We start from the raw sequence: 251,999 nt of genomic DNA on the forward strand, positions 1-251,999 counted from the left end.
AAATTTACACTGAGATTATAATTCTCTAGTTTTTCCAACAATAAAATTTACTCTCTCTCTCTCTCTCTCTCTCTCTCTCTCTCTCTCTCTCTCTCTCTCTCTCTCTGTGATATTATGTTAGGTGCAAAAAAAGCTATAAATCAATTGGTGGGGGATGAACTAATGCACATTAGCTCATCAATTGGTGGGGGATGAATATTGTCATATGAAAAGTGATTAAAGTGACTCCTTGAAGCATTTTCTTTTATATCTCCACCAAATCTGCCATCCTACATCCCATTTTCTTTAACCAGAGAGAGGCCAAAGAAAATTTTCGGGGTCATACAGGGGCATGCAAGGTGAAATCAAGGCCATATATTGATCTTGTAGAGTTACATGGTTAAAAAATCCAAGTGAGCAAAGTAGAAAAAAAATAGAAAAAAGATGGAACTCTTCTCACACTCCCCCTTCTCAAATAATGTTCACACCACACAAGTGGGGAGTGTGAGTGGGGGAGTGTCTCTTTCTCGACACTTCCCTTTATTCCATGCTCCTCTTTGTCAGAGTTCTTATCCAACTTCTCCTGCCCCTCACTCCCTCCACCTTGCTGCCCACATGGCAAACGTTAGCCTTGCTGGACCTCTTCCACCGGACGAGTTGGAACACGTGGCCAATCCTCTTTCGCCACCTCAACGCCACATGTGACTTCGAATGCTCCACTACACTCTTAGCCCCTCTTCCTTCTTTCTTTACCTTGTAATTGCAAGCCACGTCCAACGTATCCAAAGGGGGCTTAAAAACTGTACCACTATCCCAAGAAGCACAACCGTTGATCTCAAACTTGACCGATATGAACGAATCTGTAACATGAATACTAACACTTCAAATTATCATCTACAAAGAGCACTTGCTTGATCCCAATGATATCAAAAGAAGATTTCATATTTGTTAATAAAATGATGCTTATCCTGTAAAATTTATGTTTGTATATAAAGTAACTGAGTTCTATGGTAAAAATTCTAATATCCGCCTGTAGAGGTTTTATTGTCGGATTACGGTCAATTAGGACATGTTTGCAACCATGGAAAATCATTCCATGGAATATTTGTAGGCCCAATTGTAAAAGAAGAGCTGAAAAGGAGCGTAGAGAGACTTGAGAGGGCACGAGTGTAGAGACTAGAGAGCATGGTGAGAGGGTAAGAAATTTCTAAAAGACAGTGAAAAATAATACGCTATTTCATATTGGGCTTTTGTTTTTCCTGTTTTAGGGAGCTTTTCATTCCCCCTCCCACCCTCTCAAGTCTCTCCCTCATCCCGGCCATCTCTCACAAGTGGCCCTACTAATAATCTATGTAATATTTTTTCATGGTGGCCAAACATGAAAAAAATATTTCATGTTTTTTTTTGCAAGGTTGCCAAACATAGAGAGTGAGCCTTGGCGCAAACGGTAAGGTTGCTCCATTGTGACATGGTGGTCACAGATTCGAGTCACGGAAATAACCTCTTTGCAAAGCAGGCATAAGGCTGCATACATCTAGCCCTCCCTAGACCCCGTAATTGCGGGAGCCTTGTGCACTGGGCCGTCCTTTTATGGTTGCCAAACATGCCCTTAACGTGGATCAGTACTTGAAGAACTACAACAAATTTTCAAGCTTATTCATATCCCAATTGCAATCTCCAAAACTTGAAGAAAATGGAACAAGAAAAAACCAGAGAATGTTGGAGTGGAGTCATACCTTCATGGCTGGCGAGTGTCTCTTGATCATCATGGTCATTGGATTTCTGGCGTCGGAATTCTAGCCGATGAAGGAGCGAGCTGAGAGCAAAGACCTTAGGAAGGGTGATGAAGAGCTTTCTGTGTAAGATCCTTTGAGGTCTATGGGTATCCTTGGCTAAGGGAAGGTGCCCTTGTTCTGAGGCCAAAATGAGAAGCCTCTCTTTCAAGCAAAGTGCACATATCCCTACAATCACCTCTTTCGGATGGAAACAGCAGCAATATGGGTTCTCTTGTGCACAGTCATTCATGTTGTTAGGAGAGTGGCCAGAGATATGGGGAGAAGAGGAATTTATATATAAATTTTATATTTTTTTATGAGGGCTGTTTATGAAAGGGAGTTAGAACCATTGTTTTAAATTTCGACCGAACCGAAATTTCGGTGGAGACCGACACCGAAATCGATAAAAACCGAAACGGTCATTTATTTCGGCCAAAATTTCGGTTTTTCAGAAATTTGACTCAAAAAATCTGTTTTTCTAATATTAATTTAATATTTCACAGAAATTTCGGCCGAAATTTAATATTGAGTAAAATATTAGTTTCAGGTTTTGTACCATATTTGGACCGAAATTTCAAATTTTCAAAATTTCAAGGTCCGAAACCAGTACCGAAACCGAAATTTTAAACCTTGGTTAGAACCATGCACACGAGAAAAGTTGATGAAACAATGTGACTACTCATTGTGCTCATGAAATTACAGGAAAGCCATTCTAGATTTTTTTATTCTTTAATAATGTAATAGTTGTAAGTAGAAAGAAAAGAGGAGCGTATTGTTGACCAAAATCACGCATAAAAAGGACGGGAACAGGAAGAAAAATTGGACTATATTGAGATAAAAACATCTTTTTGTGGTCAAATTTCACATTAATATCAAACCATGGTTTTAAAATAAGGGCCAGCTCTTACATCCTAAGCGTCACGGCATGAGGCCCGACTCAAGATGACAGGGTATGATATCATGCTGTATCCATACTGAGGTCAATCAATTGATGTCTAAGGGCATGCTTGGTAACATCGAAAAAATATTCCATGGAATATTAGTGGGGCTAGTTGTCAAAGATGAGCAGAGGGGGAGAGATTTGGGGAACAAGGAAAAGAAACCCAATTTGAAGTAGTGTAGTTTATTCACTGTTTTTACTCTCTCTCTCTCTCTCTCTCTCTCTCTCTCTCTCTCTCCAGTAATACATAAAACTTCATGGTTGGTCCCTTGCGGATCATTGGTCATCAACAAGAAAGGAAATTCTTCCTTTACGTAGAGAGATATACCTTGTGCCATTGTCGCTTTTGAATTTCTTCAATCTGATGAAGAATCTTTGCACTTTCCCGAGCTCGAAGACAACCCGGAAACGCCCCTTGCTCTTCTCTTCCTTCTATTCTCCTTGGTCAATGGGAGACCTTTGCCTTTGATGTGAATTCTCTCTTGCAAGAGAAGCAAAACATGCCAGAGTAAGGAAGGGACCAAGGGCCTTAATAGGAGAAGAAAGCTCACATTAAACTTTCTATTCTCAGCTAATTTCAGCCACTTACTGCAGCAAAACCTTAAGTCCAAGAAGCTTCCAAAATCATGTCCAAGCTTGCCAAACAAGAATTGCCTAATGCAAAGCCACCTAAGTTTAGAAAGTTCTAACACATCTACGATTAGAAACTTTTAACACTCCACTCAGTGCCCTCTCAAGTTCCGTTATCCCTCAACCAAGTAAAAGCCTAAAGCACTTTCACCTTCAAAATATTTGTGTTACCATATAGCTGTATGTTCTATTTGAAGTGTCTTCAAAAGTTCATTTCAAGAAGTGACATTGCAGGGAAGGATTTTATGTGTTATAGCTTCTCATTAAATGGAGGGTATTAATTCGTGGGTAGAACTCTAAATGATTTTTTGGATTTTTCTAGTAAATCTTCCAAACCACAAAAATGAGGGAGTTTCATGTATGCCTGGGAAAAGTGATGGGAACATACAAAGGGATGCTCACATGGGGGAGGGCCATTTATCCCTGTGGGTTGGATTTAAGTCATTTTAACATCAGGCACCAAAGTGGCAAGTGGGCCTCTCACTGGCGCATGTCTATGTCTAGTCTTCTCCACCTTAGCCCCTCTCCCTCTCCCAACAGTACCATCAACCCTGCCAAATCCATCTGTAAGGGCCTAAATTTCATGCACCATAGGGGAGTTGTGTGAGTCAAGTGACATCTAATAACAAGTACTATTGGCACACTTATTAATAAGACCCTTTTACATGGGGACGATCTAAAACGATTCCACATCCAAGAAAAAACGGACCGAACGATTGATAACTTGTGATATATTTTAATTACCCTAATAAATATGCTTGTTGCAAGCCTAGACGATCCTCTTCTACTATACTTCCATGTGACACACTTGCCAGTTACTTATCATCAGTGAGAACCAGTAAGCAGAGTGATATGGTTGGTGGCTCTATTTCAACAAAAGAATCAAAGTATTGTTCGCTAGATGAATAGATCGATGAGAGTGAGAAATAATGGAAATCTTCACTAATGTTGGATGGATTACACAGAGCCCTAATGCGTCTTGATACAGAACACTCAAGGGAAAAACATAGAAAGATCTAGAAAGTTCTTAAGATAAATATATTAAAAATAGCTAAATAAAGATTATCCTAATCCAAACTAATATTCTAGAAGAGGATAGTCCGGCATCAACAACTTGTCAGGTTTGACCTTGAAATCATCACATTGGGCTGATGACGAGCGAAGGATGCTAATTTTAATCACTTTCCTTCAAATAGGCATTTATGCCCGGCCAATAGAGAATATAAGGAAAATACGAGTTTTTATATGGTGTGAGCCCAGTATTTCTCAAAAGGAACTGTACGGCTTACACCATAGGGTGATCGAGACCGTCCATTTTATGGGCCACAACGTGAATACATTGGGCCCCAAAAATCATTTCCATAGGATGATCCCTAACCTCCGATCTGTAGAGGTTTTCATAACATGCACTTCCTTTTTAGTTCGAGGGCTAGGGTCATCTCATGGAAATGATTTATAAAAAATCTCAGAAAATACTACCAATAACAGCATGCCCCTGGTTGGGAATAACCGAAATGAAGAGTTCTAGTAGATGAATGTGGCATAATTTGTATAAGTACCTTTTAAAACAAAATACTGGACTATACTCCTACACCATATAAAATCTCAGGAAAATACTACGAATAACAGCATGCCCCTGGTTGGGAATAGCCAAGATGTAGAGTTCTAGTAGAAGAATGAGGCATAATTTGTATAAATCCTTTCGTTACGGGGATATGATTTTTCATAATGTTCATAATGTTCTTCGAGGATTGTCTCCATTGGGTATAAGTCCCATTGGCACATGAGACAATCGATTGCTGGAATAAATAAGGTTGGGAATAACTAACCAAGATGAAGAGTTCTGGTAGAAGAATGTGGCAAATATGTTTGTATAATCCTTTTAGTTGTGCCTTGACCCAATCTTCTTTGGAGATCTGATTTTTCATTACGTTCTAAAACATTGCCTCCGTAGGGTAGGTGACATAGTGAAGTCTCATTAGCACATGAGACGATCTTTCATCCTTAATGGGATAAATGTCATCTAAGATCGGAATATCTATTTGTTCTATGCTAAGTCCCAAACATAGGGTGTCTCCACATGTTATGATATGACCCATTAGGCCATTATGTGGAACTCGAATATAATGACCGGCTTGCAATTTTTCAATTTTAGGCTGTTCTGTTCCAGAGGAACAGAGGATCATGTAGCGTACATGCTGTCCTTCCATGGTTTCTTTTAACCCGGAAAGTATAGCAGCCCAGGGGCCGACGGCGAAATGTGTCATGGACTTAAGGACATGCTACCTAGGGGCAGAGCCAAGAATTTAAACTTGCGGCTACCAGACTAACTTACACTTGCCCGCATTGGTCATTTTGGGTGGGGGCATGGCCACTAAACTAGCTAAGGATGCATGTACAGCCATGCACCGTAAAAGAGATTTTGCAAATCATTGGGGGGCATGGCCCCCCTCATGCTATATGTGCCTCGACGTAGCCTATGGGATCCGAAATGCAGATCTTAGAATATTGCATACACAGAGGTGGTAGAATGAACCAAAACAATGGACCCGAATCTATTTACATGGAAGGTTAGGAAATCCAAGAGCATCACATCATGCTGCCCCTCGAGCTTGGTGAGGCATAGCGGACCAATCTTTGTGAATAGAATTGCTTATGGATGAGCACCCAAAATTAGCAATTGCATCTACGACAATTTTACCTTCTCTGAATTGGTGATAGAATATAGGTCTAATTTCGAGAACTAGTGCCTGAATTTTCCTTCCATAAGTATTGGATTGCCCATGGGACTTGCCCCTTGCAATTAGATCAATAAGCACTTTGCTGTTTGATTCCACAAGCAAGTTATCCACCTGGTAAACCTCGCAACATCTACCAACTAGAAGCGCTTGAGATTCAGCGATCATATTTGTTCCCTTCGCCTAGAAGTAGGTGAAGGCTAAGAGGATTTTGGCCTTAATAGAAATATACATTGAGATTATAACTTAGTATAAATTGACAATCCAACTTAGTATATACATCGAATGTTAGTATATACATTGAGATTATAACTTAGCCCATATAGGGCAGTGATAAATCGACCCCCATATATCTTAAATCGACCTCCATATAGGGCAGTGTAGAGAGAGAGAGAGAGAGATGTGGGTCGATTTAAGATATTAGGGGGTCGATTTATAGCTGCCCTAAATATACATTGAGATTATAACTCTGGTGTTTCCAACAATAAAATTTTCTTTTTATTTCTCTCTTTCTCATATTATGTTAGGTTCATAAAAAAGCAATACATTACGTCAAAAGATGTCGGGATCTGTTTTATTTGTGCAGACATCATTATATTGACTGAGATTTATTGAATCTTGGAGGCAAATTCACAAAAGTCTGGTAGACATGAGCTCATTAATTGGGCCAGGGATGAATATTATCTTATGAAAAGAGATTGAAGTAACACGCCTTAAGCATTTTCTTTCATATCCCCACCAAATCTACCATCCTACATCCCATTTTCTTTAGAGAGGGCCAAAAGCCAAAGTTGAAAACTTTTGGTGTCATACAGGGGCATGCAGGTGAAATCAAGATCGTTGATCTTGTAGAACATCAGGATGGAACCCACATGTTCATTCCCCATTTTTTAAAATCTACATTGCTAAACAATCCAAGTAAGCAAAAGAGAAGAAAAAAAAGATCGGGAACTCCTTTCACACTCCCCCATGTCAATAATGTTCACACAACACTATTCGGGGTGTCTCTCTTTCTCTACACTTTCCTGTATTCCATGTTCCTCCTTGTCATAGCTCTTATCCAACTCCTCCTTCCCCTCACTCCCTCCACCTTGCTGCCCAAATGGAAAACGTTAGCCTTGTTGGACCTCTTCCACCGGATGAACTGGAACACGTGGCCAATCACCTTCTGCCACCTCAACGTCCAACGTGGTTTCAAATACTCCACCACACTACTCTTAGGCTAGCTGTGTCCAACGCATCCAAGAGAGGCTTAAAAATTGTACCACTATCCCAAGAAGCGCAACCGTTGTCCTCAAACTTGATCGATCTGAATGGATCTGTAAAATAAATACCAACACTTCCAATTATCATCTACAAAGAGTCCTATTTTGACTCCAATGATATCAAAAGGCAGTTTTTCATATTTGTTAATAAAATGGTGCTTACTCTCTAAAAGCTAAATTTGCTTACAACAAAATTGGATTTTACCCGTGGTCAAAACTAGGGGTGCAAGTTTGGCCCTGTCAGCCCCGACCCGCCCTGAGCCCGAACAGGGTCAGGGCTGGATTTTCCAACCCTGAGGGCGGGTTCTGGGTTAATGCCTTGGGTACCCTGACCCGGCCCGACCCTAAGTTTTCTATTATAGAATTGAACCATCTGTGCATGTTTCTTTTGCTAATGTTTTCTATAATCTTGGATTGATATGTTTCTTTAGATTATTATTATTAATTGTCTCTGTTGCCCGTCATGTTGTTGAATTCATATTGTCTTATTTTGTTCCCTTTCTCTGTTTATTGATCATTTTGTTCTATATGATAAGTGGTTGCTTTATTTTTGGCACTCTTAAAGGTATTTGCACTAGGGTCAATTCGGGCCGGCCCGGCCCTGCCCAATCAAGGCCAATAAGGGCGGGCCAGGGCCAGCACTGAGCCCTGTAGGGTGGGCAATGGGTTGAGGTTTTTCGGCCCTGACTCAGGGTCAGGGCCGAGATAATGGGTTCCAGGGTTGGGCTAGGGTTTTGAAAAACCCGACCCAACCCGATCCTGTTGCAGCCCTAGTCAAAACTGCCGGTAAAAAGTCCTAAAATCCACCAGTGGAGGGCATGTTTGCAATCATGAAAATTATTCCATGGAATATTCACGGGCCCAATTGTAAAAGTAGAGCTGACGAGTGAGGGAGAGGTACTTTAGGGGGATGAATTTAGAGACTAGAGAGAATGGAGAGAGAATGAGAAATCTCTAAAAAACAGTGAAAGATAACACGCTACTTCAAATTGGACTCTTGTTTTTCCTCTTTCTCACCAGCTTTTCATGCTCCTCTCACTCCCACGCTCTCTCAAGTCTCTCCCTCAGCCCATCTCTCACAACTGGCACTACTAATATTCTATGGAATATTTTTTTCATGGTTGCCAAACATGCCCTTAATGGAAGTGAAGTAATACTGATTCATAACCCAATTGCAATCTCAAAAACTTGAAGAATGGACCAAAAAAAGAGAATGATGGAGTAGAGTAATACCTTCATCACTGGTGAATGTATTTTGATCATAGTCGTTGGATTTCTGGCCGGCGTCGGAATTCGAGATGATGAAGGAGGGAGCTGAGAGCAAAGATCTTAGAAAGGTTGATGGAGAGCTTCTTGTGCATCTATGTGTGTTCTTGGCTAAGGGAAGGTGCCCTTGTTTTGAGGCCAAAATGCAAAGCCTCTCTTTCAAGCAAAGTGAACATATCCCTACAATCACCTCTTTGGGATGTAAATAGCAGCAAGATGGTTTATTTTCTCCATAGTAATTCATGTTGTTATGAGAGTAGCGTATGGAAAGAAAGCAAATTAATGGAGGCAAATGCAAGCAAATCAAGATATGGGTTTATGTCTTATATATGCACATATATTACTCTATTCATGAATCTTTTTTTTTTTTGGGATAAGAGCCGTTTATGAAAGGGAGTTAGAAGTTAGAACCATGAACAATAGAGAGGTGGAAACAATTGGACTACTCATTGGTCTCTCGAGCCCCCTTTTCAATTAAAAATAGGTGTAAAATTTCTTCTTCTTGTATCACTTTGAAAATAATTGTGTTACCATATATAGTTGTATACACTATTAGAAGTTTCTTCAAAGGTTCATTTCGAGAAGTGACATTGCAGCGAAGGATTTCATGTGTTATAATTAATTTCTCATTAAATGCAGGGTATTAAGTGGTGGGTAGAACTCTAAATGCTTTTGGGGATTTCTCTAATAAGGAATTTGCTAGGGACCATCCTAGAAGGCATTTCGCAGCTGGGCTGCTGCATGTAGGAGCAGCCACCTCAGCTGAATTAAATTAATAGGACAAAATTTGAGGCTGCATGTGTGGCAGCATGTGAAGCTGCTCTCACATGCAACAGCCCAGCCGCGAAATGCCTTCTAGATAGGATAGTCCCTAGCAAATCATTTAGTTCATCACAGGGACCAAAAGGCATTTGGCGGCTGGGTTATTGCATGTGGGGGCACGCATGCTCAGATTTTGTCCAATTCATTTAATTCATGTTAGGAGTTTAATGGACCATGGGAAAGTGATGGGAATAGAAAGGGCTGCACACGTGGGGGAGGGCCATTTATCCCCTTGCGTTGGATTTAAGTCGGGTTAACATCAGGCACCAAAGTGGCATGAGGGTCTCTCGCTGGCACCATTTCCATGTCTATTCTTCTCCACATTAGCCCATTTCCCTCTCCCAACACTACCGACAACCCTGCCAAATCTATCTTTAAGGGCCTAAATTTCATGCACCAGTGGACGGGAGTGGTGTGAGTCAAGTGAAATTTAATAACAAGCATTATTGGCTTGACATTGTGTGATGCTACATTGGCGAAACTTTCCCCTTTGAGGCGAAAAATTGGTAAAGGTTAGGCAAGGACAATGACATGCACTTATTCATAAACTAGTGATTAGTCACATATGACCACAGTTATGTAATCCACGAGTTATAAGCTTTAAAAACCTCCCCATTTCATTTATGTGGCCTCTCTAGTAAGGAAGTGGCCGGAGTTTACTAGTAAGAACCTAGCTGTCACTTAGGGACGATCTAAAATGATTCACCATTAAAAAGAAAACCAGACCAAATAATTGAGAACTTGTGATATATTTTACCCTTATGAATATGCTTGTTGCAAGCCCCGACAATCCTCTTCTACTATACTTCCAAACCTTTCATCAAGCTACTGAGCTTAGACATGCCGAGACCAACTCTGAATCCACTCTCGTGATTAGACAAGCATCACGAGTACATCGAACTTCAGACCTTGAAGCTCAATGCAAAGTCCATAAAGTACGAGGCATGACGACGCCACACACAAATCTGCTAAGCATAAAAGCTTGGTCATCCAAGAAGCAAGATGTCCCATGGACTGATCCACAAGGTGTACTCCACGCGACGGCAACCGAGGTTGCCCCGGCACGAACTCATGGAAGACATAGAGATTAGCCTACCCACAAGACGTACCGCAGTGCAAAAATAGCTAGCCCCCTGCACCAGTCCATACGCGCAATGCATGTGAGAACCCAACCCAACATGCATTGTCTTTGGCCCCATCCTCAACCAAAGAAACTGGAGCATCCCTGTGGATAACTCACGGTCCGCACCCAAAGCTCCCTTAGGGCACACACATGAGTTGTAGTAGGATTTCCTGCCGGGTGTCTCACATGCACAAGCAAGTCCTCTTGCAACCCACAAGCAAACCACCAAGGTTCCGGCCACCTACTAGGCCTATCGGGGGGAGGAGCCAGCATGTCACGGGGCCAACTCCTCCTAAGGAGTTTTGCCAACCAACCCTCTCAACCAGGAGTGCCTACCAAAAGTTCTATTAGAGACTACCCCTGAAGAATTTACTAGACATTGATAGCCCAAAATTCCAACTGCGTCCCTGTGACACGGAGCACGCTGCGAAGACTGGATTGCCCCCAACTACTTCCCCGTGACACTATTCCGTTTTGGTGAAGAGAAGGAAGCTCTGTGAAGGAAGATCATTTACAGTAAATGTGGGGGATTTAGGGACGGATGGAAGGTGGGTAGAATAGGTAGAGGTTGAGGTTCGTGAGCATGGAAGTCTATTTCCCCATTGTTGGAGTATTTAAACCAAATGATCAAGTTTAAGGTGGGGGATGGGAAGAAAGTGGGGTTTTAATATGAGTCTGTCTTTTATCCATTGCTTTCTCTAGTCTCTATAGGATTGCAACCAATAAAAATGCCAGTGTATAAATGCTATAAAAGGTTGGAGGAAGACTAGTTTGGGATATTGGTTTCAATAGGAATCTTAGAGGGCATGATGTTGATTGCTTTATTAACCTACTTTCAGCTTTGGAAGAATATTGTTTCATTCCAAAGGATAAAAATGATCGTTGGATTTGGACCCCTTATTCGAGAGGCCTATTCTCGGTCTGATCACTTGTCCTGTTTATTGGCTGCCTTTTTTCTTCTCCATTCCTAATCTTAAGGTTTGGAATTCCCTAGTGCCAACTAGGATTCAATCTTGATATTTGACGGTAGTGTTGAATAAAAGCAATACGATGGACATACTCAAGAGCGGCAATATTTCGTTGGTAAACAAGTGTATCCTTTGTTCTATTGATGAAGAATCTATAAACCACATATTCATCCTTGCAAAGAGGCGCACCGCATATGATCTCAGGTGTACAATTACTTTGGCATTCAGTGGGTGGCATCCATGGTTTTAAATTTCGACCGAAAATTTGGGCCAAAATTTAAGGAATTTCACCCAAAAAACTCGATTTTTTCCATTATTTGATACTTTCCCAAAATTTTGGGCTGAAATTTTGTATGGAATAAATATTATTTGATTTCGTCGGATTACGGCCGAAATTTCGGTTTTGGTGAGGACCGAAACACTTTCCGAAACTGAAATTTGAAACCATGGCGGAACATGACATGTCTTGGCTCTTTGGGTAAAACACTTTGGTGTCTTACCCCCTTTCCGGTAATGTGGGAGATTTAGTTGGGAAGGAATGCTCAGACTTTCAAGGAAAAGTCTTCATCTTCCCTTACAATAACTTGAAAGATCAGATTCAATGTGGGCTCGCCAAAACGGTACTTTTTAGGATTACTCCATATATATTGCATTTTAAGGAATTGGAAGACGGTCATGATCAGATCCATTCCAAAAAATAAAAAAGAAGTTAGTGATTTAGATACCCCATCACCTAATGTTCTCAAGCTTAACATCAATGGTTGCTCCCTTGGCAACCCCGACAAAGCAGGAATCAGAGGGATGTTTAATGGCACAGTCAGCTACATCTTTTGTGGGCCGGTTGGAATAACGGACTCTACTGAAGCAGAGGTTTGTGCTCTTCACTACGGTATGAACTTATTTAGGAATCAAATGGAAGGGAAGCTGGAGGTTGAAGGGGATTCTTAAATTGTCATTTCTTGGGTTCAAGGAACGAGCGTTGGACCATGGAATGAGATTAGTTCTATGATTAACAATAGTTCCCTTGTTTTGTTCATATCCCTTGATGTGTCAATGATATACTGGATCGATTGGCTAAATCTGAGGCTTTGAGAGAATCAATTTACTCCGGGTCCCCTCTCTCCCCATGAATTTGTTATCCTGTGGGCACCAAAGACCTTCAACTTAACTGTTTATACTTCACTTACCCTTCAGAAAGTAGTTCAGAAAAAGTTTCAAAGACTCCATTGCAACAAAAGAATCGAACTATTGTTCACTAGATAAATAGATCGATGAAAGTGGGAAATAATGAAAATACTCAATAATCTTGGATGGATTACAAAGAGGCCTAATGAGTGTTTATATAGAACACTCGGGCTAATTGTAGAGAGATTTTAAGAAGAGTATGAAAATAATTAAATAAAGATTATTCTAATCAAAACTAGTATCCTACAAGAGGATAGTCGGGCACCAACAACTACTTATTTACCTTGAAACCATCACATTGGGCTGATGACAAGCTTACGAGGGATGCTAATTTGGGTCCCTTTCATTAAGTAGGCATTTATGCCCAGTAGAGGATATAAGGAAAATACTACCAATTAGAGGTGGACATGGTTCGGTTCGGTTCGGTTTTGGGGCATACCCAGAACCGAACCATATATAATCGGTTCCCTAAAATTGGAACCAGAACCGAACCATATAAGTTTGGAACCGAACCGAACCAGAACCATATATAATCGGTTCGGTTCGGGGTTTACCCAACCGAACTACAAACAGCCAAACAGGTATATATGGACTACAACCAGGCCCTATAAAACAGGCCTTATCAAATTATATGTGAACAGGTATATATGAACTACAAACAGGTATATATACCTGCTTATCAAAGTTTTGGGCAATTCCTAATATACATTATCCAATGCATATCAAAGTTGGGATAACATTTATGTATGGACTACAAACAGGCCCTATCAAATTATATATGAAGTTATGAACTACAAATTTGGGCAATTCCTAATATCCATTATCAATCCATTATCAAATTTGGGATAACATTTATATATGGACTACAAACATGCCCTAATATCCATTATCCAATGCAAAAATCAAATTAAACTAATTCCTCAAGTAAGTAGGGTCGGTTCTCGGTTCCGGGATCCCAAACCCAAAACCGAACCGAATATCCACCGGTTCCAAATTTTCCGAACAGGAAACGAACCATATATAGCTGGAACCAAACCGAACCGAACCAAATGTGTCGGTTCGGTTCGGTTCGAACCCGAACCATGTCCACCCCTACTACCAATAAACAGCATGCCCCTGGTTGCGAATATATAACCAAGCTGAAGAGTTCTGGTAAAATAATGTGGCACATATATTTTTATAATTTCTTTCCTAACGCCTCAATCCAATCTTCTTTGGGGTTATGATTTTTCTTAATGTTCTTCGAGGATTGCCTGCATAGAGTAACGTAGTGAAGTCCCATTGGCACATAAGACAATCTTTCATCCTTGCTGGAATACATGTCAGTGTTGAACCCATTGGCCTACACGTGGCACATGTGGGCCCACCTTTGAGTTCATCAATGTAGATTTTTAAGATCAAGGAGTTTTGAACCCACGACTTCTGCTACGATACCATGTGAAACAACCAGTTACTCCAAAAGCTTAAGCGTTATTTAATCTTTTCTATTTTTTCCTCACCCAGACTTCCAGTCATTCCTCTCTCTCTCTATTATTAGTTGCCATGCATTCATCTTCCATCACTGCTACTTACGAACTTACCATTAGTAGAAAATAAATACAACGCCAGAGAGAGCCAGAGAGAGCCAGAGAGAGAGAGAAGGAACTAAAACACATTCAATTACTCCACACATTTCAACACGATGAATATAAAAAATAATATTGCACCATTCAAATTAAATAACAAACAAATTATAAAAAAAAAGAATCATTTCATTGTATTTTCAACCAAATACCCTCACTAGGAACACCAGCATGCACAACAAAAAGCAAGTAATACCCAGGCGGCGCAATCGTAGCCGTAGGTGGCCCCATCACCACTACTTCATAAGTAAACGCCGATATCTGCAAAAGCTGGCCCACCTTCAACATCATCAATCTCTGATTCATTGCCAACCCGTGTGTCGTAAATGACGGCGTTAGCAACGTCACCCCAAATCCAAGCCTTGGCACAAACGTCGTCAAGTAGAAATTAACGGTAAACGTTTGCCGATACGTCAAGAAGTCATTCGGCGATGCAAATAAAATCCTCGGCCGAATCGCCGCGTATTGATCGGACAGATAAGGTGGTGAGAACGCCTCTAAACTCAACTCCGTTGGATATAAAACCCCCGTAAAATTATAAAACACGTGCGGATTACTGCCTCCCACTAAAATGCGCCCATCAGGTGATAATACCGATGCCGAGTGGTAGAGCCGAGGAATCGGCGAGGGATTCAAAACCAGGAACCGGTGGTTTGTAAGCTCGTAGAGAACCGGGTTCAGAACCGGCTCACGTGCCAACTCCCACCCGGCCGTACCGTTCATTGCACCGTTAATAATAAGAACATCACCAGTCGGAAGGAGCAACATATCCCCCATCACACGTGCCACAGGCATATCCTCCATCTCCCATTTAGGGTCCGAATCCGTGACCCGGATCCTCCCGCACGTGTCAACAGCATGTACAAACGTCCCATTCCCCGCTCGTTGAAACGACCCCTGTGGCGCGCCCCCACAGACCATCACCTCGGCCGAGTCAGACTCAGTATCTTCATCGAGTCGAATCGGGAGGAGCACCGAAGAGCCCGAGCTCGGATAATTCCGCGGGTCACGGTTAGGAATCTCTGGGTACTCCCTCAAAACCCTATTTGCCACGTAATCAAATAAGATCGAACGTGTATTTGCGAAAATAAAGAGATTCCCATCAGGCAAAAGGTGCAAGAATGGATAAAGATTGTTCTCGGATTGGTCTCTTGTCTCTTGCAAGAAATCTAACCGGTAATTTGATGACTGGCCGGAAAGTTCTTTCGGGAAGAACTCGTAGCTGAACTGCCGGCGGCCTCCGATGATTATAATCCGACCGTCGGGGAGGATCTGATTAGTGGCGTACCAACGGCGGACGGAGAGATAGCTGGGGATTTCAGTCCAGTCGCAATCTTGACCGTCGGATGGATCGCAAGGGGAGATTATACGGACGACACGATCGCCGTCGTTGTAACCGCCGGTTTGGATTAGGGTTCCGTTAGGGAGGACGGCACCGGAGGAGCACCAGGTGTCGGTTTGGACGGTGAGGGGGGAGAAGGTGTTGGAGGGAATGTGGTAGAGGAGGGAATGGGCCGTGCAATCGTACTTTAGGGCGAGTTCGGTTGGGTCCGAACGGCAGTGGCCAGCTGGGAGAGAGAGGTTGGAGGGTCCGAAATCGGTCCGGTCGAAGATAACGAGCATGTTGTTGTGGAGGAGTTGCATGTGCATTGCGGAGATGCCTATGCTTGAGTGGAGGAGAGTCCACTCGCCGCCGGCCGGTGGGTTGGTTGCCGCCGGCGGGAAGAGGAGGAAGAAGATTAAGAAGAAGAAGAAGAAGAACGGGTTTGGGTTAGGCATTGGGGGGTAAGAAGGTTTTTTTAATTTGTTTTGTTTCTTGGTTTTCTTGGTTTGGGGTTGATAGAGAGAAGGGAATGAAGTAGGGGAGAATCTGGATAAGAGATTGGTTGGAAGAAATTAGAGGCAAAATCACGGGATTTTTGTAGTATTGATTTACGAAAATGGCCTTGATTTACTTGGTGTGGTTTAACGTAAAATTTGTGGGGAAATGATATTTCAACCTCCCTTTGTTTGTCTTTTCTTGAAAAGACAAGCATAAAAAAGATAAATAGGGAGGTGTTATCACTTATCAGTACAACCAAGTTTTGATATTTGCACAAATCCAGCTCTCTTTTCTTCTTTCATTGGTTCTTGAGAGCTTTTTGGAAAATGTAACAACGTTTTGACGGCTCTTTAAATACTAAAAGACAAGATGGGTTAGTGAAAATATCAAAATATGGTTGTGCTGATATCATTTCCCTAAAAATAGTGGAAATAAGGTATTTTGTGTACGCCTGTATAGTCCTGTATTTCATAAAAAGTACTGTACAGCCCACACCATAAGATATACGGGATTTTATATGGTGTAAGCCCGTATAGTCCTGTATTTTTCAAAATGTACAGTACAACCCACACCATAGGATGATCCAAACCGTCCATTTGATGGGCTACAATGTAAAGAGGTTGTAGCTCAAAAATCATTTCACTAGGATGATCCCAACCCTCTGATCTATAAAAGTATCCATAATATGCAATTCCTCTGGATCAGAGGGCTAGGATCATCCTAAGGAAATATTTTTTTGGACACCAACTATTTACGTTTTGACCCATCAAATGGACAGTTTGGATCATCCTGTGGTGTGGCCCATGCAGTACATTTTGAAAAATACTGGATTATACGGCTTACACATTTCTGGTCTGTGAAAAGTTATGTTATGGCTCTGGGTTCTGTATATTACCGCGATGACTTTAAGAATGTTTAGGGGTATTATGGTCCCTAAGTTTGTTCATGTTTATTTTGGCAGCTTTTATGTTCAGAAATTAGGACACGGAATTCTGACTGTCTGAACTACGTACATTCAAAGCCCGCTGAATAAATGGCTGAGATTTCCCAATTAGAGTCTTTTTCAGGCTATATCATACCAGATCAACTAGGCAGAAAGTCACTTTTATCATCAATGGTAAAAGGCAATTTCTGGGTCCTACTAGGGGTGATGTATGTGAGATCAAGACCGCGGATCTTGTAGAACATCAAAAGACAACCATATGGTCTTGGTCCCATCCCAAACGAACATCCAATGCCCAAGATAAAGCACAAAAAAAAATCGACGGTACAGCTTGGCAGAACCATAACAAGGCTGATGGATCAAGGGTCATAATCATCCGATCAAGGTGTTCTTGACAACATCCGGCTGTCGTTATGGGTGTCATTTCAATCAATGGATCTGATAAAGTAAACAAATCTGAAGTGGGGCCCGATTAGTGTCTTTTAGAAAGGACCTTAAAAGAATAATTCATCATCTACATGGTGGGGCAATGGAATCACGGGTCAGAATAATGTTAACATCATGTGACTATCCCCCAGAAGTGATTCTCACAGTAGCGTTCTCTTAGCTAGGCCACGTTCCTTCTGGATTTTGAGTCCAAAACTGATTATTGGACTCAAAATGTATTTAATTTTGGGTTGTAAATAATTTTGGGCTCAAAATTCAAAATAGACAAGGCATAAGGGAGATGATATTTTCACTCCCCCCTAAGTACACATTCACTCCCCTTATAACATGAACAGTGGGCTACTTTAACGCTTTTTGACGTCAAATCCAGTTAAAAGGGGAGCGAATGGGTACCGGAGGGTGTACAGTCTAATAATGAGCTTTGGACTCAAAATGAATTCTCAAATTCCAAAACGAGCAAGGCCTTGGCAGTCCAAAACTTATTATTGGAATCAAAATTAAACCTAATTTTGAGTCCAATAAATTGAAAGAAGAGAATTCCCTTTCCTTCACAATCAACTGTAGTTGCTACATTAAATGGAAAGAAGCTAATCCCTTTCTAATGTAATGTTCTCTGTCTGCATATATATAGAGCCAAATGAATTGCTTCACGTGTTGTAGTAAAATCCTTATAAATTTTAGTTCTCGTCAGTTGAAAACAATTACATGCTGGTAAGAAACTACAATGCTGATCACAAAGGATGCGATTGAACAAGCCACACCTCAATTGCCTTGACCATATACATCAAAGTAGAGTTTGTGTTGCGGTCCTAAGTGGGAGCCTATCTAGGTATGGGACTAGATGGGACCCAGTCTAGTATGAGACAGGTTTAAAGGGCCTAGCCTGACGTGTTCCATCAGATTTCGAGCTTTTGGCGTATTAATAAGATACCTAACATTTGGCATTAAAGCTAAAAATGGAACGAAATGATCAGCTTGGTTCCTCGTTTGAAAAATAGCTCAAATGGGAGCTGTCCTTGTAAGAGTCTAGAGTAGTTGAGCTACTTGTGACGAGGGATGACATACCTAACGAATTCACATAGGCTCTGTTCACTTGTGTTCACGGGAAAACAAATCTCTGAAAACAACCTCTTTTTTCCTTGACAAGACCTTGGCAAGACAGAATTCTGGTGTTCACTTGCTTTCCTGAGAAAGTAACAAGCCTAGGTGGAAAATGTCAAATAATGACATGGAAATTGCCAAAAATGATGTGGAAATGTCTCTTTTCTCACAAGTGTGGGAAACCAAATCCCACTATTTTGGTAGGATTTGCTTTCCCGGGAAAACTAGTGAAAAAAGGTGGGCAAGCATTTCCTGCACAGTTCCTGCGCCAGTGAACAGGCACAGAAAACCTTTTACTACACAGTTTCCCTGGATTTCTTTTCCTAACGCCACGTCAGATTCCCGAGAAGCCTTTTCTTTTCCTTTCCCGGGAAAACAAGTGAACAGAGCCATAGTCTAAAAAGACTTGGGATTTGATACCAAAGATGACACTGGGAACATGGGGTTTGAAATTCTAGTATATTATTTAGCTCCTGGTTATTCATTTGGTCTGTAAGGTCACTAAAATGGAGGACTGACAAAGAAACTCGATATGCTAATTTTGAAAAGATTTCTTGGCCCACATGTGATAAAAAGTTTGGATAATTAAAGTTAATGATGGACCAGTCTTGATTGAAACCCTTAGAATTTTGTCTCAAATATGACAAGACAATGAGAAAGATATGAACAAGGTGTGGATTATCTTCTTGGCAGGCAGCATAAAGAGGGCAAGTGACTAATTATTTATGCCTATACTAGTGAGTCTATCTGTGGTTAAAAGTCTATTAAGTACTGTTTTCCAAGCAATGACTCATTTTAGGAGGGCACGGGCTCTTCCAGATCTAGTTTCAGATTTCAGGGTTCTGGGATTCATCGTCATTTTTATGTTCAGATTGCTTCCTGTAAGTGGATTTAACTAAGAGTTTTCTGGACGGAGAAAGTGCCCGAATGATGTTTAGATCATCCTATGGTGTGGCCCATACCGTACAGGTAGAAAGCCACCGGAGCCGATTACATAATATCCACTGTTCCGAACAAAAAACCTATGAACAAACTGAAAAGGAAAAAGCTCTTTAAGCCAACAAAAGACATATACATCAGACGAGCCATTCACTGAAAGAACCAGAAAAACGCACTTCTCGCTTGAGTCACCTTCCGCCACCCGTTCCGTTACAAGCACCAGAAGGAGCTATAAGCGGACGACATTCAGAGACTTTCTCTACAAGAGGTAGAAAGGACTCAATCATCGGCTTGTCCCCCAGACCGATCCTCTCCATCGGTGCCTTCACCGTCCTACTCCAGACGAAGCCTAAGATCCTCGATCAAATCATCTTTGGCCTCCAGTTGTCCAGCCTCCCTCCCTCTCTCTCTCTCTCTCTCTCTCTCTCTCTCTCTCTCTCTCTCTCCAACTCAGTAATCCTAGCCTTAAGGCTATGGACTTCGTCTCCAAGCTCCAATAGGAGAGAAATCGCCTCTCTATGTTGGAACTCTCCCTACAAGGAAGAAAATATTGAGAACCTTGTATTAAAGTTGAAACTGAGCAGAAGGAAAGTGATAAAGAAGAAGAGAAAATAACCTCCTGGAGGTAGAGCCGATAACCCTCAACAAAATGCCCTAGAAGGCTCTTCTCCAAATCTTTCATTTGGAGTGGAGGAGGCCAGCTGGAAGCTTCTGCTTCCTCCTTCCCCGCCCTTCTCATTCTGGTTCTCCTTGCCACCGGCTCCGGTTCCGGTACCGGCCGCGTCTCCTCGCTTCCTGCCCTCGAGCTTAGCTCGATAGCACCTTTGCCACAAACATAAGAATGAGACTCCATGGAAACTTTCAGAAAATACAGCAAAGCTTACACAAAAGAAGTAAAGGGAAAGGAAAAGACGCCTAAGGGCCTGTTCACTTGCGCTCCTGCGGTGAGAAAAGAAAGGAATATAGCGTTTTTTTTTCCGAGAAACCTACAATTGGATGTTCACTTGCTCTCTCAAGAAAACATATTTATCTAGGTGGTAATGTGAAAAGAAATACGTGGAATTTCTATTTTCTCGCTAACACGAGACTTCGTTTCCTCCCAAATAGGCGCGATTTCATTTCCTTTCCCGCGGAGGAAAATACATCGGGCACAACTTCTTCACAAGCAGAAACCCAAACCCAACCCTCTGCCATTCTCATCTTCTCCGGTGAGAAGAGAGACTCCGGCAACCTCCTTCCTGTCCGGCAAGGTACCTCTCTCTCCCTCCAATCTCGCTCTCTCTCTCTCTCTCTCTCTCTCTCTCTCTCTCTCTCTCTCTCTCTCTCTCTCTCTCTCGTAGCTTTTTTTTCGGTTTTAGATCCATCTGTGTCTCGCCTCCGACGAACTCTATGAGCGGAAAGGTGTCATTTTCCGGCTAGGTAACCCTCTCTCCCTTCTCCCTCTCTCTGTCTCTCTCTCTCTTTAGGGTTGTATTTTTTTTTTACTGTTTTTATCTCAAAATTAGCAGATCTGTAGGGTTTTGGGTTTGGTTTTGAACCATTTTTGGTTCAGATCTCATCTCGAAATCGGATTTGGGTTTTTCCCTTTCATTTTGTCGGATTTGAAGAGACTGTGGGTTTTCCATTTTTTCGTGTTTTTGGGTTTCTATTTCATCTTTTCTATGTGGTTGTGGGTGTTTATGATATGTAGGTGTTTTGGAGGTGTTGATGATATGTGGTTGGGCCTCCATTACTGTTGAAATGGGTCTCCATCTTCGGATTTTTTTTTTTGCAAAAACCCTCTTCGATCTTGTTTGCAAAAACCCTCTTTGAGGTGGTTGTGGGTGTGGGTGTTTTGTTTCATTGGTACTTGTGGGTGTTGATCTTATTTAACTGATTTGAAGTTTTTTTTGGTCTTTTTCTACATTTGGGTTCGGATTTTTTGGGGTATTTGCAATGGGGTTGCAGATTTTGGGGTTAATTCTCTGATTTTGGTTTTAGTTCTTGGATAGGTGTTGTACATTTTTGTGGGTGGCTTGGTTGTTGGGTTATGATATAATGGCTTGGTTGTGAGTGGATGGGTGTTGGTGATATGTGGGTGAATGGGTGTTGTACATTTCTATGGGTGGCTTCGTTGTTGGGTTCTGATATAATGACTTGGTTGTGGGTGGATGGGTGTTGGTGATATGTGGGTGGATGGGTGTTGTATATTTGGTTGGGATCCACAGCTGAAGAAAATATCCGTTGAAGAGCAAGTGAAGAATGACTATTTGACGGTAAGTATAAGTCGTCATAATTCCTTCATTACTTGAAGACACAATTTCGTCATAATCCTTACAATGCCTCGTTTTGTTTTCAGAGGAATCCTGAGCATTTACGCTTCTTTAATAACCGTTGGGAGCTATATGAGGAGATGAAAGTAGTGTTCGGGGAAGATTATGCCACTGGAGAGTTCGCTAGGGACAGACATGCCCCTTCTCAGGACACACAGGATGTTGAGGGGCTTTTCTCATCGAGCCAGGCAATAGGGCTCGATGATATGTTCGACGGTACGACCCCTGCTTTTACTCCTCCACCAGCTCCTCGTGCTTCCAGATCACGTCATTCACCCCCAGTTAGAGACACCAGCATGGGCTTTAGTGACTCATCGCCACTAAAAACCCCAGCATCAGGTGGTAAGGGGAAGAGGAAGAGGCGAACAAGTGGTGGACAACTTTCATCTGATATGACTTACTTGTCAGATAGTGTTAGGATGGTTGCTGAGGCCATCATTACGACTGGTGAGGTCCATAGCCTTGCTGAATTGAAAGCCGCTGTGATGAGCACCTCTGGTTTCACCATGTTGGAGCTGCTTAGAGCCTATACGTACCTGCACAAAAATCACAAGGATGCTGAAGTCTTCCTTTCCCTTTCCAAGGAAGAGCGAGTGGCTGTGATGAGCGATATTGTGGCGCGTTTGGCGTAGGTTGCTATGGTTTGGGGACCTTTTTTTGGGAATCATACGATCGTATTATATGATCATAGTATGAGTCTGCTAGTTTTCTGCATCTTTATTTTGGACTTGTTATGTTATTGTTGGACTTGTTTTGATGTGGTTTTTTTCTTCGGCTTTATTGTAATGTTGTTTACTTTGTTGGACCGCTTATTGTTCTTGGTTTATAGTTCTTGGGTCTTGGAATTATTTTCTTGGACTTGTATATGTTGTTACTTTTTAATACTTTATGTTGTTACTTTTTTATTTGCATTTCTGTAGGTTAATGGCAAAAAACAAGTTTTATGTAGTTTTTAAGGGAAGGCAGGTGGGCGTATATGACAGTTGGCAATACTGTCATCTTCAAGTTAACGGGTTTAGTGGAGCGTGTTTCCGTTCGTATGGGAGTAGGGAGGAGGCAGAAGCTGAACTTACTGTGTTTTTACATGCCATTAGTGGGCCCAACAAAGATAGGAAAGAAGAGACCAACATTCCTACGCCCCAAGCTTCAACAAGCTCTTCTGTGACGTGTTAGCTGGCTTATATTTAGTCTAGAAGTATTGTCTTAGTAAATTGATATTCTCACTCCCTTTGTTTTAATATTGACATTACCATATTCTAATGTTTAAACTTGTTTCAATACTATCTTTTGCTTTTAATTCTAATGTGTATTTTTTTCATATGGTTAGCAGTTACCATTGTATTCAACGTTTTTTTTTCTTTTGCTTTTAATTCCCTATGACTGAATGGAATTGGGTGGTGGAGCTTATTAAGTACTTACGTAATGTGTGATTGATTGCTTGAAATTAATATTAGTTGTATCACTTAATTTGATCAATATTAGATTCTAGACCCACCCTTAATGTGACTTTTCTGTTTAGTTTTCCGAGTACAGTTTACTTGGCAAGTGAACAGGCTTAGGAAACCTTTTCTCTGGATTTCTCAGATTTTCCTGCGCAAGTGAACAGGCACAGGATTCCTTTTCCTGCACAGTTTCCTTTCCTTTCCTTTCCTTTCTGCCACGTCAGATTCCTTTCCTTTCCTTTCCCGAGAAAACAAGTGAACGGACCCTAAAAGGTTGAATAAAAAAAAGACCAATTTGTCCTTTAAATAGAAGATTTGGTAACAAGCGGGAATCCCGTCTCTTAAAAACCCACAACCATCTGGACGTGTGGCACCATAGGAAATGTGATTGGACTAAAATCTATTATGACAATGACGTTTCCCATCTCCGCATCAAATACCTACAGCCGACGTTTCGAATTCCTATGACAGTGTTAATGATTTCACTCGCTGACTTACAACCTTTGAGCTCCTTCTAATGACGCTTTAGATCCTCGAACAAAGAGATGCGGATTCTTCACCGATATAATAATGAAGAAGCGCGGAAAGAATAATCAGTTCCTAAGCTCTTTTTAGTTAGATGAGATTTTAGTAGAAGTAGTAGTCAACATGGAGGTGACAAGGCTGGGATATGTGTAGACTTGTCTAGAGAAGATTAGAGGAAATTTTGGGAAATTTTGGTAGTGTTTTTGGTTAGATGTCAAAGCATGTGGGAGAATGGAGGGGTGTCATTAACAAAATAAGTGGTAGAAGAGAGAGAAAGAGAGAAAAAAGTAATGAGTAGAAGGAAAGTGATAAAAAAGAAGAGAAAATACCTCCTTGAGGTAGAGCCGATAACCCTCAACAAAATACGATAGCACCTTCGCCACAAACATAAGAATGAGACTCCATGGAAACTTTCAGAAAATACAGAAAAGCTTACACAAAAGAAGAAAAGGGGAAAGGAAAAGACGCCAAAAGGTTGAATAAAAAAGAAGACCAATTTGTCCTTTAAATAGAAGATTTGGTAACAAGCGGGAATCCCGTCTCTTAAAAACCCACAACCATCTGGACATGTGGCACCATAGGAAATGTGATTGGACTAAAATCTATTATGACAATGATGTTTCCCATCTCTGCCATCAAATACCTACAGCCGACGTTTCGAATTCCTATGACACTGTTAATGATTTCACTCACTGACTTACAACCTTTGAGCTCCTTGAGCTCCTTCTAATGACGCTTTAGATCCTCGAACAAAGAGATGCGGATTCTTCACCGAAATAATAATGAAGAAGCGCAGAAAGAATAATCAGTTCCTAACCTATCTCGTAAAGCGAAAGGTTTCCCTAGTCCTTAGTATGCCGCGTATTGAATTTCTTCCCGTAAGCTACTTCCCCAACCCATGCAAGGGCTGAGGAAGTAGGGGCAATATGTTAGGGGTAAAATCGGAATCCACCTTTTAGATCTGGATACTTATCATAGGACCATCGAACGGCCCTTAATATACCTTTCACTTTTCCTTTATAATGGACTCCACGTTCCAATTCGCCACATCAGCTAAAGTTGTTAGAGATCGGATCTCACGATCTTGTGATTAAGACATTAGGCTTCAACTAATGTATACACCGTATATAGTTCTGTTAACTTCCGGACCAATAAGGAAGAGACACGTAGGCCCTATACCAGACTAATATGCATGATCCCCTTTAAAAGAGGACTCTCCAGCGCAAACATTCTCCAGGGTTCTAAAGGTGGAACCAAAGCTTTCTCCGGCATAAGCTCGCGTCTTTTCATCGTCATCTTTTTCTCCAGGTGATATCTGATCGGTAAAAGGTTTACATTACTCGCTTAATTTCTACTTCTAGTCATCTTTCCAGTCTTAGCTTTCTTTTGTGAACATTGATTCCTATCTAGAGGATAGTTGCGATCTTTCAGAGCTAGATCTCCGGGATCTTTCACCTTCTTCTATGAGTGCAGGAAATTACTGGCAGAACTCTCCAACCACACGATCATCAAGACGGAAATTAGTGTTAACAGTACTCGTGTGCTTCATTTGCACATCGCAATGCATATCTCACTTGCTATTAACATGCCACATCTGAGTTGTTAACTTATAATTCTGTATTTAATATAAAATTTCAAATGGGAAGAAATCGGTGCCCAACACCTTTCAGTTTTGTAACCTACGGTGAATCCAATCTAAAATCGCAAGCCATGGTTTGTGGAGTCACCATGTCTTGAGCCCTAGGTGTCTACTCAGGTGGGTCTCTTTGTCAAAATTCTAAGAAGTTAAAACTTTCTATTTTTCAACGAAATGAGGCACCCTCTACTTCAACTTAAAAGAAAAAGAGAACCAGGAGGAGCCCCTCATCCTTATGGCTATGCTTGGATTGAAAGAAAAACAATTTTGACTGACATTTCTTTCTTGAAATTTTTATCTCTTTCAAAGATTTAGATGAATGGCTTAGATCACTCAATGATGTGAGCATGTGGCCCTCTAGCAGTGCCACTTGTTAAAGACATTAGAACGGCTAACAGAAATTAAGTTACTTTCACGATCAATGATGAAGGACAATATTTGGGTCCTACATGCCGTCATAGAGAGGAATGTATGGGAAGTCAAGACCTTTGATCCCGTAGAACGGAATGGGGCAAGCCACATGATCTTGCTCCCGTCCCGAACGTACATGGCATGCCTAAAATAAAGAGTACAGAAATCACAGGTTTATCCTTTCATAGTAAAACTCTAAAGGAGGCTTGATGAATCAACGGCGTAGGATCATCTAGTCATTTTTTTTAAAAATATGCTGTGGAACTAGGCTTAATGGATCAATGGCCTAGGAATGTCTCTTTTTATTTAGTCCTTTTTTTTTGGCTTGGGCTCCATTTCTTTACGCCCATTTCTACACTAAAAAATAGCATAAAATCCATTTTATGCCCAAAAACAAAAAAAACAAAAAAAACTGACCGTTAGTAAGGGTCTTGAAGTGTTTGGAGAGAGAGAGAGAGTGGGTATAGCCGTATAGGTACTAGGGGTGGACATGGTTCCGGTTCAAACCGAGGAACCGAACCGAACCGGCACATTTGGTTCGGTTCGGTTCGGTTCCATTTCTATATGGTTCGGTTCCGGTTCAGAAATCCGGGAACCGGTGCAAATTCGGTTCGGTTCTGGGTTTGGGATCCCGGAACCGAGAACCGAATTGGTTTAATGTAATCTTTGCTTTGGATATTAGGGCCTTATTATTTTCCAAATTTGTAGTTCATGGCTTCATGCATTGCCAAAATTTGTGCATTATTATCCCATCTGTTTGTACTTCTTCATACTTCATATAAGTTTTGCATTCCCAAATTTGTGCATGTTACTATTACTGTTAGTACTTGTAATTCATATATAAACAGGGCCATTGGTGAAGGTTGGGTAAACCCAGAACCGAACCGATTATATATGGTTCTGGTCCGGTTCGGTTCCACACATACATGGTTCGGTTTTGGTTCCAATTTCAGGGAACTGATTATATATGGTTCGGTTCTGAGTTTAGCCCAAAAGCAAACCGAACCGAACCATGTCCACTCCTAATAGGTACCCGGTTACATGACGTTAAAAGGGTGATAAAGGACTCAAAGAGGGCAAATTTATCAGCCCTAAAAAAGGGGATGTAAATAATAAAAGGGCGGTACCATTTGTTGGTTGGACCCACTTATCTTCAATTGAGGGTGGATGTATAAAAAAAAAAAAAAGTGGGCCCTGCCATTTGCTGGTTGGACCCGCCACATCAGCCTGTTGAAGGGGGATTATCATCCTTTTTCTCCAACTTTCTTTGAAACTCTTGTTTCAAGAAGGCTAACAAAATGAGTTATGCTCAGAATGTAGCTTATTACGGGCAGCTTTAAGGCCGAGAGAGAGAGAGAGAGAGAGAGAGAGAGAGAGAGAGAGCGTCCTGTGAGGTTGGTCAATCTCAATCCTAACTACATATTTATGAATTCTCCAACAAAGACTATCCTTATGGAATATCTGTAGTGCAGGCTTTTGTTTTTAATACTTTGTTGGGACTCTAACACATGCATCTGCAGTGTGCAGCAAATGGGCACGCTTTGGTTCATGCTCTTACACCTAATAAAAACAATGATGGTCTTAGAGCAGGTACATAAATAGAGAGAGTTTTTACTCTTTCCTCTGTTTTAAGCGTAAATTTTATTTGTTAAACATTTTAACCAAAACGGGGATGTAGCTCACATGGTAGAGCGCTCGCTTTGCATGCGAGAGGTACGGGGTTCGATACCCCGCATCTCCACTCCTCCCTACATTACATAACATGAGTTTATTAATGGAACTTTTTCTTTTAATTTTTATCCATAGAAAACAATGGATAAAAGAAGTATTTAAAAAATAAATAAAAGGCATGCCTCTATGCTGATAAGGGCTATTGATCTATGAATCCGGGCTATCTATGGGGATCATAACTCCTCCTTTGTGAAATCCAATGGTCAGGATAATTCCTAGTCTCACCTGGCAAAATGTAAATCATCTCTATGAATGGTTTGGAACATCGAACTATATGATACTGTTTTATTTTCTATATATTTATTTTATTTTGTGAGTATGATGGTGAACAAACTTGCCCATTGTTGATTAAACAGGCCACAACAAGCATTGGGATTAGGGGGTTAAGGGGTAATTAACCCCTTGGTTGAGGAAATTTCTGATTGGGTGATGGATTCATCTGCCTCCTTCGTGCATGTTAGGAGGTCAGCCAATTGTGAAGCTGATGTTTTGGCAAAGGCTAGTATTGATAGAGTTGTTCTAGAATGGTTTGATTACATGCCTCCTTAATTGTATTTTTTCTTCCTTTTTTTTGTTTCTCTTATCTTTTCCTGTTCTTGTATTCTTTGGAGACCTTCTCGGTTCCTTATTTAATATATAGCCATTTCAAAACAAAACAAAAAAACCCCTTGTTTAGGACATTTCTCTTTTTTTTTCCTTCATTTTTCATTAGCATTGAATCTCAACGGTTTTATCAGAGAAAACAAATGTATGCCATGGTGTCAACGTTTTCCAAATTTTTTGTTATCTTATAGAAGATTTGATTACCAAAGATTTCAAATTTTTTCAGTAGCATATGTACTGTACTATGATTTTTCTTAGCGTCATAACAGAGTTATGTTAGAGCATGAATCGAGTGTAAGCTTTTAAAAGCTTGTGGAATTTTTTGTTGCTCTATGGAATCCCATTTGTTATTAAAAAAAAAAAAACCGAAAACCTTGCTAAGTATGGCTTTTCTGCTTCTCTGTGGAACCTTGCTAAGTGTGGAATTTTTTTTTGCTTGACAAGAAATTTTTGCAAATCATTTAACTTTCCTCTGACTAGGATCTGTTTAATCATCAAGCTTTGAGGTTTCTACATTAGCAATTGGGCATTTTGTTTGCGTATATTTTGTTAGCTAGCAACAATTGTATGGTTTGCAAATTCCTTCTTACATTTTACTATTGGGTTGGACTGTTTTTCTTCTTGAGGGTTTATGGTTACCCTCCATTTTCTGTTAGTTGGAAATAAAGTGTTCAATTGGGATACTGAAATCCTCTCTAAGACTATCCATGCCACAAGTCTGATTTTTCTACGCATGTTCCCTTTGGTTTCTACTGAATGTACATACAAATGAGCGAGTGGGGACATAGGTTACATTACTGCATTATAAGGGAAAAAATGGAACCTTTTTTTTCCAGTTTAAGTCCTTTTTTTACGATTGCACAATGAAGATTTGATCTCCTTCCACCACCTCTTGCTTCATAAATAATGGAATTATAATTGGTTTATTGGATGCAGCCTTAATGCCTCTTTCAATTCCTATCTGGGTCTAGAAAGGGAAAGAGTAGAAATATATCATAAGAAAGGGTGGAAATATTAACTCAACACATAAGAAAAACGAAAAGGAAAACACTTTGAAAACGGATTCCGTGTGGAAAATAAAAACGGGAGTGTGGAATATAAAGACGGGAGTGACATGACCGTTGTGTTCTAGTTCTCGGCAGGGAACTCCGGCTTGAAAGTGCTTCACCCGAAAAAGTAGTGTACTCGCAAAAGGGAGATCATTTACGAGAGATGATCCATCTGTATCTAACGTATCAATTCAAAATATTGGGCCTAAAAAGATGAATTCAATACAACTTTATTGTTTTATATCACATAGAACTTTAATTTGATCCAAACCATCCGTTTGACGGGCACACGATAGTTTGATCCAATCGTCCATTAGGTGGGGCACACCGTAAGATGAACCAAAACATCCAATTGATGGGCCACAACGTAAATAGATTGGAGCCCGAAAATCAATTCCATAGGATGATTCCGACCCTCAGATCTATAGAGATTTCCATAATATGCAATTCCTCTATAGATCACAGGGTTGGGATTAACCTATGGAAATGAGTTTTGGGCCACAACATATTTATGATGTGCCGGATCAAATGGACAATTTGGATCATCCTAAGGTGTGCCCATCAAATGGACGGTTTGATCATACCACGGTGTGCCCATCAATGGTTTAAATCATTCTACGGTGTGGCAAGTATAGTACTTTCTGAAAATTAATATACCACAGCGACATACACTATATAAATCTCATAAGAGAGATGTTGCCTTTATTGGTGAAGTGAGAGATTTTAGGGATTTCTAAATTATCTATATTAATGAGGCTTACAGTAAAACTGCCAAAATTTTGTCTACTGGGGCTCTTGCTTGAAGCAACTATTGGGTTTTGTATGTCTCTTAGGGCTCTTGCTTAAAGCAACTATTGGGTTTAATTATGATAATTACCCCTTTGACCGCGTGGCCTTTTCATCTTCTCCCACTTCTTCTGACTGCAAAGTTTTCACCATTGAGGAACTGAATTTTCACAATGTTATTATCTTCACGTGTTCTCCTAGGGCTAACACTTGGACTAATATTGTCCTTAAGAATCATCAATGGTTTTTTATGTCTCAATGTAACCCGGTTTTCTATAACGGGGTTTTCTATGTACTAGGAAAGGATGGAAGTTTGGGTGTTTTTTATCCCATGAAGCCTACTTGGTCTGTTCTTAGGATGATCACTTCGGAGAAAAATATTGCACAAATCCCTTGGAAAGACTTCACTTCTAAGAATTACTTGGTAGAGTCCGGCGAAAAGCTCTTGTGTGTATCTATTAATGTTTTACGAAGTGCAATTCAGATTTTCTCCTTCAATCATTGTAAGATGGACTGGGAAAAAATCCACAGTTTGGAAGACCGAACATTGTTTCTTAAGTTATCGCACTTCTGTTTTGACAACCCTTCCGATGATGGGAATGCAAAATAAAATTATTTTATCTGAATATAGCAATTGGTGGAGAGTCTACTCTATTAAGGAAACTAGGTTCGGAAGAATGATCAATTGGAATCCGAATGAGGATTTCTCCAATTTTGCATATCATATCACTTGGCTTGAACTTAGATGGTACCCAAGAAGATCACTAGTGAGTCGTTTGATGCCATGTTTATATGGAGAATTTTGATTTTCTTTTATTTTTTGAAGTTCTTGTTATTAGTTGTATTGAATTAAAGTTCTATTTGATATTTACTAGCCGTTCTTCATAATTCTTCTTTTCCCTTTTTTTGTATGTGTGGAGTTAATATTTCAACCCTTTCTTATGATATATTCATCACCTTTTAGACCCCGATAAGAATTCAAGAAGGCATCAAGGCAGCATCCAATAAAATTCCATATCCAATAAAGCAAATATAATTCCATTATTTATGAAGTAAGATGTGGTGCAAGGAGATCAAATCCTTCAGTCTGTAATCTTAAAATGGCACTTAAATTGAACAAAAGGTTCCATTTTCCCCTTCTAATGTAGTAATGTACATGTGCACATGCTCTCACAGTCTCATGCAACACAAGTCCCCACTCGTGCATTTGTGCCTACATTCAGTAGGAACCCAAGGGAAAAATCAAACATGGTATGGACAGTATCTGTTAGAGAGGATTTAAGTATCTTAATTGAACACTTTATTTCAAACTAATAGAAAATGCAGGGTCACCTTAAGAAGAAAAATGATCCAACCCAAAGTTTAAAATGTCAAAAGGAATTTGCAACCCATACAATTGTTGCTAGTCAACAAAATATACGCAAACAAAATGCCCAATTGCTTTTTTTTTCTTTTTTTTTGATGGGTAAGCTGGGGTTCCACGGGACCCCTACCAATTTATTAGATAAAGAAAAAGATGATACAATAAGATCACAAACCAACCCTAACTCGAACTAGCGAGAGGGAGAACCAAGGCTCTTAAAAAATGAGCATCAAGCACTAAGCCTAAGAGAACAAAAAGAGATCAATACTTCTGAATTGAATAATCATCTAATTTTGAAGGGGTGTTGGGCTCTTTGTGAGCGTTTTAGCCAGATTTTCTTTGGAACTTCCTGCCAATTTGATTCTCCAAGATCTGGGGTCTCCTCTTCGCCGTTATCCTCATGTTCGACTTGAATCAAGTGAACTTGATTGCGTTCGTCCGCCCAAGGTACTTTCTTTTTTGGAGAGACTCTGGAACCTTTTATGCATGAGGGAATCTCTTCAGGGTCAGAGTAGTCCTCTGATCCAGTATCTTCTTCACTCTCTTCGTCTTCCGTCGTTTCCTCTGAATCTTGGTTCATGGTGGAAAGATTTTCTTGTTCTTCCTCATTTTCCTCCGTTGCTCCAAGGACTTTCTCTATCTCCTTCTTCCCTTTGCGACTCCGTTTGTTCTGTTTCTGCAAATTCTAGAGTGGAGAATTTATTCAGAGTCTCTATCGTAGTCACCTGATTCTCCTTGTGAGCCTGACTTTTAGTGTCGTTATGAATTCTAGGAGGGGTCTTCTCTGTCATCACTTTTCCTTGGGCCTGGGTCCTTGAAGGTGCGAGCAAGGGATTACTTTACTCCACACCTTGCTTCTGGATGTTTTTCGAGATTGGCCTCCATTCCTGCTTTGAGGAGTTTGTGGGGACCTTCTTCATTGTGTTCAGCGGGCATGAGTTTGCAGAGTGGCTGAATGTCTTGCATATCTGACATGAGCTGGGTTTCCAGTCATATTCAACGGCCTGGGTGATGCATTCCGTGGAGGTCTTGATCTCAATGCTATCTGGGAGGACGGTGTCTGCTTCAACTTCAACGCACAATCTCGCAAAGTTTAGCCTGATTGCATCTGCTGTATGGCTATCCCTGTATAGCGGTTTGCCAAACCCGCTGGCAATCTTACTGAGGATTGTGTTAGTCCAGAACTTTAGATGCAGGTTTGGGAGCCTGATCCATATGGGGGTACGCTTGAGATTTGATTTTTCTATGAGAATATCCTTTGACCACTTTCTTAGGATGAGAGGTCTTCCTCCGTAACTATGTGCAAGTGCTTCAAGAACCAGCGAGCAATCCTCAGGGATCTAATTAAATGCCCAATTGCTAACATAGAAAACTTAAAGCTTGTGGATTAAAATGATCATAGTTGCAGAAAAGCACAATTAGATTTCCAAGATGGATCTAATTAAATGATTTATAAAAATTTCTTGCCAAGCAAAGAATTTTCTGCAATTAGCAAGGTTCCACAAAAAAATTGTTATGTGGAAAGATAGAGAAGCAAAAAAACCCCACAGTTAGCAAGGTTTTTCGGCACCCCCTTTTTTTAAACATCAAATGGATTCCATAGAGCAACCTGAGATCAACGAAAAATTTCCCAAGTTTTAAAAAGCATACACTCGGTTCATGCTCTATCATAACAACTATGTTATGATGCTAAGAAAATCATAGTATACAGACTGCAGAAAATATTGAAGGAAAACACAGAGAGATGAAAATCTTTGAAATTTTTCATAATCAAATCCTCTATTTGAATGAGTCATCATAGTCATCTGTGAAAGCGCCAGAATCCGGGTTCGCTATCGTGCGGTGGGTAGAGAGCCTCCGCTGGGGTCTGTAATCACAAACAAAGGAGTTAGGAAGATCTGGGGTGGGTCTCGGACGACCACTTCGACACCCAAGTCAGATTCTGGACCAACAATATAATGAACAACAAGAAACGGCGGAAGTATAATCAGGTTTACCAGGACCAATGCACGGGTTATTTCTCTGATATCTATGTGAGTGATTTGGGGGCAGTGCATAGGAGAAGGGATAGGGCGTCCAACACCTCTTCCCCCTCTTGCTTAGAGTAGGAAAACCTTAATATAGGTCTTTTGCTCCCTTTTTTTCGTCCCCCCTTTCATGGGACTTAATGGTGTATTTATATTTTTTTCTTGCATGCAAATTCTCTTAGTAGGGCGTCGCGTGGATCCTTTTCATCATTTCGGAGAGAAAATCTTCTTTTGTTGGATTGGGCTGCCCCCTGGTTCAACGGTGCGCGTGGCTTTTATTGTGTAATTTTGCCTATAATCGTGATGATGGAGGTTTTTCTTGGTGGCGGGGAGATGACGCGTGGCGAAATCTCGTGGTCTTGCCGTTTTCTAGCATCTTTCTTAATCATGATTAGATTCTCCTTCCGCATGGGCGACACGTGGTGACATCTAACAGTCCCACCGTATTTATGCCTTATCAATTTGGAAGCGGCTGAACAGGCACTCAGCAAAGTGAAGATTAGGGTCCCCTACAAGCTTTCTAACAAGATAAGGAAAGGTTTATCAAAATTGTGAGAATCCCCATCTTATTGCTGTTATATATACTAGTAACTTAGTAAGAACCCTTGTGCAATGCACAGAGAAAATGAAGTGGGGCATTGCAAAAAGCTACCATGGGCTTTAGTGTTTTTGAATCACAGAGAATTAAATTAAAGACGAAAAAATACATGGGCAAGACCCAGCAATCGAGATAATCAATACAAGACAAAAGAAAACAACAACAAAGAGCACACAATACAAAGACACATAAAGGGGGAGAAGGGTAATTGTGCACATCCGTATGGAATAGTCCCGCCCTAAAATTTAGGCTGGAGATACCCTATGTCATAAAAAATTAGAAAAAGAAAGTGTGTCCCCCTTAATCCTAATTCCTTTCAAACTGGCAAATCAAGTGGATTGTTTCTTATAGCTGCCTAATCTTGATCGGACGGTTCCAAGCATGTATTGGCAACTATGAAATTAATTTTCCCCCCATAGAATATTAGTTTAATCAATTGGTGAGAGAGACGGGTAGGAGAGACTTGAGACGAGATGAGTGATGAATGAGGAGGGGGTGAGAAGTGACCAAAACAACAGGGAAATAATCAATATTTTGAGTGGAGCTTTATTTTTTATTGTATGTCATCATTTTCTTACTCTGTTCACTCCTCTCACCTCTCCCTCTCCTCCGCTCTCTCACAATTGGGTAAGCTTATATTCCATGGAAGAATAGTTATGGATGCCAAACATAGCCTATGAGATTATTTTCCAAGAAATTTCTTGAATTTTGAGTATGGTACTAGCTACAGAGTTAGTTTCTCCACTCACATTGGCTGAACGGATAGGGATAAGTTAAGGGTGTATGTAAATAAAAAAACGGGGGCCTACCATTTGTTGGTTGGACCCACTTGTCTTCAGTTGTGGGTGGATGTATAAAAAAAAAGGGGCCCTACCATTTGTTGGTTGGGCCTAGACCTGGCAAAATGTGACCTGGACCCACGGGTCCACCCAGCCCACCATTAATTTATAGGTTTGATTAGTGACCCGTTGAAATTTGACCTTGCCCAGCCCAACCATTCAAAATTTGGCCAGGCTGGGTAAACCCAAGTTTTTGCGTATGAACTCATTTTCCTGTGATGCTTTGAAAACCCAAACAGTTTTAGTGTGTCCTTGTCCAGAGTATATATTAAGCTTCATTTTCTTAAAAATTAAATATGCTAAAAATTGGACATACTAATTAATGACATATGCATGTATTAATGGTTTATGAATAACTAGAATACTGATTGAACTAGAATCAGTATTAATACTGATTGCACAACTAGAATCTATGATTTTAACATTTAATGTACTTGGAATGTGTCTTTGATTAAAAAATTGAGTGACCCCCGGGTCCACCAGCCCATATGGGTGGGGTCTGGGTTCACAAAGTAGTGACCCGTAAGATTCCTGGTCATTTGTGACCCGGCCGATACCACCCAGACCCGTAAGGGTTGGGTGAAACCCAGCCTGGCCCACCCGTTTGCCAGGTCTAGTTGGGCCTACCACATCAGCCTATCGAAGGTGGATTGTCATCCTTTTTCTCCAATTTCCTTAGGAACTCGTGTTTCAAGAAGGCTAACAACATAAGTTCTGTGTGGAATGCAGCTTTTTATAGGCAGCTTAAGGCCTCAAAGAGAAAGATTAAGGAGAAAAAGTGAGGTTGGTCAATCCTAACTTCGATATAAATTCTCCAACAAAGAGTATCCTCACTTGCTTTTCAGTCTCTATAAAGAATATATCTGTCGAGCAGGCTTTTTTTTGCATATGGTCTGCATTTCATTTTCCCTTTATTGGGAGCCTAACACATCACACATTCAACTGCAGTGTGCAGCAAATGAGCACGCCATGCCTTACGTCCTTACCCTTACAACACCTACATGCTCTGAGAGATTGAGACTGAACCGCTCTTTGCTCAAATGATGGAAATCTAAACATTGTTTAAAAGAAGTTATAATAGATTCAAGAAGCAAATGGGGATGTAGCTCACATGGTAGAGCGCTCGCTTTGCATGCGAGAGGTACGGGGTTCGATACCCCGCATCTCCACTGCTACATACGTTGTTATGACTTAATGTAGCTTTTGCTTTTTATTTTTAATTTACTATCTTTCAGAAAAATGCATTGGGGCCCACACGGTTCAATGATCAAAACCATTCATCTGTTCGATCGTGACTTATTTAAGTCACGCCTTCAAAAATCATCCCCATAGGATGATCCTAACCCTTTGATCACTAGAAAAACAAAACATTATAAAAACCGAGAATTTATACGGTGGAGCCCTAAAAAATAGAAAGCCCCACATTGTTTGGGTGATCTAAACTGTTCATTTGTTGGGCCCTGGTGTATAAGGTGTGCCCTAAAAATCTTATCCTTAGGATGTTCCTAACCCTTTCATCTGTGGAGTTTTAAAAAAGATGGCACAATATAAAAACCTTCAGAAGATTTTCTGGCGAATTCCTATCTGTATCCAGGCCCAACAAATGGACGGTTTAGATCACTCAAAAAATGTGGGCCTTCCGCCATACAATTACTTTGTAAAAAAGTAAAACTTAGGAAGTGAAATATTCGTCTCTAATGTATCTACGACTACTCTTTTATACTACAAGGAGGTGTCCCGAGCAGGAACAGGGGAGAATATATCATTTCCCTAAAACCTTCGAGAAATTTAAAATGCACCCATTTCTCCAATTTCCCGCCAACGGAACCCGGGGAATTTGGTAGTCAATAGTAATAGGGTTCCCACTAAGCACGACATACCTCGGGAAATTATAATCGTACTCCTTTGTTTTGATAATGGAACTCCTCGCTTTTCAGAGCACTTTTCTGCACTTTTTCATTGGATGTTGATGAGAATTGCAAGAACCTTTTACTAGTTAGTGTAAAACGAAGTAAAGGGTGCCATTATTAAGAAAAATAAAATTAGTGCGGATATCAATTACCTTAGAAAATTTACCATAATTTTCATGACTAAATGATAATTGCAGTAAATAGCCGTTTCTCCACACCTTCATCTCTACATTTCAAATCTAACAGAAATTACTGCCGTATTACCATTTATAACCCCATTAATCACGATAATAAAACATTTCAATTTAAGCAATTCAATAAAGAAACTTACCATTTCAATTTCCTTCTCCAAATTTACAGAAACAACAAGGGTATTTTATTCTCTCTATTGTGCTTTCCTTAACCCAATATAAAAACAATATAATGGATCTGCAGGCAAAAAAGCATCTAAGGGCGTTTTAGTCTTTACACTAACTGTACTGTTTTGATTAATTATCTCATAATCTATTGGATTAATGGTTAGATTCTTGTGCAATTCCATGAGATCTTACAAGAGTGTAACTTCACAAAAGGTAGCTCAACATCTCTTATTTATAATTTTTCGGCATCTCTTCTGAAAGCAACCCACCATTCATCTCTATCCAATGGCAGAAACTAAAGAACTGAGAAAACCCATGAAAAAAAACCACCACCACCATCACCAAAAAGAAGAAAAACCACCATCTTGGGCTGTTGTGAGGAACCTTTTCACGTGTAAAAATCACCACACGAGAGATCAAATGGAGGAAAACAAGAAAATTTCCAAAAAAATTGGGTGTTCTGTTTCTCTTTGTAACTTGAGAGACAACAATAGGGTCATGGACAGGCCTGAAGGATCTTGTCTTGAATCTCGCAAGAAATTTGTTTCTAATGCTTCAAGTAGATCAATGAAAGCTCCTTTGAATGAGATTAATGGGGCTATTTCTTCTTCTTCTTCATCATCTGCTTCTTCTAATGGGTCTTTTAGAGGAATGCATTTGCGGCGGCTTTCGGGTTGTTATGAGTGTCATATGGTTGTAGATCCAAGCAATGGAGTTTCAAGGAATTCTTCTTTAATGGCTACTATATGTGTTTGTCCTGACTGTGGGGAGGTTTTCACAAAATCTGAGACTTTGGAGATTCATCAAGCTGTTAGACATGCAGGTAGATTCAATGCCTTAATCTTTCTAGATATGCTTCTTAATTAATTGAAATTTTTTAATCTATTGATCATATGATCTCTTGTATTTCTTGGATCTATTGTTTATGTTTCTGCATTTTCATTTTTTTTAGTTGAGTTTCATAATGTTTCATTGATCTACTGTTCTTTGTTTTGGTTTTTATGATTTGAGGTTGAGATTTAAAAGGGGAAACTTGGGTTCCAAAGGTCCTTTTTTATTATCCTTCTGGTTTTAGATATTGGATATCTGATTTTACTTGAGATTTGAGTTAGAAATGAATGTGGTATCTGAGAATACTAAACTTGGTAGCTAGGTTTTCCCTGAAGTTTGGAACCAAAATCAGGGAAATCACAAGACCTAAAGCAAATACAGAACCAAAGAAATTTGTTCATGCCTCAGATTTTCAGATGATTACAAACATAACTAGAACTTTCACCATCAGCTTAACACAAACTTCAAAGATTTTCTTGTCAGCTTCACTTCCCCAACTAATTGGTAGTCTCCTCTGTTTCCAGGCTTGGATTATGAGTAGTATATTAAAACTTGAGTCCAAATTAAGAAGAACTTGGTGAGGTTTCATCTTTTATTCAGTGAAAAGAAAAGACCTGATTTGTGATCACAAATATTTGATCTGAACTTGTGATCTATATTATACATAAGTTTGTAACCCAATTCTCACTTATTTCACTGTTTTTTTTTTTTTTTTTTTTTTGCACTTATTATTCTCAAGTTAGCCGACCCCAACTAGTTAGGGACAAAGGCTTAAATTCTCAAGTGCTATATTACAAAACCCATGACCCAAATCTCATCTTGTCTACCTGATTCTTGGAGTATTTATTTACAATTTCATTAACTTTTATCCCAATCTCCATCTTGTTCGTCCAAATTCTTGCAAAAAATTTCTTGGATATATATATCCAAGAAATTCTGCTGGTAGGAAGGCAAGCAAGACTAATTTCAATCTGATTCCTCTTATTTTTGCTGAAATCCAGTGTCTGAATTGGGACCTGAAGACACTAGTAGAAATATAGTTGAGATAATATTCCAATCAAGTTGGTTGAAGAAACAAACCCCAGTATGCAAGATAGACAGGATCCTCAAAGTCCACAACAGTAAAAAAACCATCACCAAATTCGAAGATTACAGAGACTCCATAAAATTGAAAGCAAACAAGTTTCCAAAGAAGCACCCAAGATGCATTGCAGATGGGAATGAACTCCTAAGGTTCCACTGCACGACTTTCATATGTTCTATCGGTTTGGACGGATCCTCAAATCTCTGCAACTCAATACCAAATTGTAACGTTTGTAGCATAATAAGAAATGGGTTCAAGTGTGATGAAACTAAAGGAATTTGTACCACTGCCACTAGTGGAAAAGCACATGATAGCGCTCAAATTTCACCGGACGAAGAGAAACGAGCAATGTTGGTCTGTCGGGTGATCGCTGGGAGAGTGAAGAAGACTCAAGACATGACAGAAGAGTTTGATTCGATCTCTGGCCCGGCAGGAATTTACTCAAATTTGGATGAATTATTTGTGTTTAACCCCAAGGCTATATTGCCTTGTTTTGTTGTAATCTACAGAGGTTTCTAGTTTGGTTTCTGAAGTTTTATTTTCTAATTTGATTTTACATGTGGGTTTTGTTTAGAAATATCTCTTTATGCCAATTCCAATTAACACAATTTCTCATGTAATCTTGTGTTATTTCTTACAGGTTTCCACATGTGTTCTTAACTTCTTATTATGTAATTTGTTCCAACTCCTAGTTTTTTTTTTATACATATGGGTTTTTGTTGCATCATCTTATTCTATTTCTAACTTTATATAACTGTATAGCACATGGGTTCTGTTATGTAAATTAGAGTCTCTGAATTGACCTTAGAATTTCTGTTATGAAGTGCTGTTTTTAATAATTGTGACAAGAAGAATATCTTGGGAAAAAGTTTCAAAACTTGTTTATAGGTGTCTAGACAAACAGAGTGTTTGTTACCTTTCATAGGGAAAAGAAAGAACCGAGTGTAAAGGAAAAATAGAGAGTTACAGCTAAGTGATGCTGAAAGCAATGTAGCATTAGAAAAATGCCAAGAGACAGCTGCTGATGGTCACCCCTTCATTTAAGGGTCAGCTCTGCATTGGTAGGAGAGTACTTGGTAGGGTTTGTGGTCCCTACCTACTTTTGCAGGATAGCCAATTGGCTGTGCCCCACATCATACTTAACGTGGGGTACACTGGTTAACAGATGGGGACATTTCAGGCCTAAGTTCAGGGATGGGTGCCTCCATTAATTTGGGACCAGGTTACCCTTCTTCTAAGGGTATTTATCTACAGGGAAATGATATCTGCACTCCCTTGTTTTGATAATGGCACTCTCTACTTTATCAAACACATCTTTTATTGGTTGCTTGCTGAGCATCTTGGTAATTGTAGCATCATTTACAAGCTCATTAGAAAAGTGTAAATAGTGGAGTGCCAATATTAAAAAATGGAGTGAAGATATCAATTCCCTATCCACATTGGGTTCATTTCCATAGGACAATGCATTGTCCTGATCCACCATCTGCGGGAAAATCAGATCTTATTCTGTGGGGCTCATTCCTCCACAGCAATTGATGGCCTCCTGATTAGCATATATTCTGTGGGGCTCATTTCTCAGCAATTGTGAATAAGATTATTTGAAGTTAATCTTATCTTCAAAGGGGACATTAAGGCCTCTTTATAACCATTATTTGCAAATAACCATGTTTAAATTCTAAAAATGATAATCTTATATGTAAACGATTTTCATGTTAAATATGATTATCTGCAAATAATGATTATTATATTAGTTTTAGGGGGAATGATATCGCTTCCCCCCCCCCCCTTTAACGTTGTTATTCGTTAAGTTTTAAAGGCAAAGAAAAACGTTAAAGGAGGTGAATTTATCCTCAAGTGAACCATTCTCACAGAAACCGTTTAAGGGGGGAGGGGGGAGAGAGAGAGAGAGAGAGAGAGAGAGAGAGAGAGAGAGAGAGGTGGGGGATATCATTTCCCTAGTTTTAGAAATGATAGTTTTAGAAATGATATAATTAGTGGCTTCCAAAGAGGGGGCTTAATGTCCCATTTTCAAATGGGTTCTTATATGATAGATGCACATAAGTGCATGCAAAAAGTACATCTGAGGGCAGCTTGCACCAGTGATCCTAGCCCTTTAATTTGTGGCGGCTTTTTTGATGAATACAAACAATTGCTTTCTTGTTTTCTTGCTGTCCATTTGGGGGGGCTCTCCATTGGGGAGTTAAAATTAGGGGTGCAACCTGGGGCGGGTCGGGTTTTGAAGAACCCTACGCTACCCGAGAAATATCTCGGGTCGAGTCGGGTCGGTTTTTTTCACGTTGACGCGTTGTAGAAAAAAACAAATCTTCACACCAAAAATCTCTAAATTTATGTAATCAAATTTATAAATTTAAAGAAGGAAACTATATTTCCACATCACAAACATGATCACCTCAATGAAAACAATTATATCAATATATTGAAAAATAATTTGTTATGTTATTCAAGAGATATTTAAAAATATTGTCATAGTACACCTACATAAGTCGGGTCTGGTTTCGGGATTTTTTTTCTTCAAACCCGACCCTAGCTTTTAAACTAAAACCTGACTCTACCCAAGACCCATGATTTATAAACCCTACCCATGCTATTTTCGGGTCAGGTCGATTTTACCCGACCCAAGTTGCAACCCTAGTAAAAATCATACAATGGGAACAGATATTGCTGCATACCGCATCTATATTAAGGGAAAAAATAAATAGTCTGGATTTTTGAGCTATCAAAAACCCTTGTAAATAGGACCGTGTGATCATGCTTTGATAATTTGACCACGGACTTCATTTTGCATATTTTTAGTTTTCTGCTGAGAGTTTTTTTCGCAATTATAATAGCCTATGAGAGCGGGTGAGAACTTAGAACATGTATAAGATAATTGGCGCTACCATGTTTTGATAATTGCACTTACTCACCTTGTCTTTTTTTTAATTCGCTTCTTAGAGCTTTTTGGGAATTGTAATAACTTTTGGCAGCTGGCTAAATAATAAAAGATAAAGTGAGTTATTACAAATATCAAAACATAGCAATGCGAATGTCAATAGCCTAAAATAGTCTTATTTACCAATACTGGTTAATTTTGGTGATATACTGATATTCCCACTACCGTGTTTTGATAAGTTGACTAACTCACCCTGTCTTTTATTATTTTACAGCTGTCAATAGCTATTACAATTCCCAAAAAGCTCTGATCAGGCCAATTAGAAAAGAAAAGACAAGGGGAGTACGTGTACTAATCAAAACGCAGTAGTGTGAATATCAGTACCCTTTTGATGGCATTTATAAGACTATATGATGGTGTGACCATACCAGACCAAGTCTGAGTTAAGTAATCAAGGAGTAGGGGACCAAACATAGAATAAGAGGGTACAATTGCACTCCCCGTCCTTCCCACTTTTGGCTTCTTCTTCATGTAGGTTTGGAAAAGCAGGGTCTAACGGTTCTTCTTCTATTTTGTCCTGCAGGGGCTCATTTATAGTGCTTGCTGTAAGTCAAAAATGAGGCCCTGCATGGCTGTGAAGTAGGGGTTTTTTAGGCCAAGAAATAAGAATATGGAGCGGAGTGGAGTGTTGTTTGAGCCATCTCCCCAACCATATTGTATGGACCCTCTCAACTTTTGGATCTTCAACTCATTATGGGAAATGATTTATTCGCCCCCTTTTCTTTCCCGGGCGGTAGTGTAAAAAGAGTTGTCTAGAAGGGGCGAATATATCACTTCACCTTATTATTATACACTACCATTTGCCAAGTGATCCAATTACCCATAATGACTAGAGCTACTTAAACAACTTCATTTAAGGCTCCATCTTGTTGTTTTCATATCAAGGATGGACAGGAAAAGTAAGGTAAATTGATGTGGAATTATTAGTAGAATGAAAATGAAGTGAAAGTGGAGAATAAAGAGAGTGGATTGTCAACGGACAGGGGAAAGTGATGAGGTGAAAATGGAAGGGCATACTTGTAAGCTACTGATATTCACACTGCCATGTTTTGATAATGGAGTGAATTCACATTATCTTTGATTATTTAAACAGCTGTGAAAGGTATTACAATTCCCAAAAAGCTCTTAGGATCCAATTAAAAAAGAAGATAAGGTGAGAGCCTATTATCAAGACAGGATAGTGAGAATACCATCTGGAAGATATTTTACAGAATTGGAGGATGGAAGTCCATTTGTGTGTCGAGTCCTAGAACTAGGCTCTCCAGCTAGATTTAATGTGGGGAGTGAAGAGAAAACCTTTTTTTTTTTTTTACCTATGACTAGGGAAGACCTTGATGTGCTATGCTTTCCCGGATCGGATCTATAGAGAGGGGGTCGAGGGTGGAGTTGGTCATTAAGCTTAGTAGAAACCTAAAGGAAAATGATATAGAGATCCTTTCCTTGTTTATTGGCATCCTAGATTCCCAGGCTGGCCAAAAAGAAGATTAGCATGCCCGTTGGTCTCAAAACGAGAAAATTTCATTTGCCCAACTGGTGCATATTATGCAAGGAGTCCTTGAACCATGCCCTATTGCACTGCCCATTCGCACCAACAGATTTGGTGGGCCTTGATTAAGAGTTTTGGCTTGGTTTTGGTCTTCCAAAGTTCCGTCAAGAAGATCATCTTGCATTGGGGCAGTGTCCATTTGGGAAACCGAGCGTACACTCTGGCAGCTAGTATGTTCGCTATTTTATTTTATTTTGAAAGATAACAAATTATATTCCATTAAAAGGGAAGTGATTACATCAAGGGGACAAGAGGTCCCCAACAAAATCGGCCAACAGGCTAATAATTTTCCAAGTAACAGCGTGATAACCCAAGATTTACATGGCCCCACCCCCATTAGACAGAATGATGCGTGGAACAGGTATGTCAATGCCCTCCTTAGCCAGCTGGTCCGCCAGAGCATTCGCTGATCTCCTTCCACGGTACATTTGGGGATTGATAATTCTGACCAAATCGCGAATGTCATCGAGAATATGTTGAAGCTTCCACTGCCCGCAACATCTGCTTGAAGCCCAAGCAATTGTATTTGCAGAGTCGCCTTCAATTATCAAGGGTCCCATATTATTATGCAAATACCATTTTAATCCAAATAGGAGGGCCTTTGCCTCCGCCTTGTTAGAGTCACATGTAAGTGTTCATCATAAAAGGAACACGGGCAACGAATCTTTGGCGGTCCAACTTTGAGAAAATCACAGTTAACCATATGAATTGAAATTGAAATAGTAAAAGAACATACCGGAAATCATGGATATTGTCTTGTTGTCTCTTGAAATGGTTCAACTCCGGTATATCTCCTTGTTCCACAACAGACAGTGATGGGGACTGTTTTCCTCTTCTCTTAGACATGGATTCACAGAGAATGGAAAAGATTAGTTGTGTATAAGCAGGGACCGGAGGCTTCTCTTATAGATGTTTGAGGGAAGGGATGCAACTCCTCATCACGCTGACCCTTCTCTCAAACGTCTCTCTGTTTACACCCGTTCCAAATATACCATTTCACAATAAAGGGATACATCTTATTCTTTAAACACTTAACTAACTAAAATGATCTCGGCCGTTGATCTAGCTTAAGCCACATCCACCCACATCCACCCTTAGGATTAAATCCTAACATTCTCCCACTTGGCCAGCAAGATCTTTGTGCCATACATAAGAATCATACCTTTAAGTCAGTTAAGTAATAAATAAAGCATTCCGTTCAGCAAAAACTACTAACAATAAACCATGTAACCATTGGGTCACCAACTCTACCCAATAGCATACCCCACGATTATATCATTAGTAATACTTACCAACATGAATGTAAACGCATACATGCATAAGATGTAAATATGGTCCAAAACAGTCTACAGACATTTTACCTCTTACTCACAATCCATTTACGTAATGTGCATAAAATGGAGAGGTAGAAAATAATATATATCAGAATCATAAAATATAATGTGATCACAACAGTGTATCTCAATACCTAATGCAGACTCACACTGTCACAGGCTATCAAAAGTGCAACCAACCTTATGCGCGCTACATGCTCTCTGAAGAGCCTGGTGACAAGCCCTCAGTCAAAGGATCCGCCAACATAAATGTGGTGCTTATGTAATCTTCAGATACACACTGATTTTGAACTTCTTCACGACAATATGTCAATACATTGACCCCATTACTTGATTTGTCGTTCTTGAAATTGTAAAACCACAGCGGAATTATCACAATACATTCTCAGTAACTTGTCAACTATCAACAAGATAAAACCCTGAGACAAAATTCCGCGACTTCAATGCATAATACAAGGCTTTGAAGTACACAATAAACTCCGTACCCAAGGTGGAAACAACTGAGTGTCAATCTGACATTCTTCCATGATTTAGGACTTTCTACAAAATATACTAGAGCAGAACTCTAGGCGTTCCGACAACAGTCAGAATTAGATTAACCAATCACACTATGGTTTTCTCATTTACTTTATGTGAGCATTAAACCTTAAGTCCCTTACAGACAATGTATAACCTGTTGGCAAATTTTCAATGATCCATACATAAATAAAATTGGTACTTTCTAAATTTGCCCACCATATAGGTTATACACAGATAGGTGCAGATTTAAACATTCAATAGACCCCCAATTGCGGAACTATTAGAGAACCTCTTTATCTGCTCCTATAATGAATCGATCCTGGGACCTTGGAATTGATTGAATATATCACCCTTAACTATAGGAACACTACAAATGGAATATTTTATCCATGTTCAATACTTAAAGGACTATACCAATATAAGCTTTCTGCAATCTCAGCAATCTTCGAGTTCCAACTAGGTGAACCTAAACTCCTATCATGTAAGATGCTTCACCTGAATTCTTTTGTATGAATATCACTAAACATGGCCAAGTACTACTAGCAAGTAGTATAACATCAACACATAACACGAGGAAGATAATATTACTCCCACTGACTTTAAGATATATCCATTATTCTGTGACAATTCCTTATAATCTAACATAGCGTACTAAATGAAACTTTATGTACTATTGTCAAGAAGTCTGCTCTAAACCTTAAGCAGAATCTCTAAGTCAACAGACTATGTGCCTCTTTCCTTAGCCTCAAAACCTTCAGGTTATAGATAACCTCAAATGGGTCACCGTTTAAGAAAGTCACTTTTATAATCATTTATTGTAACTCTAGATCACAACGAGTTACAAACTTCATGACCATTCCAAAAGAATATTTCTTAAAACATGAGAGAAAGTATTCTTATTGTTTCTTTCCGAGTGAAGCCTTTGCAATCAAATTTTCTTTTTATCTCTTAATTCCACCTATGGAGTCTCTCCTAGTCGTAAAGACCCATATACAACCAAATGGCTTGACTCTTAAGTCTTCGACCAGGTTTCATTGAGAGAAACTCTTCTTTCATGGCTTCGAGCCATTGAGTTTCTTGATTGCTCATTAGTGCTTGATTGAAAGAAATGAAATTACTTAGTCATTTCTTACCCACTCAGAAAGACATATAGTCATCAGCAAAAGTTGACTTTCTCACTTAATGTGACCATATCAAGGATTGTTCGGTAGTCATCACCACCAAAACATCTATAATGTGGGTTGTTAACTTATATGTGCCTTTTGATGTTCCAACGAGCATTGGTATCACCTGCTCTTGGATCACCAGTACCGGTACTACAATTTGGTTCTCCTTAAAGGTGATTTTACTAAAGACACTACACTCCCACTAAGGTCACCATCATTTAGAAGTCTTGGCACATTTAATCCCGACAATATACGTACTATGAGTCAACCAACAGAACCTAAAACCCTTAAATACTTTAAGATAATCTATGAAATTGCAACTTATGGTCATAGAGCTTAATCACTATATTCGTGGGTTATAAACTTTTGCGTCATATAAACAACTCAAAGTTGCATGCTTTCCAATTTCAGCTTCCTTATGAGCCATAAATCTTAAAAGGGTCTTAGGCACAGCCTTACTTGGATCACAAAATACATGGGTGTTTTAAGAGTTTTAACCCACAATTTTAGGCAACAGAGAGTTGCATAAATGACCCTTATTATTTTGATCGTTTATGTCAAGTTAATTCTTGACTCTTACCTTATAGATCACAAACAAAGATAGGGCCTCCTACTTCTGATTAGAGAGACACATTTAACTATGGCTAGAAAATTTAACCAAAAGGGTAACACCTTTTGCCACCGACCGTCAGAGTCAAAAGATCCAAGATGTCATTGTGAATGACCTTTAGTAGATCAATACTCTTGGTGACACCTAAACTGATTAATCTTTGTATATTTTTCCTTCAATGTACCCCGTATCATTGTTTAAATCGGTAAAATCAAGTGAATCTAGAATTCTTCTTTTACCCAACTATCCTCAGATATATGGTTAAAAAACTTAAGCCATTGATTGGATAAATTCTTGTCCACACGATTTCATTTATTTCTAACAATACCGATTATCTCATTCTAATGCAAGGTGGCCCAAGTCTGACCTTGAGAGAAATGCAATCAAAGTCAATAAGGATTGCCCTGAAGAGAACCAAACTCACTAAATGGGAAATGAAAAACTAGAGAGAATCCATTATACTTTCAGACCTTTATTCATAGCCAAAGGAATCAAGTTTTTCTAGAATAAGGTTTCTAGTTCATATGAAACTAAAATTTCAGAAAAGAGTAGCGAGTAACAATGGATTCAACAACCACCTTTATTCTATTTCCCGGTATAATGGTATACTCTCCTCTACTAAGCACCTGACTCGCACGAAGACCTCACCTAGAATTCTAAATGTGAATAATAATGCCTTAATCTATTCACAAATCTTTTTCGGAGTATTTACTAAATAAGAATCATAATATACAAAGATATGTTATTAATTCCAGGCCATATCGAAGTTAAGGGATCCATACTTTATGTGTCATTTATTATTCAAGATAATGGCATTTGATACTAAGTTCATTCTCTTTAATTGATAATGCTAAGGCTAGTCAATATCTTCGGGACTCTAATGTTGCCATTTAGAATAACCAAAAGGTGTGTCGTAAAGTGAGCACAACCAAGGTTCTGAATATAAAGCCATTCAAAATGTGCTCAAAACTACAACTTTGGTGAATATACTTTAAGGTTATCAAAACACATCATAAGGGTATTTGCAAGTGCTTCAAATGATCCTCTAAAATATTCACTAACTACATTCAAGAACTCCCTTACATTTTCGAGTCTTAAAAACATCTCGAATTGCATAAAAATTGAGGTCTACCATTACTACTAGATTGATACTAACATTGAACTCCCACTATTCATAAGCATATTTTAGATGTGGGTTTAGTGAGCCTGTCATTCAATGATACATAGTCTAGCCTTTTGTAGTCTTGAATTATTCAGATCTATTTCATCACTTGCTAAGGTTTCTGACCCACTAAAGTACTCAACATAATCGGTATCTAGAAAAGATACCAACAACTTCAATGTCACAGACACAGACTACCAGTTCCAAACATGCTCACTTCTTATGACACCTATTCAGTCCACAAATGGAGTTTAATTAACTCAATCCATAATTTTAATCAATCCAACTGAAAAGAATGACTAAAATGTATAAAATCATGATGATACATAAGTATGCTTCTAATTAGATACCATATCTGCCATCGTGGGCCATCCGTTGAGCCATGCCACGATGCAAAATTGGTTTCTACTTTAGAAAACACAATACCATGATTATGAAGAGACACCGTGGGTCGTCCGTTGGGCCGTGCCACGAGACACAATTGGTTCTCACATACAATACTCAGTCAATCTATCTTAAGGGAAAATTAGTTAGATTGCCCAGAATCACAAAAAATACAAAAATGTGACCCCGACGAAACATCAGACGTGTAATTGTGGGTCGTCCGTTGGGCCGTGCTACAACACACAAACGATTTTCAATTCAGGAAATCACAATACTGTGATTCTGGCGAGACACCAGGCGTGTCACCGTGGGTCGTCCGTTGGGCCGTGCCACAGCACACAATTGCCTCCCCCATAAGACCAACTAGGGCCAGATAACCATATACTTGAGGCGCACATCACCGTTGGGCAGAAGCACAACCCCAAACTAGGTTACCCAGGCCTAGCCCTCTCACACCGCCTATTTGTGCAAAACAACAGTCATCTGTTGGGCTAAGTGTTGCTCTTGGACAAATAGTCGCAATTGAAAGTGGTTCATAGTCCATAAATGTGTCATTGTATGCGACACGGTTCTCAAAATTAACCACTTAACCTTAAGCGATTTCGTTTCCCAGTCGGAATCGCAGTTCTTTGTTCATTCATTTAGTAACCAATCATAACAAGATATAGTTCAATTTCAACTAAAAATAATGAACAATGTAATAAACTTGTGTATACAAAACCAACTTTCAAGTTCCACGATCAAACATAATTCAATATTTTAGGTTTTGAAAATATACACTATCAGTTTATTATAACCATAAGCTTAGGTTTTAAGCATATCTGGCATGAACTAATGTGCATTCAAGTTAAAAGTTTAGTTTCATATATGATTTCAACTAATCATTTTAACCCTTAAGTTATATGCAAAACATAAAGCATATAAACAATATATAAGGGTTCTTAAGTTAAGAATTAGAAACCAAAGGTGTTCATTGACTGAGTTTTAATCATTAAACAACATCAAAACTTTACATAACTGGGTCTCCATGGCATTCAGTCAATTCTTTAAGAGTTTGAAATCAAAGTCAAACTCAAGGCCCACTTTAAAAAACCCAAAAGTTATAAAATTACACTTGAATTTTAAAATCCAGACTCCGACACCAAAACAGACATTGGAAATGGGTTCAGAATGGTCTAAAACCATAGGAATGGTCTAACCCAAGTCCAAAACCCCAAAATATTTGACTTAAAATCAAACTTACAGAACCAAAAGTCTTGATTTTACACCGTAACTATATCATACAGTGCTTAAATACCAAAAATGACCTCAAAAATGACCTCAAAAATAGGTCCAAAACGGTCCGTAAGTTTAGGAACCGGTTTTACCTAAGCCTAAAACCCTAAAATATTTGACTTAAAATCAACTTATAAAGTCAAAAGTTTTGAAAATTATACTGTAATTATGAAAAATAGGCTTCAAATACATAAATGATCCCAAAATCGAGTTCAAAAGGGTCCAAAACCCTCAAAACTACTATAATCCGACAAAAATATCACAAAAATGGGCCAAACCGAGTCAAACACATATTTGGGCCGTTTAGGCCTATGGGCCGGTTAGGGTCAGGTTGGGCCAAGCGGTCTGGTGGGCTTAGAGGGTTACTAGGCCCTTTTTAATTGAAAAACCTGTTGCGGATCCTTGATGGGCCCGTGCGGCCCTGTTTGGCCCGCGAAGCCCGACACTATTCATCTTCTTATTTATTAAAATAGTGAAAATTCCAGCAAAATCCGAAAAAACACTCTAAGTTCGATTTATTATTGCGGCTTCGTTTGAAGTCCGAGTGAGGCGCACAATACGCCGTTGGACTCGTCTCTCGACGAACTTCGTAACCGCGCCGAAAAATCTCCGGTCGGACAAGCCAGTCGCCGGCGGCACACTATTTTCCGGGGAGGTCTAAAACTTCCCCAAAAGTTAAAATTTTCATCTTTAAATCGTCGCCAAACACAATCCAGACATCGGATCGACGAACCGTTTGTTGCGTTGGATTCGTGAGAACACAAGCAACGTTTCAGTGCCATTTAATCATCGATCCGACTTCAGAATTGATGGCGGCACTCAAAATACAAGTTTTCACAAACCCTATTTCAATCACTTTTAATGCGATTTTCTCGCCATTTTCTCGCTGAACCGTGGCTCTTATACCACATGTAAGTGTTCATCATAAAAGGAACACGGACAACGGATCTTTGGCGGTCCAACTTTGAGAAAATCACAGTTAACCATATGGATTGAAATTGAAATAGTAAAAGAACATACCGGAAGCAGTGGATATTGTCTTGTTGTCTCTTGAAATGGTTCCACTCCGGTATATCTCCTTGTTCCACAACAGACAGTGATGGGGATTGTTTTCCACTTCTCTTAGACGTGGATTCACAGAGAATGGAAAATATCAGTTGTGTACAAGCAAGGACCGGAGGCTTCTCTTATAGACGTTTGAGGGAAGGGATGCAACTCCTCATCACGCTGACCCTTCTCTCAAACGTCTCTCTGTTTACACTTTACCTCCGTTGATCTTGCTTAGGCTACATCCACCATTAGGATTAAATCCTAACATCACATTCTCCTGCCGATCTAGAGAACGATAAATCCATCAGAATTCCGAACAACGCCACCGATTCCAGCCCTACCCAGGTTGCCCAAGGAGCTTCCATCGAAGTTAAGCTTGAGCCATCCGTCGAGTGGGGGTATCCAGTTTGGAGTAATCTGCCGGGGCAATAGTATGTTCGCTATTTAGCTAGTATATGTGGAACAAAAGGAATGGATGCATCTTCGAAAAGAAATCAAGGCAGGTGGGAAGGCTTAGACATCAAAGTGGAGCTTTTCGCATGGGGAAGAGCCAAGGGAATATTATCAATATACACCATGGAATATATTTTACGGAATTGGAAGACGATAATCTTTGAAAGAGATTATAACCTTAATTGTTGTTCCAAGGTGGTGGCCGCCCCTATCATGGTGGGTGAAGTTCAACTTCAACTGTAGCTCCAAAGACAACCCGGGCGGTGCAAGTGTGGTGGTTTATTTCTAGATAGTAATGATTGTACCATCCAATCTTTTTCTGGCCTATCCCAAGAGTGTGGCTCCATTGAAGTGGAAGCAAAAGCTCTCCTATGGGCTTTGAGATGGTATGCGAAGTCCAGATTTGAATCATTAATCATCGAAGTGGGCTCAGCGATCAGCTAACAGGCAAGCCGACCAGCTAGTGTAGGAAGGTGCGGAGTTGGCCTCGGTGTCATTCTTCAACCCTGTTTATTCAGTCATTTGTTCATCATCTTTTCAAGAAAAAAAAACCATTCAGTTTGTTGCCTGAAAATAGACGGCTAAAATGTAAACATACACAATAGTCCACATTCAATGAAAGGATCACCAATGAAAGGATCACCACAAGTTGGAGACTAATCATTTCTGGGACAGTAGCTGTTATTTAATGAGTTTCCAAATGGGCAGTTCTTTTCACACACACATGAATTTTGATCTCGCCTTTTGATGTGTCTAAGCATTACAATTACAGAGAAGAAAAGAACCGGTGTGAAATCAATTATCATTCCATAAATCTGTTTTACTTACAATGAGAGCTCAATGATATTTTCATGGTACGCCCCCCAATAGTAACGAAAACTGGGAGCAGAACTCAAGGTAGATCATTCATTACAAGGCAAACATTTACATCTGAATTGGATAAAAGCATACTACTGGTTTATATCAGCGGCTAAATGCATGCAAAGGATGGTTAGATGTGTGGGTCAAATTGGTTAAGCCTAAGGAACATGTACATTCTGGTAAAGGGTATGCATAGATTGATTGTTTGAACTTTCTAGTTGCAATTCCCTCCCGATCGCTTACTCTGAACATTGCTTTCATCTGATACTTGAAATCTTCCCAACTATAACCAATAAAACAATTTTTAACATACGCTTGTCATTAAAAAAGAATGCAAATTGTAGTATATATCTGAGAGGGAAAGAGAAAGGACCTGATGCTGGTGTTATGCAATAGAACGACCAACTTGCGTTTGTCTGGCTTGATGGTCTTAGAATGCCCGTTATAGAGGTACCGCCTGTGACCCATCAAGAAATGCGGGAAATTGCCACCTTGAGTTGTTACAAAAACTTCACTGAAAAGGCACACTGTATAATCCAAAGCTGCCAACCTTGAAGAATAACCCTGTAACAAACAACCCGCCATCTTTCACTTCTCAAAAATAACAGGTGAAGGAAAACTATGAAATTTGTCCAGCAATGAGAAATTATGTAAAAAGTGAGACCCAAGGAGAAGTACCTTGAAAGAAGCAAGCTCTTCAGGAGTTGCAAGGGACTCCTTGGTCTGAAGAAGGGGAAACATTTGCAGTAGAGGAGCTAAATTTATCTCAGCCTTGTATATATTCCCAGATGCCAAATAGATGAAAGTATAGTTATCAAACCCCATACCCCTTAGCATCATCCCCACCTATGCTGACAAGGAAAAGAGAAGCAAGTTAAACTATGAGAACAAAGATATTAGGGGCAACTCGAGATGACTAGAATAAAAAACGTCATAGCAAATGTCACGCCCCGGACCGGGCTCCGCTCATCACCTGTATAACAACTAAGTATGCATAACAAACTAAATGTACTTTATCAAATTAAATACCATAAGGTCTTCCATCAACCACCATAAATAATTATAATTAATTGGTTCCAACAATAAATGACATAACTAATAAATTGTTCATACTAAAGTCTCTAAATAAAATGAATCTAAACTAATCCTCTATCTGTGCCACGCTCGCCCCATCCCGCGTTATATGCCCACGTTTATTCCTCATGATCTGAAAAACATAGATATATATGCCATGTTTTAGCGAATTACACAAACCTTGTAACTGGATTTTACAGAAGATTCTGAAAGTTCTTGGCTCTGAAGGCTAACTGATACTCAAGTCAACTCAACTAAGCCTTTGTCCCAAACTAGTTGGGGTCGGCTAATGAATCCTTTAGAAAATTTTCATGAAGAAGGTGAAAGGATCTACCTGGCTCAAATTGACTAAGTCTAATCCTGACACTAGTTGGGTTCGTCTACATGAATCATTTTCTTCCATTCTCTCCTATCCAAGGTCATGTTCTCTGTTATGTTCCTAGCTCTCAAGTCTCTCCTCACTGTTTCTACCCAAGTTGTTTTCGGTCTACCCCTACCTCTTTTTACTCCATCAACTTGGCACGAGTCACTTTTTCTCACTGGAGCATCCGAAGGCCTTTGGCCTATGTTGGATATGCCCAAACCATCCATGGGCATATATGGAGAGATGTGTATTGATTTAACTTGATGCAGATCAATCAAAGGTCTAGGAGGACCATGTCGTCCAAAATCTTCACATTAAACATCACAAAATTGGTATTCAGTTGGTGTTATGGAGATCCAACCTAACATAAGTATGGTTGTATTGTTCGCTTCAGAGCCCCATAGTTGGTGCTATGGGGATCCAACCTAACATAAGTATGGTTGTATTGTTTGCTTCAGAGCCCCATAGTTGGATCCCCATAGTTGGTGCTGTGGGGATCCAACCTAACATAAGTATGGTTGGATTGTTAAGGTGAAAGTTCACTGATTATTCGATTCAGAGCCTCGGAAGTCAATCTGACTTGAGTCATAATCACCATCACTACTCACAGCATTTTGCAACTACACCACCCCCACCCCCCCCCCCCCAACCAAAAAATAATAATAATAATAATAATAATAATATATATAGGGGAAACGTTTTCTGATCGATACCTCAGATAAGTTATCTGAGCAAAAGCTCAAAAAAACATGTGAGCCCACATTGTTTGGATGATCCAAAGCATTCATTTGATAGGCCCTTTCATAGATAGGGTGTGCCCAAAAAATCAGCTCCATAGGATTATCCTAACCCTTCGATTTTTGGAGGTTAAAAATGGACAGATTTATGGAGGTTTATACCCATCCACTTTAACCTCCAGAAATCGAAGGGTTAGGATAATCCTGTGGACCAGATTTTTTGTGCACACTATCGATCTTTGGACTATCCAAATGAATGCTTTGGATCATCCAAACAATGTGGGCCCATATGTTTTTTGAGCTCTTGCTCAGATAAGTTATCTGAGGTATCGTGCAGAAAACATTTCCCTATATATATATATATATATATATATATATATTGGAAAAGTGATCCTACTCGGTCGAGTAGATAAGCTTATCTACTCGGTCGGGTTAAAAACAGTGTGGGCCCACATTTTTTGGGTGATCTAAACCATTCATTCGAAAGGCCCTTACCTAGATAAGGTGTCCACAAAAAATCAGATCCATAGGATCATCCTAGCCCACCCAAAAGTGGAGGGAAAAATGGAAAAAAATGGATAGACACTGTTTGTCACAAATCTGACCATTTTTTCCCTCCACTTTGGATGGGTTAGGATGATCCTATGGACCTGATCTTTTGTGGACAAACTATCTAGGTAAGGGCCTTTCAAATGAATGGTTTGGGTCATCCCAAAAAATGTGGGCCCACAGTGTTTTTAACCAGACCAAGTTGATAAGCTTATCTACTCGACCGAGCAGGATCACTTTTCCCTATATATATAAATTGCACCTACCATGTGTAGGTTTGGCATGGAATCCCTTGTTTGTGATCCTAGACACACTTGGTATGGACCAAGGTTGCCAGATCGGGAATCGAAAGCGGGAATCAAAACGGGAATCGAAAGCGGGAATCGAAGGCTCCCAGGAAAAAATCCTACTCAAGGTTGCCAGAGCGGGAATCGAAACGGGAATCGAATCGGGAATCGAAGGCTCCCAGGGAAGAATCCTGCTTCCATGGTATGGACTCCTTATTGCCAAAGTATGCGGGACAATCTGCTTAAGTGCCTATTCAGACAATAGTAAATGTAGAATGAGCCAGGAGGATATTACCCACAGGCAAAGGACTCTGTAAATCCCAGCATTCCTGTCTTATTTAATTTTTCATAGTGCGATCACTCTATGGGTTCTGCTAGTAAACTGTTACTACAACCTCTCCAAAGGTTGCAACCAAAAACATTAGAATTCCCTTCATCAAGAGCAAAGTTTAACTCTGGAGTTGACATCAAAGGCTGCATGGAAACTGTAAACAAATAATGTTATCGAACTCATTCACGTGGTTCAAAATCTTGGCATCCGATTTCAATCTCAAAGATTAAAAAATTTCTTATCAGGAAAACACAGTTCGTGAGGGATTTAGTTTTGATACAATCTAGCTTCACCCATAAACCTGTTGTCAATTTTTTATTTCCAAATGATGTCAAAGAAAAGAATCATCCACCAATAAAAATAGATGGTGGACAAAGACTTCATACTTATTTCCTCCCAATCATGTCAAAGATCAATTCGGGCGTCTAATTTTTTCCAACCAATGTTTTGTGTAGTCCTCAGACTAACAAATCTTGAACTTTTAACTTCCAAAGCTCAAAAATGTTACCACGTATCAAACTTCTCAATCTCAAAACATATGATCAGAAGTTTTCATTTTAAATAGAAACCACACATATCCCTATGGCTTTGCCAGGCTTCAACCCTATTAAGTAAAAGTGAGGAAATCCATGGGATATGACATGACATCCAAGTGAAGTAGAGGTGAAATAAAAGCAAGGAAAAGCGTGAAGTGGCTGTTTGGTTGTCAGGAGAAAGCAAAGTGCAGTGATGCATATAATTTCTCAATTCTTCCCAATAGGAGGGAATGGACTCATAATTTCTCAACTCTTCCCAAGTTGCTCTTAGTGATGCATATACTCGAAGACTTCTCTACCTATCGATGATGTATAATCTCTTGTTGTATTCACTAGCATTATCCTTGAATAACCTTGTAGAAAAATAATATCTGTTGATCCAAAATATTCCAAATATGCTTTGTTGCTAGCTTGTTAATTAAAAATAAATAAATAAAATCCAGTACCATGTTAATTTGCTCAAGTGATTGATTCATTGATTAACTGTTTCGAGGTTAGTAGCTAATTGTGTTAGTGGGTAATTGAGTTAGAATGCTTATCTATGAAACTCGGATAGTCCTAGAGGCCCAACATACCATGCATGGATACTTCTGTTGGTCAAATAATTGTCTCGTTTAAAATATATGCCTGATCTATTCGAATTAATTACCATGCTATGTTCAAAATCTAATCTAGTTATCTTCAATCTCCAATATTCATCGAGAAAAAGCGACTGATAAGATACACTGAATCTAATATTGGAAGAAGTGTTTGTTTAGTTTTTTATGTTTAGTGGAGTGATAACGAGAAATATTAGTTACAGAAGAGTTAGCAATAAAAAAAAGAGTTAAAAATAAAAGATGAGGTAAACACTACTTGATAATAAATTGTATTTCACTTGACATGGTACAAAAATGTCTCGACACGCCCACATTAAGGGGCCGTTTGGATATGCGGATTTTAGAATCTAGGTTTTTAGTTTGAAAACAGTGTAAAAGAGGGTTCATGATCAAGCACTGTATGCCGTCCTGACAGCATTTCTTGGATTTTAAGGAAGAAAACTAGGTTTTAGAAATCTCTCCTGCATCCTGAGATTTCTAAAACCTGGAAACATGGGATGGTCTGCCACTCTCTTGCTGACGGAGAGAAGGGCAAGAAGTCAGAAAACGACGGCTGGTCCGCTTCTTCTATTGTCTCTCATCTACAATTTTGAATAAATCCAGCATTCTAAAATCCGCATATCCAAACGGCCCCTAAGTCTTGCAATTCTAGCAGACGTTTACAAGTGTCGAAAAGAGTGTCTATATGTGTCGACACGTGTGTCGGAGTCGACACATGTGGACACGCATGTCTGCTGAAAATTCAAAGTTTTGGCTGAATTTATACTACTAAGCCCTGGTAGTGGCAAGGTTTTAAATTTCGGTTTCAGAATGCGTTTCGGTCCTCACCGAAACCGAAACTTCAGGCGAAATTTCGAATAAAATCTATCGAAATCCAATATACTTCATATTTTATCCCGTCCAAAATTTCAGCGATAATTTCAGCTGAAATTTCAGAATAATATTAAATAATGAATAAAAAATAGATTTTTTTGGTCTTATCACTTAAATTTCAACCCGAAATTTCTGGAAAACGAAATTTCTAACGTTTCGATTTAACCCAATTTCGATTTCGTTCTCGACCGAAATCCAAAATTTCGGAATTCGGTTGAAATTTATAACCTTGGGTAGTGGTACGCTGTATTGGATCAGGTAGCAACAAAAAGTCAAGTGCCCTCATTTAAAATATATTACATAGAAATTATTGTTTTGAGCATATACTTCTCATTACATTATAAGAAAATAAAAACAACGTTATCAAATATAATTAGTGAAATTTTATTCTAGTTTTAGCATAATACTACAGTTTAGAACTCAATATATCTAGATAGAAACCTCAAGATGATTAGCTGTTACCTAAAAGTATGATATCATTATGCAGATGACGTAACTTACTTGCCACAAAGCTTTAAGCATATTGGTGGAAGTTGATATTGATCCCTAGAAGGCGTGTATCTAAAATTATGATACCGTTACGCATATGACATAACTCACTTTCAACAAAGCCTTAAGTATATTGGTCGAAGTGGATAATGATGCCTAGAATGCACCTACCAAAAGCTAATTTTATATAAATTCCGGAGATTTCAACATAAGACTTTCAAAATAGAAACTCTCTATTTAAGGCTCAAAAGGGAAATAAGACAAAGCAAGATAATTTTCAAATTACCTCCAAGGGCGTTAGAGGACATCTTCCATTCATTCGATTTAGGCCAGGTCTAATTATGCGGTCCTTGCGCTCAAACTTTCTCCACCCTCTTTCACGAGCAGATTGCATTTCTATTTTTTCATTAAATCCCCAGTCATATTCACAGCATGAGAAGGCCACCATATCCTAGAGGATGAGGGGAATGATTGATTAAGGAAACTACAAATACCCAGATGATACAAAGAACTCTTAATTCAGTCAATATATCCATGAAAATGGCCCCAATACCTCTTCAAACCGGAGATGGACTGATACATACTTTCCACCAGCACTAGAACTTTTCTTGGTCATACGATCCACCAACTCCTTCCCAAATGTTGTGATGGGAACTGAAAATCTAAGGGCTTCATAATTGGTTAAGCATCTAAGAAATTGAATATTAGATGGAACTTCCATTTCCAATCTATTTGCGAATGGGGATATCCGAATGACCCTGCATCAAAGAACAAAAAAAGAATAGACAGATGCAACCAAATTAGACACACAAAGTAGACATAATATGAAAGTTCACTGATGCTTGATAGTGTAAAGAACCCACACAAGAATAAATTGGCTATCTGATCATTATCTTTGTTTTTCTTCTTTTTTCTTTTTTTTGAAATGGCTATTTGATCATTATCAAGCACCGTATTTCCAGGTCTCGCTGAATTAGCCTGCAATTTCCTTCATATAACAACATTAGAATTAGGTTGCTATTCCATCTACATAACAACATTAACTATAGATCCACTAGTATATTAGATGTACTTTTATGATCTGTTGTAAACTCTCAAGTGTGTTTATGTTTCTCTCTTTTCATGCTTGCGTAGTTTCTTGCATTTAGGGTTCTATGTAATTTTTTCTTTTTATTGTAAGTGCAAGAATTGGTCCCTTTCAGTTAACATGCTATTGTCCCTTTCAGTTAACATGCTATTGGAGTCTTTTTAGTAAATCTGTGAGGATTCCCTTTTGCTTTTGTTTTCTTTTCTGGGGGTTTTCATTCTTAGATCTTCACTGTGCAACTATCAACCATCTGAAAATATTCATTCCAAATCTTTTTACACGGTAGTGACAGAGCAATATGATCAAAATGATGCCAGTATGTTCATGTTCTCTGCTTATCAATTTGTTGCGCACCCCCACTTTCCTTGATACTCAGAAGCTCTAGCAGTTCAAAGGATCCATAAATTTGATAAATGCAATTCAAAGTCCCTCTAGTTCTCCACATCATGAATGTGATCTTCATTACTTTTGTTCCTACTGTCAACATTATTATCATTTCTTTTAATTTGACAAAAGGTGTTTGGCTTGTTTTAACAAAACAACCAATTGTTATTTGTTGACTATTCTAGAGATTAAAATTGCCATGATTTTAAATTTCCACCAAAACTGACACGAAATGACCGAAATGTTTCGTTTCCATCCACACCGGAACAATACCGAAACCGAAACACATATAGAAACCAAAATTATAAGTGCATTAGTTGTATACTAATATGTATAAATATTTATATTAATTGAATATGAAATGTAATATGTTTTGAATTATCATACATGTGAGACCGTGCATGTCACCAAGTGTTCGATGTTATTAAGCCATTATGAATGGTTGTCTTGTATACATCACGGTTTCTAAGTGTGTATTTGCGCTTATTCTAGCATTTCCTGATGTTTAAAAAATGAGATCAGTTCATATATTACGGGCATCCACAAAGAAGTCCATGCCACTCCCAATCTGCATTGCAAATTTCTATAGCTTGGGTATCGAAAATATATAATCATTCGAGTTTAAATTTATTCAGATGGTTGTACCAGATGATGGAATTAATAATTGAAGAAGAGACAAATATAGAGTACATACCCCTCCGCACGCAATATAGGGTAAACTTCTTCCAGGTAATAACTAGCTGTAGCCCAAGCTTTCACTCTGAATATTGGTATATTAGTAATGTTGTAATCAAATCTTTCCATCAATATCTCAGGTAGCTCCCGGATAACCCTCACATGGCCCTCAAGCGTACTTATAAAATAGTCAACATCGTAAATATCTCTAAATTCACTGCAAAAGTGGACCATAAGGTAATGACTTATTTGACATTTTCAAGATTAACCTTCCAAAATAACCAATAAAATAAAGAACAGAAAGATTGATGGCTAAAGTAGCATAATTGAAGTACCGCTATTCAAAAACTATAGGGTAAACCATGTTTAATCCAGCAAAAGGGAATTTAATGTTTGCAAAGACTCAGTAGTAACTAATTTGAAACAAACATGTAAAGAAGGATTCATGTATTACTATTAACTACAATAAGTTTCAAACAATGATAGCATTTAATTTTGCTTCCTAAGAAAGAGGAATGATGATAAGAACTCTGGGAAGACTTCATCCACTAAAGGATCCAGTGCCACCGATAAATAGAAATCCAGCAACAAGGCGCTGAGAGCGCCAGCAGGGGGGATCCCCCTTTCAGAGGACCAGCCCACCTTAGCTTTATCCAAAATGTCTATCTTCAAAAAGGAAGATACAAGCTTTATCCATAAAAGCATCTTCTTTATCAAATATTCATCTAACCTTTATAATTCACTTTCACTTATTTTTTAAATAAAAAATATAAAGTCCGCTATCAACAAGTAATGATAAACCATCCAGTTGGGGTCCTGATTCTACAGATAGACATGTTGCTGATCGCCACCATCAAAAGCTAAGTTTTCACATTTCTCATTTGTTAATAAAAGATAAGGCTGAGTACGCAGTTGACGTGGTCATAACTCGGGAGAGCCAAAGGAGTTTTTATCAACTTTGTAAGGCAAAACACGGAGTGCGACCAAAAGCAAAAGGGAGTCGACTCGGATGAGTCCACGATGACGCATGGGAGTTTTGAAACTATGAGGAACAGAGCCAAAAAGAGATTTGAAAGAGAATTAGAATCCAAGTAGGGAGATAAGATTAACTCTGGACAAAAATGAGTAGTAGAAGATAAAGAAAAAGTGATGATGTTTCTAAGAGGAGCACCGACAAAGTGATGATGTTGCTAAGAGGAAGCACCAACAAAGTGATGCAACCAATAGAGAGAGACAGAAGAACAAGAAGGTTAATAAGACTGACAATTACATAACAAATCAAGTAGCTCCAAAACAAGCTTGTTTTGTTTCTGTACAAAGTTTGAGAAAAAATGCTTATTTTTCATACACACGCCTGCACACGCATCAAGAGTGATAAAATAGTATATCTTATTTTAAGTGTGGACTATACTTAAAAGAGTGATGAACTATACCATGCTTTTCTAAATCTTAATTTATACCGTCTACTTCCCATAGAAAATAATAAAGGGAACCACATCTAGAAAACCATGGCTTGAAATGTAATTCACAGTTGGGGCAAGTATCAAATCTTTATTTTTGGACTGTAGATGCTACAGCTCTCTGTAATTTGAAAAATACAAGGTTGTAGCACATCACTCCCTTTTCATCTAACATTAATGCTTTGATTTGTCTACCCTTTAACTCTTATTTCTGCTATCATTTAATATATTCTAACAAAACAGGGGATGCAATACTAGCCTCGAGTCCTTCCAAATGGTGTGAAACTGAAATTGAGGGACAACGAGTATTGCATTTAGAAGCCCTGCCACAGCCACTGCATTGCAAATCTGCCAACAAAACATTTTTGAAACATAATGAAAAAAATTCAGCGATATGATGAGGTGATGCATGTGTTGAAAATAAGCCAAGTATATGACATGGTTCGCATATTATACACGCATGCAAAGGAAATTATAAATACTATGTGATAACTTTCAAGTTACAGCTTTTAAGTTAAAAAATGTATTAGAATTTAGATGAGAAACTTGACATGTGTTTCTAGTAGAACAGGATAAAATTGGTTTTATAAGATAACAGGTCAAGAAATGAGATAGGTAGAATTAAACTCCATAGGGAACGGAAAACATAGTCATGATAAAAGTTTCGTGATTGACCAGCATGTGCCTAGAACTGAGTTGAAGAAATTTGATAATATGCTAAGCTGATAACATATCCAAGAATAATTTCCATACCGACGAGCGCTGTTGATTGAGGCCACCATTAGCTTCAACAATCAGGTAGCCGCTTGGTTCAGGCAACCCTGAATATTAACAAAATCACCAGATGAAATTAGATTCTTTTAAACCTTTTTTTGTTAGCCAACGCAATCGCAAATTACAGATAATTTAAAGAAAACAATAAGTGGCCTTGCTGACATCCTTTGAGAACTGCACTATTCCATGCTTGGAGATTTCTGACTACCAATTGTTTCATCAAGTGTATCCTAGGCTCCTAGTGAATTTCACACACAGATTCTATGATGTAGACAACTGTAGGTTTCCTAAACAGTCATTAAGCAGACTCATATTCTGGGTCTTTTAGAAACCTCTTAACCAATGTAAAGAGAGCACAAACAAGGTCATTAGATTTTTTGTAGGAATCATGCGTCTGGTGGAGTGGGTTTTCCAAGAAAACCAAGTCTTTCTTGAAATCTACATTGTGGCATTAACAGGACCCACTTGAGGTTGGTCCACAAAGTAGATTGCAAACTCAAAGAAAGTTTATCAATAACCAAGTTCATAGGTTTCTTTTGTGAATGATTAGTCACTAAAAAAATAAAGTGTTCAGTATAATTCCAAACTTCCAAAGACACACCCATGATACAAATCCTAGTGAATTTTAATTTGTTTTGAAGTACAGTGTGTGTATGAGCGCGCACGAGCACTTGTGTGTCTGTGTGTGTTATTGTTTATGGTTTGCAAACATTTCCATAACCCCTTTCAGAAAATTTGCTTAGATAGAACTCTATGAGAAAGTTAAATTACTTGAAAGTGTTAAACAACCAGTTACTCCAAAAGCTTAAGCTGTTAGAGTTGGTGTTATCTATTCATTTGTACTTCAACACTCCCCCTCACGTGTGGCCCCTCTTTTTTTGGGTTGGCCGTACACGTGGATATTTTATCGAAGGGTTATTGGGTTTTGAACCCAAGACACGCCGTGAGGCAATAGTTCTGATACCATGTTAAACAACCAATTACTCCAAAAGTTTAAGCTAATAGAGTTGGTGTTATTTAATCATGTATACTTCAACAGAAAGGAAGAATGGTGCAGAAAAAATAAGGGCATTCCTACCAGAACGTTGAATAGCACTATTTGCACAAGGTTTCTTCTCTTCCAGTCTCCTTTCATATTTCCATACTGCAGTCAACTAGAGGAAACAGCACAGGTTCTCAGCCATTAGTATAGTAAACATATTAAAATCAAGTAAAAAATTCAACCAGGAAAATGCATATTAGCTTGTATTCTTCTTAACTAAAAGAGAAAGAAAAAAACCAAGATACCCACAACTTGTTCAGGGTTACTCATCGAGATGGTATAGAAGCACGAATTTGAAGATTAAGAAATGGCATTATGATTAACAAAGTACAATACATGTGTAGCATTGTGTTCATTGACTCAATGAGGTAAGGAACATAAAGATATTGGAAAATTTCCATTTATATTTAGTTAGACTCTAAAATGCCAACGAAACCGAAGGATGTTGCAACCGAAGGGAGAAATGGCTCAGTAAGAATGTACAATCTAGAACAACATTTACAATTCCTGAATACTAATAAGGTATAGGGTATGTTCATTGACTCAATGAGGTAAGCAATGTAAAGATATCTGCACAGTTCCACTCATTTACTTAAGACTTTAAATACTTGTGAAATCCAAGGATGGTGCAACCAAAAGGATAAATGGATATTAAGTAAGATCTAGAAATATCATTTACAATTCTTGAAATCAATGACGAATAGAGCAACGCCTCTGCCAATTCTATGAGTTGGGACCCGGGTGGAACTCACCCTTAAGAGCTAGTCGTAAAGGGGAGGGTGTCCATTCCTTTATAAGCCCATCCACATCTCAACACTTTTCTGATGTGGGATCTTGCTTTTGCGGCAACGTGGGAACTACGAGATCTTCTCCGAGGGAATTTCATCATTCTCGAAGGTACACCGGGGTTGCCGAGATCTTCCAACTTTCCTGTCCTCAGAGGCACACACACACAGGAGTTACCATGCCCTGGCTCTCATACCAGTTGTTGGGATTCAGGTAGAACTCACCCCTAAAAGGTAGCCGTTAAGGGGAGGGTGCCCATTCCCTTATAATCCCATCCACATCTCAACACTTTGGATGTGGGATCTTGCTTTTGTGTGGAACCCCCAACACTATGTTGTCAAGAACTTATTAAACAAGGAGAGAGAGGGCACCAGTCATTGCCCCAACAAGTTTACTGGGTTCTACCTTGTTGTTTTCAAAAAAAGAACTTATTAAACAAAAGGGCAGTGATAAATCGACTCCCAAATATCTTAAATCGACTCCCCATGTGTCTAAAAGGAGAGAGATAGACACATGGGGAGTCGATTTAAGATATATGGGAGTCGATTTATCACTCCCCTAAACAAAAACATGCTAAAGTCCAGACAAATCATCTGCAGAATACAAATTTCTGCAATTTGAGTTAAATTATTCATTACGAATTCTAGATAGGAATGATGGGGCATGGGCACCTTAGGTAGATGCCTAGATGGTCCTAGTGATTGGAGTAGCAAGTTTCTAAGGCAACTCAAAGGATCTTTTATTGGCTTGGTAGGGCCAGAACCGAGTAAACTCAGACAAGCCAATGGCTGACTCAGGGAGCTTTTAAATAGTGAATTAGACCACAAAATAACAGGTTGCCATGTGATTAACACTCTTCATAATAAAAATAAAAAATCCTTTAAAATCGCATCACCACTCTTTGCAAATCACAGAAACAAGACAATAATACATTTGCGATTCACAATGCGAGGAAAAGCGGTATCACCAGAGCAGCAGATGAGCTTGATATGTGGCTCTTGCTTATAAATACCTCTTACCTCAACGAATAGAGACAGAGATAAGCAGCAACATCATATGATGGTTTTATTGTCAGAAAGAAATTAGATATCTTCATATAATGAGTATGCAAAAGCATATAAAAAACAGAAAAATCTTTTTTTTTTCTCAATTACCCTTAAGGGGAAGCCTGATTTGTGCTTCCAAAATTCTTTCATGAAGAATTATAAAATTTAGGCTTCAAAACAAGTAGTTACTCATCGACCTGAAAATCTCTGTTTGTTTAAGATTATGACAACCGATTGTGAGTTCCAAACCGATTATCGGACTCAAAATTAATTTTAATTCCAATAATCGATTTCGCACTCACAATCGGTTGTCACAATCTTAAACGAACAGAGTAAATATCCATTAACATCCAGATTATTTGGATAGTTTCCCACTGCTTCTATAATCCAATTAGGAAAATAATCACCATTTTGCATAACAACAATCAAACAATATCTTTCAACAAAAAAAGTAAAAAAAAAAAGGCCTTCAGAAGCATTATTTTTAGAAGATGAGACCCCCCCCCCCAATTCTTTCAACAAAAAAGTAACATGTTAATCAATTTCCTAGCGTGAAAAATAAAAAACCATCAACCCAATTCGCTATAAAGAGAACAAATTCATACACAACACAGAAAACCCACACACACACACACACAAACAGAGAGAGACCCAGAAATTAGAAAAGGAAAAATTGAGTCAAAGAACCCAACCTCTATAGCAGAGGCATTATCGGACTGTATTTCGGGCCAGAAAGTTACACGTTATTCAATTTTCTAGCTTGGAAAATAAAAAACCATCAACCCAATTCGCGCTATAAACCAAACAAATTCATGCACAAAGGAGAAAACCCACAAAAAAAAAAGAGACCCAGAAATTAGAAAAGGAAAAATTGAGTAAAAGAACACAACCTCAATAGCAGAGGTATTATCGGACTGTATATCGGGCCAGAGCTTCCGAAAAACCTCACCACTGTGGTAGATGGATCCGGGAAGGGGAGGGGGGCCCATGAACGAAAAAGTCCCTATACACATGAGAAAGCCAGATAGGTAGAAGAGAGGCACCAGGAGAAAGAACCGGAAATGGCGCCGGAAAAAGAAAGAGACCAGGTTTTTGGAGCGGGCCTTAGCCTTCCAGCGGTGGCAATGTGGGGCCCGGGAAAGACGGCGAGGGGATGAAGGTGGACTAGGAGAGCTGCTTGAACTGCTGTAGCCATTAATGAGGAGGTTCTGAACTTGGGTTTTGGTTTTCATGGCTTTAGGAATATGTTTAAAGTATGAGAGAGAGAGAGAGAGAGGTTTTAGTTGTGGGTGTTGGTTTTCATGGAAGAGAAAAAAGAGAATGGAATTGGCCTTAAAAGGAGAGTTGCAGTCAATGAGAATGTGAACCATGAAATGGGGCGGAATGTTTTTAAAAGTTAGAGAGAGAGAGAGAGAGAGAGAGAGAGAGAGAGAGAGAGAGAGAGTGTGAGACTTGTAAATGGTCTTATTGGGGAAAGTTTTTTCATGAGAAAGAGAATGAAGTTGGCATTAGAAGGAGCGTTACACTGTTTGAGAGAAAAGAACGATGAAAACTATGAAATGTGGAGCCAGGTTCTTAAATTTGAGAGAGAGAGAGAGAGACTCTTGGGATTTTCCGGAACAAAATTTGGTTCGGCTTGGAGCCGCGTCAGGGGCGTCTCAGACAGCCGTTCTTATTGCGCCAACATTTATAGGATATATTTTCTTGGCACAGTTGGCAAATGCTAGAAAGAACACCTTTGCTATTATAGCACTAGTGCATGTCCATTATTCATCTTTTACACATTGTAATTTTTGTTTTTGACTCTCTTGGCATTTGAAACAATCCTAACACAAGTGTGTCTTTATGTCTTTTTCAGTGAATAGTACTAAATTTGCAAATAAATAAATGGGATTTGCTAACGAGTGCCCTTCCTATAAAAGGTAATTTTACACCCAGCAAAACAGGATTTGCTAGGGAACAAAACTTGGCTCAAGTCGGGGTTCTCAAAAAGCTCTTTAAACCCTTTAAATGCTAATGCTCGCCGTGTTTATCGGAACACTTGACGAGCAGATATCATTTAAATGCATGCATGTTTATGTTTTTAGTCACAAGGTACTTTATGTTTTCTCCACCCAATTTAGAAGTTCTTTAAGAAACAACTGTACCTCCACCAACTTTCAAATACAAAATAAATGCATGCATGTATAAGATTTAAGTGACACCACAAATTACTTACCAATTTGTTAAAATTTTAACACGAGAGATATCTTATCCACACTCCCTTGTTTTGATGATGGCAAACTTCACTTTATTAATTAAGCACTTTTTGGTGTGTTTTTAGGGAAGAGCTTGGCCAGGGACCAGCCGAGAAGGCTTTTTACGGCCGGTTTTTGCATGAGTACGCTACCTTTGATGAATTAAATGCATAAGACAAAATCAGTTGAAAAGTGAGCCTATGTGGGTGCTCCCTAGATTGTATCCTACTATTTACGAGATTTTAAATGTTAAAGGCCTTATAGTCCCATATTTTTCAAAATGTACTGTACGGACCACACCATGGGATGATCCAAACCGTCCATGTGATAAGCCGCAATGTAAATAGGCTGTGCCTAAAAAAATCATTTCTATTGGATGATCCCAACCCTCCGAACTATAGAGAAACTGCATATTATGGAAACCTCTATAGATCGAAAGGCTAGGATCATGCTGTGCAAACGAATCTTGGGGAGCAGCCTATAGACGTTGTGTTCCATCACATGAACGGTTTGGATCATCCTATGATGTTGTCCGTACAGTACTCTTTGAAAAATACGGGACAATAAGTGCTTACACCATATAAAAACTCACTATTTACACTAATATCCTAGTAGCCCCCACTAGCAGCTGTTCTCCGTGTAAAAAACACTGTTGAGAGCCCCGTGTGTTCGCCGCAAGCTAGTAGCTACGAAGCCGAGCCACTTGAAATTTGTAATTTTTAAAATAGCATAAAAATCAGACACTACAAAGACAATAAAAGCGTTCAAACTTCGTAATTTCTCCTACTTGATTATCATCTGCTTTTCCCAGGTGGAAAATCAGTAGTTTTACTTAAATGCCCTTATCTTTTCTTCAAATTTGAAGTATGACCCTATTGTTGTTCCATTTTTCTCCAATTAATTGGGAGAATCATATTACAATAAAACAGGGGAATTCAAAATCAATGGTCCCGAACACCGCAAGTGGCACCATGTAGGGCCCACAAAAAGAAATAAAAAGGCCACTAGAAAACATTTACGTGGGGCTTTTTATAGTTTCAGAATACTCAGGGGTCATTTTCGTCATGTAAAAAAACTGCCAGCCGGATTGAATGCTTGGGATAATCATTTTTATTTCAAATTCCGGCCAAAAATCCTCCTCTTCTGTCGCTCCACAAACATGCGTTTTGGAAAAAGACGACTGCCGTGAGCAAAATTACTGAAACGCCATTCTCTTTAATGGGCCTCTATTCTTAGCCTGCTAATGGGCTGGAATTGGTTGTGTGTTTTTGTGCGAGAGGACAGGACCTAAAATAACACGAGATGGAAACTGTTGGGGCCCCACCTGTGTCATGTGGACATGATCAAGTCCGTTGATCCAACCACTGATCACAAGTCCGATCGATCACCATTGATCAAACGATCCATCAAGAGTCATTGGTCTAAACAGTTGATTTTTGTATGCCTCTATCTTATGGATGGATGTCCATTAGGCATGGGACTTGAATCATTATGATCTACAAGATCAACGGTCTCAATTATATATGCATGTCTCTGAGGGATCCCAACCGTTATTGCCCACCTCCACAGACTTGAATAGAATGTGAAAATGGTAGGGTAGCAACTTGGGTCAGGCTTTACAGGACCAATGTCATCCCGAAGCGAAAACCAATGGGCTGGGTTTAGGAATCTCAGCTTTTTTAAAAAAAATAAATAAACCGACCCAAGATTTACTTCTATGGTTGGGTAGTAATAAATAAACCGACCCAAGATTTACTTCTATGGTTGGGTAGTGATCCGGAAAAAAAAAAAAAAAAAAAAAGACCCACCCGACCTGAGTTGCAACTCCAGTTTTTGTGCCTTTCACTTCGATGGGGACGATCATTTGAATTACCAATCAATGGAAAAACAATAATTCTTTGGCTCCTAGCAATTCTTAACGCAAGTAGATTTAATACTGAAGATCAAACATCATTTTAATGTGGGCAACGCGCATGTACATACACGCCTCTATGTGTGTTGATTTTTAATCATATTTGGTTGTCTTTTGAGGAAAAACGGTTTACCAAGATGTGTTCCAAATATACTCATTAGATTGGAATAGATCATGCACCATAAATTCAACCATTGGAACATAAATTATGGTGCATGCATCGAGAATATAGGAACCCCCGATCCCACCTGACCCAACCCGAGAAACTATATTGGGTAGAGTTGGGTTTAAGAATCTTGAGTTTTTTTTTTTTTTAAAGAACCAACCCAACCCGACCCGAGATAGTTTCTTAGGAAGGCCCGGTAGGGTAGGGTTTTGGAAGACCCAAGCCAGCCGACCCAAGTTGCAACCCTAGAAAAAGGTATGGGCTAGATGGGCTTGGCCATATATAGTCAAAAGCCAATGAAGGTCAGGCCCACGGAATCCTTTTTAACAAATGTCTATAAGGGCATTTAGGTAATTCAGTACCTACACGATATTTTTAATGCTCAAAAGAAGATCGTGCGGGCCACAAGAAAATGGTACCCTCGTGTGTCCAACGTAAAGCAATAAAACTAGGAGTGGCAATGGTTCGGTTTCGGTTCGGTTCGACCCCCAAACTGAACCGAACCGAAATTTGAATCGGTTTGGTTTTACCAAACCAAAACCGAACCAAAACTGAATTTTCGGTTCGGTTTCGGTTTGGTTCCGCCAATTTTGCCACCCCTTACTCATAATAATTGGAAATATTCAGTTTCGGTTCGGGTTGATCCCCAAACCGAACCAAACCGAAATTTGAATCGGTTTGGTTTAACCAAACCGAAACTGAATTTTCGGTTCGGTTTAGGCTCGATTCCGGTTCGGTTCGGCCAATTTTGCCACCCCTAAATAAAACAAAGAACGAGAGTCACAAAAACCTGTTTTTTTTTTCTCATTAAAAAAATATACAAAATTATATAAATAAATAAAAATAAATTAAACAAGCTAAAGTTATTGACCTGAAATATTTTTAAGGGCACGTAAAGCTAATACTAGGGCTGCAACTTGAGCCGGGTTTTACCCGACCCGCATCGACCCAACCCGAAAATAGCCTGGGTTGGGTTCAGGTTTCATGCGTTTCGGGTCGAGCCAGGTTGAGCATTCAAAAGCCCGCATGAATCTTGGGTCGAGCCGGGTTTGAAGGGGCCCGACCCGACCCGAGTTACATAAGTTATAGTATATACATTTTTTTCTATTGTTAGTTAAAAGTTAAAAGTGAAAACCCACGCACCCACTGTTATTGTATGTGAGTGTAATTTCTGCTTCTATGAGTTGAGTTGATTCAAGTGTTTGATTCAGCATTGTTTGATTGTAATTATAACATTGTTTGATTACAGCATTGTTTGATTCAAGTGTAATGTGAGTGTAATTACATCATTGTTTGATTCAAGTGTAATTTCTGCTTCTATGAGTTGAGTTGCCTTGCCAAACAAGAATTTTCCTTAAAAAAATGCGTCAACGTGAAAAAACCCGACCCGACCCGAACCTACCCGAGATTTATCATGGGTAGGGCCGGGTTTGGGAATCGTGGGTTTTCCGGAAAAAAACCCGACCCGAGATATTTCTCGGGTAGGGTTGGGTTCTCCAAAACCCGACCCGCCCGACCCGAGTTGCAGCCCTAGCTAATACAAGCCTTTAGTGGACGCAATCAATGCCGCGTTCATGAGCATTGTTAGGAAAACATTTTTGATGAATTTTTTTCCCCTACTCTTAGGCAGTGTTTGGATTGCAAGAAAACATTTCTGATCAATTTTTTTTTTTTTCTCGGGATGGTTAATCTCAATTTTTTTGACATCCCAATTTAAACTCTTTAAAAAATCCCAATTAATTAAAAATTCTCGCTTGCTTTTATTACACTCGAAATTCTCAAACTAAACTCAAATTTACCAAATTAAACATGAATTTGATGAATGACTTACCATTTTTTGAAATGATGAATGATTTACCAATTACTAATATGTTATTAATAAATTCTTCGAAAAATTCAAAATCATTGAACAGAAAGAAGAATCTGAACATACATCGTATTCTACCAAACACATACACTTATTGTCCTTCATATTTGTAGGGACTTTAACAGGGTAGAACTCACCCCTAAAAGCTAGCCTTTAGAGGGAGGTATAACCTATCCCCATCCATTTCACTTATCCGATGTGGGACTATTTGCTTTTGAGTAAAACCCAAACAATATTTTTTATTGTGACATTTTTTTAAACATTTGCTACATTGAATTAATATCGAATCCGAACATTATAACTATGGGTCGGGTATGTTAAGAACCTAATAAACCTGAAAATCTGAAATTTTCTTTGGTCTCTAATATGAACCATCGGATCATGTTGTCTACTTTGATTAAGCAATACAGATAAAAGGAATACTCCAGATACGTCGGGCAATTTCTGCTCTATCTGAACCGATCCATCTTTGATCAGATGATGCATAGATGTGGTGGTCCACCACTTGCATTTGGGTGTCACTATCCTCAGATGAGGAGAACAGCTTTCAAAGGAAATTACTGTTCATGAGGGGAAACAAAGTAGAGAGGGAAACTTCTATGGTAGGGCTTTTAGATGAAGAATTAGGTGAGGTGGGAGCAAAGGTGGTTGTTAGGGAACACTGGTGGGGCCAAAATTAAAATCATATATGACAACTCTGTAGTACATGAGTGAATTGATATTTATAGAGTTTCTTACTCTAGTCTATAGTACATGAGACAAAGGGCTTTTAGGTATGATGATTATGGGTCCACTTAATTTACTCAAAACGGTCTGGGCCCGGTTTGTGCTTAAAGCTTGCACTGTTGCAGCCTTGGTCCGAGCCATCAACACATAACATTCAAGTTTAGCTCTGTCTCTTTCAAGAAAATGGGGAAACAATAGATGAAAGAATCTGTAAAATTAGCCCCTGTTTGTTTTGGATTTTTAGAACCGATTGAGTCCAAAACTGATTTTGGATTTAACTTGATTTCATTTTATTCAATTGCTACAGTTTCATGCGATATGGGATGTTGAATTTGCACAAGACAACTGGGAAACCTACTTATCCCTATTTCATTTCTTCTAATTATTCTTCCAGAAGGTAAGCTGGTCATCAAGGTATTAGAGCCCAAAGCCATGCGTATCCAAGTTCAAGGCCTTCTTATCCCTTGTCTGGTGAACACATAAAGGGGTCTCCTTTGTGAGTCACAGAAATTCAATAGCTTTCTGGATCGTTTCATAGTCCTCCTTTCTGATCTCGACTTGATGAATGGAAGCCACCATGACAAAGTTTGCACTGCCTTGTGATCTGGATCGTTGATCTGATAGAGCATCACAAGGCCACCCAGTGGGGCGAGGTCCAGTGCTAACAGAGATCTCAAGGATGGCTTAAATACATCCTATCTTCAAGGATGTTTTTTTCATCATGTTAGATCAACGGCGTATAAGATTCATTTCATAAGAAGATACTTGATGAATGAAGGAAGAGTACATTAGTATCTATTTATAAGAATAAAGGAGATATTTAGAGTTGCACCAATTACCAGGTAATTAAGGTAATGAGTCACACCATAAAGCTTTGGGAGAGGGTAATTGAGCATAGACTAAGAAAAGAGACTAAGATATCAGAGAATCAGTTTGGCTTCATGCCCGGACGATCGACTATGGAAGTTATCTTCTCGATTAGGCGGTTAATAGAGAGATAGATTTAGAGAAAATAAGAAGGACCTTCATATGATTTTCATTGATTTGGAGAAAATGTATGATAAGGTTCACATGAGTGTTATGTGGCGGGTCCTTGAAAGGAAAAAAGTGCTTGCTAAATATGTTGATATGATCAAGGATATGTACGATATCTAAAGCAGTAACTAGTATCGGAACTACATATGGCACGTTTAGTGAGTTTCCAATTATAATAAGATTGTACCAAGGATCGGCTCTAAGCCATTATCTTTTTACTCTAGTTATGGATGAACTTACGGAGGGTATTCAGGACGATGTGGCGTAGTGTATGTTATTTGCAGATGACATAATATTAATTGACGAAACCAAAGCAGGAGTTGATGTTAAGTTATAGTTATGGAGAACTACTTTGGAATCCAAAAGTTTTAGTCTGAGCAGCACTAAGACAAAGTGTATATGGAGTGCAACTTTAGTAATATAAGAAGGCGGGGTGACGACGTAGTAAATATGACTGGACAGGAGGTACCTCAGAGGGATCTTTAACTATCTTGGTTCAATCCTACATAAGGAATGAGAGATTAAAGAGGATGTTAACCACAAAATAAGAGCAGGTTAGTTGAAGCGGAAGCATGCTTCAGGAGTTCTGTGCGACTGTAAAATACCTAACAAGCTGAAGGGAAAGTTTTATAAGACAGTTGTGAGGCCAGCCATGTTGTACGCTCAGAATGTTGGGCTACCAAGAAGCAGCATGTGCATAAGATGAGTGTAGAGGAGATGCGAATGCTTAGATGGATATGCGGCCACACAAGGTTAGATCGAATTAAAAATGAAGACATCCGTAAAAAGTGGGGGTGGCACCAGAGAAGATGAGAGAGCACCGCTTTAGATGGTTTGGGCATATCCAACGTAGGCCTTTGGATGCTCCAGTGAGAAGAAGTGACTCATGCCAAGTCAATGGAGTAAAAAAGAAGGAAGGGCAGACCAAAAGCAACTTGGGTAGAAACAGTGAGGAAAGACTTGAGGGCTAGGAACATAACATAGAACATGACCTTGGATATGAGAGAATGGAAAAAAATAATCCATGTAGACGAACCCAACTAGTGTTAAGATTAGACTCAGTAAATTTGAGCTGGGTAGATCCTTTCACTTTCTTCATGAAAATTTTCTAAAGGATTCATTAGCCGACTCCAACTAGTTTGGGATCAAATTTTCTAAAGGATTCATTAGCCGACCCCAACTAGTTTGGGATAAGGCTTAGTTGAGTTGAGTTGAGTTAGATCAACGGCCTAGAATCCTCCATTGAGGGTGGAATCAAGGGCAATAGGTCATATAAAATGAATTATCTATTATCTGATTGGTTGGATCCCAACATGTGGGTGCATTTTAAGGCTAATATTGTCCAAATATAGGTCACCCAATGAAGGGTCGAGTTCATGCCGATATGACTTAGGCGGGGCCAAATGTCGCACCACTCCCTCGGAAGTCGGGACCGGAAAAAGGACGAAAAACGAAAAAGAATGAACTCTCTGTCGAATTTTGTTAAGGGCGATGAATTTTTCGCCCCCAATGTAGGATTATGCCCCCCCCCTATTGACGTGATTTGATGTCAAAAAGCGTTAAACTTAAAGTCTGCCCACAATTCACGTTAAAGGGGGGTGCACAGCATAATCCTACAGGGGGGCGAAAAAATCATCTCTAATAGTAAAATGAAAAATCAAAACGCACACGCCCGGTGGGACTCGAACCCACAATCGCCTGATTAGAAGTCAGACGCCTTATCCATTAGGCCACGGGCGCTCTTCTGTTTTATCGGCTATTTTTCAGATACAAAATCTATAACAGAATCGGTTAAAAATCATAATCCACAGTCATGGCCATTGATTTAATCACCAGTCTGCCCATAAGGCACTTTAACTTTAACCCATCGAAATATCTTTCTACCGAGGGTACTATACCAATTTAATAAAAACATAAGGTTTCTTAGGATGCCATTAATGGTCCAACATATTTTTTGGACAAGAGATAGAGCTCTTTCAGAGTGTTATTCAATGGACATTTTTGTCATTAAAAAGTTCAGTATCTAATATATGCTAACATAAGCACTATGGACATTTTTTTACTACTTTTCTCAAGACTAGAGATGTTGTAGTGCATTCTAAATGGTTTTTTTAATTTTATCTCAGGCCATGTTTGGCAACCATGAATTTGTTTTCCATGGAATATTTGTTATCAAAGTGGTGAGAGAGGGCTAGGAAGGGTCGGAGATGAAGCGATTTGAGATCCTATGGCCAAGGACAGGGTAAGAAAGTGGTTAAGAAGTAGGGAAAAATAAATTGTAATTTGATTATAGTTTTTAGTTTCCTTGTTTTTCAGCCTTTTCTCACTATCTCTTCACTCGTGCCTTCTCTAGTCTCTCCTCCCACCCTCTCCCTTGACCTCTCTCACCACTTCATAACTAGGATTCCATGAAAAAAAATTCATGGCAGCCAAACATGGCCTCACATGAAAAAAGTTCCATTTATGATGACACAAAGGAAATACAGTGAATTCATAAAACTTAATCTTTCAAACCATGAACAAAGAACTTGATGCTGGTGAAGCTTCCAAGAACGTGTCACTTCTTTAACTTTTATCTTTGTCATCTTATATTTATCCTACTTTTTAGGCATCAAATCGTGTTCATTTGGCTTGATTTTGGTATCCCCTTAGAAAGGTTTTTCAATTACATATTTAACAGGCTCAAGATCAGGTAATTTGGAAATGATTCGAAAAAGTTACGAATGATACAGCACTGCAAGGGTTGATATGCACACCATCTAGTATCCATCGTTTACGGCTGGGACTATTGGGGTATCTAATCCCATTTGCTCTCCTAACTTTCGTCTCTCAGTGCTTTCTCCGTTGGTGTTCTTTCCGATCTCTACACATTTCACCACTCCACCGAAAATTCCCAGTGCCCCTATGACGAAATTATCAAGGGTGCACTCTACCACTAAGTTAATAGCCTTGGAGTAACAGTCAAGAAGATCTTCTGAAAATTGAACATTTGCAAATAGAAGATGTAAAACGAATACATCTACCATGGAATTTCTATTTTAAGATCATTCTAGTCATGTTTCTAACTTTTAACGGTATTGCTTTAGATGGAAGATTGAGATTAATTGTTCAGGTAATTTAGCATTTAAGGCTCCTTATCTTTTGGGCTTTGAGTTTTGGCTATCTATATAATGTAAAAATACGAGGAAAGAAAGATTAAGATTTGAATAAGTAAATTTTTGGGACATCATTTGTGAAGAAGAGACCCTTGGCTCTTTCATGCGGTTGATGGAGCTTGGCTCCTTCATGTGCCATATCAGAGGTTTTTCTCCAAATACTGTATGGGTTTTGAAACCCCAATGAGATGATTTAGTCGTTTCTTGCTCCATTAGTTGGCAACGGAGCATCCGGGTGCTTCCCTGTATCAGAACTTCTCCAAAAAGATACACAGAAACTGTGTTTGATGCAAATGAAGAAACCAGCAGCACGTCAAAAAATTTCAAAATCTGAAGCTCTCTGATATCATCTTAACACATACGGGATTTTTCTATATGAACTTCCTCGGCCCATTTGAAAAACAAAAGCATGGGATCCCATTGGTAGCTCGTGGTGAGCTTGTATCTAACACGTGTCTTTCAGTTAATGATCGGAGGAGATGAGGCTAGAAAAGCCTTCAGTCATCTGTGAGATTGACTTTATAATGGCGTGCCAACCTATTAACACTTCCATCAGCCACGACGCTCTCTATCATGTCCAACTTCTTGTACTCAGCTTTAAGTGTTTCTCCTTGCTGCTTTGCAAGTTTTTCCTCCTCATCCATTTGAAGCTGCAACCACAGAAACAAGTTACTTCACTTATGCTCTCCTTTCGACATAAAATGGACGTAAAACAAATTTGACACCCAATTTTCCACGCTTATTGGAGGTGTCTAGAGGAATGAGCTTGGGGGGGGGGGGGGGGGGGGGGGGGGGTGTTTGATTTGGGCTTTTGCGAGATCCCGCTGGAGTGGTGGATGCCTCTGAGGCCGGGGTGAGAGCTATTCACCATGGTTTTAAGTTGTTGGATCAAGGTCTTACGGATAAAGTGGTAGTCGAAGGTGACTCTCTAAATGCCATCCAATGGCTCAATGGCTCCCATCCCCATCCTTGGATATTCGATCGAGTCTTTGATGTAATGCAAGACTGGGTGGGAACATCATCTATCACCTATCAGCATATCCGTTGCTTTGCTAATGGGGTCGCTGATGGCCTTGCTCGTGGAGTGTCCAAGGAAGCTTTGGCGCTTTGCGATTCTCTTCCCCCTTTATCTTTTTTCGTAGACTACGAGGGACACATATATTCAATTCCACAAAGTAATAGGAAGAAGAAATTAAAAAAAAAAAGACGAAATTTAGATTACCTTGAGTAGCAATGAGGCTTCTGCAGCATGTTTCCTGGTAAGATACTTCAATTTATTAGCAACCTTAAACTCTGGGTCCTCGGGCTCTACCCAACGGCAATGTATTTTTCCACCAGGTCGTGGAGGGTGATCAGCGAACATCTCCATTTTAGCGGGCCGTGCTCTCACGGGTCTGGGCATCCCAGACACCATGAAAGGGTACTTTAACGTATCTGCAACCATAGATTCTGCCTGGTTTGAAGTTTCCATCTCCACCAAGGCGCATTGCGAGTTATCCCTTGATTCTACATATTTGGGAATGAACTGAACATTGGTAACATTTCCAAACTGCCCAAGAGCTGTTTTCAGGATGGCTACTGTAACCTGTGGTGAAAGGTTATCAAGGTAAACTGTCCTCCTCATCTTCTCTGCAAATTCAGCATATTCCTTCAGTGCAGGGGTCCCCATCAAAATTACTAGTTTCTCCTGCTACAAAGGTAGGGTATGGGGTCAGTTATCTAGTTGAGTTGTCCATAGTGCAAAAATTAGATAAAATGTGAAATCTGACTAAATCCGATAGTGTCAAGAATGGAGGAGATGAAAAAAATGACAAATGAATTCTAATATGTTTGGTCCTCTAATGAAACATCAAGTTAGCGGATGAACAAAATGACAAATGAATTCTAATATGTTTGGTCCTCTCATGGAACGTCAAGTTAGTAGGGATGTGTAGTTAAATTATGTGCACTAACACCCTTTTAAATCAACTCCTTAATCAGTTAATGTTTAAAGATATCTTCGATTAGACAAACACATACTGTAAACATGGCTCTGTTCCCAGACTTGGAATATAGATTTGGAGGTGGTAGTTCGCCTTTTTTGGTTTCCCAGGAGTGGACACTCCAGGAAGATATAATAGTCAAGTGTGGATCATCAGGTCATGGGGCCTCCTATCCAGTTCACATCTCTCTCTCTCTCTCTCTCTCTCTCTCTCTCTCTCTCTCTCTCTCTCTTGAGAATTAACAAAATTTTATTAACCGTAAGCCAAAGATACAGATCGAGTAAGAATGGACGTGTTAAACATCATATAGTCATGTGCGACAACAATGTCACCGGGCTTTGATCTTGTTAAATGATTATGAATGTTTTCTTGTAATAGCGATAGGGCTGAAAATGAATCCGTAGTTCAGAATTTCTGAAGTAATATGAAGGGCTATCTGTGGAAATATTATTCTTCCACTCAAAGTTAAAATGTCCTCAACTTGAAACAGATTTTTCCCACCCAAGTAGCAGAACCTATCACTGAAATCTCTGAGATACTCTTACCTTTTACTATGGACTCGTAGTTTGGCAGCAATAACAGTCCAATCAATGTTATACTTCAGAAAGTTTAACAATCAATGTTTAACCATTGAGAGTCCTAAATGGAATATTCAATGACTGAGCTCTTGAAGGAAAAAGGCCAAAAAGTTGCAAGACAATTTCACAGCCTCCTGAAACAAATGCACACTAGCAGAATTTGGCTCTTTTAACAGAAGTTTAGCACAGGTGCCTTCTTGATGTAAACCATGAACATAAGGAATCTGTTTTTGGTAGCTCTAAAACACAGAGACATGAATCCAATTGAGAAACTTTAAAGACATGATAAAGGGCACTGATTCCTACAATTCCTCACAATTTCTGTCACTTTTGGACTTCAATTTCTTTGCTAATTGTGCTAATTAAAATCTGTTGGAGCTCCCTGTAACACCGAATGCCACAGCTAATGAAAAGAATGCTATAGCCTGATTTACAATATTCCAACATTAGTAAATGACTTGGTTGTAATTAGAGGAATCTCTGAACAAATTGAAATCACCACCAATATGAGAACAATGTAAAGCAATTGAAGACGTCTCACCGTCCATAAATGTTATAAAATCACCCCACTCCAAGACGGATTGTGCTTAATCATTTTCTAAATTTTGCAAGTAGAATTCAATGCTAAATAGGAAAATAAAAACGTTTGGAACTTAAAAAAAAAAAAAAAAAAAACCTGGAATTAAATTCCCACACTTCAGCTCCAATTCAAACGATGCTGAAGGATATCCAATAATGCTTGCGGTTTCAACCAAGTTATATATTTCAATCCAATCAATTGTAAATCTTGAAATTTCACTCAAGATATGGAGAAGCTTACCTTAAACCAGGTTTCATCAATGAAGAGAAGTAGAAATTCACAAGATTCAACAAGCAATCGTGGTAGTGAACTCATGGACAACAAGATGCTTCACTCACCACAGATTCAGGCCCAAAAGTAACAGGGAATGAACTTTTCTGTGATGAATTTTGCAAATGAATCAAATGATCTGAGCAAGGGGATGCCCAACAAACTCTCAATAATCGTATCCTCACACACAAGGAGATGACGAACAACCAGGGGAGAAAAGCTTGCAGATTCAAGCTCCAAATCTTCACTTGTTAGGGATAAATTCCACTAGCAGAAGCTTCTCCAAGTAGAAGAAACTTTTCTTACAAAAATCCTTTCCCAAAATTTCCAAACGAGAATGCCAAAAACTGAAAACTACAAAATGGGAGGGAAGGCTTTATGTAGCCCCCCATTACAATCAAATTTCAAAGAGCAAATGAAAACAAAAAAAGACAAGAATACCCCAAGTGTTGCGCATGAGCACTTATTTCAACTTGTAATGAGAAATTAACAAGTAAAATGATGGAACTTCAAAGCAAGTCTTCTCTCAACCCTTGGATTAGCCATAGGTTGGCCCCACCAACTTGCACTTGCAAAGAGGAGATGCTATGAACACTTGCATCAACATAGGACTAGATCTCATTGGCTAACTTGTAGTGAATGAAAATGTGATTAACTGAATCACCTGCCTTTAGACCAAAGGCACAATGATCGATGATGATTCTCCTCCGCTTCTGAAGGAGGTCTACTGTTAAGATCTTGTTTAGGCGCGTCGTCTAGGCGAAGGTGCAGACTATTGGAGGTGCTGGAATATCCCAGATTCTGCGAGCCGAAGAAGGGTCTTACTGTGGCGAGAGATGATGATAGAACAAGTGAATGGAGAATTCCCCAATATGATTCCAGATCCTCTCTCTCTTGTCAATCCCCGACCACCTAATGTACTTCACTTCTAAAGCACTAAGCAGTTGAACCACTCTGTCAAGTTCCACTCTGCCAAAGTTCTCTGTCAAAGAAGGCTTTACGAAATGGAAGAACCCAACTAATCAAGTCTCCCCCTTACAATACAGTAGCTAATTGTCCCATCCGGGTCCACAACAACTGCGAAGAGATATGGGTATTTGAGATTCAATGGACGATCTCCACACCACATGCATGGTTTAAATTTCGGTGGAAGCATTTCGTTTCGGCCTAAATATTTCAATTTCGGCTGCTACCGAAATGAAATCCACTTGGATTTGGAAAAATTACAAGATTTTGCCCGAAATTTTGAGATTTCATTGATGTTTCAGTCGAAATATGCGAAACATGGAAGTTTTTAGATAAAAAAACAAAGAAATTTCGACAGAAACCCTGACAGAAGTCAAGTCCACTTGTAGAAAAGAGATAAGCATACCGAAATGTTTCAGTGATTTTATAAAATTTCGGCCGACATTTCGAACCGAAACCAAAATGTTTCGGTTCGCTGATGACCGAAACCGAAATATAAAACCTTGACCACAGGCAAGGAAGCACAGGTACTCTCCGGAGACCCACGGACCCGTATCGGGTGCGGGTGCACCTAGGTACTCCCTACGTGCGTACCGGGTACGCACCCAAACAGCAAAAAATTCAAAACTGTTTGGTGCTCACACTTGGGCTCAAAATTACATTTAGGCCCTGTTCATTTGAGATTGTGGCAACCGACTGAGAGCCCAAAACTGATTATTGGAATCAAAATTATGTTTAACTTTGAGTCCAATAATCTGTTTGGGGCTCACATATGGGCTCAAAATTACATTTAGGCCCTGTTCATTTGAGATTGTGACACTGACAACCGATTGAGAGCCCAAAACTGATTATTGGAGTCGAAATTATGTTTAATTTTGAGTCCAATAATCTGTTTGGGGCTCACATTCGGTTGGGAGTTGGGACAATCCCAAACAAACAGGGCCTTTAATTTTTAAATTTTTTATATATATAATAAATTATAAAAATATATTATATTTAGCATACCCCCAACGCACCCGTATCCTATTTTTTTAGAAATCACGTATCCACGTACCCATATGGTGTCGTACGCGCACCCCGTACCCATATCCATGCTTCATAGACCTCAAGTCCTTCCAAAACTTGACTCGATTACATTTGCAAACTCTAAACTTAGTTCTCTTATAGAAGCCAGAAAGACCTTTCATAATATCTCTCCAAATTGTTTTCTCTGACATCCTATAAAGATTCATCAGTTACCAATCTCCAAAGCATGCTCCATACTTGGGCTGCAACAGGGTCGGGTTTTTCAAAACCGTAGCCCAACCCTAGATCCCATTATCTCGGCCCTGACCCTGAGTCAGGGCCGGAAAACCTCAACCCATTACCCGCCCTACAGGGTATTGTGCTGGCCCTGGCCCGCCTTGATTGGCCCTGCTTGGGCAGGGCCGGGCCGAGCCGGCCCTAATTGACCTTAGTGCAAATACTTGTTAAGAGTGCCAAAAATAAAGCAACCACTTATCATATGGAACAAAATGATCAATAAACAGAGAAAGGGAACAAAATAAGACAATATGAATTCAACAACATGACGGGCAACAGAGACAATTAATAATAATAATCTAAAGAAACATCAATCCAAGATAATAGAAAACATTAGCAAAAGAAACATGCACAGATGGTTCAATTCTATAATAGAAAACTCAGGATCGGTTCGGGTCAGGGTACCCGAGGCATTAACCCAAAACCCGCCCGACCTGAGTCAGGGTCTAAAAAAATGAACCCTGACCCGCCATCAGGGTTAGAAAATCCAGCCCTGACCCTGTTCGGGCTCTGGCCGGGTCAGGGCTGACAGGGCCAAACTTGCACCCCTACTCCATACTTTAGCTCAACAACTTTCCTCCAAAGCATATCTCTTTCCTCCCCGAATCGCCAAAGCCATTTGCCCAAGAAGGCGTTGTTCAAAGGTTCGATCCATCTGCGATCCATCTGATTCTCACTAATCCTTTTTTGGGTCAGGATACCTCCTTCCGGTTAAGGATATGGAATTTCCTTTTGCTCGTCGGAGTCATCCCCTAGTCCCATAGAAAATTACTTTGTAATTGTTCGATTCGTAGTGCCACGCTAGCTAGGCATCTGAAAAGGGACAAATAATAGATGAGAATATTAGCTTGGACAACTTCAATGAGAGTTATCCTTCCAAATACATTTTTTCCCTTCCAAGTTATCAAACCTTTTTCAATCTTTTAGATAACAATATCCTTTTTACCCCAGAGGGCTCGATTAGGATTGCTTCCGCATAAAGGAAGACCTAGATACTTATTGGGAAGACTTCCAGTACTATATTCAAGGACTCTGGCAAAACAAATGGCTCCCTCCTCATTCATATGAATGCCCATAAGAGTGGACTTCCAGAAGCTGGGTCTTTGGCCAATTATCAATTCATAACATCGGATCACTGCCTTTATATTTTTTACTTCGGACTCCTTAGCAATGTTAAATACCAGGGAATCATCAGAACACCATAAGTGAGATATCTCCAGCTTCTGATCTCCCACTCTAAGACCCTCAATGAGGCCGCATCTCCTAGCTTTTGCAATCATCTTGCTTAGAGCCTCAACCACGAAGAGGTAGGGGGACAACGGGTCGCCTCGGCATAGAGCACGAGAAGTTTTGAAGAAAGCAAAGGGAGAGTAGTTGATTAAGAAAGAGCACTAGGTAGATGATACACATCTGTGCACCCAATCTCTCCATCTTGAGTCAAATCCCATTAGCTTCATAAAGTCTAAAGAGCCTCATTCAACTCTGTTGTAGGCCTTCTCCATATTTAATTTCCAAATCACGCATTTTCTATGACCGCGAGAGCATAGCTCTAGTACTTCATTCGCAACAACACATGGTTTAGGATTTGTCTAACTATAATAAAGCCACTTTGACTTTACGAGAGGATCTTACCTAGAACAAGCTTAAGCTTGTATGCAGAGAACTTTCACCAATAGCTTATAAGTGCACCCTACCAAATTAATAGGGTGAAAATACAGAAGATGATCCGCCCCTTCCTAGGCTTTCTCACAATGAAGGTGGCTCTTATGGTCTCCCACTCTAAGACCCTCAATGCGACCGCATCTCCTAGCCTTAATAATCATCATGCTCAGAGCCTCAACCACTACTGTGAAGAGGAAGGGGGGCAACAGGTTGCCTTGGCGTAGACCACGAGAACTTTTGAAGAAACCAAAGGGACAACCATTGATTAAGATAGAGCCCGTTGATTACGACAGAGCACCAGGTAGATGATACGAATCTGCTCATTCAATCTCTCAATCTTGAGTCGAATCTCATTCGACCCATAAAGTCTAAGTAGTCTCATTCAACTCTATTGTAGGCCTTCTCCATATCTAATTCCCAAACCACGCATTTTTTATGCCTGCAAGAACAGAGCTCTATCACTTCATTCGCAACCAAAGCACCGTTCAGGATTTGTCTGCCTCTAAAAAAGGCAATTTGACTCTACGGGATGATCTTACCTAGAACAAGCATAAGCTTGTCTGCGAGAACTTTTGCCAGTAGCATAGAGGTGCACCCAACCAAATTAATAGGACGAAAATACTAAAGATGATCTGCCCCTTCCTTCCTAGGGATTACAATGAAGGTGGCTCGCATACTTTTGTCCAAAGAAATACCCCTATGAAATTCCTCAAACAGCTTCATAAGATCCTCCCTCATTGCCTCCCAACATTCTTAGAAGAAAGCCAAGCAGAATCCATCCAACCCAGAAGCACAATCCCTTTTTAAAGCGAACAAGCCATTCTTCTTAACCTCTTCCGTCCTGAAATCCACTTCCAGAAAGCTGGCATCCATCTGGTCAATTTGCTAGAACTCTATCCCCTCTGGTTTGGGAAAGGAGATCCCCTCCAAAGAGTAAAGCGCTAGGTAGTGACTCACTATTTCCTTGGATATTTCTTGTTCTTGCAACACCCTCCATTAACCCATAATGAGTTAAATCTATTTCTTCTTCTTCTTACACTAGCTATCTCGTGAAAATCCCTTGTATTTCTGTCCCTCCTTAAGCCAGATGACTCTGAAAGTCTGCTTCCAGAAAAGTCCTGGTTGAAGAACCAATCTGTTGTATTCTTCTTTTGCTTTATCCCTAGCACTTTCCTCCTCAGACAAGGAAGAAGGATCTTCCTTTCTGTCCAGCTCATTCATATAATGTGTAGCTCTTCTTTCTTCCTAAGGTTGCTGCTCTTCTCTTCCTGGAACCATTTCCGGAGGTCACTTTAATGGCTCTCAGCTTTTGACCAATTCTTACATCTGTTGGGCCATTTGCCCAAGCGCTCTTCTAACAGCCACGGAGAGTTTCATGGATCTTACGCTCCTACAACCAAGCTAGCTCGATTCGAAATGGAGTTGTGCCCCACAAACTCATCCTAGGGTCCAATAAAATGGGGCAATGAGCCAATGATCCGAAATGGGCTAAGCCAGAGCACACTGGCACAAGTTGGGGTGGAGGTCCAACCAACCTGGGCTAACTAGGAAGCAAACCAATCGGCTTCAGCTCCGATTTCTAGACCACATAAATTGAACCCTCAATAGAGGGAGATCCACTAAGGCTGATCTGCCAATAAATTCAGAGAATTCTTTAATCCTTGTGGATATTCCAGTATAGCCAACCCTTTTTTAATGGTATAAATTTTATTAAAGAGAGCAAAAAAAGAGGGAGTACAGCGACGAGAAGGTCAAAACAGAACATGAACAATAAAGAAAAAGCTACAACATAGACCACAGGGATAAAGCCTAGATTCCTCAAATGGCCGATCTAGATTCCAGCCTTCATTGTCTCTTGAAGGCAGAATACTTAAGGTTTATTGCTCCGGATAAGCTCTTTGATGTGGGAAAGTATTTCTAGGGTTCCCAAACCCCTTATGTTCCAGCATAAGTTCTTTATTTAATGACTTCAAGATGTAGGTTTCCCCATCAACTTCTTTGCCCTCCCAATCTTTTTCAGCTCAATCCTATGCGCTTTTTTCAGTTCGAGCCTTCATAATTAATTGAAGATTAGAGCCACACTAGTTCCTTGCAGGCTCTTCTAGACGATTCAAATCTGACAGGCTCAGTCAGGTCTCACGTTTGATGATCTCTGATTTCCTCATTGCAAAACAGTCCATACATACCCTCAAAAATTTCTATCCAATTAGTTTGAAGTGTTGCACTTGAGAAATTAAATAAATAGGATTCATGGATATGTAATATACTTTTGTAAGATTTCAAAATTAATATTTTATATAGTAATAGATTATGACTCACTATACAAAAACAAACAAATTATACAGATATACTGTTGTATTTCCAATATTAAATATTTTGATTGAAAAAAGCAGAATCCAATGGTAAGTACTGATTTATAAAATCCACAATTCAAGGGAAAATGCTGAAAATGAAATCAAGAAGTGTTAAGAGTCTGAGATGTGTGGATATGGGTACTTTCTCTAGTTACAAGAATATGTGTACATTAGATGCTAAGGTACTAGCAAATTATATAAAGAATGAGATGTACATATTGTTTCAGCCATGTGGTTAAGGGCATAGAAGATGAACAAGTAATAAACTGAACAGAGTTTCATAGGGCTTATAAGATGGATTTTTCTGGGTTTTTTCTGAAATAAAGGAACAAAAACTGGTAGCATTGAAAAAGAAAAAAAAAAAACAAAAACATGGGTTCATAATCACATGATGAAACGTACTTTCCCCATTTTACTCATTGAAAAAGAAATAGAAAAGGGGAGAAAATGCAAACCTCCACTCAATGGCACAATCGCTTGTAACCCCAAATCGTTTTCTTCTTATTCTTCTTAGTTCTGGGAGGGAATGAAGAGAGGATTTAGGGTTTAGTTTGGGTTTTTTTTTTCTCTTCTTGTTTTTTTTTTCTCTATGACCCACATTTTTCTCTCGCAAGTTTGTTTCTATATAAAAACAGTTAACAGACCAGAAATGAGAGAAAGGAAAAAGACCCAAAAAAGAACACTTACCTGAAAGAGGAAGATTGTTCCAAGGAAGGAGAGAGAGAGAGAGAGAGAGAGAGAGAGATGTATCTTTTCACGCGGGCTTCCTGTTTGTTAAATTTAACTCACAGAAACGATGAAAAAGAAAAGGCTAATAATATTGGCACTACCTTGTTTTGAAAATTGTACGAACTCATTTTGTCTTTTGGTATGTAAACAGCTGTTAAAGGTGATTGCCGTTCCCAAAAAGCTCTCAGCAGCCAATTAGAAGAGTGTAGATAAAGAAAATGGGGTTTTGCAAAAGGAGAAATTATATGGTGTGAGGGCTTACAAGTTACACTCACAACAATAAGAAGTCTCCTCTTTTGCCTTATTTGCAAAAGCAGTCTTCTCGTCCGTCTCTTATTTTGCTTTATTTCCAGAAACGAAGACTCTCTCTCTCTCTCTCTCTCTCTCTCGTTTCCAGGCTGAACGCTAGACAAGACTATTTGGATCAAGAGGTCTTCTCAATCATCCGATCATGCTGTTCTCAATGGATAAATGGATCTGACACCGTCCATGTGGCACACATTGCCACAAATCCAGTCCTCCCATCAATCTTGGTGGATTCCCCTTACAAATTGATTTGACGTGAAAACTGAATGCTTTATGACGTCAAATCACCTTATAAGGGGGCGCATGCGTAATGTGGGGGAGTGAAAATATCATCGCCAAAATATAGACTTATTTGGGAAAAGTCTCTCTCTCTCACTCTCACTCTCAAAAGCTAGGGTCTATCGCAGAAGGCATTCCGCAGGTGGATCTTTTGTGTCCATCAATGAGGTGGCTGATCTTACATGCGACAGACGCCGCGGAACGCCTCCAAAAAATGCATGTGTTTATGATAATATTTAAGAGATACAAATCCTATGCATTTTTGTGGCTAATATGTGATCCCATTCCTTCTTCCCTTTTCTTCTGTGGTTTTTAACCGTCTATTTGAAGGCCATTAATTGATGGTAAAGATAGTTCGATTGCCAACATCTTCTATCCGTGGCTGCCGGATCAACAGTCCGGATCACCCTAATTTTGTGTTGCGTACAACGCATGTGAATGGAATTGCTTACCAAATATCAATTTACTCCCAAATCTGCAACATAGTGATCCAAGGGCCCTCCTAATCTCATTGGTTTCACTATTAGGTGGGCCATAGAACAAAATTGTACCTATTAGACAATCCCAACCATCCGATTGACTGCCTAATAAATGGACGGTTAAAACAGAATACTCAAGGGTAAGTAAAGATGTTGTAATGAAAGGTCAGAATAATCCTACGTGTATTTTTTGTATTATTGATGGGCCCCACAATATAAACATCCAGAATGAGCATAAATTATAAGGGAAATGATATTTTCACCTGGTGATGGCTAAACAGCGAGGTTTAATTGCATTTGGAACACGGTACGTTCAAATTCAAAATAAATAAACACGTTAGAAATAATTTGACAAACTAGAAGACTGCTTTTGAAAATAAGGCAAAGTAGGAGACTTCTGCAAAAAATGGCTATGTTTGGTTGTCATCCTTGTTTGGAAAACCCCGAGAAAATGAAAAATTAGAAAACATAGAAAAAAATAGAAAGACAACGGTATCACTGTCAAATTGGAGAGAGAGAGAGAGAGAGAGAGAGCTCCATGGCATTTCAATTGTGGAAAAAAGCACCCTATTTTTGGTGGGTTTTTTTTTTTTTTTTTTTTGAAGCAGGGCAGCTTGGGATGGAGGTTTTAGTAGAGTAAGACAGGGATTTTGCGCATCAGCTTAGCAACAATTTTGGACTAAAAATCCGAACCAACAGGGTCTAAGCGAAGTTGCACCTTCGATTTCTTCACATATTATAAACGGGGCCTCTCTCTTGCACACGTGACCAAGACGGAACGAAAGTGTGGCTGTGCAGGACCCATTTTTTAATATCACTTCCCTTGATCTTAACAGTAAGGTTATCAAGTACCTAAACAGTGAAAACCTGACTAAAATGCCCTAGGAGTTATCAAGTCTAAAGAGGGGTTATCAAGTACCTAAACAGTGAAAACCTGACTAAAATGTCCTAGGAGAAAAGGGGTTATCAAGTAAGTAAACAGGTATTATCAAGTTCAAAAAGACTTGATAACCCCTTTCTTTTCCTTTTCGTTTGTTTCGAGAAAGAGATCGATCAATTCCGATTCTTTATTTTTCTATTGATTCTTTTCCGATCGAGATGAATGGATCCATGGATCTATGTGTGACTCAATAATCCGGTTGAGAACTTGATATCCCCAGGCAAGATTTAATAACCCTGCTCCAGTTAGAGTTGTTAAATCATATTTAGACCTGTTAACCAGTTGATAATTAGACTTGATAACCCCTAGGAGCATTTTCGTAAGGTTCTCCCGCAAATTCCGTTTTTGACACCCATTTATAATTTTTCAAAAGAGTGATTAGACAGTTTTTTTTTTTTGGCGTATTTTGGCGTCCCCCATTTGCAATTTTTCAGTTGGGAAGATTAGACAGTCTTTTTTTTTATCTCCAAGAAATGGGAGGATAATTTCCATGGATGCAAACAAATTGCTCTCCCTCAATCTATCATTCAAGACAGTGCTCAATTATTCAGGAAACGGAAGTGACAATGGGAGGTTCCAAACTCTATAGGTGAGGTTAAAATGTTGTGTAGATGGCTTGTATTCACAGTGATACAACGATACAACAATCTGATGGACTAATGTGGGTGATGCACAAACGGGTCAAACTAAAGGGTTTTGTTTAACCTTCAGATAATTTTTGTCTGCAATAAAGGGCAGTTCGACAATTTTGTTCAAGTAGCTACATTCACATATAAAATACATACTAAGGTATTATTAGGGTCACTGGAAGATTTTTCTTTGAGTTTTCGTGGCCAAGGAGAATTTTGTAATCCTAAACCAAATAGAGTGAAATTCTTCTCCCGTGGATGTTTTACCGAACCATGTAGATCTCGTATTCCTATTCCATGCGTTTGTGTTCCTTGCATTTCTTCTTGGCATTTTTTTATGTATATCGTGTTTGCTCCTTTCCGGTGTAAAGCTTTTATCACTCCTTATGTGCCAGTATTCATCTCAAATTACATCAGTATCACCCAAAGTGAGGCAATGGGTAAGAAGCCTAATGAAGCAAAAGGTAAGCCCCACATGGCTTGACCGTCAAGACTATGACATCCCATAATTCAACCTGTAGTCAATTACCTACATGGGCTCCAAGTAATTGGCCATCAAAGATTGCCTTGATCATTTAATATTAGGAAACTGATTCAAAATCTGTAAGCATGAGCTGAGCTCTTCTTTACCCATTGGAAAAGAGAACATTGGCGCCGTGTGAGAGTTGTGCCATTGCCCAGTTTTACCTAAAATTTTCTCTTCTGTAGTACTTGTATTTTCAGTACCACTAGTGGAGAATGAAGATACGAGAATATATGTAGAGATGCATCACTAAGAGCTGATAACGATGCCCGACCAGTGACTAATGTAACAAATGATGATACCTTATGCTTTAAATCACAACCAACTCCACCTGCTTTAAAGTTTACTAAGTTTTACCTCAATTTATAAGATTTCATACTGCTTTCAGTATCAGATATCAAAGGATCGTTCTAATTGTTTGAGTTGTGGCAATCTACTTCAAATTCTACTTCAATGTCACCTGTTGTCTCTACGCTTACTAAAGCTCAAGAACAGAATGGGTTGGAGTTTGTCTCAAGTTTGATTTGCCCCTGAACTGCAAGATCAAGGGGAAAAAGCAAAACAAATTGGCAGTATAAATCCTTACGAAGAAGAGGAAGAAAGTTGGGTTGACAATCGACTCAACTAATATAAAATTGCCGATTTTTCAATATTCAAAACTTAATAATGAAACTAGGGGGGTTTGCCCTTTTTTGTTCTTTCCCCCCTCCCATCTATTCGGTGAAGACCATGTCTCCTGAATCTTTAAGTTCCCTTTTCTCACCCCTCTCCACAGGCATTTTTTTCATATCTAAAAAAACCCCTTTATTCTTGCCCTACCATCACTTATCTATAATTCATCTTCTATTCTCTTTACCACTGGCATCTTCTCTTCTCTTTCCAAATACATCTTAAAATTGCAAATTGATAACTTATGCAACCACCTTGAAATGAAACTATAACGATAAAAACTATGTAATCTCGAGATGATTCCTTGTAAAAACTGGTAGGAGTGATGCCCCAAGAACTAGTGTATCCATCAACAAAGGTCAAGAGCAACTTCATGTCACAAACTTTCATGAGATTTTATCCAGTCAATCAGTACTTCTAGTTCTATCTGATTTTTCAAAGACTCAACTAAGTCGACAACTTGAGAATTTGAGTTTGAGTTATTAAACTTTGCCTAATACAATTCAGTCAGGCAGGATATCATCATCAACGACTAGTTAAACCATGAGTTCAAAATATTTTCTATATTTTCAACTCAACTAAATGATTCATTATCTCAATGATAAAATGCTATAACATTTAACCTTAAACAATAATATTTCTTTATTGCATCATCAACATCATAAATGTCCATTTTAAAAAAAAATCATCATAAATGTTTACTATTTTAGTGATAGGTTCTATAGGAACTGGACGATCCTATTTGGTCAAATCCCTAGCGACAAACTCCTATGTTCCTTTCATTACGGTATTTTCGAACAAGTTCCTGGATGACAAGCCTAAAGGTTATCTTATTGATGATATTGATATTGATGATAGTGACGATATCAATATTGATGATAGTGACGATATTGATGATGACCTTGATACGGAGCTGCTAACTATGACGAATGTGCTAACTATGTATATGACGCCGAAAATAGACCGATTTGATATCACCCCTCAATTAGAATTAGCAAAAGCAATGTCCCCTTGCATAATATGGATTCCAAACATTCATGATCTATATGTGAATGAGTCGAATTACTTATCCCTCGGTCTATTAGTGAACTATCTCTCCAGATAACTGCCAGACATTTCTTCTCCACAATAAGAATACATAACCTGCCCCTTACCTACTCTAGTTACCCTGAAACCCAATTTCATGCATCACCTATTTGTCTAGTTATCTCCAATTTCAAGTAGTATCTAACGAGAAAGAAAGGAGAAAAGGCATAACTTGGATTTGGAAAACTCTACCCAATAAATTGGATCTTGCACACAAAGTCACGGGGTACCTCAGTCAGAAACCTTTAACAAATGGGCATTACGTCCCCTTTAAACCTTTTCCACATGGCTTAAAAGGCATATGAGGAAAATGGAGAAGGACAAGTATCGAATTTGAGCAATTGGAAATACATCTTATTTTGAAATGGAAACTACATTTATAGATTTGAGGGCTTTAATGAGGGGGAAAAAGTGCTTAGAGCGAGGTCATGCATGTGAACAAAAAACTTTAAAGACACAAAAGAGTTGAACAAAACCAGGAAAAGAGCTTTCTCGTTCTGCTTGAACATTTGGAAATAAATCCCAAAAGCTTGATCAAGTGGGAAAAAAAAACTGACCGACATACACAGATCTGGACAGATCTGATATAAATAAAAACAACAAGAGAAATATGAAAAGAAAACAAGGATGGGGCAAAACATCTCTACAATCAGTCCCTTTATTTAATTAGATTTAGATCCCAAGCCCTAAAAATAATCTCAACCCTTTATTCAATTCTAATCCAATCCCAACAAATAGAATAAATACTATTTAATTAAAAGTTCACTTAAGTGATATGGCCCACACATTTATAACTTAAGTGATTTAAGTTAAAAAGTATAAGGATGGCCTCCACCTGTAAAGGAACAAGAAAACAAAATGAAGCCCCCACACCTACATTAAATCTCACAGACACATCAGACCCCCCCCCCCGTTTTTTTTTTTGAAGAACGAAGAAGAAGACGAAGAAGCATGGAACACATCTCCTTATATCCAATAAATGTTCAATTCTATACATAGGCTTCCCATGAAGGCCGTGTTTGGATTGCGAGAATTGGAAACAGGAATCGATATTTGATTCCTTTTTGGCTGATTCTAGTGTATGGCTGGGCATTGGTGGTGTAAAGGAAACGCGGCAAAATTTTGCAGGAAATAAGAGTGGAGATGGAAACCCCCAAAATAAGTGGTATTCGTTCATTCGAGTGTCTCTCTCTTTCTCTCTCACATAAAATCTCTCACCAACGGGATATTTTTCTCTTAAAAGGGAAATATTTAAACAGATTTCACAAAGATCGGATCCTAAACAGTCTCTATTCTCCCTCGTTTATGGACACATTTCCACGGCAGAAGGTCTTCTCATTTTTTCCGTTTCTTTTTTTTTTATGGGTTAAGATCATTTCTGTTTGATTTTCACGTTCTTACCCAAACACTAGAAACACGCAATACATTCCATTTACGAAAAGAATCGGAATACGATTGGAATCGAATGTGGATTCCCCAATTCTTGATTCCTGCAATCCAAACGTACCCAAAGTGTTGTCCACTGCCTTATCACCATCATTGAACCCATAGAAATAATGATAGTCAACCACGTTGAAAATCGGCTGATTTCAATATGATCCGAGAAGTCAACCACATAGGCATTAGGGTTGATCTTATTAACAACTTTACAGAGACCGACCTTTCTGGTTTTCATCTTGTGATAAGTGCCGCGTGGATATCTCTCATTCCCAGAGTGCACCATAACCTGATCTCCTTCAACTGACATCGAGCGTTGGGACCTTCTTTGAACAATTCATCACTCTTAGTAATGGCAACTCATACCTCATCATAAATGCACCAAATGTGGTCAAGCATAGGCTTCTCCATCACCAATAACTCAATCATCAAGCGGTAGCGGAACTAAATCCACCATATGTAACTTCAAATGGAGTCATTCTTTGTAGATTTGTTGGCAGAGAGCTATTGTAAGCAAATTTTGCAAGTGGAAAACCGAATCCCAAATCTTCACATTATCTCCTCCTATGCATTGAAGTAGACTCCCCGGACTTCTATTAACAATTCTTTGCCTGCCAATCAGTTTGTAGATGGGCAGTGCTGGAATGATTTAACTGGGCCCCCAACTTCTTCCCAAGTGTGAGTAAAAATGACACACAAATTTCGCATCACGATTTGAAATGATTGTAGTCACTAGTCAGCATCCCATGTACATGCACAACCTCCCTCAAAAATAATTCCGCAACATGCGATGCACCTGCAGTGTGAGAACATAGTATAAAATGGGCCATCTTGGAGAACCAAACGACCACCACAAAGATAGTCATGTCCCTTGGTTTTCAGAGGCAATCTGAGCACAGAGTCTTTAATAAGATAAATATAAATAGATGTAACTACGGGTAAGGGTGTATGCAGTCCGACATTCTGTGACTATCCCTCACTGACAAACTTTGCATCATTTGATCAATCTTCCAACATCCCTACTCATGGTAGGCCAATAGTATCATTTGGATACATCCTCCAAGGTCTAATCATGCCCCAATGCCCACCAAGCCCTTCTTTATGTAGCTTTGTATATGGTCTGACATTCTGTGACTGTCCCTTATTGACAAACTATGCATCATTTGACCAATCTCCCTACATCCCTACTCATGGTGGGCCAATAGTATCGTTGGGATACATCCTCCAAGGTCTTATGGTTGGGATACACTCCTTGATGACGGTGGCATCCAAGTGAAGAAAAAGTGAGAAAGGCCGAACTCCCTTGTTGGAGGTGGTGGCACAGTATAAAGAGAAAATGAGGATAGCCGAGCTCCCTGGGTAGAGGTGGTGGCCCTCAAGTGAAAAAAAATGGAGAGGGTCGAACACCCTTGGTGGTGGAGCTCGAGTGGAGAGATATTGATGAGAACCAAACCCTTTGGTGGAAGAAGCACTTAGGTGGGACAAGGAAGAAGAGCTCAAGCCCCTTTTAGAAATGTTGTCAACCCAACCAACGGCTAAGATGAGGACAAGTGTCACGCATCACCTCAAAGCTCAAGAAATTCAAAAATTCTCAAAAATCCTCCCTCCTAGAATTCTTGCTTAAGGCATTGTTGGCTACCTCACTTCAACTAGAGTCTCACCTCGGCTCCACCCACCACTTTGGCCAGAGTCGCACCCTACACCTCGGTTCCACCCACCTCAACCAGCAAGAACCCTCACACGAGGTGAATGGAAGGTGCTCCACCTTGGCTCCACCTTAGCTAGCCAGAATTCCCACTTCCGCTCCGCCCGAGCACAACCACCAGAGCCTCACCTCGGCTTCCTCTCCAACACAGTCACCTAGACTGGCACTCGGTAGAGCCTTGCCTCGGCTTCCTATCCAACACCCTCACCTCAGTCGGCACTCACCCGAGCCTCGCCTCGAGCTTCTCGACAGGCACTCACTAGAGCCTCTCCAGAATCCCACCGGGTTGATGTCTTGTACATGTTGGACAAAATGACGCAGACCTAGCATGGCCAAACTAACATGGGCAGTTGCCTAGGCAGGCCGACCTGGGAGATGGACGTGTTAGCAGGTTGCCGCCCATCTAGACGCCCTCCAAATGCCTAAGCGCCAAACTACTTCCTTGGCCCGGGCCAACCCAAGGAAGTGGGGGGCATGTGATGGGGGTAAAAAATTCAACGCCAATCGAAGACGAGCATGTGGTGGGCATCCAACCAATAGCAAGTAAGGACTCAAATCTCTCCTATAAATAGAGGCACAATCTCCAAGATATGAGACTTTAACCATTTTCGCATTCAATTAGTTCGAGAGTTCTAATCAGACAGCTCATATTATTGTTGCCGGTTCTGACATAAGTGTCGGAGAGCCTCCTCAGAGTCCAAACTCCAAGCGGTTTTCTAATCGTTTCTTTGTGACCATAGGTCACCTCCTCAGGCGTGCTTCCCCCATTCAACCTCAGGTAAGATTTCGGTGGCAGCACCTTTAAAACAAAATATTGTTAGCAGCAATATTTGCAAGTCATTTCATGCACGACCAACTAAATAAGTAATGCACTAGATCCAAGCCCTGAATATTGCCGCGAAAAAGATACCTAGTTTCATCCCTGGTCTCAGTTTGCTTGAACCTTTCTCGACATTTTCCACATTATTTCATTAACTAACTTACATATTTCTATTTACATAAATACAATGACAACTAAGCCGTTCAATCATATTTATGAAGGTAGGGTGATGAAGACCCAAGTCATCATTTTGTAACAGTTAAGATAGGAATGAGAAATCCCGGCAATAAACATCCTCATCAACATCAAGAAAATAAATGTAGTATCATGTCCAAAAAAAAAAAACTAGAATGATACAGAGAAGATTAGCATGCCCTGCACAAGGATGACAGGCACAAATCGAGAAATTCTCCCAATTTTCACCATTCAAAAAAGAAAATTGCAGTAATGTGCAGTTATGAAGATAGTATAGAAGCTAAAATATAAGATCCCAACTATAAACCAAGGCCAGTGAATCACAATATGAATCGTAAGACATTCTCCAATAGAAAATCAAATGGTACTATGATACCTGATAGAATCTCTTACCAAGCACATCCCAAATCAGAAGAAAGAAGATAAAATGCAAAGTGAATAATATAAAAAAGGGACTCCACTGATTCATATCAAAGAGACATGCAGTGATCGATAAAACAGAAAAAGGAAAATTATATCTTCCTGAATTAAACAGAAAAAGGAATAATAATTCACTCCAAAGATGCAAAATCTACTAGGAAGAAACCGTCCACTACGACACTAATTTCGAAACCCAAAACACCATAAGAACAAACATACTCATCATTTATGATCATTTGAGCATTCCACTGAGAAATGCCCCAAACCCAAAACACCAAAAGGATAAACATACTTATCATTTCTGATCATTTGGGCATTCCCTCGCGAAATGCCCTGGTTCTCCACAACGGTAACAACCACCACCTCCTCCACCACCACCACCACTCGAATACCCACCACCACCACCACCCGAATACCCACCGCCTCCAAATCTCCCTCCCCCGCCCCTGGCCCCACCCCCGCCACTTCCTTGATAACAGTCCCTCGCCAAATGACCACTTTCCCCACAATTATAACACGCCCCTCCCCCACCACCACCACCATAACCACCACCACCACCACCATAACCTCCACCGCCACCATAACCACCCCCACCACCACCGTAACCGCCACCGCCACCGTAACCACCACCGCCACTCCTCCCTCCTCTCCCGCCACTCCTTCCACCCCTCCCATAACCACCACCACCACCGTCACCACCGGAAAACCCTCTCCCTCCACCGCCGGAAAACCCTCTACCACCTCCACCACCGCCTGAAACCTCAGATCCGTTGGGCCCAGTCACATCAACAGCTTTCGTCCGTCCATCGTCACCACAATCGATCTCGAATTCGACCGCCTCACCTTCCGAGAGGCTGCGAAAACCTTCAGATCGGATCGAAGTCTGATGAACGAACAGATCTTCGCTTCCATCATCGGGGGTTATAAATCCGAAACCTTTTTGCCCGCTAAACCATTTCACAATCCCGGTCGATCGCATACCCTCCGCCATCTCTTCAAACAGAATCGCAAAAAAACCCTAACCCTAATCTAACCCCTCAAAGATGAAAAAAACCCTAGATCTTAACTTAACAGAACTTCCATTGCCTCTTCACCCTCCTTTCTAAAACTGGAATTATAGAGAAAAAAATCTCCGGGCCTCTTTTTAATTCCTAATTTTGGAAGGAAAGAAAGAAAAAGTAGGGAGAGAGGCTGCCCTCGGTTTGTGAAGGGCATCACTATAAACGGTTTTAGGGCTTTCTATTTCAGCACAAAAGGAAAGGAAATCTAGTTTGATCGGACGGTTGAAAAATGATAACGAGTAGTAGGGCAAAGATCCTCCATTGGTTCGTGTCTTTGGACGTTTCTAAATTCTGAGGAATATTTGGTGGAAAATGACCAAATTCCATTTTACTATTAAAGACGATATGGTAAGGTCCGTAGACTTATCAATGCTATGAATTTGGACGGTCAGGATTGATTCACTGCCTACGTCTCTATCATTGTCTGTGTACGCACGTACTTGGGGACTAGGGCCGGCGATAATTCTCACCCTCTAGAATAATTGAAATAAGGACTTTTTTTTTAATAAGGGAAATGTTATCAACACTACTTCTCTATTTTGATGAGGGCACTCCTAACTTTATTAGAAGTACAGTATGGCTCACACCATAGAATCATCCGAACCGTCCATTTGATGGGCCACAGCCAACATAGGTTGTGCCCCCAAAAATTAATTCCATAGGTTGATCCTAACCCTCTGATCTATCGAGGGTTAGGATCAACCCTCGAACATTCAGATCGGAGGGTTAGTATCAACCTATGGAAATGATTTTTGGGGCACAACCTATTTAGGCTGTGGCCCATCTAATGGACGGTTTGGATCATCCTATGGTGCTGGCTATACCGTAGTTTTAATAAAGTGAGGAGTGCCCTCATCAAAATACAGAAGTGCTGATAACATTTCCATGTGCCCGAAAGAAAATGCGTACCACAAAAATCATCTCCATTGGATGATCCTACGCCTTCGATTAATACATATTTCTATACGGTGTAGTTTATATATAGAGTAGATGATTGGGATCAACCAATGGAGCTGATTTTTTGGGCACAGGCTAGTAATGTTAGGGGCTTAGGGCCCAACAACTGAATGGTTTGGGTCTTCTAATAAGGGCTTCCTTGCATTTTTCAAAATATATGCTCAGTTGCTCACCTACAAACATATGTAGTATATATTGGGCCCACCCCACCTATGTGCATACATCATGTAATGCGTATTTTTTAGAAAATTCCCTGGGCCATTTTGTTCAAAGACCCAAATCGTTCATTTGTTGAGGTTCAACGTAAATAGGTTGTACCCCAAAAATCATCTCAATGATCCTAACCCTCCGATCTAATATGATGACACTGCATAAAACTCTCCGCGGATCGAAGAGTTAGGATCATCCTAGGGAGATATTTTTGGTGCAAGGCCAATATATGTTGGGTTGCAACTAAGGTTTTAAATTTCGGTTTCGCTTTCGATTTCGGACCCCCATGGAAAGGGAACCGTTTCAGTTTCGGAAGGAAATTTCAGTGGAAATCCTTTGAGATCAAGGAAACGTATGGAAATATATGTAAATGATAGAATCTAAAGATGAAACTACATGAAAGGCTAGAATAAGCATATATAAATACGCACATAGAAATCATCATATAAGCACGACAACCATCCATAATGGTTTTAAACATCAAACACCTAATTACATGCACAGTCGCAAATGTCTAACAATTTAGTACCGGCCAAATTTCACATGTACTTCATATAAACATTTATAAATAATGCATGCACCACATTTTGCGTTCACTTCTTATAAACATAATCATATTCATACTAATATAGTAGGCGACTATTACACTTATGACTTTGGTTTATGTATTTCGGTTTCGGTGGAGATGGAAATGAAAACATTTCGGCCATTATGTGTCGGTTTCGGTGGAAATTTAAAACCACGGTTGCAACAATGGACTGTTTGGATCTTCGAACAAAGTAAGCCCATGTGATTTTTTTTAAATACATTTTTTTATGGTGTCCACCTTCTTCAAAGATCTAAACCATTCATTGTTGGTTCCTGTTCAAAGGGAGAATAGGGAGAGAGAATACATGTTGTGAGAATATGGCCGGGGCCGACCTTGTCTAAAGTTAAACAAGGGAAGTGCTAGTGTCCATTGCAGAAGGCATTTTGCGGATGGTCTGTTGCATGTGAGAGCAGCCACCAAGGCTCTCTTTTCAGCAGATTTTGTCTTCATTAATGAGGTGGATGCTCTCACATGCAACAGACCATCCGCCAAAATGCTTTCTGCAATGGACGCTAGCAAATCCCTTTAAGCATCAATTGTTGGACCCATCAATGGTTAAGCCAGTAATTGTAATTATTATATGGGTAAAAATTCAGAGTTCCTTCAAATTGAATATTAAATGGGTTGGTTGCCATTCGCATTTTTAGTTGGTATAATTATGGTTAATTTAGAGGGATGTCATCATAAATAAAAGTTCCTTCAAATTGAATATTAAATGGGTTGGTTCAAGTTATCTTTCTTTCTGTTAAAAAACTAGAAATTTTAGAAATGTTTTTTTTTTCTAAACTTTTTTAGAAATTTCCTGCAATCCAAATCGGGCCGAAGGGGAATTTATATTTCCACCATCCTAGCTACATCTAATAAATTGGTGGCAATATTTATAGGGCGATGATATTTTCACCCCCTGCAGTATGCATTCGCTTCCTTTTACGTGATTTGACGTCAAAAAGCGTTAAAGATGCCCACTGTTCACGTTATAAGGGGGCGGATGCGTACTGCAGAGGGGTTGGAAATATCATCTCCCTATTTATATGATCATTATAATTTTTGAGCAGGTGTAAGGTTGATTTTGTCAGATATAACGATAATCACAGTCCTTAACAAGAAAGGGAATGACTGAGTTCTTGGCGACACACTCAGTTCGACAGAGATGATGACACAGACCCCTGTTTAAGAGGTCTAAAATAAGAGATCATAGGTCTGGAGCACTTGCCTGGTCCATCTGTTTACTCTCTGCTGTTTGGATTCACAAAGCATACATCTCAAGCCCTACATTTCTTGGTTCATTAGTTTGCTTGGTTCGGTTTCACAAAGCTCAAGTCTCGTGCCTTGTGTTACCCTGTTCATCAGTCAACTTGGTTCGGGTCCTAATTCACACTGTTTAGGTCTCGAGCCCTATCTCACCGAGTTCACTTGTTTCCTTTCGTTTGGGTTCCTATTTATGATTTGTGATTCCCTATGGCCGCATTTCTTTCTACATAAAATGGGTGTCAAATAAATTTTATGACCATTTTCCACTTAAAAATGGACGTAAAACAAATTTTACGTCGAAAATTTTACGTTGAAAGAAACGGACACATAAAACAAATTTTACGTCCATTTTTCCATAGAAAAAAACGGAGCATTAAAGATTACATCAACAAGCATTTGATCTATTAGCTCGGCAAGTTCATATATATGTGGTGCAGAATTCTCACCTCTCCTCACCCATTTTCATCTCACTAGTCATGGAAGACGTCTCCTCTTCCATGGTCATATTCTTCCTTCTCCTTCTTTCTGGTTTTTCCATGCCGGTCTCAGATCGCAGGCCTTACATCATCCACATGGACAAATCCGCCATGCCAGCTCCCTTCGCCACCCACGAAAGTTGGTACCAATCAATGCTCTCATCCCTTTCAGATAGCATCCCCTCTACCCATCTCTACACATACAACCATGTGGTTCATGGGTTTAGTGCTGTGTTGTCAACCTCCCAACTTGAACAACTGGAAAGAATGCCAGGTCATCTAGCCACATACCCAGAGTCCTATGGCAAGCTCCACACAACCCACACCCCTCAGTTTCTAGGCTTGAGTGCCCACACCGGCTTATGGCCGGCATCTGGGTTTGGCGACCACATGATAATTGGGATCCTCGACACCGGAATCTGGCCGGAGAGTGAGAGTTTTAACGACCAAGGCATGCCGCCTGTGCCGGAAAGATGGAAAGGCGACTGCGAGACCGGTACAGAATTCAATTCTTCTAACTGCAATCGGAAACTCATCGGCGCTCGTTCGTTCACTAAGGGGCTGAAAGAAAGAGGAATTCCCATCAATCTAACTAGGGATTATGATTCTCCAAGGGACTACTTTGGACATGGGACTCACACATCATCAACTTCGGCTGGAAGCCCGGCCACCAATGTCGATTACTTTGGCTACGCAAAGGGCACAGCAGTTGGGATGGCACCTAAGGCCAGATTGGCAATGTACAAAGTCTTATTCTACACTGACACCTTCGAGTCGGCAGCAACCGATGTGTTGGCCGGAATGGACCAAGCAATTGCCGATGGGGTCGACCTCATGTCCTTGTCATTGGGGTTCCCACAAACACCTTATTACAACAATGTAATTGCACTGGGAGCTTTCGCCGCTATGGAGAAAGGGATATTTGTAGCCTGTTCGGCGGGAAATAGTGGCCCTTTTGCTTACTCCATCTTTAATGGTGCTCCATGGATCACAACAGTGGGCGCATCCACCATAGATAGAGATTATAAAGCTTCGATAACGCTCGGCAATGGCGTTACAACCATTCAAGGGAGATCAATTTACCCTGAAAACATCTTTATTTCCGGTGTCCCTATTTACTATGGACAGGGCAATTCTAGTAAGGAGAGATGTGATTCTTATTCTCTCGATCCAAAAGACGTAGCAGGGAAGATCGTCTTCTGCTCACTTGAGGATTTCGATTCACAGATATTAGAAGTGAATAGAACTAGTGCCAAAGGAGCCATCTTTACTACTGATTATACAGATACCATGAATTCCATGTTTCCCTCTGTGTACTTCATGCCATTTGTGGAAGTAAGCGTGGAAGATGGGGAAATTGTGAAGAAGTACATAACAACAGAAGCAGCAAATTCAACTGTGGATATCAATTTGTTGATAACAGAGTTGGGTGCAAAACCAGCCCCACAAGTGGCCGAATTCTCTTCAAGAGGGCCCAATGCCATCAGTCCATTGATCCTCAAGCCTGATATTATAGCCCCTGGAGTTAATGTCTTGGCTGCCTGGGTGCCCAATAGACCCGTGGTACGACTTGGGTCCAATCGCTTGCTCTCAGATTATATCCTTGAATCCGGAACTTCCATGTCATCCCCCCATGTTGTTGGTATAGCAGCCTTGCTACGAGCATGTCACCGTGATTGGAGCGCGGCCGCAATTCGCTCCGCGCTCATGACCACCGCTAGTGTAACAGATAATACAAATGGACCCATCACCGATATGTTTACCGCGGCCGCTGCCACGCCTCTTGATTTCGGAGCAGGGCATATAAACTCAAACAAGGCCATGGACCCCGGCCTTGTGTATGATATAGAGTTGCAAGACTACATAGATTTTATCTGTGGACTCAACTATACAAGCCAACAGATAAGGGTCATCACTAGAATGTCCAATTACACTTGCACAAAGGCTAATCTGGATCTCAATTACCCTTCCTTCATCATCATCATCCTTAACAAGTCTGCCAACTCGTCCCAGGTTACGTTCAAGCGAACTTTAACGAACGTCGTGGATTCTTCGCCTATTTATCGTGCGGTTGTGACAGCACCAGCCGGGATGAAAGTCGTGGTGGAGCCACAGAGACTCTCCTTTGCTGGTTTAAAAAGCAAGCAAGAGTTTTCCATGAGCGTGGAGATAGACTTGGGAAAGGTTGGATCAGAGAGCAAATATATGAAAAATTATGGGTATCTAAGCTGGTATGAAGTATGGGGTAAGCATGTGGTCAGGAGTCCAATAGTGTTTTTCTCTGAACCTTAAAAAGAATTTAGTATGCAAAGCTCAATAAGCCAATGATGAGAATTTTGAATAAGTTGCATTGTTTCTTAAGCAAATAAATACAGTGAGCTTTGAGCATTAAGCTGCTAATATTTTGACAATGGGATTTGGTGTCTCACACCTGGTATGTTAAAATATTGTGCTGATTTTAATGAGATTTACAATTGATAATGATTATGTCATATTTCCTTTTACCAGCCTCACCAAAAAAGAAGGTTTGTGGGTCCTATCAGTGCATGAAGTTCAGATTTTACGCTGATAGGTATTTTTACTCCAATAAATCATGCATATAAAAGGGCTCTATTTGGCCATTCCATCCCATTTCAAAAAAAAAAAATCATGCATATAAAAATGTTACATGGCTTAAAATCATAAATTCATATGTATACTCATTTTCAGTAAATAGATTGCAAAGTTTAAAGGTCTTATTGGATTCGAACCACCATCCTCTTGGGAACATTGTCGCCATACCTCATTTCCCAAACACTTTACCATTTAAGCTAAAGATCTACCTCTTGTCTGCATATGTACAATCAAATCACGTAACAATGGGCTGATACAGTTCATATGAGCAATAAGATCACATGTGCTATGGACATATTTGTTTCTAAAGTCATGATACAAGTCAATTTTGTTTCTAATAACACCACCAAAACGAGGTCATACGTAGAAAAGTATAAACAGATAGATAAAATAACAAAGGAGAATGATTCATAGTCAAAGGCCCTGTTTGTTTTGGATTTTGAGAAACAATTGTGAGGCCAAAACTGATTATTGGACTCAAAATTAAACTTAAAATTGAGTCTAATAATCAGTGTTGAACTCACAATGCATCCAAAACAAACAGGGCCTAAACATACAACAACCCATTTTATTCAGCACCTAGTCCTGTTCTATAATCAGGTACAGGCCCACTAAGGTTGAGTCAACATTATTTTCACTATTAGCATTGGTCATTGTTTACAGTTAAAGGGGACAAAAATATAATGTACTAAGGTAGAATAGTTTCAATATACAATATGTTTCCAACAACAGTAAGCAACAGATGGGCAGAACAGGATCAACTTGGTTAAAGATAAGGAAGATTATTAAAATGATATACAATGTTCAAGGACTATGAAGTGAGTACTAATTTTAGAGAGTGAAACGAGAAGTAAATGCAGATAAAGAATTAACTTACATGTCCAAACAATCAAAGTCGCTCTGCTTAAGCTTTGCACTGGTGACTAACATGTGTACTGAAAATGCCACTCCGCATGGGGCTGCTTGAAAATAAAGCCTAATACATTTTTTTATGAAAAAAAGAATTGTGTATGGATAGAACCTGGGAACAATGAAATCAAATGTAATGTTCATAACTCATAAGGTGAGGATCCAAAGTGGAAGAATGAAGTAAACAGAACCACTAAAAATAATCAAACATGTCTACATGTAATCCAATTAATAATTTGCTTAGCAAGCTAAATTGGCCAAATTATAATTCTCTATTTTTTTGCACAATACGACATGAATTCATTGGAATTATTTTCCAATAAGCATTGGGAATTACGTTCTCTTCTCACTCAAGCCATGCATATCCAAACACCATCACCTTTCTTTAGAGTACCTCTGAATCTGTTTTGTCGCTTACCATTTGATCAAGCTCAGCCAATTCATATATATATATATATATATATATATATATATATATATATATATGGTGCTGAGCTCTCACCTCTCCTCACCCAATTCAATCTCACAAACTCATGGAAGAAATCTCCTCTACCATATTCATATTCTTCCTTCTCCTTCTTTCTGGTTTTTCCATGTCGGCCGTACATCATCCACATGGACAAATCCGCCATGCCAGCTCCCTTCGGCACCCACGAAAGTTGGTACGAATCAATGCTCTCATCCCTTTCAGATAGCATCCCTTCTACCCATCTCTACACTTACAACCATGTGGTTCATGGGTTTAGTGCTGTGTTGTCAACCTCCCAACTTGAACAATTGGAAAGAATGCCAGGTCATCTAGCCACATACCCAGAGTCCTATGGCAAGCTCCACACAACTCACACCCCTAAGTTTCTAGGCTTGAGTGCCCACACCGGCTTATGGCCGGCATCTGGGTTTGGCGACCACATGATAATTGGGATCCTCGACACCGGAATCTGGCCGGAGAGTGAGAGTTTTAACGACCAAGGCATGCCGCCTGTGCCGGAAAGATGGAGAGGCGCCTGCGAGACTGGTACAAAATTCAATTCTTCGAACTGCAATCGGAAACTCATTGGGGCTTAAAGAAAGGGGAATTCCCATCAATCTAACTATGGACTATGATTCTCCAAGGGACTACTTTGGACATGGGACTCACACATCATCAACTTCGGCCGGAAGCCGGGACACAAATGCCGATTACTTTGGCTACGCAAAGGGCACAGCAGTTGGGATGGCAAAGGCCAGAGTGGCAATGTACAAAGTCTTATTCTTCACTGACACCTTTGAGTCTGCAGCGACAGATGTGTTGGCCGGAATGGACCAAGCAATAGCCGACGGGGTGGACCTCATGTCCTTGTCATTGGGGTTCCCACAAACACCTTACTATAGCAATGTAATCGCACTGGGTGCTTTCGCCGCTATGGAGAAAGGGATATTTGTAGCATGTTCGGCGGGAAATAGTGGCCCTCATCCTTACTCCGTCGCTAATGGTGCTCCATGGATCACAACAGTGGGGGGTCAACCATAGATAGAGATTATAAAGCTTCGATAACGCTCGGCAATGGAGTGGCAACCATTCAAGGGAGATCTATTTATCCTGAAAACATCTTTATTTCTGGTGTCCCTATCTACTATGGACAGGGCAATTCTAGTACGGAAACAGGTGATCCTGATTCTCTCAATACAACAGAAGTAGCGGAGAGGATCGTCTTCTGCACGCTTGGGGATTTCATTTCGTAGATACTTGAAGTGAGTAGAACTGGTGCCAAAGGAGGCATCTTTGCTCCTGATTATACAGAAACCTTTGATTCCATGTTTCCCAGTCGGTACTTCATGCCATTCGTGGGAGTAAGCGTGGGGGATGGGGAAATAGTGAAGAAGTACATAACAACAGATGCTGAAAATTCAACTGTGGATATCAAATTTGTGATAACAGAGTTGGGTGCAAAACCAGCTCCACAAGTGGCCGAATTCTCGTCAAGAGGGCCTAATACCCTCAGCCCATGGATCCTCAAGCCTGATATTATAGCCCCTGGAGTTAATGTCTTGGCTGCCTGAGCCCCCAATAGACCGAGGTACGACTTGAGTCCATTCGCTTGCTCTCAGTTTATATCCTCGCATCCGGAACTTCCATGTCGTCCCCCCATGTTGTTGGTATAGCAGCCTTGCTACGAGCATGTCACCGTGATTGGAGCACGGCCGCAATTTGCTCCGCGCTCATGACCACCGCAAGTGTAACAGATAATACAAATGGACCCATCACCGATATGTCTACCGCGCTCGCCGCCACACCTCTTGATTTTGGAGCAGGGCATATAAACCCAAACAAGGCCATGGATCCTGGCCTTGTGTATGATATAGAGTTGCAAGACTACATAGATTTTATCTGTGGACTAAACTATACAAGCCAACAGATAAGGGTTATCACTAGAATGTCTAATTACACATGCACAAAGGCTAATCTGGATCTCAATTACCCTTCCTTCATCATCATCCTTAACAATTCTACCAACTCGTCCCTGGTTACCTTCAAACGAACTTTAACAAATGTCGTGGATTCTTCGCCCATTTATCGTGCGGTTGTGACAGCGCCAGCCAGGATGAAAGTTGTGGTGGAGCCACAGAAGCTCTCTTTTGCTGGTTTAAACAGCAAGCAAGAGTTTTCCATGAGCGTGGAGATAGACATGGGAATGGTTGGATCAGAGAGCAAATATATGAAAAATTATGGGTTTCTAACCTGGTATGAAGTTGGGGGGAAGCATGTGGTCAGGAGTCCCATAGTGTTTTCCTCTACACCTTAAAAAGGATTTAGTATGCAAAGCTCACAAAGCCAAGGGTGAGAAATTTGAATAAGTTACATTGTTTGTTTAGCAAATAAATACAGTGAGCTTTGAGCATTAAGCAGCTACGATTTTGACAATGGGATTCGGGATGTTGAAACATTGTGCTGATTTTAACGGGATTTACATTTGATAATGATTATGTCATATTTCCTAGAAAACTCTTAGAAATCATAGAAGGCCTAAAAATCCTAGGAAGTCCAAAACCCCATAAATCATGGAACCGTAGTGATCTAGGGCTGGCAATTTCAACCGTAAAAACAGGGATCTACCCCGCACGGGGCGGGGATTCCCCGATTTGGGCGGGGACGGGGACGGTTTTAGGCCCGCCCCGATTTAATACCTTGCATTATGCCATTATCAATACATAATTTGGATTATCCCAAAAATTATATTTTTAAAATTTCAAAATTTTCATTTGGCCTTTGTCTTCTAGTGTGCGGGGCGGGAATGGGGATTAGATATTCCCTGCGGGGCGGGATGCGCCCCGTTGCCAGCCCTAGATCTTTGAAGTTTAGAAGCGATCGAACCTTAAAAGACTCGATACAAATCTTATAAAAATCCTAGAAATCATAAAATACTCAAAGCATAAAAAATTCCCATTGGAAAACCCAATAGTGGGGCCCACCCAACTAATCGTAGGGCCCGGTGACCGATCGGTCACAGTTAATCTAGTGTTTGACAAACTCGTCGTTTAATTTTAATCAAGAATCGGTAGCCCTTCTTGTTATAACGACACTGGACCAAAGACACCTCATCAGGTTTGGATCTGAATGAGATTTTCTCTTCGTGTGGCTTGTAACATACAAATTCAGGACCTCCTCCTCCGGTTTCTTTGATTGTCACCAGACTTCATGCAAGGATCCAGGAGTGGAACCTCCCATTGTTCCAATATGGATCACCTTCGCTGGCCTCCCTCCGTAAGTCTTCAACTAAAATTTTCTGGCTTCGATATGAGGTACTCTTGGGAGGATGCTCAAAATAAGCACTCCAACCATTCAAGGCATTAGACTAGGCAAAAAGTCATTTTAAACTTCTAAAGTACTATAACCTCTAAAATGCTTCATAGGGCCAAATTTTGGCTTGATTCTCCCAGGGCAAATACAGAGAGCCCACTAAATTGCTCTCGTGGGACAAGATTCGGCCTAGTTAATAGTAGGAACTGGCCGAACCAGATTCCGCCACCTAGCAGGGTAGTAGAGCTTGGAATGGTGGATCCAGTGTGTGGTAGATGCTGGATCGATCCAATGTATGATAGCTGTTGGACCGGTCTTTTACCTTGCCAAATGGGCGGTTGTATTGGCATTGTCGGTGCCATCCTATCAGAAAGCAAAGCAAAGCAAACAATCTATCAACCTGCGTGGAAAAATTCTCCCTAGAGGGTTAAAATGGCCTAATCACTTCAAAAATTTCCTGAGCTACTATTTGGGATAACTTGTGCGAATTTTCATTTAGACGTTGCCTTAACGTAGCGGCTAAGGCCACATCTTGGAGTAAAATCGGCGCATCAGAGTTTCGCGAAGTATCTCTACTTGGTGAAACTGGATTACGATTCTCTACCGGTGGAGGATTTTCCATATTAAAAGTCCTTCGATCTTGGATCTCAACACTCTTGAAAACATTAGAATCACTAGTTTTCGATCGAGGATTGCTGGCATGATTGCCCCAAAAATCATCTCGATGATCCTAACCCTCCGATCTAATATGATGACACTGCATATAAATCTCCAAGGATGAAAGAGTTAGGATCATCATAGGGAGATATTTTTGGGGCAAGAGTAATATAGGTTGGGTCGAACCAAATGAACTGTTTGGATCTTTGAGCCCCTCTGAATTGTTTTAGAAAAAAAAAACACATTTTTTTTACGGTTTCCACCTTTCTTCAAAATTTAAACCATTTGTTGTTGGGCCCTGTTCAAAGAGAGAATACGGTTGTGACTTGTGAGAATATGGCTAGGGCCGACGTTGTCCAAAGATTTAAACAAATCAATTGTTGGGCCCCATCGATGGTTCATGGAGACAGCGGTGGGGTAAGTACCGGTTGTACATAAAAGTGTTGTATTTGGGAGAGAGAGAGAGAGTGTGTGTTGTACCAGTTGTGGTAAAAGTGGTGTGAATTAATCCTACGAGAGGGTGAATTAATCTTATCTTCTATTTTTTGCTTCCTCAAGATAGAAGTTTCCAATCTCCTATAGGAGGTCTTATTTCCGAATTCCTGAAATGACTTGTCTCACCTAGGGCTGGCAACGGGGCGGGTCGGGGCCGGATGTTGGGGTCCCCTACTCCTTCCCCTCTGCGGGGAATTTTCCCCCTCCCCTTCCCCTCCCCATTGCGGGGATGGTGGGGAATCCCCCTCCCCTCCCCACGGGGAATATCTAATCCCCATCCCCTCCCCTTCTCCGCCCCGCATCCTTCGGGGACAATCACTTTACTTTGTTAAATGTTATGTTTAAAACTAATGATTTGCTAGGGACAATCACTTCAGGCATGTTGCGGCTTGGCTATTGCATGTGAGAGTAGCCACACAACCCACACATAGGCTAAGATTTTGTCTTATTCATTTTATTAACCCTAGCAGATCCCTAATTCCCAATCCCACTTGCCAAAAAGTATTGTACGTGCCACACCATAGGAAGATCCAAACCGTCCATTTGCTGGGCACACCATACTACCATAGGCATAGGATGATCCAAACCTTCCACTTGATGGGCACATTGTAGGATGATCCAAACTGTCCATTTGATGGGCCGCAACGTAAACAGGTTGTGGCCCAAAAATCATTTCCATAGGATAATCCTAACCCTCTAATCTATAGAGGAATTGCATATTATGATACCTTCTATAGATCGGAGGGTTGCAATCATCCTATGGAAATGATTTTTGGGCCGCAATCTATTTACGTTGTGGCCCATCAAATGGACGGTTTGGATGATCTATGGTGTGGCCTGTAAAGTACTTTTAAATTGTAGCCTATCAAACGGACGGTTTGGATCATCCTATGGCGTAGCCCATACATTACTTTTTGAAAAATAATGGACTATATGAGCGCACACCATATAAAATCTCATCACTCATCAGAGAGATGTTGCCTTTATTTGGGGGAGGGAGATTTTCAAAGAATTTAATGTTGCCTTACAGTGATGGTTCGATGGAGAGATTTTAGGGAGTTCTGAGGGTAATATACTAATATAATGAGGGACAATGCCCAATGGATTATGGGTAAAAGAAAACATAAAAAGCTATTTCAGGGATAAAACTGTACTAATGGAAATTATGAAAATTTTGGGGGAATCTTGTAGATATGTTTTGATCCAAGGGGTTTTTAGTAGTTTTCCCAAAAAAAAAAAGAACACTTAAAAAATACAAGAAAAAAATGGCATTAATGCGGGGCGGAGCGGGGCGAGGCGGAGCAGGGCCAACTCCATCCCCTTCTCCTCCCCTTCCCCGCACCAGGGAATTTTTTAAATCCCCTTCCCCACTCAAATCGGGGAATCCCCTCCCCAAGCGGGGCGGGGCGGATCCCCACTTTCCCGGGTGAAATTGCCAGCCCTAGTCTCACCTTGTTTTGCTCCCAATTCAGGGATTCCCCCATCTCTCTCTTGCCGTTTTTTGTTTCCGCCTCTAAATTAACTCCACCAACATCTTTAATCTGCTTGCCCGGGAGGGGGTGAATTAATCCCATTCCTGAAATGACTTCTCTCACCTTGTTTGGTGTATTGATTTAAATGGATGTCATCAGAAATAAAAGTTCCTTCAAATTAAATATTAAATGGGTTGGTTCAAGTTATCTTTCTTTCTGTTAAAAAATTAGAAATATTTTTTTTTAGCAGGTGTAAGGTTGATTTTGTCAGATGAAACGAAGCAAGAGATAACATAACAAGAAAGGGAATGACCGAGTTCTAGGCGACACAATTAGTTCGATGGACGTGAAACAGACCCCTGTTTAAGAGGTCTAAAATAAGAAATCAGAGGTCTAGAGCCCTTTCCTGGTCCATCGGTTTGCTCTATGCAGTTCGGGTTCCCAGAGCATACATCTCAAGCCCTACATATCTTTGTTCATTAGTTTGCTTGGTTCGGGTTCACAGAGCTCAAGTCTAGTGCCTTGTGTTGCCCTATTCATCACTCAACTTGGTTCGGGTACTAATTCACAATGTTTAGGTCTTGAGCCCTATCTCACCGAGTTCACTTGTTTCCTTTCGTTTGGGTTCCTATTTATGATCTGGGATTCCCTATGGCCGCTTTTTTTTTCTACGTAAAATGGTTCTCAAATAAAATTTAGGCCAAAATTACATTTACACCCCCTCTAGTTTCTAACACATTCAACTCTAACCCTGACTTTCAAAACGTGACAACCCCCTAAGGTTTCAAAACGTGACAAGTACACCCCCTCTGTCAACGGTTCATCAATTTAACCTGACGGAAAGACTAAAACAAACTATGGTTATTATTTTGAGGACAGAAATACCCTCATTTGCAGAGGGATTAGGGTTGCACCATTTCCCACCGCCGTCACCTCCATCACAGACAATAAAACCCCACCCAATGGCTACATCAAACCCACATTTCAAGAAAAAAACATTGATAAAAATAAAATAAAAAAGCCCTAAAATATTAGGGTTTATGTGCAAATCATGATAATGATGTGCTTGAAGACAAATAAAACTCCTAAATTGAGGTTTTATGTTGATAAATAAACAAGGTTTGAATCAAACCCTAATTTTCGGTTTTCAAGTCCGAAAATCCTAATTTTCAGTTGGGGAAGACGAGGGTGTTTTGGTCATTTCCACCTCGCCATCTACTCCGTCACGTTAAAAAAACTTCAGGGGGTGTACTTGTCACATTTTGAAACCTCAGGGTTAGAGTTGAATGTGTCATAAACTAGAGGGGGTGTATCTGTATTTTTCCCTAAATTTTATGCTCATTTTCCACATCTAAAGAAACGAGATTTTGCATCAGTGGTTGAAAAATATCCTCTCCACCAGGCCCCACAGATCTAATGGTTGCAGAAAAACTTGCTATACTTTATCCATGGATTGAGTGACTCCATATGTCATCTTGTCTCATGATACGTATATATAAGGTGTACAGGAGGTAGTTATTTTAGGGATTTGCATTCTAGGTTTGTGGGTATGTGTTTGAGTCATGGGTGTTAGTATTTATTATGTGTCATGTTAGTGGTAAGTGGGTTGATGATGTGGCATTCCCGTTGTGCTTGTATTTAAGTTTAAGTATTTCAATGAAATGGAGAAGAAGAGAAATTTTATAGCAAAAGGGAAACTTTGTTCTTGGGGAGTCATGGTTCCTCTCGAATCTAGCCATTAGGAGGTCATGTCGCCTTGAATCAACCTCTCTTCCCCTCTCCCTCTTTTGTTTTGTTAATTTGTGTTACGGCAATTAGGCATGTAACATCTCTGTTGTCTGCAATAAGTGAAATTTGAAATAATTAACATGGTTAATTTTACGGCAAATGATAGAAGGCAATTTTTGAGTTCCCCAAAAGGTAATGTACCATGTAAAATCATTGACATATGTGAAATAGAAGGACTACCAAAAGAACAAAAATGGACATTTTAACGTTTCTTGGTAAAACAAAAAAGGAGTACCAAAAAAACAAAAATGGACCTTGCCTGATGGATTAAGGATACAAGATCATCCAATCATGATGTCTGGACCTATGGTTATAATTTGGACCAACAAATCTTATCACATTACATGAGGCATAAGTTGGGCCCAATAAGTGCCTTTTAGGAAAGATGCTAACAATTAGACAAACTGTTGGTAATTTTCATTAACAGTTACATCTGCAAGAGTGCAAGGTCCATTGATAATTACCTTTGGCTCTCTGCAAGGTCTATTCAGTAACTGCCCATAAAAAAAGAGGTCTATTCAGTAAAATTCTTGTCAGTAATTGTCCATTCATTCAGACTATTAGTAGTTGTCATTAGCAGTTTCCATTTAGTAAAACTTTTTGGAACCCAGATGATTAATCAGTGTTTAAATAACCTCCAAACGGCCATGGTGATTTTCTTCTCTCACAACCCTTTTGTTGGAACCCTGATTGTTAAACTTCAAACGGATAGCTATAAACGAGGAACCAAGAGTATAATTCTCTATTTTTTTTTTTTGCACAACACGACATGAATTCATTGGAATTATTTTCAAATAAGCATTGGGAATTACGTTCTCTTCTTTACAATACCTCTGAAACGGTTTCGTCGCTTTCCATTTGATCAAGCTCAGCCAATTCATATACATATGGTGCTGAGCTCTCACCTCTGCTCACCCAATTCAATCTCACAAAGTCATGGAAGAAATCTCCTCTTCCATGTTCATCTTCGTCCTTCTCCTTCTCTCTGGTTTTTCCACGTTGGCCTCGGCCACGGAACGTCAGCCGTACATCATCCACATGGACAGATCCGCCATGCCAGCTCCCTTCGCCACCCATGAAAGTTGGTACCAATCAATGCTCTCATCCCTTACAGATAGCATCCCCTCTACCCATCTCTACACTTACAACCATGTGGTTCATGGGTTTAGTGCTGTGTTGTCAACCTCCCAACTTGAACAACTGGAAACAATGCCAGGTCATCTAGCCACATACCCAGAGTCCTATGGCAAGCTCCACACAACTCACACCCCTAGGTTTCTAGGTTTGAGTGCGCACGCCGGCTTATGGCCGGCATCCGGGTTTGGCGACGACATGATAATTGGGATCCTCGACACCGGAATCTGGCCGGAGAGTGAGAGTTTTAACGACCAAGACATGCCGCCTGTGCCGGAAAGATGGAGAGGCGACTGCGAGACTGGTACAAAATTCAATTCCTCAAACTGCAATCGGAAACTCATCGGCGCTCGTTCGTTCACTAAGGGGCTGAAAGAAAGAGGAATTCCCATCAATCTAACTAGGGACTATGATTCTCCAAGGGACTACTTTGGACATGGGACTCACACATCATCAACTTCGGCCGGAAGCCCGGCCACCAATGCCGATTACTTTGGCTACGCAAAGGGCACAGCAGTTGGGATGGCACCTAAGGCCAGAGTGGCAATGTACAAAGTCATATTCTTCACTGACACCTTCGAGTCGGCAGCAACCGATGTGTTGGCCGGAATGGACCAAGCAATTGCCGACGGGGTCGACCTCATGTCCTTGTCATTAGGGTTCCCACAGACACCTTACTATAGCAATGTAATTGCGCTGGGAGCTTTCGCCGCTATGGAGAAAGGGATATTCGTAGCCTGTTCGGCGGGAAATAGTGGCCCTGATGCTTACTCCATCTTTAATGGTGCTCCATGGATCACAACAGTGGGGGCGTCGACCATAGATAGAGATTATAAAGCTTCGATAACGCTTGGAAATGGAGTGGCAACCATTCAAGGGAGATCAATTTATGCTGAAAACATCTTTATTTCTGGTGTCCCTATCTACTATGGACAGGGCAATTCTAGTAAGGAGACATGTAATTCTGATTCTCTCGATATAACAGAAGTAGCGGGGAAGATCGTCTTCTGCTCGCATGGGGATTTCTTGTCGCAGATATTTGAAGTGAATAGAACTGGTGCCAAAGGAGCCATCTTTGTTGCTAATTATACAGATGCCTTGTATTCCATGTTTCCCACTCTGTACTTCATGCCATTTGTGGCTGTAAGCGTGGTCGATGGGGAAATAGTGAATAAGTACATAACAACAGAAGCAGCAAATTCAACTGTGGATATCAATTTTGTGATAACAGAGTTGGGTGCAAAACCAGCCCCACAAGTGGCCGAATTCTCTTCAAGAGGGCCCAATGCCATCAGTCCATTGATCCTCAAGCCTGATATTATAGCCCCTGGAGTTAATGTCTTGGCTGCCTGGGTGCCCAATAGACCCGTGGTACGACTTGGGTCCAATCGCTTGCTCTCAGATTATATCCTCGAATCCGGAACTTCCATGTCGTCCCCCCATGTTGTTGGTATAGCAGCCTTGCTACGAGCATGTCACCGTGATTGGAGCACGGCCTCAATTCGCTCCGCGCTCATGACCACCGCAAGTGTAAAAGATAATACAAATGGACCCATCACTGATATGTCTACCGCGCTCGCCGCCACACCTCTTGATTTTGGAGCAGGGCATATAAACCCAAACAAGGCCATGGATCCTGGCCTTGTGTATGATATAGAGTTGCAAGACTACATAGATTTTATCTGTGGACTAAACTATACAAGCCAACAGATAAGGGTTATCACTAGAATGTCTAATTACACATGCACAAAGGCTAATCTGGATCTCAATTACCCTTCCTTCATCATCATCCTTAACAACTCTACCAACTCGTCCCTGGGTACCTTCAAACGAACTTTAACAAATGTCGTGGATTCTTCGCCCATTTATCGTGCGGTTGTGACAGCGCCAGCCAGGATGAAAGTTGTGGTGGAGCCACATAAGCTCTCTTTTGCTGGTTTAAACAGCAAGCAAGAGTTTTCCATGAGCGTGGAGATAGACATCGGAATGGTTGGATCAGAGAGCAAATATATGAAAAATTATGGGTTTCTAACCTGGTATGAAGTTGGGGGGAAGCATGTGGTCAGGAGTCCCATAGTGTTTTCCTCTACACCTTAAAAAGGATTTAGTATGCAAAGCTCACAAAGCCAAGGGTGAGAAATTTGAATAAGTTACATTGTTTGTTTAGCAAATAAATACAGTGAGCTTTGAGCATTAAGCAGCTACGATTTTGACAATGGGATCTGGGATGTTGAAACATTGTGCTGATTTTAACGGGATTTACATTTGATAATGATTATGTCATATTTCCTAGAAAACTCTTAGAAATCATAGAAGGCCTAAAAATCCTAGGAAGTCCAAAACCCTATAAATCATGGAACCATAGTGATCTAGGGCTGGCAATTTCACCCGTAAAAACTGGGATCCGATACCCCGATTTGGGCGGGGATGGGGATAGTTTTAGGCCCGGCGCGATTTAATACCTTGCATTATGCCATTATCAATACATAATTTGGATTATCAAAATAATTATATTTTTAAAATTTCAAATTTGTCCTTTAGCCTTTGTCTTCTAGTGTGCGGGGCGGGGATGGGGATTCCCTCCCCACCATCCCCCGAAGTGTGGACCGGGCGGGGATGGGGAATTTTCTTTGATGTTGGGACGGGGACGGGGAATGCAACATCCGGCCCCACCCCGCCCCGCCCCGTTGCCCGCCCTAGATCTTAGAAGTTTAGAAGCGATAGAACCTTAAAAGACTCGATACAAATCTTATAAAAATCCTAGAAATCATTAAAATACTCTAAAAACATAAAAATTCCCATTGAAAAACCCAATAGTGGGGCCCACCCAACTAATCTAGCGTTTGACAAACTCGTCGTTTAATTTTAATCAAGAATCGGTAGCCCTTCTTGTTATAACGACACTGGACCAAAGACATCTCATCAGGTTTGGATCTGAATGAGATTTTCTCTTCGTCTGGTTTGTAACGTACAAATTCAGGACTTCCTCCTCCGGTTTCTTAGATTGTCACCGGACTTCATGCTGGGAGCCAAGAGTGGAACCTCCCATTGTTCCAATAAGGATCACCTTCCCCGGCCTCCCTCTGTAATTCTTCAACTGAAATTTTCTGGCTTCGATATGAGGTACCCTTTGGAGGATGCTCGAAATAAGCACTCCAACCCATTCAAGGCATCAGACTAGATATTGCAGGAATATGTGTCGAAATCAATCTCAATGAGGAACTCCATGATCTCATCTGGTTAGGATCCGGGGGGGAGGAACTTTGCAAAAAGTCATTTTAAACTTCTAAAGTACTATAACCTCTGAAATTCTTCCTAGCGCCGAATTTTGGCTTGGTTCTTCCAGGGCAAATACAGAGGGGCCACTAAATTGCTCTCGTGGGACAAGATTCGGCCTAGTTAACAGTTGGAACTGGCCGAACCTGATTCCGCCACCTAGTGGGGTACTAGAGCTTGGAATGGTGGATCCAGTGTGTGGTAGATGCTGGATCGATCCAATGTATAATAGTTGTTGGACCGGTATTTTACCTTGCCAAATGGGCGGTTGTATTGGCGTTGTTGGTGCCATCCTATAAGAAAGCAAAGCAAACAATCTATCAACCTGCGTGGAAAAATTCTCTCTTGAGGATTGAAATGGCCTAATCACTTCAGAAATTTCCTGAGCTACCATTTGGGATAACTTGTGCGAATTGTCATTTAGGCGTTGCCTTAACGTAGCGTCCACATCTTGAAGTAAGATGGGCGCATCAGAGTTTCGAGAAGTATCTCAACTTGGTGAAACTGGATTACGATTCTCCACTGGGGAGGATTTTCCTTATTAAAAGTCCTTTGATCTTGGGTCTCAACACTCTTGAAAACATTAGAATCATTAGGGTTTCCAGGAGCACCGATAAGTCTACTTTAACTTCTGGTATTGTCATTTAATGTTCGCTTCGCATTGGGACCCACCGGGAATGCCAAAAATTCTTTTCGATCAAGGATTGAGAGCAGAGATTATAAAGAGCGCGAAGAGAGAGCGGTTAGTGAAGAAGCAAATTTCCTCCCATCCATCCCGTAAGCCTTGTCCACCGGTGACTGGTGTTCACCTATTAGTTCTTAGTTGCGCCGATTCCTTGCCCCTACTGTGACTATATGCTGGATAATAGATTTGACTGAAGGGGAATAGATTAGTTGGGGGATCGCCCACCTTGTACCTACTAGTATGAAGGAACACACACGATGCATGCGTGCGTGTGAAAAAAATGCATACAAGACATGCCAAATTAGAGGCAAAGCTAAATTTGGCATTGCTTGTGGCCCTCTTGGTGTGGTCCATCCAAGCCAGGTAGGCCTGGAAGGCCAGGTGATCGTATGCTCCTGGATCAATTTGGATTTGAATTATAACTTTTTGTTCACGAGTATTTCGTCATTTATCATGGGGGTACATTTATAAATAAGTAGAAGTCAACCTGGAATAAGTAGAAGTGACATTTGCAAGAAATCTTCTTAGTAGAAGTGTGTAGACTCATATTTACATGAAATGCTATAGAAAACTCTATTGTAATGAAAAGGAAAAATGAGCTGTAATTTTTTTTAAATGGGTGATCTGTGAGCTGTTATTATTTAATTTCGCCGCCATGAACAAGAAGAAATAACAATGGAGTACGGATATCTAGCTAAACTTTGAGAAGAGGTAAAACTACCATTAATGTAGGGTAATGATGGGGTGTAAAAACTCCAGCCACTCACAGGCTGCCACCTGTCCCAGAGCAGGTGAACTCCAGCCACTCACAGGCTGCCACCTGTCCCAGAGTAGGTGAACTCCAGCCACTCACAGGCTGCCACCTGTCCTGGAGTAGGTGAACTCCAGCCTCTTACAGGCCGCCATCTGTCCTGGACACCTGTCCAGGACACCTCACCAGGTTTTCCCTATAAAAAGGGATTCAAAGCTCAAACCGAGGGGTAATGAAAAATTCCTTCTCTCCCTAAAAACTCTTAGACATCTCCCCTTCACTCCTGCTCATACTGACTTGAATGTCGAAGGGCCTGTCCGGAGTAAAACCCGGTCTGGTCTTCTGACCTCGCTTGCCTTGTGCAGGACTCAGCCCTCATAGCAGGACTCGTTCTTGACCACCTCACTTCTCGTTCACTCCGGTCTCTTAGGACTCAGCTCCCCTAGTCATCTAGCTCAGCTCTCACGTCGCTGCTGTACCTGTTACCGATTTTAGGTCTAACAGATTGGCGCCATCCGTGGGACCCCAGAACTAAAAGCTGTTCTTACGCATCTCACAAAAAATGGCAGGGCGCAAGAGCGCGCGGATACCTACTACACGGACTGATCAAGCCGTGCTACCTCGCAGAACTCGGAGCAAACGAGTCGCCTCGCTGGTGGTAGCAGCTTCTGCTACCGCCGAGCAGAGCCCTGCTCGCTCAGAACACCTAAATCCCCTGCCCACTCCGGAGCAAGTCCAAGCCCTTTTTCAGCAAATGACAGCTCTAGTGGGGCAGTACCAACAGCTGCTGCATGCGCCTCCCCAACCTCCTCCGGAAGCTCCACGACCTGCGCAGGAAAGGTCAAATATCCTCAGAGGAGAGTCGTCGCGCCATGGTGAGGACCGAACTCACCACTCCAGACAAATCCATCACCCCACGGCGAGGCACGCTCTGACAGAGCCTCATTGCCGTCAAAGGTCGCGGTCCCGCTCTGCACAGAGGCGCCGAGCTCACGAAGAGCATGCACCACAAATCAGGTCCCAGCCTCGTCGTAGGAGTCCGGAGAGTCAGTCCGGCTCCGCAGCAAGCCGATCTGTGGGAAGAATCAGGTCCCTGCACCGCAGAACGGATCCGCTACTGCAGAGAATGGAGGAAATGGACCACCGACTAGAGGAACTGGCGAAGGACCAGAGCCGACCCGCCTCCTGGGCGTTCTCAAGTAGGACGCCTTTCACTGATGATGTCCTAGGTGCCCCAGCACTCAGAGGGTTCAAAATGCCAGCCGTCCCACAGTACGACGGTACGACAGACCCCGTGGACCACTTGGAGACATTCAGAACAATGATGCTCCTCCACGGAGCTTCCGACGGCTTTCTTTGCAGAGCATTCCCTACGACGCTCACTAGCGCGGCAAGAGACTGGTACTCCAGGATCAAACCGAACTCCATCAACATCTTCGATGATTTCGGAGAGGATCTGGTCCGCCACTTCATGAGTAGCCGCAGGCCGAGGAAGACAACAGCATCCCTGATGGCCTTGCGGCAGGAGGATAATGAACCTCTCAAGGTGTTCGTCCGCCGATTCAACAGGGAGGCACTTCAAGTGCCAAATCTTGATCCCTCGGCAACTATGAATGCGCTCCTCGCGGGGGCCAGGTCTAATGATTTCCGTCGGGCTGTAGCTCGACAAAATCCGCACTCACTGGCAGATCTCATGACCGGGGCAGAGGAGTACATCACGGTGGAAGAGACACTGACAACTCTTAACTCAAATCGGAGGATAACCTCTGAGGAGAAAAATCCCGCCAAGCAGCGTAGGGAGGATAAACCTCCCAGAAGAGAGAAGTCTCCGCCTCCGCAAAGAAGAGAGGAAAACTTCACGCCTCTCAATACCTCCAGGAAACATATATTGGCTGCAATCAGCGAAGAGGAATTCGTGAAGTGGCCCGCTAGAATGTTCTCCAAAGGAAACCGTAGAGATCCATCAAAATACTGTCGGTTCCACAAGGACCACGGTCACGACACGGATGAGTGTTGGCAACTCAAAGAAGAAATTGAGCAGCTCATCAGCCGCGGATATTTGAAAAAGTATATCCGAACTGACGGCCGCAACACAGAGCGCAGAGGAAAAAGCCCCCAGGGCCGCAGCCCTCGCAGATCACAGCAGCCCCCTGCTCGGGACAAAACCCCTTAGCTGGCCATTGCACAGCCTGAGGCACCCCGGCCTCAGCCAAGGGGGGTCATTGGCACAATCATGGGTGGGCCTGCCGCTGGGGGCACATCCTCCGCTGCTCGCAAAGCATATGCGCGACGAGTTAACGTTGTGCACACAACCAGCAAAAAGACTAGAACGGAGAATGAGATCTCCTTCTCAGATGCAGATCTGGATAACCTTATCCTGCCCCACGACGATGCACTGGTTTTAACCATGCTCGTTGCCAACTGGGAGGTGAAGAAAATTCTCGTGGACAATGGGAGCTCAGCGGACATTCTATACTACCACGCCTTTGAGAAAATGATGATAGGCGACGACCGTTTGAAGGCGGCGAACTCAGACCTATTTGGCTTCTCCGGGGAGGTCGTGAAAGTAGTGGGGCAGATTGAGCTCCCCGTTCTTGTCGGAGACCCACCTCTTCAAGCATTCGCCATGGTCAACTTCCTAGTAGTAAGGGCCACTTCGGTCTATAATGCTATCCTAGGACGACCTGGGCAGAACCTGATTCGTGCAGTGGCTTCGGCTTATCACCAAAAGATGAAGTTCATAACCCCCAACGGCGTGGGAGAAGTTCGAGGAGATCAACCCCAATCCAAGGAGTGCTACGCGATGGCCCTCAAAGGCAAAAATGCAGTGGAATCACTGCCAATCGAACTACTCGATGTAAGGGACGAACTCAGGGTGACTGAACCCGCCGAAGACCTCCGCAAAATATTATCGGTAGTCGTACCGCCCGGCATGAGAGGTGATTTTGTAAATTAAGTTTATGTTAATATGAATAAATAATTCTTTTGCAGATTCAGATTTCCTCTTATATTTGGAAACCCAGTTCATAAAACTTGGGTACTTGTATCTGGAAACCCAGTTCGCTAAAACTTGGGTACTCACTGGAAACCCAGTTCTTAAACTCGGGTACTCACTGGAAACCCAGTTCTTAAACTTGGGTACTCACTGGAAACCCAGTTCTTAAACTCGGGTACTCACTGGAAACCCAGTTCTTAAACTTGGGTACTCACTGGAAACCCAGTTCTTAAACTTGGGTGCTTGTATCTGGAAACCCAGTTCGCTAAAACTCGGGTACTCATTACTTGGAAACCCAGTTCGCTAAAACTGGGTACTCGCTACTTGGTTCGCCACGGCTAGTCTTCACAAAGATCGGAAGCGCACTTCTAGTCAGAAACGGGCCTGGGCAGAAAACCAAACCCTTGCAAAAACCCAAGTTCAATAAACTTGGTCATTCCAACCAGACTGGATATAACGCGTTTCAACAAAACGACAAAAACCAGTCCGGTCCGAACCGGACTGGGCGCAAGACGACAAAAATCAGTCCGGCCCAAGCCGGACTGGATATGACGCGTTCTACAAAATGACAAAAACCAGTCCGGCCCAAGCGAGACTGGATATGACGCGTCTCGCTACACGACAAAATCCAGACTAATAAGCTCCAGACTGCTACAAAATCCGGACTGCTCCAAGCTCCGGACTGCTCCAAAAGCCGAACTGGATATAGCGCAAAGCGCTACAGAACAAAATCCAGTTCATTTCAATCCGAACTGGATATAGCGCAAAGCGCTACAGGACAAAATCCAGCTCATCTCAACTCCGGACTGGATTTCCGGACTCATTTCCAGCCGGACTGGCTCAACTCCGGACTGGATTTCCGGACTCATTTACAGCCGGACTCCGGACTCATCTCCAGCCGAACTGGATATGGCGCAAAGCGCTACAGGACAAAATCCAGTTCATCTTAATCCGAACTGGATATAGCGCAAAGCGCTACAGGACAAAATCCAGCTCATCTCAACTCCGGACTGGATTTCCGGACTCATTTCCAGCCGGACTGGCTCAACTCCGGACTGGATTTCCGGACTCATTTTCAGCCGGACTCCGGACTGGATCTCCGGACTCATCTCCAGCCGTACTGGATATGGCGCAAAGCGCTACAGGACAAAATCCATCTCATCTCAAGCCGACCAGGACTCGGTGAGATTCGCTACAAGACAAATTTCAATTTCGTCTTTTAGCTGATTGCGCTATATTCAGTTCATCTCAATCCGAACTGGATATAGCGTAAAGCGCTACAGGACAAAATCCAGCTCATCTCAAGCCGAACTGGATATGGCGCAAAGCGCTACAGGACAAAATCCAGCTCATCTCAAGCCGAACTGGATATTGCGCAAAGTGCTACAGGACAAAATCCAGTTCATCTCAAGCCAAACTGGATATGGCGCAAAGCGCTACAGGACAAAATCCAGTTCATCTCAAGCCGAACTGGATATGGCGCAAAGCGCTACAGGACAAAATCCAGTTCATCTCAAGCCGAACTGGATATAGCGCAAAGCACTACAGGACAAAAATCAGTCCGGTTGAAGCCGTACTCCGGACTGGAGCTCCGTACTCCGGACTGGATCTCCGTACTCCGGACTGGAGCTCCGTACTCCGGACTAGATCTCCGTACTCCGAACTGGATGACGCGTTCTACAAAATGACAAAAATCAGTCCGGTTGAAGCCGTACTCCGGACTGGAGCTCCGTACTCCGGACTCCGGACTGGATATGACGCGTTCTACAAAACGACAAAAATCAGTCCGGTTGAAGCCGTACTCCGGACTGGAGCTCCGTACTCCAAACTGGATCTCCGTACTCCGGACTGGATATGACGCGTTCTACAAAACGACAAAAATCAGTCCGGTTGAAGCCGTACTCCGGACTGGATCTCCGTACTCCGGACTGGAGCTCCGTACTCCGGACTGGATCTCCGTACTCCGGACTGGATATGACGCGTTCTACAAAACGACAAAAATCAGTCTGGTTGAAGCCGTACTCCGGACTGGATCTCCGTACTCCGGACTGGAGCTCCGTACTCCGTACTCCGGACTGGATATGACGCGTTCTACAAAACGACAAAAATCAGTCCGGTTGAAGACGTACTCCGGACTAGAGCTCCGTACTCCGGACTGGAGCTCCGTACTCCGGACTGGATCTCCGTACTCCGGACTGGAGCTCCGTACTCTGGACTGGATATGACGCGTTCTACAAAATGACAAAAATCAGTCCGGTTGAAGCCGTACTCCAGACTGGAGCTCCGTACTCCGGACTGAATCTCCGTACTCCGGACTGGAGCTCCGTACTCCGGACTGGATTTCCGTACTCCGAACTGGATGACTCGTTCTACAAAATGACAAAAATCAGTCCGGTTGAAGCCGTACTCCGGACTGGAGCTCCGTACTCCGGACTGGATATGACGCGTTCTACAAAACGACAAAAATCAGTCCGGTTGAAGCCGTACTCCGGACTGGAGCTCCGTACTCCGAACTGGATCTCCGTACTCCGGACTGGATATGACGCGTTCTACAAAACGACAAAAATCAGTCCGGTTGAAGCCGTACTCCGGACTGGATCTCCGTACTCCGGACTGGAGCTCCGTACTCCGGACTGGAGCTCCGTACTCCGTACTCCGGACTGGAAGCATTCTACAAAATGACAAAAATCAGTCCGGTTGAAGCCGTACTCCGGACTGGAGCTCCGTACTCCGTACTCCGGACTGGATATGACGCGTTCTACAAAATGACAAAAATCAGTCCGGTTGAAGCCGTACTCCGGACTGAAGCTCCGTACTCCAGCCTGGAGCTCCGTACTCCATACTCCGGACTGGATATGACGCGTTCTACAAAACGACAAAAATCAGTCTGGTTGAAGCCGTACTCCGGACTGGAGCTCCGTACTCCGTACTCCGGACTGGATATGACGCGTTCTACAAAACAACAAAAATCAGTCCGGTTGAAGCCGTACTCCGGACTAGAGCTCCGTACTCCGGACTGGAGCTCCGTACTCCGGACTGGATATGACGCGTTCTACAAAACGACAAAAATCAGTCCGGTTGAAGCCGTACTCCGGATTGGAGCTCCGTACTCCGAACTGGATCACCGTACTCCGGACTGGATATGACGCGTTCTACAAAACGACAAAAATCAGTCCGGTTGAAGCCGTACTCCGGACTGGAGCTCCGTACTCCGGACTGGAGCTCCGTACTCCGTACTCCGGACTGGAAGCGTTCTACAAAATGACAAAAATCAGTCCGGTTGAAGCCGTACTCCGGACTGGAGCTCCGTACTCCGTACTCCGGACTGGATATGACGCGTTCTACAAAATGACAAAAATCAGTCCGGTTGAAGCCGTACTCCGGACTGGAGCTCCGTACTCCAGCCTGGAGCTCCGTACTCCGTACTCCGGACTGGATATGACGCGTTCTACAAAACGACAAAAATCTGTCCGGTTGAAGCCGTACTCCGGACTGGAGCTCCGTACTCCGTACTCCGTACTCCGGACTGGATATGACGCGTTCTACAAAACAACAAAAATCAGTCCGGTTGAAGCCGTACTCCGGACTAGAGCTCCGTACTCCGGACTGGAGCTCCGTACTCCGGACTGGATCTCCGTACTTCGGACTGGAGCTCCGTACTCCGGACTGGATATGACGCGTTCTACAAAACGACAAAAATCAGTCTGGTTGAAGCCGTACTCCGGACTGGATCTCCGTACTCCGGACTGGAGCTCCGTACTCCGTACTCCGGACTGGACGCATTCTACAAAATGACAAAAATCAGTCCGGTTGAAGCCTTACTCCGGACTGGAGCTCCGTACTCTGGACTGGAGCTCCGTACTCCGTACTCCGGACGGGATATGACGCGTTCTACAAAATGACAAAAATCAGTCCGGTTGAAGCCGTACTCCGGACTGGAGCTCCGTACTCCGGCCTGGAGCTCCGTACTCCGGCCTCCGGACTGGATATGACGTGTTCTACAAAACGACAAAAATCAGTTCAGTTGAAGCCGTACTCCGGACTAGAGCTCCGTACTCCGTACTCCGGACTGGATATGACGCGTTCTACAAAACGACAAAAATCAGTCCGGTTGAAGCCGTTCTCCGGACTGGATCTCCGTACTCCGGACTGGATCTCCGTACTCCGGACTGGAGCTCCGTACTCAGGACTGGATCTCCGTACTCCGGACTGGATATGACGCGTTCTACAAAATGAGAAAAATCAGTCCAGTTGAAGCCGTACTCCGGACTGGATCTCCGTACTCCGGATTCAACTCCAGCCGGACTCCGGACTCCGGACTGGACCTCCGGACTCAACTCCAGCCGGACTCCGGACTGGACCTCCAGACTCAACTCCAGCCGGACTCCGGACTGGACTTCCAGACTCAACTCCAGCCGGACTCCGGACTGGACCTCCAGACTGAACCCTCCGATTCACTTCCACACAACACCTGTCCATCCAGATAAGCGATCAACCACACTTTCCCAAGTCACTCAATGACTTGGAAAACTGGGGGGCAACTGATGGGGTGTAAAAACTCCAGCCACTCACAGGCTGCCACCTGTCCCAGAGCAGGTGAACTCCAGCCACTCACAGGCTGCCACCTGTCCCAGAGTAGGTGAACTCCAGCCACTCACAGGCTGCCACCTGTCCTGGAGTAGGTGAACTCCAGCCTCTTACAGGCCGCCATCTGTCCTGGACACCTGTCCAGGACACCTCACCAGGTTTTCCCTATAAAAAGGGATTCAAAGCTCAAACCAAGGGGTAATGAAAAATCCCTTCTCTCCCTAAAAACTCTTAGACATCTTCCCTTCACTCCTGCTCATACTGACTTGAGTGTCGAAGGGCCTGTCCGGAGTAAAACCCGGTCTGGTCTTCTGACCTCGCTTGCCTTGTGCAGGACTCAGCCCTCATAGCAGGACTCGTTCTTGACCACCTCACTTCTCGTTCACTCCGGTCTCTTAGGACTCAGCTCCCCTAGTCATCTAGCTCAGCTCTCACGTCGCTGCTGTACCTGTTACCGATTTTAGGTCTAACAGGTAAATTCCAGATTCCTTAAGCCTCCATAAATTGAAGGCAAAACGAGTGAAAAGCCAGTTAATGCAATGCCATACGACCAAAACAACGTAAAAACAAATAACTTTGTCAAATTTTCGTGTACTTTTGGGAAGCTAATTTATTTTATGGGATTTGCTTAGCGACTTTCGCAGATGGCTTTTCACGACTGGCTGCTGCACTGAGAGCAGCCACCTCAGATGAATTAAACGAAACTACTCCTATGGATTCCCTGTTTGGTTGCCAATTTTGCATTGAACTTCAAGGAGACTCCATAATAAGTTTTTGACATAATTATTGTTTATCTGCAAATGTGGCATTCACATCCACTCCTTCTCACTTGCAAACCAAATTTTACAAAAAATAGAGAATTTTGGATGAAAAATCTTGGAAATTTTGCTTTCTCTCTCTTCTCTCTCCCTTTTCACTTTCAATATTAGTAATGACACCCCTACATTTTCCCCTACTCTCCGAGTTTATGCCACGCAACCAAACACTGCTATAATCTATTCCAATTCAACGAGAGGTAATTCTAGACAAATCCAATTCTTGTCTCCTCCCTTTTGACTTCTTATTTCACTACTCTCCGAGCTTATGCCGTGCATCCAAACATTTCGGAAAGCATCATTTCCCCATCAGCAAGTTTTCTTCTCGTTTAAAATTTTAACAAAATAATATTAATAGAAAATTCTCAATCGTATTGTCCCTAAGATTGTTGGGGGGTATTATAGAGAAGTCTAAGAGAAATTTTGATAATATTAACTACTATTAATCTAATAATAATAATAAATCAAAATTAATAAAGAAATTAATCAGATAATTACAGATATAGGCCCCGTTCGTTGGAGATTGTCCGATTGTGAGCCCTCAAACAGATTATTGGACGGGCTCAAATTTAATGTAATTTTGACTGCAATAATTGGATTGGGGGCTCCCAGTCTTTTGTCATGTTCTCAAACGAACAGGGCAATAGAAAGGATGTGATTGGATCAAAGCATGCATGCTCTCTAGAGATAACAATCCTATTGGTAGTTTAGGTGAAAGGAAACACCTTACGAACTAGTAATCACCTGTATGGCAAGAAAATCACAAAGGAAAATCAATTTTCAGGGGAAGAAGATGGTAATTTATTCTTAAATATTTTTTTAAAGAGATGAGAAGAAGAGAGCTTTTTTTGTTTTATTGTGTGCAGATAAAAAGGAGATTCTTAATAACAGTTGTTATGTAGACAGAAGATGATGACTTTTTAGGGACATAAGATTAGATGTTCTAATGGCATTTGTCCAGACCTATGGTTATAATCTGGACCCACAGATCCTATCACATACATGAGGCATAAGTGGGGCCCAATAAGTGTCTTTTAGGAAGGATAATAACATTTAGTCAAACTGTTGGTAATTTTCATTAGCAGTTACAGCCCTGGAAGGTCTATTGACAGCTAGCTTTGGCTCTGCAAGGTCTATTCAGTAACTGTTCTGTTAGTATTAGTCCATTCATTCAGACAATTAGTAGTTGTCATTGACCGTTTCCATTTAGTAAAGCTTTTTGGAACCCGGATGGTTAAACGGTATCTAAATTATCTCCAATTTAAGATGCCGGCCCTCCGGTTTCTTCCCTGCCATGGTGATTTTATGTCTTTATAACTCTTGTGTTGAAACCCTGATTGTTACGATGTAGAGAGTAAGCTATAAACGATGAACCAAGATTTAATTATCCATTTTTTGGCAGTATAAGACATGAAATCGTTGGATTTATTCACCAATAAGCATTGGAAATTACGTTCTCTTCTCACTCAATCCATGAATATCCAAACACAATCACCTCCTTTTACAATTCCTCTGAATCGATTTCATCAACAACCATTTGATCCATTAGCTCGGCAAGTTCATATATATGTGGTGCAGAATTCTCACCTCTCCTCACCCATTTTCATCTCACTAGTCATGGAAGACATCTCCTCTTCCATGGTCATATTCTTCCTTCTCCTTCTTTCTGGTTTTTCCATGTCGGTCTCAGAGCGCAGGCCTTACATCATCCACATGGACAAATCCACCATGCCAGCTCCCTTCGCCACCCACGAAAGTTGGTACCAATCAATGCTCTCATCCCTTTCAGATAGCATCCCCTCTACCCATCTCTACACTTACAACCATGTAGTTCATGGGTTTAGTGCTGTGTTGTCAACCTCCCAACTTGAACAACTGGAAAGAATGCCAGGTCATCTAGCCACATACCCAGAGTCCTATGGCAACCTCCACACAACTCACACCCCTCAGTTTCTAGGCTTGAGTGCCCACACCGGCTTATGGCCTGCATCCGGGTTTGGCGACGACATGATAATTGGGATCCTCGACACCGGAATCTGGCCGGAGAGTGAGAGTTTTAACGACCAAGGCATGCCGCCTGTGCCGGAAAGATGGAAAGGCGACTGCGAGACCGGTACAGAATTCAATTCTTCTAACTGCAATCGGAAACTCATCGGCGCTCGTTCGTTCACTAAGGGGCTGAAAGAAAGAGGAATTCCCATCAATCTAACTAGGGATTATGATTCTCCAAGGGACTACTTTGGACATGGGACTCACACATCATCAACTTCGGCTGGAAGCCCGGCCACCAATGTCGATTACTTTGGCTACGCAAAGGGCACAGCAGTTGGGATGGCACCTAAGGCCAGATTGGCAATGTACAAAGTCTTATTCTACACTGACACCTTCGAGTAGGCAGCAACCGATGTGTTGGCCGGAATGGACCAAGCAATTGCCGATGGGGTCGACCTCATGTCCTTGTCATTGGGGTTCCCACAAACTCCTTATTACAACAATGTAATTGCACTGGGAGCTTTCGCCGCTATGGAGAAAGGGATATTTGTAGCCTGTTCGGCGGGAAATAGTGGCCCTTATGCTTACTCCATCTTTAATGGTGCTCCATGGATCACAACAGTGGGTGCATCCACCATAGATAGAGATTATAAAGCTTCGATAACGCTCGGCAATGGCGTTACAACCATCCAAGGGAGATCAATTTACCCTGAAAACATCTTTATTTCCGGTGTCCCTATTTACTATGGACGGGGCAATTCTAGTAAGGAGAGATGTGATTCTTATTCTCTCGATCCAAAAGACGTAGCAGGGAAGATCGTCTTCTGCTCACTTGGGGATTTCGATTCACAGATATATGAAGTGAATAGAACTAGTGCCAAAGGAGCCATCTTTACTACTGATTATACAGATACCATGGATTCCATGTTTCCCTCTGTGTACTTCATGCCATTTGTGGAAGTAAGCGTGGAAGATGGGGAAATAGTGAAGAAGTACATAACAACAGAAGCAGCAAATTCAACTGTGGATATCAAATTTCTGATAACAGAGTTGGGTGCAAAACCAGCTCCACAAGTGGCCGAATTCTCTTCAAGAGGGCCCAATGCCATCAGCCCATTGATCCTAAAGCCAGATATTATAGCCCCCGGAGTTAATGTCTTGGCTGCCTGGGCGTCCAATCAACCCGCAGCACAACTCGGGTCCCAACTCTTGCTCTCTGATTATGTCCTAGAATCCGGAACTTCCATGTCGTCTCCACATGTTGTCGGCGTAGCGGCATTGCTACGAGCATTTCACCATGATTGGAGCACAGCCGCAATTCGCTCTGCCCTCATGACCACCGCAAGTGTAACAGATAATACACATGGACCCATCACCGATATGTTTACCGCGGCCCCTGCCACGCCTCTTGATTTCGGAGCAGGGCATATAAACTCAAACAAGGCCATGGACCCGGGCCTTGTGTATGATATAGAGTTGCAAGACTACATAGATTTTATCTGTGGACTCAACTATACAAGCCAACAGATAAGGGTCATCACTAGAATGTCCAATTACACTTGCACAAAGGCTAATCTGGATCTCAATTACCCTTCCTTCATCATCATCATCCTTAACAAGTCTGCCAACTCGTCCCAGGTTACGTTCAAGCGAACTTTAACGAATGTCGTGGATTCTTCGCCTATTTATCGTGCGGTTGTGACAGCACCAGCCGGGATGAAAGTCGTGGTGGAGCCACAGAGACTCTCTTTTGCTGGTTTAAAAGGCAAGCAAGAGTTTTCCATGAGCGTGGAGATAGACTTGGGAAAGGTTGGATCAGAGAGCAAATATATGAAAAATTATGGGTATCTAAGCTGGTATGAAGTTGGGGGTAAGCATGTGGTCAGGAGTCCAATAGTGTTTTTCTCTGAACCTTAAAAAGAATTTAGTATGCAAAGCTCAATAAGCCTAGGGTGAGAATTTTGAATAAGTTTCATTGTTTCTTAAGCAAATAAATACAGTGAGCTTTGAGCAATAAGCTGCTAATATTTTGACAATGGGATTTGGTGTCTCACACCTGGTATGTTAAAATATTGTGCTGATTTTAATGAGATTTACAATTGATAATGATTATGTCATATTTCCTTTTACCAGCCTCACCAAAAAAGAAGGTTTGTGGGTCCTATCAGTGCATGAAAGCTCAGATTTTACTCTGATAGGTATTTTTACTCCAATAAATCATGCATATAAAAGGGCTCTATTTGGCCATTCCATCCCATTTCAAAAAAAATCATGCATATAAAAATGTTACATGGCTTAAAATCATAAATTCATATGTATACTCATTTTCAGTAAAATAGATTGCAAAGTTTAAAGGTCTTAATGGATTCGAACCACCATCCTCTTGGGAAAATTGTCGCCAGACCTCATTTCCCAAACACTTTACCATTTAAGCTAAAGATCTACCTCTTGTCTGCATATGCACAATCAAATCACATAACAATGGGCTGATACAGTTCATATGAGCAATAAGATCACATGTGCTATGGACATTTTTGTTTCTAAAGTCATGACACAAGTCAATTTTGTTTCTAATAACACCACCAAAACGAGGTCATACGTAGAAAAGCATAAACAGATAGGTAATGGTGGAATGATGAGTTCGGCCCTCACCATGGTGTGATGACTCTCCCCTGTGGACGTCTGGCCTTCATTGGACAGATCGCGGAGCCTCTGGGGGAGGTTGAGGGGGCACTTGAAGTAGTTGCTGGTACTGCCCAACGAGGGCTGTCATCTGCTGAAATAGAGCTTGAACTTGCTCCGGGGTGGGCAAGGGATTTAGGTGTTCTGAGCGAGCCGGGCTCTGCTCTGCTGTAGCAGAAGCTGCTACTACTAGTGATGCAATTCGCTCGCTCCGGGTCCTGCGGGGTAGCGCGGTTTGGGTAGTCCGCGCCCGCGCAGTAGGCATACGCGTACTCTTGCGTCCTGCCATTTTTGTGAGTGGGATGTGTAAGGACAGCTTTTAGTTCTGCGGTCCCACGGATGGCGCCAATCTGTTAGACCTAAAATCGGTAACAGGTACAGCAGTGACGTAAGAGCTGAGCTGGATGACTAGGGGAGCTGAGTCCTGGGGGACCGGAGTGAACGGGGAGTGAGGTGGTCGAGAACGAGTCCTGCTATGAGGGCTAAGTCCTGCACAAGGCAAGCGAGGTCAGAAGACCAGACCGGGTTTTACTCCGGACAGGCCCTTCGACACTCAAGTCAGTATGAGCAGGAGTGAAGGGGAGATGTCTAAGAGTTTTTAGGGAGAGAAGGGATTTTTCATTACCCATTGGTCTGAGCTTTGATCCTCTATTTATAGGGAAAATCCGGTGAGGTGTGTCCAGGACAGGTGGCGGCCTGTGAGAGGCTGCAGCTCACCTACTCTGGGACAGGTGGCGGCCTGTGAGAGGCTGCAGCTCACCTACTCTGGGACAGGTGGCGGCTTGTGAGAGGCTGGTGTTTTCACACCCCATCAGTTGCCCCCCAGTTTTCCAAGTCATTAAGAGACTTGGGAAAGTGTGATTATCGATTCTCTTAATGGGTAGGCATTGTCTGGGAGTGAGTCAGAAAATTAAGTTCAGAGATCCAGTCCGGAGTCCGGCTGGAAGTTGAGTCCGGAGTCCGGCTGGAAGTCGAGTCCGGAGATCCAGTCCGGAGTCCGGCTGGAAGTTCCGGAGATCCAGTCCGGAGTCCGGCTGGAAGTTGAGTCCGGAGATCCAGTCCGGAGTCCGGCTGGAAGTCGAGTTCGGAGATCCAGTCCGGAGTCCGGCTGGAAGTTAAGTCCGGAGATCCAGTCCGGAGTCCGGCTGGAAGTTGAGTCCGGAGATCCAGTCCGGAGTCCGGCTTGAAGTTGAGTTCGGAGATCCAGTCCGGAGTCCGGCTGGAAGTTGAGTCCGGAGATCCAGTCCGGAGTCCGGCTGGAAGTTGAGTCCGGAGATCCAGTCCGGAGTCCGGCAGGAAGTTGAGTCCACCACTTGTCCCAGTGCAATTAATTTTCTGACTCACTCCCAGACAATGCCTACCCATTAAGAGAATCGATTAATCACACTTTCCCAAGTCTCTTAATGACTTGGAAAACTGAGGGGCAACTGATGGGGTGTGAAAACACCAGCCTCTCACAGGCCGCCACCTGTCCCAGAGTAGGTGAGCTGCAGCCTCTCACAGGCCGCCACCTGTCCCAGAGTAGGTGAGCTGCAGCCTCTCACAGGCCGCCACCTGTCCTGGACACACCTCACCGGATTTTCCCTATAAATAGAGGATCAAAGCTCAGACCAATGGGTAATGAAAAATCCCTTCTCTCCCTAAAAACTCTTAGACATCTCCCCTTCACTCCTGCTCATACTGACTTGAGTGTCGAAGGGCCTGTCCGGAGTAAAACCCGGTCTGGTCTTCTGACCTCGCTTGCCTTGTGCAGGACTCAGCCCTCATAGCAGGACTCGTTCTCGACCACCTCACTCCCCGTTCACTCCGGTCCCCCAGGACTCAGCTCCCCTAGTCATCCAGCTCAGCTCTTACGTCACTGCTGTACCTGTTACCGATTTTAGGTCTAACAGGTAAAATAACAAAGGAGAATGATTCATAGTCAAAGGCCCTGTTTGTTTTGGATTTTGAGAAACAATTGTGAGGCCAAAACTGATTCTTGGACTCAAAATTAAACTTAAAATTGAGTCCAAGAATCAGTGTTGAACTCACAATGCATCCAAAACAAACAGGGCCTAAACATATAACAACCCATTTTATCCTGTTCTATAATCAGGTACAGGCCCACTAAGGTTGAGTCAACATTATTTTCATTATTAGCATTGGTCATTGTTTACAGTTTAAGGGGACAAAAATATAATGTACTAAGGTAGAATAGTTTCAATATACAATATGTTTCCAACAACAGTAAGCAACAGATGGGCAGAACAAGATCAGCTTGGTTAAAGATAAGGAAGATTATTAAAATGATATACAATGTTCAAGGACTATGAAGTGAGTACTAATTTTAGAGAGTGAAACGAGAATGCAGATAAAGAATTAACTTACATGTCCAAACAATCAAAGTGGCTCTGCTTAAGCTTTGCACTGGTGACTAACATGTGTACTGAGAATGCCACTCCGCATGGGGCTGCTTGAAAATACAGCCTAATACATTTTTTTTATGTATGGATAGAACCTGGGAACAATGAAATCAAATGTAATGTTCATAACTCATAAGGTGAGGATCCAAAGTGGAAGAATGAAGTAAACAGAACCACTAAAAATAATCAAACATGTCTACATGTAATCCAATTAATAATTTGCTTAGCAAGCTAAATTGGCCAAATTACAAAGTCATACATAAAATAATCAAGAAATCCAACTAGTATAGTCCAATGGACGGTCAGATTAGAAATGGATTGTTTCCTCCCCCTATCCTATGATCCCGCTTGGCCCCACTGAATATTGGCAATTTTCAAGAAATCACCACTATCAGACGATCCTAAACACACATTCCTCCTGTGGATTGCCTTTCCTTCTTTCTTTTTTTCGGAAATGGCGGTGCTTTATTAATGAGAAAAAGCCCACAACTGAGTCAGTATTGTTCGTTGGATTTTGGGTCATGATTCATCTATAGCCGCACTCAATAGATTAACGGTTAGGATCGCCAAACAAGTGAGCCTCACATGTACTTCTGCATAAATTTCCTTGGGAAACACGTACCCGGCCACTTCCTGAACAATAGTTAGGCAATTGTTGCTGTTGGGGTCAAAATCGGTCTCCATCTGTGTGCTAATGCATGGCTCAGGGCCCACGGAAACCTGGTCGAATGGCAAAATAGGGTCCTCTGTTGATATCTAAGCCCTTGGCCAACAAGGAACCCAGAGACCACACGCCACCATGTCGCCCAATAAGCCGTTGTCTCGTAATCCAAGGGAGAGTGCAACGTCCCATCGCCAATCATGCCATCAACATGCAATGCTTTGGTAAAAACTCAGTGTTCATTTTGAGGTTTGCTTTTATTTCTACCATTCCGCTTCTTTTGTGCATGATCGGATCGGATTTGCATGACAAATTTCTTGGAGTCTTGTTTTTTATGTAATTGAGAGCTAGGGTGCGCAGTAATTTCTTTGTTGAATTTTATTTTGTGGTGGTTAGGTCGGGCATAATATTATTTGGGGCACAAATGCCATGATGAATCTTGGTCATTATAAATTATCCAGACATGATAGTTTTTTAATACCTTTTATATTTAATTAGCTTTTGTCTTATAGATGATACTTTTTGGAATGCAATGCATGTGGAGATTAGGTTATGTTATTAAATAAGAGCTTATTTGATGATGATACTGTTTAAAATACTAAACAAAGTTATACGGGGTATAAATTAGAGGATTCAAACAACCCGAATTTTGGGTAGTCATAAATAAGAGGTTTTGAGTTCGAAGAGAAGTAGGAAAAGGCTGAAAAACGAGTAAAAAAAAACTCCCTTCAAAATAAGATTTATTTTGTCCCTATCTTTAGCCACTTCTCACACTCTCTCCTTGCGCTCTCTCTCCACTTGCTAGGCTAATATTCCATGAAAAGAAAGGAAGTGTTATCGACACTACTGTATTTTGATGAGGGCACCCCTCACTTTATTAAAAGTACGGTATGGTCCGATCTGAATGTTAGAAAGTTGATCCTAACCCTCTTTAGATCAGAGGGTTAGGATCAACCTATGGAAATAATTTTTGGGGCGCAACCTATTTAGGCTGTGGTCCATCTAATTGACGGTTTGGATCATTCTATGGGGAGGGCCATACTGTACTTTTAATAAAGTGAGGAGTGCCCTCATCAAAATACAGTAGTGCTGATAACATTTCCCAAAAAAAATCGTGGTTGGCAAACATGGCCTAAATGAAAATTCCGGGTAATCTAATTGGAACTCCTGTTATCACGGATAGAAAGTGATGCCAAGAGGCCCAAGACAAAAACCTCTTTCTCAATCCTCATCATACACGGAAGAGTAGACGTTTGCAATTTCGTCTACATGCTACATTATTCAAAAGCATATAATTCAGTGTATTTTGTCACTATACTAGACTCCTGTCCCACCATCTATCCACATAATTTAAAAAGCTTTCTTGGAGGATGGCTTTTCTTATTCATGAAAAAGGACGAGAGAACATGCTTGGAAAGAGGAACAATTCCGTGTATAGTACCTACACCGAACATTCAGTATATACACCACAGTAATGTTTAGTGACTTGGTGGAGCACACTTACGACCCATGTACGTATATACTGATTGATATGTGTATAATACTGTATACACGAGAGGTCCAAGTCGTCCCTTACAATGGTTCTGAGCTGAGTGTAGTAGCCACTATTGGACTTCTTACTATGTATTTTCCTTCATCCTCAACCCAACTCAGGGAACCATGAACCACAATCTCTTTCATCTCTGTTTGCTTCTCCAATGCCAATGTGAAGTTGAGTTTCTCATTCTTCTCTTTGAAAGCTAGTGTGTTTGGAGAAATTTCTATCTTAAAACCTCTCATAGGGGTCACCTTAGCCCTATAAGTCGAAATTCCTTCTCCGACATTGGTCACAGTTCGTAAAAATGTTTGTACAACTCTATTCGAAGACGAATCATTCGCACCCACGAAGGCAATAAATGATGGATAATTAAGATCAAGAGATTGGTCCGAGCAATTGGAAGAACTCCTTGTAACCATTTGGATTTGATCCTTGGTAAAATTCATGGCACAAAGAAACCTATCATAGTCTTGTCCATCCGCCTCGTAGATTAGACCGGGGTACAATGCTTTGTTAGGGTCAATGTGACCCGATCCAACGGCTAGGGGGCTAGCGGGCCCCCCGTGATCGGTATCTTGGATGGAGACCAGAGTGTTATCCAATTGATACGCCGTGGTCATCATAGCCGATCGAAGGGCAGCCGGGCTCCAATCCGGGTGCGCAGCCTTAAGTAGGGCCGCTACTCCAGCCACATGAGGGCACGACATGGACGTCCCAGATATGATATTGAAATTGCTAAACTGCGGGGGCTCATCACCGCCGTCCAAAACCGAGATATTGGCTGCCCATGATGCTAATATTAAGGAACCTGGAGCCACAAGGTCAGGTTTCAAGATGGTAGGGGAGCTTGGAGATGGGCCTCTAGAGCTGTAGACAGGCACAGAAGGCGCTGGCTTTGTACCCATTACAGTTTGTGGAAATTTCAAACTTGCCTTTGGGTCAGAGCTTTCTTTCATGTACTGTAAGATTGTTTGGCCATCATGGGGTCTTATTATGGAAGCTGGAAATGAGAATTTTATGAAGAAATCTATGTAGGAAGTGTTGGATATGAAGAGGCCCCCAGCTACTCCTGAAGAGGCTACATTGTCTATTTGATTACTAAGAGTGCCATTGTATTCTTCACAAACAACAATCTTGTAACCAATTTCCTTAAGTTTCTGTGGAGTTTCACAAGCTTCCATGAAAACTAAGGGCAATTGTGTCAAGACGGCCACCGCCGAAGACGAATTAGTGATGTATAGAGACAATCCGGTGACAGAAACTCCATTGCCGAGAGTGACCATTCGGGTGAATTCGCGATCAATGGCACCCGCCCCGACAGTTAGCACCCAAGGTGTTCCATTGTGCAGGGTACCTAACCAGGGGCCCTCGTTCCCTGCGGAGCAAGTGACTAAAATACCCTTCTTCATGGCGGCATAGGAGGCTATGGCGATGGGATCTTCATAGAGGGAAGTGCCACTTCTGCCTAGGGATATGGATAATATGTCGACCCCATCGGAAATTGCGCCGTCAATCGCGGCAATAACATCTGATGTGTAGGCCCCCTCGTTCCAGAGGGCCTTATAGGCCGCCAGGCGTGCACGGGGCGCCATGCCTCGTGCAGTCCCAGGGGCGTAACCAAAATATGACGCCCCTTGGACATAATTGCCTGCGGCCGTAGATGCGGTGTGGGTCCCATGCCCATCGGTGTCCCGGGCAGAATTCATGGAGATTGACACATTGGGTTGGCTTGCTAAGAGCCCTTTGTTATAGAAGCGAGCTCCGACGAGCTTTTTGTTGCACATCGAAGAATTGAATTGGGTCCCTTGCTCGCATTCTCCTCGCCATCTTGGGGAGGTGTTGGTCATTCCGGTGTCATCGAAGCTCTCACTTTCCGGCCAAATTCCACTGTCAATTATCCCAATTATGACGTCTTGGCCGTAATCCGACACCGGCCAAATCCCGGTGAGGGGATTGAGGTGGAGGAAATCAGAAGTGTGGGTTGTGTCATGCTTGACGGGTGCATCAGGGTACGAAGCAACGAACCCATGAGATTGCTCAATTTCTAGTAGTTGAGAAGGGGAGAGAAGTGCACTAAAACCATGGATAACGTTATCATAAGCATAGATAAGGTTAGAGGCGGTGGTGGTGGTGGTGGTAGTCATGGTGGCGGCATACCAATCGTGGTGGCTTGAGAAGGTTTCCGGCATGAGCGATATGTCCATGTGGACTATGTATGCAGCCATTGTTGCAGAGGTGGAGCTAAGAAGGAAATTGGGGATGAAAAACCACACATAGAGGGCTAATTGAGCTGCCATTGATAGGGAGGAATGCATGATTTGTGATGAATGCCCACAACTTGGAAATATAAGGGAATGGGTGCGTAGGGTAGGGACACAGGCAAGTTGTTTGAACTTTGTCGAATTCTTTGTTTTTCTACATAGATGGGTAAGTCTTCCATTACTTCCTCCAAAGATTCGGCAAACGAATGCGGCCTAATTAGAGCCGTTCATTTTGGTGAGCCATACTATGTATGCATGGTGCAAATGGTCCCACTGTTTGCCATACTAGAGATGAGGTGTCTTGATTGGTCTTCTACTTCAAAAGACCCGACACACCCCCTTCAAACAAAGCAAATCAGTTGCATCATGCATGTGAAACGACAAATGGCCTATGATTACCATCTTATCCACATACAATTACTCTAGGCTTTGTTGAGAGGCATTCCTGTTCAAAAAACACAAGAGGAAATGATGTGACAAGAAGAAAAGAAAAGCTAAAGAAAGAGAAAAAATCGGAAAACCATGGCCTTTGGTTAGATAGAGAATTAGTACTCTCGATGTTGTGATGATGCTGAGGTCTCACCTATTTAGGTCTCAATACGAGAGTTTGGAGTTGGATGTTTCTTCAGGAGTTTATTGAGGTTTGGTTTGTGCCATCGGATTGATTTTCAAGTACATAGATATTTAACATTTGAGAAAAAAATGTTACTGGGCGTACATATTATTATTTTTTTTTGATAGGTAAGCTGGGGTTAGGCAAGACCCCTACCAGATATCAATGATAAGAAAAAATGTAAGAAACAATTAGGGGGGCTTAGAAGCCAACAGTCTCAAAGGGATGCAAGAATCCCGTTGGAAACAAAAAGAACAAAAAAGATACAAAAGAAGATTACAGCCTGGTGTAGGGGGTTCCAATTCGGTCTTCGTCAATGATCTTGAGGAGGGGGATGGGGGGGCCAAAGAGGGATCAGTGAAGATCCCTTTGCAGGGGCAGTTTCTCTTCGAGAGAAAGTCCGCGGCGGAATTTGCTTCTCTCCATGAATGGGAGATTCTCCAACTGTGGAGGAGGAGGAGCTGATTTCTTATCTTGCGCAACATGGTTCTCTTTGTCCATGGAACAGTGGCAGTCCCCTTAATAATATCAACAATGAAAATTGAATCAGATTCTATCCACAGTGATTGGATGCCCATGGCAATGGAGAGCTCCAATCCTTTAGCAACTGCATCAAATTCGAGCTCAAAGATTTCCTGCTTAGCAACATTTTCCGAGAACATTGCAAGGGACAGCCCATGGGAGCCACGGATAAGGCCTCCAATCCCGCCACCTTCAGGCTCCAAGGAGGCGTCTGCGTTTAGCTTGAATTCCAGGTTATTTGGAGGGATCCAATAACAGATTCTTGGCTCAGCTGTTTTTGGGGAGAGTTTGAGGTTGAAGTGCATTGCAACTTTTTGGTTCTTTTGAGTGGGAATGTCATAGAGATTCATTCCATTAATCTTGGTGCTTGTTTCCATGAGGATGGATCTGAGGATGGATCTGAGGATGTATTTCTTGTGGGTGCTCGATGATAGGAAGATTCTTTGATTGCGCTCAGTCCAGAGATGATGGATTAGGGAAGAGAAACAATGCTTTACGGTAGTTGCCACCTGACCTTTTCCCTTGCTGTGAAGTCTCACCCATTCTTCCTCTTCCAGCAGGGAGAGTCTCAGCCTTCTTCTATAACCAGCTCTCCCAAGAAGATTTTTCCAGATCCAAGCTGAGTAACTACACCTAAAGAATAAATGATCCACAGATTCAGGCTCAGATTTGCAGAGAGAGCAGATTGGGTCAATCATAATTCCATGAGGGCGTACATATAATTATTGAACAGATGAAGGGTTTTTTTTCTACAGTGCCTCTGAGGTGTAATGATTTTGGGAGTATGGATGGAATTATAATTAATCCAAATTTGAGTTTGATTAGGACTAATGGTTTCTCTTTTTTTCTAAAAATATTTGTTATGCGATTCGTTTTAGAGATGGCACACAGAAAGAGAAAAACCCTACTCCTTTCTAGTCCTCTCTCCCCTAAGCTCCCCTGAGTGTCCAGCTTTGATCTCGGTCATCCGTCATCATATGTCTTGAAATCAAATGGGTGCAAACGCGCTTGTGGTGTACGTACAAACCCTTTCGGCCATTTTTCACTTCATCCGATTGTGGTTTACGAGTGACAATCTATGTGATTAAGTGCTTGGTTTGAAGATCCAAGGAGGAATTTTTTTATTTTTTTTTTTCAAGTTTGCCTCCGCACCAACATCAAATTGGTCTATGTAGGGAAATGGGGATGTGTGACCAATTACAGGATTTCATATCCACATAACTGGCACTAGATGGTTTTGCACCATGGTTCAGAATAAAGAGCTGGTAGTATTGGTTGACCGTCAATTGGGCCAGAGGTGCTCCTACATTCGAAGTGTGTTGTCCGGATGTTGTTGACACTGCAGTATTGGTTGAGGAAGAGTTTGCAGATGTGTAAAAGTAATCACATTTTGACGAGACTATAAGTCTTTGTTGGTTCCACATATGCAAGTGGTGTGTTTTATATAGAATTTTAGTTTATCGAATAAGGTTTTCAACACGAAGAAATATGTAGAAACCATTATTTGATCATGGCGAATGGTACCTATAGACCTTTTAACTCGTAAATCCTTGGACCATTCTTCTGAGAAAAGCGTTCCTTTAGGTCAAGCCAAAGCTCATGAGCAGTATTAGCACAACTCACACAAGTGGCGATATCAGACGTTGTTGAGTATGTTGATTTTTTTATTTAATTTAAGAATAAAAGTCATTTAAATTTTATAATTTATTTATTTCCTTTAATAGGAAAATCGCCCATATTTTAAAAGTTACAATTGAAGAGAAGTGCCTCTTAAATATTCATCTTCAATTCCTATAAATATTCGTAAATACACATGTTTTTCAGTTTTTTCTTCTTCCCAATTTGTTCCCTCTCTCTGACCAAGCCAACATATTGCGTGTTCGCGGGAGTGGAGTCATTGTACCCTAGAGGCATATGTTAGAGAAGAAATATGCATCGTTGATTTGTCTAATGTGGGGGTGATATTTGCCTTAAGGGCAATGGATTTAGCTCCATGCGTCGATTCAACGTTAAGTCCATTCTTTCTTTACTATTAATTCTTTAGACTGCATGCAGGTTACCATAGTATTTCCTTTTTTTTAATAGTGCAATAAAAAATCCCCATGCATTTTCACAATAGAGCAACTCTGATGTAACACCATTCCCATGCTATAACAAGTGTTGATGGGAATGCTATAGCAAGTGTTGATGGAGACTCAAAGAGTGACATCAACAAACCAAAGTTTATTTTTCGCTACAAGTGTGACTTTGATGGCACGTTTCCACCACATAAAGTCACGGGTTTGCTACCTGTTGACAAGTGCTCGAATCCCGCCCCCGACTTACCTGATGCATGTGGTGAGTGGGTCATTGCGTGTATCCGTAGGGACTAGTCCTACTCCCGAAGGGGGGTGGGACATCCTACTTCATCAAAAAAAAAAAAAATGAAGTTATCCCTAGTTAGGGGCTTAGAAAATAAACTTATCACTTGATTGTCAGAGGGATACAGGCATGGTTTTAAATTTCGACCGAAATCCAAAATTTCGGCTTTTGGTGGAGACCGACACCGAAACCACACAAAACTGAAATGGTCATTTATTTCGGTCGAAATTTCGGTTTTTTTGAAATTTGACACAAAAAATCTGTTTTTTTAATATTAATTTAATATTTCACCAAAATTTCGGTAATTTCAGCCGAAATTTAATAATGAATAAAATCTTGTTTTTTTTTTTTTGTACCAGATTTCGACCGAAATTAAACCGGTACCGAAACCGAAATTTTAAACCTTGGATACAAGTATGACGAGGATTATCAAAGGTCGATCCACTTGTGATCATTCCAAGTACAGAAGGCGTGTTACCTGTGCATTCTAGTTCGCATCTTGGTGATGTCCAGTCTACTCAACTATCAGTTTGGAATTTGTCCAACTTTGCTTCTTCAGAATTACCCGGCCCAATGACTACCAGATCTTCACGGAGAATTCAATTTCACTGAGTCCAAGTCAGACAGCGGGCCCAAATCAAACAGCGGGTCAGTCGTTACCCCAATCGTGCAGGTCAGTACGTATGCGACAAGGAAAACATAGACACTAGCAAATCCCTTCTTCTGATGTAATATGAGGATAAAAAAAAGGTTTACACACGTTTTTAAGTGAAAACATAGACATGAAATTTGTTTTACATCCATTTTAGACTACCTATCGGATTTTGCTTGTCATTAACGTACTATCATCAGTTGAAAAGTCATCACATCATTCACATGGGAGTTTCTTATGGGCCCTATTTCATCCAAACCGTTTGGATCATCCACCGGCCCATCAGAAGAACGGTTTGGATCATCCAAAGAAATGGGCCCAGAACTCAAGTAAAACACCTGGTAAAATATAGCTTTTATGCAACCAAACAAATCCTTAGTAACCGTGCCAAAAGGTTCGACACTACTGCTATAAATTAAGATGCCCATTCTGAGAAGAAAAAACCATAAAAATCCGGCGGTAAAATTCATAGAATCATTCAAGTGAACCAAAAGCGAAAAAAAACAATTATGCAAAGGGAGATGATATTTTCACTCCCCCTGCATTATGCATGCGCTCCCCTTATAATGTGATTTGACGTGAAAAGTGGGCAACTTCAACGCTTTTTGACGTCAAATCACGTTGTAAGGAGGGCGCATGCGTGACGCAAGGGGAGGTGAAAATATCGCCCTGTGCAAAATGCAGAGAATAGCAGCAGGGCCAACCCAAGCACAGATGCAGGTAAACATCGAAACATAAGTATTGAACACTATTGAAGATATGAAATTAGGTTCTTGTAATGTATTAATTTTGTTTGCCTACTAAAATGATTTGAAACATTATTTTAATGAACCACCTTCAATGTGAAGTAGTCCCCATTTTTCTGACCATTTGTTTCAAATCTCAATACCTGCGGGAAGCTATTGTTGCTAAATTACTTGCTTTCTTACCACCACATAAAAGTGATCTGAACTGATATTTCATTAAACCACACGCAGTTATATGTACAAAAACCTAACTTAAACCTTCCAAAATACACATTCTAATCCGTGGTTTGCCATCCATACCCACAAGTTGGCTTAATGGAATATATACACCAGTGTTAACTCCATTGCCAACAATCAAAATCTCCCAACAAAAAAAAAAAAACCTACAGTCATGTATGTATCATAACTCTTAGACAAAGAACATCGAGTTGCATACATTTTTATGCAGGGCTGGAAGCTCCTGGACAGGAACTGGCCCGGCAGATGTTATACCCCCATGGCCTGAGGAAGTTTCTGACATATCCTCGAACTTCATAAACTGTGAGACTTGTGCCGCAGCCAAATGGGCATAACGTATTGGTGCAACTGCAAACATCACCAAAACATCATATCTTGTATTCAAGTCTGAGGACTGAACAAGAGACACCAAGGCCCTGTTTGTTCTGGATTTTGATTTTGATAATTAATTTTGAGTCCAAAACTGATTATTGGACTCAAATTATGTTAAATTTTGAATACAAAAATCAGTTTTGGACTCAAATTCGATAATCAAAATCCAAAACAAACAAGGCCTAAAATGGAGAGTATGCCCTTCCCGAGCCAGAAGGATGGGGTGTCCTTCACATACAGATACAGAATGGCCCAAGCCTTAGGGTGTGGAGTAGGAAAAAGTAAACAGGACTATGATTCCATTCTTAAAAGCAATTTGCAGAAAATTTCAAAGAAAACTGAGTGGTATTACTTACCAAGTGAAATGGCTGTAGTGCTCCTTTGGTACCTGGAAAACACATGAATTTACGCAGTCTTTTCAATTTGGACTAGTAAATTAAATATGATAAAGAGTAGTTATCTTGAAAAGAATAAGTGCAAATTACTTACACATAGGACAGAGAATGCACCAGCTCCTGCAAATCATCAGGAGAAAACCCAATCTCATCCAGCAGAACATGATAATGTGTTGGACGAGTAGTTCCCTGTTGATAGTAATGGAGAGGAAATTTAGTAAGATCAGTAATATTCTCCAATGTATGTTCTGAAGTGGCATTAACAACAGCTACCATGCATATCTCACGACTAAAAAATAGGAAAAATTAGCATTTTCCACCAATGCAGGTAAGGACTTTAGAAACAAAATGCTAAAAGAACGAATAAATAAAAGTTGATACACATGAAGCAGAAAAATACTATGCCTAGGTCGTAAAATAGGGAGGAAATAAATAATTGTGTGACTTGCGACTCAATACAAATGGAATATCTTGAGTCATCCCCCTTACTAATAGAGTGATCAGAGAATTTCTCCTTAAACATTTATAAAATGTCATACCAATGGTGGATGAGTATCCAGTATAATAGACCTGGGAGGGATTGAACAAGGTGTTTCATTAGGTTAAAAGAATGCCTATTAGACCCTTAATAGTATGGTAGTAAACTGCCCGGATGCCGGATTTGAATGGCGGGCCAGAGGCCCTCCGGGCTACAAGTGATTGATTGGATTCTCCCAAACCAAGGGATATGGGTATATTGCGTCCACCATTTATGCAGGTAAGACCTCAGAAATAGAATGTTAAAATAATAAACAACTAAATTTCAATGTGCAAGAAGCCAAAAAAACATCAAACATGCAAATGGAATAACATAGTTTGCCATTCCAAGCAATTATGAGAAAAAGGTAAGCAATAGTTTAACATGGAAAGATCTGCTCCATGCCAAAACTTACGATCATTCCTGCATGCGGACACATATAGAAATCATTATTTCTTGGATGGCACACTTGGTTATCGACAACTGTACCTGCACAAACGAAGAAACAAAATAAAAGAAAGCATCAGAATAGTGCAATTTGCAGCAGAAGGCCCTTGTTACTGGCAGAAAGGCCCTTGCTACCCGAAATACACATTGCCATCACATGTCACTTTAGAGTTTAGATGCCTCTGAACGCCGAAGGTATCCAAGTACAAGATAGGTAAAGTCATAAGGCCAAAGGATCCCAGTGCTCCTTTGCCATATTGGATACTTTATCCATATCTAGTTATGACTTACGAGTGTATGACATATACATCCTTGACGACAGCCAAGGAGATCATGTGGGTTTTCCATTAATCTTTCAAGTTCATGAATAGACTAACCGGGTGGAACATTGTCAGGAGATCCAGTCTGGAAAAATTTGGTGTGATGGTTTTTCTGGGCAACAATAACAGTGAACCTAGGATCCCACGTCTGATCAAGGAACTTACAAGCCTGCAACAAATAAATAAATAAAAGATTATCACATAAAAGGTTTGTGTACATTTCTGTTAACAATTAACTGGAATCAGTTTCTATGACAGTGCTGTTATCAGAGAGGGAATTTTTCATAGAAAGAGAACCTCAATGATTTGATTCAGCTCGATGTTTAAGACTTGATTGAATTGTGACTCACTGACTCCATCCCTAAATAAGTCAATGATTTTGAGTCAACAGCCACACTAAATAAGTAAGCATAAAAAGGTGAAAGGCAGATTAGTCAGATATAATGGGCAGCATGTGAAAAATTATTTTAAGAAGGGAAATTTAATTCTGCCAGGACCATAAAATTGCAAAAGATAATTAGATCACTAACACGAGCTCATGAATTATCCTCGGTACAACTAAGATTAAAATATTGTTGTAAGAATTTTTTTTTTTATATATAAAACACCAAGTTGGACAGCTATTTGGGCTACATGTCAAACTGGCTATTGGATAAAACCTAAAAAATATCCATTCCTTTGTTTCAGTTTTTTAATAATCCGGATCTGATATCCACAGTCCATTATTCTGTATCTGACGTACCCTTTTTTGAATGATAAAAAATCTTTTCATAACTTCCAAACAAAAAAAAAATCTTTTCAGAGGATGAAAAATATTGGGATGCCTTGTGATTTTCTCAACTGTATCTGCCATACCTTTTGTTGTTCTTTTATGAAATGATAAAAAAAAATCATTTCACATGATGAAGGAAATTGAGAAAATCCATAACATATCTTCCATGTGTAATGGAACCTATATGAGGTAATTATGTTATGTTCAAAAGGATCAGGGATGCCGTATCAAGTATGGACAATGAGGATTCGAGGTTTGGAATTTCTGATCCCCGTTTAAACTTGGCATAAAATAATGTTAACCGTTTAGAAGTTTCTAATACAATCTTTATCTTGCCATTTTTCTAGGTTTCACAAATAAATGCTACCTACAACAATAAGCAGAAATCAAGATAGTCCAAGAGCCCAACATGATTATTAGAATAACAAATACATAATGAGGACATTTTTAAATTATTTAAAAAAATATAAGGAAATTTTTAAAAAGGGTTGCCAACAATTAGATCAGATCGCATAGACAAATCCCAAATATAAATGCCTCAACATGGCCCAGCATTTTCAAGCCAAAAAAGTACAAACATACCGGAAAATAATTATTTGATCAGGCTTCCTTTTCCCTGAAGTCGTGTAAAAGTCTAACAATGCCTCCCTGAAATTCCAAGGTCAATATCGTTAAAAGCTATGCATCAAAGCTAGAAGTCATCATGAGAAAACACAGGATTCAAAGAACAATCAATGTTTATTCTTCCAGTTGGAGCAAGTGGCACCATTTTGGTTCTTAGTACCAAACTAGTTCGTCCACAGGTTTCCACTGTAAGTATAAACCATGGAATCCAGAAGGTTCTGTTGGGTAATAATATCATAACACCCCGTCATTTTGCAGGTGGAGGAAATGATGCAAGACCTAGAGTAACCAACTTGCTACTCTGGCCAAGTTGTTCCTTCCCTTTCACTAAATCAAGTAAAATTTATAGCAAAGTGTTGATGTTAAGGTATTCCTTTTGTTAGGTATTGGTGCCTCTAATCTGGTACATGTGCCACAAATGTATGTGATCCAGTGAGCATCATCATAGGTGGGCCATATCCAATAAAAATACTCCAATTGAACAATCATATCCACCAAATCAGAGGACCCTCAAAAAGGAACAAACAGAGTTTTAGAATAAATGCATGGTTGATAGATAGGTCCATATTTAATGCGAAAAAAGTACTCTGACCAAATGATTAGGAATGCCCAACCAGTTTGTCTTTTAAGGCTATCAATCGTGACAACTGACAAATCCACGCTGGAAGTGACCAGATGAATGATCTGAATCGCATACCCCACACTGGAAGTGACCAGATGAATGATCTGAACCGCATACGCACGTGCCACAGTACCAGACAAGACATAAATACCAAAAAGAAAAGAGGGGAACAACACCATATAACATCCAAAATTACTACCAAAAAACATAACGACCAACAGATATAGTCACTATTTGGCAGAATTATAATGCAAAACCCCACCGGATTATGCCCTTATCCTCCTCATCTGATATTGGCTTAAAAAGCGAATCGATCATTTCAACTTTGGGGGACTGTGTCCGAACCGTTGCCCGGTAACGAGAAATCAAAGGCCACTGCCTGGAGCTGACAACCTAACAATTTCAACAAGAAAAAAAAAACAGCAACACAGAAGACCGGTGAATGACGAAAGCAACATATAACTTGCCATATGTAGTGGGATTAAGAATTTGTTATAGTATGACACAAACAATACATAATTAAATGACCAAACGACAGACATATTTATTGCTGATAACAAAATGGACAACCATATGGTATGCAGGGTGGAGTATGTTACCGCAGCAATGGATGGCACATCAGATTGACCAGGGTTGCCATGTGAAACATCCATCCCCAAGATAATGGTAGGAATTTTTGAAATCAGTGGCATAGAAGGTGATTGTTCAACAGCTAGTAAAGTATTCAAACCGCCCATCTGTATGGGAAAGAAAATAGAAGAAAGAATATTATGATCATAAAAATAAGTAAATAATATCACAAAAAAAATAAAGAAAAAAGGCATCCTTGAATAAAGTTGTGCATTAGGTATTTCCACAATATCTCACTTTGGCATTGATCTTCAAGAGAACGTTTGTCAGATACATGTCATTGATTTTTGATGGGGCTGCAAGGCATTGAGTTACAACTCCAAAGTCCGAAAGATTCTTTTTTTTCCAAGGACCTGATGGATGAAATAAACTCAATTAGGAAATGCATGAATTGAAAGATAATAGTACTTCATAGAAAGACAAGGCACATCACCCAACCATAAATATCCGAATTTTTTCTGTCAGGAATCATGCACAGAATAAACTGTGGGGCTCCTGGAAGCTTTGATTGGATCTGTTCAAACATTTGCTCAACTCTGACAGTAGGAGGGGCACGCCTCATCTGAGGGCTCTCTTCAAAAACATCGAACGGGGGATCGATGGACTGCAGAGCCAGTAAATGGTAAATATGCACGAAAAAATTGGTAAGGCAGTTGAAGTCAGAATAAACGGCACTAAACAATGAAAGAACCTACCATTCCTTTCTGTTCTGCACATCTAACTAGCTCTCGACAAAGATTGCGTACGTCACAACGGGCAGAGAAGTTTACAACAACCCAGCGCTCTATCTTTGTTGGTTCCACTAGTCTCTACAAAAGAGATAAGTGAATTGTCAGAACTGATATGATTACCATGGCTTCAAACAATAAACCAGTTCATGATACACTTTGGCTGGACACGTAAATGTCAGTATTCCAGGAAAACAAACACAATTATATGAAACTTCAGGTGACAGGGATCAGTTAAAGCGTTCAGCACACCCTACGCTAATGATTTCTTTGGTCTCTCCTTTGGGCATTTGATTGCCACAATTAATGATTCCTGATTGAAAACGTAAATACTAAGTAATAGGAAAAGAAAAACTAATACTCATGATCAGACGACAACTCGATAAGTAGTTATATATTTATATGCACCTTGTTAGACATTACAAAGAATGTTTTCCCACATACCATGATCTAAAAAAATTTAGTTCTTAACTTGGGTCTTGGATTTATTAAACCTAGATATATGTAGAGGCCCAATGTATCATGTCCGATGTGATATACCGATGTTCTTTTTTACCGAAAGCTAACGAAGAAGTTTACTGGTAATAAAACAAGGTGGCTTCCTTCAACAAACTGACCAGGGATGACAAAACCAATGATAATGGAAACTCCCCTGGAATGTAGGAAGCAGGCTACCAGGTAATCCCATTTCCATATTGAAAAATAGTTCACTTCCAAGAAATTGGGAAAGCGTGCTTTGGAATCGCAAGAAGCATGTATCTCATGATTGGGAAGCACATCCAATTTTAGGGTAATCGTGTCAGATATTTGGGTTTGAGTTACCTACATTTTGAGAATTGCATTTCCCATGAGTTGGATTCAGTTTCCAGATCTTAAATCCATAAATCCCATTAGAACTTGTATTGTAAATTGTAATCAAATATTCTATGCTATTTACTGAAAATATTATTTAATATATTCAAAATTAACCCATAAATATAAATAATACCATGTGTACTAATAAAATAAGAAACTAAAGTGCAGATCAATAAAGGAGGGGTGGTTGGTAACATCAAGATTTTTGATGAAAATATAATTGAAGGGTGAGCTGGCTGGCTGGCAACATCAAGAATAATAATAAGTTAAAGTAGCATGTGGATTACCTTATTGTTGAAATTCCAACGCCCATTTCTCGGAAAGAGATCGTCTCCATTACCCACTTTCAACTGTGGCATAGTAAAGACAAACAGAAGCAGTTAACTATAGAATTAATGTGCCATAGCAAAGACTGTAACGGTACTATAAATGAGAAGAAACCACAAGGCACAGCACGTTAGAAAATCAAGCAAATAAAAAAAAACCTTTGGTGCCGATAGAACGCGGGCTTGTACTTGAGTAAAGTGAGTATTAATTGAAACACCACAAGCTTGTAACAATGGGTCAGCATCGTAATTGTTAGTTTTTAGTGCCTGCCATAAACCCACTGTAAAGATCAGACCACTCAAGTGCATTGAAATAAACCTACTTGGTGGACAGAAGCAGAAGAATATAAAAGTTAAAGCAAAATAATAAATTAATAATAATAAATAAAAAAAAAAAACCTACATCTGTCAAAGCCCCCATTCTTTCTTGAGGTTTTTGTCTAGATTTCTCCACAAGAGCAGATCTCTGAAGAGTGGATAAAGCCTTTGTATAACGTTGCAAGGAAACTAATGCACAAAGCTACGAAATGCAAAAGAGAACGCCTGATCATTATATGCATCACAAGGAAGTAAGGCTGCTGGTTTGTCTATATAACTGAGAAAAAAACACCCTTCTGACCTCCAATGGGAAATATGTCGGGCGCTTTGGTTTCCCAACATTGATGCATGGCAAAGTTGCGGAATAACTTAACTCTATGTGGCGGTAGTTGACAAAATACTCAAAAACTGTCACTTCGACAGCTTTGACCTCACCATCCCCATTTCCATTTCCATTTCTCAATTTCAGTGTAAACCTACAATAGTATACATGTCCAAGTAAAAGAGAATCAGATGCCAGAAAGAAAGGAAACGGAAAAAAATGATCATTCTAACTCTCATTATAATTGGACACTGTATAAAAACCAACTGATGGGTTACAATGCTTATAGAAATAGCGTACAAGGAGGAAAGAAAAACAAGAAAGACAGTTGTTGTCAAAGCTTACAATTGCTGATTGCAAGGCAGCTCACTCAATCCTACAATTTTGAATTCCATATTTGAGGGTTTTGTCTTCACCCTAAGGTTTTTTAGCATACGCTTTGCCTGTTAACAACTCAAAGCAGCTGACAAGTTGAAAACTTGCAACAAGGGAACTTTAGCAACGCAAGATACAAACTTAAGCATGAAAATTGCTTACCTTCAACCAGTCAATATCATTAGGGTGCCTCACATTTTGGTTGGCCAACAGAAAATCCACAACTGGACCAGGTTTGACAATCATTGTTGTAGATACATCTGCACTTGAAGGAAGGAGGCGGCTATGAAAATTATAAAGCAGAACACAGAGATAAGCACACACATAAATGCACAAGCGTGTGCGTGTGCATTGATGTATTCATAACTTAGCAACTATCACAGCTACAGAGTATACCAATGTTTAGAGACAAGCCCGCTTGCGTGGGGCGAAAACTAGAATGAAAGCCACGGCAACCAAAGACACCACCTCCTAAATCAGTAAAGTTCCGAGGGTCGTTGTTGAAAAATGACTGTCGAACAAGAAGGCATCCTCTGCAGAAACAAACAGAGTCAGAACACTGTTCAAAAAACACAAGCTCACCAGCAATCAAACCCGAATCCACTTACTGTTTTGCAGCATGCTGCCTCAATATAATATCTAGAACTCTTAGAGCTTCTTGAGAGTTCTCTGTATCATTACCACGTAAAGCATTCGCAATGGACTGCATAGGGATTTTGGCAGCATAACTTATCTCAACTTTAAAGGTCTTCGATTGATATGGACGCCTTAGCCTCTTCCTATCACCCTCGCCGGGACTGTCATTCCCCCCCGGGCTACCATTTGCAGGAACTCTAAAAGCAAAAAAAAAAACATAGGGTAGAAATAAGTGTCCCAAAATGAGGATGCTAGCCAAAATGCGGCCAAAGCAAATCCTGGTCGACTCGGCCGTATATGATCAAGTACTCGATTGATTTGGCTGGGAACTCAGTTGATGCAGTCATAACCCAGGAGAGTGAAAGGAGTTTTGATTGAATTTGTATAGCATAACATAGATTCAAACAAGAACGTGGCCAAGTGAAGGGCGAGTCAATGATGACACGTGAGAGTTTTGAAACTATGGTAAAAAAAATCCAACCAAAAGAAACCATAAATATACTACTAGCAAAGCACCAAAGAATACACACATTTGTACCTGTTGGAAGAAGTATCCTCCAGCACAACAGTGAATTCAAAGTTGTTTTGGGGAAGGGCACCTATAGTAAACAAGCTTTTCTCGCCGTCGTAAGCAAATTCCTTTCCATCAAGCTCAGTATCATAAGTCTGGTGAACTCTATCAATTACTCTTCTCCCAATACCCTTCCCATCTATAGGCTTGCCATCTTCGTAGAACAGGGAGACCTAATAACAAAATGAAACAGGTAATGGAATAAAAAATCAAACATATGAGCAAGTATTTAAATTCTCAAAAAAAAGAACATCTAAAATAGAAGAGACAAATAATAGACGAAATAGAAACATACACTGTAGTGAAAAAAGTAGTTGTCACCCTTAGTAGGAGTAACCCTAAAATGGTTACTTAGCAATGGTAACGCATTCCCTTTACGCCCAAAACCGGGTCTTGCCATTGGGACTCGATTTGGCTTTGCATTTGTGATTTTTCTTGGCAGTTCTGCAATTGGATTTGGCTCAGCTTTTAGAGGGATAACATTTGGTGGTATAATTGGAGGTGGAGGTGGTAAAGATTCGGTTGCCTCCGTCTCTGCAGGCTCTGTCGAATCCATCTCTCAAATCTTCAAAAACAAACAGAACAAAATCAGTAGAAGCACAGTCTAAAACCACCATAAATTGCATCTAAAATAAATGAAATACGCTAAGTGGTGAACAAAAAACCAAGAAGCAACCATGGGACAACCACTGTTTTTTAAACATGTGTCTCAGATGCTAGGGGGATGGGATCCTATTTATGTGTTTCCTTATCATGTTCCTATTACAAACAAATCACCATGACAAAAAAATTTTCCATTGCAATACCATAGAAAGAACAGATTAAAAAGCTTTTCCAATGCAATAATACCATAGAAAGAACAGATTAAAATCTTCTGAAGAACATGAGAGAAATTTCAAAACCTACAAATTGAAAAGAAATAATGAAGAAATAAATAAACCTCCTCTACATGTCTTTAAAAAAGGCAAAAATAAAGAATAAATAAATAAATGCAGAAGCTGAACTTAAAAATGAACCCAAGTTAGATAAATGTTGCTTTAAACTGGCACAAGTTGCATTAAAACCTTCTGAAAATATGGGAGACAGAAAATATAAAAAAATCAAAAACTAAACTATTACATACCTAAAACATGCAAAGAAATCTACAGAAAAACAAGCAATCTAGAGACAAAAAAAAGAAAAGAATAAGCATAAAATCAGCTCAGAAGTGACGAATAACACAACAAAAATTCTTAAAAAGACGAAAAAACCCTCTGCGTGTCTTCAGAAGGGCAAAAAAAATAACAACTAAAGAGGTCAAACCCTAAAGTTGGAAACAAACCCTAAAACAGGCGTCAAACTAGAAAAACGAACATCTCTCTGCTCATACCCCTAAAAGTCAACATAGATACCGTAGGCCGGCAAAAAAACACATTAAAACCCCAAAAGGAAGCTCGAAGTACCGAAAAAAGCCCTGCATTGCAAAAAAACCTTGAAAAAAATACAGATCCAGAACTCAAACGGTAGAAGAAGAAGAAAATTAAAAATTACACAAGAAATCTTTGAATTCGCATAGAAATTAGTTAAAAACAGCTAAAGCAGTACACAGAGAGAAAAAAATCCAAGATTTGTGAGCTAAAACCTCAGCTTCTTACCAATGTGTAAAAGAAGGAGAAACCCTAGGAACTGGAAAAAGCGAGAACTCTTCCAAGTCTCTCTAAGTCTCTAACTACCCTCTTGAATTGTTAGAGAGTGTCACAGAAATAAATACTCAGTTTCAGAGGCTTAAGTCCGGCTCAAATGACGAAAATACCCTGATACAGTAATAGACCAGCTAAATTGACGAAAATACCCTTATAAGGTGACATAAAACAGGATATGAGGGTACGAGGTCTTGTAGCTGAGGGTTGTTTCGTACCTCAATGGTAAATGACGAAAATTCCCTTGTACGGTGACATAAACCAGTCTATAAGAGGGTATGAGGGTACGAGCGCGTGTAGCTGAGGGTTGTTTTGTCCCCTTAATGCTAAATGACGATATTGCCCTCAAAATTCAAACGAGGCTTCAAGCGCCAGGTTTTCCTTTTTGAGTGAAAGTTTGCGTGGCCTACTTACCAAAAAGAAGGTTGACAGTGGTGCCCAGGAATCATCAGCCTTTAGCATTTTTTTCAAGGGTTGAGATCAAATATCAAGAAAACCTAGGGTTGAGATCAATTTCACTGTCAAACATGCTTTTTAATCTCAGCCCTCCACAAAATTGTGTGGAAAAATACCCATTATAGTGTCTGGATTCTCTGACTTGCTAATTAGTGTTGCCATTTTACATGTTGTGTGCCTGTGAAGTGCGGCATTTTTTGAAAACTGTAGGGGGGCCTACTTTATAGGATGATCTAAACCGTTCATTTGTTCAGCCACAACTTAAATAGGGAGATGAGAAATTCGCACCCCTTTAACCGTTCGTTTTTTAAGTCTGCCACTTACTTTAACCTTAAACCGGTGCGAATCATCCTACAGGGGTGAAAATTTATCATCACCCCTTAAATAAACTCTACTCTGTACTTCTGTAGATTATCTCCTTAGGATGTGCAGCCCCTCTATGGAACGGAGGGTTATGATCATCTTATGGAATTGATCTATGGTGTACAGCTTTTTAGGTTGTATTCCAACAAATGAAGGGTTTGGATGATCAATTGAAGTGCACTACCCCGTAATATTCAAAAAATTCAAGGCTTTTGAACTCAAACCTAAGCTTCTTAGCAATGCAGGAGAAAGAGAAACACTAGAAAAACCCAAAACTCTTCAACTCTCCTGTCTCAGTCTCTCCACTTTCCTACTATTGAATTGTGTATAGTATGGGTTTAAATAATGCTGTCGTCAGAAGTGTTTTTTTTTTTTTTTTTGGTGGGTAAGTTGGGGTTAGGCAGGACCCTACCAGATTTCATTAACCAAAAAAGTACAACTATGGGGCTCGAAAGCCAACAAAATGGGAACAAATTCTCAGCAAGCGAACAACCAAGGGGGGCTCGGACGCCATCATAAAGGAACAAGCTCCAAAAAGCAAAAGAGGAAGGACAGAGACTGAAGACAGAACATACTAATCCGAAGACAAAACATACAATCTGCCTTCTCGGGCTTACAATAGATAACAAAGGAGTTAGAGCCGCACGTATTCTTTGCCTGTAGCATCCTCATTTAGGATGTGGGTGAGATGTACGGGGGTAGAGCTGATCGGAATGGCCGTGCCTTTGCATGGACAGTTGTGCTTGGAAAGGAAATCAGCTGCGGAGTTTGCCTCTCTCCAGATATGGGTGATTCTCCATTTAGCAGGGATCTTTCTCCAGGGTGGCTGAGGTGGCTGAGATTTCTGAGCTAATAAGTCGACGGCAAAGGATGAATCCGCTTCAATCCACACTCTTGTAATTCCAAGATTTTTAGCAGCAGCAATACCTTCACAAATTGCCTGAATTTCCAGAGCAAAGATTTCATCTTTGGCCACATTCAAAGAAAAGAGGTAAACAGGATACCCACATTCATTTCTGATAATGCCCCCGATACCTCCCCCCTCAGCTGATAAGGATGCATCAGTGTTCAGCTTATATTCACCTGGAAATGGAGGTAACCATCTGCAACTCTTATCAGAAACCTCTTTAGGGATATGTCTGTACCCGAAGTTAATAGATATTTGAATTCTTCGGTCATCAGCCAGGTCAGATAAGTTCAGAGGGGACATCTTTTGTCTGACATCTCCAAGAATGAGTCTTATGATCTCAATCTTATGCATGGATTTGTTTTCGAAAATTCTTTGATTACGTTATCTCCATAATCTATGCACTGCAGCAACGAAGGCCAATTTGACAGCAATGGTGCTCTGATATTTTCCTTTCCAGTTGTTCCTGATCCACTCTTCCTCAGCAGATAATGATCTTTTGAGAGGTCTCTTTGATCACACCTCCTAAGAATTGGTTTCCATATCCAGGCAGAATAACCACATCGAAAAAAGAGGTGATTTATGGATTCCCTTGCAGCATTACAGAGAACACAAGAGGCATCGATATTAGTTAGAACTCATTTTGGGTGTGGGGTATTTGCTAGGGACCATCGCATAAGCCATTTCGCGGAACGCCTATTGCACTAGAGAGCAGCCACATAGGCTTAGTTTTCAACAGATTTTGTCATCATTCATGAGGTGGCTGCGCTCTCATGCAACAGGCGTCCTGCGAAATGCATTTGGCGATGCTTCCTAGCAATTCCCCATTTTGTGAGGCTTACTACGGCATACGTAGGTGCAGTTTAAATGATGAAAATATTCTTATACGGTAACATAGACCTAGTCTACGAGGGTAGGAGCACGTGTAGCTGAGGGTTGCTTGGGACAACTGATGCTAAATGACGACTGGCTGTTGCCCTAGAATCAGCCTTTCACATTTTGGTGAAAGGTGGGTTGAGAATCTTGAGATCACATATCAATGACAAGGGTTGAGATGAATCTAACTATTAAACATGCTTTTTAATCTCAGCCCTCCAAAAAATTGTGAAAGGCTGATATTGGGAGAGGCACTTTGTCACAGTGCAAAACAATCTATTAATCTAATGAAATATTATTGCGGGAAAACTGCTAAAAATGCCCTCGAGATAAAAACATACCCACAAGAACCCCCCTAAATTTCTTAATTACCAATTGTACTTTCATGTGCCTTAAGTAACTTTCAATTTTTTTTGTCTCTTACCCATTTTGCCCTCCGTGATGTTACTATAGCAACTAGATAACCTAGAAATCCCTAAAATCTCTCTCTATCAAAATGATCGAAACCGTCCATTTGATGGGCCAAACCATTGGATGATCTAAACTGTCCATTTGATGGGCCACAGTGGCGCAAAAAATTTAAATAGGATGATCCCAACCCTCTGATCTAAATAGGTTTCCATATAATATTCAGTTCCTCTATAGATCGGAGGATAGAATTATTTAATGGAAATGATTTTTTGGGCCGCAACCTATTTACGTTGTAGCCCATCAAATGGACAGTTCACCCCTTGAAGGCCTCGAGCCTTTGCCTCCAACACCACCTCTTGTATGGATGAGCTTTTCTCTCAACATAACCAATGTGGGACTATTTGTTTTTCCATTCTAGTAAGAAACTCTTAATACACACTCTCCAACGTCTTGGGTTCAAGTCCCCATACACTCTCCAAGGTCTTGGGTGCAATGTCTTGGAGGAGTGCGTTTTTGAATGATTTACTGAGCCAGGGTTTTTTTTCTGAATGGTGTATCAGCTATAGGAATCTCAAATTATATGGGTTTTAGTTTTTCTGAGATTCTTCATCCCTTGCTTCTTTAAAACCTCGGCTTTGTGAAATCAGGGTTTAAAGGAATTGGGATAACTTTGCTTGCCGTTTATTGTTTGTCGCTTTTCAATCGTCCTCTTTCTTTAATTTTAACCTAGGATTTGATAGCGTCCATCGCAGAAGGCATTTCGCAGATGGTATGTTGCATGTGAGTGAAGCCACACCGGGTCACTTTTCATCAGATTTTGTCTTCATTCATGAGGTGGCTGCACTCACATGCAACATACCATCCGCGAAATGCCTTCATGGACTCTAGCAAATCCCTATTATGTTTTGATATGTAGGTTTGTAAATCTCTTAAATCAATTCCTCAGTGGATGTTCCAAACAACTCTCATTATTGCACCACATGTCCCAACACTAGTTTTAAATGACAGTAACAATGTTTTAAAATAAAATAACAAAAATACCCTTACCTTGGTACATGTGGCAAAATTAGGAGTATGTCTACAATAGTTTTTATACGGCATCTGGCCGTATAGTGTTGGTATTTTTTAAAAAGTATTGTACGGCCACTATGCAGAATGATCCAAACCGTTCATTTGTTCGGCCACGACATAGATATGTTGTGCCTCAAAATCATTTATGTAGGATGATCCTAACCCTCCAATCTTTGGTAGTTTTTATAGTGTACAGTCTTATGGAAATTATTTTTGGGGCACATCCTATTTACGGTGTGCCCTAACAAATAAACAGCTTGGATCATCCTATGAAGTTGGGTACTTTTTGAAAAATAATTGACCATACGGCCACACCCTGTATAAAATGATTAAAATCTTGAACATAGATTTCATATGGTGTGTGAGTAGGGGTCCCACCAAACATCAGCTTACCCTATGGTGTGTGGGTGTAAACTACATATTTTTAAAAAAGTACTGCATCGGATCATCCAAACCGTCAATGTTCTTCGGAAAAAATACTGGACTTCAGGCGCGCACATCCTATAAGATCTCTTCTTATATTTGTTCTGAAACACGCACACATCATATAAAATCTCTTCTCATATTTGTTCAAACTTTCATTTGCAGTGGAAATGAGTACCGTGATGGGGGTGCTCCCTGAAAGGCTAAGGAAATTTTGGAACCGTTCCAATCAGCCTCTCCTTATAAGTTATCCTCGCCTTCACGGTAACCCGCAGAAAGCTCACCACAAGCAAATGGGTGATCCCCGTTCTATGGCTAGCCTACTTGATGGCCGATTGGATTGCAACCTTGGCCCTTGGATTCCAAATTTGAACCCCAAAACGACACTCTTCTTGCATTTTGGGTCCCTTTCCTTCTCTTACACCTGGGTGGGCCCGACAACATTACTGTCTTCTCTTTAGAAGACAATGAGAACTGGTTAAGGCACTTGCTTGGACTAGTTGTCCAATTCTCAGTAGCATTTTATGTCTTCGTCAGGTCTGTTCCCAACACCCGGCTCTGGGTTCCTGAAATTTTAGGGGCCGTTTGGATATGCGAATTTTAGAATCCAGGCTTTAGTTTGAACGCAGTGTAAAAGACGGTCATGATCAAACTGCTGGTATGCTATCCTGGCTGCGTTTCTTGGATTTTAAGTAAGAAAACTAGGTTTTAGAAATCTCTCCCGCATCCTGCGATTTCTAAAACCTGGAAACATGGGACGATCGCCAGCTCTGTTGCTGTCGGAAAGAAGGGCTAGCAATCAGAAAACGAAGGCTGCTGCTCTCTCTCTCTTCTCTTGTCTCACACTACAATTTTGAGAAAATCCAAGATTCTAAAATCCGCGTATCCAAACGGCCCCTTAATGTTTTTCTCCAGAATGGCCAAGGATGGAGAAAGGACACGGACTCTTAGGTACTGTGACACAACCAATTACTCCAAAAGCCTGAGTTGATGTTATTTAATCATTTTTTATACTTTAATACTCTCCTTCACGTGTGGCCTCTCTTTATTTCTCTTGGCCGGCCATACATGTGAATTTTTAATATCAAGGAGTTGTTGGGTTTTAAACCCATGACATATTGTCATGCAATAGCTCTCATACTGGACACCAGCAAATTCCTACTCCAAAAGCTTAAGCTGTTAGTGTGTTATTTACTCATTAGTTTTACTTCAACACTCCCACTCGCCTGGGGTGAATATATCACTTTCCTTTTCTTTTCCACAATTCATTGAAAGCAAATCAAGTATCCTTAGTCCACTACACAGAATTAAAAAAGATGCATAGGAAATAACAAGTCTCTCTCTGCGCGCGCTCTTGTTTTACTGGTTTTGATCAATGGAGAGCTAAATTGCTTGGTTGGGTTCTACTTAGATATCTCCAAAGGCTGGATTCAGAAAAACTGTTGCAGGTCAGTAAAAACATTTGAACACTCTTTCAAGGGATTCATTAAAAAACTGCTGATTATTCTACGTACTCTCTTTCTTGTTTGAATTTGCTTTAAAATGGAATCAGTTTTGGAAATATTTAATATATAGGGTGTGTCTGGTTTGGTGATTTTGCTTCACGTGAGGATTCTTTTTCAATGCATTCACCATAATGTATGGACCAAGGTTGCCAGAGCGGGAATCGAAACGGGAATCGAAAGTGGGAATCGAAGGCTCCCAGAGAAGAATCCTACTAAAGCTTGCCAGAGCGGGAATCGAAAACAGGAATCGAAGCGGGAATCGAAGGCTCCCAGGGAAGAATCCTGCTTCCTTGGTATGGACCTATCTAGATTTCAGCAAATTTCAAGGTCATCAAAAGGAAAATGAAATTTCTTCTGATTTCAAGCTCATGATTTTCCTTTTCCCTTGCCTGTTTGGATTGCAAGATAAATTTTTCTGATGGAAAACTTTCTCTAGGAATATTTATTCGTTCTACAATTTAAAGCGGAATGATATGTTTATGGTTAATTTAAAGGGATATTATCAAAACTTGAAGCTCCCTCTAGCTAATCATGAAATAGGGTTGGTTTAAGTCATTTTTTTCTGTGTGTGAAAAAGTAAGAAAATTTAGTAATATTTTTCCTTTCCAAACTTTTCCAGAAAATTCTTGGAATCCAAACAGGGCCAAAGGACCCGATTCACTCTGATTTTCCTATGTTTTGGTGGTCGTGAGTGCTACTAAACCAGAGTATGTTCCAAAATTTGCCATGCAAAGTGATTTTCTAGCGCTTCGCGAGCTGATATTCTATGGGTTCTCCATGTTTATCTATTAACCATTTAAAAAATTCATTTTCTATAGAAACTTTTCCATAATGAAAATTTTCTCTAGTTTCTAGGAAAGCAGCATTCCTGCTGAACCTTAGAGATTATTTTTACATACAAGAAATTTTTTCAAGAAAATGTTTTCCCTAGATCCGAACAACCCTTGCTTTACAACCAGGTGAAGCAAGGGTGCTCTGAGTAGTTTGAAGAGAAAGGAAACCACACTTAACGTTTGGATTTCAAGAAAAACATCTCTGAGAGAATAAAAATACTAACAACAACACAGAAGACAAAAATTTTAATTTTGAATTAAAAGTAAGACTTTTTTATTTCTGTCCTAATCTATCATGCCATGAATCAATAGAGTCGACAATGTAAGCAGATTAGGTAAAAAATTTATTCACAATATTTTCAATTGCATTGAGTTCCAAACTTCCAATAGCCCCTCATGAGTACTCCATTCCTACAAATGACCCATCTTATAAGCCTCGAAAACCATCCTGAATCATTTCTTAATGAGTAAACTAGGCGCCCGATTCTCATCCTGAATCATTTCTTAGCGAGTAAACTAGGCGCCCGATTCTTTGAATATCTGATACATGAAGGACAATGTTTCACTTAACTACTTTCTCATATGTAGGTCTTAGGTATTTACTGTTTTCTTTACTTCCACTGTATAGGACGATGAGTTCTCTCGAGACAGAAAAAATTCCATTTGAAATATTTTTTTCTTGCAATCCAAATACGACCTAAAATGTAATTTGCATTTTTGTTTTTTACTTTTCAATCATTTCATTTTTCAAATTGTCATTTACTTTTCCTCGCGCATTAACTTTTCTCTCACCCCTTGACATCTTTAGTCATCTAATGTTCATTGCACATTCCTCGTACCTGGTCATCAGCTGAGTATGTTAAGTATATTCACATCGTCCGGAGACTCTTTTTGTTAAAACAGTTGTTTAGCAATCGTACAAAGAATGACCCCATACAAGGGGAACCCCGTACCTTCGTAATTGTTTGATTTGTATAAATGCCTAACAGGGCAACCTGTGGTAGCAATGCAATAAGCGATTGCACGTTAACTTTTGTGCTTTGAATCAAAATTTGCCAAACACATTGAACTATGTCCAATTCTAAGACTCATGTTAATGAACACGTAGAGAAATGCTTTTGCCACCTATGGAGTTCCACCACAAAACGTTTAACTTGGATATCCATTCTCGCATGGAACTAGAACCATGTTGATCACCTCACGTTGACCTTATTAGTGGTCTCAATTACATTTGAATGTCCCAATTTGCACCCATAAATTTATTGTTGGGGTTGATCCTGCTTAGAGTAGGGCTAAACACGGTTCGGTCCGGTTCGGTTAGGGAGTTTTTTTTGAACTGAACCAACCACATCGGTTTGGAGAAAATCCAAACCGTAACCAAACTGATCGGGGGGTATAACCGAAACAAATCGAACCGATTTTGACCGGTTCGATTCGGTTCGGTTCACGATTTATCCAGTACAAATCCAAATCAAGTAGTTAAATACGTTTATCTATAAAAAAAAAGGGTTTATCTAAAATAAACAAGGCCTTACCACTATAGATTTACTAGCAAAATGATCTCATCTTGATGAACAGAAATAACCACGACTCAATCTGGACCGTTGATCTGCTTAGTGATCTAGACCGAATGGAGATCTTAGTTGCAAGATCAGTGGGTTCATTTTCTTTTAAATGAAACTAATTTCTAATTCCCTCATAATCATATCAAAAAGTGCCAACATGTTAAAAAATTCATTTTCTTTTATTCGGACTGATAAAATTAGTACACATTTTAATTCTGAAAATTAGATAACCTTGTAAAGAAGGGTATTTACGTCATTCGACAAAAAGGATAAGTCTGTAAATTCTGCTCTTGAGGGCATTCATGTTAGATGGTAAGGAGGTGAGGGACTCATGAAAGTTACTAACTCTAAAAAAGCCAAATTGTAAACCATACTAACCCTAGCTTGTTCAAATTACAAGGGAGGTGAAATCACTCGGGCCAATTATATTGTGCAACAAAGAGATGAAGTTTCCAACACGAAACTTATAAGTAATAGCTCAACACATGTGAGAAGGAAAATAAAGAGAAAGTAAAAGCCTTAGATAGCTAAAAATCCATTATAATTTCATTTGTGTTGGGGAAAACATATCCATGCCTATAGCCAAATTGCCTCGATATATGCTTACCACCAATAAGACTACGTTCAGGTAATCAATTAATCATCAACATATATTAACTCGCCTTTTGAATACATGAAATTGATATAGACACACCTCCCTTCTTTAAATCACCCATATTCTCTTTGCAAATGATATTAACTCACCTTAGATTTGGTAATGACACAAAATCAGTTCATCTTTTCTTCCATTTCTCGGTTCGGCTCTGTTAATTTTCGGATTAAAAGTCTAAAACCGTGAGCCGAACCAATAGGATTGGTTCGGTAAAATTCTAAACCGTGACCAAACCAATGCCTAGAAAAACTGAACCGAACCAAACCGAAAGGCCCGGTTCGGTTTGGCCGGTTTTTTGTGCAACCCTAGCTTAGAGAAATACAAATAAAGAGAATACTTTGTTAAAGTGTTATATTCGCCCCCTTTGGTCTCGATTACATTTGCATGTATGCATCAATAGCTCCTCTGGTGTATTTATGAGTTATGAGTTATGCCTACCCTATACACTAGGGGCTGCCCCAAGGAAGGAAAGGGGGTGAAAATATATCATTGCCTTCACTTTTCCTGGCAAATGATGTGGGTCCCGTTCATTTAAAAGCAAGTCAAGTCTCCTCAGTCTTCTGACTCGCCAGTCAAGTCTCCTCAGTCTTCCGACTCGCCAATAAAAAAAGATGCCAATGGAAGATCACCTCTCTCTCTCTCTGCCTACCTTACTTTTCCTGGTCTTGATCAATGGAGAGCTAAACAGTTTTGCTGGTTTTACTTACATATCTCCAAAGGCAGAATTCAGGAAAGCTGTTTCAGGTCAGTAAAAACGCACTTGAACACTCTTTCATGGGATTCATTAAAATATTGATTCCTTTTAGATCGACTGTTAAGTCTGTTAGTTTTTCTACTCTCTTTCTTGTTTGAATTTGCTTTAAAATGGAATCATCTTTGGAAATTTTAATTATTTTGGGTGGGTCTGGGGTGGTGTTTTTTTTGAAATTTTTAATGTTTTGGGAAGGTCTGGTCAGGTGTGTTAATTTCCCTTCACCCGAGGGTCCTTTTTCCATGCATTCACCAGATTTACTCTGAATTTCCCCCTATTTTCAACTGAAAAGCCGCATCCAATTGAGCTAAATTATACACTGGAGATGTTTTGGGGTTCAACAGTATGTTCTAAAATTTTCCATGGAAAGTGAGTTTTCTAGCCCTTAATTTACTCATTTTCTATGGAATTTCCATATTTATCTATTTACAATTAAAAAACTCATCTTCCATGGAAAGACAGAATGAATTTTTTCTCTAATTTCTAGAAAAGTATCATTCGTGCTGAACCTTAGAATTTATTTCTACGTACAATAATTTTTTTCCAAGAAAATGCTTTCCCTTAAACCAAACAGCCCCGGCTTTATAACGAGGTGAGACAAGGTACTATCACTGCCCTTTTTCTTAGAGGGAAAAATTCTCCTTCCATGATTTAGAGGGAAACGATAAGATTTTGGTTAAATTAGTGGGATATATTATAAATTGAATGGTTCTGTGGCTAAAAAATTCCTAAAATACAAACAGGAACTTAGGAATTTTTTTGGCTGGTGAGGAATGAACCCAAAGATTTAACCATGGCCATTTTCTTCAGGCCCTCCTTGGATTGCAAGAATTTTCTAGAAAAGTTTGGAATGGAAAAATATTTCTAAAATTTCCTAGTTTTTTTTACACACAATAAAAGAAAGATAAATTGAACCGACTTTATTCAATTTTTATTTAGAGTATGATGGTCCCTCTAAATTGAGTAAAGAAAAAAATTTCCAAAGAATTTTTTTTTTTGGTGACATCTTTACATACTTATGAAGCCTTTGGTAGGTGGGTGACCCTGGTAAATTCAGGGAAGGGATGTATTCACCCCCTTTTCTTCCCTCGACCAGTCCCCTCGATCCTATTTATGACTATTCTTTTACACTAAAGGGGGTGGCCCGTGAAAAAGGGATGAATATATAATTTCCCTTTTTATTTACCATTACCATTGTGTGGGGCCACATGGATGTCATTGGTGTCCATGGATCCATCCAACGATACATCCCATCCCTTGAATTATAATTCCTAGCTAGGGAAGCTAAAGTTTGGATTTTAGTAGGCCTTAATTCTTATTGGTCAGATGTTTATTGACATGGGTGCAACTCGGGTAGATTCTTGAGAATTCGGGTTGGATTTGGGTTGATTCCAATTCTTCTTCTTTTTTCGCAAAAGCTCAACCTACCAGTACCAGACTTGCTGGTTGGATTGCCGGAATAAGGAATCAGAATCAGCATCTAATCCAATTTCTATTCTGTGTCCATGGAGATGGAATGTTGAAAAAAAAAGTAATTAAAACTTTCATTAAAATCTCATTCCAACTGAGTTGGAATCAGAATACCGCATCTTGGGTTGGGGAACAGACTCCATCGTTTTTTTCTCCCTTTCATTCCACTGGATGCCCGCCTCCGATTCCAGCAATCCAAACGCACCACCCTTGTTGAGACCCTAGCCATGTGTGCGTCTAGGGGTGCAACTTGCGTCGGGTAGGTTGAGCTTTTGTTAAAAATGAATTGGGATCAACCCGAACCCGACCTGATTTATAGTAAATGCCCGACCTGAATTCTCAAATATCGACATGAGTTGCACCCCTATGGGCATCACTTGATGGGCGGTCTGGACCAAAAAAATGACCCCTTGAATGTGGACGTAGTCAGTGTTGGGACTAAAGTCCAGTATTTTTTAAAAAAGCACTCTGATGCCCACTTCATAGGATGATCCAAATTGTTCATTTGTTGGGCCACAATGCAAATAGGTTGTACCCTAGAAAGCATTTCTCCTAACCTTCCGATCTAAGAGGTATTGCAGTTATAGAAACTTTATAGATTCGGAGGCTTAGGATTATCCTATGGAGACAATTTACAGCCTACAGCCTATTCAAGTTATGGCCCCACAAATGAACGGGTTGAACCATCCTATGAAGCGGCCCCACTGTACCTTTTTAATATACTGGACTTCAAGCCCACCCACACATCCCATGAAATCTCTTCTTATGTTTGTTCTGAAACATTCTTTTGCAGTGGAAATGAGGAGTGTCATGCAGGTGTTCCCTGGAAGGGTAAGGAGACTCTGGAACAAATGGGAGCTTCGAACAGTTGTTCTCATCAGCCTCTCCTTACAAGTCATCCTCATCTTGACGGGAAATCGCAGAAAGCGCACCACAAACAAATTTGTGATCGCAGTTCTTTGGTCGGCCTACTTGATGGCCGATTGGATTGCAACCTTGGCCCTAGGCATCCTCTCAAACAACATCGGAGATTCCACTCATGAACCCCAAAATGACACCCTTCTTGCATTTTGGGCCCCTTTCCTTCTCTTACACCTCGGTGGGCCCGACACCATTAGTGCCTTCTCTTTAGAAGACAATGAGCTTTGGTTAAGGCACTTGCTTGGACTAGCTGTCCAATTCTCAGTTGCACTTTATGTCTTCATTAGGTCTGTTCCCGATACCCGGCTCTCGGCTCCTGCCGTTTTAATGTTTTTCGCAGGAATGACCAAGTATGGAGAGAGGACATGGGCTCTCAGGTATTGTGAAACAACCAATTACTCCAATAGCTTAAGCGGTTAGAGTTGCTGTTATTTAATCATTTACGGTTCAACACACTCCCTCAGATGGTTTTTTTTTTAACATCAAGGAGTTGTTGGATTTCGAACCCATGGCGGTTTTTTAGTATGGTTGTTTTTGGGGTTGGTAAACTGGGATCAAGCCTACAACCTCAAGGTTGAGATACAAAGCCTGAACCATTGAGCTACAAGCCCAACCACGCCCTGAGTTATTACTAAGGAGTGCCCTTAAGTAGCATTGGAAACTTATTTTGCAATCATTTTACACACATTTTGAGACTTTTACACATGTTTTGATAAAATAATCGTCTCAAGATATGTGTAAAATTAAGTTTCCAATGCACCCTAACGAGTGAGGCATTATTAGCAAAAAAAATTTAATACCAAAGAGTTGTTGGGTTTTGAACGTAGGGCCTTCCTTGAGGCAATAGCTCTGATACCAAAGAGTTGTTACTCCAAAACCTTAAGCTGTTAGAGTTGGTGTTATTTAATCATTTATACTTAAACAGGTATGCGAGCAGAGATCATTTTAGGGAATCCATGATTACTCCTCCCGACCCAGGCCCCAACTACGCCAAATTCATGGAGGAATATGCTTCGAAAGAGCAAGCAGGGCTCACGGTATATATAGACATGCAGCCCGAACCAGAGTCTAGCTTAACTGAATTGGATACTAAAGAAGAAAAGCTTGATGAAATGAATGTTTTAACAGCAGCCCACGGCTTCTTCCACACATTCAAACGTCTCATTGTAGACGTCATGCTCACATTCCACGACCGAAATGACAGCCAATCTTTCTTCGTAAAGCGTACCCCGGCCCAAGCTTTCCGGGTGATTGAGATTGAGCTCGGATTCCTTTACGAGGTTCTATACACGAAGTCTGTGGTTGTTCATTCTGTCTGGGGCATAGCGCTACGCTCCTTCAGCTTCTCTTTGATCTTGATCACTCTAGTGTACTTCTCAACAGTCGTCAATAAGCATGGATACTCAAAGACAGACATAATCATAACTTTCGTTTTATTGGGTGGGGCTCTTTTTCTTGATACCCTTTCAATCGTTCTAATGGCGCTCTCGAGCTGGACCGTTGTTGGGCTGAAAGGTTGCAATCAGGAATGGCTATCAAACCTTGTATTTAAAGTAATTAGTCTTTTTCGAAAACCCGACAGACGCAGATGGTCTAATTCCATGGCACAGTACAATCTGATCAATCTTTGCCTCGATAATCAGCCCACATTTATCAGAAGAAAAATCGAAACAGCAATCAGAAAAACCCAGAAATTCTTTGGGCTTGAAGATTCCACACACACCCCTGTCTCGGATGAGCTAAAACAGTTCATCTTTGAAGAGCTTAAGAAAAAATCGATGGATCATAGAGGTTTCAAGCGCTTCAGCACTTCCAGAGGGGAATGGACTCTTCAATGGCAAGGTTATGAGAAAGAACTTGGGTGGAGTATTGAAGTGGAGTTTGATGAAAGCGTTCTTCTTTGGCACATTGCTACAGATCTCTGTCATGACAAAGACAAAGATAATATTCTTACACTTGAATCCTACTTTAAGATTAGTAAGGAGCTATCGGAATATATGTTATATCTTCTGGTTTTTCGTCCTTTCATGTTGACGGCCGGAATTGGACAGATCAGATTCCAAGACACTAGAGCTGAGGCAAAGAAATTTTTCCAGCGAACAACAGGGGAAAAAACCGAAGCTTGTACGAAATTGCTAAGCGTGGAAACCAAAGTTAAACCGATTTTAGTGAAAGGAGACAGAAGTAAATCGGTATTGTTCAATGCTTGTAGGCTTGCAAAAGAACTGTTGAAATTGAAGGCAATTAATAATAGGTGGAAGATCATATGTCATGTTTGGGTGGAGATGCTATCTTACGCGGCAAGTCAGTGTAGAGGGAATTACCATGCACAACGGCTAAGTGTAGGTGGAGAGCTTCTCACTCATATCTGGTTTTTGATGGCACATTTGGGGATTGGAGATCAATATCGCATTGAATCAGGCCATGCTAGAGCTAAGTTGATTGTTGAGAAATAAGCTTACAATTGTTGGATAGATGGTTTGGTTTGTTTTATTATCTTGAAAAACCCTTATTAGGGAGGACTGATCTTCTGTTTTTAAAATCCTAGTTAGCTTTTCTGTGTGTGATTTTGGCTGTATGTTTTGTTAGGACAGTGGAATTAAGTATGTGGTACTAAATGTCATTAAACCGAAATCCGAAATTTGGTAAATGGCGAAAAATTGAATTTCAGAAATTTTCGGTTTCGGTCCCCACCGGTATCCGAAATTTCTGTCGAAATTTAAAACCATGCCGATATATCGAGGTTTGTATACCTTTCCGTTCAATTTAAAACTCCACAAATCAGAAGTTAGTATAATTCTATGGAGATTGGAGAAGATTTCTGGGCACACCCTATAACGAGTGTCTCTGTTTCGAACGGTTAAGCAAGTTCTATTTTTGTTGTGTTTAACTTGCTTGGGAAGCAAGTGTAGCCGAACACGTCAGTTATGAGAATTTATACAGTGGGTGTCTCTATAGTCCAGTCGTTATCAAGAAATACAGTAGGACCCACTTCATAGGATGATCCAAACCGGTCATTTTCTAGGCCACAGTGTAATTAGATTGTAGCCCAAAATTCATTTTCATAAGATGATCCGAACGCTTACCTCTCTATAGATCATATGTACTACCTCATATCTTATATCGCTGAATAAATGAGACAAAATCTGAGCTTGTGTGGCTGCTCTCACATGCAACAGCCCAGCCGTGAAATGCCTTCTGCAATGACCCCTAACAAATCCCAAATTATGATTATTAAAACATTCCAATGTTGATTCTTAGACAGAGCAACAAGATACAAGAGATTATGAATTTATGGAACAATATCAGTACCACCTTGTTCGAAGATCCTAGTCCTTTTTTTAACCCAACGTAAATAGGCTACACCCGAAAAGATCATATGATCTGAACCTTCCGATCTGGGGAGGGTTGATACCATTCAAAACCCTCTCCAGATCAGAGCGTTAGGACCATCCTATAGAGATGATTTTCATGGGCACGACCTTGTTATGTTACGACCCAACAAATGAGTGTTTTAGATTTTCAAACTAGGTCGGATCCACTGCAGTATTTGAAAATACGTGCAGCTACCTACTCATGTGCACCATGAACACTCCTTAATCTGATAATGATCTTCTGTTGGGCCCTGTTTGGATTGCAAGAGAAACATGTCTGAAAGAATTTTTTTTCTTTCTAAAGTTTAGATGAAAAATGATATGATTATAGTTAATTTAAGAGATAAGACATTGATTGAAGTTATCTTGTTCGGTGTGTACAAAAAGATAGGAACTTTTATAAATATTTTCCTTTCCAAACCTTTCCAAGAAATTCTTGCAATCCAAACAAAACAAGAAAACAGCTTTGGTGAGCCCTAGGCGGCACGTTATCTCAAGAATCGGAATAGGAATTCTATTCGGATTCCTATTTCGTTTCAGCCGTAGATGGAATGGAAAAAATTAAAATAAAAAGTTCAGTTCAAAAAACTGAAATAAAATTTCATTTCAATCGGGGCAGAGTCAGAATACCCAGCACTTTAGTTGAGAAATAGATTCTGGCATTCCCCCTTTTGATTCTGCCCGGTCTCAATTCTTCCCCCTCGATCCCGTTCATTTTTTGAACCGAATGCTGGAATAATATGCCGATTCCAGCCCCTGATTCTGGCAATCCAAGTGCACAGATTTGACGATTTGAAAACGGGACATGATAAATGTGCCCCTTTTTCATTACTTGAGACACCCAGCTACAGCTACAGTGTATCTACGACTGCAAAGGGGCTGATATACTTCACATTTAAGAAATGAAGTGACCTGATTGCCACGCACTACGCAACCGGGTGTCCCAAGCGATGAGAAGGGGCGCATTTATCATTTCCACCTTTGTAAACAGGTTTTTAGTAATTTGTGTATTGAATTTTGGTATCGCCACTCATATATAAATGGCTCTCAAGAAATCAAGTTTTAATTTTTGAAACATAGCCCACCTTTCCAATTTGGCAACCTAATTATAATGTCACAAGGAAAAAAAAAATGTAAAACCTAGGTTAGATGGGGAGGAGACTAACAACCAACTCCTTACTTCCGGTCTAACTTGTTCATGGATATTAGGTGAAGCTAAATTTTGACGGCTCTAGCTTTGGAAACTCAAACCCAATTGGCATTGGTGGCCTTATCAGAGATGAGACTGTGATACCAAGTAGTCATTCTTGGGGCCTATTGGTACCATGGATTCCAACGAAACGGGTGTGAGAGCTTCTGTCTATGGCATCATACTGGTTGCTAGAGGAATCTTAGATAAGTTTGTCGAGGAGGGTGACTATACATAATCAGGTGGCTAGATGAGATGACTCTACCGTGGAGATTCTTACGATACTAGATGAGATACTCAATATTGTGTAGGGTCTCTTGGTTCAGTTTTAGCATATTGGAGGTCAGCAAATAGGGAGGCGTATAGGCTTGCCCTGGCCAGAGTCGACTACCCGATGGAGATATTCGATTTCTTGCCTCCTAGTGTACTGTTGTATTTTTAGTTTGTTTCCTTAATGTTCTTGTTGTTCTCTCAACCCCCTCGGTTGTGAGTTTTTCCTTTTCACAATAATAAATCATCACTCATTCAAAAAAAGCATAAACTTATGTATGAAGGTTTATAGAACCCAATACAAAACTATAATAAAGCAATGCACAACCGAAAAAGTCACTGAAGTGGGACCATGGTTACCCATTTCGGATTCAATAATAATTCAGTGTAGCAAACGATGGAAAAGTTGGGGGTCTTAAGAGGAGAAAATTCAGAAAAACTCATCTTTTTCAAATTAAAGCCTGTAAATTTTAGTTAGGAAAATGATTTTTCCACCCCCTTTTCCAAAATTCTTGACCATATTTGGTTTGTCTTTTCCCCCCGAGAAATGACTGAATTTTCACCCCATTTATTTGTTTTCTGAGATTAATTTTTAGAAAAAGGATAGATAAGGGGGTCGGAAATGTGGGCAAAGGGGTAAAAATCTCATTTTCCATAATGTTATAGTTGAATACAAGTGAATTTAAATATGTGGCTGTTCAATATGGGCCTAAGCGAGTTTTATTTTACCTTTGGATAGACTTGCTACTCCGGAGGGTGTTTCCGTGACTTGAAACCGTGACCACTAGGTCAAAATGGAGCAACCTTACCGTTTTGCCAAGGCTATCCCCTGTTCTTGAAGTTTTTTTAGATAAAATATTATCAAAGCAAAATGGTGAACAACAAACACGATATTTTCAAGATAAAACCAATTCCAGTAGGATAGTATCTAGAACAATTATCCATGGATTTTTATCCCCTGGTGAGTGGTGAACCATGGCCCAATATCTCTGTTAAATAATTTATTTAGGGCGCTGATATTCCCCCCCCCCTCCTTGTAGGCTATTCCCCCCCCCCCCCCCCCTTACGGCTGGCTAACGTCAAACGTTAGGATATGTCACTTTCCCACTATTTGACCGGTCTCTCTCTCTCTCTCTCTCTCTCTCTCTCTCTCTCTCTCTCTCTCCACACACACAACAGGAACAGTTGGTGGGCCCAACAGAAACCATTGGTGGAATGGTGGGCCCATCTTTACACAACGTAGGCCCCGCCCATACCACTGTAGGATAATCCAAACCGTCCATTTGATGGGCCATAAACGTAAATAAGTTGCGTCCCAAAATATCATTTCCATAGGCAGATCCTAGCCCTCCGATCTAAATAGCAACTACATCTTATACAACCTCTATAGATTGTAGGGTTGTGATCATCCTATGGAAATGATTTTTGGGGCACAACCTATTTACATTGTGGCCCATCAAATGAATGGTTTGGATCATTCTATGGAGTTGGTCGTAAAGTAACATTAAGGCCCGTCCACAACATAGGACGATCCAAGCCGTCCATGGTTTGGATAATGTTGGTAACATTAAGGCCCAATCGTAGGCCCCACCGATTTTTTTTCAAATTGAAGCGTGCCGTCCATGGTTTGGATCTTCCTATGGTGTGGTTCATATAGTAACATTAAGGCCCAATTTAGGCCCCACCCATATTTTTGAAAATGAAGTGTACCGTCCAGACCATAGGATGATCCGAGCCGTCCATTTGATGGGCCATAATGTAAATGGGTTGTGCCCTCCAAAAGAGTTGGCCCATCAAATGAATGGTTTGGATTATCTTGTGGTCGTACAGTAACATTAAGGCCCATCCACAACATAGGATGATCCAAGCCGTCCATTTGATGGGCCACAATGTAAATAGGTTGTGCCCCAAAAATCATTTCCGTAAGATGATCACAACCCTCCAATCTATAGAGGTTGCATAAGATGTAGTTTCTATTTAGATCGGAGGGCTAGGATCCGCCTATGGAAAAATATTTTGGGACGCAACCTATTTACGTTTATGGCCCATCAAATGGACGGTTTGGATTGTCCTATGGTGTGGTATGGGTGGGGCCTACGTCAGTGAGAGCCGCGGAGGGGGGGGGGGGGGCTAGTATCAGCGCCCTTTATTTATTGCATAAAGGTCACCAATGTACGTTGCTTTTAATGTCTTTTGTTTAAGGATTTCAAATCATCACGTCATAGTCAAATTAAATGAGATTTCCCAAAAAATTATTGATTAAAATGGAATATTTGTGACATTTTGAAAAACATGCACAATTTTGCGATAAATAACTTATAAATTTTTGAATAAAATCTGAATCTTTTGCCCTCTGGCAAATTTGGTCACTATGTCTATTTAAAAGACTAACACTACCTGTGTTTTTCTTTTTAAATCAAAATTTTCTATTTAAAAAGTGTAATTAAACGCATATTTTTTGAAGAAGAAAAAAATAGTTCTAAGGGCATGTTTGGCAACCATGAAATTTTTTCCATGGAATGTTCGGCGGTCCAATTTTGAGACATAAAGAGGCCGGAGAGTGCATGAGAAATTTCTGAAAATAGTGAAAAAATACAACACTTAAATACTTTGTTCCCTATTTTTTTTGGTTTTTTAATTCTCCCCTCACACCCATTCTCTCAAGTCTCCCTCTCATGGCCATCTCTCACAACTAGCCTTAAAATATTTCATGAAACATTTTTTCATGGTGGCCAAACATGCCCTAAATGTATAAAGGTGGCCTGGAGGTTTGATTAGCTAAATTATTAATCCAAATTTTTTAAGTTTTTGGTTGGGTTGGGTGTCATGAATTCAACCTGTTTGGGGTCCGAAATATTGTGTTCGACCTGGATGCGGCATGTTTATTGGGTTTGACCATGCTTTGCTGGATTTAAGTGATTTAAACCCGATTTGAGTAATTTTTGGCCCGCCTTATAGGAAGAGGTTTTAAAGCTTATTTTCACATTCTTGTCTTTGAGAAGAGGGTTGAGAGCTCAAAAGGGTAAAAAAGAGTGTACTAGGGTTTCATGTGGGTTTGGTGAGAGATACCGATCTTCTCTTGCAATCTCTTGTTTTATAGTGGATTCTCTCATAGCCTGTTGTGGATGAAGGCTTTTCGGAACCACATAAATCTCTGTGTCCTTGCTCGTTGCTTGTGTTTGCTTCTATCATTTTGCTTTACCATTGAAATTTGCATATCGATATTGAAGAGGCTTATCATAACGTTTTGCACCCTAATATTTTAACTTTTTGAGCCGTGGATTTCACACCCCACACTATGAATGGTTAGGGTCCCATAGTGTAGAAGATTTTCAGGGCTGTCATTTGCTTCTTTTGAAAAATAGAGTTGGGACTCCATGTAATTTCTCATGTGGAAATAGTACTTAAAATGGATTTTTTTAGAAGAGATTTATCAACATATTTTTTATTCATTTTATAAAATAGGGTTTCTTTCCTTAAATTCAACTTAATTATTTTAATTTTGTTTTCCCTCTCCTAACGTTACCAAAATAACTGAAAAATGTGGGCCCATATGATGATCTTATCTTGGTATTAACTTTTGAGCCATTTCTAAGATGCAGACAAAAAAACTTTCTCAGGATAGAAACGCGTTTTGTTGACGCTTCGTTTCATGCCCATGTACTGATGTACATGGTTCTTATTTCAAATTTAGGAGAGAGAGTAGATTCTTGAATACCACTTTAATGCAGTGACTAGCTTGAATCCCATTGGTAGCATGGCATCTCTTTAAGCCAAGTGTTAGGCCTCAAATGAAACCATGGTTAAACACCTTAACCCTAGTTCATAAACACAACCCATATCTCCTCTAAAAAATCCATATATACAGACCCCATTTCCAACATATATATATAATACAGATATTTCTAGAAAAAAAAAACCCCCACCATTATTTCTTCCCCAAATGAAGAGTTCTTCTGTTTCTTGTACTTCTCCCTGTTCTTCTATCTCTTCGTCTGTTTCTCCACCAGCCAAGCCTAGGCTGAAACGTACTAGAAGAAACTTCAAACCTCAGGTTGGCAACAGCCCAGTAAGGAGAAGCTCTGTGTATAGAGGAGTTACTAGGTAATTAAATTAAAGATGTTTAATTTGGAGGTGGTTTTTATGGGGTTTTTTCTTTTCGTATGGGTTTTTGTTCATTTGAGCTGCATGTTATGTTGCAGGCATAGATGGACTGGGAGGTATGAAGCTCATCTCTGGGATAAGAACAGCTTTAATCCTGTTCAAAACAAGAAAGGAAGACAAGGTAATTTTTTTAATCAACTATGATAATTGATTATTCTTCTCTCTTTTTTTATATTTTTCTTTGGCTGATGATCTCTTTTCTTGGTGATCTGCTTCTGTGACGCCCCTTTGCTGGTTAGTTTATTTGGGTAAGTTGCATGGGTCTTCTTTTTATTTATTTTTGTTAAAGAAAAGATGCATTTTGCAAGTATGTTCATCTTTTTTTTATTCATTTCTTTTGTTTTTATTTATTTTTATGCATGGTGGTGAAAATGCAGGAGCATATGAGGATGAAGAGGCTGCTGCTCATACTCATGATCTAGCTGCCCTTAAGTATTGGGGACCTGACACTATCTTGAATTTTCCTGTAAGTTCTTTTTTATATATAATTTTTATTATTTTTAATTTATCTCAGATTAATATTTTTATTTTTATTTTGTTTGTTTGTTGCAGCTGGATACATATGCAAAGGAGTTCGAGGAAATGCAAAATATGTGTAGAGAAGAGTATTTGGCTTCTCTCAGGAGAAGGAGTAGTGGGTTTTCTAGAGGAGTTTCTAAATACCGTGGGGTGGCCAGGTAGATACTTATCTCTATAGTTTTGTAGGAAAAATGATATTACCACCCCTTTTTCTTTGTATCTGCCTGTAAATGGGCTCCATTTTTACCCTCTTGTGTTTGTTTTATCTTTTAAAATGAAAGACAAACAAATTAAAAGGGGTGAAATGCTGGGAAGAGGGGTGGAAATATCAGTAAAAAAAAAAGATTTCTGACACTTAGCCCCCGGTGACAAGTTTCTGACCCACATTACCTGATTTTTATAGGCATCACCATAACGGGCGGTGGGAGGCGAGAATCGGCCGTGTATTTGGCAATAAATATCTCTATTTGGGAACTTACAGTATATCTTCCTCTCTCTCTCTCTCTCTCTCTCTCTCTCTCTCTCTCTCTCTCTGTTAATATTCGCCGGAATATGCTTTTATTTCCGGTAGTGGGTCATTTTGTGCGGGTGTGGCTTTTCCACGAGAGAGGCATGCGCATGGATTTTTTTCTGTTGTAGAGTACACGTGCGATTACATTGCTTAGCACGTGTTTATGAACATGCAAGCATGCACGTGGTCATGAAGGATTTCTTTGAGGGTTTTCTGGTAATTTTAGAGGACGTATGGGCCCCACATACAAATGCTGGGGAGAGCTCATATCGTGGGGTCATGATAATCATAATATCGGATGTATGAGTAGGGCCCACCACATACCCTGTGAAAGTGTGAATAGACTACTTGTTCAGGGGTATTTTCGTCTAACCACCTCTACAGAACCTTACAGGAGCGGGGAAATATAATTAAAAAAGAAATTTCAATCCTGAGTTGGAATCTGAATACAACCTTTCGGGATGGGAAACTGTTTCCGACATTTATCCCTTTAATATCACCCTAGTCTCATTTCTTCCGCCATTGATTCTGAACCTTTTTTTGAACCAAATGCCAGAATTCGAATAAGATACTGATTTCAGCGCCAGATTCTCCCAATCCGAGCACGCATTTGGATTGCTGGAATTAGGCGTTGGATGATGTTATTTTGAATCTTTCGAATCTCCCCATCTTGGCTAAGATAAGCAATTGATATGTTTCAATGATGTTTACAGTTGTCTTTATGTCATTCTATATTTGATGACATGTCCTTCTTGGGAAAAGGTTGTTTCATTCCAAACTTGATGATACAGCTTAACTCAATTTGGATATGATGCCTGTAACATTCCAAATGGAAACATGAAATGTTTCTTTGCAAAAGAAACTATTAGGTCTTGTTCTTTATTGAAACTTGACAATGATGAATGGTTCTTTGCAAAAGAAGTTGTTTAGGTCTTGCTCTTTATTGAAACTTGACAATGATGCTTATGATGAGAGTGATACTGATACTTTTTTAGTCATTTTGGAATTGTACTAAGTTCTTCAAGTAGAACTAGATACTCTCATGAATTATGAAATTGTACTAAGTTCTTCTGCAGGTAGAACTAGATGCTTTAGTGTTTTACACAAATGATTGGATTCATTTTCATGAAATCTATATTTGGTAATTCACAAGGATTGGCGAAAAAGAAGGAGCATGTCTTGATTTGGATTTTGATGAAGATGACTTACTTGATGAGTAAATCTTCTAAAGCCATAAAGACTATGCTTTCATTTCAGTACGCATAGAGTTTACTTTTTTGTGGAACTTTATTTTGGATCTCGATGAGAATCATAACTCATGAATGAATTCATCTAAGATCAGTGGGGTCACTGGGGTTCACTTACATGTGAAACTGCTTTCGTTTGAGTTTAGATTATTTATAAAACTCTTGGTTAGTCTTAAAAGTATTCTTATTTTCAGTTGTACAGATCTTTTTTGGTATGGTGCTATGGAAGATTCAATATTTTGTTTGAACATCACATTATCTATCTATTGGATTGTGCTATATGTAGAACATAAGAAGAGATTGTTGGGTATATAACATAACTCATGTATGTTCTAATATAAGCCCAATAAGATAATGGACCGGTGTAGTGGGCCTATTTGGGCTAGAGCCCACTAACCTATTAAAACCCTAGTGTATCTAATATATATAGGGGCTGGAGACAACAAACTTGGTATTCCAAATTAGATACCTTGGGTGTAAGGCTTCAAGCAACCTCTTGCTTGACCTAATTACTCTAACAATCGGCACCCTATTCCGATTCAACTGGATTCTTACATTTGATTATAAAATGAATAAAATTGAAGGGCGGAAAGATATTGGGCCGAAAAATGATGGAGTACAATCTATTTCCTACCTCAAGAGGTGATACTCATATTTAGCCCTGCAATGTGTTAAGGTCGTAAGTGGGGGGCCGACTAGGTCTGGGACTAGGGTGGGCCTCAAACTGGTACAGGAAAGGCTTAAAGCTTAAAGGGCCTTACATAACGCGTTCCATCAGCTCTGGGGCTTTTGGCATATTGGTAAGGTATCTAAAAGAATGCAACTTTTACTAGAGTTTTTAAAATTAAATTTATTAGTATATTGGTAAGGTATCTAACAGAATGCAACTTTTACTAGAGTTTTTAAAATTAAATTTATTAGTTTTATCTGTCTATATTCCACTCACAAGGGAATCAGAATTGGCCTTGATTCTGGCAATCCGAATGCAGCTTTGGTGTATTAATCAACTCCATCAATTCGTGGAGATGCCCATGAATCCCAGCCATCCCATTTATCAATGAACTTCTGATTTGGGAGCCAATATCATTTTATATAATTCAATGCTTTTCATTATGTGGACCTCTAATTTCTATCATGCCAACACAATCTCTCTTTTTCCATGTAAAGGTACTCAAGAAGAAGCAGCTGTAGCCTACGACATTGCGGCCATAGAATACAGAGGACTGAATGCAGTTACCAACTTTGAAATTAGCCATTACATAAGATACCCTCCACCACACCCACTACATAACACTACCCTTAATCCTCCTTCTACATTCCAAGAATCACACAACATGGCCCCACCTCAGCTTTTCTTCCCGGAAAATCCCTACTCCGGCGACCACGATGTCCTCTCCGAACAGCACTGGAACCTCTGCATGGACTCCGGATACAACCCCTTACCGGTTTCCGACGTCTCCCTCGGAGAATCTAACGAATTGCAGGGCTTGCTCCATGACGTCGGTTTTGAAGACAACATTGATCTCCTATTTGAGGGATCTGAGGTTTGGGGAAGCTCTGAAGGAGAGGAAACTGGGGTCAGTTCGGGTGGAATTTTGGAGAATTCTGGTGATTTTGTTAGTGGGGTGGAGGAACGAGATGACCGTGGTTTGACTGGGGAGAGTGTTTCTACTTCCAGTGGCTTTAGCATTTGCTCTTAGGTTGGTACTGGTGAGGTTTATTTTGTGTTTTGTGTTTTGTGTTTTTGTTGGGATTTGCGACTCTGGGAGAGAAAGTCGTTAGGAAACATGAAGAAAATCCCAAATTCCCAATAGGATTTTAGCTCTTTGATGGGATTTGAAGGACTGAAGGTGAAGGAATGTTTTATGGAGAGCTTGAATATATTTGAATGTTGGTTTGACTTTCAATTAGTTTGAGAGAGAGAGAGAGAGAGAGAGAGAGAGAGAGAGAGGTTTTAATATAATGTAAGAGCTTTATGTTTTTCTCTTTTTTTAATGGATGTGTAAGAGCTTTGGGTTATAATTTGAAATTTTGAGATTTGTTTTCGTAAGAATTATGTAGGGAAATTGAGAAAATCTCTACCGTCCAATCAATGCAGAAGCCCATTGATTGAGTTCAAGGGCCACATCTTATATGAATCATTGGATAAAAGTCACACTGTTGAGGGTTCCATGCGAAAACAATGACCCCAGATGGGAAAACTGAATGGGTGCGAATGGGCTGATAAGGACTTGGGCACCCTTGTTTTGACCCCTTTTAAGGGTGAGTTCTACCCTGATCCCAACAAGTGGGTATTAGAGGCGTGAAAACATATGCATGCCCTCGAGGATGGAAAAAATCCCTCGATGAAGATATCGGCAACCCCGGTGTAACCTCAGGGACTAAAAATCCTTTGGAGAAGACCTCATAGTTCCCACGTTGCTTGTGCCTGGAGGGGGAGATTGTTGGAGGGTTCCATGCAAAAACAAAGATAACACATCAGAAAAGTGAATGGATGGGCACCTTCCTCTTTAAAGGGCAGATTCTAAGGGCGAGTTCTATGTGGATTCCAACACATACGTGCACCCTTTTCAACGTGAATTGTGGGCAGACTATAACGCTTTTTGAGGTCAATTCACGTTAACAGGGGTGTGAATTATCCTACACGGAGTGTGAATAAATCATCGTCCTAAAACCTAGGAGGCATTTTGCATTTAAGGAAAAATTATGGAATTATTTTATTCCATGGATGCAAATATTCCTTGGAAAAAAAAAAGAAATTTCAGCGTCTAGTAGGGATGAATATTTTCTAAGAAATAGGAAAAAAAAATTGATTAGGGAAAAATTCCATAGAAAATAAGTTAATCGTATGCTTAGAAAATTCATTTTCCAGGGAAACTTTTTTCCAAGAAAAACGTTACCTCCATCCCCTAAATTCATGCTAGCAAATTTAAACACAAAAGAAGGAATTGTCTAGTTAATTTGGCGAGGGCAGTGATATATTACAAATTTACAACCCCCTCCAGAGTCCAGACTACTCTTTTACACTAGAGGGACCTGTCTCATCTCTCATTCAACTATCCCTCCAATTCCATGCTCTGCAAATCCCTCCCATCTCTCATTCTCCCCTTACATTTCAAACGCCTTTTGGCAATATCAGCTCCCTCTTCATCAGATTTTCAAATAACTGCAAAAAATGCCGAAGAACAAGAAGACACATCTCAAAAAGGAAGCACCTTTCTTCAATCCGCAAGACTCACTGCTTCATTGGGCATTTCAGAAGATACCCATGACGAGAAAACCACTTCAACATCTCTTTTCTCAGACGCCTTGAGAATCTCTGCGAAAATGGGGTTCCTTCCTGAAGGAAAACAATTGCATTCACACGCAATCAAATCAGGAATTAATCATATACAGTCTCTTCAAAACCAGTTACTAAATTTGTATGTAAAATGTGAGGCATTTGTCGACGCTTTCAACCTGTTCGATGAAATGCCCAAGAGAAATGTTGTGTCTTGGAATATAATGATATCTGGACTTCTCTGCTGCCAATTGTGTAAATTTTCTAGTGAGAATCTTCCTATATTTCTTTTCAGGAAAATGCTAGTAGGAATGGTGGAGCCTAATTATATAACTTTCATTAGCGTTATTGGCGCATGCATTGAACGGAATGATATTGAAATTGGAAAACAAGTACATTGTCGTACAATAAAATCGGGTTTCTATTCAAATGCTGTTGTGGGCAGTGCTCTGGTAGATCTCTATGCAAAAAGCGGGTCAGTGGGCGATGCACGGCGAGTGTTTGATAAGATTCGTTCAAGAGATTTGGTGTTGTGGAATGTGATGGTATCTTGCTATGCTTTGAATGGTCTTGGGAGAGAAGCTTTTGCTGTCTTTGAGTTGATGAGATGTGAAGGTATGATGGGGGATGGTTTTACCTTCAGTAGTTTGCTGAATTCTTGCAGCATGTTGGGTTCCCATGAATTGGGAAAGCAGATACATGGGGTTATTATAAGACTATCCCTTGATTTGGATGTTCTTGTGTCTAGCACACTTGTTGATATGTATGCAAAGAATGGGAAGATAGAGGATGCTCGCAAGGCATTTGATGTGATGATTGTTCGGAATGTTGTATCTTGGACTACAATTGTTGTAGGTTATGGCCAAAAGGGCGAAGGTAAGGAGGCTATGAAACTTTTTAGGCGAATGCTTCTAGAAAGTTTAAAACCGGATGAGCTAATGTTGGCTAGTCTTCTGAGCTCATGTGCCACTTTGGCTGCTCTTATTGAATCCGTCCAACTTCACGCTCATGTAATTAAAGATGGGTTCGACCCATTTGTATCAATCGGAAATGCTCTTATTAGTGCATACTCCAAGTGTGGTAGTATTTCTAGTGCTTCTCAATGTTTTGGTTTGATCTCCAAGCCTAACCTTGTTTCATGGACATCAATGATTTGTGCTTATGCCTTTCATGGTCTTGCAAGCAAAGCTATCGAATTTTTTGAAAATATGTTGCATGAAGGTGTCAATCCGGATCGAATTGCCTTTGTTGGTGTCCTCTCTGCTTGTAGCCATGCAGGTCTATTGGATGAGGGGTTTCATTACTTTGGTTCTATGAGAAGGGACCATCATATTATTCCAGATTTAGAGCATTATACTTGTATGGTTGATCTTCTTGGGAGAGCTGGTCATTTAGATGAAGCCTATAACATTTTGATTAGCATGCCATTTAAACCTGGTGCAAACGTCTTGGGAGCGTTGATTAGTGCCTGTAGAGTTCATGGTAACACAGAATTATCAGAATGGGCAGCCGATATACTTTTCAAGTTGGAACCAGATGAACCCGTGAATTATATGCTTATGTCTAACATTTATGCTAGTGTTGGAAGTTGGAGTGACGTCGCAAGGGTGAGAAAAATGATGAGGAATAGTTGTGTTAACAAGATACCAGGCTGTAGCTGGATAGAGATTTGTGGCAAGGTTCATACATTTGTTTCTAGTGATAAATCACACACACATGCTGTATGAATGTATGCTATGTTGGACATCCTAGTTAAGTTAATGAAGGACGAAGGCTGCATGTATAAAATGAATATTTTATTCAATCATGTTGAGGATGAATTTGTGCTCAACTTCCTCACATGAAGTTGGACTTTTTATTGGATGTCCAGCACAATTAATGAAGCCTTATCAATGATTTGAATTTTTTTTTCCAAAAAAAAAAAAAACTAAAATGGAAGCAGAGATGTAGGTCGAAATGGCTGAGAAATGGAGATAAAAGCTTGACTTATTTCCACAAGATTGGTAGTGCTAGATAATGGGATTCATTCCCTTATCTATGATGGATTTAAGTTGAATGATTGGAAGCCTTTATCATTGAAAATTGTTTCTTTCTTTGAGTCCTGTCACGCGAGGAAGTACAGTCAAACCAAATCGATATAAAATGCAATACTAAAATGTACAACTCATACACCCCCCAACAAACACTCCCTCTGAGCGTGGTCAGATGGATGAAAGAGGAGATGCATTTCTTTGGCAATTTGTAGATGCCATCGAGGAGATTAGGGACATGCTGGAGGGTGCTAATGCAGAAATCAGATATGTGTGTGGATCGACAAACTCAGAGGCAGATGTGCTTGCTCAAGGAGAGGTCAACAGAGAGGTATTCCAGTTGTTTGACTTCCAGCTTGAAGGGGCTTTCAGGGAGCATTCATTTCCTGGCTCTTATTTTGTTATTCCTCTTTGTTTTGGTTGGCCCTCTAAGAGTTTTCGTGATCGGGTAATTGAGCAAGCGGATCAGAGACTCTACAATTGAGAAAAGGTATGTTATCTTCTGGGGAAGAATTACTCTTATCAAGAAAGTTTTGTCAAATGTACCAGTATATTTTGTCTATTTTTTGGTGCCAGCTTTTGTGATTAAGAGGATTGAGAAAATCAAACAGAACTTCTTGTGGAATGATAAAATGGATTGCAGGAAAATACGTTTGACTAGTTTGGATTGTGTTTGTAAAATGAGAAGGATAGATTAGGTATCAAAAGATTGACTTTGATGAAGGGAAGTGGTTGTAGAGATTTGGGAAGGATAAGACATGGTCTCTGGAGGAAGGTGGTCGAGAGAAAGTATGGTTCTAGTTTTGGAGGGTGGTCGTTGAAGTACGAGAACATAATGCATGACACTTCTATATGGTGCGATATTATGAAGAAAAAACATATTTTTTTAAGTCAAGATCTATTTCAATGAAGGTAATAGTGAAAGGTTAGGTTTTGGTAAATGAACAGTATGGGAATTTTTTTTGAGACTTGCCTTCCCAAGGCTTTTACAATGACATCTAATAAAGAGGATATTATTGTTGGGACCCAGGTAGAACTCACCCTTAAAAGCTAGCCGTTAAGGGGAGGGTGCCCAAGGCCTTGTAAAGCCCATCCACATCTATTGCTCTTCCGATGTGGGATCTTTGGTTTCACGAGGAACCCCCAACAATTATTGCTGATTCCTTTCAAAGGTGACCATGAAAATGTGGAGTGGAACATAAAGTTTAGGAGGAATTTCTGTGATCGAGATGTAGACCAAGTGGCATTTTTCATTGAGGAGATTAACTCGGTATATGCTAGGAGGTTGGCATGAATACGATGGTTTGGACATGGACTTCAAATGGGAAGTTTATACAATTAATGGGTATTTCTTCTATTCGATCCCCTTCATAGAGAGATTGGTGCTCCCATGCTCCACTCAGGGTCAAAGCTTTTTATTGGATGGTTTGTCTTGACAAAATTCCTACAGTGGAACATTTCAAAATGCAGGGTTGTGAATTTAAACCATTGCACACTATGTTTGGAGGAAGCTGAGTGTGTTGTTCATTTGCTCCTCAAATTGTCCATAGAAGGCGGACTGCAAACTCGACGGCAGATGCTTTCGCTAGGCATGGGGTTAATCTCCTTTCTGCGTGTATTATCGAGGGATCTCTGGTGCATGTAAACGGCTAGGGAATTTTGGGTTTGGAGGAGTGGTGTAAATTTCTGATCTCTTGCTCGTGGGACATCTTGTCCCCATCTTACCTTTGTATTTTTTTTTCATTATCAATAAATGGCGTTACCTTTTTAAAAGAATGTATAGTTTTATGCGAGATATTTGGCACTTCATTCTTGGTAACTTTGGTGTATATTCGGTTCTTCCTAAGCATATTGCAAATCATTTTGAGTCTTGTTCTGTTTCTCTGTGATCTCTCTGGTTAGTCCAGAAAGAAAGAAAGAAATAGGTGGTCTTCAATGGGGTTTCTGGAGGAGTTGATAGTATTAAGAATCAATTTTTCTCTACGGTTACCTTTTGGACGACTTCTCTTGCTTCAGTTGGATCTATATGAATTCATTTCTTACTTCTTGGGAGAATGTCAGATTGACTAGGAGGAGCCAAGCTAACCTGAATCCTCATTGGAATCCTCTCTTTTCTGGATTTATAAACTTTGGTGGCTCAAGTCTGGGTAAACTTCGGTGGCTCGAGTCTGGGTGCCTGGCTGGTATTGGGGTCTTTGTAGGGACTTAGAGGGAGAGGTTATTTGGGCTTTCTCTTGTCCTATAGGAGAGAGACTTTAACAAAGAGGCCATGTAAAACAACCAGTTACTCCAAACGCTTAAGCTGCTGGAGAAGGCGTTATTTAATCTTTTATACTTTAAAACTCCCCCTAATGTGCACCCGCTCTTTTTCAGGGTTGGCTTACACGTGGCACATGTGCCTCCTATTTTGGGTTTGGCCATTGCATGTGGATTTTTGCTATCGATGAGGTTTGAACTCAGGACCTTTGCTCCGAGACCTTTGCTCCGATACCATGTGAAACAACCAATTGCTCCAAAAGCTTAAGCTGTTGAAGAAGGATTCATTTATTCTTTTATATTTTAATAGGTGAGGGCACTTCTTAGAGGACCCTGTTTGGTAGGCCAGAGGCAGCTACAACAACAGAAGGCAGCTACAACAACAGAGTATCCAGGGAGATTCTCTTAATGTAGTGAGATGGAATAAAAGTAAGCTTAGAAATTTGCAGATGCGATTAGGAAAATTGGAGACTTTCTTCATGGCCATCCATGCGGGATACGTCATGTGGTTTTCGACTAATTATAGCTGTGACCGGCTGGCCCATTTGAGTGTGGATAGAGAATGTTTTGTTTTAACTTTTGATCATCGTCGTCCTTACGAAGTTCTGATCTCTTTGGCTTGTTTTTGTACTCAATTTTCTCCCAGTTTTGTTTTTTTTTTTCTTTACTTTGTTTTGTGCGGAGAACTGCTCGGCGTTTCTCCCTTTTGATCAATGATATCATATTAAAAAAAAAAAAAAACGGGATTTGCTATCGCCCATTGCAGAAGGCATTCCGCGGAACATCTGTTGCATGAGAGAGCAGCCAGATAGGCTCAGATTTTGTCTTATTAATTCAATTAATCTGAGGTGAGGTGGGTGCTCTCTCATGCAACAATGCTCCGCGAAATGTCTTCTGGGATGGACGAAGCTTGAAAATCCCAAAAAAAAGTAGTCAGGATGATGTTACTTTGAAAGTCAGAGGACAAGAGGGACTAATTGAGGAGAGGTCAACTCCGGAAACAAAAAACAAAAAACCCTGCTCAAAATATGATTGACTTTTTCCTAATTTCTTAGCCATTTCTCACCCTCAACTCATTCGTGCCCTCTCAAATCTCTCCTCCAACTCGCCCTACCCCTCTCTCGCCGCTTGTAGACACTAATTTATCATGAAAAAAAAATCCTACCTGCTAAAATTGTTTTTTTACATGATGTTCCTCCAAAAAGCATCAAAACTTTACTAGTCCGTCATCAAAATTAAATTACAAAGTACCCCTCTATTTAATAAGAGGAATGCTAGACTGAAGGACGCCCTTGCAAGAAGGAGGTGAAAGGGCAACTTTTTCATTTTCCCCTTCTTAAACTCTCTCTCTCTCACTCTCTCTCTCTCTCTCTCTCTCCATATGCCCAATCCGATGGAGTTTATCGGGTCCGTTTGTTGACAAAAAACCAGAGGTGTTCGTTTCCGAGACAGTCAAAATGCCTTCAAATCCTTGAACATGTAAGTTCCCCAATAACCCTTTCCTTTCATACAATGTTACCTTCTCTCTTTAGAAAACTACTCCAAAACAGTACTACACAATCAATAACCCATGTCTTTTTCTTTCAAAATCCATCTCACAAACCCTTCTCCCACACCCCACACACCAAAACCCGGCCCTCTTTTACAGTCTCTTACCTCATAAACTCATGTGGGCTCTCCAAAAAAGCAGCTCTCAGAGCTTCCCAAAAAGTCCACCTCAAATCCGCAGAAAAACCAAGCTCTGTACTCAATTTCTTCAAAACCCATGCTTTTACCCAAACCAAAATCTCAATTCTCATAAAAAACCACCCATCTTTACTCTTAGAGGATCCAGACAAAACCCTAAAACCCAAATTGGACTTTTTCCAAGGTTTAGGCGTTTCAGACCGCGTCCTCTCGAATGTCATTGCTTTAAATCCATCCATGTTAACTAGAAATTTAGACACTCAAATTATCCCTTCCATTGATTTCCTTAGAACTCTTGTGCACACAAACAAAAATGTCATCCTCATTCTAAGACGCTGCAAATGTATAATTAGGTCTAATCTCAAAAGCGTAATCAAACCTAATCTCTCCATCTTGCAAAATCAAGGCGTACCCGAATCAAACATATCTAAATTGGTCACTATGCAACCTAGAGCAGTGATGTTGCCTACCCATAAGTTTAATGAAGTCATCAAAGTAGTTAACGAAATGGGTTTCGATCCCCCGAGTTTAAATTTTGCCCTAGCATTACATGTGTTGGCAACACTGAGCAAATCAAATTGGGAAGGGAGATTACAGGTCTATAAGAGCATGGGTTTGTCTGAGGATGAGATTATTTCAGCATTCAAATTGCAACCCCTATGTATGATGGTATCCGAAACGAAACTAAGGAGAGTGATGGATTTTTTTGTGAGTGAATTGGGTTGGGAACCATCAGTGATTTCTAAATATCCAACTGCTCTCTTGTATAGTGAGAAAAGGATTGTTCCAAGATGTATGGTTCTAGAAGTTTTGATGTCAAAGGGTCTGATTAAGAAGGATTTGAGTTTACTGTCAATGTTAATCTTGGTTGAAACAGAATTCTTGGAGAAGTTTGTGATTAAGCACCAGGAGAAAGTTCCTCACTTATTCAATGTATACCAAGGTAAGACATTTGTGTCTAAAGATGATGAGATTGCAAACTTGTTGAATTTCCATTTTTCACAATGCTGGGAATATCTATGATTTGATACTTACACTTCAGCATCTTAATTTATGCAACTTATTATTTTTAGGTAGCAAGTAGTTCCAGTTCTTTGATGAGTAATATACGTTTATTTTAAGCCATTGCCAAACTTTCTTTACTTATCTATGGTAGAGCTTGTTTCGTAAGTGAGCTGAATTTTAATTTATAGTTGCTATTTGTGTTGATCAAGTGAAAGCAGTCAACCACTTTGTGTCTGTATGGTAAAAAAAGAACAATAAAATAAAAAAGAGAAAATTACATGGGTTCTTAAAATACCAGAAACTACATGGATACAAAATAAAGAAAAAAGAAATGCATTTAAGGTGTATATAATACAGTACATCTAGCACTCTCTCAAGTTGTACTATATGTGGGTCAATACATTGTTCAAAATGTTTTTTTTTTTTTTAAGAAGAGACAGAGAGAGAGAGAGAGAGAGAGAGAGAGAGAGAGAGAGAGAGAGAGAGAGAGAGAGAGAGAGGGTGGGTGGGTGGGTGGGTAAGGAGTCATTATTGGTCTTTAATACATTAAGTGAACAAACTGCTGGATGCAATATGATTGAGACTCTTACCATCACAAAACATAAGGATGAGAATGTGGAGGGATACCTGAAGATTTTGTAAAGCACAGATCGAAGCCTAATAAACTATTTGCATGTAGTAATATAGACCAACATTTTGCCTTCAATGCTTTATTTTCATCAGTAGGTGTTCTGTTAGTATTGGCACAGTGAGTGTCATTTAATCCAGCCCAAGTCATATAGACAGGGGCATTAAAGAGGCAGTGAGGCCAATGTTGGCATCAAAATTCCACACAAGGAGAAAACATTATATAACGGGTTGATCAGATGACTACTAATAGGATGTAGTTGTAGTGGAAAGGCCAGGAGTCATTTGAGTATACAATAGTGGTGTTGGCTGAGAAGAATTTTTTTCTTCTCATGTTGTTCGGTCTAAAATGTCGCTCCGGCACACTCGGTCAGTGCAGCCATGTGTGTGGGCGTGCTAGCCTCTCTCGAGGCAAGAAATCGGAAAATCAATTCAAGGGGTTCGAAGACCAAAACGTTTCCATCCCCTAGGATTAGATTTCAGGCGATTGAGAAGAAGAGGGGAACAACAATTCTTCCTTTGGCTCCTCTGCCTTTGCATAGATGGAAGGGACTTTTTAGGTCCAAGACGCGACGCTAAATGTAGGGATGTCGACATACGTAAAATGTGAACGACATGTCAATACACGCAGAACGTGAACTACTCTCGGGGTGGACGGACCGTCCAACTCAGGTTAAAAGACAAAACGACACAAACGAAACGCCAGTGCGAGGGATATATCATATATGAATTAAAGAGACAGACTCACTTGAGAAGATGAATTCATTGCTTCCTTAATCCGAGTACAAGTGCTGGAAAGTAAAGATAAAATGCTAATACATGTTTGGATTTGATTGTGGGACCTCTTCCTTGGAGACAGGCACCTCCTTATATAGCTTTATTCGGGTAACCGTTCCTCATTACCCTACATTTTTTTGGAGGGAACTTTTTGGTAACCACCCATAATGGGTTCCCTTATTCTCACGTCCTCCATTGTGCAGGTGGTTATCATCCACCTTCTCACGATTGGCAACAGTTATGCCACATCTCTGAATCAGCCCAACCAAATGGTGCCTTGGTAGTCCGGTCCCACTCAATCGATTGGCCCTTTAAAGATAAACTTGCTTTGGTGAAAAATCTTCATTAACTGCCCATTACTACATGCACGTTGCTTCACACGTTCATTAAATGCCGAGGTGGCGTGTAACTCGTTGACTCAGTCTAAATAAATTGTCGCCTGACAATTCGGTCATCAGTGTCCTATTGAACCCCAAAATGGGAGTAAACACATTTGAAACTTCCTGATATAATCAAAGGTGTACATAGATTGATAGGAAGGTGGGGTTCTGAAATGATTCTATGGTTGCTGCAGTCCCAATATATCTCGACTGCCTTGGTCCGCATACATGTGGCACATGTGTATGGTGATCGGGGGCATTGATCTGTTAGATCACCATGTGTCTGGCCTGTTGCATTATGATCTTGTAACAGTGACCCCTTGCTCAATGCTTGTAAAATATCAATGATTAAACATGTTTGGAAAACCCAAAAGTGACCCCTCTTTGATTAAGGAGTTAGGTACATCTGGGTCAAGGTGGCATGGAAGTGGAGTCCGGACTCGTGGGAGCCACCAGATCAACAGTCTCGATCTCCTTCATCTGTAGGGTGTCCGGGATAGTCCTAGAGTTTTGGTACAATAGTCCTTTGCTAGGAAGGCCTCCATTTTTTCCACTTTGATTCTTGCTTCACAACAGTTTTGTTGTATGCAGCTGTCTAGCTTTAAGTACAACCAGTTGATTTACCATTCAAAAAAAAAAGTACAACCAGTTGATGAGGGACCATCCTTTATCAGAGCAAAAAATAAGTTCATAGGTAGAGGGGTCCATTGAGTGTTAAGATTTCGTTTTCCTTTTAGTTATGGGGTTTTTAATTTATTATTTTAAGTGACTTTAAGTCAATAACAATAGTAATCTTTTCCCATGTAAATCACTTGAGTGTGTTTTATATAGGCCCCAGACATGCATTATGAAAATTACAGAAGGTCATGGTTTTATTACTTAAATGGTTGTTGATTGTAGCTAAGAGACTTGAAGTTTCATAATTGCAAGTTGTAACAGGATTAAAGCTTTAGTTCCAGTAGGACTCTTTTTAGTTTTGCTTTTTTTTAAAAGGCTTGTTTTGGCTTGTGAACATTAGTATAATGAATTTGAGAAATAAAGAATAGAGTTTTCAACCCTACTTTGCTATGTGGATTCATGGCTTTATTTTCTAGTTGGATTCCTAGAACCCTAGGTGGATTCCTTTGGCACTTTTTCCCCTTCTCATACTTTTCTAAGTGTTCTTGCTTAGAATTCTTCCACAAGGTACATATACTTGCAACTCTTTTCTCATCTTTTCTTTCTTGTCTGGTTCCATTTTTTATTCTCCTTTAGGATTCGTTTCTTCCTTTGGTTTTATACTTTTATGCTACTTTTCTCTTCTCTATTCCTTCTTCTCGTCATTTTCTTTAACTCATTCAAACCCCTAATTCTTTCATTCATCTTTTAGTTCCTTTCTTTATTCTCTTATTTTTCTAATAATTTTGCTTCTTCCTCTTCACCCTTTCTTTCTTGTCTGTGCAATTGTGTTTACTCTGATTACAGAATATAATTCATTGTTTCTCAGTTTTTTCCCGCATTAAGCTTTGGATATTGTTAAGTTTTTACCTGCTTTTATCTGTTCTTATTTCTACTGGAAGAGATTTCAAATCACTGTACTATAGCTGTTTTTCTGAGCACAGAACTGTGCAGTGACTGTTTTATGTTGTTTCTTTAGATCGTGGGATTGGATAAACCCTAAATTTTCTGAAGCATAAGATTTTTCTTCCAGGAACCTTGATCAAGAAAGAACTGAAATGTTGAATTGCTCATAGGTTCCTGGACGTTAACGTTTAGGGTTAAACATATCCTTTGTTTCCTAATATAATTTTAAACCTGCATTTTTCCAATTGACCTTTTCTTTGCTACAATTGTTTCTTTCTTGATTTCTGATCTCAAATTTGACATCCATATTCATTCCTACCTTATTTCTTTAATTTTGATATACCCTTTATAAATTCCCCTACATCAAATTGGTATCAGAGCCTAGGTTCTCATCCCTTCTCTTCCAGATTTTGATATTCCCTTTATAAATTCCCCTACTTCTTTCCTGACTCTTTTTTTCTTCCCATATGTTTATCTTTTCTTGCCTTTTTCTTTTTCTTCAGGTCGACAAATACAATCTGCTGTGCGACTGTGCTTACTGTCGATTACATAATATAATTCTTCTTTCTCAGTTTTTTCCCCCACATTAAGCTTCAAATATTGGCAAATTTTTATCTGCTTTTTTTTTCCCTTTTCTTGGTTCTGCTGTAACAGATTCTTTCTTTACGTGGGATTGGATGTTCCCTAAATTTTCTGCAGCATGAAATTCTTGATCAAGAAGAAGTGAAATTCTTAATTGATCACAGGTTCCAGTAACCTTAAACTTTAGGGTTAAACATCTCCTTTGTTTCCTACCATATATTCCCTTTATAAATTCCCATGTATCACAAGTTCTAGTTCTTTAAGGGTAATGCTATTTTATTTTTCTACTGCATGTAACTTGTCAGCTTATCTATTAATGTAACGTGTTCGGAAGGTAGTTCTTGGTTGTTTTGACTTTGGGGAACTATATTTGTGAATGATAAATGCTATTATCACACACACACACACACACACACACACGGAGGAGAGAGAGAGAGATGAAAAATTGAATTAATCCGCAAGTAAAAGAAAGTACCCACGACAGGAAAAAAATTTGACCCCTGAGGTCTAAGAATGCATGCGTTTGACATGGCTATTCCCCAAGGTGCAACTTTGGTCTGGTTGGATTGACCTTTTACTGGAAAAAAAAATGATTGGATTCAATGTGAATTCGACCAAATTTTTTGCTAATACATGTACCCAAATTCTAAAAATCCAACCCAAGTTGCTCCTCGGTGTTCCATACTTCCATGTTGATTTTGGAAAATGCATATAACACTTAACTGGATGTTTGTTACTTAGAGAAAATGTGGGACAATTTAAAATTTTAATAGGGCTGATTGAATTGAGTACATCTTTATCATGTTATAATATTGCACCAAGAGCTCCTAGATTTGATTCCAATTTAAAATCCCTCTTTTTGTTTCAGATATAAATGATATTTGCCATGGCCGACTTAAAGTCCGTTAAGGTTATCATGAACAAAAGTCCTGGACACGGATTTGTCTTTCCAGAGCCGACAACGTAAATGCAGTGAAGAATTCCATACTCAAAAGCTCAGTATGGTACCTGAATGATGCCTGTATTCCTTGAGGAGATCTAATATGTTGATAATCTTGCTATTCTGAGTGGCAATCAAATAGTCATGAGTCATATATGGTGAAAAGCCCTTTCGGGTTCTTGTGCATGCTTGGGGATACAACTGAATGTCATGCATTCCAGGTAAATTTAATGAAGTAGTTAGAGATAGGGGTGCAACCCGGGCAGGTCAGGTTCGGGTTGAGGCCAACCCGAACCCAACCCGAGTTTTTTCGGGGTTGAGCCCGCCCGAGTTGCACCCCTAGTTGGAGATAATCCCAAGATTTATTAGCATTTTTTAGTATTAAGGTCTTACAGATTCACTTATGTTGTTTGTCTATGCTCGGAGGACAGTGGGAGCTCCAATGACAATGAAACAGCTCCCAGTGTGGCCTTTAATGTATTAAGCTTATGGATGTGGTTTAACTGATCCTATATCTTTCATCATCTTAATTTAATTCTCTTACATTAGCCCTATTTGGATTGCAAGAATTTTATGGAAAAGTTTGGAGAGGAAAAATATTTCCAAAGTTTCCCACTTTATTTACACATGTAGAATAATAATATTCAATTTTTACTTATGAGGGAGCTTTAATTTATAATGATATCCCTCTAAATTAACCGTATTCATATTATTTTCCTCTAAATTGTGGTAGGAAAAAAAATTCCTGGGAAAAATTTTCCTTCGTAAATATTTTTCTAGCAATCCAATAGCAGAACATTTTTACAAAGTGGGACTGATTGTGCTCGATTTTCTTTCAATAACTTTGGAATCAAGTGCAAAGTAAAAAAATATTCATTGAATATTTGTTTACAAAGGGCAGTAGGTGAGGAGACCGTGTGATGAGGTTGATAAACAAAGGAAAAAAAAATCTCTGTTTTAAACAGGAATTTTCTTTTTCCTATTTTCCCACCCCCTCCCATGCACTCCCCACTCCCCACTCCTCAAGTGTCTCTTTCTCTCCTGCCCCACTCTCACCGTTGGAGACACTAATTTATCATGAATAAAAATTCCTGGCTGCAAGACTTGCCCTAGGTAAACAAATATTTCATGATTTTATTTTCATGGTTGCCAAACATGCCTTTAATATCGGCTTTAGACCTAGCATGGTAAATCTAGATTTGGACTGTTCAGCTAGTGGACCATTACCAAGGAGATCCGATGGTGAACTTAAAATTTGGGTCAACAAAATCAATGCTTCATCTTCTCTCTGCGTAACCCTAAGAAGGTCTAATAGTTCAAGTGGAGTCATCCGAATTAGGTCGGCCAACAGAAATGGGCTGGGCGCGTGCTTGGTGGTTGGATTAACGGACCTGATCACGTCATACGGCACTTTTGTGGCCTAAGATATGATCCATAGGAACGAGTCTAACTATCACCATTTTTATAAGCCTGTTAAAACCCTTAGGACGTTAACTATCACCATTTTTTTTATCTCTTTAAGCCATAAAAGACATTGCCTTTGGAAGCTCTTTGATTCACCTGTAGTAGTGAAGCTTCGCTACATGGATGGTCAAGAATATTTGCTTTAGGAGTCCTTTACTTTAGGAGTTAAGGTTTTAGGGTTAAGGGGTTTAAGCATGGTTTTAAATTCCGGTCAACCTGGAACCGAAGTCGGGATGCCGGAAACGTTACATGATTTCGACCGAAATTTCAAATTTTTGTTTTTCCGAAATTTTAGGAAAATCAGGCAAAAATCTCGATTTTTCTTTTAAGGGGAATGATATTTCCCCCCTCTGACAGATTAACACCCCCCCCCCCCCCCCCGACCACGTAATTTGTTACAAGGGGTGAATTTATCCTCAAGCAAGTGAAACATTCTCAAAGAAACCGTTAAAGGGGTATTTTATACGTTTATGGGGGGGATATTGTACCCTTTTTTTAATTATATAGTATTTTCCTGAAATTTCAGTTTTAGTGAGGACCGAAACGCATTACGAAACTGAAATTTAAAACCATGCCTTTGCCAGCAATTGCCTTGGCTTATTTGGGTTAGGAATGCTACAATCCCCCGTTAGGGTTTTCCTGGAGTTCCCACTCCGAGCATTTCTAACTGACTTATTTGGTTGCAGACCACCCAGCCTACCACTTCTCTGCCTCAGCTAGACCAAGAGGGATCCATCGGAGTGCGGGTCGGATCTGTGGGCACAGAAATTTTTCCCTTCCCCTGACGTTTGGTTGCCTGTTCATTATACTATCCGTGTCTGTTTGGAATTTTTCAAATCATATGTGTTTTCTCCAAAAAGGTTAGTAAAACATGGCTTTTAGTCTTTTACTATAGGGTAATGATATTTTCATCCCCTTGCATTACTTGCGTGCAAGTAATGCAAGGGGTGAAAATCCCTTACTATATTACAATCCAATCACTAACTTTTGATCGTGGCCCACCGGTTTCCCCTTCTCTCTCTCTCTCTCTCTCTCTCTCTCGATTGAATTGATGAACGAGTCCGGAGTAACTGTTGGGAGCTGATCGATGAGAAGAAAAAAAAAATGGAGGAACCCATATTCCACATTAGTTGCAATCCTTGCTAACTCATTGTAACTGTAAGTTCTTTCAATCGCCATTTATTATTCCCTTTTAGCACCCATGTTTCATCATTTTCTTAGCAGAAAGTTACTCCAAATCAGAACCACAAAACATTCAAGCTCCTATGTCTATTTTCTTCAAAACCCATCTCTCAAATTCATCTCAAACATCTCAAACACTAAAAACCAACCCTCCTTTGCAGTCTCTTACCTCATAAACTCATGTGGGTTATCCAAAAAATCAGCTCTTTCAGCTGTCAAACAAGTTCACTTTCAAACCACAGAAAAACCAGACTCTGTCCTCACATTCCTCCAAACCCATGATTTTATCAAAACCGATATCTCAAATCTCATCACAAAATGCCCCCGATTACTCTTAGCCGATCCAGACAAAACCCTAAAGCCCAAGTTTGAATTTTTCCATGATTTGGGCATTTCTGGCACCAGCCTTACAAAACTGCTATGTTCAGACCCTTACCTGTTACAAAGGAGCTTAAAGAGTAACACTATACCTTCTGTTGATTTTCTTAAAGGTCTCCTTCATACCAATGAAAACATAATTGTTGCACTAAGGCGCTGGCCCCGTATACTTCAAATGAGTTTCCAAAAACAAATATCATCCAATGTCTCCCCACCTTGCGAAAACATGGTGTACCTGAATCCAGAATTTTGAAATTGATCATGACCAATCCCCACGCACTGATGGTCACGCCTGATCGTTTTAATGACGCTGTCATGGTTGTTAAGCAACTTGGTTTCGATCCCCTCAGAACGGCCTTTGCTTTAGCGGTCACCATGATGTCTGTGTTGAGGACATCGACTTGGGAAACAAAATTGGAGGTTTTTAGGAGTGGAGGTTGGTCTGAGAATGAGATTTTTTCCGCATTCAAATTGCTACCCACGTGTGTGGCTAAGTCAGAGAAGAAAATTAGGGGAGTGATGGATTACTTTGTGAACGAAATGGGTTGGAAGCCACCATCGGTTATTTCGAAACACCCTTATCTTTTTAATCTTAGTTTGGAGAAGAGGATTCATCCTAGATGTTTGGTTCTGAAAATTCTGATGTCAAAGGGCCTTTTTAAGAAGGATGCAAGTCTGGCTTGGGCGTTGAAATCAACTGAGAAGGACTTCTTGGAGAAGTTTGTGATCAAGAATCAAGAGATAGTTCCTGAATTACTGAGGGTTTACCAAAGCACGATTGGAGGCGTAGGATTAGACATTGGGTCTGAAAAATTGGTTGGGATTCAGAGGTAAAATTTTCATATCAAAACACTTGAAAGATGTGTATTTTTCTGTATGGTACATGTATTCAGATTTTTTTTTTTATGGTTTTTGTTCTTGTTTAACTAAATCTGACAGATAACAAGCTGGATTCCATAACCTACACAACTAGGGAGTTTCCGTTTGATTTGGTGCAATTTCTTCTCCTTAAGGGTTATTAGTTCTAGTTCTTTGGAAGGTATTTTATTTTAGGCTTTTTTCCAGATGCTCATTTAGCCTATTTTGGTTGAAATCCTTGATTAAGAACACAGTAGTAATTGTGTTTGTGTAGTCTAGACTTCAGACACAATTCAGATTTGTTCTGGTTGCAAGGATAGTATGTTACCGTCTTCTTCTCCAAGAAGCACCTGAAAGCTGTTGTTCTAATCCTGTACTCTCAAACCGAAGCGTCCCTTGGTCCCTTGGTCCTCTTAATTGTTTAAATCTTCGAAGTCAGAAAAGTGAAAATCACTGCTTATTGAGTAATGAACTGCTTTACCTTATCATTTGTCCACTTTGACCATCTATTTTTGCTTTACTTTTCCTAAATGTACCTTTAAGGCTGATATTCTCTCATATTTCCCTGTGGTGATCAAGATATTGCATGTTTAAGTATTAAGCTCCATCCATTTTGTTAAACTAGCTTTTGAACATCAAAACGAATCAAAGTTGCTCTTTGAGAGATTGAGTCCAGATTTCTGAAGTTACACAATTAAATTGAAGAAGAGAATTTGCATTAAAATCCAAGAAGGTTCCATCACCAGATTTCTGAAGTAGGTTTCAACTTGAAAACTTGTTGGATCGATATAGAGCTTAGAGAATTTGAAATAACTGTATCAACAGAAAAGACCCTGAACCAGTTATGACTTATGAGTATTATTAGGGCTTCTTACAAAAGAAACTCTCCATGAAAACACTAGCATGATTAACACCTCATAACTTCTGATGTGGACAAAATCGTACCAAGATTGTGGATCTTTTCCTAATGTTAAGGAGTGATTCAGTGTCACATGAAAATTCTAATTGCTGATTGAGTTTCAAAGATTTTTTATTTTTTTTTAAAATGACAATTCATTAAAATTCAAAGTTGTACGGCTAGGGACAGAGATCATACATGCCATTCATGAAAGTGATCATTAGGGGTTTTCTATGGGATTTTGGAGAGTTTTTATGTTTTTTTTTTTTTTTTTTCAGAATTCTTTGCCTAGCATTTGATGGCCTAGAGATGCATATTCCGTGAAAATCTTGAAAATTTTAAATATTCTTGCTTGTGTTGGTACCTTCTGTGAGGATTGTTTTTGGTGTTAGCTGATGAAAGTTTGATCTAACAAAAAAATTTTGAATATCCAAAATGAGACTTGAGTTGATTCTAAAAGGAATTAAAATTTCTGCGGTAAAAGTTTTAACCCTAGTTTGTTGCTCCTATTATACTGGGCTCTCGTGGGTCGTGTGACCAGTCCTTTGGTTTGGATGAGATTTGTACTGTGTTTTCTATCTTTTTAGAATACAAGTGATTTATTAGGTGAGCACAAACGTCTAATAGTAGCACTTTTGAAGCTGCTTAGAGTAGGAATATCGAGGGCTCCAGCTCTGGTATATAGTGGTTGGTCATGATTTTAGTTGAGTAGTTCGACTATACAGATTACGGGTGTAAAATTAGACGGGGAAAACATTGGGCACAGTTTGCTAAGATGTATATGGATGGATGTGGGAAGCTAATCAACATTACTGATCGGGAAAAGGCACTGTAGATGGATATCCTCTTTTATCCAAAGGGGAGCAAGAGAGGCTAAATGTTATTATATTATGGCTCATTAGATAGATGCAATCCCAAATTAGCCAAAATAGGATGTTTATAAAACAACAAAACAGATATGGGATGGTGTGCATGAGACTACTCTCAGCTCATAATGCAATTTGGGTGTATCAACTATGCCAAGAGGTGGTAGGTTTTTTTCAGGGGGAGAAACTCCTATCTTTATACTACATTGTCCTCCTGATGTTTTAGGAAGAGATGGCTAATTTGCAGGTGATTGAGTGAAAGCACCTTGAGATGCAGAGAAGTACTAGAAACTGAAAGGGCTTAATTAGGTATTTGAGTTCCTAGCATGATTGCATTAGGAACATAAGATTACCAGGCAATAAATCCTTGTCTGTGAGGTTTCTCCTTTAAGTCAAGTATTTGCACTTTTCTAAGTGAAGAAAGTTGCCGATATGCTATGAGCCTACTCAGGAATGAATCCCTTCATCTCCGCTTCATTAGATTCGCTTTGGCCAATGGGACTAGAGAAAGCCCACATGGCAGCACCAGAGTCGTCCCTAAGAATACCTCCCACTTTCTTCATTCCCTAGTTGATTATTACTGACAACTATATCAGTCAATCTCCTAGGGCTTCCATTCCTTCTAGCTACCCATTCTATTCCATTCGTTGAGTCATATTCAATCAAAATCTTTCTCCTCCACTAACTTTTGTATATAGCCTAAATCCCAGTTAAAAGAGCTTTAGCCTTGGCCTAGTTTGAGTTAGTGATGCCAATCAGACTAGAGTAAGCCCATAGGATCTCCCGAACAAACCTCCAATAACTGCGAGACCTGGATTCCTCGAAGAACAACCATTAAAGTTTAGCTTGATCACTTGAGGTGGAGGAATCCATCTTGCGCTTTTCTTCTCCCTCAACAATCTCCCATCGATGGATTTCTCTGCATAAATGGGCCTTATTTAAGGCTAAATATATTCTGTCATAATGTAGTGGTGTTATTGGCACTGCCACTTCAAGTGTTAAGATCATTTCACTGTCCCGATCTTGCTTTTGAACACTGAAGTCTCCACAATCGCACCTTGAGGGGACGTTTGGATACGCATATTTTAGAATCTTGGATTTCCTCAAAATCGTAGATGGGAGACGGGAGAAGGAGACCACCCTTCGTTTTCTGATTTCTTGCCCTTCTTTCCGCGAGCAAGAGAGTGGGAGATCACCCCTTGCTTCTAGGTTTTGGAAATCTCAGGATGGGGGAGAGATTTCTAAAACCTGGATTTCTTATTTAAAATCCAAGATCCTAAAGAGAAGTGAAACGGACAGTCTCCTTCTTCTCTTGTCTCCCATCCAGGATTTTTAGGAAATCCAAGATTCTAAAATCTGCGTATCCAAACGGCCCGAGTGTGTTTGGATCAATTATGTAGGTTGTTTCCCTTTTCATTGGCTCTGGAAAGTATCAAACCATTTCTAGCTGTCATGGACTCAAAAAACTTGAGGGATCAACAATTGAGACTTGTGTTAGTTACCTAGAGCTTTCTCTCATTTGTTTTATGACTCACTGTAAACTAAACTTGTAAATGAAGAGACAAGGATCTGATCTGAGTCTCTGAGATGCATCTGTACATGATGTTTTCATTCTGTAGGCTACGCAAAATAGAATCCTGGTCGTAATTTTCCTTTTAGCTCTCCTTTTTATTAGCCCAGTTTGGACTGCAAGAAAAACATTTATGATGGAAAAATTTCCAATTAAGAAAAAAATAATATGATTATGGCTAATTTAAAGAGATATATCATCAGAATTTGAAGGTTCCTCTAAATAAAAATTGAATCGGGCTGGTTCAAGTTATCTTTAGTAGTGGGGTTTTGCTAGGGACCATCGCAAAAGGGCATTTCACGGACCCGCTGTTGCATGAGAATATGTGGCTACTGTCTCATGCAACAGCCAGTCCGCCTTCTGAGATGGTCCCTAGCAAATCCCTTATTAGTGTGTAAAAAAAAGTAGGAAGTTATAGAAATACTATCCCTTTCCAAACTTTTCCAGAAAAAATAGATTAATACAAAATGCCATTGTGCTAGATGCTGATATAGAAAGGGTGCACTTATGAAAGAATGGTGTAAAGATATCAGCAATGAGGAAACGTAGGAGACCGGGTTACCCGGAAAAAACTATCTCGGGATAGCTATTCCCGTGCCAAACAGGCCAATTTGCGAAAGATGTGGAAATGGGAGGACAGAGTGGAATGAGGGCTGTTTTTTTCTTTGAGGCTGAAATCCGACCAAGACGCATGTCCACAAAAAAACGACAAGAAAATAGGGTGACGTTATATGTACTAGCGGTGCAGATATCATGACGCCAAATTTAAACAGATAGAAATGGCTTAGCCCGGGATTATAAAATAAGAGATCCTTTGGAAGACCCTAAGCTTTGATTTTTCCTGCGACAAACATGAAGAATACCTTCCCCGTTTCTGCCATTGTTCTCCTCCTTCTTTTATTCACGGCTGGTAATTTCCTCTTTTCTTCACAATTCTTACTGGCTGCTGATATTTGCACTACCCCATTTTGATAATGACACAAACCCCACCTTGTCTTCTCCTTTTTAATTGGCTGGTGAGAGCTTTTGGGGTAGAGATGGTGGGCCCCAACCTGTGCATGTGTTTGGGTAGAGATGATGAGCCACACCCTATACATGGGTTTGGGGGAAGAGATGGTGGCCCCCACCCATCAAAACTTTTGTAAAATAGTAGGCCCCACCACATTGAAAACATAGGGAAGTGGTATATAAGCCCCTTTTATACTTGGGATATTCCCCTCAAATGTGTATTTTACATGAGAGGGAATGTCCCAGGTAAAAAAGGGGCAAATATATTATTTCCCAAAAAAACATGAGGTGTAAAGTTGTGGCCACATCCCGTCAATAACATGAGTTGTAAAATGGTGGGCCCCATCTTAAGGATGGGTCTAGGGGGAGATGGCCCCTGGCCTACGTCAAAACGTGAGGGGTAAAAGGTTGCGCCCCACGCATGCTAGGCATGGTTAGTGAATACAACTAAAAACCTTATGATAGTTTATATAAACACCCAATGGGATAGAGATAGAGAGATTAAGATAACAAAGGAAAGAGATAAAAATAGAATATCCTAATCTAACTTAATTGCTAATGTAATCTAGTTGCCTAATATATCTAGGTTACCTCATCTATGCAACTTAATTTCTGAATCTACCAACGGTTGGATCTCACATATTCTAAAAGTCTCTTGTGCTTATGGTGAATGCAGGTTACATGGCAGGAGAGGTGGATGCTCAATTTTGCCATCACACCGGCCCAAAGCTTCACAAATGCATCCCTCAGAAGTGCGCAGATAGTTGCGAGTACAAATATGGACCAAGCAATGGCATATGCGTGCACAACCACTGCGAATGCTCTTGGCCTTGCTAATCATTATTCATATAAAAAACAATTATACGTATGAAGATTGCCAATAATATTTGTACTCTTTTGCAATACTTCAGAGTTCAGATGTATGAATCATATAAGTGCATAATTATTGTTTTTTTGGGGGCTAAGTTAGGGGTTTGCAGGACCCTTTTCCAGTTTATTAATGAATAAAAGAAAAGATTACCAATAATATCCCTCCTTGGCTATAATATTTCTGAATTTCAAATAAAAAAAAACAATGAGTCCATGTTTGGCAGCAATGAAAGTTTTTTCCATGGAATATAAGTTTATCAAGTGTGGAGGGAGAGGGAGAGAATGAGCTCATCATGAGCATGGTTTCAAACTTCAGCCTAAATTACTGAAAATTTTGGTAATTTAGGCCGAAATTTCAAATTTCGGTAATTTCGGTCGAAATTTTGTAACGTTTTGTGTATTGTGGATTTCTGTTTCGGTCGAAATTTAAAACCATGGTCATGAGTGAGGAGAATGAGCTCATGAGCATTGTTTCTCATATTCGAATTCCATGACAACATCTACGTCCATGCATGACCTCTTGGAAATGTTTTAAATTTGAAAAGAAATTTATACTATAACTCCTTTGGATTCTTGAAAATTCACTAAAAGGTGATTTTTTCGATTGCTCCTTTGTGAAGCTTTTTTGCATTTTACATACTAAACTTGGCTTAGTTTCTCGCATTGAAAACTTAACAAGAGTTTTATGGGATATAAAGGAATACTTCCCCTCCAAAGCTTAGATAAGTGGATAGGCTCAGGGCCTTGCACAGAACACCAAATCATGTGTGTGGTGTGGGTGCATTGGCGCATGAGACACACTTGGTATGTAGTGTATGCTGTTGGGAGGTTCCACGCCAAAACAAAGATCCCACATCGGAATAGTGAATGGATGTGATTGTGCTTATAAGGACGAGGGCACCCTCCCCTTAATGGCTAGCTTTTAGGAGGGAGTTCTACCCAGGTTCCCACCATATGGTCCACTCTTCCCTAACCACAAGGACATCACCAGTGGATCATTCATCCAAGTTGAAGCTCTTGAGACTTTTATAAATATTACCTTTTTAGAATAATCTGATGAATTTGCTCTCATTGACCTAGCATTTTTCCTTAAACCCGAAACTAGAGAGTATTTGATGAAACATCAAGTGTGCGTGTTGGGAAATCTGTTTCCTTGCCTTCAACCTGAAAACCTTGAAGCTCTGTCATATAGACTTCCTCATACAATTCACTATTCAAGAAAACACTCTCGAGATCAATTTGGTGCAACTCCAAATTAAAATGAGATACTAACACTTGTAGTCTATTCCCTCTTTGAGTGAAGTGTAGTTACATTTGTCACAATTTTTATCTTATGTATGTTCCTAAGTCTCCCTAGGATTACAATACAGGCCTGAAAGGCTCCTAAATGCCTTCAACCATGAATAGAGACATTTTCATTATGGGAAAAAGAAATGCAAAGTCTACATTTTTCCAATGAAACTCTTGTATTGGGATTAGGGTTGGGATTTTATATGTCTTGGTTGTGTAGACCACAACACTTGTATTTGTAATCTTTGCATATAATGGAAGCTCTTGGATCACCTTTGCCTACAGGCCTAGTCACAAAATGTGACAACCCCATGTAAGGGCCTCTTTGGATGCCACCAAAACTAGTCCTTGAAGGCATTATCTATGGGCCTCTTTGCATACCAACAAAATTGGTCCTTATTTGCAGATAACATTATTTTAAGTTAATCTTATTTGCAAATGGAACATGAAGGCCTCTTTGGAAGCCATGGACTATATCCAAAGAGGCCATGTCTTTATGAAACTATTATAACCATTATTTGCAAATAATGAAATTTATATTCTAATGAAAATTAATTTTTGAAGATAACCAAAAAGACCCTAAACCCAGTTTAGATTGCAGGATTTTTTTTGGAAAAGAGAAATTTCTCCAAAAAAAATCCCATTTACGATTACAAATGAAAAGTGCAAGTTTTATTTAGAGGGGTCTTCAATTTATATTGACATCCCTCCAAATACGCCATAACTATTTCATTTTCCTCTAAATCATGGAGTCAAAAAAAAGTTAGGAAAAAATGTTCCACAAAAAATGATTTTCCAGCAATCCAAACAGGGCCTAAAGCTCGGTGTAAGGAAGAAAATATGGTGGAAGCAAGAAGAAGAGTATTGGAGAATATGAATGAGGTGGGCATAGATCCAAACGAGTTCTTACAGATGGGTATGTCAGGGCCGGAGAAATAAATGATGATGTCTCAGTTGTATAGAAATACAGGAGAAAACTTTTTCGCCCCATGACGTTCTACCTAAGAAATTCAAATTCTTATCACCAGACAGTGCAACAGAGGATGATGATTGGTCTTTGGATTGTTTCATTTCAACATTCACAGGGAGTCCAAATTGCACTAGTAGAAACAATTCATTATGGAAAGAGAACTGAAGAGAATAGTCTTTCTAGCTTCTCTCCACAGGTGCACCATTTTCCCATTGAAGCGGAACCTAAACTTGTGCTCGAGAGATAGCTGTATGGATTCTTGAGAAGAGAGGAGCCGTGATGGCCCCCTCCATGACAGCATGGATCCCACGAGTGAATAGAAAGTTACATCTACATTGGATCTCACCTGAATCGCCCCATCTATCTTCCGAGAAGTTGGTTTCAAACTCCAGTTCAAGCCAAATTGCACTAGTAGAAACAATTTATTCTGGGAAGAGGAACTAAAGGTCTTTCAATATCTTCAGAGCCATCTTTAGTACAGAAACATGCCATTTATTCAACCACCCATTTAGATCAAAGGAGAGAACATTGCTGACATCCTATAGCAGAAGCATTTGCTTACTCTTCATACGAGGAATTAGAGAAAGAAACATTAACTAAACCACTTCATGAAAAAATAACTATCAGTTCAGCTGAATATTGCCAATTTGTAAATTATGTCACATTATGTGTATATCATGGTATACAAAGCTAATTAGATTACAGCCTCTTGAGATATCATTCTTCTCCGGATATCACAACAGACATAAAATGCAAAGCCCATTGGAATAAAATTTAAGATTCCAGAAACGTTGCAGGCAGATAAACTATTTCTGAAGCCCAAGAAATGAAAATCAAATCAATCAACAAAGAAAACCACAAATTTCGATATAGAAAAATGAAAGCAATTGAGTTACAAAAAGTCATCAGAATTGTCACTCGTGGTCATCATCTATTATAAAAGCCAACTACAATTGACTTATCAACTGTATGGAAATTTTGAAACAAACACAGATGAGTTCTTTCAAACATGTACCAACTTTTGATGTGATTTGGGAAGAATAAAACCAGCCCTTTTCTCTTCAAATGAGTATTCTATCTCTTCAGGAGCCTCTGTAGCATCAGATTCAAAAAGAACACAGGCAGAGGCAGGGGTCATGGCTGTCTGCATGGGCAAGGACACTGTTGAAGGTGTTGCAGGCACCGGAATGGGCATCACTTTAGGGGTCCTATTCTCTTCCTCACTGACATAGCTCCGTTTCACGGGTGTGATCAACGGTGTGTTATTGATTGAAACTGTTTTTAATGAAGTCCCATCGCGTGAATTGTTCAAATCTTCGAGAAAATTTGCTACATTGGCCTTGGAGGAGAGTGCCGCAACCGGAGAGAAAGGTTTCCGCAGAGAAGGTACTTCAACTTCTTGGGCATTTGAAGCATTGAAGGAGTAGTTCTTTACTGGAAGACCAGCAATATCTAAGCCTCTCCTACCTGCATAAGTTTTAAGGATGTGTTCAAATGAAAAGTAGGGTTCTGAATGAAAACTTTGAAATAATTATTTGAAAAGTTTAGGAAATTAACCAGCAGATAATGCTGCAAAACCATCATCATGCGGGTGGCGGTCCCCTTTCCTTGCCGAGCATTGTGCAGCTGATGAATGAGTATACTTTGTCTGGTGCAAATCAAATTTCGGAGTTTGCAACATTGCCCCACCGAGAGATAATCGTCTATTCGCACTTCCAGTGGAAGGTCTAGAAATCTTTTTTGTACTTTGGGGCTTTGAAGGGCTTGGTTTTGACCCAAAAAGTGCCTCTTGCTCGGCTATTAGCTGCCCCTGAAGTTTCTTTTGATCCTACAGGGTAGATACAATTCTAAATAAGGAGATACCCATTACCCTGCAGGACTAAGTGAATTCTGTTTTTATAATATAAGTAAGTCATAAGGTCTGTGAAACAACCAATCGCTCCAAAAGCTTAAGCTGTTAGAGTTGGTGTTATTTAATCATTTATATTTCAACACTCCCCCTCACGTGTGGCCCCTTTTTTTGGGTTGGCCCTACACATGGATTATTAATATAAAGGAGTGTTGGGTTTCAAATCCAAGACCTGCGGTGAGGCGTTAGCTCTGATACCATGTGAAACAACCAATTGCTCCAAAAGCTTAAGCTATTAGAGTTGACGTTATTTAATCATTTATATTCCAACAAGGTCATACCCGCTGCCTTCGTCGTTCTTGCTCTTTCTCTTGCCTTAAAATACTGTACTCTTCAAGCATTGAAAGAAGCTTAACCTGCAAATTATAGGGAGAAGAAAACAAACAATTCAGAGACCACAGTGCCAAAATCAAAACCAAAAGTAGACTAGATAAAAACGGAAGTGCTTACACCATCATATGTAAACTCCGTTCCATTTTCTTTCTGCCACGCCATGGTTTTGGATACTAATGCCTCCACAATCGCTGCTCCGGATGCAATACACAAACCAACCATGATTTATGAAAACCAATAATAAATCAATCAAACCATGAAAACCAAAAGCAAGCGCAATAGTAATGTTAACACCCATGATTGCATGCAGTGTGAGGTGTGTACCTGGCAGTTTGGTAATGGCAGCCCGAGCTTTTTCAGCTCGCTTTAGTATAAGATGGGCACCTTTTCCAGCATTGTAACGGTTCTCGTCCTGTAATACCGTATGAGACAGTGAACATACGGAAAGTGATAGAAATAAGAGAATGATAGAATGAAGGGCACCGTTGCAAAAACCACTTCCAAGGGCGTCCCCATTGATCAGTTTTCATCAAATTGCATTTAAGATGGTGCCAAAAAAAGTGGATGGCGCAGGAAAAAACGGAAACGGCTTTTGACTTTGCTGAAAATGACCAATGGAGCCGCCCTTGAAGGTGATTTTTGCAAGGGTGCCCTTCATTCTATTATTCCTCTAGAAATAAATATAAAGTATTCAAAAAACAAAGCAAAAGGCCAAACCCTGTTGTACTCCTCAAGCCAGCACTCCTCCTCACATGCAGCCAACCATTTCTCAACCTTTTCAAGAATTTCTTTCCTGCTAAAGGCTTCTTCTTTAACCTTCGCAATTTGAGCCTCGATTTGTTCCAGGATGCAAGAAGGGTCAACAGCTCCTGCATCAGAAGAGATGGTATAATGATATTCAGAGAAGTTACAGCTAATGCCATGGCCCATAATTACATTTTTTTTAATGGTGCCATGGCCAATAATCACTGAATAAAATAATGCACAGTGTAGCAGTAATGTGGGACCTACCTGTCTCAATAGCTTCCATGGCATATTCCATTGCAGTATCTGTTTCTGCTACCATGTGGGTCCGCCTGCAAATCTCCTCAAGCTCTGACCTCTTCTTCAAAACAAGCTCTTTCATCTTACTAGCTTTCAGCTCCTCCAACCTTGAAACTTCTGCCTCCACCTAAATCACAAATTTATTTCTTGTTTAATTTGGACAATTAACTCCGCAAATAATACCAGGAGGAAAAAAAACTTCATTATGGATTTACGTTTACAGACTCACATAGTTAATGAAGTCCACGGAAAGAGTGCCAGGTTCAGTTATTTCATGTTCTGATGCAGCTATGTTACAGGTAACATTCTGAAATATTTGTTGCTCCTCAAGTGGTGTATCCATCAAATTCCACAGCTCCAACATAGAAGTTGCAAGATCTTGAAGCTGCCACAGTTTAAAGGGTGAGGCTGATGATAAAAATTTAAGAAGTGAAACCACAAAAAAAAAAAAAAAAAAAACTTTGGACCGATAACTTGCCTTCTGCATTCTTTGTATCTTAACCTCTCGAAGGCTCTGAATTGCAGTGGCCAACCTTTCAATCGTTTCATTACTGATGTTCTTTAATTCTTCCGAGCCATCTAAACTGGAGTGAACTTCATCAACTGTGTGCTTGAAATCCATGCCAAGCACCGAGCATAGTGAGTTCAATGTGTTTAGGTGGTCCAAAACTTGCTTCATACGATCGTTCTGCACGGGAAAAAATTTAGGTAACATAAATCAAATAAAATCAGTGTGGTAAACATGTTTTTAAATCTCAGTTTTGGTTGCCGCGGAAACAGAAATGTTTCAGTTTCTGTTGGAAAGTTTGATAGAAATCCTAAAGAATCATGAAAACATATGGAAATGATAGAATTTTAAAATAAAACTTCAGAAAATGCCAGAATTGACACAATACACGCATCTGCAATAGTTTAACATCATCAAAACATGCATTGTCACGTAGATCATATAATTCAGTACATACCACATTTCATGTGTAATTCAAATAAATATTTTTACATAAGGGCATACACTACATTCACATGCAATTATAAATGTAATGATGCAATACATACTGATGATAATAGTATATTATAACTAACACACTTAAGGGCCCGTTTGGATGCTGAGAAGAATTTGATTTGGATTTCTCACATTTGCAGCCCTTTTTGTATTGTGATCTGGATCCGGATCAAATCCTTTGATTTCCAAATCAGCGACTGACAATGAAAAAAAAATCAGATTTCCAAATATGCTGTGGAAATAAGTAATTGGAAATCCACAGATCCGGCAGTTTCCTTCACCGTCTTGGCTCCTCAACCTCTCCCCTCCACTAGGAATTCCCTCTCTGTTTCCCTCAACATGAGCTGGCGGATCTATTCATTTTGTATTCAAAACTCCATTCCAAATCCAAATACAAAATATTTGGTATCCAAACGGGCCCTAATGGTTTTGGTTTTATATGTGTTCCAATTTCAGTATGTATTTCGATGAGGATGGAAACCGAAACATTTTGGGCATTCCGTGTCGGTTTCGATGGAAATCTAAAACCATGGATAGACATATGCAAGTATACCATGTTATAGTAACCCAAAGGTTATTATGATTTGCTAAAGAATGAACTCATACCTTCTCTTGTTGGAGTGTTTGTAGCTGTTTGTGTAATTCTTCAAGCTTTCTTATCGACAAATCACTTTCATCCACAACCATCATTTGTGGACTATATCCCGTGGGTCCAAAAATCTCCTTTGATATCTTTTCTATTTGAACAATAGCTTCATGAAATTGATTCAATCTGTCGCACTTCCTCTTCCGCATCTCCTCTAGTTGTGGAACAATGGCCCTAAGCTCTTCCCTTAAGCTTCCCATGTTCTGACCAGACTAAAGACACGACCAGACATAAAACGCTTTAGATGGTATATCAATCTCTTAAATAGTTGAGAATAGAGTCAGAAAATGGTGCAGTTATTTTCTTAAAGAAATGTTATGAGTTATGACAGCTGGATTAATTGTTTCTGTTAAAGTATAAAGGAATAAACACCTCCTTCTCCAACAGCTTAAGCTTTTAGAGTAACTGGTTGTTTTACATGGTATCAGAGCAAAGGTCCTGAGTTCAAACCTCCTCGACATTAAAAATCCACATGGAATGGCCAACCCAAAAGGAGAGGCCACATGTGCCACGTGTAGGCCAACCCTAAAAAGAGGGGCCACACGTGACGGGGAGTGTTAAATTATAAAAGAATAAATAACGCCTTCTCCAACAGCTTAAGCTTTTGGAGTAATTGGTTGTGTTACAGTTTCTTCCATTCTCAAATTTACTATAGAAAGTTCATATATTAACAGGAGAAATTATATGATGAAAGGCCTTATAAACACATAAAGGTGGTACGTCAGAAGTACTACCCTTGATATTTGATCCAACAGCAGCTCCTCAAAAAGTGAGCTGCTGTTGGATCAAATATCAAGGATAGGATGATGGGTATGTGTTTATACGGCCCTTCATCATATAATTTCTCTATTGACAGATCTAGACATCATTGTTCATGTTAAATTTAAATATTGGTCATGGAAACACACCTGCCTGATATGCACTGGTCGCTCACCCATTGAAGAGCAAATTGTTGCAAGTTCAGCTTCCAAATCAGCAATAGCTTGCCTTAGCTGAGCTCGAGACTTATTTGCCAGGTCGACCTTCCTTCTATATACCTCTAGACACTCTTGTTCTAGCTCAAGTAGCATCTTGTCCCTCTCAGCATCAGACTCTCCCATTTCATTCCATATTATCTTAAATTCAACAATAATCATTAAAAAAACACCAATCAGTTGCTATTTTATAAAAACAATTTTGTAACAGTAACCCAAAAATGCCACCAGTAGCATGGGAGGAAATAGGGACAATAGAGAAAACAGTTTCTTATAATAAAACATATCAAGGCCAAGAAGAAACCTGAAGTTCATATAGAAGAGATCCACAAGTTGTTTCCATTTGCAAAATCTGGTCGCTTGGAATACTAACCATGCTGAAGCAACAGTTTATCTGCAAAAGACATTCATTTTTGTAAGAATGGCTAATATTCATGATTGACGCTTAGCGAATAGAAGGTGAAAGAAGCCTAAGATTTCCCATCTCAATTCAGCAATCAAAAGAGACTAATAAGAAAAAATATTAGATATACAAATAGGGAAATAAAAAAAATAAAAAAGAAGCAAAGTAACCTTCAATGCAGGGTTCTGCAAAGGGTAGACAAGTCATAAAATGAGGAGGTTGGTCGATATGATGCTACATCGACATGCACTTGTGAGAGACATGAGACGCATATATGTTTTATGTTTTCCTTTTATGTCCTTCGGCTTGTGTAAATTATTCAAGGCGTCTATATAAATTCTATTGAGGTTAGTATAAGAGGATGGAGACAAGTCGAGTGTTTGGGCTTGAACTCCAAATTTCATGTGGTGTTTTCTCCGTTTCCTCTCCTCATTCACTTCCTTATAGGGGTGTCAATAAACCCAAATGGTCCGACCGATACAAGGGACCCGAATGTTAATGGACAGGATTTGGGCACAACAGCTGGACCCGACATTGTCCATTGGATCCATATCCTAAGGTCCAAAGTAATTTAGGATCATGACCTAGACGTAGCCACAAATAGGATGGAGCGACCAAGATCCGGATGGAGTGTGCAAATGTATGAAAATACTCTTCATATTTTGGTTCATTTATAATTAGAGCAACAGAATGATACAAAGGAGAGTTTTGTATAGTTCCTTATGTAACTTGTATTAGAGGACGATATGAGTGCATTCATATTGGTAGAGGTGCCAAGGCTCATGGTTACAATAGATGTGGATGCACTTGTGACATGTACATGATAAGCTAAAGCAATGAGTTGGGTGAGTTGGATCCTATTAATCAGGGCTGATCTTATCGTGGATTAATTTGCATTATTCTTGGTATGCCCCCTCAAACGGATGGGTCAACACAGAACCATCAGTTTGGTGGGCAAAAACCGAAAGCATGGGGCTGAGAGGCCCTTGGTGAAATATTAGCAACTTGGTCCAGTGATGCCACATATTGGACATCAAGATCCTTGCGAATGTCCTTGTCTCGAATAAATGGTAGTCGACTTCCATATGTTTTGTGCAAGCATGGAACAAAGGGTTGGAGGCATAGTTTTAAATGTCCACCGAAACCGACATGAAACACTGAAATGTTTCCCTTGGTGAAATATTAGCAACTTGGTCCAGTGATGCCACATATTGGACATCAAGATCCTTGCGAACGTCCTTGTCTCTAATAAATGGTAGTCGACTTCCATATGTTTTGTACAAGCATGGAACAAAGGGTTGGAGGCATAGTTTTAAATGTCCACCGAAACCGACACGAAACACCGAAATGTTTCCGTTTCTATCTCCACCGAAACAAAATCTCAATGCATTCATTCCACTTCATTATTTTCATAGAAATTTCGAAACTTTGACCAAAATTTGATCAAAATGGTTGAAACGACAAAAAACTGGAAAGATGTTCTGATTTGATTTTATCAAGATAGTCCTGCCGACCCCACCCAGTTTGGGACAAAGGCTTAGTTGAGTTGAGTTGAGTTGAATCCTGCAATGGGAACCCTCCCTTGCGAATGGTCTGTAATTGTGTTATGAGTTGAGACTTGAGAGATGTGGGAGTGAGATAATAAACCATATTAGCGTTCAAGGGAGGACCATATTGCCCATGATGTGGTTAGTCTAGTGGCCTGAGAGAGTACACCCTCACTAAGTGTGGAACTGAGCCAACAGACTAAGCTTTGTTACTCTGGTCTTGCAGTTGCCATTGCAAGTTTATACGATCTAGTTTCACTGAAACTAGATAAGCGACATTAAACAAGACGAACATGGAGTTTGTACCGGAAAGAAAAGATGAGCGGTGGGTAGAGCTCTTGGATGGTATTGTGGAACCAGCCATGCGAGATAGCAGAATGACGAGGATTAGAGAAAAAGGGTTGAGGGAGCAAAGGCTTTGATATCATGAAACAGATGAGAGTTTTTGTGTAGATTCTTATGCAATTTGCATAAGAGGACGATATCAGTGTATTCATATTTATAGAGGAGCCAAGGCTCAAGGTTATAAAAGATGAGGATACACATAACATGATACAGGATAAGGATACGCTAAAGCAATGAGCTAGGTGAGTTGGTTCCTATTAATTAGAGACTGATTTTAGCATGGATTGATTTGCATTATTTTTTATACAGATTAGAGCAAAAAAGGGACCCTATTTCGAGGCAGATGGATACTCCAATCCTAAATAACTTTACAATATACAATTTTTTTACAATATACAATTTGAAAAAAAATAACTTTACAGTTTAATAGGCCTCTATAAAAAATCCTAAAGAAAAAAAAAAAACAATGTTAGAAGGATCTCCTAAAACACGATTAAATACTCAACTCAACTCAACTAAGCCTTTGTCCCAAACTACTTGGGGTCGGCTAATGAATCCTTTAGAAAATTTTCATGAAGAAGGTGAAAGAATATACCCGGCTCAAATTGACTAAGTCTAATCGTGACACGAGTTGGGTTCGTCTACATGGATCATTTTCTTCCATTCTCTCCTATCCAAGGTCATGTTCTATGTTATGTTCCTAGCCATCATGTCTTTCCTCACTGTTTCAACCCAAGTTGTTTTCGGTCTGCCCCCACCTCTTTTTACTCTAACTTGGCACAAGTCAGTTCTTCTCACTGGAGCATCCAAAGGCCTACGTTGAATATGTCCAAACCATCTTAAGCAGTGCTTTCTCATCTTCTCCTCAATTGGTGCTACCCGACCTTTTTACGGATGTCTTCATTTTTAATTCTATCTAACCTTGTGTGGCCGCAAATCCCGCTACACTCATCTTTTGCACATGCTGCTTCTTGATGGCCCAACATTCTGAGGTGTATAGCATGGCTGGCCTCACAAGGGAAAGTGCCATAGATTTTGATACATGAGCTACCGAAGCTATACGGAAGCTATACGGAAAGTGCCATAGATTAAATATGAGCTCAGAATGATTAATTAAAATTATAAAAAGGGAAAGTTCCATAGATTGATACAAGAAATTGTGCAAGCAACATCAAAGCCAAACAAACCATTCATGATTTTGATACATGAATGATCAAAGCACCATTATTACTAGAATGCTGGAACATGTGAATCTCAACAAACACCAATATAAGAACCTAAATTTCTGTAGTGATTTGGTTCCATGGGGCCTAATACAAGCGTAAGTCATTTTTTCTTTAAACCAAAAAAGAGATTCGAAATAATCAAGCAACTGAAAAAACTTAAAACGTGATGTTAAAAAAATAATCACAAAAGCACCATAAAATCACTCAAAATGAGCAAAAGAATAACTAATATTAACCACAGCTAAAAGACTTGCATATGAAAAATGAAAGAAAAAAAAATCAGATTAACTAATAGAGAAATTCAAAAAGGATCAAGCTTATCAAAAATAAACAACCAACCCCAACAACTAAGCTGCTTGGAAAAACAAAAAACCTACACTACTGAAGTGAAGAGAAAAAATGGATGATACACACTCCCCAACAATGGAATCCATATCAGGCCCTTGACTTACACTCGGTCAGTAGGGATAGAGGGAGGGAGGGAACCCTAATCAGAGTGGGAAAAAGGAACTAGTAACAAAAACGGATGCACACACATATATATGATCGAAGATCTGAGAAATAGAAAAAAGGAAATAAGATTGAAGAACTAAGCTCGAAAAAAAAAGAAAAAAATTGGAACTCACCAGCAATGACAATTGATCTCAAGTCCTTGAGTTACTTAAACAGTATGAACAGAGAGGAGAGGAAAGCTACTGCTCAGAAACAGAAAAAATAAATTTTAATAACATTAGAAGAAAATAAAATCTACAAATCTAACCCCCAAATTGATTATTTTCCTTAAGCTTTAACTATATGGCAAAGAACAAGAAACCTACAGATAGACAAAATCAAAGCCAAAAAAAAAAATAGTAAATCAGATTTTCAAATGAAATGTCATAGAACATACTTGTTAACAGAGGAAAATTAACCTTATTAACTCCATATAAAGCTAGAATTAAAAAATGGAATGAAAAATCGATAGAAGAAACTGTGCAAACCTGTATTAAAGAACCCAAAATTTATACAGATCTTGAACAAATCTCATCCAGTTGGATCTATCACTTGATTCCTTGTTGCGGGAGAGGGAAAGAAGAAAAGAAGAAAAGAAGAAAAAAAAGGGTTTTGAGTTGTGGGGAGATAGAAAAACAAGAAGGAGATGATGAATGTTAGGTTTAGGGTTTTAAGGAGAATGGTTTACCGTTGCAGACGGAAAGAAGGGAGAGAAAGGAAAAGGAGATGAACGATTTCAAATTTTGAAAAGCGGAATGATAATTAAAGCTCCCCCTTTATTTTGCCGTTCCACTCCTCGGAGTAAGTAACCGGATGAAGAGGGTAACCGGTCAACTTTAAGATGCGTCACTTTTGTAATTAAATCCATGTTAAAGCCCCTTTTGAAATGCTTCTTTACAGTTTACAATGACTCAATGAGGTCGGGCTGGCATACTGAGAGATAGTGGGTCCTACCTTTGATTGATCTGGACCATAAAGTTGATACTATGGACTGTTCAGATCAATCAAAGGTGGGATCCATATGCCCTATTTAGTGTAATGATGAAATTTGGGACGAGATAGCAGGTCCACTGGTAGATCTTCGTGAGACAACAACCTACGTGACCCGGTCCCATTGCAAACAAAGATCTTGTGCGTGTGCGTTGGATATATGACTATAAAAATCAACGGTTTATCCTAGAAAAACATTTCTGATGTAAATATGTAAATGTTTTTCTTTGTAATTTTTTTTCTTTCAATGATTTAGAAGGAAATAATATGGTTGTGATTAATTTAGAAGGATATTATTATAAATTGAGGTCCTGCTATGTAAAATTCCTGCAATCTAAACAGGGTCAAATCAACAGAAATGTTTCCTTTTGTCTTTCTTTTGTTTTTGTAGATGATATCAGCACAGCCATGTTTCAATAACTGCACGGTCTTATCTAGCTTATCTTTTCTTTTCTAAATGGCTTGTTAGAGCTTTATGGGAACTGTGATGACCTTTCTACAGCTCTTCAAATACTAAAAGACAAGAGGCACTGGTGCAACTAAAAAAACATGGTTGTGCTGATATCACTTCCCTTTTTGATAGGTAAGCTGGAATAGAGCTCCCGACTGAGCCTCCAGCCCGAAGGTTAAGGTTTTGCACAACCCCCCCACACTATATATGAGGAAAGTGAAGCTACACCGCCGGGTTAAAATACAATGGGCCCACATTGTTTTGGTGATCCAAACCATTCATTTGATTGGCCCTCACATAGATAGGGTGTCCACAAAAAATCAGCTCCATAGGATCGTCCCAACCCTTCAAACTGTGGAGGCAAAAATGGACAAATTTGTGAAGGTTTTTACACGTTCATTTTTGCCTCCACAAATCGTAAGGTTGGGATGATCCTATGGAGCTGATTTTTGGTGGACACCCTATCTATGTGAGGGCCAATCAAATGAATTCTTTGGATCATCAAAACAATGTGGGCCCATTGTATTTTAAGCCGGCGGTGTAGCTTCACTTTCCTCATATATATATATATATATATATATATATATATATATATATATATATATATATATATATATATAGAGAGAGAGAGAGAGAGAGAGAGAGAGAACATTTCCTACACACTTGTGTAGGTAAGTTACTTACACACTAGCTTAAAATACAGTGGGGGCCCATATTGTTTGGGTGATCCAAACAATTCATTTGAATGGTCCTCACATAGATAGGGTGTCCACAAAAAATCAGATCCATAGGATCATCCCAACCCTACGATTTGTGGAGGTAAAATGGACGTGTATAAACCTTCACAAATTAGTCCATTTTTTGCCTCCATAGTTTGAATGGTTAGGATGATCCTATGGATCTGATTTTTTGTGGACACCCTATCTATGTGAGGATCATTCAAATGAATGGTTTGGATCACCCAAACAATGTGGGCCCCCACTGTATTTTAAGCTAGTGTGTAGGTAACTTACCTACACAAGTGTGTAGGAAATGTTCTCTCATATATATATATACATACATACTAGTAAAAAAATCCCGTGTGATGCACTGGCCGACAAAGAATTGTACAGACCACATCATAGGTTGATACAAACTGTCCATGTGATGGAACACAACAGAAATCTGTTGTGCCCGTAAAATCATTTCCATAGGCTGATCCTAGCCCTCCAATCTATAGAGGTGCCGGAATTCGTCAATATTTTGAATGACGTCCTGAATCTGTAGTATTATGTAATATGTTCATAAAAATCCGTAATATTATGTAACATATGTATCTAATCCGTAATTTTGCAAAGAAAAAACTTAACTATGTTGACTTTGTCCACTTTTTTTATTAAAAAAGCATAAATGAGGGGGGTAGGATTGAAATTATGTGGCTTTAATGGGTGTCTTTGTTAAAAAGCATAAAGGACCGGTAAGATTGAAAATATGTGGGTTGAATTGGTAATTCTATTAGAATTTTGGGAGATATTCAAATAATTCTCTCATTTTCTCTTCTGTTATATAGTATATAGATATATATCGCGCAGCATGAGCAAGCCACCATAAATACACTATCTCCATGTAGTTTGACTCATCCAACCCATTCATTCTATAAGACCTCACATAGATAGGGTGTTCCTAAGAAACCATCTCCATACCAAAATCTTAACCATTCGATCTTTAAGAGCCTAATTTCTAGCCATCAATTTCAAAACCTCCACAAATGATAACCCTAACCATAACCTACAATCCTAACCATAATCCTACCTATAACCTACAGAATGAATGGGTTGGATGAGTCAAACAACTATGGGAGATGGTGTATTTAGATGGCTGCTCAGGTTGCGCGATACCTCAGAAACCTTTGATTATTGGACTCAAATTTACTGTTAATTTTGTCCAATAATCAGTTTGGGACTCACAATCTGTTCTCAAAATCCAAAACAATAAGGGCCTTAAACTAAAGGCCCATTCACTTTGGATTTTGAGAATTGATTCCGTAAATGATTATTGAACTCAAAATTGCGTCTAGGCCCAGTTCATTTTAGATTTTGAGCATTGATGTGAGTCCAAAACTTTTATTTGGTTCGTCAGTTCAAAACTTATTATTTGACTCAAAATTATATATAATTTTGTATCTAATAAATAGGGGAGGTGATATATCGCCCCTTTTGATTACTAGGAACAGCCAGGACTAGTGTGCGTGACAATCAGCCACATTGAATGCTTCTGGCGTGAAGTACATCAGCCCCTCTGCAGTCATTGATACATTGCTGCTGGGTGTCCCAAGTAATCAAAAGGGGCGGATTTATCACTTCCCATAATCAGTTTTGGACCTGCAATCAAAACAAACATGGCCTTAGCGGTGACTATAAAAAAAAATTCCAACCCAATTTAGGGAGATTTAGTCAGGGTATTCCTGCTACTACAGCAAAAGTAACACTATGTTTTTACATGGAACATCCCCTCTAAGGTATTTACCAACCCTCTTTTACACTAGAGGGGGGCGGACCAATGAAGAGAGTGCCTGTATTTGTGATCCCCAATGAGTTGATGAGACGTCACCATAAGTATGGTGGGCCATGGGACGATAATACGAGATCAGTCGGTGCGACTTAGTACCATGAACCACCAAGTTAACATCATGGACGGTCCCGATCATTTGATCTATAAAGTCACGTATTTATGTTGCGTGCGATTTACTATGGGTGTATAGTTTCGAATTTCGACTTTTTCCTCTAATTTTCTGACGCGAAGGGCAAACCAAACAGAAGAAGAAAATAGAGAGGAGAAAAATGGAAGTTTTGGGGAAAGAAGTAGAAGCAATGGCGATCGAAAGCGAGGAAAGTTGTACGAGATCGAGCAGACTCGTTGATTTGCTTCGTAATTTCCTCGCAATTCAGCAGCGAAGAGCAGAGGCTTATGCAAAGCTAAGGAGGTAAAAGAAAACCCTAGAATATCGTTTTCCTCGTTTTCTTTTTTTCATTCTCTGACTCGTAGTTTGTGTAGACTTGATTCTGTTTTTCTTGTATTGAAGCGAATGTTTAAGGATTCTGGTGTTGGGTTTTTCTTAATGTTTAAGATACTTGAATGTTTTGTTTTGTTTTGTTTTCGTAATCGAGTGTTTGGTATTGAGAAGGAATTTGTTGTTTTGGAGAAGGGTTTTTCTCTTCACCTTTTTTATTTTTGAATTCAGATAAATTTATGAGTATGTCCTTTTAATGATGTCGATGGGAAATATAAGAGAAGGTACACTAAAGAAAAATAAGAATTTTATTTAGAGAAAGAACTGTATTAATTGGAACGAACTCTCAGCTGATAAATCGACTCTTTGAGTAGGCATCCTCTAAACTAAACCCAAAAACAGTCCAATTTTGTTAGGTGCCTAACCAATACGCCTAAAGCCCTAGTGCCGATAGAACGCGTTAGGCTAGGGTCACCTAGTCCCATACCTATGCGGGCCCTCACTTAGGAGTTAGGACCATAACATTCCACCACGCGTCCGCATTTGCTGTCCTCAATGGCTTACTCTATGGCGGCTTTCACTTTGACCTTTTTTTTTTCTTGGTAGCCCTTTCCACTTGTCGCCCCTTCCTCGGCGGCCTACCCTGTGGTTACTTCACTCTTGACGGCCTTCCCTCTGGCCTTTTTACTAGGTAGCCCTTTCTCCATAGGTTGTCACTTACGTGACTCAAACACGTGACATGGTATTTGCTTTGATACCAATTGTTACTTAACCAACACACCAAAAGCCGCAGAGCTGATGGAACATACTAAGCTAGGCCCTTTAAACCTGTCACATGCTAGGCTGAGTCCTACCTAGTCTCATACCTAGGCAGGCCCCCACTTAGGACCATAACAGATTTCCTGGATTTTAAAACATAACCCTTTACCCCAAGAACAGAAAAATGGAATGGCTAGATTATACCAAAAGAAGAAAATAGACACCCCTAATGACTCTTAACATGCAACCCACTCTTAAAGGAGCATTGACCTCAGGCTTGATGAAACTTCTGGTGATGTTTATACTTTATACACTGGGTACCAATTACCAAGTGGCTTCCTCATTAGGGGTGCAACTCGGGTCGGGTTGGATCGGGTTGAGGCCAACCCTAACCCAACCCGAGATGTAATTCCCTCAATGCTAACCCAACCCAAGATGTAATTCCCTCAACCCTAACCCAACCCAACCCAACCCAACCTGAGCCTCGTGTTGGGGATGGTCAACCGTAACCCAACCCGCTTCTAAATCTCTCAACCCTAACCCAACCCATCTAACCCGAAATCAGGTCAGGTTGTCGGGTTGGGTTCGGGTTCACCTAGGGCCAAAAAAAAAATGCAATAACTCAAAGAAAATAGAGATAAAATTAGAGGACGGAGGTCTGGTTCGGGTCGTGTTGCCAAGGCCTGAATCCTAACCAAACCTGGAATTAAATCAGGTTGGCTTTTCCCAACCCAACCTGTGGAAATGCCGACCCAACCCGATCCAAAATCGGGTTGAACCTGTCGGGTTCGGATTTAGCCCGACCCAAGATGCACCTCTATTCCTCATATGCCATTCCATCCCATTACACTAGTGCTTTGGTGATGTCATGATTTGAAATCTGTGTTGCTTTGGTGATGTCATGATTTGAAATTTGTGTAGCCTTGCTCTAATATGACAATTGGCTCGAGAGTAACGTGGCCTTCAAGGTTGATATTGGAATTTGTGATCAATTGACATGGAGGCCAAATGACGATTTTCAGAAAGAACCAAGATTGGAGAAAATTTTGAGAATTTACAATAAAAATTCCAAGAGCACACATCGCATGAATTATCAGTACATGTGACCAGAAGCCAAAATCTTCACTAAAATGGAAATGTTATATTCCAGATATCAGTCAACGACCATAAATTGTAATACTTCATGAAATGCTAGGAAAAGGGAGAATTATAAAAACTGAAATTTTTCTATGAACCAATTTCACAAAAATTGAAAATCAAAACTCGTCAAAAAGAATTAATTGAAACCTCAAAGTTTATGCCACCCAAAAATTCCTGCATACCGATAAATATAGTCATATAATTTCAGACTATTGTAAACATAGATTCATGTTTCATAGTTGTTTTATAAATGGCTTTTCACCCATGTTTTCAACACAAAAATAAAGATCTACAACAGTTGAACTAAGATCATTGGACCAGCACTTTCTTGAAGAACCAAACATGGAAAATGGAATGAATTTATGTTGGGGTAGTTTCAATTTGTAGGCTGCTTCCTGAGACATATCATATGCTCTTCTCAACTTGATAATTTCGATAAAACAATGTAGAGAGCTTCTTTGGTCATGAATTGCAATTTTAATAATACCACGTCACTAACATGAATTGAAATTCCTGCCTCTTTGGTTAGCTTGTTGCTTCATTTGTTGTACCCTGCATAAGGTTTTCTATTTCAATTTCAATTTTGGTTGGCGTGGAAACGTAAATGCTTCGGTTTTAGTTGAAAATTTTGGTAAAAGTTTGTAAAATTACGGAAACTTATGGAAACATATGCAAATTATGGACATGTAAGAAGAGAGTTCAAGAGATGCTAGAAAAAGCACAAATGGATACTAAAAAATCATCACATAAGCAAAAAAAATATCCATAATGGTTTAACATCAAAAACCTAGCGGCATGTATTGTCGTACATGTCTGATAATTCAGTACATACCACATTTCATATGTAATTCATATAAATAGTTATACATAATACATACACCGCATTTCACATACAATTAATATAAATATAATTATGTAACATCATTATGGTATACTACCAATTCACTTACGGTTTTAGTTTCGCTGTGTGTTTAATTTTCAGTTTGTGTTTCAGCATGGATGGAAATGAAAACATTTCGTTTGTTTGTGTCGGTTTTTGGTGGAAATTTAAAGCCATGGCCTTGTGAATTCTCTTTGGGTATGAGTTATAGTCATTGGAAGCTTATGATTAAGATGCATTTGAGGCAGTGTAATTGTGTCTTAGCTCTTAAACCTTGGCAATTCTTGGTAGTTGTAAATTTTTGGTGGTTTTTTTTTTTTCACACATGATTTCATAAGGTGCATTTGTTTATTAAATGTTAAGAAGTGTCGATCCATTTGTTGTTTTTGTTTTCCCTCTAGATTAGAACATTTGTTTTCCTTCTAGATTAGCATTCTGCTCGTTCAATATTCTAGTTCAGAAGATATGTGATGGGACAAATTTTTAAAAACCTTAAAAAACTAATAATATGAATAAATGGGATTCTTTTTTGCAAGAAAATCATTACAGCAACCTAAAGTAACAAATGAACACCCACTCAATTAATCAGACCATCTGCCATATTTAACTAGCATCAAATTGGCCCTTAATGACCCTATTAAGTTCACAAACCATGAAACCAAACATATATACTAGCATAATTATGGAAAACATAACTACGAGTTTTCAAGCTTTTCAAATGTTCTCATTTCTCAACACAACAAATGAGTCACTTTGACTCATGATAATCCTTCCCTTCATATTCGTCATCTCCACCTAGAGCAACTCATATGCCCTCCATATCATCGCCCACATGCTTTTCATTGTTCTTCTGGTGCAACAATAACATTTGTAGCTTTCATGAATGGCCAAACAAGCTTATCCTTCTTTTTTTTGAATGGTTGCAATTTCAAAACGGAAGACCGAGGTGGTCAACCGAACAATACAAGGAGAAGCTACAAGAAAAAGGAAAATAAGCCAGCAAAAACAAAATAAGACAAAAATCAAGGGGGGGGGGGAGATCAAACATCTCCAACCCCAACTTCCTCGCACCATCTCTGGCAAGTCTATCAGCCATTCGGCCTCACCGTTAGCAGATCTTCTTGTGTGTTTAAAGATGATTGGCAACCCTTCCACCTGGTCCTGAATTTCGTCAAAGAATTGAGCAAATCGTCAAGGAGTAACCGCAGATCCACAAAGTCATCGGATGACATTCTTGGAATCGCCCTCCACTATTACCTTATCCACCACTCATGGTTCAAACACTTGATTCCTTGATAGACGGCTCTAACCTCAGTGTCACTAGCATCTGCAATTCCTACAGGACCTGAAAAGGCCCAAAGAACTTCACCACTATAATTCCTTAGAACGCCTCCTATACCAGCCATGCCAGGATTACCCATGCTAGAGCCATCAAAATTAAGCTTTAGCAACCCGATCGGAGGGGCCTTCCATTCCTGAACTATCAATGGTCTTCTTTCTACACTTAGCATACCTCTTTCCACCCCTCCGATAGGTCATAGGCCAAGACAAATCGAAAAGGAGTTAGAGTCCTTGCCCAAGCAATAGTCCAATGCTATCACTTTAATAAATAAAAAATGAGGAGATTTTACCACTCCTTCAAAGAGTCTAGAATTCCTTTCTTTCCAAAGGACCCACAAAGTAGCTAAGAGACAAACATTCCACGGCACTTTCCCTTTTTTCTTCCAAGAAACCACTGCCCAACCTTCCAAAAGATCTGAGAGCTTGGATGGAAAGGCACAGGCTATACCAAACCTAGACAAGATACCACTCCATATCTCCTTGGCTACCTTACAATTGATGAAGTCATGATCAATTGATTCCCCTGCTTCTACGCACAGAGAACAATGGTCCACTATCCACAATCCCAAACCCGGACGGGGTTGGCATGTCAGTTAGCGTCGTGGGTTTGCTCCCCATAGATGCGAGTTCAAGTCCCCTCGGAGTTACCCGATGCACGTGGTTTACGCGTGATTGCATGCATCCATAGGGAGCCCCGCCCTAAAATGGGGTGGGGATACCCTAAGTCATAAAAAAAAATCCACATTCCCCATTTCCTTATGAAATCTGCCGTTTTAATATGACCCCGGCTGGCTGCCCAACAGAATGTACAAAATCTAGGAGGCGCTTGAATCCTCCACACTTTAGCTTCAATGGAAGGCACAGAACACGACACGAGTTTATGGTAGAAAGATTTGATAGAGAACACCCTAGTAGAATCCCAAATCCATAAACTCTTGTCCACCACAGGCAATTTGATGTAACAACCTTCTATCATCTCAAGAAACCTTGCCACAAAATCTGTTTCCATGTCGAAGAAGTTCCTTCTAAAACCCAGCCTCCGTATCGCCCTTTCAGAGAAGATTTCATTGTTTTTTTCCTTTTTGGGTGGGGGGTGGGTACGGTGGGCTCATATGAGAAGAAAAGGATTCCATATGTTAAGTGGGAAGATGTTTGCAAGCCTATACAAGGTGTTGGTTTAGGAATTAGAAGAATCAGAGAGGTAACCTTGTGCGTCTGGAAAAGTGGCTATGGAAATTTGGAGAGGAGCTGACATATTGCAAATCAAACATCGATTTAACCAAGGTACAAGATTCAGGGTTTATTCAAGGGATCGAATCGGGTTATTGAGTGAGTGAGGCTTGGTGTTCCAATATTCCATTAAGAGTCATCTTTCCTAGTTTGTTTGAAGTAGCGGCGCATAAGGAGGATCTAGACAAACAAGCTTATCCTTACAGAGAAGAATATATTCTTCCCTTTTGAAGTAGGGTCAGTTGTGGGCCATATTGGTGGGGTGCCTCCCTTGCTACCTTAGTAGTTTTGTTTTAAACTAATAATAGGGTTTATGTGTATGGTGGGCCCCAATTTCATTTTTCTTTTAAAAGGGCCATGGTGTTTGCCCGCATGTGCACATATTGGGTTTTCTTTAGATTGTGAATGAGCATGAGAGAGGACCGCTCCCTTCTCCTTCTTCCTTTCCCCCCCATGCCCAAGAGATAAAACATTGATGCTTGCTCTTGCTGGGTTTCTTTCAAGGGATGTTCCCTTGGTATTTCCCGTGTGGATTCCCACCTTCTCTTTCAGTTTTGAAATGATCTTAGGGTGTATCAGGTTTTTGTTTTTGCATTATTTATTGGAGAACTGTTTCAAGTTATTTTTGGATCTGTATTCCTGCCTTATTTACATTTCATTGCAATATATTTGAACCCTCTTATTCTCTACGTACAGTTTGCTTGTTCTTGTTTCGCTTTGGCAGTTACTTGTGAAAAAAAATCGTCTATTTGTTTGTTGAAACTTGATATTTCAGATTAGGGTTATTACAACTAACAAGTTTCTTAATTACCCACTCTATGTTCTCTACGTTGACGGGATCCATAGTGATTGATCTTCTCTTAGGCCATGCCTATTTTTTCGCTACAATATGATATAACCTCTAATTAGTGTGAAGATATATTATGTATAATTGAAGAATTATAGAAGAGTTAAAGTAACTAAAGTATAGTGAAAATGCTATAGTTCTATAACTTATTTTTAATTATGAAAATATTCCTTAAGTATCTGACTATAGTGAACAAATGCTAGACCAATCAATCTTTGATGCTATAGTCTATTCCTTACAGAATGGATTTGCTGGAAAGTACTCAATTTCTTCCACATATGGTTGCAAATGGGCTAAGAATTCGAACAATAAAGCTTTACTTCTCTTGGAAATCGTTCCCAAATTGGACCACCATGCAACTGCAATATGAAGATTAACTTGGTAATGCATTCTTAGAGTGCCCATTAATTTGAATGACTAATTGCATTTATTCACTTAAAAATCAAATCAAAGCAAAAGCAAACTAATTAACACTAAAACTAATTTAATATTAATGACCTTGTCAATGGTTGCAAATTATTGTGGGCAAATAGAAGTCACTGCCAGATGCACCTCAGTATTCTTAAATTTATGTCGGTCATGTCTCAAGTGTCAGTTATGTAACATGATACCAATAGTATCCAATAAACCTTTGATGACCCATGTGTGCCTTCGGAAAGCGGGCTGGTATCTAGTAAACCTTTGATGACCTATCTCTCTGCTTTTGGAAAGCGGGCTGGGAAATAATGCCGGGTTTTGGAGGTAACTCGCTGCATGGAAAGCGCTCTAAAGCCCCCCAGCCACCCCTCCCCCTCCATTTCTCAGTTTTTTTTTTTAACAAACAGTATCCTTTAAATGGGCATGTTTTCAAATTTCTTACGTCTTACCCTTTCTCGTAATGCCTCCTTAATTTTATCCATGGGTTTGTATAAATATCCCTTAGCCAAGGTTTAAAATTTCGGTTTCGGTAACCGTTTCGGACCCCACCAAAAACCGAAATTTCGGATTTCGCCGAAATTTGGTAATTTGGTTCCAAATTCCGGACTCAAATTTCGAAATTTCGGACCAAAATTCCGAAATTGTGTAACACTTTTTTTAAAAAATAAATAATGTCATCAAACCGAAATTACCTAAATTTCGGACTGAAATAAAGGAATTTCGGAAAATTCCAGTTTCAGTCCCCACCGGTAACCGAAATTTCGGTCTAAATTTTAAACCATGCCCTTAGCATACTTATTTTAACTCTCCTTGAGGCGTATACTCTCCCTAAAGGCTCATTGACTTTCAAATCAACGTTTTTCTTTCGTCAGTTTGAGGTGTCATGTCCCAATGTAATTCTGTGTTCATCTGTTTTGGAATATGTCATACTACAAAAAGGCTGAAGCATAAGCGAACAGATCATTTTTTCTTTGGCAGTGGGTTTGCTGAATACATGGTGAGCGGAGGGGATTTGGCTTACCAACAACTTTGTGGTGAGATCACTGTAGAGTTCAATGATTGCTCAAGACAAGTAGGTTGTGTCATTCGGAAATTCTTTTGTCTGTAGCTTTTAATAACATATATTGTATAGAACTAAAATGCTTGCATTATTGCAGGTTCTCGAGATGGAATCTCTACTTTTGAACCCAGATTTCTGTCGAGATGATCTTGCTGGTCTGTTAAAGGCTGTTCAAGCACAAGAAAAACAGAAATTGCATCTGGTATTTGGCCTTCTTGCACTCCCCTTCTTTTACTATTTTCCTTCATGAAAGGCTTTAGATTGCAGGACTTTTATTTTTTTGTGTAAAATCATTAAACATCCTTGGATAATGAAACCCTTCTAGCGCATAAGACACTGATTTAACTATTGCAATCAATGAAATAAAATCCATGGCTTTTTTTTATCAGAAGGAACATTTTTTTAATGGAAACTTTTTTGATAGATTTTATCAGAAGGAACATAAAAATTTAATAGCTGTTAAAACAATCATTTAATAGGAAAATGGCAGTAACCCCATAATATATTCTCGCAGGGAAGAGACTGCTTTAATTACCCCCGAACAAGTCTCCCTGAATTGAGCATATTCGTGTTATTGCTAACAAAATGTCCGCTACTTAGTAGGGGATTCGACTAATTACAATAGTAGTAAGATGCTATTCTTTATGTTATTATATTTCTGGGGATTCGACTAATTACAATAGTAGTAAGATGCTATTCTTTATGTTATTATATTTCTCCAAAATATTTCAATCAGATAAGTGAATGTTGTGCGTTGGTCTTCATTTATTTTAACCATTTCTATTCCCCAACTTTCTATACTGTGATTGCTTCTGATAATTTTGCCTGCTGACATTTTTTGCATGTTCAAGACTGCCAATATCCAGGTTTTGAAGAAGGCAGGCCGCCCCTCGGAGCGACTTGTGACTCACGAAAACTGTAGATTTAGGAAGCCAGCCGAGCACGAGTGCATGCATGTTCACGAGATAACAGAAGCTATGGGAACAGAGGATGCAGAGGCCAATGCAGAGTACGAGAATGCTCTCAATGAATCCATTAGAAAAGTTCAGGACGTGGTGACGACCATAAACGAGCACTTGGAGGAAGTTAGATACGAGATTGAGGCTCTTGAAGCAGAATAGTTACTATCATGTTTGGATCAGAAAAAATTGCACAGAGAAGTGGAATTTAGTTTGTGATTACCAGCTGAATCCAATACTAATTGTCGACCTTAGGTCCTACATGGGACACTTGTAATTTGAAATATTGATATGGTGGCCTACATTGAGGGTACCCACATGGTCTTTAGTCCCATCCTGAACGGACGTTCAATCAGTAAGATCGATGGTGTACAAAAGCGATGATTTAGCTTATCTTGGTCGAACCCCAATAGGGACTAGGATTCTCCAATTATGGTGGGACCAGTGCCAATAGATAAGAGTTGTGGATGGCTATTAGATCAATGGGCTGGATTACATACAAGCGGCGCATGTGGGGCCCAGGGAATTATTGTGAGGATAGTATTTTTCTACCAAACATGTAGTATATATCTTCATAAAAAGTTTTGAAATGATGCACACAGCTGGGCGAAAAATGATCCATTGGAACGTATACTTGTGAATGAGGCGTGACCATTGAGCTAGAGGCATTGATTTTTGTAGTACTTAAACGCATGCCCTACATGCCCTTCCTCCATCAAGCCTCGTACAGGAGATGATGAAAATAGAAAAAATTCCAATAAAAATTTTCCATGGAAATAAAATGTGTTCCTTTCTCATTCGTTTGGAAATAAGGCAAAGTGGGAGACTTCTTTTGCAAAAAACCCTTAGAAATACACTAATCTTGTCTAAATCAGTGGTGGCAGACAAAATCCAAGCTCTTCAAATTGTTTCATGATGCCATCAAACCTTCGTTTTCTAAGACATAATTGTCATCAAACTTGCATCAACTAAAGTTAATTATCTTGGGCCAAGTAGGAATAGCATTTCCATAGAGTTTTAAAAAACCTGTCAAACAAAGGAATGCTACAACAACAGTTACTTTGAATTAGATTAGGGTTCAATGTCTGGTAACAAAGGAATGTTACCAGATTCCGCAAGCCTGGACAGAGATCAAACCAGAGAATAGGTAACCAAAGGGCAGTGATAAATCGACCCCAAATATGAAATATCTTATATCGACCCCCCCCCACCCCACATGAGTCTTTCTCTCTCCTCTGGGCTAGAGAGAGAAAAAGTAGAGAGATAGACACATAGGGGTCGATTTATCACTCCCCTAATCAAATTAAAACAGTATATTCCTGCTAGTTTAAAACAGAAAAAAAGGGGTCACACATGAGGGGGAGTTTTTAAGTACAAATGATTTAAAGGAAAGATACAGAAACACCCCCCTCAACTCTAGCCATAACCCCGAGGTATTGAAGGTGATCGGTTTATTCAGTTTTCTCATAAATACCCCCTTGAAAATCGAAATTTTTTCTTAAATTTTCTTAAAGCCCCTGTATTATAGCATTTGTTTCCTAATCCCCTCAAAAAGCAACTGAAGGTAATGCTAAATTTTCGTAAATCCCTTGTTTTTAGCATTTATCTCTCTCTCTCTCTCTCTCTCCACTAAAGTTTCCATTTCTACATGAGCAACCACAAAAAATATCCAACATGGTTTAAGGGCCAAAGGTTGAATCAACAGACAAAATTTTATGTGGTTTGTGGCCGTATGTATTTTTCAAAAACGACTAAGACCATTTCATGGGATGATCCAAATCCTTCATTTGTTGGGCCACAATGTAAATAACTTGTGCCCCAAAAATCATTTTCATAGGATGATCCTAACCCTCCAATCAATAAAGAGACAATCTCTATAGGTTAGGATCATCGATTGGAAATGAATTTTGAGGCAAAACCTATCTAAATTGTGGCCAAATAAATGATCGGTTTGGATCATCCCATGAAGTGGGCTTTACACAGTCCTGACTGTACAACCACACACCATACAAAAACTCATGATTGATATACGTAATTGTGAGATTTTATATGTTGTCCGCATGTGAAGTCCAGTGTTTTTCAAAACCTACCCCTTGGCCCACTTCATAGGACTATTCAAACTGTTCATTTGTTGCGACACAATGTAAATAGGTTGCACCCCTTAAATCAGGGACGTAGCCAGTGGGCGGAGGGGGGAACTTGCCTCTCAAAAATCGGGATTTATTGGGCCACACCACAATGTGAATAGGCTGTAGTATTTTTCAATTATAGTATTTTTATGATGATCCAAACTTTTCATTTGCTAGGCCACAATGCAAATAGTTAAATCACTCGCATTATTGTGCCATGATGTAAATAGTTGGTCCCACCCATCAAAACATGAAGTACGTGTAAATAGTGGGCACCACTACATCAAAATTCGAGGTTTAATTGTGGGCTCCATGTAATGCATGGGATAGGGGGACATTGTGGGCCCCACTTAGCAAAACATGAAGCGTAAAAGTGTGGGCCCAACATAGTACAACAACCATTCTTTGGCCCCTCTAGACCAAATTCCTAGCTCCGCCCCTGGTTGACGGTCCGTTAGTTTAACCTGACGGAATGACTAAAACTAACCATGGTTAATATTTTGAGGACATAAATACCCTCGTCACTAGTTTTAAGCCATTTGTTGAGGGATTAGGGTTACACCATTTCCCACCGCCGCCACCTCCGGCCACCACCGCCGTCACCAACTCCGGCCACCGCCGTCACCTCCACCACAGACAATGAAACCCCACTTCATGGCTACATCACACCCTACATTTCAAGAAAAAAACACTGATAAAAACAAAAAAAAATCTAAAATATAGGGTTTATGTGCAAAGAATGATAATGATGTGAATGAAGACAAATAAAACCCCTACATCGAGGATTTTAGCTGATAAATAAACAAGGGTCTGATTCAAACCCTAATTTTTAGTTTTCAGGTATGAAAACACTAATTTTAGTGGGGGAAGACGAGGGCATTATAGTCATTTCATTCTCTCCGTCCACTCTGTCATGTTAAAAAAACCTGTAGCGGGTGTCTTTGGTAACTTCGAAACCACGGGGTTAGAAGTGGAATTTGGCCATAGTTGAGGGAGTATATTTGTATTTTCCCATGATTTAATAACACCAACTCTAACTGCTTAATTCAAGCATTTCAGATTGTTCCCCAATGGATCAATACCTAGAATTGTCCGTGAACATAGCAAGGATAGTTTTCAGCAATAAGCGAAAGAAACAAAGGAAATTCTTATCTTCTTATAATACACAATTTTATTTTACAGGTATTATGCTTTAGAATAAGAGAAAGGCTGAGAGGAGTTAAAAATGATGTTGGTAAGCTGTACTCAATAGCCAAAAGAAAATAATTCTGGAAAAGAAAATGCCTGCTAGAGTGTTAAAAAATGACAGGTGAAACAAATGACTTAGCAAATGCAAAGTATTGATCAAGCTGGCAAAGGATTTAAATCGTGAATGAATAAATCTGCAACCAATCTAATCTCTTCACAGTATAAATTCATAGAAACCATGTCGATTACTAACTTCTGGAAAAGAGATTAAAAAATGATACCTTGCGGACGTACCCCGAACATCATCATTTTATTAGATTTCCCTGCTATCTGATTCAAAATCAAGCAACGACAACATAGAAAAAGAACTAGGAGAATGATAAAAATGAAAATAGAACAGAAACCCTAAATTGCAGAAAACTGTTGCTCATGAAACCTAACAAAATAAAATGAGAAAAAGGGAAGTTTAAACCAAATCAGAAATAGAAAATGGACCAAAAGGGAAGGAAACAAAGAAACCTGGGAAGAAGAAGAAGCAAATCCGAGAAGAAGAAGAAGAAAATCTGAGAAGAAGAAGAGGGAAAATAAGAAAGTGGAAAATCAGCGAAAAAGAAGAGGGAAAGTACCTTGGAATCTTGGATCCTTTCTCAGAGGGCTTGAGCAGAGAGAAAGGCGCGGAAAATCCAGAAATTTCAGGGTTACCATGGCATCAAGTTTCTGGATGGAGGTTGTAAAGTGCGGCTCGAGGCGGGCCTCCGCAATCACCCAAAATATCCTCAAAATATCGCCTGTAAATGCTATATATTGCGGGTCAAAGATATCGTCTTTTAATGGGGTTTTTTTTCGGTTTTCTTCCTGATTTTCAGGTTTCTTCCCTGATTTTCTGGGCATTTAAGAAAACCAAAATAAACCCAGGGAGGAAGGGAGGCGACGAAAACAACGATGCCCCGTCCTGATATTTTTTTAGCCCTGATTTTCTCATTCGCATTTACTGGTTGTTCCATGATTTCTTTCTCTCTTTTTCTGTTTTTCAGAATTTTTAAAACTCTAATGCTATGTTTGGTTGCCTTTTAGCACTAGGTTTATTTTAATCCCACTCTTGTAATAATTACTTGTGGGGTGAATTTTTTAATCCCACTGTTGTAATGATTGCCTTTTCATCCCATCCTAAGATAATCTCAAGAACAAAAATAAACTCAGGAACAAAAAATAAGCTTGAGAAGAAATTTTTTCTACCCAATAGTTCAAGCAACCAAACAAAGGTTTTTTTTTTCCCACCATATCTCCTAGGGTATTTTTTTCTCCCACATAACCAAACATGGGATTTTTATTTTACCAGGGTACTTCCAGGACTCTTTTTTTCCCACCTATCTCCCAGGGTATTTTTTTCTCGTGTTTGATTGATCATACAATCAGAGTTTATTCCATCATGCTAAATTGGAGTGCATACAATTGTTGTCACATCGCCTAATTAGTTGAATACATCATGCAATGGGCCTTCATATACACGACCAATAGAAGCGTGGCTCACCCAATGTAGATCGCATAACGTTTGTGCAATATGCCCATTTCTAGAATATTCAATGTAGATGCCCATTTCTATCCAAACTTTTCTAGAAAATACCTGCATCTATATTAATAATGACATTTCTTGAGATGGTTGATCTGGGTCCACCCCATCGCGATCACGATTCTCATCCGATGACTCTAAGTTGATAGCCAATAACCTTGTTCACTTTTGCAGATCATTGGGAGTACTCTATTCTTTTTTAGGCATTCTGTAATTCAATTCAGCCTTTCTATTGATGGACAGTAGTTCAAAATTTGAGATTAACACATTTTAATCTCTCAGGCATGGGATAAGCATTGGATGCCCGTTCAGTATCAGCCTAAGACCACGAGTGTCGCCTCATGATGGTCTATAATATCAAAGGGTTTTGATGATAATCGATTATAAGTGTATGTCCCTTCGTGGGATCCAAAAAAAAATGGTTGTTAGTAAATTAGTTTTAGGAAAACACTTTGAAAACGGGATCTAGAGTTTTACTTTAACGGGATTAAAATAAGAGTCACACACATTAGGGTTTTTTCTCTTTTGAAGGGAGGTATTATTATTATTATTTTTTGAATGGCAAAGAATTATATTCATAGTAAAACCAGGGAGCACCGTATTTGAAGGAAGGTATTATTATTATTATTTTTTGAATGGCAAAGAATTATATTCATAGTAAAACCAGGGAGCACTGTATTTGAAGGAAGGTATTATTTAACTTAACTGTACAGCCCACTTCATGGAATGATCCAAAACCGTTCATTTGTTGGGCCCAACCATAGATAGGTTGTGCCCCAAAACTCATTTCCATATGATGATCCTTACCCTTTGATCTGTAGAGGTTGTCCCTTTTAGATCGGAGGGTTAGGATCATCCTATGAAAATGATTTATGGGGCACAAACTATTTACGTTGTGGCCAAACAAATGAACGATTTGGATCATCCCACGAAATTGGGTACAATCCTTTTTGAAAAACTCATACCGTCACACACAATAAAATCTCAATTATTTCCGCTTTTGGCCCTCAAATTTCTAAGATATTTTGTTGTTAAGAGAGAGAGATAGAGAGTTAAGAAAATATTGCTATAATATAGGTGCTTACGAAAAAAATGCTTAATAAAACTCACTTCAACGGTAAGAATCTTGGGATTTACCAAAAAAGGCTTTTTAAAAATTCCCAATTTTCAGCCCCCCCGGCTCCTCCCTGGTTGCAGTTATTGAAGTTTTCCCCAGTCCCATAGTTACCTTGCTGGAAGTAGAGTCAGTGGAGCTACACATGCACTTTGAACATTATGCTAGTGTTTATTTTTTGGAATCTGTTGGAGAGGTCTTTCTTGTTTTTAAGAACTACTGTTTCAATACCTATACGTTCCACAGTTTAATAGTTTTCAGGATGGATTTTTCTACAATGGGGTGGGTGAAGGTGGAAAGCATTGGTGCTGATCGTATCTTCTTATTAGGTCATGTTGGTAATTGTTATTCTTACACGATAACCACACAGCCAGGAGGACTTAAAGGAGACGTTGTCTACTTCTACTAAAAGGATAAAGCCTTTTATGCATTCGGCTTGGAAGACGGAAGTATCTCGGTTAATTTGTCATGTCGCAAAACAGCTGACAATGCTATTCGTTGCACCCCGTTTTGGCTAGTACCGGCCATCTCTTCTGGATATGTAAGTCAATACTTATTGTTATTTGAGATCTTTACATAAGGATTTTAGTTAGTATAGATGTTTGTAAAATAATAGAGCAGTCTAGTCTAATCTAATCTAGTCTTCGCTATGCTATCCTTGAAGGTCCCATCCAGCTACAATGAGCAAGAAAGCACAGATGAAGAAAACGCAAACAGTAAGGAGATTAACCAAGGTACCTCCATTACCACCATCACCGGAGAAGAGGGCGTGAAGATGGATGTGGAAGAGAGAAATTGGTCAGAGCTTCAAGATGGCATTATAGAGTTGATCAGATCACATTTATTTCTAAGAAGAGATCACATCCATTTCAGTGATGTCTCTAAGAGTTGGAGATTGATAAACCCTCTATTACATTTTGCTGGGAGACCACTGCTCTTGTTCACCCACAAACGAGATGGTTTGTGCAAGTTCTTCGATCCATCGTCTAACATGATTTATGACTATGCCATCTCCCACCTAAAGGATACTACATTCCATTTCTCCAAGACGGCTGGTTGCTACTATCTACACTACGCCTTCTGTATATTCCTCGTCCTGGTCTTCGTGTTCCTCGTTTTTCCTTTTTCATATTTAATCCCTTTACAGAGGAAAAGATTGATCTTCCAGATTGGATGGACATCGATGACCGTTCTATGTATCAAAAGCCTTATGGCTTCTCATTCGCCTCTCAGCCCATGTCTCCTGACTTCATTGTTTTCTATCGTCCATATCTACATCTATCGTCACGGTGACGAAACTTGGACTAAAAGAGAATTACAAAATCATTTGCCTTTCCTGGTAGGTCATAGCAACCCCGTTTATCGTGATGGGCTTTTCTATTGCTTGGCTCGGGATGGGAAGTTGGGGATTTTTTATCCTAGCAAGTTCACTTGGACGGTTCTTGACAATTCTAAACAGGTCAAATCCGAGACCTCTGGCATGTTTATAGGCGAAAACTATATGGTATAGTCCAACGGAGAGCTATTATCAATATTCACTGATGATATCAGAGGTTCAATTCGTGTTTTTCAACTAGAACGTTGTGAGATGCGGTGGGTGGTAGCAAAAGACTTGAGAAATCGAACGCTATTTGTCAGCCAAGGAAGCTCCCTTTCTGTGGCTGCAACGAAAGGGATGGGGAACAAGATATATCTTCCCATGTGTCACCGTGATTTCACCAACAGTTGCTTGTTCTATTCTAGGGAAACTGAGTCATGTACACTTGATTTTGACATGTCTAAGAAATATGTCAATAGCATCTGGATTTACAACTAGAGTGGTTATCATCTAGTGGAAAGTTAAATTGGAATAGAATTCGGTAATTAGTTTTGTTGGTAAGTTTGTGTACATGCATTTTTGGAGAAGCCCTGACTTAAAACTGGGTGAAAACAATGCGAGGTTAGACCTTATATTTTTTTTTAATTATCTTTTTCTTTTTTTTAAATGCATAGGTCTCTTTATTTTTTATCTTGTACCATTTATTGCATTTGGCATTTTGTTTTCTACCACCTTTTCACAGAAAAGACATGACAAAGATGGCTTTTTACCCGTTATTAGTAAATCCTAACCCAAATTACTGGTGTGGTGTTATATGGTTAGTAGTTGGCTCAAATTATAAATTGAGGGCGACCTGACATAGTCACCTTTACAATCAGGTAGAAGGCAACTTTTGTGTCAAACAAGGGGACACATGGCGCTATGTATCGAGATCGAGCGTGTCGATCTTGTAGAATATCATGAGGCTCCCCCCAATGTTCTTGGTCCCATCCCGACCAAACAGAAGTTAGAAAGTAGCAATGGGATTAATTTACTTCAACACAGGAAAAGAAACACTCCATCTATTGTATTCTGTGTGTTCCATATACTTTAAAAACACAATGGTATGAATATAAACATTTTGTTGCTTTTTAATCCATCTCAACTCATGTTAGACCAGTGAGCAGGCTATTTGGATTCAGTAGGAAATTGATTTAGGACATGAAACTCATCAATTGTTGTAAATATGTATGTGCAAGCTATAACAAATGTTTAGTGACCTGCACTTGTCCATGATTATAATCATGATTGATTGCTTGACAATGGTTGCATTCACCTACTGATTGCAATGAGTGAAAATATCGGATGAGCAATGAAAATTTGATTGAGTGGTGTAGAATGAGCTAGCATCTATTAGGGATGTAGAAAAGTACTGCAAACATCATGGCAAAATTGATACGCCGCTTCATTTGCGTGAGGAGCATTGTGTTTGTTTTGACACTTGCAATTGCTGTTGGCACTCTCCTGGTTTCCCTCGACAGTGTCCTGGAACTTGGAAAAAGCTTCATGTAATGTTCAGCTCCTCACAAACCTTCTAGTTTGTGTCCGGCCTTAATCAGGCATGGCTTGAATACAGAAAGACAATCAGTGGCAGGTGCTGAAACGACGAAGCAGCCATTGGTTATTAAGGTTGAAGGTACTTATTCTAAGCTTTTAAAACCGAAACTAAGGGGTGTGAATTATCCTACACGGGGTGCCAATCTATCACTACCTTTTTAATACGATATCATTTATAAAAAACTGAGCAAGACGAAGGAGTTAGAGTTCTAGACTATCAAACAAAGAAAAAAAAATCCAAAATTCAAAGAACGTGCGACCGTGCAAATTTCGCCATCTACACTTACCCTGTAAAAGATTCGGATTTTTATACCCCGACATACGTGGACATCCACAGATGCATGTGTGGTCTAAACGTTTGAAGTTGAATGGGGTCTGCAATAGGTCTCTCTCTAACATGAAATCTTTGAACAAGGTAGGCCCTCCCATATTTTCCAAAACAAACTGTATGGAAACCTCTATAGATCTGAGGGTTGTGATCATCCTATGGAAATGATATTTAGAGAAGCTGCATATTATGAAAACCTCTATAGATACGAGGGTTGTGATCGATCATCCTTTTTTTTTCCTTTTTTTTTTTTTTTCTTTTTTCGCCCTTTGGAAGTAGGACTATTCCTTACGGATGCGCGCAATAGCCCGTAAACCACGCGCATCGGGTAAGCCTGGGTGGGATTCAATCACACATCTCCAGGGAGCAAACCCGAGACTTATGCCAAAGAGCCACACCCGTCCGGGATCATCCTTTTTTTGGTACACAAGTAACACAACCTATTTATATTGTGGCCCATCAAATGGATGGCTTGGATCAACGTACAGTAACATTAAGTCCCCAACCTTATTTTAAAAAATGAATTGTATGGTCCAATAAAAGATAAACATAAGGGAAATGATATCGGCACAACTATGTTTTAATAATTGCACAAAACTAGCTCGTCTTTTCTTCTTTACTTGACTTGGGAAAGCTTTTTGGGAACTGTAATGATCTCTAACAGCTCTTTAAATGATAAAAGAGAAGATGGGTTAGAGCAAACACCAAAACATGGTTGTGCCGATATCATTCCCCAAAAATATAAACTTAAAAATCAAACTTATGCTTTGATGTTTGAGAAGAGGAACCAATGTGCCAATATCCATGTAATCCATTATCCAGTAGAAAACCCAAGGAGGCCAAGCAAGAGAGAGAGAGAGAGAGAGAGACCGGTCAAATGGTGGGAAACATTAAAGCCTAACGTTTAAAGTTTGCCAGCCGCCAGGGGGGGATATCAGCGCCCTAAATTTTGTGTTGCTCTTTAAGCCAACTTGATGAGGATGGTAGGCGTGTGGGTCCTAATAAGTGACATATTTGCCCAATCGGACCTTTAGAGATTTTATTTCCATGTTATTTAGATATGTTGGAAACGAACTATTCCAATCTCAGAATGTGGTCACCTTCCTTCAAAAGAGAAACCATAAAAAGTTTGAATCCTTTTTTTTGTTTGGAAACCTACTAGACTTGCTTCAAAATAGAAAATCACTACACCAGTAGGACTCTCCGATATTAATCCCAACGACGTGAAACTTTAGATCCGTGCCTTTTCACCTACACATCACAGCCACACGATCTTATGTACAGTCCAGATTTTACAGTGTTAAAACCGACTTGTTTGGGTAACAGGTAGGTCATATTCTCTTTCCCTATTCTTTAGGGCGATATATTAACTCATTTTAAAATCATAAAATCCATCCAAATTTAGGAAGAATCTTAACATCTTGTATTTTTACAATCCTAAAAGCTCTGCTCATAGATGAAAAATGGAATATGAAGCAAATTAGGAAGCCTAAAAGCTCCCCTATTTGATGTACCCATGATGTGTTTGAGAAAAAATTGTAAAAATAAGAAAACAATTAAAAATACCTAAAACACCCTAATCTGTATAGAATGACTAAAATAATACACAATAAAAGATGAAAGATAACTATTTATTCAAAAGAAAGAAAAAATAATAAATAAAAGGGATTTGGTAGGGTCCTTGGAAGACCAGCCACCTCGTGAATGACGACAACAGCTTTTGTCTCCATTCACGAGGTTGGTGACTGGGCGGTCTGACATGCGACAGACCAGCTACGAAATGCATTCTGCGATGGACGCTAGCAATTCTCATTTGATAAAATTTACAAGGGCTCACCTCCCATTATTTTCACCCAGTTTTAAGTCAGGGCTTTTGCAAAAATGCCACCACAAGCTTACCAACAAAACCAATTACCTAATTCTATTGCAATTTAACTTTTCACTAGATGATCAACCACCCTAGTTGTAAATCCAGATGCTGTAGACATATTTCTTAGACATGTGAAAATCAAGTGTGAATGACTTTGTTTCCATAGAGTAGAACAAGCAATTGTCAGTGAAATCACGGTGGTACATGGGAAAGTATATCTTGTTCTCCATCCCTCTTTTCGTCGCAGCTACAGAAAGGGATCTTCCATGGCTGACAAATAGAGTCCGATTTCTGAAGTCTTTTGCCGTCAACCACAGCATCTCACAACGGTCTAGCTGAAAAACATGAATTGGACCTTTGATATCATCTGTGAATATTGATAATAGCTCTGCATTAGACTCTACCATATAGTTTTCACCTGTATAAAAGTTAGAGGTCTCGGATTTGACCCTTCTAGGCTTGTCAAAAACTGTCCAAGTAGACTTGCTAGGATAAAAAACCCCTAACTTTCTATCCAGAGCCAAGCAATAGAAAAGCCCATCATGATAAACAGGGTTGCTATGACCTACCAGGAAAGGCAAATGATTTTGGTATTCTATTTTAGTCCAAGTTTCACCACTGCGACGATAGATGTAGATATTGACATAAGAAGAATGAGAGTTATGAGGGTTACAAATGCAGAAAACAATGAAGTCTGGAGACATGGGCTGAGAGGAGAAAGAGAAGCCATGAGGCTTATAATCCGTAAAAGGGTCATCAATATTATTCCAATATGGAAGATTGATCTTTTCCTCTGTAAAGGGATTCAATAAGAAAATGGAACATCAGGAAAACGCTCAGGATCAGAAATATAAGGAGGAGGTAGTGTGGCTAGTAGCAACCAGCCGTCCTTGGAGAAATGGAATGTAGTATCCTTTAGGTGGGAGATGGCAGTGTCATAAATCATGTTACACTATGGAAAAAAGAACTTGCACAAACCATCTCGTTTGTGGGTGAACAAGAGCAGTGGTCTCCCAGATAAGCGTACTAGAGGGTTGATCAATCTCCAACTCTTACAGACGCCACTGAAATGGATGTGATCTCTTATTAGAAATAAACGTGATCTGATCAAATCTACAATTCAATCTTGAAGCTCTGACCAATTTCTTTCATTCACTTCCATCTTCAACTTGGTGGTGGTGGTGGTGACAGAGGAGGAGGTTCCTTGCTCAGGCTCCTTACTGTTTGCATTTTCTTCATCTGTGCTTTCTCGCTCACTGTAGCTAGATGGGACCTTCAAGCACAATGAAGACTAGAATAGTTTAGATTGCCTATTATCTTACCAACCTCTATACTACAGAAAATTCTCATCCTTTTTTAAAGACTCCACTAAATTATAAAACTACAGAGTTACAGTAGTACCAAAATTAATGGTTAGCAGAATATCCCAATGTATGGTGTGGTTGGAGATGGTTAGCCCCATGTTTGACCACCATGGAAAATTTGTGGGGTCAGTTGTTGGGGTAATTGATTGTTTCACATATACACACATGGGCATATAAATAAGAAAATAATAATTAAAGAATTATAAACGGTTAATCTTTGCTTAACTTTTATGAGCTTGAGTCATGAAATAACCATAGTCAAGCCTTGGCATGGCTTGAAGTAGGGTTGTTTTTTTGGGGAGGGGGCTCCGGTCATCACCTCCGAGGGCTCCTCCTCGGCCGAGGACCCTCCTCTCGGACGGAACCTCTAGGACCATTGTGCCTCAAGGCGGCTTTCTGTTGGAAGTCCTTGGTCTCTCTCAGCAACGAAGGACTTGCGTCCCGTCTAGGATCTGTTTATGCCACATGGCAGTCTTGGTTTGTGTATTTTGCGGGCCCCATGCCACATGTCTCCATGTTATTGGAGCCCAATTTTGACCCAACAACATCCATAAATTCAACTTTTTAGGTGGGATTTTCTAGGCGGAATGACATTTCATGGTTTGTGGCTAAGGGTGTTAATTTTGGCTCGGTCGAGCTCGCTCGGCTCGAATCCTTAACGAGCCGAGCCGAGCCGGCTGGCCGAGCTCGTTAAGCTTAACGAGCCGAACCCGAGTTAGGCCAGGCTCGGCTCGTTAAGAATTTAATATATTTAAATATATATATTATATATTAATATATACACTAAAAGGGTTGTCCAGGGAGTGAAAGGGGGAGGCAAAATATGTCACTTCTTTTTTGAACCCCATTTGTTACTTGGACCACCCCCGTAGTGTAAAAAGAGTAGTCAAATTACACTAGATAGGGCTGTCCAGGGAAGATGAGGGGTGTGAATTTAATATAACCCGAGCTCGTTAAGGCTCACGAGCTTAGCCGAGCCGAGCCCGAGCCTGGTTTGAGCCCGAGCCGAGCTTTTGAGCTTTACGAGCCGAGCCGAGTTAGCTCGGCTCGTCTCGTTTACACCCCTATTTGTGGCTCACGTTTGGGATAAAAAAAGGCACCTTAGATGTAGGGCTGCAACTCGAGCCGGGTTTTACCCAACCCGCATCGACCCGACCCGAAAATAGCCTGGGTTGGGTTCAGGTTTCATGGGTTTCGGGTCGAGCCGGGTTCAGCATTCAAAAGCCCGCATGAATCTCGGGTAGAGCCGGGTTTGAAGGAGCCCGACCCGACCCGAGTTACATAAAAGTGAAAACCCACGCACCCACTGTTATTGTATGTGAGTGTAATTTCTGCTTCTATGAGTTGAGTTGATTCAAGTGTTTGATTGTAATTACAACATTGTTTGATTACAGCATTGTTTGATTCAAGTGTAATGTTAGTGTAATTACATCATTGTTTGATTCAAGTGTAATGTGAGTGTAATGTGAGTGTAATTTCTGCTTCTATGAGTTGAGTTGCCTTGCCAAACAAGAATTTTCCTTAAAAAATTGCGTCAACGTGAAAAAACCCGACCCGACCCGAGATTTATCATGGGTAGGGCCGGGTTTGGGAAACGTTGGTTTTCCGGAAAAAAAACCCAACCCGACCCGAGTTGCAGCCCTACTTAGATGAGGAAAGAATTGGAAGGTAATAATATTGATTCAAACTAAGCCCGCTGTTCTCTCCTCCCATAATGAGCCTCGTGACAGATTAATGGGAGTAAGAAAGTGTCGAATGGAACACAGTTGTAATGATGGTAAATGCTAGAATACCAACAACAGGTAGTGCTATTATCGTTGTTTGGACGTGTACACATCCATCCTATTTGTTAATCCCATTTGTTCTCTATTCGTTTGTTTGTGTCGAAAGAAAGATTACTTCTTCTTACAACCTCAATCTCGCCATCTCTCTCCCAACAATCTTACCCCTCATCAAACTCCCCAACGCATTCCACACCATCTTCACATCCTGCATCGGATTCCCAACCGCCATCTTCTTATACAAATAGCTCTCGAACGTCATCCTCTGCACATACTCGTCCCCACACATCTCAACAAGTGCCTCTCTCGCCACATTATTCCCATAAAATACCCTCTGCAAAAGATCCAAGAACCTAAATGTACTTAGAAACATATCATCCCATTCTTTAAGATAATTCGTCTTCAAATCACCCTCGCTGATCATCTTCTTCCCATTCTCAGACGCTCTAACGATCGCTTCCCCGCACATCCTCCCAGATTTTGCCGCAAAGTAGATTCCTTCTCCGGAGCACTTGGTCACATACCCGGCCGCGTCACCGACGAGTGCAACTCGACCTTGCACTCGCCTCGGACGTGGGTGCTCTGGAATTGGATGGGCTTCCACCTTAATCACTTTTCCTCCGCTAATCTTCTCCTTAACCCTATCTCTAATCCCTGTCATGACACTCAAATTTCAGAACAAAACCATTAGAATGAATAAGCTGAGTTTTTATATGGTGAAAGCCGATACAGTCCACAATTTTTCAAAGGAAATAATGATAAATGCGCCCCTTTTCATCACACGCCCCACAGCATATGATGATCCAAACCGTCAATTAATGGGCCACATTGTAAACAGGGTGTGCCTAAATAATAATTTCCATAGGATGATCCTAGGCCTCTGATCTAGAGAGGATAAGACCAGGATCATCCAATGGAAATGATCCTATTTACAATGTGCCAATGTGGCCCATCAAATGGACGGTTTGGATCATCCTATGGTGTGGGCCGCATAATACCTTCTGAAAAATACTGGATTATACAGGCTTACACCATATAAAAACTCGTAATAAGCTAAACAAATTCAAAACAGAACCAAAAAAACTGTATTTTCATGGGATGAAAACTGAGTTTTTATACGGTGTGTGGCTATATAGTCCCCTACTTTTCAAAAAGTATTGTGCTCACTCTATAGGATGATCCAAACCGTCCATTTGTTGAGCTCGCGCCCCCAAAATCAATTCCATTGATGATCTTAACACTCCTATGTATCGAAAATGTGCACTCCCTCTATAAATCGTAGGATTAGGATCATCCTGTAGAAATGACTCTTTTGGCACAACCTACACTACAGTCTGTGACCCAACAAATCAACGGTTTAGATCATCTTATGGCCGTACAATAGTTTTTTGAAAAATACTGAACCATACGGCCACACACCGTATAAAATCTAAAACTAAACAAAACATAAAACACAGTTTCTTATAATGGGATGCATACCTGCTTGAAACTTTTTGATATCCGGTTTGCCGGTCACTGTTCCCGTCCCCACTGCCACGTGGTCGCATTTCGGAAACACCCAACCGTAAAAATCCGGCGAGATATCGTTCCCAACGTACATCTCCGCCAGATCTCGATAATATTCCATTTTCTCATCCGGCAATTTGATTCTCTCCTGAAACGCAATGGCAAAAGAGTAATTCCCCGCCCCAATCGATTTTGCCACGCGACTATTCGCCCCATCCGCCCCAATCACAACATCGACCGGAACCTTCCGCCGGATTCCGGCCACAGAATCTTCTCCTGCCGATTCCGTATAGTGTACGACATACGGATCATAGGCCGTAGATGGGACCTCGAGACCCGTAAACAGTCCGTTAATGAGATTGGCTCCGTTGGATCCGGCTCGGGCCCGGAGAAAGGAGTCGAGGACCTCGCGACGGAGCATGGCGATGTACTCATGGGGTTTTAGGGTTTTCCCGAAATCGACGGTCAGATTTGAAGGGGAGATGATCTTCATGCGCGTCACTTTCCGATCGACGATATTCGGCGGGAGGGAGAATTCGTCGAGCATGCAGAGAGGTATGGCACCGCCGCAGGGTTTTGATCCGGTGGGGCTGCGCTCGATGAGGAAGGTCTCGACACCGCCGGCGGCTAGGGCTTCGGCGGCTGAAGCACCGGCGGGACCGCCTCCGATAACTGCTGCTCGGAGCTTACGGCCGGAGAGGTGTGGGTCAGATTTTAAGGCGATGATGGGGTTGGGAGATCTTTTGTGAGGGTTTGAGGGAATGGGTTTGAGAGGAAGGAGGGAAAATAGGGGTTGTGTTGTTGACATTGGAAGGGGATTTAGGGTTTAGGGTTTGTTGTGAAAGGGGGTTTAGGGTTTTTTGAGTGGGTGTGCATATTAAAAGTGGGAGAGGAGATGTTGATTAAAAAATGCATATTTCCTTTATTATTTAAAATGGCAGTGGTGTGTCGTTTGAGGTTTGTCGTGGGGATATAAACATTAAAAAAATGAAGGGAAAAACGTCTGAATTTACGACAGAGGATCTGAGCATCTGTTTGGAGTCCAGGGAAGTTTATTATATGAGTATGGCTACTAATAGCTGCTTGTTTGTTCTCATGTCTTTACTTGTTTGAAGTCTAGTATTTGTCTAGCATGTGATGTCATAGGGCTCTTGTTTGAAATCTAGTATTTGTCTAGCATGTGATGTCATAGGGCTCTTGTTTGAAGTCTAGTATTTGTCTAGCATGTGATGTCATAGGGCTCTTGTTTGAAGTCTAGTATTTGTCTAGCATGTGATGTCATAGGGCTCTTGTTTGAAATCTAGTATTTGTCTAGCATGTGATGTCATAGGGCTACTATGGTCAGGGGCAAGAAGGATAATGCTGGTCACAAAACCATGCCCTCTCTAATCTTTATAATCTCAGACCTATTGGATTACCTCAGCGAGCTCTTAAGAGAGGCTTAAAGAAAAATCAAATCGTTAATCCCATCTTTCTTGAGTCGGTTGGAAAGGAGGCTCAGCTCATTGATGCCAAAAACTTGCCATAGTCAACTAATTGAGGCAGTCAAGGCAGACACACAAGGAAAACAGGTAAAGTGTGCTGATTAATGCTAGTAGTCACAGGTTGGTTAGAAAAAGGAGGAAGACGACTGCCATAAAGCCATGAAAGTTTTTTACCCCTACTAATAAGGCATCTAGGAAGGGCATTGCACTTATTTGAATAGATTTCAGAGTGATTAGTAGCAAGGAAGGTCATTAGTCACACTAGTCCCTGAAGGCAGCTAAGTAACCCACATTAAAGCTAGAAATCTAGGGAAGGCTGGCTACTATATTAATACGAGCGTGATAGGGGGCTAGTAGGCTCATTACATTAGAAGCCAAAAGCCAAGTGACTACTCTAACATTACAGTTCAAAGCCAAGCACAGAGGAAAAAGGGAGCAATAGAAAGAGGAAAATGATGAATGTGCCCCTTTTCATCACTTGGGACACCCAGCTGCATTATATCTATGACTGCAAAGGGCTGATGTACTTCACATTTTATTTTTTATTTTTATTTTTTTGGTGAGTAAGCTAGGGTTAGGCAAGACCCCGACCAAAATATATTAGCAAGCAAGAAGAAAATACATAAGGATCGAAAGGCTAAAAAGCCAGGAGGCTAGCACCCAAAGGCTAGCATAAAAGGAAAGATTACATTCTAGCATAAATCATGCCAACACTGTCTTTGAGAATAGAGTCCTGAAGCTCCGGAGTGATCACACTCATACACAAATCTTCTCCCTTTGCCGGGAAGCCTCTTTTGGAGAGGATATCGGCAGCAGTATTTCCTTCCCTCCACACATGGGTGATCTAGTTGTGGGATTTTTCCAGGAGATTGTGGATTTGGTGGACTCTGTTAATCTGATTCCAGGGGCACTTTGCGGATTTCTTTACAATTTCAACTGCGTAAGAAGAGTCCGATTCAATCCAAATGCTATGAGAACTATGGCGCAGGGCTAGCTCAATGCCATTTTTTATAGCAAGAAGTTCCAGCCCAAATATCTCCTCCAGATCTGTGAGAAGTGAAAACTGTGCTATACCAGACCCATCATTAATTCTGAGAATGCCCCCAATGCCCCCCCCCCCCCCATTAGCATCAAGGGATGCATCAGTGTTAACCTTTATCTCATCGATGCTAGGAGGTGACCAGGAGATAAACTTTGGCTCTGATTTTTTGGGATTGAATTTATAACCAATGTTGTAAGCGATTTCCCAAAGAGACGGGTCATCAACACTGTCAGATGAGTTGATTTTCGATCTCACATCAGTGTTGATTTTCAAATGTGCTTCACATTTGAAGGAATGAAGTGACATGATTACCACGTACAATGCAGTTGGCTGTCCCAAGTGCAGAAAAGGGGTGCATTTATCATTCCCCGACTAATAACACTACTAGTTTTTAATGCTAGTAAGCTTCTTAATGACAATATTGAATGAAGGAAGCAAGAGAAGCAGAAAAGGGGCGCATTTATCATTCCCCGACTAATAACACTACTAGTTTTTAATGCTAGTAAGCTTCTTAATGACAGTATTGAATGACCCAATCAAAGGAAGCAAAAGAAGAGATAGATATTAATGCCAAAAGAAAAGAGAATAGTCCAACGGAGCTTCAAAAGAAGACATATAAGCTAGTGCCCTTATGTGGGTGGGGCGACCTACTCTTCTTTTTTCCAAGCAACTTCGAAGAGGGTGGCCTTGCTAGAGCACAAAGGGCTCACAAGGAGAAGAGCAGAGCTTCAACCTAACAAAGGAAGCGGTGTCGCCATTTAATAAGCATTGGTTCTATCCCGACCAAGCAACCAAAGCTGGCAACCTAGTTGAGAATATTGGCACAAAGAGGAGGCATAGGGTCGGAGCCAGGAATTTACACTTGGGGGCCGGACTAATTTACACTTCCCTCCATTGGTCATTGGGGAGCCATGGCTAGCTAAGCATGCATGTATAGCCATGCACCATAAAAGAGGTTTTGCAAGTCATTGGGGCCATGCCCCCCCATGCTATTCGTGCCTCTGCCGTGTGTGGGGTGGAGGAATTGGTCGAATCATGTCATCGCCTAATCACTTGATATGCTAGGGGAGCTGGCAGATGTGCCCCAACTCATTGCTTTTAGCAATGTACTCCCTTCTTCCAAAACATGTTTTTCTTTCGTCTTGCATGACATAAGGAAACACTGTCACACGGCCTAATTAAGAGAGAAAAATAGTCATTGACGACGGAGTTAGTGATGGGGACATCAACAAGAGGCGTGGATTCAAGGTTTACAAGCGCAGACATAGACGAGAATGATGGCGTAGACTCTAGCATGGGCCATGGACATTGCCGTCTTTTTTTATTATTTATTTTCTATTTTCGTCATTTTTTTCGTAGCCTACTTTTTAGGCATCAAATCTCACCCGTTTGGTGTGTTTTTAGTATTATTAGAAAGGTTTTTCAATTACCTATCTAATGGGCCCAAGATCACATGATTTGGATGTGATTTGAGCAACTTATGAGTGTTTTTAGGAAGGAGTATAGGTCAATTACGGGATTACTATTTTTGGAAAGTTTTTATCTTTATTTAGCTTTGCTTTAGATTAGATGAATGGTTGAGATTAGTTCATAACTTTAGGTTATCTTCTAGGGTTTCTTTTTTCTTATAAATACAACTTATGAAAGCAATGTAAGAGTCTTTGAATATTGAATAAAATTGAGATTTCTTTTGTGAGAGCTATTGTGGCTTTGACTTCTTCTTCTCATTCTCATCTTGGTGGTTTGGAATCATCTTCTCTCATCTCTTTTCCTCTATTATCTTCTATTTCTTTAATCAAATCAGCATAAAGAAGGTTAGTAAATTAAATTTTCTTTTTTTCTTTGTTCTTGAACCCTAAAATACAAAAACCCAAAATCCATAAATCTCTCTCGTTCTTTAAGATCTCATTTTGAAACTGTGAAGGATTATTTTTATGATTAAACCTCAGCATAAACACTCAAGAACCCTAACTTTAAACCCCTTTTGAGCCTTATTGAAAATTTGTACCATTTTCAAGCTCGAAAACTCTTTTTAAAGATCCATAGCTTAACCTACCACCAAATCAGAGCAACCCTAGATTGACCTTGCTTTTACCTTCTAAACCTTAACCTAAGATTTGGACAGCAGTATTAAACCAAAATCTCAGATATACCAAATTACCAAAATACCCCTACAACCCAAAACTGTACCGTTTTAAGCCTTTTATTGTTGCTGGACATTTTTTTTGTTTTTCTTCATTAGATATTATTATTTTCATGCTTGTGTGACATCTATCATTGGTACTTGCATTAGCTTTTAATTCTTTTAATTGGTTGCTTGCGTAGGCCTAGTTTCAGACTAATCTTTCTATTATCAATTCATCTTACGAATCATTATCGCTTTGATTGATTTGTATAAGGTTTAGTTCATGCTTAATTACGATCTTTATAATTATTTATGTTATTTAAGTCTCATTAATGCTGCTACCCATAGATTAATTAGGCGTTAATTTGGCCCTAGGTAAGTTGTTAAGTGTTCTTTTAATTTTCCGTGTAAGCCCTAAATTGTCCTAAAGTCTTAATCCCATTAAGAGTGTAGGATTTTCCTATTCTATATATTGTCCTGCATCAGTTAGCCATTCTACTTCTCAATTCTTTAACCAGCCATCCTACGACACTTGAGCATTTGCACAACATTCTCATATGATCCTGTCACTAGGCCCTACGCCTCTCTCACCACTTGGAGAGACCGATGAAAAAAAATTCCTGGCAGCAGACATGGCAGTAGTGTTTTTTTTTTTTTTTTTTTTTTGAAAGTGTATTTCGAGAGATTCGTATTGTATAATTGCTTGAGAGAGAGGATCCGGTTTGGGTAACCAGCACTAACGGGAGAAACTAACGTCTTTCGTCTAGGTGAGGTCAAATGGGATGAATTTGTGATACAGCAAAACATGAGTAAAAATCTCAAAACAATGTGATGTAACGTGCCTTTTCTAATGCACCTTAACCAGTGTCATAAGGGCACTTGTTACCTTACCCACTTTTGAGAGGAAGACAAGCACTTTCTCTTTTATCGAACCCTTCACCACATGTTATGTTCTTACCCACCTTCTTTTGTCTCCTCTCACTTTGACAGCAACACAAGCACTTCCCTTTTTTGTCTTATCATTTTATCTCTCTCTTCACGCCATGTAATGCTCTTTCCTTATTTATATTTCTTTCCTTCACGAGAACCTTCCTCCCTATCACACGAAATAACACAGAAGCCGATTGCAAAGAGAGGAGTTGCAGTGGGGGAAAAACCCCGCTAGAGGTGGGGGGGGGGGGGGCGCGGGGGGGCTCTTGCCCTCTCTTTTTCCGGGTGTCTCTTAGTCCGGCTCGCCTTGCTCTCTCCGAGGAAAGAAGTCATTTGATGGGAGGAACAATGCTGGTCCCTGGAGGAAAGGCTCTATAAGCTTTTCACATGGCATAGTGTCACAGATACTCGACCATATCCATAATGAAATCGTTACAAGCAGGAGGCAGCGGAGATAGTGCAGGATGGAGCCATGGAACTTCCTGAATGTGGCGAGACTACACTTGGTTTATGTGTGTTTTGAACACGATGCCCAACCACCCTATTAAGAATGACCCCACCATGATAGACGAGAGGTGAAGAAGGCTTTGGTCACTTTTGATACCATCAACGCTGGGTCGTAACAGCTTTTGCAGTAGATACCTTGCAAACACTCCCATAATTCCAAAAACAATTAAATGAATAAGGCATGAAGTATACTCCAATGATTGAGGAAACATTTTCTGATTATCCTTGGAAGATTTGTAGTCTAATGGAAGCCATCGAGCCAATCTTCCAAGGATAATCAGAAAAGGTTTCCTCAGTCATTAGACTATATTTCATGCCTTACACGTTTAGTTGTTTTTGGAATTATTAGGGTGTTTGGAAGGTATTTACTGCAAAAGCTGTTCGGACCTAGTGTTGCTGGTATACCAAAGCCTTCTCTATCTTGACCTCCCCTCTAACATGGTGGGTCATTTTTAATAGGGTGGTTGGTATCGTGTTCAAAGCAGACATAAACAAGGTGCCGGACCTGTTAGCCATTAGTGTGACCACCGGATTCTTGGGCAGTCTTACCACATTCAACGGGTGGAATTAGAAAATGCTAGACCTCTCTGTCAAGGACCAATGGGTAGCTTCCATGCTTGGTCTGCTCATAGGCATGTTGCTTGCAAATATGTCGATCCATGTGGGGTCGAGATTGCCACAGGTTTCAGATGTCTTCTCAATCAACACGGCATGTTGAACTCGAGCACTTGGACGATGGATGGTTGTGGGCGACAAATGGGGGCCTTGGTGGTGTTGGTGTTGATGTTGGGCCTACTGTGGGGTATTAATGTGGCACTAGTTTGTATCCGGTTGGAGGGTGACCATATCTGCTGAACTGTGGTTGGCTTGCATGGTGGAGCCCCTCGGCGTGTGGCTCAGGTAGGTCTTGGCCCAACTCAGGACACTCGTCTAGGAAGGAAGGGTTTGATGAAGTGGGTCCACTCAGGACACTAGTCGCTAATGTCATTGCAGCTTGTCTTATGGCAGCCCTAGCCATAGTCAGAAAAGCGGTTGACACAAAGCAGTGTGATATCTTCGTTACCGGCATTCATTTTGGGTTCTTGGGCGTCTGAGTACAGTTTCTACCTTTGTTGCAAGGTTCATACTATAAGGCGAAGCAAGCATCCATGGAGGGTGCACGTCTATTCGATGGTTACAATCATTCCCTCCTCCACCTTGGATACTTTGATATACTGTTTGCTTGTGTAGACGAAAGGTCGTGAGTAGAAGGTCTTCTCTTTATAGAACTTGATTTTCTGCACTGGTGGGCAAAGACATCATGTTCTTCTATACAGCATTCTCAAAGACAGAGAAAGAAGGAAATGTTCTCCCATAGAGCATTCTCAAAGACATAGAAAGAAGGAATTTGTGAAGTGATGCGATGTGATTATGTAAATCGGGCTCAATCCATCATTAGATTTGAGTGTTGCCGCTGTACTGTCATCTTCTTCTCTGAGGAAGCTCACCCACTAAGTGGCCGTTTGGATAAGCTGATTTTAGAATCTAAGTTTTTAGTTTGAAAACAGTGTAAAAGAGGGTTCATGATCAAGCTGCTGTATGCTGTAGTGACCATGGTTTGAAATTTCGGATCTCGATGGAGACCAAAACTGAAATTTGCCGAAATCCGGAATTTTACGAAATCCCAAATTTCGAAATGTATTTTCTTTTTAAAAGAAATGTTACAAAATTTGGTTTGAAATTTTGGAAATTTTCAAAATTAATTAAATAATCTTTTTTAATTATTATGAGATTTCGGCCCGAAATGTCCGAAATCGGTACCGAAACTGAAATTTAAAACCTTGGTAGTGACAACGTTTCTTGGATTTTAAGTGAGAAATTCAGGTTTTAAAAATCTCTCCTGCATCCTGAGATTTCTAAAACCTGAAAATATGGGAGGATATGCTACTCTCTTGTTGACAGAAAAAAAGGTGAGAAGTCAAAAACGATGGCTGGTCCGCTTCTTCTCTTGTCTCTTGGCCAAGGTTTTAAATTTCAACTGAAATTTCGGATTTAGGTCAAAACCGAAATGAACGAAATCCGAAATTGGCGAAATGTACAAAATTTCTGCCGAAATTTCTGAAATTTGGACAATTTCGTTGAAATTTAGCGAAAAATATTAATTTTTTAATCCCTTACCAAATTTCAGCCGAAATTACCGAAATTTGGTAACTTCGGCCAACAAAACCGACATTTCTTCTCTCTTGACCGAATTTCGGTTTCGGTGGGGACCAAATTTAAAACCTTGATCTTAGCTACAATTTTGAAGAAATTCCGGATTCTAAAATTTCGGTTTCCGTGGGGACCGAAAGTAACCCTGAAACCGAAATTTAAAACCTTCCTCTTAGCTATAATTTTGAAAAATTCATGGATTCTAAAATCCACGTATCCGAACGGCCCCAAGCGAATTTCTCAAGTTTTTATAGGAAAATGATACTTGTAAGTAGTGTTCTCTGACATTTTTCAATAGAGAATGATTGTGTCGGCCCCTAAGCGAATTTCTCAAGTTTTTAGGGTTATTTGCTGTTACGTGTCAGATAGTTGCATTATTGACATAAAAATGTCACTTGTTGAGAAAAAATGAATAAATGCTGATTTATAAAAAAAATCAAAATTTTAGGACCAAAATGCCCCTCAGTACATTTATTATGCTTCCCTTCTTCTTTTTACAGTTTTACTTTTACCCTGTTTTTAACCTAGTTGAAGTGCTTCTTCTCCGGCGAAACCTACTCTTTTCTCCTGTAATACGTAAGAAGGTAAGCCTGAAATCTCATTCTCCCTCTCTCTCTCTATATTTCTATTTTTTTTTTCCAAACTCCATCTAACATCATCTCCTTCTCTCTCTCTCTCTCTCTCTCTCTCTCTCTCTCTCTCTCTCTCTCTCTCTCTCTCATTTTTTAAGGTATTCAAAGGTTTTTTTGCTTGAAATGCACAAAACTGGACCCATCAGCCTTCTGCCTCGTCAAATCTTTCTCAAAAAGGGTTTCGAGATCTCCCCCTCTTCTTCTCAACGCAAAAACAGGTAC

At 40.1% G+C, this 251,999-nt stretch overlaps 19 protein-coding genes, 4 non-coding genes and 6 pseudogenes across 38 annotated transcripts; 16 read left to right on the top strand and 13 right to left on the bottom strand.

Annotated features, from left to right (window-relative positions):
* Positions 1-332: 332 nt before the first annotated feature.
* LOC143881007 (uncharacterized) lies at positions 333-3,463 on the bottom strand. 2 transcript variants are annotated; one of them, XM_077383989.1, is made up of 3 exons: positions 3,023-3,463; positions 1,716-1,985; positions 333-839 (listed from the first exon to the last, which is right to left on the bottom strand). In XM_077383989.1, the coding sequence occupies exons 1-3, from the start codon at positions 3,030-3,032 to the stop codon at positions 520-522; spliced, it is 600 nt and encodes a 199-aa protein (XP_077240104.1). In that variant the 5' UTR covers positions 3,033-3,463; the 3' UTR covers positions 333-519. The 2 variants fall into 2 exon arrangements, with proteins under 2 accessions (XP_077240104.1, XP_077240103.1); XM_077383988.1 differs by lacking the exon at positions 3,023-3,463 and having other exon boundaries at positions 1,716-2,104.
* Positions 3,464-14,331: 10,868 nt separating this feature from the next.
* On the bottom strand, positions 14,332-16,346 carry LOC143881008 (glyoxal oxidase-related protein). Its single transcript, XM_077383990.1, has one exon. It carries the CDS (start codon positions 16,090-16,092, stop codon positions 14,443-14,445), a length of 1,650 nt encoding a protein of 549 aa, XP_077240105.1. The 5' UTR covers positions 16,093-16,346; the 3' UTR covers positions 14,332-14,442.
* Positions 16,347-21,585: 5,239 nt separating this feature from the next.
* On the top strand, positions 21,586-22,711 carry LOC143881010 (uncharacterized). The gene is made up of 2 exons (XM_077383991.1): positions 21,586-21,820; positions 21,904-22,711. Exons 1-2 carry the CDS (start codon positions 21,716-21,718, stop codon positions 22,507-22,509), a joined length of 711 nt encoding a protein of 236 aa, XP_077240106.1. The 5' UTR covers positions 21,586-21,715; the 3' UTR covers positions 22,510-22,711.
* Positions 22,712-27,559: 4,848 nt separating this feature from the next.
* Positions 27,560-27,632, top strand: TRNAA-UGC (transfer RNA alanine (anticodon UGC)). The gene has a single exon. It is a non-coding gene; the product is annotated as a tRNA-Ala (tRNA).
* Positions 27,633-32,262: 4,630 nt separating this feature from the next.
* On the bottom strand, positions 32,263-37,021 carry LOC143880596 (uncharacterized). The gene is made up of 2 exons (XM_077383584.1): positions 36,950-37,021; positions 32,263-32,763 (listed from the first exon to the last, which is right to left on the bottom strand). The coding sequence occupies exons 1-2, from the start codon at positions 37,019-37,021 to the stop codon at positions 32,263-32,265; spliced, it is 573 nt and encodes a 190-aa protein (XP_077239699.1).
* Positions 35,984-36,056, top strand: TRNAA-UGC (transfer RNA alanine (anticodon UGC)). Its single transcript has one exon. It is a non-coding gene; the product is annotated as a tRNA-Ala (tRNA).
* Positions 37,022-37,384: 363 nt separating the features above from the next.
* On the top strand, positions 37,385-39,795 carry LOC143881011 (uncharacterized). Its single transcript, XM_077383992.1, has 2 exons — positions 37,385-37,979; positions 38,989-39,795. The coding sequence occupies exons 1-2, from the start codon at positions 37,442-37,444 to the stop codon at positions 39,588-39,590; spliced, it is 1,140 nt and encodes a 379-aa protein (XP_077240107.1). The 5' UTR covers positions 37,385-37,441; the 3' UTR covers positions 39,591-39,795.
* Positions 39,796-52,298: 12,503 nt separating this feature from the next.
* On the bottom strand, positions 52,299-66,869 carry LOC143881012 (O-fucosyltransferase 10-like). Of its 2 annotated transcripts, XM_077383993.1 has the most exons (11): positions 66,368-66,869; positions 63,682-63,757; positions 62,583-62,650; positions 62,089-62,177; positions 60,389-60,586; positions 59,089-59,211; positions 58,777-58,981; positions 58,510-58,674; positions 53,063-53,230; positions 52,758-52,948; positions 52,299-52,667 (listed from the first exon to the last, which is right to left on the bottom strand). In XM_077383993.1, the coding sequence occupies exons 1-11, from the start codon at positions 66,845-66,847 to the stop codon at positions 52,487-52,489; spliced, it is 1,944 nt and encodes a 647-aa protein (XP_077240108.1). In that variant the 5' UTR covers positions 66,848-66,869; the 3' UTR covers positions 52,299-52,486. The 2 variants fall into 2 exon arrangements, with proteins under 2 accessions (XP_077240108.1, XP_077240110.1); XM_077383995.1 differs by lacking the exon at positions 59,089-59,211 and having other exon boundaries at positions 66,368-66,866.
* An 8,218-nt stretch (positions 66,870-75,087) lies between these two features.
* Positions 75,088-75,160, bottom strand: TRNAR-UCU (transfer RNA arginine (anticodon UCU)). The gene has a single exon. It is a non-coding gene; the product is annotated as a tRNA-Arg (tRNA).
* A 1,735-nt stretch (positions 75,161-76,895) lies between these two features.
* LOC143881013 (ASI1-immunoprecipitated protein 1-like) lies at positions 76,896-87,386 on the bottom strand. 7 transcript variants are annotated; one of them, XM_077384000.1, is made up of 4 exons: positions 87,100-87,209; positions 86,725-86,785; positions 77,798-78,265; positions 76,896-77,225 (listed from the first exon to the last, which is right to left on the bottom strand). In XM_077384000.1, exons 3-4 carry the CDS (start codon positions 78,242-78,244, stop codon positions 77,073-77,075), a joined length of 600 nt encoding a protein of 199 aa, XP_077240115.1. In that variant the 5' UTR covers positions 78,245-78,265; positions 86,725-86,785; positions 87,100-87,209; the 3' UTR covers positions 76,896-77,072. The 7 variants fall into 7 exon arrangements, with proteins under 7 accessions (XP_077240115.1, XP_077240112.1, XP_077240114.1 ...); XM_077383997.1 differs by lacking the exon at positions 87,100-87,209 and adding an exon at positions 86,957-87,041 and having other exon boundaries at positions 77,798-78,262; XM_077383999.1 differs by lacking the exon at positions 87,100-87,209 and adding an exon at positions 86,957-87,018.
* An 8,803-nt stretch (positions 87,387-96,189) lies between these two features.
* On the top strand, positions 96,190-96,292 carry LOC143882371 (U6 spliceosomal RNA). The gene has a single exon (XR_013252211.1). It is a non-coding gene; the product is annotated as a U6 spliceosomal RNA (small nuclear RNA).
* A 197-nt stretch (positions 96,293-96,489) lies between these two features.
* LOC143881992 (cold shock protein 2-like) lies at positions 96,490-97,720 on the bottom strand. 3 transcript variants are annotated; one of them, XM_077385360.1, is made up of 3 exons: positions 97,225-97,720; positions 96,952-97,131; positions 96,490-96,909 (listed from the first exon to the last, which is right to left on the bottom strand). In XM_077385360.1, the coding sequence occupies exons 1-3, from the start codon at positions 97,475-97,477 to the stop codon at positions 96,782-96,784; spliced, it is 561 nt and encodes a 186-aa protein (XP_077241475.1). In that variant the 5' UTR covers positions 97,478-97,720; the 3' UTR covers positions 96,490-96,781. The 3 variants fall into 3 exon arrangements, with proteins under 3 accessions (XP_077241475.1, XP_077241474.1, XP_077241473.1); XM_077385359.1 differs by having other exon boundaries at positions 96,490-97,128; positions 97,240-97,720; XM_077385358.1 differs by having other exon boundaries at positions 96,490-97,720.
* Positions 97,721-101,030: 3,310 nt separating this feature from the next.
* Positions 101,031-103,322, top strand: LOC143880597 (subtilisin-like protease SBT3 pseudogene; annotated as a pseudogene).
* A 118-nt stretch (positions 103,323-103,440) lies between these two features.
* On the top strand, positions 103,441-107,335 carry LOC143880598 (subtilisin-like protease SBT3 pseudogene; annotated as a pseudogene).
* A 6,343-nt stretch (positions 107,336-113,678) lies between these two features.
* Positions 113,679-115,973, top strand: LOC143880599 (subtilisin-like protease SBT3 pseudogene; annotated as a pseudogene).
* Positions 115,974-128,395: 12,422 nt separating this feature from the next.
* On the top strand, positions 128,396-129,379 carry LOC143881016 (subtilisin-like protease SBT3 pseudogene; annotated as a pseudogene).
* Positions 129,380-129,403: 24 nt separating this feature from the next.
* Positions 129,404-130,894, top strand: LOC143881014 (subtilisin-like protease SBT3 pseudogene; annotated as a pseudogene).
* A 5,028-nt stretch (positions 130,895-135,922) lies between these two features.
* On the bottom strand, positions 135,923-138,667 carry LOC143881993 (subtilisin-like protease SBT3 pseudogene; annotated as a pseudogene).
* A 657-nt stretch (positions 138,668-139,324) lies between these two features.
* LOC143880600 (uncharacterized) lies at positions 139,325-140,353 on the bottom strand. Its single transcript, XM_077383586.1, has one exon. The coding sequence runs from the start codon at positions 140,351-140,353 to the stop codon at positions 139,325-139,327; it is 1,029 nt and encodes a 342-aa protein (XP_077239701.1).
* Positions 140,354-143,610: 3,257 nt separating this feature from the next.
* LOC143881994 (protein argonaute 4B-like) lies at positions 143,611-154,260 on the bottom strand. Its single transcript, XM_077385361.1, has 23 exons — positions 154,116-154,260; positions 152,777-153,046; positions 152,449-152,654; positions 151,883-152,107; positions 151,671-151,807; positions 151,437-151,534; positions 151,245-151,342; positions 150,879-151,053; positions 150,663-150,779; positions 150,419-150,526; positions 150,221-150,283; positions 149,046-149,159; positions 148,789-148,954; positions 148,588-148,703; positions 148,320-148,457; positions 147,983-148,113; positions 147,057-147,122; positions 146,000-146,063; positions 145,760-145,871; positions 145,351-145,424; positions 144,513-144,607; positions 144,380-144,411; positions 143,611-143,999 (listed from the first exon to the last, which is right to left on the bottom strand). The coding sequence occupies exons 2-23, from the start codon at positions 153,035-153,037 to the stop codon at positions 143,824-143,826; spliced, it is 2,772 nt and encodes a 923-aa protein (XP_077241476.1). The 5' UTR covers positions 153,038-153,046; positions 154,116-154,260; the 3' UTR covers positions 143,611-143,823.
* Positions 154,261-163,812: 9,552 nt separating this feature from the next.
* On the top strand, positions 163,813-168,931 carry LOC143881995 (uncharacterized). Its single transcript, XM_077385362.1, has 3 exons — positions 163,813-163,966; positions 166,237-166,741; positions 167,290-168,931. The coding sequence occupies exons 1-3, from the start codon at positions 163,834-163,836 to the stop codon at positions 168,818-168,820; spliced, it is 2,169 nt and encodes a 722-aa protein (XP_077241477.1). The 5' UTR covers positions 163,813-163,833; the 3' UTR covers positions 168,821-168,931.
* A 6,138-nt stretch (positions 168,932-175,069) lies between these two features.
* On the top strand, positions 175,070-179,691 carry LOC143881997 (AP2-like ethylene-responsive transcription factor At1g16060). Of its 2 annotated transcripts, XM_077385364.1 has the most exons (8): positions 175,070-175,301; positions 175,400-175,482; positions 175,601-175,609; positions 175,739-175,827; positions 175,914-176,038; positions 176,284-176,360; positions 177,545-177,607; positions 178,806-179,691. In XM_077385364.1, the coding sequence occupies exons 1-8, from the start codon at positions 175,141-175,143 to the stop codon at positions 179,336-179,338; spliced, it is 1,140 nt and encodes a 379-aa protein (XP_077241479.1). In that variant the 5' UTR covers positions 175,070-175,140; the 3' UTR covers positions 179,339-179,691. The 2 variants fall into 2 exon arrangements, with proteins under 2 accessions (XP_077241479.1, XP_077241480.1); XM_077385365.1 differs by lacking the exon at positions 177,545-177,607 and having other exon boundaries at positions 175,073-175,301.
* Positions 179,692-180,560: 869 nt separating this feature from the next.
* On the top strand, positions 180,561-183,000 carry LOC143881017 (Pentatricopeptide repeat (PPR-like) superfamily protein). Its single transcript, XM_077384003.1, has one exon. The coding sequence runs from the start codon at positions 180,711-180,713 to the stop codon at positions 182,643-182,645; it is 1,935 nt and encodes a 644-aa protein (XP_077240118.1). The 5' UTR covers positions 180,561-180,710; the 3' UTR covers positions 182,646-183,000.
* Positions 183,001-186,399: 3,399 nt separating this feature from the next.
* LOC143881996 (uncharacterized) lies at positions 186,400-193,312 on the top strand. Its single transcript, XM_077385363.1, has 2 exons — positions 186,400-187,833; positions 192,693-193,312. The coding sequence occupies exons 1-2, from the start codon at positions 186,717-186,719 to the stop codon at positions 192,731-192,733; spliced, it is 1,158 nt and encodes a 385-aa protein (XP_077241478.1). The 5' UTR covers positions 186,400-186,716; the 3' UTR covers positions 192,734-193,312.
* A 1,563-nt stretch (positions 193,313-194,875) lies between these two features.
* Positions 194,876-202,015, top strand: LOC143881018 (uncharacterized). 4 transcript variants are annotated; one of them, XM_077384005.1, is made up of 3 exons: positions 194,943-195,386; positions 195,902-196,618; positions 201,665-202,015. In XM_077384005.1, exons 2-3 carry the CDS (start codon positions 196,050-196,052, stop codon positions 201,750-201,752), a joined length of 657 nt encoding a protein of 218 aa, XP_077240120.1. In that variant the 5' UTR covers positions 194,943-195,386; positions 195,902-196,049; the 3' UTR covers positions 201,753-202,015. The 4 variants fall into 4 exon arrangements, 2 of the variants coding, with proteins under 2 accessions (XP_077240120.1, XP_077240119.1); XR_013251829.1 differs by lacking the exon at positions 201,665-202,015 and adding an exon at positions 196,728-196,774 and having other exon boundaries at positions 194,876-196,618; XM_077384004.1 differs by having other exon boundaries at positions 194,943-196,618.
* A 2,944-nt stretch (positions 202,016-204,959) lies between these two features.
* LOC143881019 (65-kDa microtubule-associated protein 3-like) lies at positions 204,960-214,770 on the bottom strand. 2 transcript variants are annotated; one of them, XM_077384007.1, is made up of 14 exons: positions 214,529-214,770; positions 214,175-214,243; positions 210,332-210,421; positions 209,962-210,168; positions 209,014-209,265; positions 207,883-208,092; positions 207,634-207,789; positions 207,372-207,531; positions 207,078-207,229; positions 206,685-206,772; positions 206,478-206,551; positions 206,309-206,383; positions 205,676-205,946; positions 204,960-205,585 (listed from the first exon to the last, which is right to left on the bottom strand). In XM_077384007.1, exons 3-14 carry the CDS (start codon positions 210,401-210,403, stop codon positions 205,122-205,124), a joined length of 2,181 nt encoding a protein of 726 aa, XP_077240122.1. In that variant the 5' UTR covers positions 210,404-210,421; positions 214,175-214,243; positions 214,529-214,770; the 3' UTR covers positions 204,960-205,121. The 2 variants fall into 2 exon arrangements, with proteins under 2 accessions (XP_077240122.1, XP_077240123.1); XM_077384008.1 differs by lacking the exon at positions 214,175-214,243.
* Positions 214,771-218,223: 3,453 nt separating this feature from the next.
* Positions 218,224-227,700, top strand: LOC143881020 (DNA repair REX1-B protein). The gene is made up of 4 exons (XM_077384009.1): positions 218,224-218,443; positions 226,063-226,156; positions 226,242-226,346; positions 226,996-227,700. The coding sequence occupies exons 1-4, from the start codon at positions 218,301-218,303 to the stop codon at positions 227,263-227,265; spliced, it is 612 nt and encodes a 203-aa protein (XP_077240124.1). The 5' UTR covers positions 218,224-218,300; the 3' UTR covers positions 227,266-227,700.
* Positions 227,701-238,305: 10,605 nt separating this feature from the next.
* LOC143880601 (F-box/kelch-repeat protein At1g57790-like) lies at positions 238,306-239,678 on the bottom strand. Its single transcript, XM_077383587.1, has 4 exons — positions 239,610-239,678; positions 239,438-239,489; positions 239,195-239,329; positions 238,306-239,009 (listed from the first exon to the last, which is right to left on the bottom strand). Exons 1-4 carry the CDS (start codon positions 239,676-239,678, stop codon positions 238,306-238,308), a joined length of 960 nt encoding a protein of 319 aa, XP_077239702.1.
* Positions 239,679-241,238: 1,560 nt separating this feature from the next.
* LOC143881998 (geranylgeranyl diphosphate reductase, chloroplastic-like) lies at positions 241,239-243,877 on the bottom strand. The gene is made up of 2 exons (XM_077385366.1): positions 242,841-243,877; positions 241,239-242,015 (listed from the first exon to the last, which is right to left on the bottom strand). The coding sequence occupies exons 1-2, from the start codon at positions 243,673-243,675 to the stop codon at positions 241,486-241,488; spliced, it is 1,365 nt and encodes a 454-aa protein (XP_077241481.1). The 5' UTR covers positions 243,676-243,877; the 3' UTR covers positions 241,239-241,485.
* Positions 243,878-251,999: the final 8,122 nt, after the last annotated feature.

The sequence above is a fragment of the Tasmannia lanceolata genome, unplaced genomic scaffold, assembly GCF_043159265.1.
Source record: "Tasmannia lanceolata isolate RefF3 unplaced genomic scaffold, GAP_Taslan_0.1 ptg000007l, whole genome shotgun sequence".
Taxonomy (NCBI): Eukaryota; Viridiplantae; Streptophyta; class Magnoliopsida; order Canellales; family Winteraceae; genus Tasmannia; species Tasmannia lanceolata.

What these genes read in the sequence shown, in the direction of transcription:
- LOC143881007 (XM_077383988.1), bottom strand. Translation starts at nt 2,004, where the DNA reads ATGAATGACTGTGCACAAGAGAACCCATATTGCTGCTGTTTCCATCCG. An exon ending in GACACTCGCCAGCCATGAAG is followed by an intron (nt 840 to 1,715) that starts GTATGACTCCAC and finishes TTCATGTTACAG; the next exon opens with ATTCGTTCATATCGGTCAAG.
- LOC143881008 (XM_077383990.1), bottom strand. Translation starts at nt 16,092, where the DNA reads ATGCCTAACCCAAACCCGTTCTTCTTCTTCTTCTTCTTAATCTTCTTC.
- LOC143881010 (XM_077383991.1), top strand. Translation starts at nt 21,716, where the DNA reads ATGGGTGTTGGTGATATGTGGGTGGATGGGTGTTGTATATTTGGTTGG. An exon ending in TGAAGAATGACTATTTGACG is followed by an intron (nt 21,821 to 21,903) that starts GTAAGTATAAGT and finishes TTTTGTTTTCAG; the next exon opens with AGGAATCCTGAGCATTTACG.
- LOC143880596 (XM_077383584.1), bottom strand. Translation starts at nt 37,021, where the DNA reads ATGAAGGTGTGGAGAAACGGCTATTTACTGCAATTATCATTTAGTCAT. An exon ending in ATTATGGTAAATTTTCTAAG is followed by an intron (nt 32,764 to 36,949) that starts GTAATTGATATC and finishes GCATTTAATTAG; the next exon opens with ATCCCTGAGGATTGCTCGCT.
- LOC143881011 (XM_077383992.1), top strand. Translation starts at nt 37,442, where the DNA reads ATGGCAGAAACTAAAGAACTGAGAAAACCCATGAAAAAAAACCACCAC. An exon ending in TCAAGCTGTTAGACATGCAG is followed by an intron (nt 37,980 to 38,988) that starts GTAGATTCAATG and finishes GCTGAAATCCAG; the next exon opens with TGTCTGAATTGGGACCTGAA.
- LOC143881012 (XM_077383993.1), bottom strand. Translation starts at nt 66,847, where the DNA reads ATGGTTCACATTCTCATTGACTGCAACTCTCCTTTTAAGGCCAATTCC. An exon ending in ACCATTTGGAAGGACTCGAG is followed by an intron (nt 60,587 to 62,088) that starts GCTAGTATTGCA and finishes CCACTTTTGCAG; the next exon opens with TGAATTTAGAGATATTTACG. An exon ending in CCTATATTGCGTGCGGAGGG is followed by an intron (nt 59,212 to 60,388) that starts GTATGTACTCTA and finishes TGTTATATGAAG; the next exon opens with GAAATTGCAGGCTAATTCAG.
- LOC143881013 (XM_077384001.1), bottom strand. Translation starts at nt 78,244, where the DNA reads ATGGGGACCCCTGCACTGAAGGAATATGCTGAATTTGCAGAGAAGATG. An exon ending in AAGCCTCATTGCTACTCAAG is followed by an intron (nt 77,226 to 77,797) that starts GTAATCTAAATT and finishes CTGTGGTTGCAG; the next exon opens with CTTCAAATGGATGAGGAGGA.
- LOC143881992 (XM_077385358.1), bottom strand. Translation starts at nt 97,477, where the DNA reads ATGGCGGAGGGTATGCGATCGACCGGGATTGTGAAATGGTTTAGCGGG.
- LOC143880600 (XM_077383586.1), bottom strand. Translation starts at nt 140,353, where the DNA reads ATGATTGACCCAATCTGCTCTCTCTGCAAATCTGAGCCTGAATCTGTG.
- LOC143881994 (XM_077385361.1), bottom strand. Translation starts at nt 153,037, where the DNA reads ATGGATTCGACAGAGCCTGCAGAGACGGAGGCAACCGAATCTTTACCA. An exon ending in GGGCTTGTCTCTAAACATTG is followed by an intron (nt 151,535 to 151,670) that starts GTATACTCTGTA and finishes CTTCAAGTGCAG; the next exon opens with ATGTATCTACAACAATGATT. An exon ending in CTGCCTTGCAATCAGCAATT is followed by an intron (nt 151,054 to 151,244) that starts GTAAGCTTTGAC and finishes ATACTATTGTAG; the next exon opens with GTTTACACTGAAATTGAGAA.
- LOC143881995 (XM_077385362.1), top strand. Translation starts at nt 163,834, where the DNA reads ATGCCAATGGAAGATCACCTCTCTCTCTCTCTGCCTACCTTACTTTTC. An exon ending in ATTCAGGAAAGCTGTTTCAG is followed by an intron (nt 163,967 to 166,236) that starts GTCAGTAAAAAC and finishes ATTCTTTTGCAG; the next exon opens with TGGAAATGAGGAGTGTCATG. An exon ending in GAGAGGACATGGGCTCTCAG is followed by an intron (nt 166,742 to 167,289) that starts GTATTGTGAAAC and finishes ATACTTAAACAG; the next exon opens with GTATGCGAGCAGAGATCATT.
- LOC143881997 (XM_077385364.1), top strand. Translation starts at nt 175,141, where the DNA reads ATGAAGAGTTCTTCTGTTTCTTGTACTTCTCCCTGTTCTTCTATCTCT. An exon ending in ACACTATCTTGAATTTTCCT is followed by an intron (nt 175,828 to 175,913) that starts GTAAGTTCTTTT and finishes TGTTTGTTGCAG; the next exon opens with CTGGATACATATGCAAAGGA. An exon ending in GAAGATGACTTACTTGATGA is followed by an intron (nt 177,608 to 178,805) that starts GTAAATCTTCTA and finishes TTCCATGTAAAG; the next exon opens with GTACTCAAGAAGAAGCAGCT.
- LOC143881017 (XM_077384003.1), top strand. Translation starts at nt 180,711, where the DNA reads ATGCTCTGCAAATCCCTCCCATCTCTCATTCTCCCCTTACATTTCAAA.
- LOC143881996 (XM_077385363.1), top strand. Translation starts at nt 186,717, where the DNA reads ATGTTACCTTCTCTCTTTAGAAAACTACTCCAAAACAGTACTACACAA. An exon ending in CTTATTCAATGTATACCAAG is followed by an intron (nt 187,834 to 192,692) that starts GTAAGACATTTG and finishes TTTTTGTTTCAG; the next exon opens with ATATAAATGATATTTGCCAT.
- LOC143881018 (XM_077384004.1), top strand. Translation starts at nt 196,050, where the DNA reads ATGACCAATCCCCACGCACTGATGGTCACGCCTGATCGTTTTAATGAC. An exon ending in AAATTGGTTGGGATTCAGAG is followed by an intron (nt 196,619 to 201,664) that starts GTAAAATTTTCA and finishes TGGTGAATGCAG; the next exon opens with GTTACATGGCAGGAGAGGTG.
- LOC143881019 (XM_077384008.1), bottom strand. Translation starts at nt 210,403, where the DNA reads ATGGTTAGTATTCCAAGCGACCAGATTTTGCAAATGGAAACAACTTGT. An exon ending in AAGAACGACGAAGGCAGCGG is followed by an intron (nt 205,947 to 206,308) that starts GTATGACCTTGT and finishes TCTACCCTGTAG; the next exon opens with GATCAAAAGAAACTTCAGGG. An exon ending in TTTTGCAGCATTATCTGCTG is followed by an intron (nt 205,586 to 205,675) that starts GTTAATTTCCTA and finishes AAACTTATGCAG; the next exon opens with GTAGGAGAGGCTTAGATATT.
- LOC143881020 (XM_077384009.1), top strand. Translation starts at nt 218,301, where the DNA reads ATGGAAGTTTTGGGGAAAGAAGTAGAAGCAATGGCGATCGAAAGCGAG. An exon ending in TCAATGATTGCTCAAGACAA is followed by an intron (nt 226,157 to 226,241) that starts GTAGGTTGTGTC and finishes GCATTATTGCAG; the next exon opens with GTTCTCGAGATGGAATCTCT. An exon ending in AAAAACAGAAATTGCATCTG is followed by an intron (nt 226,347 to 226,995) that starts GTATTTGGCCTT and finishes TGCATGTTCAAG; the next exon opens with ACTGCCAATATCCAGGTTTT.
- LOC143880601 (XM_077383587.1), bottom strand. Translation starts at nt 239,678, where the DNA reads ATGGGGCTAACCATCTCCAACCACACCATACATTGGGATATTCTGCTA. An exon ending in CCATTAATTTTGGTACTACT is followed by an intron (nt 239,490 to 239,609) that starts GTAACTCTGTAG and finishes TTGTGCTTGAAG; the next exon opens with GTCCCATCTAGCTACAGTGA. An exon ending in GTTCACCCACAAACGAGATG is followed by an intron (nt 239,010 to 239,194) that starts GTTTGTGCAAGT and finishes ATCCCTTTACAG; the next exon opens with AGGAAAAGATCAATCTTCCA.
- LOC143881998 (XM_077385366.1), bottom strand. Translation starts at nt 243,675, where the DNA reads ATGTCAACAACACAACCCCTATTTTCCCTCCTTCCTCTCAAACCCATT. An exon ending in TATCAAAAAGTTTCAAGCAG is followed by an intron (nt 242,016 to 242,840) that starts GTATGCATCCCA and finishes GTGTCATGACAG; the next exon opens with GGATTAGAGATAGGGTTAAG.